Source organism: Bufo gargarizans, chromosome 4 (genome assembly GCF_014858855.1).
Source record: "Bufo gargarizans isolate SCDJY-AF-19 chromosome 4, ASM1485885v1, whole genome shotgun sequence".
Taxonomy (NCBI): Eukaryota; Metazoa; Chordata; class Amphibia; order Anura; family Bufonidae; genus Bufo; species Bufo gargarizans.
In genome coordinates this window covers 324,231,917-324,511,325 of record NC_058083.1, presented here as the reverse complement: position 1 = coordinate 324,511,325, position 279,409 = coordinate 324,231,917, and the positions used below count along the sequence as shown (strand labels likewise).

Sequence of the window (279,409 nt, the reverse complement as noted above, 5' to 3'; positions counted from 1 at the left end):
AAAGACCCACGTTCCCTCCCCCATCTAGTGGGTGGTGGTAACATGACGTCACAAATCAATCAGCTCGCAGACTCACACCTGAAGCATCATTAACAAAGTACATATTTTTAAAATAGCCCCACATGATGCACCTTCCACATCCCCACGCCAGGGCTGAAGCAGCACAAATGGGGAAATCTGTCTGCAAAGCACAAGCGCAGGGTGTGAGAAACCGCATCATGTGAACAGGGCCATACAAAATATTAGAGATTCAAATAAAATGTAAGCCTGTAGAAATCTACATGCAAAAATGGATGACCACGGCTGCAATTTTCATATCTTTGTAAAACTAAAATAAAATACAATAGAATGAAAAAAATGTGTTGGAATAAATCACAGAAAATATACAATCTGAAAAGATATTCTTGTGCACTAAGGGTCCATTCACACGGCTGCAAATTGGGTCCGCATTCGCTCCGCAACTTGCGGACCCATTCGCTTTCAATTGGACTGGAACAGATGCAAATCCACAATTTCTTGGATCCGCATCCGCATTTTCGGGATCCGCATTCATCCTTTCGGGATCCGAAAAATCATTCCCAATTTTTTTTTATAGAACATGTCCATCTTGTCCACAATTGCGGACCAGGAAAGGCATCCTGTATTATGGTGTGTGTAACGTGCGGTCCGCGAGTTGCGGATCGCACATTGCAGGTGTCCATGTCCCTGTATCCAAAACACTTATGGACGTGTAAATGGACCCCAACGCATGTGCAAATACTGCATGATGACTGACGTACTGAAACTATCATGAAAGTATATCCAGGGCTCCAATACAAAAAAAAAAAAAAACAGACACATCGCCATCCCATACAATGAGCAGGTCATCGATGTATCTGCCGTACCACGCCAAGCACCATCTGTGTCTGCCGTATCAGATTTCATGCATCTGAATGACAACACTTGCAATCTACGGTTCACGTGTACTGTGGAGGTGGAATCCATAGTCTTTCTAGATTTAAGATGGATGGGTGTTCCAGTCTCAGTCATTTACACAGAAACTTATAGGAAGCCCACCGCTGGCAATTCTATACTGCATGCAAACAGCCATCACCCAGCACATGTTATAAAGGCTATACCTGTGGGCGAATTCATGCATTTTGCACATGCGTTGGGGTCCATTCACACGTCCATAAGTGTTTTGGATACAGGGACATGGACACCTGCAATGTGCGATCCGCAACTTGCGGACCGCACGTTACACACACCATAATACAGGATGCCTTTCCTGGTCCGCAATTGTGGACAAGATGGACATGTTCTATAAAAAAAATTCAGGAAAGATTTTTCGGATCCCGAGGGGACGGATCCCAAAAGGATGGATGCAGATCCCGAAAATGCGGATGCGGATCCAAGAAATTGTGGATTTGCATCCGTTCCAGTCCAATTGAAAGCAAATGGGTCCGCAAGTTGCGGAGCGAATGCGGACCCAATTTGCAGCCGTGTGAATGGACCCTTAGTGCACAAGAATATCTTTTCAGATTGTATATTTTCTGTGATATATTCCAACACATTTTTTTCATTCTATTGTATTTTATTTTAGTTTTACAAAGATATGAAAATTGCAGCCGTGGTCATCCATTTTTGCATGTAGATTTCTACAGGCTTACATTTTATTTGAATCTCTAATATTTTGTATGGCCCTGTTCACATGATGCGGTTTCTCACACCCTGCGCTTGTGCTTTGCAGACAGATTTCCCCATTTGTGCTGCTTCAGCCCAGGCGTGGGGATGTGGAAGGTGCATCATGTGGGGCTATTTTAAAAAATATGTACTTTGTTAATGATGCTTCAGGTGTGAGTCTGCGAGCTGATTGATTTGTGACGTCATGTTACCACCACCCACTAGATGGGGGAGGGAACGTGGGTCTTTACATTTCTTTAGACTCACAGACCACTTTGTTACACTAAGGAGAAGGTCTCCGAAACGCGTAAACAGCTTGTTTGTGATACTGTCCCGCATATGATGTGATTGAATAAAGAGGAAGATTTTATGGGAAGAAAAATTAGGTGCCGGAATCGTTTTTTTCTATTTCACATAAGCTCATAGCTCAAGTGGATCTGTTTCAAACCCTTTTATTTTAATATAATATTAAATAATATGATTTACATAAAGCTGTTTTATTAGAATGGGCTTGTCTACAGAAGTGGGGAGCCATAGAAAGGTGGCGGCCTTCAATGTGCTCCTGTCTGGAAACCTCAAGTGTTAAAGGGAAACTCAAACATGAATTTCTCATTGTAATTATACATTTCCTAATGATCAATGTATTTTCTAGACAGTATCCAAATAGCTGCCTTGTAGAGGTGTCTACAAGGGTGTCTGTGCTGCCTCTTTGCTCTTGTGGAGTCCTGTGTCATGGCACTTTATTCTCATTTTGATGGGGTAAATATACACCTATACAGTAACAGGTGTTCTCTACCAGATAACTGTACAGCTGATACCAGAGGAACTGGAATTTGTAACTAAGCTTAGTTTTAATATATTAAGAACATCTAAATTATAAAGTGCTACATCATTTAAGAATTATTTCAAGAAGATCTCTGCTAACTAAAAAGTGGTCCACAGCGCCTGACAACAGAGTTTGGTCCTACTACTCGTGAGCAGGGTCGTGACCACAGCACTCGTCCAATATGACTTTTGGGGGTGTGCGTTTCTGGGTTGATCTCCCTCCACCTGGGAATCTTGGTATATAGTTTGGTCCTACCACTTGCTACATATATGAACAGGTGTACTTTCCCAGGAAATAGATTCAGAGTCCATTTATATATATATATACAGTACAGACCAAAAGTTTGGACACACCTTCTCATTCAAAGAGTTTTCTTTATTTTCATGACTATGAAAATTGTAGATTCACACTGAAGGCATCAAAACTATGAATTAACACATGTGGAATTATAGACATAACAAAAAAGTGTGAAAAAACAGAAAATATGTCATATTCTAGGTTCTTCAAAGTAGCCACCGTTTGCTTTGATTACTGCTTTGCACACTCTTGGCATTCTCTTGATGAGCTTCAAGAGGTAGTCACCTGAAATGGTTTTCACTTCACAGGTGTGCCCTGTCAGGTTTAATAAGTGGGATTTTTTGCCTTATAAATGGGGTTGTGACCATCAGTTGCGTTGTGGAGAAGTCAGGTGGATACACAGCTGATAGTCCTACTGAATAGACTGTTAGAATTTGTATTATGGCAAGAAAAAAGCAGTTAAGTAAAGAAAAACGAGTGGACATCATTACTTTAAGAAATGAAGGTCAGTCAGTCCGAAAAATTGGGAAAACTTTGAAAGTGTCCCCAAGTGCAGTCACAAAAACCATCAAGCTCTACAAAGAAACTGGCTCACATGCGGACCGTCCCAGGAAAGGAAGACCAAGAGTCACCTCTGCTGCGGAGGATAAGTTCATCCGAGTCACCAGCCTCAGAAATCGCAGGTTAACAGCAGCTCAGATTAGAGACCAGGTCAATGCCACACAGAGTTCTAGCAGCAGACACATCTCTAGAACAACTGTTAAGAGGAGACTGTGTGAATCAGGCCTGCATGGTAGAATATCTGCTAGGAAACCACTGCTAAGGACAGGCAACAAGCAGAAGAGACTTGTTTGGGCTAAAGAACACAAGGAATGGACATTAGACCAGTGGAAATCTGTGCTTTGGTCTGATGAGTCCAAATTTGAGATCTTTGGTTCCAACCACCGTGTCTTTGCGCGACGCAGAAAAGGTGAACGGATGGACTCTACATGCCTGGTTCCCACCGTGAAGCATGGAGGAGGAGGTGTGATGGTGTGGGGGTGCTTTTCTGGTGACACTGTTGAGGATTTATTCAAAATTGAAGGCATACTGAACCAGCATGGCTACCACAGCATCTTGCAGCGGCATGCTATTCCATCCGGTTTGCGTTTAGTTGGACCATCATTTATTTTTTAACAGAACAATGACCCCAAACACACCTCCAGGCTGTGTAAGGGCTATTTGACCATGAAGGAGAGTGATGGGGTGCTGTGCCAGATGGCCTGGCCTCCACAGTCACCGGACCTGAACCCAATCGAGATGGTTTGGGGTGAGCTGGACCGCAAAGTGAAGGCAAAAGGGCCAAGTGTTAAGCATCTCTGGGAACTCCTTCAAGACTGTTGTAAGACCATTTCAGGTGACTACCTCTTGAAGCTCATCAAGAGAATGCCAAGAGTGTGCAAAGCAGTAATCAAATCAAAAGGTGGCTACTTTGAAGAACCTAGAATATGACATATTTTCAGTTGTTTCACACTTTTTTGTTATGTATATAATTCCACATGTGTTAATTCATAGTTTTGATGCCTTCAGTGTGAATCTACAATTTTCATAGTCATGAAAATAAAGAAAACTCTTTGAATGAGAAGATGCGTCCAAACTTTTGGTCTGTACTGTATATATATATATATATATATATATAGTGAGGATTTGCTTTGATAGGCAGGGTAAGCGGACGCAGTATAGAGGCAAAGACAAGTTTGTAAAGCAATACTTAAGTGTTTATTCACACATAAGGCAAAAGTAAAACAACTCTGGACAGTCTTGGTGTTAGTTCACACAATGCAAAGTCCTCAGAACAAAAATATCACCTTGTTGGCCGTTTTATCCCCAGTGGTCCACAGCAGGCTTTAGGGGGGCCTGTTTCCCAGCGTGCAGCTCTCAGCCCTTTAGCACAGCACCATGCCTCAGATCCCAAAAGAGAGACTTTGCTGCTAAGCTCAGATTTCTTTTAAGGACAGCTAGGTGTTGTTAAAACCTGGACCGGCACTTAAAATCCAGTCTGGTGTTTGACCCCACCTGCCTGCAAATCAGCCCAGCAGCACACACTGGGAGGAAAATACCTGTCCTCCCAGACCATACCCTTCACTGTGACACAATATATATAAAGTATGAACTGTATATAGTGTAGGAAGGCACAAGGGTCCGTTGTTGACGGAAGGTATGTGTCACCCAGGTTCCTGGCCTCGGTGAAGTAAGAGCCGGTATTTTTAAATGTCAGCGGCAGCTAGTGCTGGTTGACTCGTTGCTATTTTAGTATTGCTGTAAGCTGATCCAGGCCGGCTCTTACTGGGAGTAGCCAAAGTGCTGGGTGGGTGGCTTCTCCCCGTGCCGGGTCTTTACTGGCCTATATCAAACCCAGCCAGCAGTCTCAGCTGTGTGTGGATTACTCCTCTCTGGCAGTGGAGAGCTGTCAGTCCCTGTGGGTTTTGGGATCTGAAAACTTGTGCCGTGCAAAATGGTTGGGAGCCGCATGCTGAGAGACACGCCCCTAAAGCCTGCTGTGGACCACAGGTGGAGAAACTAGGTGAAGGTCTTTGTTCTGTGGACTTTTTATGGTGTAAACAAACACCTAGACTGCAAAATGTCCCTTTTTGTTCTTACTTATGTATGAATAAAACACTGAACTGTTTACGTTAAAGACTTTGTGGTTGCCTCTATACTGCGTCCACTAGCCTGTCTACTAGAGCAAATCCCCACAATAGATATATATATATATATATATATATATATATATAGGCATATATACAGTATCTTTATTCTTTTACACTTTCCTTCTACAATATGTCCAAAACTGGAGAATTTATCAGTGTATTTATGCCAGTTGTCTGGTAAATACATTGAGGAATTTGCTGTATAGGATGAGCACCATTTTTTGATGCACCTCTTCTACTTTTTCCAAAACAGAAGTTGGATAAAGTGGGTGAGGTCAAGAGCAACTTTTTATTACAATTATATAAAAGTAAAAATTCTTTAATAAAAAAAAATAATCTAACCAACAGAAATCTGGGGAATTGTGCATTGCGTTCTGCTTTGCCTGGGAGTGTTTGACACACAGCTGCCGATCAGCTGTTTGAGAAAGCAGTGGCACTCGCAGTAGCACCTTTTCTCAGCTTTCCCTAGGCTATGTGATGTCACATGGCCTAGGCGCAGCATTAAAGTGAATGGGGCTGAACTGCGATAACAAGTACAGCGCTATACAATGTTACGGCGCTGTGCTTGGTTTGCAGAGAGAAGGCTGTGGTGCTCTTGTATGGGCTGGTGCCTTCTCAAACAGCTAATCAGCAGGGGTCTTGAGTGTCTGACTCACACGGATCCGATACTGATGACCTATTCAGAGGATAGGTCATCAGTATCAAACTCCTACAAAGCACATTTAATGTCTTTTCCAGTGTTACGGGAGTCAGTTATCTCTATTTTCAGATCTACAGTCAATCATGGATTGTGAGTCTAGGCATAATACCATGAGCAGTTTAAAGGGTAGAATTTATCATTCAGATATTTTTTTTTTTTTATACCTGACTTAGATTGGGGTCTAACAAACTATTGAAGGTTTAAAAAAAAAAAAAACAACAGCCCGCACATCACTACCCTGATTCCCTGCCTTACCGGACTTGACGGTGTTCAAGATCTGAGCCTACCTCACACAGTGACCCTCCGGGTTCGTATGGACCGGTATTTAGTGACGATGGGGAGCAGAAACAAGGGACAACCGAAGATGGCCAGATCGCAGTCTGTGGCGCGAAATATGGCGGACCCCTCCTTTCAGTCGGCTCCCACAGCGACACCGCTGATACCCACAGAGGAAGACCCCCGAGTGGACTCTGATCAACCAGAGGACTTTACCGTGGATTACAAGTGGCTAACTCTAGAGGTGGCGGCACACATCCTCCCTGACCTGCAGGAGTCTCTCTCCACTACGGTCTCGGCCTCCCTGTCGCAGATTCATCAAGACCTGGCAGAACAGGGCCGCCGCCTGGACATTGCAGAGGGGAGAATTACCTCGCTAGAGGAAGACCAGAACCACTACCGCTCCGAATGCTCCAGACTCCAACAGGAGAACAAGAGAATTCTACTGAAATGAGATAATTTGGAGAACCGTTCGCAGAGGAACAACTTGCGGCTAGTGGGTATAGCTGAGACTGTACCCCTGCATGAACTGGCACGGCTGTGTGAGCAAGAGCTCCCCCAGGCACTGAATCTACCTACTTGCTGGAAGGTAGAGAGGGCCCACAGAATCAGGCAAGCGCCCCTATCAGCAGGGCGGCCAGACCGGGAAACACCAGCACACGCGGCGATCACGCAGAGGCAGAGGCAGGTGATCCTCAGAGCCTACAAAAGTTGCAAGTCACCTTTGATGATACGGGGCACCCGGGCTCTCTTATTTGAGGACTTCTCTGCAGAGGTTATCAGACGGAGACGGGAATTTTCCTCCCTTTGCTTTGACCTCTATAATGTCGAAGCGAAATTCGCCCTTCTCTACCCCGCCACCCTACGAGTACATACCGCGGAGGGATCCATTGTTACCTACCAAGATCCTCAGGAGGCTAGGAACGCACTGCAACACACGCTCCCCAAGGCTGGAGAACGCTCTCCACGGGAGAACAATCAGCGCCGCGCTTCTCCATAGCGGAAAGGATGAAGAACGAATGGAGACCGTTTGATGCACTCCACATAATTCTACCACGTCCAGGGACACAGTGAGTACCAGACTATGTGTCTGGAAATAACCATTCTGGGACAGACAGAGTTTGACCCGGGACTGGGTATAGTTCCAACGGCACCCAGGGCAGGATCTTATGTCCGCTTTAGTCATTGTGTTCCGACTTGCTTGTCTATGACTGTTGAGGCCTCTGGTTCATGTTGTCACATCCTCAGGGCTTACATGCGGACTAGCTATTTAATTAATCGCCTCCGCATGTCAGGGACTCGTGCCATAATGTCGTGTTTAGAAGAAGCGAGGTCTAAGTTTTATAATGTTCATCTGTTTGCATGGTTAATGGGGTGGTGGGGGGGGGGGGATTAGGGGGGTACTGTTTCTTGGGCATTGGGTTCTTCCATCTCAGATATTGGGGGTCGATAGTTGGTCTCTGGAGTCGAGCTGTCACAGAGGGTACCCACTCTACTTTACTACTATGACTAAAATTGTTACATGGAACGTGAAGGCATTAAATTCCCTGCACAAGAGAATCATGGTCCTGAGACATCTGAAACGCCTTAACACAGACGTTGCCTTACTGCAAGAAACTCACCTGTCAAAGTCTGATTTTCCCCGTATGCGACGACTGTGGGTTGGCCAGGTCCTGGGTTCTCAGTTGGCTTTTTGATCCATAGACATTTACAATGCACAATTGTAACCAGCACGGAAGACAGCGAGGGCAGACTCCTCTATGTCCTTCTTCAATTTCCCACAGAAATTTTAAGTATCTATAACTTCTATGGCCCAAATTAGAGCAATACTGTTTTTTTTTTTAAATATACGTAACATTGTCATGCAAGATACGGCATCACATTGTTTAATTGCAGGGGACATTAATACGGTTATGTCCTCCCGAGAGGATAGACGCAGCACTACGAAACAACGGCCTAAACCTAGATATAGAGATGCGATCTTGAGTAGAATCGCGTCTGACCTATACATGCATGATGCTTGGAGAGCCACCCATCCAGAGGACAGGGAATTCACAAATTTTTCCCAATCCCATAACTCCTGGTTCCATCTTGACTACTTCTTGGTCACTGACTCTATTCTTCAACGGACAATAGCAGTAGAAATAGGAGATCTGGTCATCTCAGACCATTTCCCGGTGATCCTAGAAATCGCAGATTCCATACCGAGGGGAAGTGACTTCCTTTGGAGGTTCCCTTCAGATTTAGTTTCCAATGAAAACTTTGTAGAGATATTGAAACACTGGTGGATGGAATATTGGGAGGAGAACTCCCCCACGAGCGAGCCCTAATTGGTTTGGAGAGCAGGTAAAGCAGTGTTAAGAGGCAGGATATTGGCATATGTTGCAAGCTGGCAGAGGAAAATCACAGTGAAACTACGAGAATTGGCAGATGCGCTCAGGGAATCTTACACCCAAAACCTCTTGAACCCCTCCGCATCCACCAAAACCCGATTGGTAGAAGCTAAAAACACATATGACAATTGGCTTAGGAAGAGAGAGGAAATAGAAGGCAAAAGGAAGGAGGCAAGATATTTTAAGTATGGTAACAAAACGGGAGACATTTAGCTTCCTTAGCAAAAGGCCTAAAACCCCTTACTCAAATAGCAGCACTGAAGGATGTTCAGGGTTCTTTGTGTACCCAACCTAGACAAATAGTAGATATCCTTAGGGAATTTTACGTCGACCTCTATACTTCCACTGCGAATCCTGACATTCAGGGGAGGCGGTGGCTGGACAGCTTGTCCTTACCGACGGTCTCCCAAGAGGTTCAGAGGGTGATTGGGAACTCCAGTAACAGGAAAGTAACAGGACCGGAAGGCTTTACCAATGAGTTTTATAAAGCATTGGCTCCTCGGATCTCTCCAGTTCTTACATCTCTCTACAATCAAATCTTACAAGGTCAGGGAATGCCCAAGATATGAATATGGCCTACATAAAAGTTCTTCCAAAGGCGGGTAAGGACTGTACTTTACCCTCCTCATACCGCCTGATATCCCTGATCAACAACGACCTCAAATGTATACAAAATATTAGCAGACAGGTTAGCTACATTTCTGCCTCGACTTATCTCTCCTCATCAAGTGGGATTTGTTCAAGGTAGGTCAGTGGTGTATAACATTCGTAAGGTTTTGGCCTTACTGGATGAGATCAAGATCAATCCTCATCTTTACCCATCTCCAGCTCTTCTCGCCATTGACGCGGAGAAAGCATTTGACAACGTGAGCTGGAGATGGTTGAACGAGGTGTTGGATGTGATGGGCTTTAAGGGACCTTTCTGGGAATACATTAATACCCTATATAGCTCCCCATTAGCTAGGATCTCCATCCCGGGCTTTCTGTCAGAACACTTTGTGTTACAAAAGGGCACCAGACAAGGTTGCCCACTCTCAACCTTATTATTCAATATTGCTTTGGAGGCGCTCTCTAGAGCTCTATATCACGAGCATTCCATTAGAGGGATTAGCATTGAATCCCAGACCCTCAAACACGCCCTCTTTGCGGACGACCTGATGTTCCTATCACATCCACAATCTGACATTCCGATCCTTTTTAACTTACTGGAGCACTTTGGTCATCTTTCCGGCTTTAGAGTCAACAGGTCTAAATGTGAACTACTAGATTTGTTCCCTTCACTTAGCTCAAACCCCAAAATGCTCCAAAATTTACCGGTTGTAGTGATGACTACCTGCATTAAATACCTCGGCATCAAAATAGGTAAAACACCGGATACTTTATATACTTTAATCTACACCCCCCTATTTTAAAAAAATCACCACGGAACTCAAATCCTGGATAAATTTCTCGTTCTTAGGCCGCTGCTCGTTAATAAAGATGAGGAGCTTTAGCAAACTCTTGTACCCTATGCAGACGTTGCCAATCCTCCTGAAACATAAAGATGTTCAGACTTTACAACAGAGTTACCGCTCATTCATATGGCGATCTAAGAGGAGTAGAATATCCTTGAAGACTCTTACCAGACAGAAAAATAGGGGAGGGGTGGCTTTTCCTGACATCAGAAAGTGCAACCTCGCTAGTTTGAGGCATAGTCTGGATTCAGTACATACTGCATCGCATTATTCGGTATTGCACGTTGAAAAGGAATTGGTCAGACCTTGGTGCTTAAATGCTCTGTTGCATACCAAATATGCGCCGCTGCCTCCAAGCATAAAACACAGAACTTTATTTAGAGATACGATCGCCGCGTGGAAGGCGGTAAGGAAGATGTATGGCCTTCCCTTCTTAGTCTCCAAATACATGTCCCTTTGGGACCACCCAGAATTTAAAGCCCTGTCCATTAATGCCCAATTCATTTAATGGAAGACTAGGGGGATCAATAATGTAGTACACCTATGGAACCGAGAGGAAGGTAGATTTTATACTTTTCAAGATCTCCGGTTGAAATACCAAATACCGGCATCTCATTTCCTGGCATATTAACAACTGATGTCATTCCTGGTTCCCAGAGTTAGGGAGTTATCGCGAGAATTTTCATCTAACCCCTTTGACTCTTTCCTGCTCTCCAAAGAATTGAGGAAGGACTTAGCAACCATATATGGTTCCCTAAGGGAACTGGACTCTAAATTGGGGGACTCTTCGCTCTTTAAAACATGGCTTAAATGTTTTCCTAATCTGGATGTCCCAGACCAACTCTTGGATGGGTGGATCCTCATAACAAAGGTGGTGGGTAGCGAGATCTGGCGGGAGACGCATTTTAAAATCATGCATAGAGCAATATATGGGTTCTACTTACCGAAATCCTCAGGCAAGGTCTCAACAGATAAGCTGACACACTGCCCGAAATGCAAAAAGTCGGACACTGACGTCACTCGTGGGCTATGGGAATGTACTGTAGTCCACACCTTCTGGAGGGCTCTTTTACATGTTAAGCTCCTGTCACGACCATGTTTATGGCCGTGACTCCTTGGGAACCGCATACAGTTGCCCGCGGTTTGGGTTGTTGTGTCAACTGCAGCTGGAGGCATTTTGCTGTTTGCCTCAGGTGTGGTTGCCGCGGACAACAGGTATGTGTGCGGTTGCCTTGGAGTTGTGTGCGTGTATGTATGCACTTTTGTATGTATGGTGTGCACTCTGTTTTATGTTTGGTGTGCACTGACATCTTCCCTTCACTGTGGTTGCCCGTGGCAACGTTTGGTTGTATTGTGTACATGTGGTGACAGTGTCCCGTCCTTCGGGCTGACTCCCAGGACATGGTTGCCACCCATGTCGTTGCCTGCGGCAACAGCCACAGTGTGTTCTTGGTTTGGACACTTCCCCTTTAAGTTGTGTTTTCCCTTTGGTTTTGGAAGGGTTAACTCCCTTTCTGTGTGTGTGATTCACGGGGTGTGTCTGACTGTTGGGTGTGGCTTCTTGGCCCTATAAAGCCTCAGTTGTAGGCAGTAGTCAGAGAGGGTGCTTCAGCCATGCTTGCTGGAGACATCCTCCTGGTTATTTACCAACTGCCAGTGGGGGCCACCCTTATGGATCTGGGTTCCTGTGCGTGGATGTGTGGTTGCTGGGTTCATCTCAGGTTGTGTGGACATCAGCTTGCCAGCACAGGGATCCAGTCAGCAAGGCTGTGGCAGGTAGGTGGAACTAGTACAGTTCACCTGCCATATCCGTAAGACTGTGTTCCCCTTTTCTCTGCAGCTTGGCCAGTGAGACTCCTGTCCCTCCATGTCCAGAAGGAACAGGCCGTCTTACCTTGACTCCTAGTTCAGGGACCGGTCGGAGGGTGAGTTAGGGATCCGAGGTTCCTGAGCATGGGTCCTCCTACCTTAAAGGTCGGCCCATGCAGCTAGGAGTTAGGGTCAGGTTAGGGACGCTTTAGGAGGTGACCTGCTCCCTAATCCTGTCGTCCTGGCCGAGCAGCCTAACATCATGTGGCATCGCACGGCTGAGTATTTTCCCCGTCCTCAGCCGTGACAGTATGACCAGAAAGGCTCCTCACCTGGTAACCTTCGAAAGAGGGTGCAGCATGCAGTGCCATCCTCTTTTGGCCTGCATGCGCGTTCTCCGGAGGGAAAGCGTTCCGGGGGGATCACCGTTTACGGCACGGTTGGTGGCTTATTCCCCGCCACCTTACCTTCCGTGTTGGTGATCCCTCGTCCCTCTCCATGTTCCCATCTATGGTCGTTTGCTGGCAGCATTCCGTTAGTGGTCCGGCTGCGTGCTGGGTAGGAGTGTCTGCTGGCAGCGACTGGAGTGGGGACGTGAGTGGAGAGTCCCCTCGTCCATTCTCAGTGGTTCTCTTCCCGTGTCGGTGTGGCTGGCTGCAGGCCTCGTTGGACTGGCTTAGTGTGTGCTGGGAGAGGATGCAGCTGGCAGCGACTTTGTGGGAACCATCTCCTGAGAGTGGACGTTCCCTTCTCCCATCCCCTTGTGTGAGTCCCTCACTAGTTTTCTTTTTTTGGTGGGGGGGGCTTTGAGGGGTGGGAGTGTCACGACCATGTTTATGGCCGTGACTCCTTGGGAGCCGCATACAGTTGCCCGCGGTTTGGGTTGTTGTGTCAACCGCAGCTGGAGGCATTTTGCTGTTTGCCTCAGGTGCGGTTGCCGCGGACAACAGGTATGTGTGCGGTTGCCTTGGAGTTGTGTGCGTGTATGTATGCACTTTTGTATGTCTGGTGTGCACTCTGTTTTATGTTTGGTGTGCACTGACATCTTCCCTTCACTGTGGTTGCCCGTGGCAACGTTTGGTTGTATTGTGTACATGTGGTGGCAGTGTCCCGGCCTTTGGGCTGACTCCCAGGACATGGTTGCCACCTATGCCGTTGCCTGCGGCAACAGCCACAGTGTGTTCTTGGTTTGGACACTTCCCCTTTAAGTTGTGTTTTCCTTTCTTTGGTTTTGGAAGGGTTAACTCCCTTTCTGTGTGTGTGAGTCACGGGGTGTGTCTGACTGTTGGGTGTGGCTTCTTGGCCCTATAAAGCCTCAGTTGTAGGCAGTAGTCAGAGAGGGTGCTTCAGCCATGCTTGCTGGAGACATCTTCCTGGTTATTTACCAACTGTCAGTGGGGGCCACCCTTCTGGTCATAGAATAATGTCGTTTGGTGTTTAGAAGATGTGTTTGTCTTTATGCTTCTTTATTGCAGCTTATGGATCTGGGTTCCTGTGCGTGGATGTGTGGTTGCTGGGTTCATCTCAGGTTGTGTGGACATCAGCTTGCCAGCACAGGGATCCAGTTAGCAAGGCTGTGGCAGGTAGGTGGAACTAGTACAGTTCACCTGCCATATCCGTAAGACTGTTTGTGTTCCCCTTTTCCCTGCAGCTTGGCCAGTGAGACTCCTGTTCCTCCATGTCTAGAAGGAACAGGCTGTCTTACCTTGACTCCTAGTTCAGGGACCGGTCAGAGGGTGAGTTAGGGATCCGAGGTTCCTGAGCATGGGTCCTCCTACCTTAAAGGTCGGCCCATGCAGCTAGGAGTTAGGGTCAGGTTAGGGACGCTTTAGGAGGTGACCTGCTCCCTAATCCTGTCGTCCTGGCCGAGCAGCCTAACATCGTGTGGCATTGCACGGCTGAGTATTTTCCCCGTCCTCAGCCGTGACAGCTCCAAATGCAAACTGAGGATCGATATGGATCCAGAGGTCCTTATATTTCACATTGGGCGTACAGTATCATCCTCTAAGATTCCGCCAGCTTTCCCTGTGCGACTTTTGGCCCCCAAAAGGTGTCTTTTGAGTCACTGGCTACAACCAGATGTCCCAACGATAACAGAGGTGGTGCATCAAACTACAAATTGTCTAATTCTTGAACGCATAGAGGCAGAACAGAGTAAAACTAATCTTACGGCGGCTTTTAAAAAAAATGGAGACCGTACATGGAAGTTTTAATGTCGAAACAAGAAATAATAATACATCTAACTCCATTTATACATACAGAATGGTACTTGAAATTAGACTCTACGGACTCTTGATACCAACTTCACAAGAGGATCTCGCTACCTCCTACGGTGGTGGGCTGAAAACCTGTCAGACGTCGTAGCCGGCTTCTCATCCTTTGGCTACAGCCGAGGGGTCTAATGATGTTTAGTTTCTGGACTCATAGCTCTTTGAGTTCCTTGTGCGAGGTTTCCCAGGCATATAGCGTACGGGTTTATACCTCTTACATATCTGAGATGGAGAATAGTTGGGAGGGAGGGGGGAGGGTTTTTCTGGATAGGTCATCCTTATCTAATCAGTGGGGACACCCATGGATCAGCTGTTTGAAAAGGCACCTGGAGCTCCTGTGACTGTCGTAGCCTTCTCAGTGCTTACTAAGCACAGCGCCGTACATTGTATAGTGGATGTGCTTGGTATGGGGCAGAGCTGCGCCTATACCACGTGACTGATGAACTTGTCCTCATTGACCTAGTAAAAGCCAAGAGGAGGTCGCAGTGCTACTGTGAACGCCAATGCCTTGTCAAACAACTGATCCGCAGGGGTCCCGAATGTTGGACCCCCACCAGATACTGATGACCTATCCATCTCGGATGTCTCAGAAAACCCCTTTATTTATTTTTATTTTCAAGGCTGTATATTTACAGATATGATATATAATATATATACGCTCATTGACAAAAAAAATAAGGCATCAAGAATAAGTTGTTAGAATAGAATGAAACTTTCTATCCATGAATGTAATGACATATGTAAGTAATTACAATATTAGAGCAACAGGATAAGTTTATTGGGGAAAACTGTACAATGGAAAGGAGGCTCTAGTACCCTGTTGAGCTGCCTCTAGTCTGGATACCAGATACGGTCGGGCATAGAGGCATACAGGTTCTTTATGGTATCCTGCAGCACATCTGCCTACAGATGTTACAGCTGGGCCTGTAGATCCTGCACACACCAGGCTACCAAAGCTAGCTTCCAAGAAAGTCTCATGAATGCTCAGTTTGCAATAAATCTGGTGACCAGGCATCCAAGGATGTGTTGTAACCCAGCTGAGATATTCCTAGAAACACTTGCTGTGTGTGAGCCATTAGTATCCTGCTGAAAAATGCCAGTTGAAAGCCCTGCCATGAGAGGCAACACATTTGGATTCAGGATGTTCTGCACATGAGCTGTTAGTCTCCCTCGTATCACTACTAGTGGTGACCAACTGTTGTATACGATGGCTATTTATTAGAGTTGCAAAAAGGGGTGATTATTGGCTTTTGGGCCAAGGGTGGCAGCATCTATGAAACTGCGCACTCAGTTTGTGAAATGTTGGTGTGCTGCTGTGGTGAAAGTGTATTGTGAGTGGAAGAATGGCACCATTGCGAATAAGCATCCTGGAAACTGTGGAGTACCACATACCATTGATGTGAGAGGTGAAAGTCGGCTACGAAGGTGTGCAAGGATGGACCAACAGTCTACAGTTGAGTAGATGTGTCTAAAACAATAGTTCAGTGAACACTACTGCTCATGGGGCTCTGAAGCAGACAGATGGTCACTGCACCTCTGCTAATGAACTTACATTGGCAGAAAAGGCTTGAATTTTCGTGATATTTTCTGAATTGAACCTCTGATTTGCAAATCACTTTTCTTCTTCATCGAACCATTGGATGTTGGCATGTCAGATGAGAAACATCAGAGAACAAATACTCTGCAATTATTGTTGGAAGAACACAAGCTGATGGTGGCAACATTATGGTCTGGGAAAGGTTTTTGTGGCATTCTCTTGGCCCAATCAACCACGTGGAAGGTGCTGTCAACCGATTTGGATATGAATCCATGCTTGCAGATCATGTACCCCATAAATGCTGATTGCCCTCCCTGGGGCGGATGGGATCTTCCATCAAGACAATGTGACATGTCACACGGCTAGAAATGTCCAACATCATTTAGAAGAGCATGACCAAGACTTCCAAGCACTACCCTGGCCCCCTAATTCCCCAGACTTGTACCCAATTGACCATCTGTGAGACCACCTCGATCATCGTGTTTGCTCTATGAATCCTCCCCCATGAACCCTCCAGCAGTTGTGGGATGCACTGTAGTTGGCTTAGCTCCTGATACCTGTGACAACCTACCAGGACCTTATTGAGTCACTCCCAGCCCGTCTAGGTGCCATCTGTGCTGTACCCAGCGGTTCCTCTGGATATTGGCTGGTGGTTCTAACAATGTGCATATACTGGTGAAACTTGAAAAATTTGAATATCGTGCAAAAGTCCATTTATTTCAGTAATGCAAATGAAAGGAATAGCATTAATGTAGCTTAAAATTAGAATTTTGTGAAAAGGTTCAATGTGTCACACTCTAGTCAGCTAATTAATCCATACCCCCTGAGCAAAGGGTACCTCAAAATTGTGACTTTGGGGTTTCATAAGCTATAAGCCATAATCATCCAAATTATAACAAATAAAGGCTTGAAATATCTCGCTTTGCATGTAATGAGTCTATCTCATATGTTAGTTTCAACTTTTAAGTTGCATTACTGAAATAAATGAACTTTGCACAATATTCTAATTTTTCAAGTTTCACCTGTATATATATTGTTCCATTTGTGTCAGTTTCAGCACTTTGTGGGTTAATGCAGATGATAATATCCAGATGTATTATGTTTTCATGTCAGGCATTTCAATATGCTCATCTTACACTGTTTTGACATTGTAGTCAGGTTTTAGAAACTTTGCATATGTAGCAGTGCGCTTTTCCTGCTTAACTCGCAAGTTAAAATAGACAACAAAATTCATGTTATGACATGTAACTGGGTCAATTATGCATTGGATCTTCTATTTCTCAAGATTTTAGTGTAACATTGTCAAAAGAAGTGTGAACATTAATGATCTTGAAAGAATATTTCCATTAGAGACATTCTTGGCCAGTTTTGCTGGTATGTACTGTGTTTAAAGGGAAGTGTTCAAAGACATCTATAGTCTAACTGTCTTTTGGGTTCAAACTGGCCTCGACCAGCTTTGTCACTTTTACAGCTGACCAAACATAAATCCTCAGCCGTCTGGCTACTGACTACACAGTATTTCTCCCTCTATCGGGATCTGGGTCTACCACCCAGTTCCCCAAAACACAACACGGTGCTTACCCCACACAGGGTTAGAGGGTCCTAGCTCCCACAGACCTTGGCTCAGCCTGCTCCTTCCCCAGACAGAGACCTGATTGAGGAGCTCAGCCCACATTTACCTCAGCTCCTCAGCTGGCTGCTAATTATCTTAATTACCAGCCTAGCTGCTGCAGACAGTGGGAAAAAACTATTTTCCCACCCTTTCTTCTTCTCACCCAGCTTCCTCTGGGTGAGATACACCATTTTAATGTCCCTCATATGGCCCTCTGGCAGCTACACTGCCACAATATATACTCCCAGATCCCTAGTAGACCTTTTTTTTTTTTTTTTTTTTTGCATGTACAAATGTACAACATACCTCAACAGATTCCAGCAACATTCATCTACTTGCCCACTGTCCACTTTGACCCAAAGGACTGTTGTTGAAAGCAATGAACAAGAGTCTTCATGGAACAACATGACAAATTGGTATAGGAAAATAACTATCAAGGAGAAGAAAAGCACTAAGCAGTTCCTCATACAGTACTTCCGTTCTCCTGAATATAACTGTGGCATAGAGGAATAAGTTAACTACATTTTCAGTGGATTGTATGGTTTAAAGAGGTTGCTCAGATTCAGGAGGTACAGATGATCCCTCTGCAATAAAGAAGTGATCATTACTGACCTGTAGGATCCCATACTGCTGCTCCTGTTCTCCTGGATGGAATTTATGATGTCGCGTTGCTAACATGTGACCACTGTAGATGATCACTGACATCTTTGGTGCACCACTGAGGCCAATCATTGGCTGCAGCAGTCACATATTGTCGATGTGACATCACTTCTGCGGCCGGGTAAACAGATCCCTGTTGGGAGAACCTGAGCATCTTACTCATTTAATTCCTAATTTACAAACATTTTAAAGGGTTATCTCAGAAGATATACTGTTAATATCTGACTGGCAGGGAAAACAATTTAGAATAAATTGTCATCTTTGCTCGGCTTTCTCCAGAGACCACATAGTGGACCCATTATAGTCAATGGCTCTACATGCAGCCACTGTACAGATTGGAGGTGAAGTAGCATGGCGCTTTCCTAGCAAAGCTAAAAATTTGTTATAGCAATCGGTGAAGGTCACAGTAGTCAAACCACCACCAATCAGACTTTGATGGCAAATATCCTAGTGACATGCCATTGTTGCCTGTCCTGTAATCAGGTTCATTCCTGAAACACAGCTCAACAGGGTCCCCAGAAGGCAGACATTTTTTATTCTCTGAAACTCTGTGGTGTTTCCGAGAAAGCATACAGTAGCTTACTGTATATGGGTATGTCAGTTTGAAAAAGTGGGACCGATATCAAAAGTGGGGCTCTTTTCTGTCTTAAATTCTCCAATTCCTTACACATGTTATGTAATTACCTGACGAAGAGGGCCCTCAAAAGGCATTGTATCAGTGTCGGAGTGGGGTACTTAGGGCCCACCAGTGTAACTGATTCTGGGGGCCCACCTTAGGGCTCCTGCACACAAACTTATTTTGTTTCCATGTCTGTACCGTTCACGTCACTTCAATGGGGCGCAAAAAAAAAAAAAAAAAGACTCTGTGTGCATTCCATGTCTGTATGTCTGCATGGCCAGTCTGCTAAATGATAGAATATGTCCTATTATTGTCCACATTACAGACAAGGATAGGACTGTTCTATTAGAGGCCGGCTGTTCTGCAAAACATCCGACAATCGTGTTCATGAGCACTTACAGTGATAACAGAAATATTAAAGAAGTATGATGGCAGACATTCACAGCAAAATGCACAAACATACATGTGGCAGAATTTACACATATATGGATATCCTGCACTTAAGTCAGTCAGAAACAAGACACATGCAGCGCACACCAATCCCTCATTGGACAGATGTGGGACACAAGACACTTATACATGGCTCACATGCCACCGATGCATATGTCACATGCTGCACATACACCACTGATACATAGATCATATACAGGTCGTTCTCAAAAAATTTGCATATTGTGATAAAGTTCATTATTTTCTGTAATGTACTGATAAACATTAGACTTTCATATATTTTAGATTCATTACACACAACTGAAGTAGTTCAAGCCTTTTATTGTTTTAATATTGATGATTTTGGCATACAGGTCAAGAAAACCCCAAATTCCTATCTAAAAAAATTAGCATATCATGAAAAGGTTCTCTAAACGAGCTATTAACCTAATCATCTGAATCAACTAATTAACTCTAAACACCTGCAAAAGATTCCTGAGGCTTTTAAAAACTCCCAGCCTGGTTCATTACTCCAAACCGCAATTTTTTTAGAAGGACCTGTATAGCACACACCAATCACACATAAGAAACACACAATGCACACACCAAGACATTTATGTCTAACTCTATTAAGTGTAGCACACTTAAAGGAGTTAAAGGGGTTCTTTCACTTCAGCAATTGGCATTTATCATGTAGAGAAAGTTAATATAAGGTACTTACTAATGTATTGTGATTGTCCATATTGACTCTTTTCCATCATATTATACATAGCACGTGTCCATGGTTATTACCACTCTGCAATCCAGCAGCGGTGGCTGTGGTTACACACTATAGGTAAAGGTGTTGGCCTATGAGCACTTCCAGCCTTTCCCTATAGTGTGTAAGCACGGCCACCACTGCTGGATTACACAATACATTAGTAAGTGCCTGGCATTAACTGCATGATAAATGCCATTTACTGAATTGAGACAAACCCTTTAACCCCTTTAAGCATAAATGTCTGGCATGACATTTACCAAATCTTAACGTCCTCAAATTGCACATAATCTACAGTATATTTAAAAGGGTTGTCCTACCATAATGACCTATTGCCTATCTAATCTACAGGACAGGTGAAAAATATCAGATTGCTGGGGTCTGACTGCTGGAACCCCCAATGATCATGAAAAAATGGGTCCTGAGTGTAACGGACCGTTTCAGCAGACAAGGGGTTAAAATCCGTTTAGGCGATATGCCCCTTTCTGAGAGACAGGCACAGCTACTGCAGAACACCAACCTCCCGAACTAGATACAAAATAGCACTCCAAACTGGAACCTCGCGAATAGCTGCCGGCAGACGAACAGGAAAAGCATACACGCAGCTTACACTCCTGGCAATCAGTCTCCAACAGCATACAGGGAATCCCCCCAATAACGAGACAAGGCTCCGTGTTGAAGGTCAGCAGTGGTCTGACTGTACTTCAAGTACAGCCTCTTTTATTCATAAGAAACATACATAGTACTGCCCACAGGGTTTTGAAATCCAACCAATCAATACCTTACAACACACACAATGCAAGTACAGCAACCAATCGTTCCCACCCCCTAGAGGACCAGAAGGGAGACTGCGACACAGAACAGATACAACACGTCCCCACAATGCATCATGGTTTCCTCCTCTCTGTCCCAGAGACAACCGAAGGCAATCCAATTATCTCTCAGGACAAAGGGAGATCACCAATACACATGTGGAGACAACAGGACAGACATCAGCATATTCCTCCCAAGCTGACAAGTTACACTTATTATAAATTGTTACAACTTTGTGAGGTTACATTGTCCATACATATCCCTTACATCAATTTAAACAGTATAACTTGGGGGACAAACCTATCCAAAATTCACTTGAATAGGTTCAGGGGTTCAAAAGTTAGCATGGGCCATAATCCTGAGGCAAGAGGCTTTTAAACAGCCCCCTCCAAAACACTGTGGCGAGGTTGGTTTCGCCACACATGGTGTCCCCCCCCCCCCCCCCCCCCCACCAGGGAAGACTAACCAGATACCTGACCTCACGCCGGTCGGTACCTGAGTTAGTCTGGCAGTTATTTGTGAGGTTCCAGTTTGGAGTGCTATTTTGTATCCAGTTCGGGAGGTTGGTGTTCTGCAGTAGCTGTGCCTGTCTCTCAGAAAGGGGCATATCGCCTAAACGGATTTTAACCCCTTGTCTGCTGAAACGGTCCGTTACACTGAGACATTCCATTATCACCACTCTATGTACACAGGGGTCTTAAGACCATGTTCCCATGATTATGGGGGTCCCAGCAGTCAGACCCCCCACCAATCAGACACCTATCACCTGTTGTGTCATAGCTGTTGGACCTTTTCACATTCCCTATCCTTAAAGGTTTTTCTTTGGCTGTAAAAAATAAAATAAAATAAAAAATTACAAATCTGGCCCAAAATATGTGTTAAACTAAAATAGAAATGCTCGCCTGTTAAAGGGCCTGTGTCCACTTTTCTAGTTATCCTCTATCCACAGGATCGGGAATAACTAAGTGATCCATGGGGGTCTGAACGCTGGAGACCCACTGACCCCCCTTCTTGATTGAGTGGCAGGTCGAGCATATGCCCTGCCTCTTCATCCATTCTCTATGGCATGGATGTCAAACTCATGGCCCTCCAGATGTTGCAAAACTACAACTCCCATCATTCCCTGATAGCTGTAGTATTCCCAGGCATGATGGGAGTTGTAGTTTTGCAACAGCTGGAGGGCCACGAGTTTCACATCCCTGCTCTATGAGGTCGCTGGAGATGGCGGAGTATAGAGCTGGCTATTTCCAGTGGTCCCAAAGAGAATAAATGGAGCAGCAAGACATATGTGTGTCCTGCCACACCATCAAAAAAGGGAACAGGACCCTTTTCTGGGATCAGTGGGGGTCGCAGAATCCAACCCCACTAATAATATAGTTATGCCCTATGGTGTGGAGAGGATAACTTGAAAACCTGGACAACCCCTTTAAATCCTCCACCACCAGTATCTCTTTACATGGCAGTAGTGATGCCTGTAAATACGGAATATCATCACTACCGTCATGTAAACCATAGGTGTCAATACTGGAGAATGTGATGCATTGTACAGAATTTTTCAGTCATAAGTCTAAGGTCATAACCTTTAACAAAGCCCAAACAAAGATGCTAGAGGAGCAACGTGAGCAAAGGGCACAAACGGAGAGTCATAACCGAAACAGGCATTTAGGGTCACCTGAGGCAGGGTAATAGTGGGGATCCTGGAGCAGGGGTAACTTGAGAAGAGGCAATATTAGTGGTAAATTTATGGTGAGGGCATCTGGAGTTGGGGCATTTATGGGGATGCACCTAAAGCAGAGGCATTAGGGTCGCCTGAGGCAGGGTAATAGTGGTGATCCTGGAGCAGAGGTATTAGGGGGGCAACTGGAGAAGAGGCAATATTAGGGGTGCATTTAGAGTGGGGGCATTGGGGAGCATCTGGAGTTGTGGCACTAATGAGGGGTGCACCTAAAGCAGAGGCATTGGGGGGATCTACGGCAGAGTCCCCCCAATGCCACTCGGAACTCTGCAGAGAGCAGCAGATATACACAGATCTACTATAAACAAATCCCCTATTTCCCCATTACAGTCTTCTACAGCTCACTACTGTCACACACTTGATAAATCAGCCCAACACCGCAGAAGAGTCTTTCTCTCCAGCAACCACAGTTTTGTGACAGCAGGGAGGGCAGGAGGATGGCCAGAGATGTTCTCTCCTCCTTCACTGCCAGCAGCACCGGAAGTTTAGATACTGCAGGGACACCTGCACAATTTACACCAGTAGGAGGCTGCATCACTGTGCGATACTGCCCCCTAGTGGCTACAATAATTATCTCTCCTGAGAAACAAGAGAAATAATTACTCCTCCGTCTTTTCTCCGGGCACAGGAGACTGGGGGTCTACCGAGAATCCCCCGCCTCCCCAGTGGGCCAGTCTGAGCCTGCGTTGTATAGACATTATTTGGAATATAATAATACATTATAATGGAAAATAATAAAGTAAATGGGTTCCGTTCCGCATTTCCAGATTTGTGGACTCAGTCAAGTCAATAGGTCCGCATCCGTGCGGAATGCACACGGAACGGTGTCTGTGTACAGGGCCGATGCAAGGATTTTTGCCAACACAAACGAAGCTCCATTTTGGCGCCCCTCTCGCAGCTCACCTGGCCCTGGTCCCGTCTGCAGCAGCTGGCTTCTCCTCTGTGTGGTCCTAGTATCTTCTCTCTGCTTCATACAATCGTTGGTTTGAGGACCGTATTTTTCCCCCCTAAGACGCACCTAAGTTTTAGAGGAGGATAATAAGAAAAAAATATTTTCCATTACACCTCAGGTCAGACCGGCAATCAGACCCCCAATGCTAATCAGACCTCAGATCAGACCCCCATGTCAGACATCAGCCCTCATCCATCATGCCCCCCATGTCAGCCATCATGCCCCCCATGTCAGCCATCATGCCCCCATGTCAGCCATCATGCCCCCATGTCAGCCATCATGCCCCCATGTCAGCCATCATGCCCCCATGTCACATTTCTCCCCCTCTATGTCAAATCACCCCCTTATGTCACATCATCAATATAACATTTCTTCCCCTCAAGGTCACATTTCACCCCCTCAAGGTCACATTTCTCCCCCTCTAAACCATGTCACATAACTCCCTTCTATTGATGGCCAGTTCGCAGTGTTCACCAGCAAACACTTGCGGGCTGCCATCTTAACTCACAAGTCCAGCGATGCACAGGTAAGCCCTTACCTGTGCCTGTGCCGCGAGCCAGTCTGAAATCAAATGCAGTCACCTGGAGCAGGCAGTTCCAAGAACAGCCCGATGAAGGCCCCCGGCGGCTGTTCTCGGAACTGCCTGCTCCCGGTGACCGCATTTAATTTCAGACCGGCTCGCGGCACAGGTAAAGGCTTACCTATGCATCGCCAGACTTGTGAGTTAAGATGGCAGCCCGCATGTGATCGCTGGCGAACACTGCGAACTGGCCATTACTGCTCCTTTCGTGTCACATCATGATCACATCATTCCCCCCTATTGTGTCACATTTCAGTCTCCCCCCCATGGCACATCACCCCCCCCCCTCCCAGGCCAGCCCTGGCCTCACCCCATGTCACAGACTACAGACATTGTCCCCCCTCCCATCATGTCACAATCACCCCCCCTTTCATTTATGATTGCTGTTTGTGTAATAATTTTTTTAAAACACATTTATGCCATGCACTCTGGCGCTAGTGATCTCATCACCTACCCACCTGTCCTGCTGCTACAGCAATCTGGCTGTGTGTGAATCAGACTCACAGACACAGTCAGCTCCAGTCCCTGCTGCCACCCGCCACTCGCCGGTCACACCCCCCTGGCCTGACCTGGTGACCGTGTTGCGGGCCAGTACCGCTCTGTGAGTGAGGGCCAGGGCCGCACGGTGCACGCAGGCTGGGGCAGGCGGGCAGCGGCGCTGTGGCGCAACTCACAAGTGATAAAGAAGGTAAATTTTTCCACCCTCCCCCAGGGTGTGCCCTAAGGTAGCGCCGGCCCTGCCTGTGTATTGCGGATCCGCGTATGCGGTCCGCAATACGGCAACGGGACACCATGTGCAGGAGGGCTAACACTGACAGAATACACAAATGATGTTAACCATATTCAAACCCAGGACCCTGTGTTACAAGGCAACAGTACTATATAATGGGAAACTCCATATACACTAGTTCCCCATCTTAATGAGATTGCTTGTAGTTGTGGGACATAAACATCTGAAATGGATTGATTTTATTCTAAAACATGTTTTTCTTCTCCAAAAGTACCTTGTTTTACAAGACATCTGCACTGGGATGCACATGCCCACAGACAGTTTTGGTTTTCCACCTAATAATCTGACTTTTGTGAGGAGATCATCATTTTTGTTTTCTCCTCATTCTCTCCCATGCAGATCAGATGTGCAAACAACAATATTTGACCAGGCAACTTAAGGTCTCTTTAGATGGGACGATACAGCAGCCAGTTGTCTGGAAGGAGGTGTTGCTTCTGGTCAATTGCCTGCTCGTCAGTGGAGGATATCGCAGCATTTACATGCAGCGATCTTCTCCTCAGTATGGGGAGGAGCGATCGCTAATTCCATAGCTCCTCCCCATACAGACTCATTGTATGCAAGCAGCAGATTGTGTTTAGACGGTACCAGTGTCAGACTGGTGTGCCTAGGGCCCACCAGTAAAATTAATTCTAAGAGCCCACTGTACAGCTATATAAAAATATTACCTATTCACACAGCGGCAGGCTGCAGCAAGACAGATGATTAATAGTCCCTGAAGAAAAAGGATACTGGCTGAGAACCTCTGTCCTTAGAAGTAAGCTCAGCCACCCGATGCATCATAATAAACTGGGTAGTTTGTTAAAAGGTGTTGGCCCATCTCGGACATTAATGGCATCAATCGCTAGGGCCACTGAAATGAATGTAGAAAGCAGTCGCAGATGCATGGCCACCCTTTGTTCACCGCCATGGGAGTTTCAAAAATAACTGAGTGTTCTGGCAGTCCCATACGGTCAATGGAGAGGTGGCCGCACTTGCGGGATGTGCTCTCCATTCGCCATTGGACTGCTAAAAACAGCTAAACGTGCTCACTCAGAACGTCCATAGTGATTAAAGGAGAGCACATCACACATGCGCAACATTCTTTTTTTCACTTCGAGGGCCCCCCTCTGGTGATTGATGTGGGTTCCAGACGTGTGACTCGCGCCTATCTGACAGTTATGGCATATCCTAGAGATATGCCATCAATGTCTGAGATGGCCCAACCCCTTTAGTATACCCAGTCTTTATATGGTTACATGTTAGCTGAAATGCTGTGTCGGGGGCCCACCTTTGTCAAGGTCTCATTGGGGGAATCACCTTTAGCTCATTAGCAATTATCTGGTGGATTCTCCGCCCGTGTAAAGGTCCCTTTAGTCAAGTGTAGCTAAGCTTTCTTCCAGTGCTCCTCTGCAAAGATATAGGGCATTGCTTAGCATATCTGACAAATCTTCAAGCAGTTCTATCAGGTATTTTTTTTCCCTTGGTTACCCTTGGTTACAATTACCTTAATTTCCATTTTCTAATTACATTTGGGATAGTGAAAATTGCTTGAATTATGTAGGTAGATAAAATGTCTTTATTTTTAAATACTGCTTTAAACAGCTTAGCAAAATCCATGCTCAAAGCTCAGAAAATCTATTATGTTCTGGAATTATCCTTATTTGACTTAACAGAGTTGTCAGGTTATACAAAGAGGCTTGTATTGGGTTAAAATATACTTTTATTAAATATACTAAATCTGCACCATCCTCATGACCCTGCTTCCCACCAGTCACCAGTCTTGTCCACTTGCAAGTGACTATGAAGACGCGAAGTCTATAGTGATATCATGAGGCATGACTATGGCAGACAATCTCTGCTCAAATTCATTTATAAGTAGATAGTCCCAAAGGAGAATGCCAGTGCAGGAACAGAGTAAAAATACTTTATTTTTTTTTTTATATATATATATATTTTAACCCTATGTAAGAATATTTGTAGTCTGAAAAATAATCATGTATAGCATGCCAATCAATGGGGTTGTCTGACTAGGGTACATTTTCCTAAAAAGAGGGATGGGACAAAATAGCTTAAACAAAACCAAGCATTCTTCTCTGATCACCTGACGGTGCTCCGTTCCCTACACTTCCTGGTTCTGTCTTGACACATAGAAAATGCACACTCAATCAATAGATGCAATTGGTCACCTGCCTCGGCCAGGTCTCCTGTGTGTTGAGTCAGAATCAGGAGGTAGAGACCAGCAGGGATTGAAGCGACATTGGAAGGACAACCCCTTTCATTTCTAATCTTATTCTAAACAATAATGACTTTGCATATGGTCCCCGCACAGGTTAACTTTGATTGTTTTTCACTTAGAAAATCAGTTCACCAATAGAACTTGGGCCTAGACAAATAGGCCTGTGTTGTAAATAAGTTTATATCACCAATCAAAAAAAACCAACACAATGCACAAAGTAATCATCGTATCAAATCACATCTTTATTATATAGTCAATCCGAATAAAAAACATACAACACAAAAAAAGATAAAAGCAGATGCACACCTGCGACACTGGGGTCTACTAAGGCGAACAACCCTCTATATTAAACAGTGGACAATAGCAGACAGTATAAGTGAAATGAATCTAACCATATCCTCAGGCAGAAAACAACAGTATGAACATTCTCTAGAAAACAGATGGGTTGGCACTGCCCGAGTTCCACATTCAGGATGACAGATCTTAAAGACCAGGTCCTTTTACCCACTATAGGTGGTGCTCTGCCGTCCAGCTTTTTACAAAACAACAGTATACACAAGAGGCATATGTTCAAATGATAGCACAGGTATACAGACCAAACAAGACGCCTATTCGTTTAAATGTTTCCTCTAGAGATTGTGGATCTGCTTTTATCTATTTTTACATTGTATGTTTTAATTCAGATTGATTACATAAGATTTTATTTTATTTTATTTTATCATCATTACTTTGTGCATTGAGTTGGTATTCTTGCTCGGTGGTATTAGAAAATTGGTAAAACATGTCATTTTTCCAGACTACAACTGTAGTAGTAAAACTAATGAAAATAAAATGTTCATATCTAGTTATCGGTATGTTCAGACATTGCAGATTTGTGCAAATCCACCTCAATTTACAGTACACGTGGATGGGATGATCAAAACTCCATCCACATGCAGTGGAAAATATCCACATGGAAACTTGAAAATGTTGCAGATTTTTAAATATACAACATGCGTATTATTGTGCAGAAAAGCCAAAAGATTTTACTACAGATTTTATCCTATTGAATGCAGAGGGTAAAATCAACATCTCAATGTACACAAAGAGGGGGATATTTATTAAGACTGGCGTTTTAGACGCCGGTCTTAATAATCCCTATACCTAGCAGGGGAATCGCAAGAGTTAGAAAGAGGGGCCGGCCTCTACATAATTTCGTCGTATCCACCGTTGCTTCTATCTGTCTTCCTAGCTGTCCTACATTTAGACAATTTTCTATGCCCAAAACAGGCGTACAAAATGGTAAATGAGACGCGCCTGCCGGACCACAGCCTTCCCCGATCACTTTTTTAGACTTGCGTGAGCAGGGACAAGTTGAAAATTGTGGATCAAAGGACTTTTGCAATTGCAATCTGCTCAACAAATACGCCTAATTTAGATGTATTTCTGTTTGATAAATGACCCCAGGGCCGGCGAACCCGGCATCGGGCAAGTGTCAGGGCCCAATGCTCCTGGGGAGGCCCACTGAGCTGCTATGAGCACTTCCATCAATACAGATGGGAGCTCTCACTGCTGTCATTTCCCTTACGCAGTACCCCTTTGGTGGGGCCCTCTGAGCTGCAGAGACTCAGAACACGCCCCCTCTACACAGGACATGCTGCCTGACCATAACTGTATCCCCTTCCATGCCCACACCACTTTTTTCTAGACCTGGCACGAGCGAGAAAAGATACAGATTGTGGTGCTAAGGACCTTTGCGCCACAATCTGTGTCAGAAATACTCCTAACATAGACGTATTTCTATATAATAAATGACCACCTAATTGTATTATTATTCGGGGGTAGGGCTAATATCTTTATATTATATAGATTCTAGTGTATTATACTGTGCCCTGTATTTCCCAGTAGAAAATTATCCTTGGGAAACACAGCCCTCACCCCTGACCACCAGGATCAGGTAGCGCTCTGTCAGTACATGGCGGCTTCCCCTCTCCGCCACGCTGCGCTGCTGTGTACTGGTGCTTATTCTGACACTAGGGCTGGGTTCACATGCTATTTTTGCCATCCATTTAATGTATACCAAAAATGTATGCGTTACCAGATGCCTCAGACTGATGCCGTACAGTGGCATCCATTCACCCTACAGTTCCATTGTAAAAAAACATATACGTTAACGTATGCATTTTTTACTTGACTCTGCAGGATACAAAAACATGGAGTGCTGCACATTTGTATACATCAAACCGATAGGAAAAACGTGATGTGAACACACATTGGGGGGGGGGCATACAAAAATTTGCTGGGGGGCCCAGTCAGTTCTAGCTACATCACTGCACATCTCCTTCTCTCCTCCAGGCCTGGCTCACTGCTGCAGCGGGCCGCCGGAGAGAAAGAGCCCAGGGAGCTGCGGTTAGTGAATGACAGGACCGCCGGCTCCCCTGCTCTCCAGCAATGATAGGTATGTGAGGGGGCCACTGGGGGGTCATTCATCACACTGTGAGGGCCCCTTGCACAGTATAATGACTCCCAGTGCCCCCCATTTAGTATAATGATCCCCATTGACCCTCCATTTAGTATAATGACCACCAGAGCCCAAAGCATACTTTACCCCACAGTATGCTCCACCCTCCTTTGACTTACTAAGAGCCCTTGAAATCTTCCTTTTTCACTTCTTTTCTGCCATGAGATGTGATAGTACAGGGATGTTCAACCTGCGGCCCTCCAGCTGTTGCAAAACTACATCTCCCAACATGCCCTGATAGCTGTAGGCTGTCAGGGCATGCTGGGACTTGTAGTTTTGCAACAGCTTGAGGGCCACAGGTTGGGCATCCCTGTGATAGTATATAAGCCGCATTTGAAAGATAACTTTTTTAATGCAACTCCTGTCCTCACATCTACTAAGATCGACTTTATGCATAACTGGGGAATTGACCTACTGTAGGGCAGGGAAGGACTCTCCAGCTGTTGTAAAACTATGATTCCCACCATTACCTGCTGTAGGCTGACAGCTGCAGGCAGTCTTGGCATGCTGGGAGTTGTAGTTTTGCAACAGCTGGAGAGCCGCAGGTTGGCCATCCCGGACCTAGGGTTGCGTTTCCTTTTGAGAGAAGGCATGAATGCTGCACCATGATTAGCAAACGAAGTTGGCAGGCTACCCTAATGGAATCTTAAGAAAATCAATAGAACATATATGGTTCCATCTAGACTTCATCAAATTTATCCAGGGGTTTCACATCCTCTGAACCTCTTCACTTCAGAGGATGTCCAACTATATGCGACAATTTCCATACATGATGAACCTGCCCTGTGGTGAAGCATTGCTGAATAACCATAAAAAGCCTTTGGGGACACACATTTTGGATTGGAATGTCTGCAGCATGTCCCCATGTCTGCAGCAATTTTTCTGCTGGTGGATAAACCTCTGGAGTTCCCCTACACCTTATACAAATAACAGTTTATTCTTATGGCTGCTAGAATGCACATTGCGTTTAAATGGCAGACCCCGTATTTTTCCATCTCTATAGTGATAAATAGGGTTAACAAAATTTTGCTCTTCGGTAAAATTCAAGCTACCATATCCGACTATAGGGAGTTTGGACCTTGATTAGGTTAGGAACCCATATTTTCTGCACCTATAATTTTGCGATTTTAAGTAACCTTTTATGATATAGTACTGTTGCTTTGATACCAGAGCCAACCAAATACATCATTTTTTTTTTGTATTACTGCTTCCTTTTTGTGCTGGCACTAGATCCTAATGTGACTTATGCTGCCAAATCTTCAGTAACTTAATGTCTGCAATATGTGTCATCATGCCCTTTTTTGCTTCTGTTAATTTGGATTTCATTCAACAAATACTTTTTGAAATTAAAGATACTAAGCAGAAATTAATAAAGAAATACATTTTCCTCTATTTAAAAAAAAAAGACATTCATGGTTGAATATTTACTTTAAGATTTGACAGAAGTACGGTATTTCCATAGAAGTGACATATTTGCTAGTTGCTTGACAGTCTTTGGGGGCCATTTATCAAACTGGTGTAAAGCAGAACTGGCGTAGTTGCCCATAGCAACCAATCAGATTTTACCTTTCATTTTGGACAGCTCCTTTGGAAAATGAAAGGTGGAATCTGATTGGTTGCTATGGGCAACTAAGCCGGTTCTACTTTACACCAGTTTGATAAATGATCCTCATAGATTCCTTGAACCTCCGCTAATGGCTGATTCACAAGGTAATTTATAGCATTGTGTATTTAGAGCCAAGGAAAGGATCCATCCTATGAGAACAGGAAACCATTTTGGAGCTTTTGGAGGAAGAGATCCAACACTATCCTTAGCACTCAATATACACAATATAGGTCTCTTATACAGAGTGCTATAGTATGGCAAGCAGCCTAATACTAATCTCATTTCAATAAACACCCTAAATGCCCCTTTACACAGACTGACCCAGCAGGCAATTATTGGGAACAAACTGTTTAACCCTAATATGTGCCTACTCATAAGAGGTGAGAGTGGCATTTACACACAGCAGTAATCTCCTCTGTATGAAAATGAGCAATCACTGCTTGTCCCCACAGAGAAACATTGCTTCTGGGTAGAAGATCCCTGTTTAAGTAGCAATGGGTTCTCCTAATTAAATGAATGTTGGCATGTCAACAGGTAATCGCGACACCTTTACACAGGGCATTTTTTGGTAACAAGGATTCTTAGGAACACTGCTTCCCTATAATTGCCCTGATAGTCGGCTTGTATAAAGGGGCTTTAACACTACTAACCAGCTTTGCTTGTCTTGTGTTATATAGGTAAGTAGGGAATATATATTAAGGATCACGTTAGATCCACTAATCAAAAGTTCATAAGTAATCAAGATGAGTCTGCAAGTGTATGGGAACATTGCAAAATATTTCTATTTTCGTTTGGCATTTTATTGTGTATTTATAAGTGGTAAATGGATGGGAGCACATACTGCACAGTCAGTTATTCCACAGGGCATCATAGTACAATAGCCTAGAACTCTATCTATAAACAATCTATGGGGGCAGATGTACAGATATAACATATATTTAGCTTTTCTACCTAATTACTAGTCTACATTATCACACTGAACTGGAACAAAAGGAGAACACAGATCATCATTGAACAGCATATATGTAATGTAGCCATTAGCCAGAGACATCTGCTGCAGATTCATAAAATAAGAGACATTTATGACAGATGGGGAATTCACTTCCTCCTTCAAACCTTCTACTTTCATTTCAATGTTACTTTTGAGATGCAAAGAAGCCTGCATCAGGGCTTTTGGGTCCGAGTCATCCACGTTCATGTCAGTTCACCTGCTATTCTTTTTCAGTTTATTTTTTATTTTTTTGTTAAAACCTTCAAGGCTGTTGCAAAAATGTCTGTGGATATCCCAATCACCTTAATGGTGCTTGCAGAAATCCATGCACACGCTGCAAAAACAAGTCCGTATGAAAAATGCAGATCAAGAAATGGTTCCTTTTTTTTAAATCTGATCTTTATTAATTTCGGCATAATATGATATTCACCAGTTGGGTGTAACATCTGCATCGAGAGCAACTGTAATAATGCACAGGATAGGTGATAAGTATCTGACCAATGGGGGTCTGACGTTTGTACCCCCACTGATCACAAGAACATTGTCCCCAATGTGAATGGTGTGGTAGCGGCTAATGGCTATGTCCAGCAGTCCCATAGAGAATGAAATTTCCTTTGTGATAATACACATTTCTCAGATGTTGCCTATTGATGCAGGTGATACACCCAACTGGTGAATGTGCAACTGTTTCTCCATTCACTCCAAGACCGCATTCTTGTGATCTGCGGAGGTCACAGTAGTTGGGCCCCCACTATCAGCTACTTACCTATCCTGTGGATAGGTGATACTTTTTTATGGTGGGACAACCACTTTAATGTTCTGGTTCCACATACTACAATGGGTGCATATCAGCAGCTCTATTAGTGCCACAATTTTAACCAAAATATGGGTCTAATGACAAAAAGTAATAGCATTATAGGGATCTATGATACCTGCAGTCACATACAGACTTGCAGCAGTAGTATAGGCACAGACACGCTCTTGTATTACACTCCTGTAAAACTGGCCTGAGTTTACTATGTCATGAGACTTGAGAGACTCTAAGCTTGTTCTACCTTTTATTTGTATATAACACAGACAAGTTATTATCGACCATATGTAATAACACAATTCTGTCATAGTACAAGCTGTTTATAGGTGAAACGGAACATTGTACATTTTGTAGTGCAGAAGAGCTATACAATACTTAACACAATGGCAAGTCATGTGTCTATATACAAACAACACTAAAGGATGAAAAAAAAAAAAAAATGGCATCAATATTTAATGTAAACATCCTAATACTGTACATCAATCTCTTTATGTAAATACATTCCCGTAGGATGATTGGCACACAACATAGGAAATCACATGGACTGGGGAATATTTATATAAGTTCCCAGATTTTATTTAGAGACCATAAAATGAGGCATGGATGTAAAAAATGACAAAAATGAAAATGAAAAGGTAAAAAATAAACAATAAAAGATTATAAGATATTGAGATATCAACGATCTCCTTGTATATAGTACCTATTACAGTCAAATCTGGTAAAAACACCTAAAAACAAAATAGATAAAAAACGCACTAACTGGTGTGTACAGCGTTCTATTATGTCCCCGTATGACACAGTATTTAGGGACAATTAGTGCTGTGAGCTGAACCGTAGATGCGGTATTACTATACCTTATTACAGGTGACTATATGTGATATGGTGTATAAGTGTAGAAATGAACCGCTCAGGGTTCAGTTCACAGTATCATTTGCAGCAGGATTTTGCAGGTTGTATATCTATCTTACACCCTATACTGTGGTACAATCATTCATCCATATTCCTGTAAGGTAAATGTCTCCAAGGTGTTAGTAAGCAGAGTGGTAACAGTTCCTATTGTTTCAGGTTTGTAAAATCAGCGCGGACACCGCTGCACAGTATTGACAGTTCCTATTGTTTTAGGTTTGTAAAATCAGCGCAGAAACTACTGTGCAGTATTGATAGTTACTATTGTTTCAGGTTTGTAGGATCAGTGCAGACAACGCTGCACAGTGTCTGGACCTCCCCACAAACCGATTCGCCGGTAAGTTATATCTAATTCTCAATTGTGTACATCGCATACCATAGCTCAGAAGTCTTAGTTACTGGGGGCGGAGCCTGGACTGAGAGCATGGTGGACGTGTGTTAGCTCGCTCCACCACACTAGGCCCGTGCACAGCTTATACCTTCGCTGTACTAGCTACAAGAATGGTCAAAACCGGCAAAGACAACGCTAGAGACTCGAGAGACCTCACAAAACCAGATTTGAAGAGTGCCGACATGGAGAAATATCTTAGTAAAGCGGCCGCCTCGGCGGGGGACCGCGCACGCAAGATGGCGCCTGAACGTCGGAGAGACCAGTCAATTGAATCTGATGCAGGCAGCGTCTCTGACTCTACTGTGGCCAGCGGTAATGGGACACAGGACCGAATCACTAAGCGGTTCCTCAAGCAAGCGCTATCCCACGCTATAACCCCAGTGATGAAAGAGCTGGCGGATATAAAAGGTGACCTGAAACAGATAGGGTACAGGGTCGAGACCTTGGAACACAATTAAGCCGAAATGGTTGCTTTCAGCTCCCACCTGGAGAAGCGATCTGCCCTGCAAGCGGAATCTATTAATACCGCATTTACCCTCTTGGAAGACCAGGAGAATCGCAGTCGGAGGAGGAATGTCCGGATCCGAGGAGTCCCTGAAGCTGTCCTCCCTGACCAGATACTGGATGTGGTCTCCTCTATCTTTTATGATCTCCTGGGGGAAGACAGAGCGGCTATGATAGTAGTTGAAAAAGTCCACAGGGCGCTGAGACCGGTGCCTAAACCGAACGAACCCCCCAGGGACATTGTGTGTGGCCTACTGAATTACCTGGACACTGCGGCCCTGCTTAAGGAGGCCAGATGCCGCACTGACCTGCAGCATGGCGGAGAACGGATCCAACTGTTCCAGGACATTTCTCCAGCTACCCTCAACAAGAGGAGATTACTGCGACCTCTGACAGATCATTTGAAAGCCAATAACATCATGTTCCGGTGGCTTTTTCCATTTGGTCTGGCGTTTTCCAGCAATGGCCGGAGGTGTATAGTTAGGAACCCGACTGACTTACCAGCTGCTTGGCTCATCCTCCAGATCGCGCCCATAGAGATACCATCTTGGCTCCAGATCGATACTTCGGAGGACTCGCTGCCGGACTTGCCGGATTCGGGATCCTGGTCGCAGCCGAAGAAGAAGAAATCCACCAGCCGGGACATTGCCAGCACGTGAGAGGTCTCAACCTATGACAGCATTATGTGTGCCAGTTTGGCGTGTTACATGACCTCAAGTTTGCAGTCGCATGTTTCTGCGACCCGATTTTTCCTTTGAGGCATGTCCTGCTTGTTCGATTGGTGAGGCGAGGGAGTATGGGGTTCCGCTTCATCACAAAAGTTGCCTTATCTGAGAGTGGAATCGCATGGCGGGTAGTAATAGTGCGAGCAGGGGTTTCGCCACACCACCCTGCGTTCCCATCTCTGGTGCAATGTATTTTACACTGTTTATGCATGTTATTTGTCTGACTGCAGTTATGTTACTTGATTTAAGGTTTTACTGTGCTTGAGAGGCACGGGCCTGATGGACCTGTTCCAGGCCCATATGTTGTTCTCATATTTGCTTCGTCTGGTAACCCCCACCCCCAGACGAGGCCATGGTGTAGGAGTGGATTTCAATTTCTGGGCTTACTTCTATTGCCCTTTGTCATTCTATTTTCACTCCATATTACCGTTTAGTTTAGGTAGTAGTTCACTAATGTGGATCTTATGTTTGTTTGTCTCTGTCCTCTCCCCCCCCCCCGTCTTCCCTGGCCTTTCCAACCCCCTCTCTCCTTCCCCCCTCTTCCCTCTTCCACCTTCATCGCAGTATAAGGGTTGTGTGATGCTGTTTTCGGCTCTAGAAACTTAGCACTATGACTCAAGTAATCTGCACTACTTTCAATGTTAGAGGCATGAATACGCCGCAGAAACGCTCCCAAATTTGTAGGTTGCTACGTCAGTCCAAAACGGACATATGTTTTTTGCAGGAAACACATTTTAAAATGGGTCGTATTCCCTGCATGACAATACTTCATTTCAAAATGTGGTTCCACAGCACTTATGAGAAGTCAAGGGGAGTGAGCATTGCTATTGCAAAAACTGTACCCTTTTCACATACTATGACGCAAGCAGACCCGGAGGGGCGGTTCTTGTTTGTTAAAGGAAAGCTAGGGTCAGATATAGTTACGCTTGTGAACTTATATGCCCCCAACAAAGGTCAAGGGCTCTGGCTCAAGAGGACACTATACAAATTGGATAGCTTTGCTGAAGGTGTCAGAATTGTAGGAGGGGACATCAACTTAGCCCTGTCGCCAGTTCTAGACACTTCATCTGGTTTGTCCAGCCACTCTCAACGCTCTCTGGGAGGTGTCTATGGTATGCTGAAGAGAATGGGTCTGGCTGATGTTTGGAGGCTATTACACCCCACGACTAAGGATTTTACATTCTTCTTGGCTGTACATGGCACCTTCCAGAGACTTGATTATATGTTTATCTCTGAGCAGCATCTAGAGCTAGTACGATCTGCTACCATAGGCCCAGTGACTATTTCGGATCATGCACCAGTATTGGTCTCTATATGTTTTACTAATCTATCTGCAAGGGCGAAAACCTGGCGCTTAAACGAAACCCTTCTGGATAGGGAGGTAGATTGTAAGTCCTTACATCAAAAGCTCTCACTGTTTTTTCAGGAGAACCCCCCGGAAGACACTTCCATGATGACAGTCTGGGAGACACACAAAGCTGTAATTCGAGGTGAACTCATTTCCCTAGGATGTAAGCTTAAACGCGATAGGCAAAAGCAATTGCAGTCCTTATTATCCCAGATCACTAGTTTAGAATCCCTTCGCAAGCGGGCACAGGTCCTCCCGGTCCAGAAGGATCTCACACTCTTGAGGGGTCAGTCAGCAAAAGCTTACCAGTACGCTAAGGTGAAAATGTATGCTCACGGGGACAGGGGCTCGAAATATATGTCCCGCCTTATTAAACAACATAAGGATGCTACGTATATTCAAGGGATCAGGAATTCGGTTGGGGATAGGGTGACCAAAACAGCGGAGATAGCGGCGGCCTTTAAAGACTTCTATGCCCAGCTTTATAATCTGGGGGGCAGTGAAATGGTGAAGGGTGGTGAGAGGGTTAAAATGATGGATGAATTCCTGGATTCGCTACATCTCCCATCTATTAAAGCCAGTGATCGTGATTTGCTTCTTCAGCCCATCCTGGAGAAGGAACTCAGAGTAATCATAAATTCCATGCCATCAGGGAAAAGTCCGGGACCAGACGGATTTCCTATAGGCTACTATAAGAAGTTCCTTCCTGTGCGCCTTTCTCATATGACTAAATGGTGTGGCTCACTACTAGCAAGGGGCTCCCTACATACCCAATCCCTTGAAGCTATTATAACCATACTGCCAAAGGAAGGTAAGGACTTGGAGCAATGTGGAAGCTACAGGCCGATATCCTTACTGAATGTCGATGTAAAGGTTTGGGCAAAAGTTCTAGCTTCCAGGTTGAGCCGACTCCTACCTGAATGAATACACCCTGAACAAGCTGGCTTTGTTCCGGGGCGGGAAGGCAATCACAACTCGTGTAGAATCTTGTCAGCCATGGCATATGCCAAAAAATGTTCTCAGCCCCTAGTATTCCTCAGTGTCGATGCTGAAAAAGCATTTGACCGGGTTGACTGGGTATTTATGCAGAAGGCACTCGGTCGTTTTGGCATACCCGCAGCATTTATTAAGGCGATCATGTCATTATATTCCTCGCCGGGTGCCAGTGTGAGGGTGAACGGCACTCTTTCAGCAGCGTTCTCCATAACCAATGGAACCCGTCAGGGGTGTCCGCTGTTGCCCTCACTCTTCATACTGGTTATGGAAACGTTAATCCAAGCAATTCGGGAGCATCCTAATATACACGGGTTGAAACTACCAGACCCATTGCCCCAACAACATGCAGCTGCCTTTGCGGACGATTTGTTGATCTTCATCACTAATCCTTTGGAAGCATTCCCGCATTTGTTAGACGTATTTGACAAGTTTGGTGTGCTCTCTAATTTTAAAGTGAATTGCACTAAATCTGAAGCCATGAATGTTTCGGCCCACCCCTCAGTGGTTACCAAAATACAGGGTCTTACTCCTTTTAAGTGGCAATCATCATACCTTACTTATTTGGGAATTAAAATTCCCCGGGAACTTGTAAATACCTACAAAATTAACTTCCCTCCTATGGTAACTAAAATTCAGAGCCAGCTTACATCCCTGGCGGTCCCATATATTTCTTGGATGGGTCGAAAAAATCTTAAGACTTTTATCATGCCTCAGCTACTATACGTCTTACAAATGCTCCCAATTTTCATCCCCAAGAGTTTCTTTCAGCAAATTAAATCCTCCTTTTTCGAAGTTCCTATGGAATAAGAAAAGAGCAAGATTATCCTATGCTAGATTATCTATGAGGAAGGAGCTTCCAGACCCATATGTGTACTATAAGGCAATACTTATGAAAAGGTGGCTCCAACTCAACTCCAGAAACCAGCAAATTTATGGAGTGGATATGGATCTCATCTCTTTTACTCCTCCCCAATTAGCGGGTCTTTGGGGTTTGAAAAAGAATATCCCTCCCTTCACTAACCCGATACTTCAGGGCATAGTAGTGATGATGCGCTCAGTAACAAATGATAGGGACATCCTGGGTTCGCCTTCGCCTTTAATGCCGGCCTCACTGATTCATTTCTTGTTGAGGCCGCTATCCCTTAATGTGCCTCAGATTTGGAATAAGTTCAAAGACCAGACTTGGGCTAGTTTTAATGCTGGCATGGTTTACAGGGATGGGTTACCTCAGCCGCCAGACGTGGGCATGATCTCGTCCAATTTTTTAGATAGGGCAGAATTACTGTCAGCGTGTAAGATCCTGTTATTCCAATAATCTACAGATAGGTGAATTGACTTGGTTTGAAAAACTTTTGGCCAAGCCTGATTTACCCAAGAAATTAGTCTCAATCCTCTGCAATTCCCTTTTAACGGGGCAAAACAAGGGTACACCTGCATATATAGCCCACTGGTCAAAAGAGTTAGGTAGAACATTCACAGAAAGACAGAAAGAGATATAGTAAGGATGCATTCATGTTCACATGGGTTCTCGCGATGCGTCAGAGTCCAGGAACATTCTTATAAGGTCCTAACACACTGGTACAAAACCCTGCAGCATTTATTTTCAATAGGTCTTGCTACATCAGGTAACTGTTGGCGATGTGGGGAGAACTCAGGCACATTGAGTCATATTTTCTGGTTCTGTCCTAGAATTACCGGGTTCTGGCGTAGAGTAGCTATGGAAATTGAGAGTATCATAGGCAAACAATTGCTGTTGTCTCCTGAATCAGTTTTGCTCTGGCTCCCCAATGAATCTTGGTGCCCGGGCAAGAAAGATCTCGCGACACAGTTAATCCAAGCGGCTAGATGTGGGGAGAACTCAGGCACATTGAGTCATATTTTCTGGTTCTGTCCTAGAATTACCGGGTTCTGGCGTAGAGTAGCTATGGAAATTGAGAGTATCATAGGCAAACAATTGCTGTTGTCTCCTGAATCAGTTTTGCTCTGGCTCCCCAATGAATCTTGGTGCCCGGGCAAGAAAGATCTCGCGACACAGTTAATCCAAGCGGCTAGATTGCTTATCCCTCTTAAATGGATGGACACCAAACCCCCGACACTGGATATGTGGATTGACAAAGTAGACCAAATCTACAGATTAGAGGAACTCGTGAGTTGGGAGCTGCGGAAACACCAGGGGTTTCTGATGTTCTGGGCTCCTTGGAAACAATATAAGACCCAAGCCCCTCCAGATTGATTCTATGCTTTTTACTTTCTTTTGCCGATGCTCTCAGTTTCTGGTTGACGCAGCGTATTCATGTACATTGGAGTCAGTAGTTAAATTGTGTGCCTTTGATGAGCTCTGGTAGTGTAAACAGTCACAACCTTCATCCTTTTAGCACCAGCATTACCTTACCTTCCCCCTTCCTCCCTTCCCCCTCTTTCCTGTGTATTCCCCTTCTCCCCTACTTTCCTCTTATTTTTTGACAGCATGTCTCCGCATGGCTTTCATACTAGGGATGATGTATGTGCCTCAGGGCCGTCTTGAATATTGATTGGACCCTGGGCAAAAATTTACTTGGGCCCCCTGGATCCCGCCTTCCCACACCTTAGCATGCAATCACGCCCTCCACCACAACACACACACAAAAAATCCACACATCTGGTAGAGTCCAGTGAATGACTGTAAATACTTCCAGTTCTGAAGACTCCAGCGGCTCAGGATCAGTGCTCTGGGCTGGAAGTGGGCACCGCTCTGCAGGAAGGAGACCAGGGCTCGGCTCACCCTAGTGTTACAGTGCACCCCAGCACCCCACAGTATGCAGTATAGCACCCTATAGTATACAGCACCACACAGTATGCAGTTTAGCACCCCACACTATACAGTACCCCACAGTACATAGTAGAGCAGTATAGCAGCCCACAGTATACAGCACCTCACGGTATACACCTCACTGTATACAGCACCCCAAACTATACACGATACAGCCCCCCACACTATACAGTACAGCACTCCACACTATACCGCACCCACAGTATACAGTATACAGACCGCCACAGTATACAGTACAGCAGTATAGCCCCCCCCCCACTATACAGGCCCCCCTCCACTATACAGGCCCCACACACTATACAGGCCCCACACAGTATACAGCCCACCACACAGTATACAGCCCCCCCCCCCACAGTATACAGCCTACCACACAATATACAGCCCACCACACAGTTTACAGCCCACCACACAGTATACAGCACCCCACTATACAGTAGTTTACAGTATATTAACATAACAGCCCCTGTCACCTTTTTCTGATGTAATCTTTACACAAAAAAGCTCCACAGTTAACTTCTGCAACACTCAGTAGGACCTGTGATGACCTATAGCCATGTGACCAGTAATTGCTAGGTTACTGGTCACATGGTAATGATGTCATTAAGGTCCTCGATCACAAGTCATTAAGGTCCTAGATCATTAACACAGTACGATCATGATGCCTGTGTAGCCGACAGCCTGACACCAGGGGCAGTAGCTAGCAGGGCTCAAGAGGCAGCTGCCTTGGGCCCCCCAGGAGCAACTGGGCCCAGGGCAGCTGCCCCTTTTGCCCCTTGGTAAAGACGGCCCTGACGTGCCTTATTGATGTGTACTGTACAGTTATTGTCTGTTTTACTGTTTCGATGCACGTGTGAACTGATATGTATACCTCATTTATGTACACCGTCTGTGTCGGCGGTTATTCAAGGATGTTCATACGAATGGAACTTTTACTCTGATGCTGTATTATTTGTTTTTGCTTTCAATAAAAAGAAATTTGAAAGAAGTCTTAGTTACTCATGGATAGATGTGAGGGTAAGAAATCTAGTGCCCACGTGTTGTCCGACACATTCAAATCTTACCTCGTGTTGTTCACTCTATGTTGTAGGGTGTATTGCAGTTTACCGCTGGTGCTGCTCACATCGGGGTATGGAGTGTATTGCAGCTCGCTTGTCTTCTGCTCACCTTGCACTGTAGAGTGTATCGCAGCTTGCTGGTTCCTGTTTACCTTGCACTATGGGGTATATCTCAGTTCGCTTGTTTCCTATGTCATAAGTTACACAGAAAGGTAAATTCAGATGAATAGTTTTGTCACAATGAAAACTCCAATTGTTTAAATGGCGGTTGCTCAAGAGAAGGTATGGAGCGCTCCAGTTTGAGGTCCGTGTAGGTGCTTCAGGCATGAGGGTCCTCTAAACCAAACACATTTCGGATCTTTTAGCGTGCTCCTTCTTCAGTTGTGGATTTCCCTCTAATGCCTATGCCCTTTAAATAAGTGTTCCCTCCAAAATGTTTTCGGGTCGGTCAAAAATATGGAGTGGATTCTCCTATTGTCGTATCTGGATATTATGTCCACACCATATATACATTTTGTGCTGCATTGAGTTTCCTACGTTTTTTGCCTGCGTTATTCATGAGGTTTTTGATATATTGTTTTCATTTGATTGCTGCCCAATACCATATTATAACCTAGTCTATATTAATTTAACCCCTTAAGGACCAGGCTCATTTTCACCTTAAGGACCAGGCCATTTTTTGCAAATCTGACCAGTGTCACTTTATGTGCTCATAACTTTAAAACGCTTTGACTTACCCAGGCCGTTCTGAGACTGTTATTTCGTCACATATTGTACTTCATGACACTGCTAAAATTGGGTCAAAAAAGTTAATTTTTTTGCATAAAAAAAATACAATTTTTACCAAAAATTTTGAAAAATTAGCAAATTTCAACGTTTCAGTTTCTCTACTTCTGTAATACATAGTAATACCCCCAAAAATTGTGATGACTTTACATTCCCCATATGTCTACTTCATGTTTGTAGCATTTTGGGAATGATATTTTATTTTTTGGGGATGTTACAAGGCTTAGAAGTTTAGAAGCAAATTTTGAAATTTTTCAGAAATCTTCAAAATCCCACTTTTTATGGACCAGTTTGATATGGTTCTGGATCTGACTCCAATATAGTCAGTGAAGATTGATGTATTGCTCCGAATGGTATAAAATGATTGGCATACGTACGCCTTGAAAGAGATCACACACAGACTGTCACAGAGAAGTCAGTCAATGCAAGATGCTGCGTTTATTGAGATTACATGATTTTTTATAGCAAAAAAGAGGAACTTTATGACTCGGCTAATTTGATGATCTAATTGTCACATTACTAAGTCCCATGACAAGGTATCACATTATCACTCCATACTTTAGCAATGTCAGCACTATGTCAGCAATTTCAATATCATAAAGTGTTTAGTAAGGGATTATTAAGGGAGCTGGCTGCTACTTCAGGGGCCATTTTGTTTGTTAAGCAAACTGTTAGATATAATACAAGCAAGTATACATTTGATACTAGATATATAGATATATGATTCCACAACAGTCCCCCCTTGTAGACTTGATTGTAGACTTGATTGTAGACTTTCCCTAAACCTAGCGAATCCCCTGGCATACCATTCGTATCCTCTTCACCCACAGTGGCGACAACTTATCCCTTGTGAATAAGTTCCCGATTGAGCGGACTTCTGGTAATACCCTGGGATTCATTTGTCCCTAATTTTCATCATCTCTTGGATCTTCAGGCCTGGGTGGAGGAGCTTCATCCGCGGGAGTTGGAGAAGGCGGGGGTGTCGGGAATGTAGGGGGTGTCGGGAATGCAGGGACGACATCCACATCTATTGCGGTGCTAGCCATTTGTTCATAGAGAAGTAGTATGGCTCCTCAGCAGGCTTCTTTCTGTTGGTGATACGGTTAATGCAGGAAACAACAAATTTGATAAATATGTAGATTACCATCAATATTAGGGCTATCTGTAATATTCCCTGAATTATTCCCATCGTCCATCCACTAATTCCCTTGAACCAGTTACTGGGATTAAGGAATGAGAAAGTGTCAGACCACCATGTTGACTTATCTGCACTGTGAGCCTCTAGCCATTCATCACGTATCTCACTCATCTTTTCCAAACCAGCTTTTACTTGTAGATTACCTTGTGGATCGATATAATGGCAGCATGCAGTACCTACTACCTGACACATACCTCCATCCTTTGCAGTCAAGTAGTCTAATACTAAAGTGTGTTGATTAGTGACTATGATGAGCTGATTCTGGACAACATTAGATGTATTCATCAGTTTCATAATTTCCCAAATCTGATCATCCAAGTAGTCGGTAGCCATTACTAGCTTGTCATATGTTTGTGTAAGCATAGGATAGATTAATAGAGTACTAAAGAACTTGTTGGCACCACTCATTTCCACAAGATGGGGTTTTCCATTTGGTCTAGGAATGTTATCTGCGGCTCTTTTATATAAGGTGTGTTTGGGGATAGCATTGACATTTAATTTTCCATGAGGCAGTGTAAAAGTGGCTGGTGTGAGCCTAGCAATTGTACATAAACCTTTGAAATCCGAAGGGAGCCATTTATATGCCCTGTGTCCACATACTAGGTATATATTTTTTGGGACCGAAACCACTGTGCTATTGAACAAACGAGTGATTAAGTGGGCTAATTTGATACCTTCTGCTAGTTTTTTGCCCCTTTTCTTGACCCTCTGTGGTTTTACTAGTTATCCCTATTGTCAAGTCCCTTACACTGCGCCGGGCGCAGGCCAGATCACCACTTGCTTCAGCATATATACCAATGCACTGTACTGGACTGTCTGGGTTGGAATCATTACAGCCTGATCTGTTATGGGAACTGAAAACCATACCATGGGTTTGTACCTGTAGGCAGTAACAGTGGGTCCAATTTGGGAAGCAGGATACATTGCTCCACATATAGTCATTCCAGGGCATATTGCTATTCTGAGCTGAGGGTCCTGTTCTGTTTATCATTAGCCATGGGGACCCATCCCATGCTACTACTATTAGGGAAGCTTTTATACAACACTTGATGATGTTTGACAAACTTATTGTCCCACCCGTCATCATCCATTTCTGCCGGGGGAGGAATGTATGCACTGGTGAGTGTCATCAGTGCTAGCAGATAAAAGAAAATCATTTTGTTATTTCTGAATCTGGCGGGTTCTTTATCCTTTTGCAGTGAGAGGCGTGGATCCAGGTGGATCTCCCTTCGAGCTTTACAGAAGTTGGAGTGGTCAGTAGTACTTGGTAAGGCCCCTCGAAGCGTGGTTCTAGGGTACTTCTGACGTGTTTCTTGACCACTACCCACTCTCCTGGTTTCAGAGTGTGGCTGCCTTCTAGGGAGTCAGGATCTGGAATGGAAGAAAAGACTTGCACATGGATGTTAGACAACTGTTTGCTCAAAGCTATCACATACTTTGCAACAGATTCATAATGCATTTGCAACTGTTGAGGGAAGTACAGCCCCATCCGGGGTCCCGACCCAAACAATATCTCATGTGGAGTCAGCTTATGGGGAGGTTTGGGAGTGTGTCTGACTGCAAAGAGTGCTATTGGTAAACACTGAACCCAATTGAGCCCTGTCTCCCTAGTCATTTTCAGCATTTTTGACTTTAATACCCCATTCAGTCTCTCGACTTTGCCGCTACTTTGGGGTCTGTAAGGGGTGTGGAATGCCAGGTGTGACCCTACCATCTTCCAGACCTCTTGGGTTAGGTTAGCAGTGAATGCTGGGCCCTGATCACTCTCAATGACCTCAGGTACCCCGTACCTACAGACAGTTTCCTGTATCAATTTTTTAGCAGTAGTTGTTGCTGTCTGATTCCTGACGGGGTAGGCTTCTGGCCACCCAGAGAACATGTCTACCACTACTAACACGTATTGAAACCCTTGGCACATTGGCATCTGGATATGATCAATCTGGATCCTCTGGAAGGGGTATAAGGCTTTTGGGAGACATTTTTTTGGCGTGGGCTCAGTCCTACCTGGATTGCATTGGGCACAGATTAAACATGACTGGACATATTTCACTAGTACAGGAGTGATTCCTGGGGCTACCCATATTTTATCGATGAGCTCTTTCATTATCGTCTTAGATTGATGAGTGGGCCCATGGGCCACAGAGGCTATTACAGGATAGAGTGCTCTAGGCAAGCACACTTTCTTCCCTTGTGTCCAAAGTCCGGATTCTTCTTCCAGGGCTGACTCCTTTAGCCAGGTTTCCTTTTCTGAGCGGGTGGCTTGCTTCTGCATCTGTTTCAGTAGATCCCATGATATTTCTTGTTGCTTGACATCCGGTTGTGCTAACATGATTTTATCTGGCTGTGCTCTTTCCTCTTCCATTGCTGCCTGTTTGGCTGCTTGGTCCGCCAATGCATTTCCTTTGGCTTCTGGTGTGTCAGCACGGGTATGTGCCTTTACTTTGATTACTGCTACTTTGGTGGGCAGGAGTACTGCAGTCATCAAAGCCTCCACTGCTAAAGCATGTTTAATTGGGGTTCCTGCTGCTGTAATGTAATCTCTGGCCTTCCATATTATTCCGAAATCATGAACTACTCCAAAAGCATATCTGGAGTCTGTGTAGATGTTAGCAGTGGAGTCTTTTGCTATGAGGCAGGCCTCAGTAAGAGCTATGAGTTCAGCCTCTTGTGCTGACTGGTCTGGGCGCAATTGCCTTGCACACAGTACTTCATACTCACTAGTAACTGCCATGCCTGTATGGAATTTCCCTTTGTCATCGGCATACCTTGAACCGTCTACAAAGAGTGTCCAGTGTGGGTTTTGCAAAGGAGTATCCTGTATTGATGGTGGAGTTCCTACTTCAGCTTCCATCATTGTAATGCAATCATGTTCTTGTTCTTTGTAAAGAGAGTCGGTTGAGGCCCATAGTTCTTCTTCCTGAAGATCTTCTTCAGCACGTAGATCAATAAAATCTTCAGAATCTCCATCTGCAGTATACTCCCCCCTTGGGAGAGGAAGGAGTGCAGCAGGATTGAGGATGTGGCATCTCTGGATGGTGACATTATCTGGCAGAAGCAGGCTACACTGGAGCCTGAGGTGGCGTTGTGCAGTGAGGTGTTTAGGTTGTGTTTGTTGCAGGATAGCTGAGATGTCATGGGGAGCCATGATGGTGAGTGGGTGTCCCAGGACGATGTCAGCTGTAGCGTTCAGGAGAGAACTAGCAGCATGAACGGCCCTGACACAGGAAGGGGTAGCTCTGGCTACAGGGTCTAGACGTTTTGAGAAGTAGCCTAGAGGTCTACTACGACCTCCATGGCTCTGGGTGAGAACTCCAGTGGCATGACCCTGACGTTCCATGACATAAAGGCGAAAGGGAAGCTGATAGTTAGGGATGCCAAGAGCTGGGGCAGTGACAATGATTTGTTTGAGGGATTGGAATGCTTTTATGGCTTCTGCAGTCATTTGGAAAGGGACAGTAGCAATACGGGGTATGCAATCAAATAGTGGCTGCATCAGAACGGATGCATCAGGGATCCATGGTCTACAGTATGAAATGAGTCCCAGAAAGGTTTGCAGTTGGTGAGGGGTATCTGGCAGTGGGATGTCTGAGACTGCTTTCTTTCTGGCATCCGTAAGATGCTTACTGCCTTGTGAGATGCAGTGACCTAGGAAAACAACTTTTGGAAGACACAACTGTAATTTAGAACGTGAGACTCTGCATCCAGCATCCGCCAGGTAGGCAAGAAGTGAGGCAGATGAGTTCAGGCAGACGGGGTGTGAGTCAGCACAGAGGAGTAAATCATCGACATATTGTAAGAGTTCCACCTCTGGGTGATCTGCTTGCCATGGTTGTAAGATGGATGCCATTGCTTTGCTAAAGCAGGAAGGACTATTATGAGCTCCTTGAGGCAACACCGTCCAGGTGTATTGTTTTCCATCATGTGTAAAAGCAAAGAGAAATTGGGAGTCTTCATGTAATGGGACAGAGAAAAAGGCATTTGCTAGATCAATGACAGTAAAGATAGCAGCCACAGGAGGAATGCTAGCAAGCAAAGTGTGGGGATTTGGTACAATGGGGGTTTCAAAGACCGTAGCCTCATTAACTGCTCTGAGGTCTTGTACCATGCGATATACAGGAGGCTGTCCCTTCACACTCTTCTTTTTAATTGGGTATAAGGGAGTGTTACATGGTGAGGTGGTAATTTTAATAGCTCCATTTGCAAGAAGAGCCTGTATCTGGAGGGTGATAGCATCTCTCTGGGAAATGGAGAGAGGGTATTGTGCTTTATAAGGCAGTAAGTTAGGATTCTTCAAGGTTACAGTGACTGGCGGGACTTTGAGACGCCCAATGTCTTGGGGACCTTTGGTCCAAAGGGTATCAGGGATGAGGTGCAAAATGCTTTGCAGCGAATCCCCTTGTTCATGTGATTCAAGTGACTGGGATTTTAATGCCATTAGGAGGCAGGTTTCTTCAGGACTCAATGCCGTACCTAAAACAACTGTACCATTTTCCTTGAACTGGATGTTGGCCCGTATTTTCTGAAGAAAATCTGAGCCTAATAGGTTATAAGGACATGTCTGGCTTACAACAAATTGTGACATTACTCCAGTGGGCAGATGTAACTGTGGAGATTGGCTTTGGGATTTAGTGGAGGGAGTAATCAAGAGAGGCTTAGTAACAGGGTTGTGCTGGGTGACCCCTTCTAAACCAGAGCAGGGTAAATGCATATCTGTGAGCCAGGAAGGGAGTATGGCGTTCTCACATAACACACTGCGGGCTGCACCAGTGTCTACAAGGAATGAGAGTTCCTTCCCTGCCACATCGAGGGTGATTCGAGGGGCGGGGCCTGCAGGAGGGGCAGAGACTGCCATACACGGGGTGTCCCCTCCCAGCAACACTGGTTTGCCAACGTCCTAGTGGGATGGAGCTGGCCATGGAGGAGGAGTTCCTCTTTGGCTCTGATCTGCTGGCCACAGATGTTTGGAGCGACAGTTTCTCTTAATGTGCCCTGGTTTGCCGCACCCATAACAGACACGGGGGGGCGGGGGTCTTTCCTCTCTTTCTTCTCCCGTCATGACTGCCATGACTGATATGCGGGATTTCTTTGTACTACTCTCCAGCCCTTTTGCAACTTGTTCTAAAATTTCCAATGTTAATGATTTCCATTCTGGGCGACAGGTTACAAGAGCTTTGTTCAGATCTGGCCTAAGGCCATCTACAAATGACCGTGCTAGGAGTCTTAAGTGCACAGGTTCATTTGGACTGAATCCCATATCTTTATAGTTTTGTTTAACTCTTTGTACAAACTTTTCTACTGACTCTGCTTTATCCTGCACCATGTCTTGCAGGGTCGTGGACTGCTCTGCTAGTCTGTCTTTCGCCCACTTATATAATTGCTGAATGAAATCACGGCCAGATTCTGAATCACGAGTGTCATAATTTGCTCCAGGGAGTTCTGGTTGGCGTATGTGATCCATTATAAGTGAAGAAAATTCACCAGTTTTATTTTGCACAATACTTTGCAAGTCTGACCAAGTACACCCGTAGGTTTGATAAACTTGTGCCAATTTTCTATAAAAGGGCATAGGGTGTGTATCTGGGTCAGGCATGAGGTTCACTATGGTGAACAACTGCTGGGGGGTAAAGGACACATACTTAGGTGGCCCGACTGGGCGAGTGTTCAAGTATATTTCCCTTAAGGCTTCAAGATTTCCTTGTCCTATGTTATGGATCTCTCTTTGCAGCTCTGTAATTTGGTTTTGAAAAGACTCATTCATTGCTCTTGCTGCACCCTGCTGGCTACTTAGGGTAATATCAGAAAATTGTCCAAGGTGCGGTGGGGGGCTGCGATATCCCGGGGTTTGTGCTGCAGCACCTGGTGCATAGTCCACTGTCTGCTGTGAGTCTTCCCCTGCATCTTCCTTTTGTTTCTCCCCATCCTCATCTTCCTGATCTACAGCACCACTACCTCCTACCATTATATGAGCTGGAGCTATGGGCTGACTGGGTAGCATGTAGGTGCCGTCAGGATTTACAAGTGGGTATATAGTAGTGACTTGTGGCATGACAGAAAGAGCAGGGTTTGGGGAGATTACAAGTCCAGCCTTGGGCGTTGGCTGAGGACAAGATGGCGTCACTGCTGGGACTGGTGAGACGTGCTGGGGGGCTAAAAGAGCATGATTATGTGGGCGTGGAGCACCACAGGCTAAGCACGTATCACGGGGGGCAGGGTTCTGCTGACCACAATGTGTACAAGTCCAACTTCCCCTTTTTCTTTCAGCTGCGCCACTGTTATAGGGCGGTGGCTGTTCCTGTACTAAGACTGGGCCAGGCCGATAGTAATGGAGTCCTGATTTTTCATCAAACATTGCTTCTCCTTTTGTCTGTTCAAATTCTTTGCTACAGTCCAGCCATACCCTGACTGTATCTATCAACTTATCATCATTCAATTTGCCTCTTTTCTCAGTCAACATGTCTGCCACATAGCAGAACACAATACACCTCCTTTTGCAATACCATAATTCTTTTCTAACTTGCTTAGTCCTTTGACATAACCTTTTCCTCTCCGGTCCGCCACGTACTGTTCAGGTGAACAATAGCCCTTCGGGACACTATTTCGGTTACCCATTTTTTTCAAAACAACACGTTCTGGAGCCTTCAACACGTTCTGGAGCCTTCACTTACTGACTGTCTCTGATAGTTGGATTAGCACAGACACTGACAAACAAACACCTTGAGCTTGAGATTAACACACCACTGGGTTATCAGCAAGCCGTCTCCTTCCCTTCTACTATTTCTTGGGGTTACACACCAGGGTTACCCCTCAATGTAGGCACTTTAGGAGACTTCTATTGTTCTGTCAGTCTATGCCTCTCCTTTCTCCCAGAGACCAGAGAAACCGACCATACACAAAAAAGTAATAAAACACAATACATCAAGCTTATCAATACAATGGGGTTCTTACTTTCATGCCCCTGAGGATGCCTCACTGTCGGTGCACCCCTCCCTAGAACAAATATGGATAGACTAAGCCAAGGGACACAGAATAGGTAAGATGAATATATTTTCTCACCTCTTATTACGGGCTGCGCAGTCCCGGTGTCCGTTGGCTTGTCTCTCTGGATCCAGTCTCTGGGGGTACGCCAGCAGGAGGTCCAATCCTCAGGCCCCACGTCGTTTGGCGCCAACTGATATGGTTCTGGATCTGACTCCAATATAGTCAGTGAAGATTGATGTATTGCTCCGAATGGTATAAAATGATTGGCATACGTACGCCTTGAAAGAGATCACACACAGACTGTCACAGAGAAGTCAGTCAATGCAAGATGCTGCGTTTATTGAGATTACATGATTTTTTATAGCAAAAAAGAGGAACTTTATGACTCGGCTAATTTGATGATCTAATTGTCACATTACTAAGTCCCATGACAAGGTATCACATTATCACTCCATACTTTAGCAATGTCAGCACTATGTCAGCAATTTCAATATCATAAAGTGTTTAGTAAGGGATTATTAAGGGAGCTGGCTGCTACTTCAGGGGCCATTTTGTTTGTTAAGCAAACTGTTAGATATAATACAAGCAAGTATACATTTGATACTAGATATATAGATATATGATTCCACAACAAGTTCAGGTTTGAAGTCATATTGTGAGGCTTAGATAATAGAAACCTCCCAAAAATGCCCCATTCTAGAAACTACACCCCTCAAGGTATTCAAAACTGGGTTTACAAACTTTTGTTAACCCTTTAGGTCTCCCACAAGAGTTAATGGCAGATGGAGAAACAATTTTGAAATTTCTATTTTTTGGAAAATTTTCCAATATAATCAATTTTTTCCAGGAGTAAAACAAGGGTTAACTGCCAAACAACACTCAAAATGGGTTGCCCTGATTCTGTAGTTTGCAGAAACACCCCATATGTGGTCGTAAACTACTATTTGGCTAAACGGCAGGACATAGAAGAAGGGGAACGTCATATGGTTTTTGGAAGGCAGATTTTGCTGAACTGGTTTATTTACATCATGTACCCTTTCAAGCCCCCTGATGCACCCCTAGAGTAGAAACTCCATAAAAGTGACCCCATCTAGGAAACTACGGGATAAGGTGGTTGTTGTTTTGGGACTATTTTTGGGGTAAATTTGATTTTTGGTTGCTCTATATTACTCTTTTTTGAGGCAATGTAACAAAAAAATTAAATTCTAAAATTGTTTCTACATTCGCTATTTAGTTTTGTGGAACACCTAAAGGGTTAACATAGTTTGTAAAGTAACTTTTGAATACCTTGAGGGGTGTAGTTTCTTAGATGGGGTCACTTTTTTGGAGTTTCTAGTCTAGGCTACATCAGGGGGGGCTTCTAATGGGACATGGTGTAAAAAAAAAAAACTGTTCATCAAAATCTGCCTTCCAGAAACCATATGGAGTTCCCTTCGTTCTATGCCCTGCCGTGCGGCTATATAGCCATTTACGACCACATATGGGGTGTTTCTGCAAACTACAGAATCGGGGCAATAAATATTTAGTTTTGTTTGGCTGTTAACCCTTGCTTTATTACCGGCAAAATGGATTCAAATTGAAATTTTGCCCAAAAATGGGTGTTTTGGCAGTTTTTATTTTATATTTTTAACACCGTTCATCTGAGGCGTTTGGTCAAAGGTTATTTTTATAGCGACGACTTTTACGCACGCGACGATGCCCAATATGTATGGCTCTCAGACTTTGGAGACACTAAGCAGGCATCCTAAAACTGCGGCCCTCCAGATGTTGTAAAACTACAATTCCCACCATGCCCTGCTGATGGCTGTAGGTTGTCTGGGCATGCTGGGAGTTATAGTTTTACAACATCTGGAGGGCCGCAGTTTGAGGATGCCTGCACTAAAACTAATATTTTTGGGGGAAAGAAAAATTGTTTCTGTGTCTCCAAAGTCTGAGAGCCATAGTGTTTTATGTTCTCTAGTGAACTGTTGGGGATTATACAAATTTAGTACTCCATGGAAGTGTGATACTCCCTGAAGCAATCGATAATGCAGAGGCCCGGATGATCGGGGCACGTGTCACATTGAGTAGTGGTGTCCTTCCGTATCCCCCTCTTGTGACACACTCTGCACTTTTTTTGGGTTCGTCCCTTCTTTCCAGTATGGGGGACCACACCTGGAAAGTGTTGGCCAGGGACGATCCGGGCGCCTCCAGTTCCTGAGGTACTCCGGCCTGCTCTTTCCCGGTCCGAAAAGATCGGGTCCTTGAGGACTGCCTCATAGAATTGGAGGAATGTCCCTGTGCTGCCAGCGCTTCGGGATAGTACAAAAGAGTTGTACATGGCAACCTGCACCAAGTAGACCGCAACTTTTTTGTACCATGCCCGGGTTTTGCGCATGGCGTTATATGGCGTGAGGACTTGATCAGAGAGATCAACTCCTCCCATATACCGATTGTAGTCGACGATACAATCGGGCTTGAGGACCGTTGCCGTGGTACCTCGCACAGAGACTGGGGTGGTGCGGTTACCGTGGATTGTGGACAGCATAAGGACATCCCTCTTGTCCTTATACCTGACCAGCAACAGGTTTCCACTGGTAAGGGCACGGGTCTCACCCCTGGGGATAGGTACCTGGAGGGGGTAGGCAGGGAGGCCGCGTTGATTTTTCCGCACGGTCCCACAAGCGAACGTGGATCTGGCGGCAAGGGACCTGAACAAGGGAATGCTGGTATAAAAGTTATCCACGTACAAGTGGTAACCCTTATCCAGCAGTGGGTACATAAGGTCCCACACGAGTTTCCCGCTAACACCCAGAGTGGGGGGACATTCTGGGGGTTGAATACGGGAATCTCGCCCCTCGTACACACGAAATTTGTAAGTGTACCCTGAGGTACTCTCACAAATTTTGTATAGCTTCACGCCATACCTCGCCCGCTTTGTGGGAATATATTGGCGGAAACTGAGTCTCCCCTTGAACGCAACGAGAGACTCATCAACCGCGACCTCCCTTCCAGGTACGTAGGCCTGCTGAAATGTGGCCCCAAAGTGATCGATGACCGGCCGTATCTTATACAGCCGGTCATAGGCAGGATCACCTCGGGGTGGACATGCTGCATTATCGGAATAATGCAGACATTTCCGGATGGCCTCAAACCGGGAACGTGTCATGACCATACTGTACAGTGGGGTCTGGTACAGGATGTCCCCACTCCAGTATTGCCTGACACTGGGTTTTTGGACTAGACCCATATGCAGCACGAGGCCCCAAAATGTCCTCATTTCGGCTGCACTGACCGGCGTCCAGCCACCGGGTCTAGCCAAAAATGAGCCTGGGTTTTGAGCGACGAACTGTTGGGCGTACAGATTCGTCTGCTCCACCATCAAAAGGGGAGGGCAAGTGGCAGGGGGGTCTGGGTTAGTGTTAGATGGATAGAAGGAAGTTTGGAATAAAAGTACTTTTTTTTTTTTTTTTTTCCTAACTAACTTTTCCCTTCTTTCCCTGCCTAACGGTGCCTCTCCCTCACTGACCCTAACCTACCTGGGTGGCGATGGGTGCAGGAGGGTGATGGATGCCGATTAGGGGGGACACAGGAGCTGGTGCTGGACGATGCTGCACGGTCAGGGTGCTGGACAGGAAGAGGAGGGGAGAGAGGAGCGCAGGAAGTTTGAATCTCGCGCCTCTCTCCCCTGCACCAATCAGCACCCTGGACAGCGGCGTTCAGCACCAGGGCCAGCACCACCTCCTCAAATCCTCGGACTGCGATTGGTGGTGTATAATTACGCCACCGATCGCAGTCTTTTTCCGGTTCATTGGGTCACAGGACACCCGAATGGACCGGAAACGCAGAAAACCGCAGGTCTGAATTGACCTGCGGTTTTCTGCGATCGCCGATACGGGGGGGGTTAAATGACCCCCCCCCTGCGTTGTTACGGGATGCCGGCTGAATGATTTCAGCCGGCGTCCCGTTCCGATTAACCCCCGCAGCGCCGGAATGCCGATTTTAAGTCAGGACGTACCGGTACGTCCTGTGTCCTTAAGGACTCGGGAAATAGGGCGTACCGGTACGTCCTATGTCCTTAAGGGGTTAATAACAAAGTAACCAAACAAAATAAAAAACAAAATAAAAATATAAAACAAAAATGAAGATAAAAATAAAGATATAATATTTCACTCTCTTCATTCATCTCGCATCTTGTATATTAAATGCCAATTCAATGTAGTCCATCACCCCAAAGCAACATATGCGTATCTTCCTGAATTAATAGTTCATAGTGGGATAAGGTGAGGAGATTTTATATAAATATTCCCCGGTCCATGTGATTTCATATGTTGTGTTCCGATCATCCTACAGGAATTTATTTTTATTTTTATTGGCTAGGTGAGTCAAGTTGATCTGAGCACCTTTGTCGCAACAGTACCTAGGAGAGCCACCTTATCAATATTCATCAATCTCTTTATGTATGCATATCGTAGAGTTTTGTTTAAAAAATTGGCCAGAACATCGTTGGGAACATGCCACAGACCTTCTGAAAGCTTTGGCTGTCTCGCTTGTTTCTGCCTCTGCATTTAATCCCAGACAGTGTCACTGATGTTAAGAACATAATTGAATAAGCATCCCACCATTGTTACTCACAGTAGAAAATAACAGATTTGAAGCAAATGGAATGCTAACCTTGTTCACCTGGTAGTAGCAGAGGCCACGGCTCAAAGCCTTTATTAGAAATGCAGGTTTTATTGTAATTTACAAGAATATTGGCTCGGCATGATGTGCAATTCAATAGATTTGGGCCAGTGCAATGCATTTTGTAGTTATATCACTGGTTAAGCTTCATAAACCTGGCATATAAATGATGCTGTAGTCAGCATTCTATATATTTTTTTTAAGCATTTCAATCTCACATTTTTATGGCATATATATCCACATGATATACTGTAATTTTATGATAAGGGAACTTCTCGCCTCTGTGGACAATTCCTTATTTAGAGAATGGTGTTTCCCAACCTCCTTCATGAGGTGGCAGCTGCATCCTGGTGGCTGAACTCTTGCTTAGCATATTATGTAATGCCCATACAAATGTGGATATACCATAAAATGTCTGAGATGAGAATACAACCAGTGAAATATGGCAGCAGGTAGCACTAGAAAGATCTACACTTATCTGTCACTTGGTTAACTTACACTATACCACCACCATGGTATTAAGATCTTTAACAGCTTTACAGGCAGGCGGTTATATAAAGGAATACTATAATAAAATAAGTTATCCAGTGAATGATTCATGATAATAAACCAGTATATATCTGGGAAGGCGATTCCTGTGAAGAATCACACAAGAAAGCACCAATGTGGATAAATGGAAACGTAAAGGAAAACACTAATGACAAAAATAAACCATTAAAATCACTAAAACAGGAGGGTAGCAAGGAAGCATTGAAAAATTATAAGGAAAAAAATAGAATATGTAAAAGAGAAATAAAAGCAGCCAACATGGAGACAGAGAGATTTATTTGCCAAAAGAGCAAACTAACACAAAAATATTCTACAATTATCTAAATAATAAAAAGGATAAATCTGAAGGTGTCGGCCCTTTACAAAAATATGAGGGGGAGTTGCAGAGAGCGATGAGGAGAAAGCAAAACTATTAAATATTTTTTTCTCCACTGTATTTACTGATGAAAATGAACTGTCAGATGCAAAGTAAATTTCCCATTAAAAATGGCCTGTCAGACCCAGGAAGAAGTGCAGCAGCATCTTAAAAAGATTAAAAGAATAAACAAATCGCCGGGACCAGATGGCATATACCACTGTATCCTAAGAGAATTAAGTAATGTCATAGCCAGACCCTTATTTAAGGACTGTATAATGACAGGGAGTGTTCCACAGGATTGGTGATTAGCAAATTTGGTGCCAATATTCAAAAAGGGGTCCAAAACAGAGCCTGAAAACTATAGGCCAGTAAGTTTAACATCTGTCGTGGGTAAACGGTTTAAAGGTTTTCTAAGAGATGCTATCTTGTAGTACCTCAATGAATATTTTTGTCAGTTTCTATGTGGAGGTAAGTTCTAGACTTGATGAGTCATCTGATACTGTGCCACATAAAAGGATAGTATATAAAATCAGAATGCTTGGACTGGGAGAAAATGTCTGTATGTGGGTAAGTAACTGGCTCAGTGATAGAAAACAGTGGGTGGTTATTAACAGTACACACTCAGATTGGGTCACGGTCACTTGTGGGGTACCACAGGGGTCACTGTCACTAGTGGGGTACCACAGGGGTCAGTATTATTTTAGCATTAGCACCTTTCCGCCTTTATTATTATTATTTTTTTAATACAAAGCCACTAAGTGTTCCTTTAATGGAGTTTCTAGTTTTTCTTCTTTTAAATATTATCTCCTCTGTTACCTTGTTGATTCCCTTTATGTATTTAAAAGTTTCTATCATATCCCCTCTGTCTTGTCTTTCTTCCAAGCTATACATGTTAAGGTCTTTAATCTTTCCTGGTAAGTTTTATCCTGCAATCCATGTACTAGTTTAGTAGCTCTTCTCTGAACTCTCTCCAAAGTTCTATCAAAATCCTTCTGGAGATATGGTCTCCAGTACTGTGCACAATACTCCAAATGAGGTCTCACTAGTGCTCTGTAAAGTGGCATGAGCACCTCCTTTTTTCTACTGGTAATGCCTCTCCCTATACACCCAAGCATTCTGCTAGCATTTCCTGCTGCTCTATGACATTGTTTGCCTACCTTTTAAGTCTTCTGAAATAATGACCCCTAAATCCCTTTCCTCAGATACTGATGTTAGGACTGTATCACTGATTTTATATTCTGCTCTTGGGTTTTTATGCCCCAGTTGCATTATCTTGCACTTATCAACATTACATTTTAGTTGCCAGATTTTTTACCATTCCTCTAGTTTTCCTAAATCCTTTTCCATTTGGTGTATCCCTCCAGGAACATCAACCTTGTTACAAATCTTTGGGTCACCAGCAAAAAGACACACCCTACCATCGAGGCCTTCTACAATTTCGCTGATAAAGATATTAAACAATATGGGTCCCAGAAAAGATCCCTGAGGTACCCCACTGGTAACAAGACCATGGTCTGAATATACTCCATTGACTACAACCCTCTGTTGTCTGTCCATCAGCCACTGCCTAATCCATTCAACAATATGGGAGTCCAAGCACAAAGACTGCAATTTATTGATAAGACTTCTATGTGGGACAGTATCAAAAGCCTTACTAAAGTCTAGATAAGCGATGTACACTGCACCTCCACCATCTATTATTTTAGTCACCTAATCAAAAAAAATCAATAAGATTAGTTTGACATGATCTCCCTGAAGCAAACCCATGCTGTTTTTCATCTTTCAATGCATGAGATTTTTAGATGTTCCACAATCCTCTCCTTAAGTATGGCTTCCATTAATTTCCCCACTATTGATGTCAGGCTTACTGGCCTATAGTTGCCCGATTCCTCCCTACTACCTTTCTTGTGAATGGGCACAACATTTGCTAATTTCCAATCTTTTGGGATGACTCCTGTTACCAGTGATTGGTTAAATAAATCTGTTAATGGTTTTGCTAGAACATCGCTAAGCTCTTTTAATAATTTTGGGTGTATCCCATCAGGCCCCTGTGACTTATTTGTATTAATTTTAGACAGTTGACTTAGAACCTCTTCCGCTGTAAAGACACATGCATCAAAAGATTCATTAGTCTACCTTCCTAACTGAGGTCCTTCTCCTTCATTTTCTTTAGTAAAAACTGAACAGAAGTATTCATTGAGGCAGTCAGCTAGTTCTTTATCTTCTTCCATATACCTTCCTTCTTTTGTTTTTAATTTGGTAATTCCTTGTTTTAGTTTCCTTTTTTCATTTATGTATCTGTATTTCTTGGCAGAAAATCTTGTATTGTTTTATGGCTCATTAATATCAAATCCATCCAAGCTATTGTTGCTGTGAGAATGATTGTGTCAAAACTTAGTCATCTGTTTGTATGAACTTACCAGATAGGTGACTGTTCCAAAATATAAAGACCTTTTTACTACCCAGAATTTATCTCCAAGTTTACCATCCTGACCAGCAACAATGACCTTCACTTTAAGTGTTACTATTAGAAACATAAGGTTGTAATGTAGAATATACACATAGAAGATACAAAAAATAAATAAAACATTCTAGCAATTACTCCCTTTTATACCTTCTCTCCTTGATCCTAATCTGTCTCTTTCATAATCATAAAAATAAATAGATGCAGAATTTTCCTATTTCTGTCCCAGGGATCATCTATTTTCCCCTACTTCTCATAATTTTCGATAACATGTGTGTCTGGCTGTATGGTAACTGGTTGCAGCAACTACCTCCCCAACTGCTATCAGAGATAGTAGACATAAAGCTCTGCCTACCATAATCATCTGCGAGCTGGAAACGGAAAGGACTGTATTTGTATTGTGACATAACAGACAACCACTAGATAGGTGAAGATTAAATAGGTTCTCATGAGAATCAGCCTAGTTTGTTAAATTTTCAGCTTAAGGGTATGTTCACACCGGGTGACTGGCTGTCGCTCCTTAGGATTTGAGGAGTTTGCTGCAGATTCGTAGCAAAAGTAGAAGTTAATTTTGCTCTGCTGAACTGATGACTTGTGAGATGCAGCCTAAAGGCTAAAATAAACAACCCATAAATATATGTAATATTCACTACTTAAAGGGGTTGTGCAGGGGTTTATATTGATGATAGGTCATCAATATCAGATCAGCAGGGGTCTGACTCGCGGCATTCCTGTCTATCAGGTGTTTGAAGAGGAGGTGGCACCCGTACAAGCACTGCTTCCTCTTCAAGATAACACTGCGTTTCGTCTCACCTTACCTGCCTTTAGGCCCACTTTGTGGATTCGGGTATTCTTCTCTTCTATTTTAATCACATAGAATTGAATAAAGTAGAACCCCTATAGGTAGACTGATGATGGCACCCAAGGCAAAGAGTGATCAGTTTGCAACTGGGGGTACACCAGACAGGCTATCTGGTGTATTTATACCCCAATGTACTTGAATACTGAGGCTGAACTCAGTCCCTCAAGGGAGATTGGGAGAGATTGCTATATCAGCCCTGTCTTAGTTGCGAAACTTCATTCATTGCTGGAACAGAGTCCCTATTCATCCATCATTCCTCATTCACAGTTTGGTATCACCCATATAGAAATTGCTGCTGTCTGACTCTAGAGATTGCCCATATTTTACGCCATTGCTGTCCTGTTGCTAGATAGAGCTGGATGTGCATGCTCGACGCGTTTCTCCACGTGTGTGGATCATCAGGAGAAAACATAGAGCATTAGTAGCAATATTAAGTACCAGCCACTGATAGTGTGAGAAGGCACCAGTTAAAGAAAACAAAGATGCCAGCGGCACTGAATATTGCTACTAATATTATTACCACATAGTGACACGTCAGATTGGCAAAATTAGGCTTCGTCAGGAAGGGAGTAAATCGCCTGGTCTGGAAGTGGTTAAAAAGTGCTAAATTTGGCGTGAGACATAGGGTTCATGCAAACTACTGTATTTTGCATCTGTGTCCAATTCTTTTTTGTGTGCAAATTGCACACAGACCCATTTATGTCTATGGACTCTAAATCATCCGTGTACTGTCCACATCTGTACGTCCATTCCACAAATTATAGTTCCGTATCGCGGACAAGAATAGTAATTTCTAGCGATGGGAGAGAGAAAAATACAGATCGGCACACGAAAGGTATTCATATTTTGCAGACTGCAATACAGACACAGGCATGTGCATGTGGCGAGGGCGTCACAAAATGGCAGTTTCTGCAGAATCTGCAACTCATTTTAGAAAATTGGTGTGGAATAATGATACATTCCCTCAATGTGTGTATATTTGAAATCATTATACCCTGGAGAATAAGAGGATTCATTTCTGTGGTAAAGGTTAGACTATTGGGTAAAAAAATAAAAACAACACCACCAACAAATGTTTGAGAAAGCAAATCAATTTTGATGCAACAGAAAAATATCAGCATGTCCTGCAAAAATAAGATCTGTGGTCCTGAAAAGGTTAAACTACTTCTTTATTATAGCTGCAGATACCTCATCAAGTGACTTTCCCCTTCTGTAAAAACTGAAAAGTGGGAAGATGACAGCCATTACAGAGGCAGTCAAGTAGCGCAACTAAAACTAGCAGACATAAAAATAAAATGATGCAGAGTCAGTGGAAATGACAATAGGAACATTACAAATGCTATAGTGTTATAGATGAATGTGGGTAGACATAATAAATCACACAGAGGTGTAGCGCAAAGTTGGTTCAGATATATACACACTGCGCAAATAGTGTTTGCATAGTGGAAAGTGGTGTTGACTTGAAAATAGGAAGATGCAGTGACCCTCGGTGCAGGCAGAACAGATGTTATGTTTCAGAGAGCAATCTTTGTGTAATTTGGTACATGAGCTCTATAGGCAGTAAAACACGTCTGTATATATTATTTTTTTTTACAGCATGTTTCTTTTATTACATATGATATGCATCTAATGCAGAAGAAAAATTTCACTTATAAAAGCCACATAGTGGTTACGTCAAAGAATTTATAGACATATAGACTAAGATGTCTTCTGGTAATGTACTGTCCTTTGTACTGTAGCAGTAACACAAAGGAAATATACAGTACCAGTTAAATGTTTGCACACACCTTTTCATTCCATGTTTGTTTCCATTTTTTTTGCTTCCCACAATGTAGATTCATATTGAAGATGCGGCAGAACTTCCTGCCGGATGTGTCAAAACGTATGCCAACTGATGGCATTTGTAAGACTGATCAGGATCCTGATCCGTCTTAGGGCTCTTTCACACTTGCGTTCTTTTCTTCCGGCATAGAGTTCCGTCGTCGGGGCTCTATGCCGGAAGAATCCTGATCAGGATTATCCTAATGCATTCTGAATGGAGAGAAATCCGTTCAGGATGGATCAGGATGTCTTCAGTTCCGGACCGGAACGTTTTTTGGCCGGAGAAAATACTGCAGCATGCTGTGCTTTTTGCTCCAGCCAAAAATCCTGAACACTTGCCGCAAGGCCGGATCCGGAATTAATGCCCATTGAAAGGCATTAATCCGGATCCGGCCTTAAGCTAAACGTTGTTTCGGCGCATTACCGGATCCGACGTTTAGCTTTTTCTGAATGGTTACCATGGCTGCCGGGACGCTAAAGTCCTGTATGCCATGGTAAAGTGTAGTGGGGAGCGGGGGAGCGGGGGAGCAGTATACTTATTGTCCGTGCGGCTCCCGGGGCGCTTCAGAGTGACGTCAGGGCGCCCCATGCGCATGGATGACGTGATTGCATGGCACGTCATCCATGCGCATGGGGCGCTCTGACGTCATTCTGGAGCACCCCGGGAGCCGCACGGACGGTAAGTATACTGCTCCCCCGCTACTACTATGGCAACCAGGACTTTAATAGCGTCCTGGCTGCCATAGTAACACTGAACGCATTTTGAAGACTGATCCATCTTCAAATGCTTTCAGTTCACTTGCGTTTTTCCGGATCTGGCGTGTAATTCCGGCAAATGGAGTACACAACGGATCCGGACAACGCAAGTGTGAAAGAGCCCTTACAAATGCATTGAAATGCTGGATCCGCCTTTCCGGAGTCATCCGGAAAAACGGATGCAGCATTTTTTTTTTTCACCTTGTGCACAGACCGGAAGGACAGATCCGGCATTCAGGCAAGTGTTCAGTTTTTTTGGCCGAAGATAAAACCATAGCATGCTGCGGTTTTATCTTTGTCCTGATCAGTCAAAAAGACTGAACTGAAGACATCCTGAACGGATTACTCTCCATTCAGAATGCATGGGGAGATACCTGATCAGTTCTTTTCCGGTATTGAGCCCCTAGAACAGAACTCTATGCTGGAAAAGAAAAATGCTAGTGTAAAAGTACCCTAACACATATGGAATGACGTAGTCAACAAAAAAGGCTTAAGCAAGCCAGAATATGTTTTATATTTCAGATTCTTCAAAGTAGCCCTCTTGTGCTTTGATGACAGCTCTGCACACTATTGGCATTCATAAGGTAGTCACGTGGAATAGTTTTCAGTTAACAGGTACAGTATTGCCTTGTCAAGAGTTCATTTGTTCCATACTGTGTTTAGTCCTATTCTACTATTGTAAACCACATTATGGCAAGAACCATTCAAGAAAAGATAAATGACCAGTCCATCATTACTTTAACATATAAAGGACAAATTAAATATTTCCAGGACTTTGAAAGTATCAAGTGCAGTCATGAAAAGAATCAAACGTTATGGCGAAACTGGTTCTCATGAAGACCACTCCAGGAAAGAAAACCCAATAGTTAGGGCCCTTGCACACGATCGTATGCCCTCCGAGATATACGGTCTATGAGCTGGCCATATGTCCCGGAGCGGCATTGATCGTGCACACGGGACCACACAGCATCATAGATTACATTGATGCTGCACACGACGGGCCACCCGCGGGGCTATTGTCCCACACTTATCAATGTAATCTATGATGCTATGTACTCCCATGCGCACCGTATCTCTCGGAGGGCATACAATCATGTGCAAGAGCCCTTAGACTTGTATTAGATCAGCAGATGTTTTGCAGTAAACAATTATAGATAGACGAATTAGCAACTTCTTAGCGGCCAAAAATGTGCTTATTACATGATGCGATGTTCGTTCGTACTTCCGCTCGTCAATCGTTCGCTACAAAGTGCCACGCCTCTGTGATCTGTAAGCGAGTAGACTCCATATTATATGAACGGATCTGTGACCGAGGAACGATAATTTTTTAGCAGGATGAAAGATCACGATTGGTGAGAAATGAGTGATTCATCACTCACCGTTTAATCTCTTATTACATCTCACGAGGCTTGTTCAATTTTGTTTGCATTAATGACATTCGGTACAATATTCGCTGTCTAATATAGGTTTACCTCTGCTGCAGTGGATAAGTTCATTAACGTTATCAGTCTCAGTTACCGCAAATTAACAGCACCTCAAATTAGAGCTGATTGTTACCGCCGTGCTTGGTCCGGGAAACGCGGTCTGTGTCACACTGCCTCCTGGACGACTGTGGCTAACTTCACCCAAGCTATCTGATAGCAGGTCTATTGGTAATGTACTCACTTCATGTGTTTTACTACTGTTTTAGTTCACATTATGGCAAGAATCACTCAACTAATTAAAGACAAATGACAGTCTATCATTACTTTAACACATAAGGGTCAGTGAAACCGAAATGTGTGCCAACTGACTGCATCATAGTATTTTATGATGCAGTCAGTTCCTATCCAATCACAGTAATATTGAACTGTAAACCAACAAAAATCACAGAAAAAAAGATAAGAAACAAAGATAAAAACATCCTGCACGATATGATAAATAAATATGAGGATGTCCATGGCTAAATTTATGAAAAATAAATAAAAAATAACAGAAAAAAAAGCACAATTGCTAATAAATAATAAAACACAATGGATGCAAGCATTATATATAGACTAGGCCCTCATTCTGATATGATCAAATCTGAGACTCTTAGCCAATATATTTTGATCAAAACAAATCTGTGCCCAGCTACCCCAGCCAAGGTGCTCTCAATCAGGCATGTCCTACGCTAAACCTACCCATGCCGTTGGGCATCTATGTTCAGGAGCGCAGACCCCGCACATATGGTGTGCTGCTCCTTGTCACCTCCATGTGCATAAAGCAACCGATGGTAGGAGGAGCAAGCACACCCATATGTACCACATGATCAGTATTGTACTCACACCTTCAAGAATGATGGAAAATGATTACAGGTGATTACCTCATGAAGTTGATTGAAAAAATGCTAAGAGTCTGCAAAGCCATCATCAAAGCAAAAGGGGGCTACTTTGAAGAATCTGAAATATGAAAAATATTCTAGTTTGTTTAACGTTTTTTGTTTACTACTAAATTCCATATGTGCTCCTTCAAATATAGATATCATTATGGGTACACATAGATCAGTGAATGAGGGAGGAAGTGACAAAACCCACAGAGAACAACCACTGGGTTATCCAGGAAATGATACTGATGACTTATCCTCAGGATAGGTCATCATTATCACTGGTGAGGTCGGAGTCCTGGCACCTCCATCGATCAGCTGTTTCAGGGAAGCGTTGCGGGCTCCCAGCAGCATACTAAGCACAACACCATACATCGTATAGTGGCAGTGCTTGTTATAGAAGCTCTAGGAAGACGCCAATTTCTTTAGAGTATTGGGTAAAAGAATTAAGATTTTTATTTTTTTTTTATATTTAATACCAACAATGCCAATCAACCTTTAGAAGGCAAAACAATTTTGATGCTATAGAAAAATATCAACATGTTCTATAAAAAAAAAAAGATCCTTGGTCCTGAAAGTTACACTACTTGAGCTTCAGCTAGGCCATGTGACTGATGTATGGTGATATTACATGGCCTAGGGGGAGCCTGCAGCGCTCAGAGTGCCCGGTCTCTTCTAACAGCTGATTGGAGTCCAGGGAATCAGACCCCCGCCGATCTGATATTAATGACCTAGGACAGTGATGGCTAACCTTGGCACTCCAGCTGTGGTAAAACTACAACTCCCAAGATGCCCCCCTTGCTTGGCTGCTCTCAGAACTCTGTAGAAATAAATGGAGCATGCTGGGAGACGTAGTTTCACCACAGCTGGAGTGCTAAGGTTAGCCATCACTGACCTAGGAGGATACATCATCAATATTACCAGATAACCCATTTAATCCCCAAAAACCTGGTGACAGCCATAACAAGTGGTGCATAGGAAAATCATTTCAACAAGATTTGTAGGTAGACCAATCACAAACTAAAACTGAGAAAGCAAAGAATTGGAGAGAAGAAAAAAAGGGGGAAAGTGGGTGGGGGGAGGGGTGGAAGTGAAAAACCAATGAGGAGTTGGAGCATCACACCCTAGAGGGCATCTCACATAACCCTCCTAGGTCAGCCATATAGCAAAATGGGCATGTTGTAAAATTGGTCCACAGAAACTCGATACTCAGTATGGTAGCCAATATTCTGTAAAAATTGTCAATTTCGACCACCCATTCCGGCATGCTGCGGTTTTATCTCCGTCCAAAATTCCGGAACACTTGCCGGAATGCCAGATCTGGCATTATTTGCCATTGACATGCATTAATGCCGGCCCCAGCCCGAGTGTTCCGGCAAAACTGATCAGTTTTTGCGGTCTGCGCATGCTCAGACCGCAAAAAATGTGGAAAAAAAAATGCCGGATCCGTTTTTCCAGATGACACCGGAGAGACGGATCCGTCATGGTTATAAGGGAAAATAATAGCATTCTGAATACAGAATGCATAGAACAATAGGGCTGGAGGGATAAAAAAAAATAATAATAATAATTTAACTCACCTTAATCCACTTGATCGCGCAGTCGGCATCTCTTCTGTCTTCTTCTTTGCGGTGCACAGGAATAGGACCTTTGATGTCACTGTGCTCATCACATGGTTCGTCACCATGGTGAGGGACCATGTGATTGGATCATGTGATGTGACGTCACCACAGGTCCTTAGCCGGCAGCTCAACATTACAGAAGAAGACACAGATCCGCAACTATGCGATCAAGTGGACTAGGTAAGTTAAATATATATTTTTTTAACCCCTCCATCACTATTTTACTTTGCATTCTGTATTCAGAATGCTATTATTTTCCCCTATAACCATGTTATAAGAAAAAATATTACAGCTCGGGTCCCCAGCCCGATCGTCACCTAGCAACCATGTGTGAAAATCTCACCGCATCCGCACTTGCTTGCGTTTTTCATGCGGACCCATTCACTTCTATGGGGCCTGTGTTGCGTGAAAAACGCAGAATATGGAGCATGCTGCGATTTTCACGCAACGCACAAGTGATGCATGAAAATCACTGCTCATGTGCACAGCCCCATAGAAATGAATGGTTCCGGATTCAGTGCGGGTGCAATGCGTTCAACTCACGCATTGCACCCACGCGGAATAATTGCCCGTGTGAAAGGGGCCTTAGAGGCTCTGCTCTCTCTGCAGCTGCTGCGCTCTCTGCACCTTGACTGACAGGGCCGTCAGATGTGATCACTTTTACAATGCCTGGCCCTGTCAATAAAATTCAGGGGGTGCAGCAGTGGCAAAGAAAGCAGAGCCTCTAGATATAACGACAATGCCGCCATAGCTCCTAAGGCTCATTTACATATATTTAAAATTTTCTCGGAAATACAGGCACATATGAACATGGGACAAACACAGATGCCTTCAGCTGCCAAGCACACATGGAACAGGTCAGCCAGTGTCATAGGTACAAGTCTGCGGACAGATGACCTTTAAGTTTGTTATTCTATGGCCTACAGTATAATGTATTTTTCTACACATTAAATGGAACAACATATGACACTGATGAATCAATCATTGTGTGAATGATGTCTTACTCTGATAATAGAAATACTCTATCATAATTGAAAATGGTCTTTACTAAGTAATAAGGAAACAATTCAGCATAGTGTATACCCCCCTCCAGAAGTAAAACTAATAATAATAGAATATTATTGAGATTTATATAGGACTGCTTGTCTTTCTGGAAGCATACAACTACAGTTTACTGAAGAAGCTGTACGTTATTGTTGAGCAGTAACTTTTTACTACACTTCATCACAGAGGTAATAAAGGGTAGTCATACGAAATGTATTGCAAGCAGGAGCTAAAATGTTTAGTATTTTTGTGCTGTACATGAGTCTGCATTACCATACTGTGATTGTGTTAGAAGATGAGATGCATTTTCATATGACACCCATTTATTTTATTAATCTAAGCTATCGACTACAACAATATAAAACTCTATACTGTAATAAGTACTAAATATTAAAGCTGTAAATCAGGTAGCACTAAAAAAAGAGAGCTCAGCACGTCCGTGCCGCAGATCCTCCTTTCCTTCAGGAAATATCTAATTAGGGACACTATCCATGGTGCTTTTTTACTTTAGGGTAAAGGTTTGTTGTTTGGAGAGTTTATTCAGTACAGTTAAAGTATTATGTATAACTGAGCAGGTAGAGCCATTTGTCAGAGCGCCATAGTCTCTCTTTATCTGTCCTTGGGTGTGACCATAGAAGTGTACTAACAGTGGGAGGGAAAGCATAATGCAAGCTAGCAGGCTTGTAGAATCAAGGACCGACCGAGCAGACAATGACAGAGCTTTCCATTATCTTTTACATGAGCTTTGGAGGGAAAGGAACAAGGTACTGCACATGAGGATCTACGAACACTGTAAAGTTTTTATTTTCCAGTATGTGGATGCCGTTGAATTAAGAATTGTATTTTTGCACTGGGCTATGTGCACTGTAAGTCAGTTCAACATTCACAGCCTATGGAGTTGGTATATCCCTTGAAGTGTAATCTACCCCTATGGATTGGGTAAGATATCATTAGAGATATAATAATCACACAGACAACTGTCCTAGTCACATAAGGTAATCTCTTTGTTATCATTCAAAAACTTACTCTTTAAATTCACTGTCCTTTTATACCTGCAAATGTTGACGGCTCATGTATTTCTTGAATATGAGCATTAGTTGTGTAGGGTATGTCGAAGGTCCTAACACCAACTTGTCAGGAGTAAGACACTATATACCAGCGCCTGCATTGTACGGTCTTTACAGATATATGAGGCACAATGCAGGTCTGAAGGATTTGCTTTATTAAATATTTTTCAATTATTATTATTTTCTGAATATATAACATTTTGTAATTGTCAATGTGACAGTAAACACTCATGAAGTGACATATAAATGCATTTCATTAATGAAAATAATACAAATAAAGATCTTCAATTAAGTGGTGTCCTCCTTTTATTCTCTGGCATATTAGTACTGAATGAAAGGTCAGGAGGAAACCGCTTATTACAATGAATGACATTATCTGTCCATCATCGCATTACACTCCCGCCCACAAAACATTCTGATCACACATCTGCAGACACACAGAGCGTTCAGTTTGTGTGCATTTACAATAAAGTGTGAAACCAGAAACACCCTACATTGCTGTGAAATCTGAGACTGAGAAAACGTTTTCATGGACATCCGATTTTTATAAATGTGTCTAATGTGTAGTCTGCAAAAGAGACGTCTATACAAAATACAGCATGCGCTTTCACAGTGATATAAACATAGAAATCCTAACCCTCTGAAGGTTCATTTTACCATTACTGATTCTGCAAATACTCTTAAAGGGGAAATCAACCTTGAAAGAAAACAGGAAACATTAAAACAAAAACTACCCATACCTAATATTCTACTCAAATTGGGGACCTCATAATCCACTAATTTCACCTTGGTATTAACAGTGGGCAATTGATGGTCTTCACTTGCAGACTGAGCAGTGGACAAAGATTCTTACTGTAAAAAGTATCCCACACCTTAGAAGATGGTGTTAATTGTCCCTAAAAAAAAATTGTTTTTAGTTTTACAATTAAGAAATCCCCTTAAGGTAAATGTCCACATTCAGTCATGTTCAGTGGTAAGGGGAGGCCGGGGGGAGAGATCTCAAAAGTGATCAGCATTATAATTGTGAATTTCACTCCTATTTAGCTTCAGAGCATCCCAACAGGATACCTGACGAGACACGTGGGATACATTTCTGGGGACTCTACCACTAGTTGGAGGAGGGAATGTTCCGATTTTTGGGGGGGAGAAAACCTCTTTTAAACTGAAAGACTTTCACAATATCATAATAAAAAAAGAGGTAAGCCTTGCTACCCCAGCTCAATGACATTTTTTTTTTTTTTTTTAGTAATGGTCTTACAGGCTAGATTACAAACACACATTGAGAGAGATTTACTAATCCAGTCTAATACTTAGACCAGTTAGTCTGAAGATGTACCAAATGTATTGCAGTGGCTCACAATGGATTATATATTTGGTACATCTTTCTAGATGTAAACCTTACACCAACTATTGGTTGACTTAGTTTGCACCAACATTTTGATGAATACTGTCAGATTGCATTCCTAATCTTCCCACCAAGCCACATTCATCTCCTTTTAAAAGCATAATAAATGTGGTGCAAGGCATATACAGTACATGCTTTTTTCTGGCACAAATGTAGCCAGAATTCTGGCGTATTCAGCTTAGTAAATCTCCCCCAATGCTGTGCACAGAGAAAATGATTTCCCTACAAAAGTTATCAAATTCTTTCACATAAATATCAACAAGCATTTTAATGGAAAGTAATATCTCCTTACAATACATCCACATTCCAGTTCTACTATTACACAGTTCTCTGAAGCACTGGATGCTTTCTCTAGATCAATAATCAGAGTTTAACAAATCAAAAGTGGGAAATATAATTATGGCAGAAATAAGGTCACATTTGAATGATAATTGTTAGTCGCTGAGAAATGTTCTCTTCTCCTTTTGTAGATAAATGAATATCATTGAGGCACTGATAGAGAAGATGGGGTATATACTTTAACAGTTTCATCCCACGCACAGTCTGCTACCTGTAAGATAAAAAGAAAAGGCCTTCTTAAAATACAAAGCAGTATGTAAAAGAGACTGCCTCTCCTTTATAGAGAACGGTACCACACTAAAGCCCAGTTCACATTTTCAGCATTTTTTTTTTCCAGCAAAAAGGGGTGCGTTCTATATGGAAGGGAATTACAACTGAAAGCTGTATGGTCCATTATCATAAGTTTTTCTGGCAATGGACCACGGGTCTGACTAGCTCACCGACACCGATTACTGCCTAACTCATCAGTACAGGAATAATCAATGAAAGCAGTCCGTATTTATTTGTGAATGAGACAGCTTGGATGGTCATGTGTTGGGCTGAGCTGTATTATGTATTAAGGCAGGAGTCATAATAAATATTAAACCTGCAACCGGGTTTTTTTTTGTAGAGTAAACAATATTTCACACGCTGTGGAATTTGTTGCAGAAAATCCTGCGGCTGAAAATGTGTTCCATTCACTTGAATAGGGCTTGCAGAAATCCATGTGCTTTCAATCCCATTCAAGTGAATAGAACTAATTTTCTGCAACAAAATCCACAGCGTGTGAAGGAGCCCTAAGAGTGAAGGTCACTAGTGTTGAGCGAAGTTCTGCGTCCAAAGTTCGGGTTATCGAAGAATCCAGTTATGGATTCCCAATTCCGTTATGGTCCGTGGCAGCGGAATCCATAGCGGTATTCTTCGATAACCCGAACCAGAACTTTGGACGCAGAACTTAAAACACAAGTTCGCTCAACAGTAAAGGTCACAGTAAAAAATAGGGGGGGGGGGGGGGGGACAGCAGCAAAAAATGCTAGATTCTGATTTGCTTACTATAGAGCCAAAGGTAGGACTTCATATCAATCATTTTGCAACATGGTGTTTCTATATCATCCAAGTGTTTGGAGGTATTATCAGTGGGGCAAAAATTGTTAAAAGGTGGGGAGGGGGCTTAAAAACTACATAGATAGAAATATATATATACAGGTCCTTCTCAAAAAATTAGCATATTGTGATAAAGTTCATTATTTTCTGTAATGTACTGATAAACATTAGCCTTTCATATATTTTAGATTCATTACACGCCAACTGAAGTAGTTCAAGCCTTTTATTGTTTTAATATTGATGATTTTGGCATACAGCTCATGAAAACCCAAATTTCCTATCTCAAAAAATTAGCATATTTCATCCGACCAATAAAAGAAAAGTGTTTTTAATACCAAAAAAGTCAACCTTCAAATAATTATGTTCAGTTATGCGCTCAATACTTGGTCGGGAATCCTTTTGCAGAAATGACTGCTTCAATGCGGCGTGGCATGGAGGCAATCAGCCTGTGGCACTGCTGAGGTGTTATGGAGGCCCAGGATTCTTCGATAGCGGCCTTAAGCTCATCCAGAGTGTTGGGTCTTGCGTCTCTCAACTTTCTCTTCCCAATATCCCACAGATTCTCTATGGGGTTCAGGTCAGGAGAGTTGGCAGGCCAATTGAGCACAGTAATACCATGGTCAGTAAACCATTTACCAGTGGTTTTGGCACTGTGAGCAGGTGCCAGGTCGTGCTGAAAAATGAAATCTTCATCTCCATAAAGCTTTTCAGCAGATGGAAGCATGAAGTGCTCCAAAATCTCCTGATAGCTAGCTGCATTGACCCTGCCCTTGATAAAACACAGTGGACCAACACCAGCAGCTGACATGGCACCCCAGACCATCACTGACTGTGGGTACTTGACACTGGACTTCAGGCATTTTGGCATTTCCCTCTCCCCAGTCTTCCTCCAGACTCTGGCACCTTGATTTCTGAATGACATGCAAAATTTGCTTTCATCCGAAAAAAGTACTTTGGACCACTGAGCAACAGTCCAGTGCTGCTTCTCTGTAGCCCAGGTCAGGCGCTTCTGCCGCTGTTTCTGGTTCAAAAGTGGCTTGACCCTCGGGAATGCGGCACCTGTAGCCCATTTCCTGCACACGCCTGTACACGGTGGCTCTGTCCACTGCTTCCGCAGGTCCCCCAAGGTCTGGAATCGGTCCTTCTCCATAATCTTCCTCAGGGTCCGGTCACCTCTTCTCGTTGTGCAGCGTTTTCTGCCACACTTTTTCCTTCCCACAGACTTCCCACTGAGGTGCCTTGATACAGCACTCTGGGAACAGCCTATTCGTTCAGAAATTTCTTTCTGTGTCTTACCCTCTTGCTTGAGGGTGTCAATGATGGCCTTCTGGACAGCAGTCAGGTCGGCAGTCTTACCCATGATTGCCGTTTTGAGTAATGAACCAGGCTGGGAGTTTTTAAAAGCCTCAGGAATCTTTTGCAGGTGTTTAGAGTTAATTAGTTGATTCAGATGATTACGTTAATAGCTCGTTTAGAGAACCTTTTCATGATATGCTAATTTTTTGAGATAGGAATTTTGGGTTTTCATGAGCTGTATGCCAAAATCATCAATATTAAAACAATAAAAGGCTTGAACTACTTTAGTTTGTGTGTAATGAATCTAAAATATATGAAAGTCTAATGTTTATCAGTACATTACAGAAAATAATGAACTTTATCACAATATGCTAATTTTTTGAGAAGGACCTGTATATATATAGGCCACTTTGATCCTCCCCACTGGTCTACGTTTTGTTGTCTGCAGTTTGACATGCCTGTATACTTATGTGACTGCTGCAGCCAATCACTGCCTTATACCGCTGTGCTCAATGACTTGGCTGCAGAAATCATGTAGCACGTCACTGATGTAGCCAAGCGAACAGAGGCCGGTGGGGAGGACTGGAGCTAAAGTGCTGGAACAGTGGAGGGGCCAAGAGAGTAAGTATTGCTTCATCACACTCTCCCCTGAGTTCTCACCCCAACCATTGGAGTCCATGGCCAAATCATTGTGTCACATCTCTTGGTAAAATGGCTTAGTTCCATGTACAACCAGACTTCCTGTGGTTCTACTGAATTGTTCATAGATGACATAGGTTTCTATAGGGATATACGTTTGGTCTAATTAAACATTTCTGTGTCTGTTTTCTATGGCTGTATGTTAATTGGTGAATTATTGGTGAGAAAAAAATTATAATAAAAGCCCACAACAATTTATAGTATAACATTTGTCCTGTAATCCCTACTTTTATAGTTGTATTGATAAATTTACAATGTACAGACTAAATAGTACAGCAATAACCAAGCACTATTCCAGGGCATTTATTGAAAAGGCAATCTGCTACAAATGTGCTTTAAGGCATCATACACAATAAAATAAGGATTTGAAACACATGTATTTAAGCAATATAGTGTTTTATTCCAGGCATGTTAGGTATAAAAAAATAAACTGGCTAATGGTTTGACTACTAAAAAAAGCTAAAGCCATTATAAAAACAAATCATGGACAAACGTCAGTGTATAAAATAGATGGCTGTAAGATATCCTGCTTAACTGAAGAACAGCTAAACAAGAAATAGGTGCTGGAATTTAAAAAAATCAATTCAATGATCTAGTAAGATCACCAAACCAATAGCATATGAAATTGAGTCATGGGAGACTAAGTTAAATTGATAATTGACTTCTTCCCAGCCACGTTATTTAGGTTAATGGAAGTACTATACAGCTCACAATACACAGTATTGACATGATGATGCTCATACCGTTTGTCACCAAGAATGAATACAAAAGTTCTATTATGACCTGAATACAAAAGAAATAATTAAGAAGGTCATCTTTAAATGTAAAAAAAAAAACTTAAGCTGCTATGGTATCGATTGGCTTCAATAATGATTTATTACCTACACGCTTCTAGAGATCATGTCATTGTGCCTCTAACACAAAACATGCTATGGTCTGGGACTAAAATCATGCTACAAAAAGGACCGGTGACGTGTAAATAAGGTAGAAGATCTGACTATATACAAAAAAAACTCTGGACCATTTTTGGTTTTGCATTTTAATTTTTTCCTCCCCACGTTCCAATAGCTATAACTTTTAACATTTTCCATTCATATAGCCATACGGGGGCTTATTATTTGCGGGATAAGTTGTATATTTTAAGGGCACCATTTCATTTACCATTTCTGTTATTGGAAAACAGGATAAAAATTATTGTGGGGTTAAATTGAAAAGAAAAAAAAAAAAAACACACACAATTTTGTTAAGGTTTTTGACACCATGGCGTTCACCGTGTGCTAAAAATGACATGATGCCCTTATTCTACGGCTCAATAAGAATACAGCGATACCAAACTTGTATAGATTTTTTTGTTTTACTACTTTTTAAAAAGTAAAAACCTTGGAAAAAAAATGTATTTGCATTGCCATAACTTTTTTTTATATTTCTGTCCACAGAGCTGTATGAGGACTTTTGAGGGCCGAACTGTAGTTTTTATTTACACCATTTTTGTGGTATATGAAGAAAAAGGAAATTCAGCAGCTCTCACCTGCCTCTCCTTCAGCTGTGAGCACGGAAGGCCCGTGTCAGGTAACGGGCAGCAAATGCGAAAAGAGGTTGAAAGAAATCCAGCTCCACTTGAATAAAGGAATGTAGATTTATTTTGCTTGCAGTAAAAACTCATCCAGGAATTACAAAAATAGCAGTCTTGTCAAGACTGCTATTTTTGTAATTCCTGGATGAGTTTTTACCGCAAGCAAAATAAATCTACATTCCTTTATTCAAGTGGAGCTGGATTTCTTTCAACCTCTTTTTGCATTCTTGTGGTATGTACTACTTTTTGATCACTGTTATTCAATTATTATTATTAATTTTTTGGGGGGGTGACTAAAAAATTTCGGCATTCACTACATAGGATTTAAAAAATTTTTTTTTACTACTTCAGACATTTTCAGACACGGCGATACCCGATATGTTAATTTTTTTAATTGTTAATATATTTTTATATGTAAAATTGGAAAAGGGGAGTGATTTTTTTTACTTTTTAATAACTATTAGCCCTTGTCCTATTCACCTTAGTAGAGATCTATTAGGGTGAATATAATTTTTACACTGTCCCTGCAGAGCTGTGCTTCGTGCACAGAACAGCAGGGAACTTCCCATGGCAGGCCTGGAAGGGTTCAGCAGCATCCAGGCTGTCATGGTAACCGATCAGAGTCCAAGACTTCACTGCGGGGGGCTCTGATCGGAAGGCAGATGGAGCCGCTTCCTTCTGTCTTACCTCTCAGGTGCCGCGATCGGCTATGATCACAGCACCCAAACGATGGGGTTCGGCGGGATCACCATTCCCTGTCATTGCGGCCGGGTGCCTGCTGTATCATACAGCCGGAAAGCACCACGTATGGAGCGGGCTCACCATACCGCTCCATACATTCCGTCAACCACTGTGATGTATGGGTACGTCACAGTGGTTGAAGGGGTTAAAGGTCTGATTTAGACAAAAAGTTTCAAATAAGGAATTCTGAGTTAATACAGGGGAAGTTTACATTTCAAGAAACTCATTTATTAGCCAAAGAGGAGAGCACCTATAAACGTGGAGAACTCCATAGGTTCATACATTACAGAGACAGCCTATTGATTTTAATCGAGAATGTGAAATGCTTCATTTGCCCTGTGGTGGCGCTGCAGGGAAACTTAACACTTGATGCCGAGTTACCTTACAGTTCACAGTTGATTGGTGTGAAACCCTATCATCACTTTAATAAAAAAGATTGTCAAAATTGTTTATAGTACATTGTAAGGCTACTTTCACACCTGCGTTCGGTGCGGATCCGTCTTGTATCTGCACAGACGGATCAGCATCGATAATGCAAACGCTGGTATCTGTTCAAAATGGATCCGTTTGCATTCTTCTTCTTTTTTTTTTTTTTTAAGTCTGAGTCAAAACGGATCCGGATCTGCACCATATTGTGTCAGTGAAAACTGATCCGTCCCCCCTGACTTACATTGTAAGTCAGAATGGATCAGTTTGGCTCCGCATCAACAGGCGTTTTGCTGTCTGCCTCCAGAGCGGAATACAGGCGGAACGGAGCCAAACTGATGCATTCTGAACGGATCCTTAACCATTCAGAATGCATTTGATTGATCTCAAACAAAAAAAAAATAATCTGCAAAATATTTCAGTCATATTACTGTACTCATAAAAATATTTTTTCTTTCAGTCGGTACCAGGGAATACTAGCAACTGGATAGATTTTTTCAATTTATGACTTAAAGGGGTTGTGCCAATCCTGCCCAATAGATATCACTTTCACAAAATTTATCAAAACTGCCTTATTCTAAAGTTATTATCCTACCATGGTGCCCTGTGACAAATCAGCCATTGAGCTGTAGTGGAGCCTTGTAACACAGTAATACAGGACGCACAAGCTCACAGCACTTCTTTTCATTCCCTTCAATAACCATTGCTCTATGTGCAGTGTCAGTTATGGATGGATGGATAGATAATAAACAGATAAACAAAATTATGAATTTTGTGTCCAGTTACACATAGCATTTTTAATATATGGAGGTAGAAAATCAACTGGTTGGTGTCACATGTCCTGCTGACAGGACACATTTCACTGACCTACGGTAAGATGGGACAGTAGTCACATAACCAGGAAGTAGGATTCAAGCATGGGGGATAAAAGAAAACTGCTACTGAGGTAAACCTGAAAAAAAAAAAAACTGTCCGATGGGAAATTGGAACTAGAGTACTTGATGAAAAGAAACTTTAGAGTGAAAAGTAGGTTATGGCACAACCCTGTACGGTAGATACAAATTTGATTTTACCAATGCCATATATGAAATTAATGAAAGTAACTGAGCAACTGTACAGGTGAAACTCTAAAAATTTGAATATTGTGCAAAGTTCATTTATTTCAGTAATGCAACTTAAAAGGTGAAACTAACATATGAGATAGACTCATTACATGCAAAGCGAGATATTTCAAGCCTTTATTTGTTATAATTTGGATGATTATGGCTTACAGCTTATGAAACCCCAAAGTCACAATTTTGAGGTACCCTTTGCCCAGGGGGTATAGATTAATTAGCTGACTAGAGTGCGACACTTTGAGCCTAGAATATTGAACCTTTTCACAAAATTCTAAATTTAAGCTGCATTAATGCAATTCCTTTTAATTTGCAGTAGTGAAATAAATGGACTTTTGCGCGATATTCAAATTTTGGAAAAAAGGATGCCTATTACTTGTTTTGATTTTTTTTCTACAACTCCCAACAGCATGTGATTGCCCACAAAACATAGTTAAAGCGGTTGTTCTTGTTCCCGCCATTCAGCTGTTTGGGTGTAGGCCTGTCTCCGGAAGTAAGCACTGAAAGTACAGAGCACCGTGAACTGTGTAGTTCACAGAGCTCCTCACTGCAGTGCTGCTCCCATTGAAGTCAATAAAAGCAGCCCTACGGTGACTAGCACTGTACAATTCCCTGTTGACGGTGCTGTGTACTCTTTGTATTGCTCTAACTGTGAATAAATCACTTTAGAAGCATATGTTTTGTGAATGTCATGAATTTGTAAGGCTACAAACATATTAAAAACGTCTGGGTCTTAAGAGTCAAGTTTGAAAATGTATAATTTAGAGAATGGTTTCCTACTGAATGCTTATGAGGAAGAGAAAATCGGAGTAGCACGTGTAGTGATGCATACCACAGTAAGCGTGTATGCTAGCCACTTGACAAAGAATGCCAACTTTGTGCCTATAAATGAAACATGAACAAAATCAACCATAACATTTAATAAACGTAAAGTCCTTACTTGGGAATAGAACTGCAGGAAGAAGGGAAGCTAAGTATCAGCCCATTATCCAGATTTTCTTTGCAAATATATTGGGTGAGAAGTCAATGTATGTGTATTTTAAAACTGACTTTCCATTGTTAAATTGGACAGACATATGTTAATGTGCTTAGTCCTTTCTACAGCACTGAAATTATTATACACTTGAATGCTGCCATTTCAGCTTGTTACTGTAGTAAGGACAGTTAGAGGAGGTACCCTTAAAAGGGAATGCGTCATCAGAAAATGACCTATTGTTTAATTTACATTTTTAGGTTAAACATATATTGCATTTGCCAGCACTGCTCAGTCCCAGGGCAGCAGGAATTGTCTTGGACTACCAAATGCACAATATCATGTAGTCTGAGAAGCTGTGCAGCCATCTTGAATGGCAAAAGAGAAACCAGGGAACTGGCAGATCTGCAGCTTTAAATATGAAAAGAAGGGCACCAGTTAAGTGTTCTGTTCATTCCCCAGTTAATGAGAATTTTTTATTTTTTATTAAGCTAAAGTTCACTTAAAAGGGGTTATCTACCTTTGGGGAAAGGGGGGGGGGGGGGGGCGCCTTTCATCCAGATCCCAACATTGCCGGAGCTGTGGAAGGAAGCATACTTATCTGTGGTTGGATACGGCTCCTTCGTTTCCCTGCTACTGCTGCCATGCCCTGATCCTCACACGTAAACTTCACATTTGATGGGTGTCACGTGGCTACTGCAGCCAATGACTAGCATGGGCAGCTTTGACATGTCTACCATGGGCCACATAACCCAGTGACATGACGCATGGGGAACACGTCGCTGCTGTGGCCAGACATTGGCTAAAGAAAATGGGAACTGGCATGCAAACTGCAGCGACAACACAGTGGCAGAAGTAGGTAGGTATGCTTTCCTCCATTGGTCTGGTGACCTGGGCTGACTGAAAGGTCTTGTAAGGTGGACAACCACTTTATTGAGTGTGTGCTTACTACTAGGTCAGAATTCCCATATAAGGGTTTATTCATACATTTGTAATATGGCTGGGTGCATTTGGTGAAGGGATTTAATTCCATCCATTGCACTTTAAGTAAGGCTCCTGCATTGAGCCATTTTACAGAATGTTTAAATTGAGGCCATTAGCTACTGTAGTCTGTTGATGTTAATGTTCTACTGCATGTACAAAGATGTTCTTCTACAAACTTGTGTTTAAAACATTTGGCTATGTGAATAACTAGAACATTCTTGTCTAATTAAACTTTCAACCAGTCCTGCCATTCTCATTTCTCATTAATAACACATTTTTATCCAAAGAACCCATGTTCTTGTGTCCTTTTTTTTGTCCAGATCAACCACTGGAATTTAGAAATAATCTGATTGACTGTAGAATAACGTCTGGGCTACACAAAACAACCACTAGAATAATGAAGAAGTGATCTCTGTTTGACTAGCTGTAGAACAGAGTGGTCTACATAGAACAACTACAGAAATAATGAAGAAAAAGGTCTGATTGATTGACTACAGATTAAGACCTGAGCCACACAGAACAACCACTAGAATAATAATTAAGTGACCTAAGTGACTAACTGTAAAATAAGACCTGAGCTACACTGGACAACCACTAGAGCAAGGGCGCACAATCTGCGGTCTACGGTGCCATCCTAGGCGGCCCCCAGTCATCTGAACACATGATGCTCGTCTGTGTGTGGATGCATACACACACCATAGTTCCCAAAAAAGGAGAAAAAGGTTGCGACCCTACTCCAATGTGATACCAGGAGGGTTGCGAGGACGCCAGTGAAGTGGCAAAGGGGTGTGAGAAGATGACTTGTGGCTAGCTCACCTTTGACAAAAAGCTGCACCCTGTCCCTATTTATACGGTACTATATGTTGTTTATTTTATATTGCTATTGAAAAAGGGGATTTACCCGAAACACGTGGAGCTTTGTGACTCTGAATAAAGACTTCTGCCTTATCCTTTGAGCCCTGACAACATTCTTTGGGGACACAGAAGCCATATTAATAACTTAAGCTCCCTCGGCAAGGCAGGAGAAGGTATAGGTGTATTGAGCTTTTCCTATATCTCCCTCCCTGGTGAAGTACGTTTCTCATGTTTATTCTAAGATGCTACACCTTGCCCTAATTTTATACCTTCCTTAGTCTTTAATGCTCTCACATCTTTATTAACCAGTCTTTATTGCCTAACAAATCATCTCCTCACACCCATTTGCCGTTTCAATGGCACCCTCGCGACCCTCCGGTATCACAACCTTTTTCTCCTTTTTTGCACAATTACGCAGTTCACCTCTGTGCACTGTCTACAATTTGGGGTGCTGCTTTGAAACGACCTTCAGCTTTATTACATATCTTCAGTCCATCACCTTCTGGTAGTCCCTTGGCGCTTCTTTCCACATCCCTATTTTCCCTTTACCCCAGTTTTAACTCCATTTTTTTGTGTTTTGACACACCATAGTTCCCAAGTCAGAGAAGAATGGCACAGTTTAGAGGCAGGGATGGGCACTATTAGATATTTATGCGCACCCCATATATCAGGAGAATGGCATCCCTTGACTCCTGTGTGACACTCCAGAAAGTAGTATATGACTTACAGTGGTGGCCATCTATGCAAGTGACTCCCTCAATAGTAGCTTATGGGAGTTTTATTACCATAAACCCATCACTTACAAATGCAAGCATAAAACCCTCCTCTCTCTAATAGTTGTTAGAGAGAGGAGGGTTTCATGCTTGCAGATGTAGTTGGAAGATAAACCCTTTATCCTCCCGTCACTTATGGCACATACTTTTGATATACCATAAAAGCTCAATTACTTATATAGAGATTATTTATAATGTAAACAAATTGAGTAACGTTTTAGCACAGAGCCATAAATAGCATCTACTTTGTAAAAGGTTACATGCAGAAAAAGGTTTTAAACCTTCAACAGCACATATAGAATTTCTAAAAACCTGTTTAGCGTTGAAGCATATTTTGTGATTCATTCATGGTTTCCCTGGGAAGATGTTTCACTAACATTACACAGGCATTTGCCTTCAGCTGAATTTCTCCATGCATACGTTATTGGTTGACTTTATGACATCCACTGAACTCGAGGCAAAACAAGGCACTCCAGCCTCATGGTTGATTGAGAAACCTACCATATGGGCAAAATTGCCTTTTCGCCTCAAAAATCTCATAATGGAGAAGGAAAAAAAAAACATCATCACAGTTTTAGGGGCAAGAGAAGTACATTAAAATATACTTATAGTAGCACAACACAAAATACATATTTTTTTAAAACCTTTATTCAGATCAGGATCAATGTACAAAATCCTGTTACAGAAAGGAAAACAGTGATACAAATTAGTATCAGATACTGTTTCTGTTTAAAATGCATCTTAGGTTAGTTCTATATCTGAAGTTACAAGTGGACTATGCTCTCCACTCGATTCCAATACTGACTATTTTTTTTATGGTCATCCATGTCATGGAGTAGTCCAACAACTGCTTGTATCTCATAAGAGAAATCTGATAAAGTATTGAAGTGGAGGTGCTTCTCATTTTTGTAAGGTGCACAGTCATGTCTCTGGAGTATAATTATTTTACAGTGAGAGCAGTGACTATTGCACTTTTATTAATCACAAGTCATTACCATGCACAGAAGACAAGAGAAGTATTACTGCTATGTACATGCAATAAAATAATTTTCCATTTTTTACTGTACTTTCGGAGTGCCCCCTGATGTTTATTCTTCTGGTCCACCATCTTTGCATTCAGTGTTGGACTAACATGTTCAGTAGCTTTCCCGCTCCTGTCCGCTCTCCTCATTGCTGGAATAGTGATCCAGACACTTTTCATTTATTCATTCACTCACTCATCCCTACTGCTAAATTCATAGATGTAGTTTTCATTGGGACCATCATCAGGTACACGGGACTTATTGATTACCATTTACTATTTCTTCGGAGGAATAGAGGAAAAAGGCATTCTGTCATTTTGTGTATTTTTTACATCATTCACCAGAAGTTTAAATAAGGCTGCTTTCACATTTACACTTATTTCCTTTTTTCAGTTTTGTTATAGGAGCAGAAGAATGAAAATAATGGAATTGCAGGATTCGGCACATAACTGAGGCAAACAGAACCCCCCTAATTATAATGAGATCCTTTAGGAGAATGTTTTTTGGGCGGAGCCAACCCAAAAGAAAGGTTGCAAGAGAGTATAAAGTCTTTCAATCTTGGCATACTGTATTACACACACAGCAATAATAGTTGCCTCTTTTTGGAATGTATTATGGAATTATTGCCCCTTCAACTCTTTAATGACTTTATGTAATAAGAAGAATGTGATCTTTCAGCATATTTCGGTTAGGACAAGAATAAAAGTTTTACCTTATGACCTATTACCTAAGGAGTCAGTGAGGATAACTGTGACTGACTTATTTCTGAAAATGTGCATAGCTAACAGCCTTGAACATATCTCACAAACTGACAGAACTTTACAGCTGTAGATTAAATGGGTTATCCGAGTTAGGCAAAAATTAGTTCCATGCCAGTATAATGTTATACATTTTTTTTTTTTTTTTAAATCACATACTCACCTGCATCTCCCCCCAAGCAGTATGTCATGAGAACGGCAGGCGAGATACAAGTGAGTACATTATGATTGTTTTATTAGAATGTGGAAACTATTTAACTCTGACAAGCACCTTAATATACAGATCAGAGGTGCACAACTGGAAACCTTCATGAGCCTATTTCTGTATTTTGCATGGTGCAAATATGCTAAGCAGTTTAACCCATAAAGTATATGTAGAAAAGACTAAAGGTCTCCATACATAATAAAGTATTGTTGGGCAAACCGGACATGTATGGGGTCCTACCAACATTATCTCGAGGAGAAAAGCATTGGATGCTTTGAATTTCAACACTTGATTCTTTTGTTCTCTTGGGAATGAAGCTGCCATCAGAGCTGTCTGCTAAAAGCTTCTCCACTCCAACATACATACACACAATGCCAAACTAAGCTTATAGATGTATGGGGGGGGGGGGGTCTGGAGGGAATGTTGATTTGGGCAAAAATCAGCTTAAAAAAAGTGTTCAGTAGAGGTCAAAGGGGTGCCAGAGAAAAAGCCCTCAGACTGCCAGTCTCACGGATTTATCACAGAACAGCTTTTGGGAGCTGCTGTATAATGTAAAATACAACAGCTGTAGCAGCCAAACCGTGCAAACTTTAAAAAATAAATAAATATATTTATTAGCCCCAAATACATGTAAATCAGTCATTAAAAAATGACTAATACATATGCGTAGCCTTTAAAACAGTTTACGGATATTTATTTTCTTACTGATGACCTATCCTCTGGATAGGTCATCAATATCTGATTAACCTATTAGCTGTTTTGAGAAGTCAGCAGTGCTCCTGTGCCTTCTCGCAGCTTACCAAGCACAGTGCCGTACATTGTATAGCAGCTTGGTATTGCACTTAAATGGAGCTGAGCTTCCCCTAGCCCATGTGGTTGATGAACGTGTCCTCACTCAGGCTAGGAAAAGCAGAGAGAAGGCTGCGGCGCTCACAGGAGCACTGCTGTCTTCTGAAACTGCAATCCTTGTATGATAATACTTAGGAACCTTGACTATATATTCTGTCTATGATAGCTTTCTCATATCTGTCAAAAATATTGTAAATGTTATGCTACATGCAGAGTAAAATAAAGACATTGCTCAGCTACATTCACTGTTAATCAGCAATGCAGGGAGTAGCTGAATTTACTGAGCATCTGTCATTGTTTTTTGGGTTAAGATCAATGTTCATTTTGAAGATATTCCCTTGAATGCATTCAAAGGGAACTTGTCACCAGTGACCTCACATCTGTTGCATAGGCACATAGCTATGGTTCACTTGATTAAAATACTTTTGCTGATATGGGGCTCTGTTCCGGAGTTATGATACTTTTTCTTAATATGCAAATTAGGTCATTTGTGCAATGAGGGTGTCACTATTGCTCTTGTTGCACCCAAGCTCCACTCCTTTCCAGCCACTCTCTGGCCCTGTCAATCAAAGCAGACAGGAGGGGATACTAACAGATAGGCATGGAGCTTGGGTGCAAAAACAGCAACGGTGAAGCCCTCATTGCACCAAAGACCGTATTTGTATATTAAGATAAAGTATCATAACTCAGGAATGGAGATCAATAAAAGTAAAATGGCACTTTAATCAGGTGAACCCCAGCTATGTTTGTATGCAAACAGCTGGATGGGGGAGGGGGTGTCATGTGATATCACTATGGACGTCATGCCACTTTTGTTCAAATCAAAACAGGTGGACTGGAGAAATGTAGACAAAATCAAACCTGTTTCTGACAGCTGTCCTGAAAACAATAGCTCCCTCAACTTCAGAAATCTTCTGTGAAGCAATAGCGTCAATGCAATACCCCTAACTAGGCTATGTAATACAATATAGCAAAATAAAGGCCAGGCAAGGGCCTGCACTAATACAACTTCTAACGTACTAAAAAAATCCTGATTTATACTTTACTCAGCACGTGAGAAAGTCCTCATCTTAATGTCCAAACCAGAGCTAGGACGAGCTTTATGCTACGACCTAGGATAGTTTTATTTTATGTTGATATCAATACGGATTCTATATTTTATAGACTGTTTAACCTATATATCATACTTGCTGAAGAATGGCCATTCTCTGTTCCCAGTGTGCTACTATATCACATTAGGTATCAGTCTGATATACTCTCATAAACAATTTTACATGTAGTAAGCTTGTCATCAGTAGATACATACATCAATTTATTTCCAATCTTTTTTCTGACAAGCACTGTGTGGAGCTGACACACAGGCAACCTGGGAATCATCAATCTACATCCTCCCTGACTTCACATAATGGATCTGCTCTATTCTAGCACTTCATTCATAGACACTAATAGTAACAGCAATAATCTGAGGTCCCTGCATACAATGGCTGACAGACAAAAGAAAACCCCCACATCTGAAATCATAACCTCCAGTTACTAATCACTGCTGTTTATTATACACAGTTTAATATGAGCAACGTTTCACTAGTGGTACCATTGCCTAACAGCTTCCGGTGAATTGGATAGGTTAGAGCGTATTTGTCCAAACACTAAAACTCGACACATTTCTGTTACCGTTTTCTAATTATCTAGTTCCTAAACCTACAAATCCTTATGTACAGTGTGGACTCCTGCTCCACACTGTCCAGCACCCTAACACATGTTTTTCAGAAGCTTCATCAGGAGGTGCTAGATGAGTATCAGCAGTGGGCTAAGTCATACATGAAAGGTTAGAGAAAGTGTGCCGCAGACTAATAAGCACACCATGTCACTTTACTTGATTCAATCTCCACTCACATCCCAGTGTAGAGCCACCGCATTACATGGTGAGCTTTTTAGTCATTGATTTGGCACACTTCCACTAATTATTCTATTTCCATTTGCTTACAGTGCTTTATAGAGATTCCCAAATTCCAGAAAACCCCTGCAAGGTAGTCCTTTCAGCTACTAGCTCCTCTTCTAATGTATATCGGGTCAATAAAAGTGCATAATGATGTGAGTTTTATAGTCACCAAATGCCATACAGTATTTATAGACTTCCCGGTCTTCAAGTCTGTCAGCATTGTGTTGTCACAGTCTCTCCTGTGACAGGGATCAGAAGATCTAGGAGACTGGCTGCACGTGATGTGATCTGACAGCCTCTCTGGTTTTACTCTTCTGTGTTGTGGCTGGGTATGACCACACCTCTGGTCTCAGGTGTAGCTTAAGTGGTAATTCCTACTCTATTTAGTCTGGCCTCACCCATCATGCTATCTCCTGTTCCTTCAGCTGGAAAGGGAACAGGTCCACTCTTGTCCTGACACTTATTTCCAGGGCACTTTAGGGTCAGATAGGGCCCTAGATTACAGCGTAAGAAAATTCCTACCATCAAGGTCTGTTCATACTTATAGTAGTCAGGGCTTAGGTTAGGGATTCACTAGGTGGTGACCTTTCCCTCTTTCCCAGGCCGAGTACCTTTTCCCTTCCCTCTTGTGGTCGGTGTGGAGTTATCCTCCCACACCGCACTGTGACATGTGTATGTTACACAGAGTCAAGTTGTTTTATGTCCAAGCTGGTCACTTTTCCTGGCTGCTTAGTAATAAGACAAAACAACAAATGATTATTTCAAAAAGGGACAGACAAAAAGTAATATAACATTTCTCCTTTAAGGAGCTTCTCTAGACTTTCTCTTTTTAGGTCCCAAACGTGGACATATCTCCCAAATACAGTAGCGTAAATTCCCACTAGATATACTGCAATAGTGTAACATAATTATGATATAGAACAAGGACTAAACACATTCAGAAAAAGGCTGCTGTGTGTCTGGCCTGAGCTCATGTACAGTTGACAGGTTATTTTAGGATTTCAGCAATAGAGTACGTTAATTTATAAGAAACTACATGTAAGTAAGTCTGAATTTAGTATTGTAAAGTGGTTGCCAAGCTGGTAGCTAAAAAAATAAATAAAAATGGTCTGAACGGCTTAAAAAAAAAAGAAAATACTCACCGCTCTCTGGATCCTACATCCGTCTTTACTGTACTTCCTAGTTCATCTCAACACAGGAAATGGCACTATTCTAGTAGAAGTGAAGAATTGGCCAGACAACCTCATTAACACTAATGTCAAGGTGACTGTGAAATTGTTAGATATTTGTCATGCTACCCTGCAGCAGTCTTCTTCTGTATAATGCAGTCATATCTAGATGCAACTAGTGAGGCTGTATTATGATGGATGCCAACAATTAATTGGGCAAACAAAATATGGTAGCACCCTGTTTTGCATGCAAAAAAAGGAACCAGGGATAAATATAGTATAAAGTATAAATATAGCTGGTTCCTAAAAGCCCTGAACATTGTAGGTTTAGGTTAGGCCCAGGAGATGCAGTTCTGTTAGTGTTAGGTACCCATCTGCAGAAGCCATTTTGACATTGGTAAATGGGTCCAACACACGTTTGATCAAAAATGTGCGCAAAGAGCTTCTATTTATTGTTCATGTACAGGCATGTGAATTAGTAACACGTGAATTATATTAATATTTTGCACAGTCTCTACATTTAACATATTCTAGATGGATATTATTGTATGCTATTACTTTGAACACTTCCATTTCTGTGATGTGTAAGCTATCTTAATTGGTGGCCACAAGAGATAGGATTCTAGTTGAATTTATCCATGAAGGGGAAAGCCTTTCCATTATGTAGTCCAGCAATTTCTTCCTACTTTAACGGTGATAAAAGGAATATTTTCTTTGCTAACGCCAATAAGTTTGAGGTTTCAATAAAAAAAAAATGTATGGAAAGGGAGAACATTTTGTGAAGATATTAAAAGTCACATTTCTCCACGTAGATATGTATACATTAGTTTTCCTTTATGAAAACGACCAAGTTCTTGAAGGAAGAAAATGTTCCAGTTCACTCTTTAGTACAAATTCAAAGTGATAAGAATGAAAGAGGCTTCATCTGCCCGTTATTTTCATATTAATGGAATGATGCATTCACCTATGTATACCTTTTACTCTCTCAAGATGTTTTGTAGAATGAGTGAAGGGTGACAGAGAATGAATGTGGGCAGACAGCTTCCATTGTTCCCACCAAATTTGATTTATATACAGTAGCAGTCATTTTAAAGTCCACATTCACAAAAACACACGCATTTAAACTCTTCCAGCACTTTTCGATTCAGACATTGCCTCTCAATACATAATCGGTACATACTTGTACGCTGACTAAAATGCATGAATTTGCATTACAAAAACAATGTTGGCATAATATTGAGTATGTGTGAATCGTGGAGCGGCAGGCACAAACAAATTGTAGATTAAATTAATCCGTTTTGCTCATTTGCTTTGATTTTATTGTACAATTCTCCATAATTGTGCAAAAGATCATTGAATGTACACCTACAAGAAATGGTTGCGAGATATGAATACTCTGTACATCTGCTTGGTAAGCATATTTTTTTTTTAAAGCTATGGCTCACTGAATTTGATATTAATTCACATCACGATATTAACAGTTTTCTGCACTGAATTGGTGTAATCACCTTTCTATAGTCTACATTTAGTAATTGCAAGCAACTGTATTAACATGAAACATTATAAATAGGTAAAACTTAAGAAAAAAAATAAAAATTTCAAAATGTACAAAATAGCCCTATTTGGTGTCTGTTCTCAATTCAGATGAGCCGACCGTCAGGTGATGGGATGATCGGCATTTAAGCAGCATGTGATGCCGCACTCCCTTACCCTCCGTCGTATGTGGCTCTTCCTATGTGATGCTGCTCTGTCTGTGTCCTCTCTTTTCTGTAGCTCTTCTGTTTTGGCTCCCCGCTATGCTACCATGCACAGATGCACTCCTTCTTAAAGGGGTTGTGCCATAAAAAATATTGTACATTTTTCAATCCACCATCTGAATACTTCAGTAATTGCATGTAATTAAAAAAAAATCTATAGCCAGAGCTATTCAATAAAATGTATCTGAATAGGGCCACCTGCTGTTTGTTCTTTTCCTTATTTCTCTGTCCACCTCACTGAGGTGGTAGCATGCGCTTAGTAAATCCTCAACTGCCACCAGCTGTATCTTCTGTTAGAAGCTGTGACAGTTAGGCCTCATGCACACGACCGTTGTGTGCACCCGTGGCCGTTGTGCCGTTTTCCGTTTTTTTTCACGGACCCATTGACTTTCAATGGGTCCGTGGAAAAATCGGAAAATGCACCGTTTTGCAGCCGAGACCATGATCCGTGTTTCCTGTCCGCCAAAAAAATATGACCTGTCCTATTTTTTGGACGGACAACGGTTCACGGACCCATTCAAGTCAATGGGTCCGTGAAAGAACACGGATGCACACAAGATTGGCATCCGTGTCCGTGATCCGTGGCCGTAGGTTACTTTCATACAGACAGATCCGAAGATCCGTCTGCATAAAAGCTTTTTCAGAGGTGAGTTTTCACTTCGTGAAAACTCAGATCCGACAGTATATTCTAACACAGAGGCGTTCCCATGGTGATGGGGACGCTTCAGGTTAGAATATACTGAAAAACGGTGTACATGACTGCCCCTGGTTAACTCATTGGTGGGCAGTGCGGCCGCCCCCCCTCCCTCCCCTGTAGTTAACTCATTGGTGTCCAGTGGGCCCCCCTCCCTCCCCTGTAGTTAACTCATTGGTGTCCAGTGGGCCCCCCCTCCCTCCGCTGTAGATAACTAATTGGTGTCCAGTGGGCCCCCCCTCCCTCCGCTGTAGATAACTCATTGGTGGCCAGTGGGCCCTCTCCCCTCCCTCCCCCTCCTAATTAAAATCGCCCCCCCCCCCCCTTTCATTGGTGGCAGTGGTGAGTACCGATCGGAGTCCCAGTGTAATCGCTGGGGCTCCGATCGGTAACCATGGCAACCGGGACGCTACTGCAGTCCCGGTTGCCATGGTTACTTAGCAATTTGTAGAAGCTTCATACTTACCTGCGAGCAGCGATGTCTGTGACCGGCCGGGAGCTCCTCCTACTGGCAAGTGACAGGTCTGTGCTATAGGCAATGCGCCGCACAGACCTTTCACTTACCAGTAGGAGGAGCTCCCGGCCGGTCACAGACATCGCAGCTCGCTGGTAAGTATGAAGCTTCTTTAAATTGCTAAGCAACCATGGCAACCGGGACTGCAGTAGCGTCCCGGTTGCCATGGTTACCAATCGGAGCCCCAGCGATTACACTTGGACTCCGATCGGTAGTCTCCACTGCCACCAATGATAGGGGGGTGATTTAAATTAGGAGGGGGAGGGAGGGGAGAGGGCCCACTGGCCACCAACGAGTTATCTACAGCGGAGGGAGGGGGGGCCCACTGGACACCAATGAGTTAACTACAGGGGAGGGAGGGGGGCCCACTGGACACCAATGAGTTAATTACAGGGGAGGGAGGGGGGCCCACTGGACACCAATGAGTTAATTACAGGGGAGAGAGGGGGGCCCACTGGACACCAATGAGTTAACTACAGGGGAGGGGGGAGGGGGGGGCAACCGCACTGGCCACCAATGAGTTAAAAACAGGGGGGGGGGGGTTATTTTTTACATCACTCATGGCAAAACCCCTTTAAAGGGTCAGTGCACAATAATGATGCCTTATCCAGCCAAAGCACTGTAACCATGGGCTTCTTAAGAGCCATTCTCCCTCACCAAAAGCCTGAGCAACAATGTCCATTTGGTTCCTATTATCTGTTAACGTGCTTGCTACTGAGTTTGCTGTTAGCGATCCAGTTTGTGGACCTTATCTCAAATTCCTGCCTGCCGCATTACCTAACTTCCACATGACTACGTGACCCAACTCAGATTTCCTTGAGGTCTACACTGCCTATGAATTTTGCTTGCCCCCTTGGCACCGCATCTTGGTGTCTTCTGTGCAAACGTGCACCAGCATGTTGCTAACAGAGGCTACTTCAGGGGTAGCAACCCAGGGATTCCCTGTGTAAGACTCATTACTTTCTTGCGGGGATGTAGAACACATAATCCCTTAGATTCCACACTCTGGTTCAGCCGTACACCAAATTAGTTAATAACCAAGAGGGTCCACATCAGTTTCTGTATTCCTCATTCCACTGATTCGTCTTTATAATTGAATAGTCTATATAATGTACAGATACACTAGGGGTCATTTATCAAGACTGGCATTTCCCTGCACCAGTCATGATCCCTTTTCGAAAGAGTGAAATGTGCCTAATTTATTAAGATGCGAGAACCTCTAAAATTTGCAAATTATGGCGCAAATATGGTGTGTGCCATGATCTTCAACTTTTTACACCATTATTGTGGTGTAAAGACATTGATAAATGTCCCCGAGGGAGTTCTCCACAGCTAGAACTGCAGCTTGTAGGGGATCTACGCACTGGCTAAGAGAGGTGGTCCCCCAGTGATGGCCATCTATATCATGTCTTCTTATCTAAATATGTCAAAATCGGGTTCTCAAAAGTTTTTCATGAAAAAATGCACTACCCAAAGTGATATTTACTTGCAGTAAAGACATACATTGCACTATGCTATAGAAAGTTATTATATTGTATACATACAGGCAAATCTATAGGAGCGTATCCATATTACGATACAAATCAAGTTTATGTTATGATTTAACTTGCGGAAAAACAGATAGTACTGAACTTAAAGGGAACCTGTCACCGGGATTTTGTGTATAGAGCTGAGGCCATGGGTTGCTAGATGGCCGCTAGCACATCCGCAATATCCAGTCCCCATAGCTCTGTGTGCTTTTATTGTGTAAAAAAACGATTTGATACATATGCAAATGAACCTGAGATGAGTCCTGTACGTGACTCATCTCAGGGACAGGACTCATCTCAGGTTCATTTGCATATGTGTCAAATCGGCTTTTTTTACACAATAAAAGCACACAGAGCTATGGGGACTGGATATTGCGGATGTGCTAGCGGCCATCTAGCAACCCATGTCCTTGGCTCTATACACAAAATCCCTGTGACAGGTTCCCTTTAATGAAAAGTCCAACAATCTACATTATGGGTATATTGTTCACAGTTCCTGGTTGCGTGGGCTGATGGCCAAGCTGTGTAGTAAGTGGGTGAATAACAGTTTGACAATAAAACACACAGGGATTAGATTTCAAGCTGCAAGAAAACCAGTCAGCATTCTTGAAAGACTGAGCAACACTGTAATGTAGGTAAGCTGCTTCAACATTGCTGATTTCAACCTCGATAAAACCCATTTATCTTTCACTGCGGTTTCCGACTACAGGAGCTTATTATTTAGTAAAGCGTATGAACAGTCACAGTGAATGAGCTAAACAATACTTATTACAATTGATGCTGAAGGATCATTTGGAATGAGAACTCTCATTCCAATATCACCAGTTATAATAATAATAGATTACTATTATCTTTATAAAATATTTAATTTATCCTCAGGATAGGCAATCAATATCAGATCGGCGGGGGTGCTGGGTGTCGGACCCCTGCCGATCAGGTGGTTGAAGGGAAGGCTGCACTTCCCTTTATTGTTTACCTGCTAGCAGTCGACAGCGCAGAGGTGAGCAGGTGTAATTACAAGTCATCCCATTCACTTCTATACAACTGCAAAAAAAAAGGGGGGTCAGTCCGCACATCCCAAAGCACAGGTGCACGCCGCCATGGTTAGAAACACGAAGAAAAAAACCACAATGCAACAGCACTCTGCAAACACAAATAAAGTACAATAATGCCATAGTTATAGAAAACATTCTGGTGCTAATGCTACGCTTATTTTGTAAATTTGAGAATCTTGGCAAATACACTTTGTACAAAATTATTTGGGCCCGTCTGCCAAACGTCAAGGCGATCTCTATAAGATCGGAACCTAACACTAAATACTACCTGTTATGTGCCATTACAGCTACCATAACATTCAGTGAGTGCAGGTTCCAATTTGCCTTTTAAAAATTTTGGTGCCATAATGGCCTCTATTAAATCCAAGGAATTCAGGTACCAACATGCATGCTGAGACCACTCCATACCTCTCATGGTATTGGAATCTCGTAGTGATCACAGCACTCTATTTCTGACCGGTTTGGGTGCACATCGTGGTATGTTCCTGGCTCCACCTTTTGGAAAGTATAACTATTCAACAATTTAGACAGCACTCCAAGTTATGATTAAGTGATTTTTATTTGCATTAACCGGACATAGTGGTCCTTTTTGACACAACATTTCGGGCAGAAAGGATGCCCTTACGACTAGCCTGATGAAGGGCATCCTTTCTGCCCGAAACGTTGTGTTAAAAAGGACCATACCTCTCATGGTGCCAGCCGGCTTCTAATGAATGTAATGAGAGCAGACTACAGTTTTATACTTAGTCTAATTAGGGCAGACGGGCTCAATTAAATTAAGTCAAAATGTATTTGCCAAGAATCTCAAATTTACAAAATAAGCGTAGCATTAGCACCAGAATATTTTCTATAACTATGGCATTATTGTACGTTATTTGTGTTTGCAGATTACTGTTGCATTGTATTTTTTTTCTTCCATTCACTTCAATGTGTTTCCTATACACTTGAATACTACAGAGCTGTCTCATTATGTAATTACACCTGGTCACCGCTGCGATGACGACGTCAAGCAGATAAACAATGAAGGGAAGGCTGAGCTCGCATGGAGCATGACCTTCTCGTCAAACAGCTGATTCACCCTGATAGAGCTCTATTAGGGTAAATAGGACTTCACACTCTCCCTGCTGCCCTGTGCATAGTGCACACAGCAGCAGGGAGCTTACCATGGCAGCCAGGGCTTCAGTTGCGTCCTGGCTGCCATGGTAACCAATTGGAGCCCAAGGTTTACACTGCTGGGGCTCCGATCAGAAGCTGCCACTGCACCACCACTGAGGAGGAGGGGAGGGGACCCTGTGGCCACTGCCACCAATGAATATAACAATGGGGGGGGGGGGGGGGTATGCCTGTGGCCACTGCACCACCAATGATTATACTAGTTATAATACTGGGAGGGTTTGGGGGCGCACTGCGCGACCAATGAATATAATTAACACATTAATTTCAGTGCCGGCAGCGGTATCACATACCCGGCACCCGCCCTTTATGACATGGCGCTGCAATCCCCGGCAATTAACCCCTCAGGTGCGGCACCGGAGGGGTTAATTATCGGGGATCACAGCGCCATGTCAGAGGTCGGGCACCCACTGCCTACACTTAAATTAATGTGTTAATTATATTCATTGATGGCGCAGTGGCAACAGTTCCTCCCCTCCTCCTCCCTGCTATCAGTCCATTGGTGGCAGAGGTAGCAGCGGCACAGGGGGGGAAGGGACTGCCTCCTTCTCCCCTTTGCTGCTGAGAACATGGCACGGGCTGAGTGCAGCACTTGCCACATTTTCAAACAGATACGATCTGGGTCTAAAAGTATCTCTTCAGCTGCAGCGCTATGGTCCACTCGCAAATGGCAACAAGACTAAAAAGTCTTGTCACCATCTGCAAATTTTAAGGAGCAATCGCCATCTGGAGCGCTGGGCATGGATACACAAATATGATTCTTTTCATAGCAGAGGCAGGCTTGGGGCACCTGTGAAAAGTTAGGTACTCCCAGACAACCCCATTAATGCTTTTTTCCTATTCTATCAGATCTGAGATGACTGCAGGCATGGCCTGTAGTGAACTTCCTCCTTTAGTCTTTAGAGGAGGAACTTACCACTGAGCATGTGCAGCACAATTTCAGGCACTGTAACTAAGGGCCTTGGAGTAAAATGAAGATACCTAGTACAAGGAATAGGAGAGAACACAGGAGAACTGATTTTCTATCACTACTAGAACACCCTGCTTATTACTGTGCTGAATCAATTGGGCAGGGGTGCACAATGTTTTCTGGTTGGGGGCCACAATATCAGACTGACCCAACGACAAGGGCCAAAAATAAAATGTAAAGGGTTATTAACAACTGAAATACTGTAATTTATGGCGTATTGTACATACAGTATATACTATAAATGTCTAGCTACACCTCCAGGACTCCCATGTAATGGGAGACTACATGAAAAATATGTGTGAGCAGCCACAAGACACACGTCTGTTACCAGATGGTCGAGGGCCGCACAGAATGGTTTTAAGGGCCTTAAAACCATTCTGTGCGGCCCTCGACCATCTGGTAACAGACGTGTGTCTTGTGGCTGCTCACACATATTTTTCATGTAGTCTCCCATTACATGGGAGTCCTGGAGGTGTAGCTAGACATTTATAGTATATACTGTATGTACAATACGCCATAAATTACAGTATTTCAGTTGTTAATAACCCTTTACATTTTACGCAGGTTGTGCACTCCTGAATTAGGGCCTTGGATTGACAGAACATAAAATATATTATTGATTACCATTTCTAAACATTTCTAAATCTGTATGAAAGCTAATATATTATTTACACAATATTATTAACAAATAATATTTTTTAACCTGGAGTAATTTGTACCGACTCCACTCAAAAGTAACTTTGAATCTGACTCCAACTCCACAGCCCTGTGTAGGGGGTACCTCAAGGTCTCTTCTAATGTGATATGGCACCCAAAAACCATTCCAGCAAAATCTGCCCTCTACAAGCCAAATGGTGCTCCTTCCCTTCTGAGCCCTTTAATCTGTCTAAACAGCAGATTAAGATCACATACAAGGTGTTGTCTTATTCAGGAAAAAAAATAGGTAGCAAATTATGGGGTGCTTTTTCTTCTGTTACTCACTCATGAAACATTTGAGGCTAAAGCAACATTTGTGCCTATGTCCTCATGCTGTGCGTAGGTCACAGCATAGCGTGTGCCAGCCGGCAGATGAAGACCAGGGAGTAGTGAGTACAGAGTCAGCACAGGGAGCACTGTATTCATTGCTCTCTGGTCCAACTGTACTTACAAGCATATCCATAACAGAAACACTCAATAGTATTCGCCCTATAAGATGCACTGACATTTTCCCCCTACTTTTGGGGGGAAAAAACTCCATCTTAATGAGCAAAAAATATACTATCAAGTCAAATTTCCCACTAACATGAAGAACGATGCGTCACAAAAATAGTTTCAGAATCACTTGGATAAGTAATAACATTCCAAAGTTATTACTACATACAGTGACACCTCCGATTAGTAAAATTAGGATTGGTCAGGAAGGTAAAAACTGTCACGGTCTGGAAATGGTTAAACAATGAAAATGTTGCTTTGATCACTCTATATGCGTTCTGTATTTATTCTAGACATTCACATTTATTACTTGTGTACAAATGGATAAGCATACAAATACAGAGAAGCCTTAAGGATTAATAAATGTCTACCTGTCCTGGGACAAGAATGCTGAAGTCAAGGCCACAAGTAAACTCTGTATGATGCTCCACAGTTTCAAGCAGTGGTGATGGTTTGGCAAAGTCCCATAACCTGTTGAGAAAGCACACGGGCAATATAAGTTCACTTTTCAAATGCATGTAGATGAAGAAGACCTACTGGGAGTAATAGAGAAATTTTATTTGTATAAAATAAAATAAAAACTTGCAGGAAAATAATGCCTATAGGCACTAGGCCACTGGAAAATGTTTGGTTCAAATTCCGCACCTAAAATTTATGACAATTACCAAAGGGCCAAAGGTAACAAGGGCAAATCCACAGCAATAGTACAATGTTACACATCACATACAAATCTGCAATGGAAAATATCTGTTATGTCTGAACCCACTCTAGAAGAAGATGTACCATGTTAGATGTACAATGCTCTTAATGGCTACCAATCACCTGTCCCGACATGCCCGTTTTAACTATTTGAATTCTCCATGAAATAACAGTTCTGGAACATTTTTTCATAACTCTGTATTGTGCCATTCCTCTATTATTCTTGCTAGAAGTTTCTGAATGAATTGCTAGAAGTCAGCAGTAAAGGTGCAATTGGGCGTTACCCGTTGGGGATGTGCCCCTGCACCATCCAATTAGCACTGTGTCAGACTGGGCAGGGAAACACCCTCAACTGGTAACACATCCAGCTAGACCTGTAATACAGACTGCTGGCAAATCATTCATAAAATTGGAATAATAGTGGATATGTGAATATATGCTCTAGAATTGTTAGTGCATGAGGACATGTCAGGAGAAATGACAGATTCTTTTTAAGATCCTCTGATTCAAAAACACCAGTAGACATCCAAAAACATCAGTCTAAAAATCATAATTGCTACTTCAAGATGACTTTAAGAGGACCTGTCACCACAATACCATACACAGTTTGGGGAAGTCCATTCCTGTTCCAAAATGTGCAATAGAGATGTTCATGAACCCTTTCAAGACTGGGTGATTTTCCGTATCTTTGTTTTCTTTACTCCCAGCCCTCCCAAAGCCATACATTTGTTATTTTTTCATTCACATAAATGTATGAGGGCTTTTTTTGCGTCACAAGATGCACTTTCTAATGGCACCGTTTACGGTTGCATAAAATGTGGTGGGAAAGCAGAAAAAAAATGACAAATGAGGTGGAATGATTTAAAAAAAATCATTCCACCAGTTTTATTTATTTTTTAACTTTTACTATGCTGTAAAACTGACCTGTTACTTTCATTCTCTGGGTCAGTAAGATTACAACAATACAACATATGTATAGTCTTTCTTGCATTTTATTACTGGAAAAAAAAGATATACTAATTTAGGGGGGGGGGGGAATTCTGCTGTTTGGGGTGAATTTATTATATGCACTTATATAGCGCTACTATATTCCACAACGCTTTACAGACATTAGCATCCAACTGTCCCCAATGGGGCTCATAATCTAAGGTATGTATGTCTTTGGAGTGTGGAAGGAAACTGGAGTAGCCGGAGGAAACCCATGCAAACACAGTGAGAACATACAAACTCCATGCAGATGTTGTCCTTGGTCGGATTCAAACCTAGGACCACAGCGCTGCAAGGCACCAATGCTAACCACTAAGCTGCTCATTATAGTTTAAGATTATGTGCGTTTTCGCACGCGATGATGCCCATGATGTTAATATTTTATGTATTTTTATTTAAATTTTAAAGGGGGGAGATTAGATTTTTTTTTTACACTTCTTAATAGTTTCCCTAAGGAACTATAGCAAGCAGTCAGATTGCTTTTCTGATAGACTCCTGATGAAGCAGCCAAGGTCAATTTGCTCATCCCTGATAACAATTACAAGTTCCATCCAAGAAATATCCTCCCATAAGTAAGGGAACTCCCCCTGTGGAATGAGGGGGCGGGGGGATATTGTTGTCCTTGGCCGAGATCAATCTAAAGCCATGTGCTATCGTATCCTAAAGGACCAGAAGTGTTACAGGGTACTTGAAAGTTATCCATTGTCTACTTTACTAGAGAATTAACACATTGATTGCAGTGAGTACTTGATGTTGGGTTTATTGATCAGCATGAATATAACTTTATGCTACCAATATTTTCCCAGACATTTTACAGCTTTCCTAAAGTCCATAAGGGACACGCAATAGTTTCTGGCATAAATAGCATAACATAAAATGTGAGCATATTCATTCATTCTTTTTGTTCTGGGTCTTCCTTCCTATGTAAGGGATACTCAGCGGTATTACTGGTGCACAGAGACCCTTTCTTGCCAGTCTCGATGCGGAAGGGCTTTACAGCTCCATTCCACATGAACCTGCATGTGAAGCAATAAAAACATTATGGACCAGTGGGTGTCACTACCATGACCATCATGGTTTGGTCATTGATTTACTTCAGATTGTACTACCTTACAATTTTTTCATGACCATAAGTTCTACCTCCAGCTCAGAGGGTTGCAATGGACAGCTCATGTGCACCCATCTATGTGAACTTCTACTAGGGCTTGGTGGAAAGACAATGGTCTTCAGCATGGATACAGAATGTTGAATGTAATCTAGTCTTATGTTGCTGAGATGTATTGATGATATCTTCATCTTGTGAAAGGGCACAAAAGATCACTTTACCAACTTTGTTTCTGCTCTCAATAAGAATAACTTGGGGTTAGTTTTTTATCTATGACATCCAGGCTACCAATATCACATTTCTGGATATCAATTTTAGCGTGGACACAGATTACCACCAAAATGTTTCAGTATCCCATCTCAACTAACAATTTGTTATGATGAGATGGTTGACATCTTAGAGCTCTGAAGTCTGGCATTCCAAAAGCACAATACCTAGTCCAGAAGAAATTCCTCTTCTCTGATTACTTTTTGGCAGCACCGGATCTGCACAAAAGATGCCTCAGGAGAGGATATCCTCAACAGATTTAAAAGGCATCAACATGCCTTACAAACACACACAAAAAAAAATTGTTGACACCTAAGATTCCATAGAGGAGGATGATGTCCGTATTGTAAATTTTGCCTCAGCCTATCCTGAGGTGAGGAGAATCTTGGGGGAAGGTTATTGCGATATTCTTAGAGCAGATCCTGATATTGGCGAGATGGCAGGAGGACAACCATCAATTACCTATATCAAAACTTGAGGAACTGACTGGGACACAGGCATTTCATACCAGTGAAATGGGATGAAACTTTGTTATCCCGATGCATCAGGGGCATTTATAGATGTAGACTGCAGTTTTTTGGGGTTAGTAAATCCTTTACCAGCTCTGCTACCCAACAGACCTTTCATATGAGGTATTTCATCAACTGCCAGTCCAGGGGGATAATTTATCTGTATACCTGCTAATGCGGGGTCCAATTTGTGGGTTAAAACCATTCAGGAATTGAGATGATGGGTGAGACACTATGCCAGTTATATTAACCTTGAAAAAGATACACCTGTATCTCGACATGCTTGTGATTCTCAAAGGGGTGGTTTTTCATGCCTCAGATTTCAAGAGATCGAGTTGGCCACCTCACCAATACATGGGAGCGATTTTGATCGGTAAATTCTCCAACAGCAGGCAAGATGGATATTTCATTTTGGCACTCTACAATATATATATATTTTCTTTATTATTCTTTATATTCCCAGCAAATATTGGTTACAGTTAAACTCTACCCACTGCATCTACCATGTTTAGGATTAGTCCAATTTGTCATCCTGGTTTGCATACGTATAATTTATATCCCTATCCTAATCATATCCCTACTTCTACCTATTTACACACCTCTTTTCTATTTGCAGTTAACTCTACATATAAGTAGAGTAACATATAAATAGTATAATTTGCAGGAAGGTAATGTTTTTACTCTCTGATGCCCGCCTTTAGAAGGGTTTTGGCTAATATGAACTGCCTATGGATCCGCATGGCAACCTCCTATGCTTTTCTCTACGCTTTGGTCATCAGCTGCTGTGATGGGTGGGGCTATTCTGGTCACTGCCATGCTACAACTTCTGCATGGCCTGTTCCATCCTGATTCCATCTGTGGGCCTGTTAACAGTAATGCCCAGCACCCCTGAGCCAATCGATGTTATTAGAGAATGTCTTGTGAGACCACTAGCACCTCCTCTTCATCTGGGCTCCACCAGTGGGCAGGATAGTGTTCCGGCACCATAATCCCAAGTTGCCATGCCGATAGTGAGGGGTGTGGATTACCATTTATTGCTCAGCTGAATCAGCTGGGGTCAGTGTCGTGGGTATTCCGGCAGTGTTTCACTGCTGGTGACCAGACCCAGCACATGATATAACCTCCTTTTACTTTACTGATGATGCACATATGTGAGAATGTTTGTGTATAAATGCCTAGAATGAGAATTAGGACTGGTTGCAATGTACTGTGCAATGATAGTTATGTGTACGGAGCAGGATTTGCTCTCCATATAACCCCTATTCCTAAAAAGAGAGGATAGGTAGGTGTGCATAGTTGTGCTGAAATCCTAGATATTGTCCCTAAGGGATGAGTTTGAGTAAACCTTATAACATGTTCTGCTACTCCATTACTATATACTCCACACTGTATTCCCAATTTAAATCCAGAAGCAGTGATTGGTTAGTACATGGGATCGTTAATATTACAAAAGGCACAAACTAATATTTTTTTGGGCTAGTGGCTTCTAATCAGTATTAAACTGGGAGTTTTAATATGTGTGCTAAATTTTGTGAACTTAGGGGATCATTTACTATGCAAAAATACTCCTATATTAGGCATATTTCTGGCAAAGATTGCTTTGAAAAGGTTAGTTGCGCCGCAATCTGCAACTTTTCTCCGCACAAACCAGGTCTAAAAAAGTATGTGTGGCATTGCCGTTGAAGGGCTGCAAAATGGTCTAACTGTAAGCCAGCATGGAAGCTGGCTTACATTTAGACTGGCGGTCTTCATAACTTCAGAGGAACCATCATAAGCGCAAGGGGTTATTAAGACCGACCTCTAAAATGACGGTCTTAATACCCCCCCTTCATTTTTTCAGTTAGAATGTGTATTGGACTGGGTAACTCTGAGATGAATACTTACTTGTTCCTGCATATTCCTCCGCTTGTCTGAAAGATGCAGAGGGTTTCCAAGCAACTCAGAGGTACCACAGTCCAATGATTTACAATCTTTTGATTACAATTAATTATAAGCCAGGAGATTTGTATGAATAGTCTATTGCCTCAAATAAATGCTCTAGAAATGAGCCAACTGACCCTGCAAAAGAAATGATACCATGAATGGGCCAGGTGTGTTGTTGTTAAATTGCATATCTGGTCCTGTTATTTTTCATTTTTGGCGGTTCATCGTTTGTATAAAAGTTAAAATTCAAAAGAGAAAAACTGTACTGTGCACTTTTATGACTTGCTCTCCTTACACCACTTTACCTCCTAGCTTATCTCGTGTTTTCCCAAGAAGCAGCAATTACATGTGTCTCACAGATTCACTTTAGTGAGAACACAAGAATCAAGCCAGGTTGTGCAAACAGACAAGTCATAGGGGAACATTTGCTTGGCGAGTGCATATCGCTAATGATGTAAATGAGCACGGAAGTGCATTGTCATCAGAATTATTTACTTTATTAAACATCTTTTTAACGCAAGCCAAATTCAGGGAACAGAACCAGATTGCTCTATGGAAATCTCTGCCATTCCATTCTCACCGCCAGTTACTATTTACAGTACTGATCCTATTCCGTTCATTCATACAGGTGATTCAATCCCAGCATCTCCTGCATTGTCCACAAATACCTTTTCTTGACGTGATCTAAATACAGTTAAAACCAGAAGTTTACATACACTTTATAAATAGACACATATGCATGTTTTTCTCAATATCTGACATGAAATCGGAATAAACCTTGTTTTTGGTCAATTAGTATTACCATAATTATTATTTGCCAAATGCCACAATAATGAGAGAGAATGTTTTAAGGCATTTTTAATACTTTCTGCAATGTCAAAAGTTTATATACACGAAGATTACTATGCCTTCAAACAATTCTGGACTTCCCATAGGATAATAGATCAGGAAGAGAATTGTGGACTTGCACAAGTCTGTCTCAACCTTGGGTGCAATTTTCAGATACCTGAAGGTGCCTCGTTCATCTGTACAAACAATTATAAGCAAGTACAAACAAGATGGGGATGTCCAGCCATTATACCGCTCAGGAGACGGGTTCTGTGTCCCAGAGATGAACGTGCTTTGGTCCGACATGTGCATATCAACCAAATAACAAAAGCAAAAGACCTTGTGAAGATGATGGCGGAAGCTGGTAAGATTGTGTCAATATCCACAGTCAATCGATTACTGTATCAACATGGGCTGGAAGGCCACTCTGCCAGGAAGAAGCCATTACTCCAAAAGAAACATAAAAAAGCCAGATTAATGTTTGCAAATGCACACAGGAACAAAGAACTACATCTTTAGAGACATGTTCTGTGGTCTGACAAAACTAAAATTGAACTTTTTGGCCATAATTACCATGGTTACGTTTAGAGGAAAAAGGGAGAAGCTTGGAAGCCTAAGAACACCATCCCAACTGTGAAACACGGGAGTGGTAGAATCATGTTGTGGGGTTGTTTTGCTGGAGGAGGGACTGGTGCACTTCACTTGAAGCATCATCTCAAGACATCAGCCAGGAAGTTAAGGCTTGGGCAGAAAGGGGTCTTCCAAATAGACAATGACCCGAAGCATACTGTCAAACTGGTTACAAAGTGGCTTAAAGGGGTTGTCCGATTTATTTATTTTTGTTCTTTGTATGTTTCTAACTAGGCAAATGAAAGGACTTTACAATTCACATACTTTATCTTCAATTGCTGGTTTCTCAGATTTTACTGAGGGTCACGTGACCTGTGATGTCAGCGCCTCTCCCTGCTCGGATGATGATTCGAGCACAAGATCTTAGAGAGCAGATGTGTGTCTGTACACTAGACGTCACTGTGCTGGCCACGCCCCCCTGCACTTATTACTCTCTCTCTGGATTCTTAACCCCTTTGGCTGCACAGACTCAGGGCTGAAGGCTTTACTGAGTAGCTGCAGGCATTGAGGAGACAAATGCTGGGCACAGGAGCTCACAGACTAGAGGAGTTCTGCACAAGGACAGGTAGGGGGAAGATCCTGTGTATCAACAGTGTCATTGTACAGCTGGAACTTGTAGTCCTGCACATACATGTCACTCAGGGCAGCACCTTTATTCACTCCCTTTGCAGAGTAGGGGGAGAGGCAGAAATTGTTGTTATTGCAGGTAAACAAAATGTCAGAAGAGAACCAGGGAAATGCGGAAATATATATTTTTTTTACCTAAAACTTGCTTAGCTCAGTTATATATTTCTGCCCATCAGATTTACATTACTATATATTTTTTTTTTCATAACTCGCACAACCCATTCAATGATAACAAAGTCAATGTTTTGGAGTGGCCATCATAAAGCCCTGATCTCAATCCTATTGAAAATGTATGGGCAAAGCTGAAAAGGCAGGTGCGAGCAAGGTGACCAACAAACATGGCTCAATTACACCAGTTTTGTCAGGAGGAATGGGCCCAAATTCCGACCAACTATTGTGAGAAGCTTGTGAAAGGATTAGTGATGTCCGGATCATGAACGAATCGTTCTTTTGAACCGATTCAGTTCACTGATCCGGAAGAGTCGGTTCCTCTGACTGAGCTGATCCGAATGAAACGGCTCAGTCAGATCAGCAGCAGGCAGTGTAATAGGAGCCGACAGTGGACGCTAGCCCCGCCCCTCCACGCCCTCCAACCAATCAGAGGCAGCCAGCACTGACTCACAGCACAGGGGGAGTCGCAGGGACTCAGAGAATCGTCTGAGTCTATTAGTTAAAAGAATCAAATGAGTCAGAGACTCATTTGATTCTTTGAGTTAAAAGAACCGTGAGTCACCGAGTCCCTGCCAGGCTCCCTGCTCTGCGGCTCCCTGTAAGTCCGTCCGGGGGGAAGGGGGGCATTAATCTAGCATGTAGCAGAGCTGTGTGTGTACAGGGTGCATGCAGCAGTGTAGCATCATGCTACACTGCTACATGCACCCTGTACACACACAGCTCTGCTACATGCTGTAGCAGAGCAGGAAGTCTGGTAGGGACTCGGTGACACGATTCTTTTAACTAAAACTCTCAGACAATTATCTGAGTCCCTGCAATAACTATAGCCACTACATCACAGTCTGCTTCACTGCAGCAGAGTTGTGTTTGCCAGGAGCCAGTCCCTCCTGACCTTGAGAGCCGACTCAGCAAGTGAACCGAAGATTCGATGAGCTGAGCATGCGCATTGATCTTCAGTTCACTAGTTTCTGCCGGCTCAAGAAGTGAACCGAAGATCCGATTCATGAATCTGTTCATTTGAATGAGCTGATTCAAATGAACCGATTCATCTGAAAGATCCGAACTTCCCATCACTAGAAAGGATATATAAAACGTTTGACCCAAATAATACAGTTTAAGGGCAATGGTACCAAGAATTAATAAAATGTATGTCAACTTTTGACTTTGCAGAAAGTAATAAAAAATGCCTTAAAACATTCTCTCTCTCATTATTCTGGCATTTGGCAAATAATAATAATTATGGTAATCCTAATTGACCAAAAACAGGTTATTCTAATTTCATGTCAGATAACAAGCTTTGCCTCTAATGCCAACAGATATAAAGCAGCTATCCTAGAAGTCAATATTCATCTCTTAAAATAAGCCTTGAGACATGACTTGGATATTAAATAAGCCAGCACTTCATCTGCAGACAGCTGTTTCGGGGTGATTGCCCCTCATCAGTACAAGCAGAGTACTGGCTTAACTGGGTAGGAGGCCTGTGTCCGAGCAAGGGGGGAACTAACTCTCCTTAGGGAGAGAGCACCTTAATCAGTGTGAGGAGACTTATAGGCTATACATGCTCCTCTGGAATTCTGGGAGGGAAGAAATGCAAATGAGCTCTTAACAAGCTTTGCCTCTAATACCACCAGATGTAAGGCAGCCATCCTATAAGTCAATATTCAGCTCTTAAAATAAGCCTTGAGACATGACTTGGATATTAGATATTGAGAAAAACATGCATACGTGTCTTTTTATATAGTGTATGTAAACTTCAGGTTTCAACTGTATTACATCGATCTGCTATAAAAAGAACAACTTCCTTCAACCCCAGCCTCTAATACATAAACCATGTAACACCTCCCTATTCTGCCAAGTGTCAGGTCTTTAAAGATAGTGCCACGTCATAGCAACGTGGTGACTACTGTTTCACACAGCAGACTCCTGCAGCTAATGTCTGCAATCAGCAATAATGCAGATTGGGGACATTTAACCCTTAAAATACCATGTTAAAATGTGACCACGGCATCTAAGAGGCCTGAAAACCCAGAAGCGCACACTTCCCAAGCAGGACCACTTCCCCCGGGCAGAGATCGGGGAAGGCGTTTCATGTAAGTAATGAGCCAGAGCTTGTACTAGGCTTCTAGGCTCATTACTTGCATATTACAATTCAGGCCAGCAGATGGCAGCACTGAAATGTAATATAGAAATTTCTGTATAGGACAATGGAGAACATTTTTCTCTTTACAAATTGCAATCTGATGATTGCTTGTTGGGGTCCATTTGGGCCAAAATAAAAAAGTTTTAAAAAATATTAAAAAAATTGTAAAACATTTAAATCACATCCTTTCCTCAAACTCAAAATACAAATAAAAAATGTAACATCATGGGCATCGCTGTGTGCAAAAATGCCTATATTAATAAAGTATTTCAACAAAACATACCACACAGTGAAGGGCATAATGGGAGAAAAATGGTTGATTTGTCATTTTTTGATCCCTTTACCTCCTAAAAAAAAATTAAATAAATAGTTAGCAAAATCACATAGCTTTTTTAGACATAACTATAAAAAGGTTATGGGGGTCAGAATAGAAAGAAAATGAATTTTTTGAAAATAAATGAAAAAAAATTAGTTTTTGTTTTCAGTATTAAAATGCAAGAAAACTATACAAATGTGGTATTGTCATAATCGCACTGATCTGGAGAGTGAAGAGCACAAGTCAGTTTTACTGCATAGTGAATGCTGTAAAAACAAAAACCACTGTGGTGGTAATGCATTTTTTTTTCCAATTCCACACTATTTGCATTTTTTTTTAGTTCCCACTACATCCTATGCAATATTAAATGGTGCCATAAAAAAGTACAATTTGTTCCACAGAAGTCCTCATACAGCTATGTGAACGGAAAAATAAAGTTTTGGCTCCGTGAAGGTAGGGAGCGAAAAAAGAAAACAGTAAATAATTCCATCAAATCTACTACCAGCTTCCCTATGGCAGACAATGTGACCCTAGAGTGTGATTTCCAATCCTCGGAAATTCATCACAAATGGCGTTAGGCCAATGATATAAACCATGATACAAGAGACTGACACAAACTTAATTACCAGAAATAAATAATTAAGAATTATGCAGAGGCTTACCCCAATGACGTAACAAGAGTGTTACTACAGCCAAATCAAGATAAATGTACATGTGTATGGTAGTACGGCACCAAACACACTGTGACAAAGCAAGCTATGAGAACGTGACACTGAACATGCTCTCGCAGCATCACAAATTGATTTATTACAAAGAACGTGTCATTTACTCAGAGTTCTGGTTTGAAAATTGGTACAGAGAAAATAATTGTGAGCAAGAATAGAACGTGTAGAGAAGATGGAAAATACATAGATATAGATATTAATATATAAACATTGGAAACCAAAAGGGAAAAAAACTTTAAATGTAAAAGTTTTGCTATTACCCAATACTTTTATTATTCAAATATGCTAAGGCGGAGTTCACATCAACATTTAGCTTTCCGTTCTTCTGATCCCTCTCTGATCCTGGAAAGAAAAAGTAGTGCATGCAGGACTTTTTTTTTTCCATTTAATTTTTTTTTATCTCAGATGGAAATGGCTCAAGCTGATGCCAACTGATGCCAACTGATGCAACAGGCTGGAGCAGACTGGGAACTTAAAGTGGCCCCAATGTTTTAGGTGGGTCCAAATTGACAGAGGTGGGGCAACACAAATAGATGGGGCCAATGCAAGTTGCCAACAGGACCCATTATTTTTTTTACAGGATCCTGTAAAAAATGGATCCTATGCATAACTGATGCAACATGATCCTGTTTTGTCTCTTCTGACGGTTTAGAAGAAAGGAAAGCTAAACGGTGATGTGAATTCAGCCAAAGATATTACTTCTATTCTAGTGACTTGAAAATGTGGAGCTCAGTTCTTGAGAACATATGCCATGGTTCAGCAGAAAAAGCTTTTTTTCTAGATAACCTATATTTGTAGAAGTGAACATACAGTGGATATAAAAAGTCTACCCACCCCTGTAAAAATGTCAGGTTTCTGTGATGTATAAAATGAGACAAAGATAAATAATTTCAGAACTTTTTCCACCTTTAATGTGACCTAAACCGTACAACTCAATTGAAAAACAAACTAAAATCTTTTAGGTAGAGGGAAGAAAAAAAAAATAAAGAGAAGAAAATGGTTGCATAAGTGTGCACACCCTTAAACTAATACTTTGTCGAAGCACCCTTTGATTTTATTACAGAACTCAGTCTTTTTGGGTATGAGTCTATCAGCATGGCACATTTTGACTTGGCAAGATTTGCCCACTCTTCTTTGCAAAAACACACCAAATATGTCAGATTGCGAGGGTATCTCCTGTGCACAGCCCTCTACAGATCACCCTACAGATTTTCAATCGGATTCAGGTCTGGGCTCTGGCTGGGCCATTCCAAAACTTTAATCTTCTTCTGGTGAAGCCATTCCTTTGTTGATTTGGATGTATGCTTTGGGTCGTTGTCATGCTTAAAAGATGAAGTTCCTCTTCATGCTCAGCTTTCTAGCAGGACCCTGAAGGTTTTGTGCCAATATTGACTGGTATTTGGAACTGTCCATAATTCCCTCTAGCTTAACTAAGGCCCCAGTTCCAGCTGAAGAAAAACAGCCCCAAAGCATGATGCTGCCACCACCATGCTTCACTGTGGGTATGGTGTTCTTTTGGTGATCTGCAAAACATATCTTTTGGAATTATGGCCAAAAAGTTCAACCTTGGTGTCATCAGACCATAACACCTTTTCCCACATGCTCTTGGGAGACTTCAGATGTGTTTTTGCAAAATGTAGCCTGGCTTGGATGTTTTTCTTCGCAAGAAAAGGCTTTCGTCTTGCCACTCTACCCCATAGCCCATATATATGAAGAATACGGGAGATTGTTGCCACATGTACCAGTACTTGCCAGATATTCCTGCAGCTCCTTTAATGTTGCTGTAGGCCTTTTGGTAGCCTCCCAGACCAATTTTCTTCTCTTCTTTTCATCAATTTTGGAGGGACATCCAGTTCTGAGTAATGTCACTTTTGTGCTATACTTTCTCCACTTGATGACTGTCTTCACTGTGTTCCATGGTATATCTAATGCCTTGGAAATTCTTTTTTACCCTTCTCCTGACTGATACCTTTTAACAATGAGATCCCTCTGATGCTTTGGAAGCTCTCTGTGGACCATGGCTTTTGCTGTGGGATGCGACTAAGAAAATTTCAAGAAAGACCAACTAGAGCAGCTAAACTTTATTTGGGGTTAATCAGAGGCACTTTAAATGATGGCAGGTGTATGCTGACTCCTATTTAACATTATTTTGAATGTGATTGCTTAATTCTGAACACAGCTACATCCCCAGTTATAAGCGGGTGTAAACACTTATGCAACCACATTATTATTTTTTTTCCTTATCTCCACCTAAAAGTTTTCAGCTTGTTTTTTAATTGAGTTGTACAGTTTATAGGTAACATTAAAGGTGGAAAAAGTTCCGAAATGATTTATCTTTGTCTCATTTTTTTTACAGCACAAAAACCTGACATTTTAACAGGGGTGTGTAGACTTTTTATATCCACTGTAGATAAAGGTGCACACTGTAAATATTACATCCTGATTTTAAAACTGTCAAATCTCAAGCTAGTTTCACACTAGTGAAAAGGATGAGCCAAAAAATAAAAGTATCACATAACTTTATTAACAAAAAAAAAAATCACAAATATACAAAAATATATAATATTGCTGTAAAATGTTGAAGGAAAATACCCTAACTAGTCTACAGTATGTGTTTTTCTCATTCAGACTTTAGTATGTCATTTAAAATATATAGTGACCACTCTAGTACTTGTTTATATACATCAGATTCTGGTATTATTGCCTCTGATATTTTATTTATATTAACACATAGGCTATATTTTGGTATACAGCTATTCATCTTAGGCCTCATGCACACGACCGTTTTTTCGGGTCTGCATCCGAGCCGCAGTTTTGGCGGCTCGGATGCGGACCTATTCACTTCAATGAGGCCGCAAAACATGCGGACAGCACTCTGTGTGCTGTCCGCATCCGTTGCTCCGTTCCGTGGCCCAGCAAAAAAAATATAGCATGTCCTATTCATGTCCGTTTTGCGGACAAGAATAGGAATTTCTACAATGGGCCGCCCGTTCCGCAAATTGTGGAAGGCACATGGGCAGCTTCCGTTTTTTGCGGATCCGCTGTTTGCGGACTGCAAAAACGTAACGGTCGTGTGCATGAGGCCTTATTTCTTTTTCATTTCATATTTGCTGGCTGTGACATGATGTGCATATTGCACCACTAGTGTGCACTCTGCATTGTTGGGTGATTTTCCTTCGACATTTTACAACATCATATATTTTTACATATTTGTTATTTTATATTAATAAAGTTATACTTTTATTTTTTGTCTCGCTCTTCTTTTTTGTGGTTTGGATACTTTGTAGAGCCAGGGCCACTGTTATAAATCATTTGGCCATTTGTAGGTATTATTAGTTTCACACTAGTGTCAACGATACTTGGAGGGCTGCAACTGGAACTCCGCTCGTCCCGATTATAGTTAATGGGGCCGGTGGACATTCAGGTAGGTGGGCCTTAACCCCTTAAGGACCGGGCCATTTTTTGCAAATCTGACCAGTGTCACTTTAAGTGCTCATAACTTTAAAACGCTTTGACTTACCCAGGCCGTTCTGAGATTGTTTTTTCGTCACATATTGTACTTCATGACACTGCTAAAATTGGGTCAAAAAAGTTATTTTTTTTGCATAAAAAAATACATTTTTTACCAAAAATTTAGAAAAATTAGCAAATTTCAAAGTTTCAGTTTCTCTACTTCTGTAATACATAGTAATACCCCCAAAAATTGTGATGACTTTACATTCCCCATATGTCTACTTCATGTTTGTAGCATTTTGGGAATGATATTTTATTTTTTGGGGATGTTACAAGGCTTAGAAGTTTAGAAGCAAATTTTGAAATTTTTGAGAAATCTTCAAAATCCCACTTTTTATGGACCAGTTCAGGTTTGAAGTCATATTGTGAGGCTTAGATAATAGAAACCTCCCAAAAATGACCCCATTCTAGAAACTACACCCCTCAAGGTATTCAAAACTGTTTTTTCAAACTTTATTAACCCTTTAGGTCTTCCACAAGAGTTAATGGCAGATAGAGAAACAATTTTGAAATTTCTATTTTTTGGAAAATTTTCCAATATAATCAATTTTTTCCAGGAGTAAAACAAGGGTTAACTGCCAAACAACACTCAAAATGGGTTGCCCTGATTCTGTAGTTTGCAGAAACACCCCATATGTGGTCGTAAACTACTGTTTGGCCGAACGGTAGCACATAGAAGGAGGGGAACACCATATGGGTTTTGGAAGGCAGATTTTGCAGGACTGGTTTTGTTTATACCATGTCCCATTTGAAGCCCTCTGTTGCACCCCAAGAATAGAAATTTCAGAAAAGTGACTCCATCTAAGAAAGTACACCCCTCAAGGTATTCAAAACTGGGTTTACAAACTTTGTTAACCCTTTAGGTGTTCCACAAGAGTTAATGGCAGATGGAGAAACAATTTTGAAATTTCTATTTTTTGGAAAATTTTCCAATATAATCAATTTTTTCCAGGAGTAAAACAAGGGTTAACTGCCAAACACCACTCAAAATGGGTTGCCCTGATTCTGTAGTTTGCAAAAACACCCCATATGTGGTCGTAAACTACTGTTTGGCCGAACGGTAGCACATAGAAGGAGGGGAACACCATATGGGTTTTGGAAGGCAGATTTTGCAGGACTGGTTTTGTTTATACCATGTCCCATTTGAAGCCCCCTGTTGCACCCCTAGAATAGAAATTTCAGAAAAGTGACTCCATCTAAGAAAGTACACCCCTCAAGGTATTCAAAACTGGGTTTACAAACTTTGTTAACCCTTTAGGTGTTCCACAAGAGTTAATGGCAGATGGAGAAACAATTTAGAAATTTCTATTTTTGGGAAAATTTTACAATATAATCAATTTTTTCCAGGAGTAAAACAAGGGTTAACTGCCAAACAACACTCAAAATGGGTTGCCCTGATTCTGTAGTTTGCAGAAACACCCCATATGTGGTGGTAAACTACTGTTTGGCCGAACGGTAGCACATAGAAGGAGGGGAACACCATATGGGTTTTGGAAGGCAGATTTTGCAGGACTGGTTTTGTTTATACCATGTCCCATTTGAAGCCCCCTGTTGCACCCCTAGAATAGAAATTTCAGAAAAGTGACTCCATCTAAGAAAGTACACCCCTCAAGGTATTCAAAACTGGGTTTACAAACTTTGTTAACCCTTTAGGTGTTCCACAAGAGTTAATGGCAGATGGAGAAACAATTTAGAAATTTCTATTTTTTGGAAAATTTTCCAATATAATCAATTTTTTCCAGGAGTAAAACAAGGGTTAACTGCCAAACAACACTCAAAATGGGTTGCCCTGATTCTGTAGTTTGCAGAAACACCCCATATGTGGTCGTAAACTACTGTTTGGCCGAACGGTAGCACATAGAAGGAGGGGAACACCATATGGGTTTTGGAAGGCAGATTTTGCAGGACTGGTTTTGTTTATACCATGTCCCATTTGAAGCCCCCTGTTGCACCCCTAGAATAGAAATTTCAGAAAAGTGACTCCATCTAAGAAAGTACACCCCTCAAGGTATTCAAAACTGGGTTTACAAACTTTGTTAACCCTTTAGGTGTTCCACAAGAGTTAATGGCAGATGGAGAAACTATTTTGAAATTTCAATTTTTTGGAAAATTTTCCAATATAATCAATTTTTTCCAGGAGTAAAAGAAGGGTTAACTGCCAAACAACACTCAAAATGGGTTGCCCTGATTCTGTAGTTTGCAGAAACACCCCATATGTGGTGGTAAACTACTATTTGGCTAAACGGCAGGACATAGAAGAAGGGGAACGCCATATGGTTTTTGGAAGGCAGATTTTGCTGGACTGGTTTATTTACACCATGTACCCTTTCAAGCCCCCTGATGCACCCCTAGAGTAGAAACTCCATAAAAGTGACCCCATCTAGGAAACTACGGGATAAGGTGGTTGTTGTTTTGGGACTATTTTAGGGGTAAATATGATTTTTGGTTGCTCTATATTACTCTTTTTTGAGGCAATGTAACAAAAAAATTAAATTCTAAAATTGTTTCTACATTCGCTATTTAGTTTTGTGGAACACCTAAAGGGTTAACATAGTTTGTAAAGTAACTTTTGAATACCTTGAGGGGTGTAGTTTCTTAGATGGGGTCACTTTTTTGGAGTTTCTAGTCTAGGCTACATCAGGGGGGGCTTCTAATGGGACATGGTGTCAAAAAAAAAACTGTCCATCAAAATCTGCCTTCCAGAAACCGTATGGCGTTCCCTTCGTTCTATGCCCTGCCGTGCGGCTATATAGCCATTTACGACCACATATGGGGTGTTTCTGCAAACTACAGAATCAGGGCCATAAATATTGAGTTTTGTTTGGCTGTTAACCCTTGCTTTATTACCGGCAAAATGGATTTAAATTGAAATTTTGCCCAAAAATAGGTGTTTTGGCACAGTTTTTATTTTATATTTTTAACACCGTTCATCCGAGGCGTTTGGTCAAAAGTTATTTTTATAGCGACGACTTTTACGCACGCGACGATGCCCAATATGTATGGCTCTCAGACTTTGGACACACTAAGCAGGCATCCTAAAACTGCGGCCCTCCAGATGTTGTAAAACTACAATTCCCACTATGCCCTGATGATGGCTGTAGGTTGTCTGGGCATGCTGGGAGTTATAGTTTTACAACATCTGGAGGGCCGCAGTTTGAGGATGCCTGCACTAAAACTAATATTTTTTGGGGAAAGAAAAATAGTTTTCGTGTCTCCAAAGTCTGAGAGCCATAGTGTTTTATGTTCTCTAGTGAACTGTTGGGGATTATAAAAATTTAGTACTCCATGGAAGTGTGATACTCCCTGAAGCAATTGATAATGCAGAGGCCCGGATGATCGGGGCACGTGTCACACTGAGTTGTGGTGTCCTTCCGTATCCCCCTCTTGTGACACACTCTGCACTTTTTTTGGGTTCGTCCCTTCTTTCCAGTATGGGGGACCACACCTGGAAAGTGTTGGCCAGGGACGATCCGGGCGCCTCCAGTTCCCGAGGTACTCCGGCCTGCTCTTTCCCGGTCCGAAAAGATCAGGTCCTTGAGGACTGCCTCATAGAATTGGAGGAATGTCCCTGTGCTGCCAGCGCTTCGGGATAGTACAAAAGAGTTGTACATGGCAACCTGCACCAAGTAGACCGCAACTTTTTTGTACCATGCCCGGGTTTTGCGCATGGCGTTATATGGCGTGAGGACTTGATCAGAGAGATCAACTCCTCCCATATACCGATTGTAGTCGACGATACAATCAGGCTTGAGGACCGTTGCCGCGGTACCTCGCACAGGGACTGGGGTGGTGCCGTTACCGTGGATTGTGGACAGCATAAGGACATCCCTCTTGTCCTTATACCTGACCAGCAACAGGTTTCCACTGGTAAGTGCACGGGTCTCACCCCTGGGGATAGGTACCTGGAGGGGGTAGGCAGGGAGGCCGCGCTGATTTTTCCGCACGGTCCCACAAGCGAACGTGGATCTGGCGGCAAGGGACCTGAACAAGGGAATGCTGGTATAAAAGTTATCCACGTACAAGTGGTAACCACTATCCAGCAGTGGGTACATAAGGTCCCACACGAGTTTCCCGCTAACACCCAGAGTGGGGGGACATTCTGGGGGTTGAATACGGGAATCTCGCCCCTCGTACACACGAAATTTGTAAGTGTACCCTGAGGTACTCTCACAAATTTTGTATAGCTTCACGCCATACCTCGCCCGCTTTGTGGGAATATATTGGCGGAAACTGAGTCTCCCCTTGAACGCAATGAGCGACTCATCAACCGCGACCTCCCTTCCAGGTACGTAGGCCTGCTGAAATGTGGCCCCAAAGTGATCGATGACCGGCCGTATCTTATACAGCCGGTCATAGGCAGGATCACCTCGGGGTGGACATGCTGCATTATCGGAATAATGCAGACATTTCCGGATGGCCTCAAACCGGTGACGTGTCATGACCATACTGTACAGTGGGGTCTGGTACAAGACGTCCCCACTCCAGTATTGTCTGACACTGGGTTTTTGGACTAGACCCATATGCAGCACGAGGCCCCAAAATGTCCTCATTTCGGCTGCACTGACCGGCGTCCAGCCACCGGGTCTAGCCAAAACTGAGCCTGGGTTTTGAGCGACGAACTGTTGGGCGTACAGATTCGTCTGCTCCACCATCAAATTCACCATTTGGTGTGGGGTGGGGGGGCTGGTGGGGGGGGGCAAGTGGCAGGGGGGGGTCTGGGTTAGGGTTAGATGGATAGATGGAAGTTTGGATAAGTTTTTTTTTTTTTTTTTTCCTAACTTACTTTTCCCTTCTTTCCCTGCCTAACGGTGCCTCTCCCTCACTGACCCTAACCTACCTGGGTGGCGATGGGTGCAGGAGGGTGATGGATGCCGATTAGGGGGACACAGGAGCTGGTGCTGGACGATGCTGCCGGGTGCTCGTGCAGAACAGGAAGAGGAGGGGAGAGAGGAGCGCAGGAAGTTTGAATCTCGCGCCTCTCTCCCCTGCACCAATCAGCACCCTGGACAGCAGTGTTCAGCACCAGGGCCAGCACCGCCTCCTCAAATCCTCGGACTGCGATTGGTGGTGTATAATTACGCCACCGATCGCAGTCTTTTTCCGGTTCATCGGGTCACAGGACACCCGAATGGACCGGAAACGCAGAAAACCGCAGGTCTGAATTGACATGCGGTTTTCTGCGATCGCCGATACGGGGGGGTCAAATGACCCCCCCCTGCGTTGTTACGGGATGCCGGCTGAATGATTTCAGCCGAAATCCCGTTCCGATTAACCCCCGCGGCGCCGGAGTTACGGTTTTAAGTCAGGACGTACCGGTACGTCCTCGGTCCTTAAGGACTCGGGAAATAGGGCGTACCGGTACGTCCTCGGTCCTTAAGGGGTTAAAGGGACACTTCAGTCAGAAATATTTTTTTTTTTTTTTTTTTTTAATGTAATATTCATAGTAAAAATATTTTTCTAAGAATTTTGGGTTGCTTTTCTTTTTCATTTTGGCAGAACTATGCAATTGGAAATGATATACAAAAGATTATCCTTCTGTAGCAGTCAGCGCAGAGAGATAAAACTCCTATATAGATAAGTAACCCACTGTTTATTTTACTGCAGCTGTGAGGGAAATATGTTCTCGGTTAATAAAATAGTAGGTTAGCAGATTGTCACCCTCTTGATATGACTAAAATTCCAAACAAAGAAGGAAGTTACAGAGCAGGGACAAGAAGTAGAATACATGGAATGACTTCAAAAAGTGATATCCAGAAAATAATTCTCCTGTTTTTTGTGAAGTAAAATGACAGAATATATAATATATACATAGGCTGTTAAAATGTATGAAAAATAAAACATGGTAGCGCCCCTTTAAGATAGCTACAATAGTAGTGGACACCAAATGCATTACCAAATGATTTCATAAAGAAAAATTATAAGCTATAATAAGCTGGAACTGTGCACATAGAGCAGAGCCGGCAACACAGGCAAAATAGATTACCTCATAAATCAAAAAGCAAATGATATGTGCAACAGAGCAACAATTTCAGAACAACATACTTGTAAAATTGCTTGCATGTTGTACGTGCGTGTGTGCAATGCCGCCCTTTAAGAAGAGTGGGATGCCATGCCTCAGCAGACAATAAGTCTTGTGAACAGCATGAGACGTCGTTGTCAAGCTGTAATTGATGCTCAAGGCCACATGACAAGTTATTGAGACATTGCCATTTTTTGTGGGGGTATACCCACCACTGTTGTTGGCTGCTTCAATAAATAGTTTTTGTTGTGTATATATATATATATATATATATATATATACATACATACAGTATATATACACACACACAGTATATACAGGTCCTTCTCAAAAAATTTGCATATTGTGATAAAGTTCATTATTTTCTGTAATGTACTGATAAACATTAGACTTTCATATATTTTAGATTCATTACACACAAACTAAAGTAGTTCAAGCCTTTTATTGTTTTAATATTGATGATTTTGGCATACAGCTCATGAAAACCCAAAATTCCTATCTCAAAAAATTAGCATATCATGAAAAGGTTCTCTAAACGAGCTATTAACGTAATCATCTGAATCAACTAATTAACTCTAAACACCTGCAAAAGATTCCTGAGGCTTTTAAAAACTCCCAGCCTGGTTCATTACTCAAAACCGCAATCATGGGTAAGACTGCCGACCTGACTGCTGTCCAGAAGGCCATCATTGACACCCTCAAGCAAGAGGGTAAGACACAGAAAGAAATTTCTGAACGAATAGGCTGTTCCCAGAGTGCTGTATCAAGGCACCTCAGTGGGAAGTCTGTGGGAAGGAAAAAGTGTGGCAGAAAACGCTGCACAACGAGAAGAGGTGACCGGACCCTGAGGAAGATTATGGAGAAGGACCGATTCCAGACCTTGGGGGACCTGCAGAAGCAGTGGACAGAGCCACCGTGTACAGGCGTGTGCAGGAAATGGGCTACAGGTGCCGCATTCCCCAGGTCAAGCCACTTTTGAACCAGAAACAGCGGCAGAAGCGCCTGACCTGGGCTACAGAGAAGCAGCACTGGACTGTTGCTCAGTGGTCCAAAGTACTTTTTTCGGATGAAAGCAAATTTTGCATGTCATTCAGAAATCAAGGTGCCAGAGTCTGGAGGAAGACTGGGGAGAGGGAAATGCCAAAATGCCTGAAGTCCAGTGTCAAGTACCCACAGTCAGTGATGGTCTGGGGTGCCATGTCAGCTGCTGGTGTTGGTCCACTGTGTTTTATCAAGGGCAGGGTCAATGCAGCTAGCTATCAGGAGATTTTGGAGCACTTCATGCTTCCATCTGCTGAAAAGCTTTATGGAGATGAAGATTTCATTTTTCAGCACGACCTGGCACCTGCTCACAGTGCCAAAACCACTGGTAAATGGTTTACTGACCATGGTATTACTGTGCTCAATTGGCCTGCCAACTCTCCTGACCTGAACCCCATAGAGAATCTGTGGGATATTGGGAAGAGAAAGTTGAGAGACGCAAGACCCAACACTCTGGATGAGCTTAAGGCCGCTATCGAAGCATCCTGGGCCTCCATAACACCTCAGCAGTGCCACAGGCTGATTGCCTCCATGCCACGCCGCATTGAAGCAGTCATTTCTGCAAAAGGATTCCCGACCAAGTATTGAGTGCATAACTGAACATAATTATTTGAAGGTTGACTTTTTTGGTATTAAAAACACTTTTCTTTTATTGGTCAGATGAAATATGCTAATTTTTTGAGATAGGAAATTTGGGTTTTCATGAGCTGTATGCCAAAATCATCAATATTAAAACAATAAAAGGCTTGAACTACTTCAGTTGTGTGTAATGATCTAAAATATATGAAAGTCTAATGTTTATCAGTACATTACCGAAAATAATGAACTTTATCACAATATGCTAATTTTTTGAGAAGGACCTGTATATATATACACACACACACACACACACACACCGGCGGACTTGAAGGCCAATTGCAATATAATGAGAGGCATATGAAACTAACTAAACTTCTTAACTTTTTTCTACAGAAAGAAGTCAAAATTTGATGTTTAGTATTTGAGGATAACGCACACTCCACTTACATGTTTATTCACATCTACAACTAAACACGTCTAAAAGAAAAACTGTCTGTCACCTGAAGCAACAAATCACAGCAGAGCTTCCATTTCTTAGAGTCCGTTCACACATAGCTTTTTGGCTCTGATTTAGGTGTGTTTCCACATCAGAATCAGCACCAAAAAATACATGCGTACGGTACGGTTTTTGCAGCATCCCATTCATTTGCAGTATACCGTATCTTAGAGTGTAATCCGTGCCGAATCTCTCATTAAAATGGATGGGAAACTGCTAAAACTGCGCCATATGCATCTTTGCATTTTTTGCCACAGATCCACGGCAAAAACTTTATATAAGTATACATTATACATATGAAGTATACACTCCCCCCCCCAAAAAAAAAGAGGAAAAAAAACAAGCCTTAAAAACCCCAGTTTTGAAGACAGCGCAGATTCCGTGCTGATTTTTGGAGGCGAATTTTCTAAATCTGTTGTGTGACCATACCCGTATAGAAATTTTTTAGATGATCTGTGAGATCAATGGCTGTCTCTAAATTGACACGTATGATGATATGTTTAAAATAAAACGTAACATTTATTGTATTAAATGATAAAATGCTTCACACAACACTAACAATTAAAATTATCAGCTCAGCTTGTGATCTGTATAATATTTTTGTTTTTAGTATAATTCACAGATATAATTTTTTTTTTTTTTGGGGGGGGCAGTGTCTTGTAAAGCGTCCATTTTAGACAGCATCAGCTTGTAAAGTCTAACCACCATGAATATTAGTAAAGTAATCAGATAGGGGACATTGAGGAGGATAGTGTGCCAGCCACCAGTTAGTAACAGACAGGAGCGATAGTGCACCAACTTCTGTGACGGATCACAAGCAGTGATATAACAGAGTTGGTAATAGCACAGCACGAGCAGGGGCTGCTAAATACAAAGCAGCCAAGCAGTGCATATATATATATATATTATAGTATTAGGTAGCTGGCAGCACCTCTAATTGGTACCCCAAGACGCCCAAAAAATTTATATCAGTGAATTATACTAAAAACAAAAATATTATACAGATCACAAGCTGAGCTGATAATTTTAATTGTTAGTGTTGTGTGAAGCATTTTATCATTTAATACAATAAATGTTACGTTTTATTTTAAACATATCATCACACGTGTCAATTTAGAGACAGCCATTGATCTCACAGATCATCTGAAAAATTTCAAAAATTATGTCTCAACACGTTGTGAAGGGTCATCCATAATAGTAACATACCCGTATAGTGCTCTTGGAAAATGGAAGCTGTGCTGATTGTTTGCTATAGGCAGTAAAGAATTTTTATTTCAGTTTTCATATCTAGTGTCTAGTGGTGGATGTTAATAACCATTTATGGAGTCCACATGATCCTTTGTATACTATATAACCATGTTTAGTATCGAAAAATTATTTCTTGATAAAAAATTTGATGTTATTTGGACAGTTTTCTATGAAAAATAAAAAGATGTGTTTGCCTTTCTGTGTGTGTATTGTGGGGATTAGTTCTGGGAGGCAGGGTGAGTGGACACAGTATAGAGGCACAAAAATTGTTCTTAAAGGGAACCTGTCACCTGGATTTTGGATATAGAGCTGAGGACATGGGCTGCTAGATGGCCGCTAGCACATCCGCAATATCCAGTCCCCACAGTTCTGTGTGCTTTTATTGTGTAAAAAAAACTATTTGATACATATGCAAATTAACCTAAGATGAGTCAGAGCTTGAACATATGACTCTTCTCTGGTCACACAAGTAAGATATGACTCCTTTATGTTAATTTGCATATGTATCAAATCGGTTTTTTTACACAATAAAAGCACACAGAGCTATGGGTATTGGATATTGCAGATGTGCTAGCGGCCATCTAGCAGCCGATGTCCTCAGCTCTATACCCAAAATCAAGGTGACAGGTTCCCTTTAACCAGAGTTTTGTGTTTTATCCACACTTGGCAGGTTTAACAGAACAGAAACAACTTCACCTTAGTTTTAAGTCCTGATGTTCAGTTCACACCGTGCTGCAGGTACCTCAAATAGAGGTCAAGTCCTGGTGTGTGTTCACACCTCACAACAGATCCTCATAAAGAGTTCAAGTCCTGGATCTTATCGGCCTGTCCTCCCAGCCAGGTTGCAAACATGCATCCAGCCTCAAGCACCTTAACACAGACACACTACTACACTCTAGCTGGCTTTTTCAGGAAAGCTAGCCGTCCGCAAAGCCCAGATCAGTGTATATATATGTCCCATTTACCAACCAACCCCTCACTGTTTCACAGAGTGTGTGTGTGTGTGTGTGTGTGTGTGTGTGTGTGTGTGTGTGTGTGTATATATATATATATATATATATATATATATATATACATATATACTGTATATTCCTGCGTATAAGACTACTTTTTAACACATGAAAATCTTCTCAAAAGTCGGGGGTCGTCTTATACGCCGGGTGTCGTCTCATATGCCGGTATACAGCGTGCTGAAACTTACTTCCTAGCAAGACTGGAGAAGCTTTCCTTCTCCAGCTTCATGGACAGGCGCCCTCTAGCTGAGCCACCGTGTGCTGCATCCCGGCCAGCTGCTCCTGAAGCAGCCCCCTCTTCCTGCTCTCAGTGGTTTTCTCATGACGGCAATATCACATTGCGTACTACCGCTCAGATCGTCTTGAAGACAGGGAGGGCTGGGCAGGCAGGGAGAGCAGACCCACCCAATCCAAGCAGGCTTTGTATGCAGTGTGCACAGAAAATACCGGTACATCGCTTGCTGTGATTGGCTGGTTGTTGTATACTGGGTTGGATTGGCGATTCTGAGGGAAGGCGGGGGGAGCAGGAGCATCTGCACTTCAGCCAATTCTAATGTTGGCGGATCTCTAATGAAGTTTGGTGTGCATCTTATCTGTGGTGAAAAAACAGAGTCTATCTGGGGAGCAGATACATGTGGTGGTAAATACAGTACAACACCAGTATCTGTACCTGTACATACAGTACAGCACCAGTATCTGAATCTGTTCATACAGTATAGCACCAGTACATACAGTACAGTATACAAATGGCTAACAGTCAAGACCCCATCATGGCTCTACCAGCAAGAAGAAAGAAATATGAAGCCAGTTTCAAATTTAAAGTTGTAAACTTTGCCATGGAACATAATAACTCCGCTGCTGCAAGACGATATGGAGTAACAGAAAAGATGGTTTGCGACTGGAAAGCAAATTAAAAGCATTAAAGAGTATGCCAAGGGGTAAGTGTGCATTAAGGAGAGGCACCCCACATTGGCCAGAACTCGAAAAACATGTAGCAGACATGGTGAATGAGCATCGGCAAAACGGTTATGTAGTGACACAAAATCTAACCCAGATCACAGCAACAGATTTAAGGCCACTGCATCCTGGTGTACTAGATTCTTGGAAAGGCATAGTATGGTACTGAGGCAAAAGACAAAAATTGCACAACAATTACCTGCAGATCTTGATGCCAAAGTAAATGTTGTTGGAGGGGTAGTCTTATAAGGCGAGTATAGCCCAAACCCTATATTTCAACTGGAAAAGTTGGGGGTCGTCTTATACGCCCAGTCGTCTTATACGCCGGAATATACGATATATATATATACACACACAGTGATGCCCATAATTAATCATACCCCATACCTCATTTTTTTCCACAATAATGCCTCTTGTACATCGTCTTATTATCTTTTGGGAGACACCTATGTCATTTCCCGTCAAAAAAATACTTGCTGGTTGAATAAAAGTAACTTTAAGTTAAAAATTTGCCAGAGGTATAAAAAATTATGGGAAGCACTGTATATATATATATATATATATTTCTATATAGATACCTAAACACACACACACAGTCGAGTCACATCATTATGACCACTTCCTACATTAGACGTCAGCAGCTCGTAGTTAATGAAGGATGTCGTGTGTCATGATTTGGCTTGGTGGGTATATAAGGTGTGTGATAGTCTGTCTGCACACACATCCCTTGTTATTGTCATAGTTAGAAGAGGTAATTTATCAGAGTTGCCGAAAGGGATGATTATTGGCTTTCAGGCCAAGGATGGCAGTATTTCGGAAACTAAGCAGTTTGTGAACTTTTCACATGCTGCTGTGGTGAAAGTGTTTCGTAAGTTGACAAATGGCACCATTGTGAATAAGCGGTGTGAAACACCACGTGTCATTGATGTGAGGAGTGAACGTCAGCTACAAAGGTGCTCATGGGGAAACCGACACACTAAAGCGGAGCAGCTCACTGCCAAAATTAACTAGGGGGCTACCAGCCCTACTGCATATGGGGCTCTGAAGCAGACGCATGGTCACTGCACCTCTGCTAACAAAGTTGCCTTAGCAGAAAAGGCTTCAATTTTCACGTTAGTATCGGAATTTGACCTCCACTAATTGGCAAAGGGTTGCCTTCTCAGAGGAGTCAAGTTTCTGCTTCATCGAATGGATGGATGTTGGCATGTCAGGCGAGAAACATCAGAGAACAAACACCCTGCAAATATTGCTGAAAGACCACAGGCTGGTGGTGGCAGTGGCAGTGTTATGGTCTGCAAAATGTTTTTGTGGCATTCTCTGGGCCCACTCATCCATGTGTAAGGCATTCTCAACCGATTTGGGTACAAATTCATCCTTGCAGATAACGTACATCCAAAAATGCTGATTGTCTTCCCTGGAGCAATTGGTATCTTCCAGCAAGACAATGCAACATGTCCGACATTGGTTGGAAGAGCATGACTAAGACTTCCAAGTATTACCCTGGCCCCCTAATTTCCCAGACTTGAACCCAACTGTGCATCTGTGGGACCACCTCAATCACTGTGTTCCTCCTGAGAAAGCCATTAGTAAAGCATGTTGAGATGCAACAGGGACCACATTACTCTATAATATGTCCCAGGTCTGAATTTATTTATTATGAACTCATTAGTACTATACTGCACTTATTATTTTTGTTAGATGACATCCAGTATACATTATAATCATGTTAATTTATACTATGTAATCATGTAACGTACAGCAGTGGTCCCCTATATATAAATTTTATGTTATTGCATATTTTTTTTAATCATAAGCCAATAAAGCTACTTCTTATATTACATTTTGGCATTTACGATAAACAGAATTTTTGCGTGTTCAAGTGTGGCGGTAGTTTGTTCAGCAAAACTCTGTAGTTCAGTAGGGTACAAACCCTGCATTTTAGTAGGGGAGCCGCCATACCACCTGTCCTAGTCTCTACATCCACTTATAAATCCTGGATCCTAGATTTTATAGCACTGAGAGAAGCAGCCTCAGTGGCAGGTACCTATAATCCAACACTTTCCCACTGGCTGTTTACACACACAGTGTGTGTGTCTATATATATATATATATATATATATATATATGTATATATGTATATATATATATATTTATATAGACACACACACACACAGTATCTCACAAAAGTGAGTACACCCCTCACATTTTTGTAGATATTTTATCGTATCTTTTCATGGGACAACACTAAAGATAAGACACTTTGATACAATGTAAAGTACAAACCGGATTCCCAAAAAGTTGGGACACTATACAAATCGTGAATAAAAACTGAATGCAATGATGTGGAGGTGCCAACTTCTAATATTTTATTCAGAATAGAACATAAATCACGGAACAAAAGTTTAAACTGAGAAAATGTACCATTTTAAGGGAAAAATATGTTGAATCAGAATTTCATGGTGTCAACAAATCCCCAAAAAGTTGGGACAAGGCCATTTTCACCACTGTGTGGCATCTCCTCTTCTTCTTACAACACTCAACAGACGTCTGGGGACCGAGGAGACCAGTTTCTCAAGTTTAGAAATAGGAATGCTCTCCCATTCTTGTCTAATACAGGCCCGCTAACTGTTCAATCATCTTGGGCCTTCTTTGTTGCACCTTCCTCTTTATGATGCGCCAAATGTTCTCTATAGGTGAAAGATCTGGACTGCAGACTGGCCATTTCAGTACCCGGATCCTTCTCCTACGCAGCCATGATGTTGTGATTGATGCAGAATGTGGTCTGGCATTATCTTGTTGAAAAATGCAGGGTCTTCCCTGAAAGAGATGACGTCTGGATGGGAGCATATGTTGTTCTAGAACCTGAATATATTTTTCTGCATTGATGGTGCCTTTCCAGACATGCAAGCTGCCCATGCCACACGCACTCATGCAACCCCATACCATCAGAGATGCAGGCTTCTGAACTGAGCGATGATAACAACTTGGGTTGTCCTTGTCCTCTTTGGTCCGGATGACATGGCGTCCCAGATTTCCAAAAAGAACTTCGAATCATGACTCGTCTGACCACAGAACAGTCTTCCATTTTGCCACACTCCATTTTAAATGATCCCTGGCCCAGTGAAAACGCCTGAGCTTGTGGATCTTGCTTAGAAATGGCTTCTTCTTTGCACTGTAGAGTTTCAGCTGGCAACGGCGGATGGCACGGTGGATGTGTTCACTGACAATGGTTTCTGGAAGTATTCCTGAGCCCATTCTGTGATTTCCTTTACAGTAGCATTCCTGTTTGTGGTGCAGTGTCGTTTAAGGGCCCGGAGATCACGGGCATCCAGTATGGTTTTACGGCCTTGACCCTTACGCACAGAGATTGTTCCAGATTCTCTGACTCTTCGGATGATGTTATGCACAGTTGATGATGATAGATGCAAAGTCTTTGCAATTTTTCACTGGGTAACACCTTTCTGATATTGCTCCACTATCTTTCTGCGCAACATTGTGGGAATTGGTGATCCTCTACCCATCTTGGCTTCTGAGAGACACTGCCACTCTGAGAAGCTCTTTTTATACCCAATCATGTTGCCAATTGACCTAATTAGTGTTAATTGGTCTTCCAGCTCTTCGTTATGCTCAAATTTACTTTTTCCAGCCTCATATTGCTACTTGTCCCAACTTTTTGGGGATTTGTTGACACCGTGAAAATTTGAATCAACGTATTTTTCCTTTAAAATGATACATTTACTCGGATTAAACGTTTGATCTGTCATCTATGTTCTATTACAAATAAAATATTGACATTTGCCATCTCCGCATCATTGCATTCAGTTTTTATTCACAATTTGTTTAGTGTCCCAACTTTTTTGGAATCTGGTTTGTACTCCGTGTACAGCTTGTATAACAGTATAAATGTGGTGTTCCCTCAAAATACCACAACACACAGCCTTTAATCTCTAAACTGCTGGAAACAAAAGTGAGTACACCCCTAAGTGAAAATGGCCAAATTGTGCCCAATTACCCATTTTCCCTCCCCAGTGTCAAGTGACTCGTTAGTGTTACAAGGTCTCAGGTGTGAATTGGGAGCAGGTGTGATAAATTTGGTGTTATCACCCTCACACTCTCTCATACTGGTCACTGGAAGTTCAACATGGCACCTCATGGCAAAGAACTCTCTGAGGATCTAAACAAAAAGAATTGTTGCTCTACATAAAGATGGCCTAGGCTATAAAAAGTTTGCCAACTCCCTGAAACTGAGCTGCAGTACAGTTGCCAAGACCATACAGAGGTTTAATAAGACAGGTTCCACTCAGAACAGGCCTCGCCATGGTCAACCAAAGAAGTTGAGTGCACATGATCAGCTTCATATCCAGAGGTTGCCTTTTCAAAATAGACGTATAAGTGCTGCCAGCATTGCTGCAAAGGTTAAAGGGGGGTAGTGGTCAGCCTGTCAGTGCCCAGAATCTACGCCGCACACTGCAGCAAATTGGTCTGCATGGCTGTCGTCCCAGAAGGAAGCTTCTTCTAAAGATGATGCACAAGAAAGCCTGCAAACAGTTTTCTGAAGACAAGCAGACTGAGGACATGGATTACTGGAACCATATCTTGTGGTCTGATGAGACCAAAATGAACTTATTTTGTTCATATGGTTTCACGCTTGTGTGGTGCCAACCAGGTGAGCAGTACAAAGACAAGTGTGTCTTGCCTACAGTCAAGCATGGTGGTGGGAGTGTCATGGTTTGGTGCTGCCGGCTGTGGGGAGCTACAGTTCATTGAGGGAACCATGAATGCCAACATGTACTGTGACATACTGAAGCAGAGCATGATCCCCTCCCTTCGGAAACTGGGCCACAGGGCAGTATTCCAACATGACAACGACCCCAAAAACACCTCCAAGATGACCACTGCCTTGCTAAAGAGAGAAAGGGCTCATGCACATGACCTTTGTTGTTTTGCGGTCTGTTTTTCACAGATCCGTTGTTCCGTATATGAGTTTTTTTTCCCTCTGATTTAAGTCCTCTTCCGTTCCGTTATTCCACAAAACATATCCATAAGGTTTCCGTATAAGATCCGTTTTTTCCGGATCGGAAACAATAACCTATTAATCACCAAACACATTAGCAATATGGGATGGGCATAGCAGTTCTACAGTATGGATCCACAAAATACGGATGACATAAGGATGTGTTCGTGTGCATTCCGTATTTTTTGCGGACCCATTGACTTGAATGGGGCCTTGGACCATGATTTGCGGACAATAATAGGACATGCACTACTTTTTTGTGGAACGGAAATACGGCAACGGAATGTACCGAGTACTATCTGTTGTTTTTGCAGACCCATTGAAGTGAATGGTTCCACATACGGTCCACAAAAAACCCCTGAAAGGAAGTGGAAAGAAAATACATTTGTGTGCATGAGCGCTAAAGATGCTGGACTGGCCAAGCATGTCTCCAGACCTATACCCTATTGAGCATCTGTTGGGCATCTTCAAACGGAAGGTGGAGGAGGGTAAGGTCTCTAACATCCACCAGCTCAGTAATGTCATGGAGTAATGGAAGGGGATTCCAGTGGTAACCTCTAGTGAATTCAATGCCCAAGAGAGTTAAAGGGAGTCTATCACCTAAAATGACCATTATACACCCCAAACATGATGATATCCATTACATTCCCCATTTTATAATCTTACCTTTCATATTGCTGTCCGTCGCCTATTCGCTCTTAAAAACACTTTTATTCCATATGCTAATCGGGTTCTGAAGGTGCCCAGGGGCGGCGTTTATGCGGCCGGTGCCCAGGCTCCACGGCGATGTTCAAATCAAACCCCTCCCCTTTCACCCCTCTGGCCCGCCCTCGGTTCTTCAGATACCATCCTCCAGTCAATGACCAATCCGGCGCCTGCGCCTGCGCACTCCATTACTCACTAGGGCAGAGGCAGCAGAGCGTTTAATGCGCATGCGCCGGCCCGTACATCCCGATATTTTGGCAGTTTACTTCCGCCGGCTAGATCGGGATGTACGGGCCGGCGCATGCGCATTAAACGCTCTGCTGCCTCTGCCCTAGTGAGTAATGGAGTGCGCAGGCGCAGGCGCCGGATTGGTCATTGACTGGAGGATGGTATCTGAAGAACCGAGGGCGGGCCAGAGGGGTGAAAGGGGAGGGGTTTGATTTGAACAGCGCCGTGGAGCCTGGGCACCGGCCGCATAAACGCCGCCCCTGGGCACCTTCAGAACCCGATTAGCATATGGAATAAAAGTGTTTTTAAGAGCGAATAGGCGACGGACAGCAATATGAAAGGTAAGATTATAAAATGGGGAATGTAATGGATATCATCATGTTTGGGGTGTATAATGGTCATTTTAGGTGATAGACTCCCTTTAAGGCAATGCTGGAAAATAATGGCAGCCACACAAAATATTAGAAATTAATGGCTGTGTTATTTTGAGGGCACACCAAATTTACACTGTTATACAAGCTGTACACTGACTACTTTACATTGTGTCAAAGTGTCATATCTTCAGTGTTGTCCCATGAAAAGATATAATAAAATATTTACACAAATGTGAGGGGTGTACTCACTTGTGTTTAGTACATATACACACATATACCATGTATATAGCACACACACTATATATATATATATATATATATATATATACATACATATACATACACACAATTTCTTAGATCAGTGTCCACCACCACTGGAATTTGTTTGGCCTCTAACAATAAATGTCCTCTCCTCAACCTGTGGCTCAAACTAGACGAGTAAAAATCCCCCATGCATTTGGAGTGTAATTATGCTGAATGTAAAGAACAGGCATTAGACTGGCGCATGTGAGGCTGGCACAGCTACTGATTACTCCACGTTTGGCAAGTTGCAGCCACATTAGTGTGTCTGGTTGGCAAGTCTGTGATAACAGGCCTCTACTGTATGAAGAAATGTGTTACAAAATTCCTAAATTAGCTTTCTCCATCAGACTTATAAACAGTGTGCAATATGTTCTGCATAATCTCCTTTATCACAGGTTTGCAGAGCTTTACACAATCTTCCAACCTGTATTCCCATACTTCATTTAGCATACGTCCATTCTTTTAAAGCAGTCTAGTGGCATGCATACACAGACAATGATAAACTATATTAAGCTATTAAGCTGGTACATGGCCAGTACACAAATCTTACTTCATATGCAAAAAGATGTCTGGACGCAAAGAAAAAAAATTAATAACACTTTCAGCGAGCGGGAATTCACCAGATCTAAGCGCATAAATAATGGGCCAAACCAAACCTACTAAATCCTTGTTTAATGTGCCGCCATGCATTTATCACCATCATCTGCTTAATAAATGCACAGTGGAACACTAAATAAAAAGTCACCAGTTCTTCTGGAAACAGAAAACCAAAGCAGAAATTAGCACAAAAGAAAAACCATTTTAACGCTTAAAATCATAATTTTTTTTTGCAAATAAACATTACCCCTATATCAAAAAACTATATTTGGTAGCCCAAAAAGAGGTACAGTAAGGCCTCTTTCACACGGGCGAGTATTCCGTGCGGATGCAATGCGTGAGTTGAACGCATTGCACCCGCAACTAATCCCAACCCATCACTTATGCGTAAAAATCGCAGCATGCTCTATTTTGTGCGTTTTTCATGTAACGCAGGCCCCATAGAAATGAATGGGGGTTGTGCGTGAAAATCGCAAGCATCCGCAAGCAAGTGCGGATGCAGTGAGATTTTCACGCACGGTGGCTAGGAGACGATCGGGATGGAGACCCGATCATTATTATTTTCCCTTATAACATGGTTATAAGGGAAAATAATAGCATTCTGAATACAGAATGCATAGTAAAATAGCGCTGGAGGGGTTAAAAAAACTAAAACATAATTTAACTCGCCTTAGTCCACTTGATCGCGAAGTCGGCATCTCCTTCTGTCTTCATCTTAGCTGTGTGGAGGAAAAGGACCTGTGGTGACATCACTCCGGTCATCACATGATCACCGGAGTGACGTCACCACAGGTCCTGTTCCTCCACACAGCTAAGATGAAGACAGAAGGAGATGCCAACTTCGCGATCAAGTTCACTAAGGCGAGTTAAATAATTTTTTTAGTTTTTTTTTAACCCCTCCAGCGCTATTTTACTATGCATTCTGTATTCAGAATGCTATTATTTTCCCTTATAACCATGTTATAAGGAAAAATAATACAATCTACAGAACACCGATCCCAAGCCCGAACTTCTGTTAAGAAGTTCGGGTTTGGGTACCAAACATGCGCGATTTTTCTCACGCGAGTGCAAAACACATTACAATGTGTTCCCGCAACGCACCCGCACATTTTCCCGCAACGCCTGTCTGAAAGAGGCCTAACTGGCAGGTAAAGTGATAGCATTAGTAACCAAATGATGCTTGTAGGAGAAGTTCATTTTGGAACTATATATATATTTTTTTTTTTGCTGTGTTATCTCACTCAGGAGGAAACATGATTGTCTACGTAGGATCTGTAGTCACAAAACATTAGGTACATTTTTTTTACAGTATATTTGCAAAGTTGGCCTATCTTGATACATAGGGCTCCATAGGAATGCCCATTTTCTAAGTTTTTCTTTTACAGGGTATTTTGAACATACACAAAAATATCATATATAGATATTTGCTGACTTTGTATCATTAAAATATGCTTTTCAGGCTCCTGATACGGATATCTTATGCTCAGGCAAGGTTATTAATATCATATTGGTGAGGGTCGGACACCCCACATCTCCACCAATCAGCTGCTACCTGCAGCCTCCAGCTCCAGAACTAGTTCTTGAATGGGTCAGGAAGCACAGGTCCGTTCAAATTATAATAGCCGTGCTGGGTTACCGTGGTGAGTGGGAGTTGAGTGCAGTAACACGGTACGGCCACTACACTTTGACTGGATCAGGAAGCACAGCTCCATTCAAAGTCCAGCTCTGGAAGCTGCAGGGGACAGCTGATCAAGGGGGAGTCGGACCCTCACTGATCAAATATTAGGATTAGAAAAATATGGCTGCATTCTTCCAAAAACAACACTACACTTGTCCCCAGGTTGTGTGCTGCACTCCAATGAAGCCAATCTGTAATACCAGAAGCAATCCATGGACAAGGGGTTGTGCTGTTTTTGAAAGAAAGCAGCCATAGTTTTCTAATCCTGGAGAATGTCTTTATCCTGGGGATAGGTCATCAGTATAAGGAGCCTCAAAAACCCCTTTGAAAAATCATTAGAGAAAACCTGACAAGCCAGTTACAATCTACTGCTCATCAGTGATATCTACAGTACAGCAATACTTGTAAGGCCTCTTGCACACGACCGTATGGCTTCTTCAGTATTTTGCGGTCCGCAAAAGATACGGATGACGTCTGTAGAAGAGAAGGCCCCTGACAGAACAGTACTATCCTTGTCCATTATGCGGACAATAATAGGACATGTTCTATCTTTGAATGGAACTGAAAAACAGAAATACGGAAACGGAAGGCATATAGAGTACCTTCCATTTTTTTTGCGGATCCATTGAAAGGAATAGTTCCGTATCCGGTCCGTAAACGGAACGCAAAAACGGAGGGGAAATGGAAAAAAAAACGTTTGTGTGCAAGAGGCCTAAGGAAGAATTAGAGTACATGTAGCAGTTGTGTTGCTTTTTAAAACGCATCAAAAATACTTTGCAAAAAACTGACCAAAAAAGCATCCTTAGTGCAATCCAACGTACAGTTACATCTAGGGTTTTACCGATATTATCGGCCGATATTCAGGATTTTGATCGCTATCAGCATCTATTTTGCCGATATTTCGATAGCGTATGGGGAACACAGATCGCACTGTTGTCAGCGCTCTCCGTGTTCCCCTTAGCAGCACAGGGGAGAAGGAAGCAGTGTCTCCTCCCCCTGTGCTGCTGCCGCCAATGAAAGGACAGGGGACAAGAGAAGGGGAGGGGCTGTGGCCACTGCGCCACCAATGAAGAGAAATCTCTCATTCATTCTAATTTCAAATTAAACATGAGGCGAGAGCTGGCTGCAGAATCACATAGCCGGCTCCCGACCTCTATGAGCAATAGCTGCGATCTGCGGTAGTTAACCCCTCAGGTGCCGCGGATCGCAGACAATAATCTTCATTGGTGGTGCAGTTCCCCCCCCAACCCCAGTATTAGACATTGGTGGCGCAGTGCGCCCCTCCTCCCCCCAAGCACCCCCAGTATTAAGCATTGGTGGCGCAGTGCGCCCCCCACCCCAGTATTAAAAACATTGGTGGCGCAGTGCGCCGCCCCCCCCCCCCCCCCCCCCAGAATCCCCTCTCCCATGCTCCTCCGATCGGGGCCCCAGCAGTGTCATGCTGGGGCTCCGATCGGTTACCATGGCAGCCAGGACGCTATTGAAGCCCTGGATGCCATAGTAAGCTCCATGCTGCTGTGTGCACAAAGCACAGAGCAGCAGGGACAGTGTGAGCTCCTATTCACCCTGATAGAGCTCTATCAGGGTGAATAGGACAAGGGTTCTAGTCCCTAAGGGGGCTAAAAGTTTGTGTAAAAAATAAAATAAAAATAAAGAGTTACAAAAATAAAAATAAAACGCCAAAATATTAAGTATAAATGAAAAAGAAAGATTTACACAAAAAAAACCTACACATTAAGAATAAACATTAATTTTCAGCAGATTTGTGTAGGAATTTTATTTTTACTTTTTCAAAAATGAAAATTCCCAGGATATCGGTATAAATTATCGGCTATTGGCCTGAAAGTTCACAAATTATCGATATCGGCCCTAAAAATCAATATCGGTCGATCCCTAGTTACATCCCAGCTTCAACTATCAGTGGGTCACCAGACATGGTGACAGTGAAGCGATCGCAACTGTCCATGCCAGTTGCCGGACCCATCTCTCCAGCACGGGACCAATTATGTCAGTCCCATGCCGCCAGTAACAGACTGGTCCATCACAGCGCTGACCGGTAGATTTGCCGGCATTCCTGCCTCTTTCAAGCACCGTTCTGCCAGCGTCAGAACATAAGAATGCCACTGCAGAGCCTGTGAAAAGGCCCTGCATAAAAAGAAAGTTTATATGAGAGTAAAAAAATTATTTTATTTATAAAAGTGGCCTTTTAACCCCACTTGTCATCCACCCACTGGGATCAGGATCGCAGAACCAGTGTGCCCAGTTTGCCTGATGCCATCAGCCTGTTTCTCACTCCTAGACTGTCCAGTGCTCATTTCACTCCACTGGTCACCCACACCACTATTTGATGCAATTTCTATTACTTAATATGGCCCACAGATATTTGACGGCTGAGGAGGCTATGCTCTGACTCGGGCACTGCCAGTGATGGTGAAGATTATATTTAATATCTTGGTGCCTAATGAAGACTGTACGGCAACACACAGTGACTTTGTACTAGGGAGCTATATGGTTTGTGTAAATGCAGCCCTGCCATTTTCATGAGACTTACTATTAGACACTTCTATTAAGTTAATAAAATATAATTCCTCATTATCAGTAATAGCAAAGGTATGCTGGCAAAGCTTTAAATACCGTATTTATCGGCGTATAACACGCACTTTTTCCCCCTGAAAATAGGGGGCAAATGATGTATGCGTGTTATACGCCGATATAATCCATGAAGCCATGTTTTTACATACCGAATGTATAACATTAAGACGGCGCAGCGCCTGCCGCAGCTCCCTCCTCATGTGCCGCCTGTCCCAGCTCCCTCTGTCATGCGGCGCCTGCCCCAGCTCAATCTGTCATGCGCCGCTTGCCTGTTCATTCATAAAGTGAGATAAGCAGGCAGGCGGCGCATGAGGAGGGAGCTGGGGCAGGCGGCGCATGAGGAGGGAGCTGGGGCAGGCGGCGCATGAGGAGGGAGCTGGGGCAGGCGGCGCATGAGGAGGGAGCTGGGGCAGGCAGCGCATCAGGAGGGAGCTGGGGCAGGCGGCGCATCAGGAGGGAGCTGAGACAGGCGGCGCATGACCGAGGGAGATGCCGGTCTGCGCCGTCTTAATGTTATACCTCCGGTACTACAGTAAGTACCGTACAATTAGATATAGAGTCAGATTGAATGTTTAACAGTTGCGGGGCCCGGTGTATTAGAGTAGAGTCACTGCACCGGGCCCCGCCATGAGTGTTCCCGCCTCCTCTCTCCACACTTATCCATCTGATGGGGGATCTGTAGATGACACTTATGGGGATCTGTGGATGACATAAGTGTCATCCACAGAGCCCCATAAGTGTCATCCTTTTACATTATTTACCTTATAAGTGGTATTAATATTAATAAAAAAAAGTTCTGAGCTACCCTTTTTTTCCTGAAATTTCCCTCTTAAAATGAAGGTGCGTGTTATACGCCTGTGCGTGTTATACGCCGATAAATACGGTAACTAACAGACAATACATCCTACCTTACAACTTTAAGTAAGAATTTACATAATTTATGTTACAGTTAACTGGCAAAGCAAAATGGTGAACTGGCAAAGGAAAAGATTACAAGTATCTCAAAGGTGAAATTAACATAATCCAGTGGTGCTCGGTATAAAACTCCAATGGAACAAGACAAAGAATCACAGCAAATGCCAAGAATGGGGCTTCTCACCTCATCCGACACACTTGTGAGACTCATGTGGTTAAATATGAAGCACTGTGGGGGGGTGTGGCCAGCAGCCACGATGGCTGGACGTGTTTGAGCTGAGCTCCGTGGCAGGCGCAGCACTATAGGCTAAATCCTGTATCCCAATTAGCCAGCAGCAGAAAAATAAACCTCCTGGAGGGGCCCTACAGCTATCAGGAAGCTGGTGCACACCCGACTCACCCTGCAGAGAACCGGAGGGAATGGCATGAACATTGAGAGCAGTGCAGCTACGCCTGTGAAGAGATGAGAGACACGGGGAGAGAAGTCAAAGCGGGAAAAGAGGCACAGAAACAGAGGCAGACTGGGTGCAGCAGGCGCTGCGAGTCCCTGCCGATTTTCCCACCAGTCGGCCATAATGCCAGCTTCCCCAGCGGCATCAGGAGGGAGGCGGAATCCCTGAGCAGCGCAGCAGTCAAGTGCAGCGGAGAATCCAGCTCCACCACAGAGTGGTCAGTGCCCTGTTGGGACGAGAATCTTAATATAGGAGGGCAAGGCAGCCTCCAGATATCCTGCACGCTTCCCTGGCAGGCACCATAATCATAAGAAAGATAATAATTACGCTATGTAAGTGCTCACAACAGTCCTGCTTCAGATATATCATCCTTTGAATCAATATTATAATGGGGCCACAAAAAGCACAAAGTGCTGCAGATAAACAGAGTTTGCAAGACAACCAGACGAGGCGCCGCAGTCTCCTTTACTGCAGCGACATCAGATACTGCAGTCCCTGCAACAGCACAAGTCCTAGAGGCCATCACGGCCTGCATGGAAATTGGATGAAGTTAAGATTGATCTAGGCCTCCTGTGTCAAGACATGCATAACTTGCGTGATAGAGTCTAACATACTGAAGAACGTATATCACACATAGAAGATGTGACTGCCACTGTTCCCAGATCCATATCCCAGCTTAATACTAAAGCAGAACTCTGGAAACAGAAAGCAGATGGCCTAGAAAATAGGCTCCGGAGAAATAACATAAGAATCATTGGCTTGCCTGAAAGAGCTGAGGGCCGAGCACCAGATGAGTTTATAGAAAAGTGAATAAAAGAACTTTATCGACCCATGCTTGCATGATTTCTCAATTGCAAAGATAGAGACAAGATATTGGCTCTAGCCAGAAGACGGCAAGAAATCAAATACGACAATACCAGAGTCTCCATCTTTCCAGATTTTTCCATAGAGCTGCAAAAACAACACACCACCTTCATGGATATAAAACGGCAGCTGAGAGATGCCAACATACCCTATTCCATGGGATATCCTGTGAAATTAAGAGTGGTAAATGGAGATGGAGAAGTTTTCTTTACCTCTCCCGGAGAAGTTGCTGAGTGGATAGCTTTAAGGTGAAGATCACCAAGAAGAGGGAACCCTTGAAACTCTCTAAAGACTGGTCACCAGATTGCGCCAATTGGACTGGCTAGGCTAAGTTGAAATTATTTAGATATGATCTATTTAGGGTTGTTGCGGATATCGAAATTTCGATACCCAATCGATACTTTTGTCCCGGTATCGATACGATACCGGGATTTCCATTTTTTCGACACTGGCTAGGGATTGACCGATTATCGGTTTTACCAATATTATCGGCCGATATTGACCGCTATCGGTATCGGCATCTATTTTGCCGATATTCCGATAGCGTATGGGGAACACAGATCGCACTGCTGACAGCGCGCTCCGTGTTCCCCTTAGCAGCACAGGGGAGAAGGAAGCAGTGTCTCCTCCCCCTGTGCTGCTGCTGCCGCCGCCAATGAAAGGACAGGGGACAAGAGGAGGGGAGGGGCTGTGGCCACTGCGCCACCAGTGAAGATTAATCTCTCATTTATTCATATACAGGAGGCGGGAGCTGGCTGCAGTATCACATAGCCGTCTCCCGACCTCTATGAGCTGTAGCTGCGATCTGCGGTAGTTAACCCCTCAGGTGCCGCGGATCTCAGCTACTGCTCATAGAGGTCGGGAGCCGGCTATGTGATTCTGCAGCCAGCTCCCGCCTCCTGTATATGAATAAATGAGAGATTAATCTTCACTGGTGGCGCAGTGCGCCCCCCAAGCCCAGTATTAGACATTGGTGGCGCAGTGCGACCCCCCCTCCCCCCCAAGCCCGCCCAGTATTAAGCATTGGTGGTGCAGTGCGCCCCCCCCAACCCCAGTATTAGACATTGGTGGCGCAGTGCGCACCCCCCTCCCCCCCAAGCCCCCCCGGTATTAAGCATTGGTGGCGCAGTGCGCCCCCAATTAAAAACATTGGTGGCGCAGTGCACCCCTCCACAGGATCCCCTCTCCCCTGCTCCTCCGATCGGAGCCCCAGCAGTGTAATGCTGGGGCTCCGATCGGTTACCATTGCAGCCAGGACGCTATTGAAGCCCTGGCTGCCATGGTAAGCTCCATGCTGCTGTGTGCACAAAGCACAGAGCAGCAGGGACAGTGTGAGCTCCTATTCACCCTGATAGATCTCTATCAGGGTGAATAGGACAAGGGTTCTAGTCCCTAAGGGGGCTAAAAGTTAGTATATATATAAAAAAAAAAAAAAAAAAAAAAAAAAGCCAAAATATTAAGTATAAATGAAAAAGAAAGATTTACAAAAAAAAACGACACATTAACAATAAACATACATTTTCTGCAGATTTGTGTAGGATTTTTTATCTTTTTTTCAAAAATGAAAATTCCCAGAATATCGGTATAAATTATCGGCTATCGGCCTGAAAGCTCACAAATTATCGGTATCGGCCCTAAAAAATCAATATCGGTCGATCCCTAATACTGGCCTACGCTTCTGCGCAGTCTAGTATCACAGAACATGAGAGCGCTGCTGTCGGCGCGCTCATGTTCCCTCAGCAGCACAGGGGAGAAGAAAGCAGTCTCTCCCTCCTCCTGTGCTGCTGCTGCCACCAATGGGAGAGGGTAGCGGAGGAGAGGAGGGCGCACTGCGCCACCAATGATAGTACTTTTCATGGGTTCAGACTTTCTTAAGCAGCAGGCTACACAGAGCGGCACCCAGGGATGTCCCAGCACTTACTATTATTCCTGGGTGCCGCTCCATTCGCCCGCTGTGCGCCTGTGCCCCATTACAGCCTCCTTCAGTCCTTCTCAATATGCTAATTACTATCGGAGCAAATGGGAGGAGACAGCAGCTTCTCTAGTGGGCGTTCCTTCTCCCCTGGCTGTAGTGCTGTCCAATCGCAGCGCAGGGAGAAGGAACGCCCACTAGAGAATCTGCTATCTCCTCCCCATTGCTCCGATAGTAATTAGCATATGGAGCAGGACTGCAGGAGACTGAACGGATTACTCTCCATTCAGAATGCATGGGGATAAAACTGATCAGTTCTTTTCCGGTATAGAGCATCCTAGGACGTAACTCTATGCCGGAAAAGAAAAACGCTAGTGTGAAAGTACCCTAAAATATTAAGTTTAAATCCCCCCTTTCCCAGTTTTACATATAAAATATATAAACAATAAATAAATAAACATATTACATAACGCAGCGTCCGAAAAGTCCAAACTATTAAATTATAAAAAATATCTCCTATGCAGTGAGTGCCGTAACAGAAATAAATAAAAACCATGCGATTCGCCATTTTTTTTGTCACCTTGTCACTCCAAAAAATAGGATAGGACTGTTCTATTACGGGCCGAACGTTTCATAAAATGCAAAATGCACGCGTCTTTCTTTGGTGTTCTTCCCCCCCGCGTGGAATTGAGTATCGCAATACTTTTTTATGGTGACGAAAGCGAATCAAAATTTTGGTATCGAAACAACCCTACGCCGATCGGCGTAGCGTTGTCACTAGGGCTGCAACGATTAATCGACTTTATCGATAATATTCGATAACGAACCCAGCTATCGAATATTCGCCGATTCGTTGCTATGCGGGCGGGTGGTTTACTTTAAATCAGCGCATCTTTATTTTACCTTACAATAAAGCTCCAGTAACAGGCAGAGCGGACGGCGGCGTAACGTCACTTACTCACATGATGCGCCTGCTCCGCCTCCTTCATTCATAAAGTGGGCAGAGCAGGTGCGCACCTGCTCACTCACTCACCTGACGTAAGGTAATAAAGATGCGCTGAGTAAAAGTTACTGCCAGAATAGTCTGCTGTGAGCAGCGGGGCCGGGGCTGTTATGGGGAGGGGGATCTGTGTATGGCACTGTTATGGGGAAGGGGATCTGTGCACTGTTATTGGGAAGGGGATCTGTGCACTGTTATTGGGAAGGGGATCTGTGCACTGTTATTGGGAAGGGGATCTGTGCACTGTTATAGGAGGGGGATCTGTGGGTGACACATATAGCATAATATGCTATATACTTATATAGTGTAATCTATAGATCCCCCCATATCAGTGTCATCCACAGATCCCCCTCCCCATAACAGTGCAAAGATCTGCCTACCCATAACAGTGCCATCCAAATATCCCCCCTCCCCATAACAGTGCCATCCATAGATCCCCTTCTCCATAACAGTTCCATCCATAGATCCCCTTCTCCATAACAGTGCCAATGCACAGATCCCCTCCATAACAGTGCCATCCACAGATCCCCTCCATAACAGTGCCATCCACAGATCCCCTCCATACCAGTGCCATCCACAGATCCCCTCCATAACAGTGCCATCCACAGATCCCCTCCATAACAGTGCCATCCACAGATCCCCTCCATAACAGTGCCATCCACAGATCCCCTCCATAACAGTGCCATCCACAGATCCCCCATAACAGTGCCATCCACAATTTGTTTTAATATGGCCTTTGAACATAATTTTTCAAGTAAAATCATATAAACCTATTTATTTTGTAATTTTGGTGTTTTTTTTCCGATTAATCGATTAAATTATCGACAACTAATCGATTATTCAAATAACCGGTAGCTGCAGCCCTAGTTGTCATGATACCCAAATTTTGATTCAGTTTCGATTTGGCAACTACAAATTTTATTTGGCTCCTACATTTTTCAGTTCAGGAGCCAATGGCTACTAGGTATTTTTTTTTTTTTAGTTTGGAGCACTGCCCCCTTTCCTAATTTTACATATAAAATATATAAACAATAAATAAATAAATAAATATCGCCACGTTTGAAAAGTCCAAACTATTAAAATAAAAATAAATCTGTGTGATTCGCCATTTTTTTTTATGCGGAATGCACGTGGCTTTTTTGTTTATTTTTTTTCGCGTAGTATCGAATGGTATTGAGTATCGCAATACATTTTTATGATATCGAAACAGAATCAAAATTTTGGTATCACAACAACTCTAGATCTATTACAGCTTCCTGTTTATACTGTTAAATATTTTAGCTACTTACTAAGGGCCACCTTTACCATACCTATGTACTCAAATAGAGGCATCACAGTAGTTGCTACAGCCTGCATGCTTCTGTCATAACACCACCAATGATGGAGGCATCCCGGTTTCACTGGCACAGAGTCTGGTATGAAAGAAGGTACACCAGACATACCACACCGTTCACGAGTATTACCGTATATACTCGAGTATAAGCCGACCCGAATGTAAGCCGAAGCCCCTAATTTTACCCCCCCAAAAATGGGAAAAATTAATGACTCAAGTATAAGACTAGGGTGGGAAATGCAGCAGCTACTGGTAAATTTCAAAAATAAAAATAGATACCGTACCAATAAAATTACATTAATTGAGGCATCAGTAGGTTAAAGGTTTTTGAATATTTATTTCAAACAAAAACAATATGGTATCAACAATAACTTTAACAGTACAAAAACCAACTTAAGCGAATATATGATTTTTGGGAAAATACCAGTTCATGCGAATTTTTATGCGAAAATTTTAATGCGATTTTTTTTGCGAATTTTCGCAATCAAGACCTAGACTCAAGTATAAGACGAGTGGGCTTTTTGAGCACAAAAATATGTGCCAAAAAACTTGTTTTATACTCGAGTATATACGGTATATGGTTAAGGAGTACAGTTTATATATCCAGTTATTTGAATGTTTATTTGTTTAAGGTTAACCAAACGAATTTGCTATATTCCATTACAGCCACTGCAGTATGTTTAGCTTCTGATACTACATACATGCCCAGGATTCCATGGCGAGGTTGACAATTATTTCATGGAATGTTAGGGGATTAGGCACTCCACAAAAAAGGTCAATGGTGCTCGCCTTTATTAGAAACTCTAACCCACAAATACTTTGTCTACAAGAGACACATCTTATGCCTACTACATCTATGGCCCTAAAGAAGCCTTGGGTACAATGGTCCGCGCACTCCTGCCATTCTTCTTCTTCAAGGGGGGTATCTCTGCTAATTCATAAACAACTAAGATTGGAGGCAAAATATCTGGTCACTGATATGGAAGGCAGAAATATATTTGTTCATGCTCTTATTGACAATGTACAGTATGTTTTACTAGGCATCTATAACCCTCCCCCTGGTTCCATGCAGATCCTACACCTAGCAGCCACCTTTGCTTAACCACAAGCTAAAGTAATCTGCATGGGAGATTTGACTATGATGTTGGATCCTGCACTAGATAGACTTACTGACATGGCAAGCCCATAAAATATAGGGTCCCCTTCGCAGCTTAAAAGATTCTTAACAGAATGTCGGTGCCACGATCTCTGGAGAACTAAATTTCCCAGGTCTAAGGTTTACTCCTGTCACAGTAGCAGTCACAACTAGGATAGACTATATACTAGGTAATGAACTGATATTGTGAAACTTACGGTCCATTACATACAGTATTTACTCAGAATATCAGACTACTCGCCAATACTAGGCACACGTAAGCGTAGTGTTCCCTCAATAATGTACAGAATGAATATACATCCGTTCTGGCTGAGCCTCATGGGATCAACAGACAGAGTCACGTATCAACTACAAAAGTTTCTTAAAACACATGAAAATGAACCCAATACAGCTATTTTGTGGGACACGTTAAAAGCGTTTCTACGTGGGGCACTACACTCTAGTATATCCTATGTTAAAAAGAGACACTAAACTCTCAGAAATGGAGCTGAAGTCACAGTGCACCACACTGGAACAGCAGTATATTCATCATCCAACTGATGCCAATATATCTGCGTGGTTACAAGCGGGTAGACAGTATCTTGCGATGCTCAAAGATAAAGCTGACAGGAAACTGTTTTTTATGAAACAGACTGCTTTCGAATTGGGAAATCAATCGGCTAAGCTACTAGCTCGGTTAATTTGACACAATTCGCCTTCTACGGCGATCTTAGCGGTTAGGAATCACATGGGACAGGAACTTAGCACTCAAGAATCAATCATCAGTACCTTTTCACATTTCTATCAAGATCTATATAAATCCAACATAACAGTATCTGAAACAGAGATAGCTGCCTACGTGGAAAGTATCCCTCTCCCTGAACTCACTAGATCACAAAGTGCCCAAATAGACCAATCTATATGTTTGGAGGAAATACTCCAAGCAATAGCAAACCTTAACAATGGGAAATCCCTGGGACCAGATGGACTCCCCAAGGTGGTATATGCCAAATATGCAGAGGTGTTGGCCCTCCAAATGTTAGCTACTTTTCACTCAGCGCTGGAAACGATACATTTACCGGAGTTATATAGGGAAACCACTATAATATTTTTACTCAAACCTGATCAGGACCCTCTTAACTGTGGATCCTACAGGCCCATAGCACTGTTAAATGTGGTTTACAAAATACTAACAACTCGCCTTAACCGGGTAATTCTATCACTGGTCCATCCAGACCAAACAGGTTTAATACCAGGGAAGTCCACCACAGAGACCATAAGAAGGGTCCAGGTGGTCACTCAGATGGGACACTCCCTGAAAGCAGACCGGGCCCTGGCTTCACTGCAAGCAGCCAAAGCATTTGATTCTATAGAATGGGCATATTTGTTTGGTTGTCTCCGAGGCTTTGGGTTTGGTCCTCAATTCCTTAAATGGGTCAGCATCCTGTACAGCAACCCTGTAAGCAGGCTACTGGTCAATGGAAAATTATCAGAGAGTTTTCCCTTTCATAGAGAAACAAGACAGGACTGTCCTCTGTCACCACTTTTGTTTGCTTTGGCAATTGAAACCTTGGCTATTAGGGTGAGAAACAGTAACACCATAACCGGAGTAACTATGGGAGAGAGGGAGATTCGTATAGGTCTATATGCTGACGATATGATCCTGTATCTGTCTTCACCTGATTCGTTACTCAGCAGTGCGGTGACTTTGATAGATGAATTTGGGGATTATTCAGGCTTGAGAATTAACTGGGGGAAATCTGTGTACATGCCACTGGGCAGTAGTAGACACATTTAAATATCTAGGAGTCAATTACTAAACAGCACTTCCAGGCGCTAGCATTTAATATCTGCCCACTAATTGAACACATATGAACAAATTTTAAAGCTGAATACACTGAAACGCCCAAAAATAGAGGGAGGAATGTCCCTACCGGACTATTTTACAAGCCGATCAGATACAGCTCATTAGCACCTGGTTCACAACAGCGGACATACCGACCTCTGAGTACTTCTTAACTCCTTAAAGGGGTTGTCCGGGATTAAGGACATTGCTCTAATAGTACAAGCGTGGCATACACATTACATACAACCAGGTAGTACCTTTGGCACAGATTTTTAAAGCCCCATTTTCATCTTTGAAATTCATGGCCGGAAGTTACTCTTTTCTTCTCCTCATTGACGTACCGGGTCACTTGCAGACAAGCAAAGCTTCCTCTTCCGCTGCTCAGGGAGCCCGATGACGTCACTGGCAGCGAATTAATCGAGGTGAATATTGATGAGGGGTGGAGTTACAGTGGCTGGCCGACATCCCGCTAAGCCCCGCCCTTTGACAACCAGCAAAGCTTCGCCCCTTGACATACCGCTAAGCCCCGCCCCTCCAGTCCGGTGAGCTTCAGAATGAATGGAGGTGAATCTTGATGAGGGGGCGGAGTTACAGCAGAGCAGAGATACAGCTGTAACCACCTGATGCTGCGCTGCCCCAATACTTTTGTATTGGAATGCATTGGCTGTATGAGTAATACAGTGTGTATTACTCATACAGCTTCATGCCTGTGAGATCCAGGGGGCTGGATCTCACAGGCTCGTCACCGGAAGGCAGCGCAGATGCCTAAGGAAGGCATTGCGCTGCCTTCCATGCCATCAGGTCCCCCCTACAGCTGCATGGGGACCCGATGGCACGCCTGATCACCGCCGCAACCACAGGTAAAAGCCGCAAACTGCAGGTCTGAATTGACCTGCGGTTTGCGGCGATCACTGACACGGGGGTGTCCTTAAGTACCGGTACGTCATGTGTCCGGAAGAGGTTAAAAACCTACCTGAACTGCAATACCCTATGGTTGGTATTAAAGGGGTCACCTAAATTTCAAAGGTCCATGCTGCCACTGCATAAATTGGCACAGACGGTCTGGAAAGAAGCTAAATCATTGGCCAAATTCACAGAGGTGGTCTCAGACATACCTTTATGGGATAATCAGTCCTTACCAAATATGCAGGTGGTGATGGGAGCGGACAAATGGAAATTGGTGGGAGCTAGTATCAGTTCCAGTAATTGACAAATGGAAAAGAAAAATACCCACACTCACTGATGAATCCATAACAGGTTCATTATAATCACATTTACAGGTGTCTCCCTCAATCCATAAAAAAAATTATCCAATTAAACATCAAGCATCAGACATATTTAACACCAACTAAATAGAATGGGCAGAGAGTCATCCACAGCATGCCCGCGGCGCGGGGAATTGGAGGCCGACTTTTGGCATATGATATGGAGCTGCAATCCAATAGCTATATTTTGGAGAGATGTGACTGACTTTCTTTTACATCTACTTCCGGTTCAAGTGCCTTGTCTGCCTGTCAGAGGTACTGAATGAAGACAATTGGGATCATTACATGACAACATTCGTGAGGGAATACCTATGTATGGCACGCAAATGTATTGCTTTAAGATGGTACAACCCTAATACACCGAACTTGACCATGTGGAAAATGCAGATAAATCAGATTTTACCATATATTGTACTAGTATACAAGTATCACAATAAACCGCAAAATCTATATCAGCAGCTCGAGGAAACGTGGCTCAGTCGGTTTAGTAGGAATGCATGTACTGAATACAACTGCAATAAATGATCTGAAAGAATAGGGAATATATAACAATGCACTGGCTGAGTAGAGAAAATGTTTACACAGTTGCTGTATTTTTGTTGTCTATATAACTGTCTGCATAAAGAGATATGGACCACATAGGTCTTCTGTCTTTTATTTTTATACTGTTAAACAGTGTAACAGGGCACTCAAGAAATCGTGACCATGTGGTTGGTACAGTTTGATATCTTTATTACTATTGTGAATAACGTTACTCAAACAAATCAATTGTAAAAATCGATAGATGAATCGATAAAATATTCGATAATATTGAATAAAAATAATCGATTTACACAAGGGCTCAGGATAATATAGTGCAAATATCGACAGTCATAAAACACAATCTCAAATTCAATTGTTCAGTCCAAATTTGGTGTGTACATCTGGGTATTGATAAAGTCCAATTGAATATTGTTATGTCCCACTTCTAATTGCAGCAGCGTCCCGCTGAAAATGAAGTAGATAGCGGCGTCCCGCTATAAAATTACTTGCAAGTAAAATTTACCTTATATCGACCGAAGGTTCTCCAGACTTTAAACTTTGGATCCTCTCCTCAGAAGTGTCTATGACACAATGTATCAAGAGGTTTTCTTAGACGACTCTGTGTTTCTGTTGGACTTAACTGCCAAGTCCACCAGATCTCAATCTATTGGTGGAAAGTCTTGTAGCAGAGATATTTCGTCGAAAGAGGCTTCCAAATGTAGTCTGTAAGTCGGTCGGTTTGGGGTACTTTGTTCCTTCAATATAAAGATGGGGGGTGTAGCACCAGACGCGTTTCAGGGTCCAAGTTATTGCCCCTTCCTCAGTGGTATGCAGCACCCCTATCAATACCCCTCTTATATACTATGTCTTCTGTGGACTCATTGGACACACCCTTGAACATCAGATCCTGTTTTTCAATCAACCCAGGTGACCAAAATTGCTGTTTGAACTTGCTCTCAAAATGACAGTTTTTGAAGTAGTGTTTTCTAATACTAAGACAATAACGCAAGTATGAAAGAGCCCTTAGTATTAGAAAACACTACTTCAAAAACTGTCATTTTGAGAGCAAGTTCAAACAGCAATTTTGGTCACCTGGGTTGATTGAAAAACAGGATCTGATGTTCAAGGGTGTGTCCAATGAGTCCACAGAAGACATAGTATATAAGAGGGGTATTGATAGGGATGCTGCATACCACTGAGGAAGGGGCAATAACTTGGACCCCGAAACGCGTCTGGTGCTACACCCCCCATCTTTATATTGAAGGAACAAAGTACCCCAAACCGACCGACTTACAGACGCTACTGCAGACTTTCCACCAATAGATTGAGATCTGGTGGACTTGGCAGTTAAGTCCAACAGAAACACAGAGTCGTCTAAGAAAACCTCTTGATACATTGTGTCACAGACACTTCTGAGGAGAGGATCCAAAGTTTAAAGTCTGGAGAACCTTCGGTCGATATAAGGTAAATTTTACTTGCAAGTAATTTTATAGCGGGACGCCGCTATCTACTTCATTTTCAGCGGGACGCCGCTATCTACTTCATTTTCAGCGGGACGCTGCTGCAATTGGAAGTGGGACATAACAATATTCAATTGGACTTTATTAATACCCAGATGTACACACCAAATTTGGACTGAACAATTGAATTTGAGATTGTGTTTTATGGCTGTCGATATTTGCACTATATTTTCCTGAGCCCTTGTGTAAATCGATTATTTTTATTCAATATTATCGAATATTTTATCAATTCATCTATCGATTTTTACAATTGATTTGTTTGAGTAACGTTATTCACAATAGTAATAAAGATATCAAACTGTACTAACCACATGGTCACGATTTCTTGATTGTTGTTAATTTACTTCTGTTAATAAAACAGTTTAAAAAAAAATATGAAGCACTGTAATTTACAAATATTGAAAAAGTTTAAGTATCTTTGAGTGGCAAGGACCGACACTTCATTATGGACCATTTAAAATAATGTTTGGGACTGATGAGGTTACATCATTTCTGTATGCTTGCTGATTTATTCTTCTTTCTGCAAAAAGTAAACTGCCACCACGTACCTTGATTGTAAGTGAACTGTTAGATGTGCTCCGGTCTCCAACACTTCTTCATCCCGATCATTGCCTGCTTTACTGAGAAATTGCTGATTTTCTGATGTGCAATGAGCTGTTTGGTGAAACAAGAGTGCTACTATTGCACCAAAAGCTCTGCTCCTTATTACATAAGCCTTTCATTCCTTATCGTGTATAAACCCCCCCCAAGTTTTGAATGACAGGTCCAGACAGGGGAGATGTAATCTCACTTGGCCTTGGCCTTTCGCCGGTACTTTGGGAATCAGTGCACACACACACACAGTAGTGTACTAAAGCTTGCCAGGGCTGAATTCATCTGTACTACACAGCCATGGCTAGCATGCCATATACTGCCTGGCCTTGCCCCTGAAAGCTGGGGGGTAGGCTGGGCGCGATAGGGAGATCAGCTTTCAGTGCAATGGTGAAGGCCTTGTAGCACCAAAAAGCTCATGGCATATTCGAAAAATCAACGATTTCTCAAGAATGCAGACACTGATCAGGGTCGGGGAAATGCGTCAGAACCTGGAGACCAGAGCACATCTGACACATGACTTAAGATTACTAAGGAAGTATGTGCTAACAGATTCCCTTCAAGCACTTATCTCTAGTTACAATGGTATGATAGTTAATGTATATTCAATATTATATTATAACAGTCTTTCTAATTAGACATTCTGACATCTACCAGTGCAGTATATCCAAATAATATTTTACAGATTGTATATAGATATAACCCATATACACAAATTGACCAAAACACCCAAAACTCCGCATGCAGTTATGTCTCAAGGAAATATGTAAATGATTACTGGGGTGGTCTGATTAGACTCTGGATCTTGCCACAAGAGGGTGTAAAAGTGATTCTACTCCCTGCCCTAAAAAAACATTTTCAGTGTCTACTTTTGGATAGAGTATCCCCTTGGTGAGGTCGTTGACCGCGAGACATACCTCTAAGGGTCCATTCACACGTCCGTTTTGGTGTTCCGCATCCGTTCCGATTAAAAACGGAACGTTATGCGGATCCATTCATTTTCAATGGAATCCGCAAATAATCGGACAGCACTCATGGTGCTCTCCGATTCCGTGATTCCGTTCCGTGGGTTCCGTTATTCGGATCCTGGAAAAAAAATATACCCGGTCCTACTATTTGTCCGATTTTGCGTTCCGTCATCCCATTCTAGTCAATGGATCCGTCGAAAATCTGGAAGACATGCTAAAAGCATCCTCATGTCATCCAGATTTTCGGATCCGCAAAAAACAGGAACGTTTATCTGGAAAGGTAAAAATACTGACGTGTGAATGGACCCTAAGGCTGAGTTCACATGGGCGTGGCGGGAAAAGGTGCGGGTGTGTTGTGGGAACATGCACAATTTGTCCACGTGAGTGCAAAACATTGTAATGCGTTTTGCACTTGCGTGAGAAAAATCGGCATGTTTGGTACCCAAACCCGCTGGAGGGGTTAAAAGAAAATAATAATAATTAAACTCACCTTAATCCACTTGCTCGAGCAGCCCGGCTTCTCTTCTGTCTTCTTTTTTGCTGTGTGCAGGAAAAGGACCTGTGGTGACGTCACTCCGGTCATCACATGATCCATCACCATGGTAAAAGATCATGTGACGGACCATGTGATGACCGGAGTGACGTCACCACAGGTCCTTTTCCTGCACACAGCAAAAAAGAAGAGGCGAGTTTAATTTAAAAAAAAATTTTTTTTACCGATCCAGCGCTATTGTACTATGCATTCTGTATTCAGAATACTATTATTTTCCCTTATAACCATGTTATAAGGGAAAATAATAATGATCGGGTCTCCATCCCGATCGTCTCCTAGCAACCGTGCGTGAAAATCGCACCGCATCAGCACTTGCTTGCGGATGCTTGCAATTTTCACGCAGCCCCATTCACTTCCATGGGACCTGCGTTGGTGATAAACGCACAATATAGAGCATGCTGCAATTTTCACCACTCATATGCACAGCCCATAGAAATGAATGTATCCAGAGTCAGTGTGGGTGCAATGCGTTCACCTCCCGCATTGCACCCGCGCGGAATACTCGCCCGTGTGAACTCAGCCTAAGACACTGTTAAAGACATTTTGCCCAGTTAACAGACATTGAGAGGAGGGGCATAATTGGATTGAGAAAAGTAGGATGGTCATTTTGGGGAATTGCCTGCCATCTAGGCTGTTCTGACCTAGGTCTTGGGAGCAGTGGTTACATGAGGGTGTGCACACAAGGCGAACAAGCTCAAGATGGCCCAGCCAGATCACCAGTAGAGAGAATTGTTTGATCTGACGACAAGCACAAGCAGCTCTCGTAGTTTCTTGTCCACCATCCAGACACAGGTGGCACCTTCATTACACACCCCTGTCTCTGCTGGGACCATTTCCAGGCGTTTAGCAGAAGAAAATTTGATTTACCATTACATGGCCTTGCCATTGACAACCAGCCACCATTGCCTTTGTTTGCATTGGGGTTGTGAATGAGAAATCTGGACCGCTACAGACTGGAACCGTATTGTCTTTAATAACGAATCCAGGTTCTGTTTGGGATCTCACAATGGTCAGGTTCTCATATGGAGACCTTGTGATCCTGCCTTTTGTGTGGAGCGACAAACTTCCCCAACTGCTTGTGTGAATCTGGGGTGCCATCCCCTACAACATACATTAATGTTCCTTCCCAACAATCGGCTGTTGTTAAGAGAAGATGAAGTGATCACCTCTACAAAATCATTGTTTCTGAGCTTTAAAGAGCTGTTTAGACAGCACGATCTGCTGCCTGGGAATGATGATTGAGGTGTCTGTACCTCAGATTATTTCACCCGATGAACGAGTATTTTGCTCATTCATCGGGTGACATTCGGCACCTTTACACGGGCCGAATATTTGGAACAAGCATTTCTTGGACTGCTCATTTCAGATAATCCATCCGAACACTGGGCCGTTATAATGTGGCTTTACATATATCATCAATGCATTCAGACACAAAGGGGGTAATTTATTAAGACCGGCGTTTTAGACCCCTGCGCTGCCGTCAGCCTCTACATAACTTTGGCGCATCCACCAGCAGTCCCTGTATACTTGCTAACAATAAAAGCCGGAAAAAAACAAGCTTTGAAGATTTGAAGCCTGTCTTTGGCTCTGTAAATAATGACTTCGCTCTGACCGGTGAGCCAAATCCCCACCTTTGTGGACATCATCCATTTCCTGCACTCTGGACCCATGTATTTTCACTGTAAAACCACAATTTAAAAATAAAAAAACAACAACAAAACAACTGCATTAAAAGCACAAGCGATTTATCGCTACTGGTTTTGTACATGTCATACTTTGCTGATTTTAAGAAACCTTCATGTTTATTGTGCTAGTAACAGGATGGGTGCTGGCACTATACCAGAAAAGGAAATTAAGCAGGGTCCCATAAATAATGTGTCCTCTTCTAACATGTTCTAGAAATAAATAAAAATTAAGCAATTTATTGCAGACAGACATGAGCCTGAGTCAGCTCTGGCAGAGGTTACGCTGTGCCTGGTGCTGCACTTAACCACAATTGGGCTTCTGCTACCTAAAAGGAGCAATTAGTAAAGTGATAGATCATTCAAGGTGACCAGCAGCGAGATCTAGACAAGAGGGTAGAGGAAATGGGGAATCTCACATTGCTTAGCTTCTGACCTGGTAAATCAATACAAAAGGAACAAATTAAAAAGCTTTTTAAGACTTAACTCACCTTATTAAAATAGAAGAGCCTGGTTTGTGTTGATAACATGAGTATTGCACCTACTGTCTAGTAGGGTTTGTTGCACTGGTGTGTTTCTCTACTGTAGTCTGTGTTTTCACAGAAGCAATTCCATTCATAACCCCATCACATTCAATGATAGGGCTGAGCTATTCATTGACAAATAACCAAAACAGAAATGCAGCCCCACTCGGTTACAGCCAGTGCCGCTCTAACTTCACCAGCAAATGACTGCACAAAAAGCAGGAAACGACAGGAGGCAGAGCCGTTTACCTTGCGTGGTTTGGCCAGTGTGGGTGGAGGTGCGGTGGCAAGATGGGGAAGTGTCTGAGAGACATAGGATGGCTGCCAAGGTATGTGCCTAGGCTGCACTCATGTTTTAGTCAAGTCACTCATGTTGTAGAAGAAAAGTGTGCCTGGGAAGTTGTAGGGATAGAATGGGGATGTTGGTGAGGGGGATGTCAACTAACATGCTAGGGCATTGTAGTCAAGTGGTTTGAAGTTAGCATTGCAGACTAGTCCTAGAGGAAGAAAAGGTTGATTGAGCAGGTTCCTGGGGTCCTACACAACGCTCACTGAGTTCTTAATTCTTAGGAAACCCATACCCTCCTATGACTATTTACACTGTAATCACAGAGCCTATGTAAGCCCAACCTTGGTTAGCATACAGAGTGGGTCCAATACACATGTGGAGCCTGCCTTCTATAAATTCACTGGAGGCCGGTTGGCACCAAAAGAGGTAGCATATGGCCTAGGTTCCCATCCAAAAAAGGTCACCTTGACATGGTGGATGGGCACAAATAATTTTGATCAAAATATATTTGCTCATATAGTGAGTATAGCATTAGTTTGTATATTTGTGTTTGCAGAGTGCTGTTGCATTGTGTTTCGTTTAGTATTTTCAGCCATGGTGACGCACACCTGCGCATTAGGGTGTGCTGATTAACAGGACTCGCACCTGTCTACCAATCAAAAGAGCGGGACCCGGAAGTAAAGGAGAGCACTGACTCTGCTAGTTCAGACAGTCCCATAGTGGTGAAAAGAGAAGTGGGCGCTCTTCTGTGGCATTCTCTTTATTCACTGCTATAGGACTCAATGGTGACGCACACCTGGGCCTTAGGGTGTGCTGACTAATAGGACTCGCACCTGTCTACCAATCAATAGAGCGGGACCTGGAAGTAAAGGAGAGCACTGAATCTGCTAGTTCAGACAGTCCCATAGTGGTGAAAGGAGAAGTGGGCGCTCTTCTGTGGCATCCTCTTTATTCACTGCTATAGGACTTCTGAAAAGAGCTAAGTGAGCGTCCCCTTCAATGTTTATCTGCAGGCCGTCAACACTGTGAATTGGACAGAGCAGTTGTAATCACGCTGCGCGGCCACTACAATTTGGACAGCTTGCGGCTTGCACCGCCACTACACTGGAAAGGGAGCAGTGCTTACACGAATGCTGAAATCCCTTCAAACAGCTGATCGGCAGGGGTGCCAGGAGTTGGACCCCTGCCAATCTGATATTGACGCCCTATGATGAGGATAAATCATCAGTAATGGAAAAAATCGGGCAACCTGTTACCAGCTCAGGCAAAATGGATGCACCAAAATCATGTTCAGGAAATAGAGTAGCAAAATCACAAAATAATCGATTAGAAATAAAGGAATGTGTCACTATCTAGTTTTAACTATCAGAAAAAAAAATATTTGGTGACACAGTTCCTTTACGGTTCCCATAGACCTTCAATAGCTTTCCACCAAGCACAATCTGTTCAACATACACATGTAAGTATGGTCAGCCGAGTATGTATGTTTTTCTGTGTGATAGGGGAATGGCCGCTGTCAGGCACCTCTGGTGTCGGCTTATCCCCCAGAGGACAAAAAGGATAGGATGTTACAATTCATCACACCTGATCCTTTTCTCCCCAGACTAAAGAGTTGCAAGCTACCCAGATAGATTAGATTGTTGGACACTCCAGCTGGTTTGGCTGACCGTACACTAATGCATACAGGGGCATTTAAACAAGGTTTAGCAAGGATTTATCAAACACAAGGAAAACTTAAATAACACACTTTGCCCTCTATAAGGCACTTACAAACCGGTGGGTAGATAAAGGGCATTATAGCAATGGAATGTAATATTCAGCATTCAGTGTAGCATAACTTTCAAAATCCCCATAAAATGTGATTAATCAGTCATGAGCTATGACTGTAAAGCAGTCAGTACTTGAGGGGTGTACAGAGCATTGCACACAAGTCGATGCTTAACAAACTAATTGTTTTAATGGAGGTATCCTGTAGTTCTGAAAAAAAATCTGTAAATGACAAATGTTATTTGTGCACTTTAGCAATTAGAAGGAAATGCTGACGTCCCTGAGCCAAATGATTAAGTCACTCAGACTAATTATTTTATTTAAAGCTGAATGTCAACAATTCTCAGATTGAAAGATTGAGACACATGTGGACCAATGAAATCTACTATTCTTATGTCCTGCTCTCAGCTAACAAACCAAGCAATGTATAGACTTTAAAATAAACAATTATACAGAAATGTGCCAAACCGTGCTTTCTGACATTCTTGTCATCTACATGAAGATTGTTGATTTATGGAACAAGTTGTTTGCATCTGAGAAGCGGATCTGTAAGCTTAAAAAAGTTGTCCCACAAAACATCTATACTTTTCAAACCAGAACCTGGATCTGAATACTTTTGTAACTGCATGGAGACTTATAAGTCATACATGCTCCTCTGGAATTCTGGGAGGGAAGGGATGCAAATAAGCTCTGTCTCTAATGCCACCAGATGTAAGGCAGTTATCCTATAAGTCAATGTTTAGCTCTTAAAATAAGCCTTGAGACATGACTTGGATATTAAATAAGCCAGCACCTCATCTGCAGACAGCTGTTTCGGGGTGATTGCCCCTCATCAGTGCAGAGCAGAGAGTACTGGATTAACTGGGTGAGAGGCCTGTGTCTGAGCAAGGGGGGGAACTAATGCTCCTTAGGAAGAGAGCACCTTAATCGGTGTGAGGAGACTTATAGGCCATACATGCTCCTCTGGAATTCTGGGAGGGAAGGGATGCAAATGTCTCTAATGCCACCAGATTTAATGCAGTTATCCTATATGTCTCTGCTCTGCACTGATGAGGGGCAATCACCCTAAAACAGCTGTCTGCGGATGAGGTGCTGGCTTATTTAATATCCAAGTCATGTCTCAAGGCTTATTTTAAGAGCTGAACATTGACTTATAGGATAGCTGCCTTACATCGGGTGGCATTAGAGACAGAGCTTAATAAGAGCTCATTTGCATTCCTTCCCTCCCAGAATTCCAGAGGAGCATGTATAGCCTATAAGTCTCCTCACACTGATTAAGGTGCTCTCTCCCTAAGGAGAGTTAGTTCCCCCCTTGCTCGGACACAGGCCTCCTACCCAGTTAAGCCAGTACTCTGCTTGTACTGATGAGGGGCAATCACCCCGAAACAGCTGTCTGCAGATGAAGTGCTGGCTTATTTAATATCCAAGTCATGTCTCAAGGCTTATTTTAAGAGCTGAACATTGACTTATAGGATAGCTGCCTTACATCGGGTGGCATTAGAGACAGAGCTTAATAAGAGCTCATTTGCATTCCTTCCCTCCCAGAATTCCAGAGCATATATGGCCTATAAGTCTCCTCACACTGATTAAGGTGCTCTCTCCCCAAGGAGAGTTTGTTCCCCCCAGACACAAGCCTCTTACCCAGTTAAGCCAGTACTCTCTGTTCTGCACTGATGAGGGGCAATCACCCCAAAACAGCTGTCTGCAGATGAGGTGCTGGCTTATTTAATATCCAAGTCATGTCTCAAGGCTTATTTTAAGAGCTGAACATTGACTTATAGGATGGCTGCCTTACATCTGGTGGCATTAGAGACAGAGCTTATTAAGAGCTCATTTGCAATTAAAAATTTAGTATAGCCACGGAGTTATTCAATAAAAAGTATAGTATCTGCATAAGGCCACATGCTGCTTTATCTCTCTGTCCATCACACCGAGGTGGCCGCATATGTTCCATTGCATCTTGCCACCAGTCGTATCTACTGTTAGAAGCTCTGACAGTTACAGGGAGAGAACAGCATCAGAAAGGACAGGCCCCGTGAGCTACCAGCTTAAAATAAATCTAGCAGAGCAACGAGTAAGGAATGAGGAGATCTCTGGATCCATGTAAGGAAAAGGCCTAGTTGTAGCTTTGTGAGAAAGAGACTGCCATGTACTATATGATGTCTGATTTTTATGTTTTACAGTAATCTTGGGATAACTCCTTTAATGTTGGCCTATGTAAGTGCAGCATATTATAGCTACAAATTGGTGTTATTAGTAACCATAACAGCACAAAAAATATTGCACTATTTGGCTACTATGGCACCAGACTCATGCATTTGCCTCTATTCATGAGCAAAACACGCACTGTGCCTGACAGGCTGCTGTACATGCACTTCTACAAAGCAGTCTGTCAATAGCCAGAGAGGTGGGGGGAGGTGCTGTGTGAACATGCCCTTGAAATGCAAACAGTGAAGACATTTCCTATATTATACAGTATTAGTTATTAAACATAAAGCCTCATGGACATGACCGTATTTTGGGTCTGTATTCAATCCACATTTTTTGAGGATTGCATGCTGACCCATTCTTTTCTATGGGGCGATAAACAAAGTGGACAGCACATGGATGTCATATCCGTGTGCTGTCCACATCCATGAAGCCAGTCCACAAATTACTAAACATGTCCTATTCTTGGGGCGTGGCTTAGCTTGCATGGCGTGAGGTAGCAAGAGCACAGGGCTCCGCTAGAATCCTGTCAAATCTTCTTCTAAACCCAGCAACTTTCCCTACTTATCTGACCGGATCCTTGAATCTGAGGTGCCCGGACCATAGGGCACCAGAAAAATACGGTGAGACCAGCCCAGTGTTGTGAAGGACGAACTTCTGCTGTAGAGAGAGTGCAGTGGAGAAGCACTTAAGCTGTTCGCTAGCAGGAGAGAAGGGCGGAAGCACATAAGAGAGGAGAACTCATGGCACAACCTCTTGGATAGGGGACTTTGGGCTCCAAGTTCTTCACCTTGGAGAGGACCCACATTACTCTTATAAGAAAGCAGAGTCCCTGCTCTGTTTTATAACTGTGAGATTTATCTCTCTATCTGTATAGAATATTAGAGGTCTCCCTACTACCGCTGCTACATTTTCTCTATTTCTCTACTAACTACCGTATTTATCGCCGTATAAGACGCACTTTTTACCCCCCAAAAGTGGGGGGAAAATAGCAGTGCGTCTTATACGGCGAATGCAGCTTATTTTGCGGTTTGCGAATTTTCGTGCGAATTTTCGCGCAAATTATTTTGCGATTTTCAATGATACACCCGCCGCGATGCCGCGTGGCGGGTGTATCAGCTGTGAGGGAGCCCGTGCAGTGACTATTCTACTACACGGGCCCGCTCACTGTATAATCGTATGTCTAATAGTAAATAGTTATGTACATAATCGCATAATGAGCGGAGTACTTACAACTACAAACGCTCGCCGAGAGGACGGAGGAGGCAGGCTGGGAGGACGGGCGCTGGCAGTGTGTGAGTCATACGTCACGCGCCTGCGCCGCCCACTTTATGAATGAAGCAGGCGGCGTGGGCGCATGACGTATGACTCACCCTGCCAGCGCCTGTCCTCCCGGCCTGCCTCCTCCCTCCTCTCGGCGAGCGCTTGTAGTTGTAAGTACTCCGCTCATTATGCGATTATGCACATAACTATTTACTATTAGACATACGATTATACCGTGAGCGGGGCCCGTGTAGTAGAATACAGTCCCTGCACGGGCCCCGCTGTCATTATAAAGCCAGTTGCCGGCCCCCAGCCCTGTATTGAGGGTCATTCACTACAGGGACACTTATGGAGGGGATCTGTGGATGACACATAGCATAAGATGCTATGTGTCATCCACAGATCCCCCCCATAACTGTCATACACAGAGACCCCAATAAGCCACCCACAGATTCCCCCATAAGTGTCACCCACAGATCCCCCATAAGTGTCACCCACAGATCCCCCATAAGTGTCACCCACAGATCCCCCATAAGTGTCACCCACAGATCCCCCATAACAGTGCGTCACCCACAGATCCCCCATAACAGTGCGTCACCCACAGATCCCCCATAACAGTGCCATCCACAGACCACAATTAGTTCAAAACCCACCAAAAGCACACCTTTTGGTTCAAAATATATTTTTTCTTATTTTCCTCCTCAAAAACCTAGGTGCGTCTTATAGGGCGAAAAATACGGTACGTCAGTTTGACAATCCATCCTCTCTTGTTCACACTCTGAAAATTACCTCATAAGAATCAAATTACTGTACTTTAAGAGCCACGTTTGCTTACATTCCATTAGACAAGCAGCTGCTTGATTTATATGGGCGGCAAAAACGCTGCAATTGTCGCTCCTCCTGCTACAAAACTATATATGGACGCCATGAGTGAGACAGAGTAGGGAGATGGAGAGTCTGGTCCTGTGGTCACATCAGCAGAGACCTCCCAAATCATGAAGGCAATTGCAATGTGTCAAGCAGCTATCATAGCAAAAATAGACCATGTTCAATCTGATCTTAGCTATCTGCAACATGATTTTGACAAAATATGTGAAAGAACCACCGATCTAGAGCGCAGATTAAGTTATTTAGAAGATATGACCCGGGCAGGCAGGAACGATACTAGACAACTGCAACATCAAGTCAAGCTACTACAAGCCAGGTTGGAAGACGCTGAAAACCGAAATAGAAGAAATAATATCCGCATTTTAGGACTGCCAGAAAGAGCTGAAGGGTCCACTCCAGAAATCTTTGCGAAAGAGCTGATCAGAGAAGTTCTGAAACTTATTGTCCTGTCTGTTTTGTTATTGAGAGAGCTCATAGAGTCCCCACTAAGCTGCTACCTGCGGGAGCCCCTGCCAGGTCATTTATTATGAAGGTCCTTAAATATTGAGATAGAGACGCTATCCTGCTGGTAGCCCGACAGAAAGGCAATATCACCTATGAAAATGTGCGGTTATCTTTCTATCCGGACTTCGGAGGTCCATAAGAGGAGGAGGCAGTTCAATGACATGCCATGTTATATCCTTTGTGGCTCCAAATGCAAGATGGTGAGATCGTCCGCTTCTTTGAAACCCCGTGGACAGGCGTCCGGATACGAGACCTCGCTGCTGACCCGACGCGGATATTTGAGTAGATATGTGGAGACTTTTAAAACACCTCCAACGTGGTTATAAAAAGATGCATTCATCTGGGATAATGTTAGGAGCTAGTGATGAAGAAGCAGCCAGCTTCGCGTTATATCTTAGAGGTTTTTTTTTCTACTCTTTCTAAACTCAATAAAAAGATACAATTAAAAAAACATGTCCTGTTCTTGTTTGTCTTGCACCATGCACTTGACTAGTTTCACAGTTTGCGGTCCGCAAAATACATACGGTCGAGTGAATGTAAGTACTAATAGGATGGCAGCCATTTTATTTGTCCTAATGGTTGCTCCCTAGACAAAACAAGCCATTATAACTAATAAACAGGTATTTGGGAATATATTTATAATACAGTAATATTTAAGTATTTTCATTTTCTTAATACACAGAGTACTTCAGGGAATCCTTACTTGCAATTTTAAAAGAAAAAGATTTCTAAATATGATTAAAAATCCTACCTTACAGTGAAATCATAGGAGCATGATCCTAAAATATTTGCATGAAATGGAGAAAACTAAAAGAAGAAAAAAAGAATCATTTTAGCAGGTAGAAACTCAACAACCGCCGTTATTATACCACAATAGGCAAGAAATCTGAATAGGTCATCTTCTCAATAAGTATCAAGTCAAACAAGTATTTTTAAACCCACAATCCTTAAAGGAGTTTTTTGAGTTCTAGATATTGATGACCTATCCTGAGGATATCTTATCGACATTAGCATGGCCGGAGTCCAAAGATCAGCTGTTCTCAGCAGCCACCCAGCGTTGGAAAAATCATAGTGGACAGAGCTAGAAGCAGAGAGCTTCGTCCGCTGTGAAGTGGCCATACCAGGTTACTGCAGCTCAGCTGCCATTCAAGGACAGGTCATCAACATCTCGCAAAACCTATTTAATATTAATATCTTAAAATAAACTAAAAGTGAAATGGAAATTTACAAAATGAGTCAATGTTCCTTTAAAGTTGCATTCTGAAATGCCTAAAGTAAAATGTTAACACAAAGTCATAAATCTGTTATTGTTTTGCCAGCAACCCATAAGTTATGTATTGACAGCTGCAATGCCTTGAGCATCATGTAAAATTAGTAGGATGGAGGTATACCCCCCATGTGTGAATGCGGCCATGTAATGTACAGTGACAAATATGCTTTAGATGTTAATATATTGTAGTAATAACATTTTATTCACCCACTTTGGGTGAAGAATAAACTGTGATTGTCTTTATATAATTTAAAGGTAGCATTATTTTTCTTTTATTGTTTTCATGACTATACTTTTTTTTTTTCTAATCAATTCCAATTTGACTTCCGCAATACAATAAAGCTATGGTTACACAAAAAGACGCAGGGCTGTAATGTACTGCTCAGCAAAACCACAATGTTTGACACATTACCACTATGTGGAAGACCAGCCTAAGACAACTGGAGAGAGGGAGGTACACCTTACCTTAAAGGGGTTTTCCAAGATTTTAAATACTGATGACCTATCCTCTGGGACACCTGGGACCCATGCCAATCAGCTGTATGAGAAGGCCTTCTCTCAGCTTTACCCCGGCCAGTAATGATGTTCATTGGTCACGTGTTCTAGTCATAGCCCAGCCTCATTCAAGTGAAAGGGGCTGAACGTGATACCAAGTACAGTCGCTGTACAATGTACGGCGCTGTGCTTGGTAAGCTGAGGGAAGGCCACCACCCCCAAAGGAGCTTCCTTCTCAAATAGCTGACCAGCGGGGAATAGGTCATCAGTATTAAAATCTTTGAAAACCCTTTTAACTTTCTTAGAATCCTTTTGATGCCCCTCTTTAGAGGGAACCATGTCTCTGCAGTTTGTTGTTCTATACATTGTTTACACTGTCCAAGAGGGAATGTACTGTACATCCGTCTGTAGCTATTGATTAATCTGTATCTCTGAATGCTGTATACCCATTGTTGTAGAAATATTATCTGTTGTAGAAATATTAATATTAGAAATTCGCTCTCATCAGGCTTTGTGTAAGGAAAAGGTAAATCTCTCAACCGCAGTCAGCCAAAGGTGTTTTCATGTTAAGTTCTGCTGAGCAACTGCGCTTCCCCCTGCCCAGTCTGTTTCTTTTATTTACTCACAAAAGGTGTAAAAGGGGCTGGCCCATAACTAGGATACAGGAAGTGATGACATAGGAAGACAAGACACCATCATTTCTAACAAACACATGTATACAATAATCTAACATTACCACTGGAGTTAATTTTATCCAGCTCAATGATCAATGCCAGATAAAATTACTATGATCCTCATGCAGGTTTATTTACAGGACAAGGTCCTTATCTCCAGCGGCTGATCAGGCGCACTAGAGACAACAAACGCACGTTCCTTTCCTGATATTGTTCTCTTAACAAATGCATCCACGCCAAGCCAATAAATCTGCGTCTTGCGTGGGCCCTAGCTGGCGTCCATACATCAGCCAACAAAACACTGCTCTGCTGAACACATCAGTCTCCCCCGGCCCACAGCCCACTGCTTAGCACATGGACCATTCGCCGACGGAGACCTCTGCTCCCAGCAGCTGTGACAGGACATACATGGGAAGATATCCACTTCAATGGTTTACCTTGACACTGAGAGACATGATGACAATACACATCCTAATACAATTTCCACAACCACCTGGATCCTACAAAAGCAGTTTATTGAAATCCTGAATATGTCCCTATTTAAGGGGGAATTACCATTATATATTGTTATGACATATCACTAACATATGTCACAACTAGGAATGAGCGAATCGACTTCGGATAAAACATCCGAATTCGATTCGCACAGTATTAGGATGTATTGGCTCAGATGAGCCGAAGTTATTACTTCTCGAAGTCTTGTGAGACTTTGCATAATAACTTCATAAATAAATTTCTACTGTAAAAAAAACACTTGGAACTGAACCTGAGTTCAGAAAATACTTTATTTACAGTAGAAATTCATTTATGAAGTTATTATGCAAAGTAATAACTTCGGCTCATCCGAGCAAATAAATTCTAATACGGTACGGAGCGCTCGCTCCGTACAGTATTCAAACTAAGTATTATGTGAATCGACTTCAGATGTTTCATCCGAAGTCGATTCGCTTGTCCCTAATCACAACATTATGACTGGTAGTAGTCCAACCTCTGGTTGTGCAAGAAAATATTGTGTAGGAGCAGGGGTACATACAAGCCCTTCAATGGCTAAATAAAACTGTGCAGGTTTATAGTACATCACTGCTGCGTCCATTCACCGTCCTCAGTGTTAAAGCTCATGCACACAAACGTATATTCTTTCCGTGACAGTTCCGTTTTTTTTTTTTGTTTGTTTTTTGCCGACCTTATACCGAACCATTTATTTCAAGTTACTCCGTGTGCATTCCGTTTCCGTATGTCCGTATTTCCGTTCCGCCAAAAAATAGAACATGTCCTATTAATGTCCGCATTACGGACAAGGATAGTACTGTGCCATATAATGACATGTCACAACTGCAGTTTGTAAACAGGCAAGAGGAGGTCTGGACCAGCGCCACAGAGATTGCTGGTGGAGAAAGGCTTTAGTATAACATTATTTTTTTTATTGTAGGCTGTTGGAGGGCTTGTCCGAGATTTTTTATTATCCTGGACAACCCCTTTAACTACTGCTGTGAGGAGAGGCAGACTGGAAGTGGCCCTGAAAAAAAACAACTAAGAGTGGCCCCATATTGTAGGTGGGTCCACACTGACAGAAGACAGGGCCAACACAAGTAGGCATGGCTAGCAATACCATATTGCGGCACTACTAAATATCACCCAAGCAGGTCAAATACCACAGTGCATCATAAAATAATGCCCCAGCAGCACAAAATAGCTCTCAAGAAGTTGCCCCTCTGTGGTGACACTTTCTGTCCTTAGGATGGCAATACAGTTGAATTCAGAAATCATGAGGGCACCTGCAGCCATTATCCAGATACATAAGTACTTGATGCTCCCAAAGTTTATTAACTCTGGGAGTGTCATATCATTTCTTATCTGGCTGGCAGCCATAAGGAGTGCTCAGGTGGCCCCCTGGGTATCGGACCACCAGGAAGTCTCCCTGTAGGGCAGGCATGTCCAAACTGTGGCCCTCCAGCTGTTGCAAAACTACAACTCCCAGCATGCCTGGATAGCTTACAGCTATTAGGGCATGCTGGGAGTTGTAGTTTTGCAACAGCTGGAGGGCCACAGTTTGGACATGCCTGCTGTAGGGTGTACAGCCAGTCTGCCCTTGGCTACGAGTCCTTTATTCTGAGAATCTCTGAGAGTCATAGGAAAACCCCTTTAGGCTCCATTCACACGTCCGTAACGTGTATTGCAGAGCCACGTGTTTTGCGGACTGCACATCGCTGGTACTAATAGAATATGCCTATTCTTGTCTACAGTTGCGGACAAGAATAGGACATGGTCCGTTTTTTTTCGGGAACGGAATTGAGGACCCGGAAGTGCGGATTCGCAATTCTGTATATCGTGCTGCCCCATAGATATGAATGGGTCCGCAATTCCGTTCAGCAAAATGCAAAACAAAACTGCGGACATGTGAATGGGGCCTTACAGTGCATCTGCCTAATAAGCTGTGATTTTTCTCAAGCCTAATAAATTTTGGTCTCTTACACAAGTGATGTAAAGGGCTGAAGTTCTGAATTCAAGCTGACAGCTGCAAAAGCTCTCTCTCTCCTGTCAAGAGAGACCAATCTACCATAAAACACTGTTTTTCTATCACTGACCCTCTTAAATGTGTGTTTTGGGAGTTTCAAATATAAGTCTAGTAGCAAAACATGCAAAAAATAAAAAGCAACTAATACACACCTGTTAAATAACTGCCGTTCCAGTGATGCCTCTCTGGTGGTCCCTACTGGTCTGAGATGAGCTACATTAACTCAACAAAGCCACCACACAGTGGACACTGCTATCTGCTTTCTACTCCAGTTGGCGGCTCCTAAGAACAGCTCATCGTCTGTCTGAAGGATAGGTGATCAATATCTACAGTCCTGACAACCCCCTTATAATATAATCCTATATTAGACTGTCAGAATCTGCAACTTAGCTATTACATACAAATAATTATGTCATGGTTTTATGTAACACTTCTCTTCTAAAAAGTAATTTCAGTAACTGCAAATAAAAAAAAATTGTATCATATATCCCCTATTTCATATGCTGGATTCGGATAGAAGTTGGTAGGTCAAGATGTCTGCAGACTGCTTTGATCTTGGGAAAAGAAACATTAATTAGGTATATCTTACTCCACCATTTACCTAATTATCTAATGAAAGGAATTTCCTTGCTTGATGCACAAAAGACTGAAAGGACTTCTGAGTCACGTAAGTAAATGGCCAGTTATTAGATGAACAACAAATGAGAACTTTTGCCTGAGCCAAAAGCCCTTTCCATCACATGATAATGGTGGAAAATTGGCTACCTTGCATATTAGATTCAAATTGAATCCACATAATCCACTGAAACATCTTAAAATGTGAACATTTACAGAAGTAATAGACCATACCGTAAATGTTCCATTTATGTTTTTCTCACTCATTTTGAGAATTTGCTCCCAAATCTATTTACCTTTGGTATCACAGATAATGCGAGTCTCATCGATTTCTCTACTATACTATAAATATAGATATTGGGCAGCATGGTGGCTCAGTGATTAGCACTGGTGCCTTGCAGCGCTGGGGTCCTAGGTTTGAATCTGACCAAGGACCACATCTCCATGGAGTTTGTATGTTCTCCCTGTGTTTGATTGGGTTTCCTCCAGGTACTCCGGTTTACTCCCACACTCCAAAGACATACTGATGGGGACCTTAGGCTACTTTCACACTTGCGTTAGGAGCGGATCCGTCTGGTGTCTGCACAGACGGATCCGCTCCTATAATGCAAACGCTTGCATCCGTTCAGAACGGATCCGTTTGCATAACTGTTTATTTCAGATCTGATTTTTCACTTCGGAAAACTCAGATCCGACAGTATATTCTAAACACAGAAGCGTTCCCATGGTGATGGGGACGCTTCATGTTAGAATATACTGAGAACTGTGTACACGACTGCCCCCTGCTGCCTGGCAGATGCTGCCAGGCAGCAGGGGGCAGACCCCCCCCCTCCTGTATTTAACTTATTGGTGGCCAGTGCGGCCCCCCCTCCCTCCCCAGTATTAAATATGACCAGTGCGGCCTCCCCCTCCCTCCCTCCCCAGTATTAAATATGACCAGTGCGGCCCCCTCCCTCTATATTTATTGGTGGCCGGGCCAGTGCGGATTCCAAGTATTGTGAGCAGTGCGGCCTCCCCTCTCCCCCCCTAATTAAAATCACCCCCCCCCCCCCCCCCCATCATTGGTGGCAGCGGAGAGTACCGATCGGAGTCCCAGTTTAAATCGCTGGGGCTCCGATCGGTTACCATGGCAACCAAGACGCTATTGCAGTCTTGGCTGCCATGGTTACTTGGCAATAAATATTTATTGCTAAGTAACCATGGCAGCCAAGACTGCAATAGCGTCTTGGTTGCCATGGTAACCGATCGGAGCCCCAGCGATTTAAACTGGGACTCCGATCGGTACTCTCCGCTGCCACCAATGATGGGGGGGGGGTGATTTTAATTAGGGGGGGAAAGGGGAGGCCGCACTGCTCACAATACTTGGAATCCGCACTGGCCCGGCCACCAATAAATATAGAGGGAGGGGGCCGCACTGGTCATATTTAATACTGGGGAGGGAGGGAGGGGAAGGCCGCACTGGTCATATTTAATACTGGGGAGGGAGGGAGGGGGAGGCCGCAGCACTGGTAATATTTAATACTGGGGAGGGAGGGGGGCCCGCACTGGCCACCAATAAGTTAATTACAGGAGGAGGGGGGGGGGGGGGGGTCTGCCCCCTGCTGCCTGGCAGCATCTGCCAGGCAGCAGGGGGCAGTCATGTACACAGTTCTCAGTATATTCTAACATGAAGTGTCCCCATCACCATGGGAACGCCTCTGTGTTAGAATATACTGTCGGATCTGAGGTTTACGATGTAACTCAAATCCGATGGTATATTCTAACATAGAGGCGTTCCCATGGTGATGGGGACGCTTCAAGTTAAAATATACCATCGGATCGGAGAAAACTCCGATCTGATGGGGACTCCTGACTTTGCATTGAAAGTCAATGGGGGACGGATCCGTTTGAAATTGCACCATATTGTGTCAACGTCAAACGGATCCGTCCCCATTGACTTGCATTGTAAGTCTGGACGGATCCGTTTGGCTCCGCACGGCCAGGCAGACACGAAAACGCTGCAAGCAGCGTTCAGGTGTCCGCCTGCTGAGCGGAGCGGAGGCCAAACGGTGCCAAACTGATGCATTCTGAGCGGATCCGCATCCACTCAGAATGCATTGGGGCTGTACGGATCCGTTCGGGGCCGCTTGTGAGAGCCTTCAAACGGAACTCACAAGCGGAGCCCCGAACGCTAGTGTGAAAGTAGCCTTAGATTGTGCGCCCCATTGGGGACAGTGTGACGCTAAGGTCTGTAAAGCGCTGAGGAATATGGTAGCGCTATATAAGTGCATAAAATAAATAAATAATACATTCATTCATTGGACCCAGGGATGCACCAAGCCTTTCTGCTGCCTGAAGCAAAATTGAAATTACCCCCCCCCCCCTCCTAAACTCTCAATCAAACCCTCCCCCCCCCCAACCCTAGAACGCTCGTTCCCGACAATCTGCCTGTGTAAAGGTATCAGCAAATCAGCTGATGAACAAGCGCAGCACTCATTCATTGGATGAAACTGTTTGTGAAGGCACCTACATTATCGTTTCAAAAACAGCTCTATGGGGACAAGCAATCACTATAGGAACCCCTCGTCCTCATACTGTAGAGGAGATTACTCCACTGAGCAAGCAGCCGACTGTCGGGAAGGAACACTTCCTTCCCGACAATCTGCTGCTCGTCTAGGCATCTAAAAACCCCTTAAAAGACATATTTGGATGAATATACAGGAGAACACAGCACTACAAACCTCTTACATCCTTTGAAGTCTCCTCTGATGTACATGTTCTCTTTATTCAACTCCTCCATTTGGACCAGACTGTCTTGATAACTTATTTCAGCCGCCTTTCGTCTCTGCAGAGTTTGGCACCAAGACATCTTAGGTCCCTAAGTTTTCAATCATTCCCCCTTCCTGGTACCCCAACAGTATTATCCTGCTGCTAAACCCAATACTGTGCCTGCTGTGCTCTCTAACACCCCCAAACAGTATATAGCTAAAATAATAGTGCTGCCCCCCAAAGTCCCACCAATAGTAATAATGCTCTCCTAGACTGCTCTCATTAGTAACAGTGCCCCTACAGTACCACAAATAGCGATAATGTTCCCCAAAAGTGCTACATTAGTAGCAAAGCCCTCCATATTGTGCCCAATAATAATGCCCCCACTGTACTTCTAGTAGTAATAATGCTACCATAGTTCCCCCAGTAGAAATGAAGTCCCCCTATAGTGCCCCCAGCAGTAACATGACCCCTCTATAAGGCACCCCTATAGATCCCCCAGTACTGATAAAGGCCCCTATAGTGCCCCATAAGTTATAATGTCCCTTATAATTGTCCTATTATTTATAATGCCCCTTGTAGTAACCCCAGTAGTTTTAAAGCAGCCTTGTAGTGCCTCCAGTATTTATAATGCCCCCTGCAGTGCCACCTCTACTAATTACTCCTGTAGGGCCCCCAGTATTTATAATGTTGACCTGCAGTTACAGTATAACCTCCCCTGTAGTGTCCAGATGTATAATGCCCCCTGCATTATAATTCCACCTGTAGTGCCCGGGATAGCCCCACCCGTAGTGCTTCAGCCTGTAATGCCCCCATATATTTAAACCTCCTGCACTGGGTCTCAGACACCACGATGACATAATCACAAGTGCCTAATAAATTACTTGGACTGCTGATGCACGCAGGGCCGGCACTTCCATAGAGGCGAGGGGGGCAATTGCCCACGGGCCCCCCGAGTCCTTAGGGCCCCCCCCCCCCCCCGTGCCGGCCCGCAACTAACTTTAGGCAGGGCCGGCGCTTCCATAGAGGCAAGGGGGGCTCTCTCCCTCCCCCCTGTGCTGCTGCCACCGCCTCCGCCAATAAGAAGAGAGATGGGAAGAGGAGGGGAGGGGCTGTGGCCACTGCGCCACCAATGAAGAAAACTGACCTGTAATACAAATACAGGAGGCGGGGGCCGGAATCAAATAGCCGACACCCGACCTCTATGACAGGGAGCGGCACCTGAGGGGTTAACTGCTGCTGATCGCAGCCCCCTATCATAGAGGTTGGGTGCCGGCTATTTCATTCCGGCCCCCGCCTCCTGTATTTGTATTAACACGTCAGTTATCTTCATTGGTGGCGCAGTGCACCCCCCCCCATACCCCAACACCCCAGTATAATAAACATTGAGTGTGCCCCCCCCCCAGTATAATAAACATTGAGTGCGCCCCCCCCAGTATAATAAACATTCAGTGCGTCCCCCCCCCCCCCCAGTATAATAAACATTGGTGGCGCAGTGGGAAGTGCCAATGGGGGTTAAAAAAATAAATAAAAAATTAACTCACCTCCACCAATTGATCGCGCAGCTGCCGGTCTCCTGTTCTTTCTTCAGGACCTGTGGTGACGTCACTGAGCTAATCACATGGTCCATTACCATGGTGATGGATCATATGATGTACCATGTGACAGGTCCTTCGACAGGTCCTAAAGAAAGAACAGGAGACCGGCATCTAAGCAATCAATTGGTGGAGGTGAGTTAATTTTTATTTATTTTTTTAACCCTCATTGGCACTGCCCACTGCGCCACCAATGTTTATTATACTGGGGGGGCGCACTCAATGTTTATTATACTGGGGGGGCGCACTCAATGTTTATTATACTGGGGGGGCGCACTCAATGTTTATTATACTGGGGGGGCGCACAATGTTTATTATACTGGGGGGGCGCACAATGTTTATTATACTGGGGGGGCGCACTCAATGTTTATTATACTGGGGGGGCGCACAATGTTTATTATACTGGGGGGGCGCACTCAATGTTTATTATACTGGGGGGGCGCACAATGTTTATTATACTGGGGGGGCGCACTCAATGTTTATTATACTAGGGGGGGCGCACTCAATGTTTATTATACTGGGGGGGCACTCAATGTTTATTATACTGGGGGGCGCACTCAATGTTTATTATACTGGGGGGGCGCACTGCGCTGTTTTTGACCTTCTACTTAGCATTCCGTATTAAAGATCCTATTATTTCCCTTATAACCGAATAGACTTTCATCTTAGCAACCAAGCGCGAAAATCGCACCGCATCCGCACTTGCTTGCAGATACAATGCGATTTTCACGCAGCCCCATTAACTTCTATGGGGCCTGTGTTGCATGAAAACGCACAACATCGAGCATGTTGCGATTTTCACGCAACGCACAAGTGATGCGTGAAAATCATCGCTCATCTGCACAGCCCCATAGAAGTGAATGGGTACAGATTCAGTGCGGGTGCAATGCGTTCACCTCACGCGTTGCACCCGCGCAGAAATCTCACCCATGTGAAAGAGGCCTAAGGGTGAATAGGACAAGGGTTCCAGCCCCTAAGGGGGCTAATAGTAAGATAAAATAAAACACAAACACTACGGCTACTTTCACACTTGCGGTAGTGTGATCCGGCAAGCAGTTCCGTCGTCGGAACTGCCTGCCAGATCCGCCGATCTTGATGTGACTGAAAGCATTTATGAGATGCATCCGGATGCGGATCCATCTCACAAATGCATTGCAAGAATGAATCCATCTTTCCGCTTGTCATGCGGACAGACGGATCCGGCTTGTATCTTTTTACACATTTTTACCGGCATGCGCAGACCGGAAGGACGGATCCTGTATTCTGGTATTTTGAATGCCGGATCTGGCACTAATACGTTCCTATGGGAAAAAATGCCAGATCCGTCCTTCAGGTAAGTCTTCAGTTTTTTTCGCCGGAGATAAAACCGTAGCATGCTGCGGTTTTATCTTTTGCCTGATCTGTCAAAATGACTGAACTGAAGACATCCTGATGCATTTTGGACGGATTTCTCTCCAATCAGAATGCATGGGGATATGACGGATCAGTTCTTTACCGGTATAGAGCCCCTGTGACGGAACTCTATGCCGAAAAAGAAAAACGCTAGTGTGAAAGTACTCTAAAATATTAAGTTTAAATCCCCCCTTTCCCAATTTTACATATAAAAAATATATACAATAAATAAACATATTACATAGCGCTGTGTCCGAAAAGTCCAAACTATTAAATTATTAAAAAATATCTCCTATGCGGTGAGCATTCGCCATTTTTTAGTCACCTTGTCACCCCAAAAAATAGGATAGGACTGTTCAATTATGGGCCGAACGTTTCATAAAATGCGAAATGCACGTGGCTTTTTTGCGTGGTATTGAGTATCGCAATACTTTTTTATGGTGACGAAAGCAAATCAAAATTTTGGTATTGAAACAATCAGTTCAGGAGCCAATGGCTACTAGGTATTTTTTTTTTCAGAGGCCGCCTGAGCCCTGCATCGCATCGCTGCCAAGGAGTTAAGTATGTGTTTTTTTCCTTTTTTTTTTTTTTTTCTGTACAATACTGATAGCTACTGGCAAATGATAGGGGGGGCCCTATGGCTAGTGGCACATGATAGGGGGGCCGCCTATGGCTACTGGCACATGTTCATGGGGGGCTGCCTATGGCTACTGGCACATGATAAGGGGCCCTATGGCTACTGGCACATGATAGGGGGGCCCTATGGCTACTGGCACATGATAGGGGGGCCCTATGGCTACTGGCACATGATAGGGGGGGTGCCTATGGCTACTGGCACATGTTGATGGGGGGTTTAGGCTACTGGCACATGATTAAGGGGCATCTATGAGGGCACATTTCACTGGCACATTATTGGGGGACATCTATGGGGGCACTTCTTAATGGTACATTATTGGGGGCACTATAGGGGCATCTACTGAGGCCACAAAGAACGGTTATTTTATATGGGGGCTCTGTATAGGGGCATTTTATACTGGGACACATTGTGGTGGGTACTATGGGGAAGGGGGGAGAGGACTACTACGGGGGCACTGAGAAGAGCATTTTATTCTTACAAATTATGGGGGAGGGCATCTACTGGTGCACTATATATCGGGCATTTTATACTGGTACATTATGGGGGGCACTAGGGGGGAGAGGAGCACTATGGGGTCATCTACGGGGGGCACTAAGAAGGGGTATTTTATACTGGCACATTATGGGGCACTATGGGGACATTAGCTCAACTGGGGCATTACAAGGGGGTATTTTTTGCACTGTCACATTATAAGGAGAATTATTACTACTGGGGAGGCATTATGGTGGGCGTTATTACTCCCCCTAGTAGCAGCACCAGCCTCTCCCTGCTCTGCTATCCCTCTGCCCCTTCTCCAAATTCTTATTATGAAATCTTTCTCATTAGGATAAAACACATCAGCTCCGCCGAGCCCCCGGCCAAAGTGTGGAAGTAGCGTCCGAGATCCCCAAGGGCCAAGTCAAGTAATTGTAAGTTTTCATGTGGAGTATGTTTATGTTATACACATATAGCATACACTGTGCCCCACAATATACAGTATACCGCTACACTGTGCCCCACAATATACAGTATACCGCTACACTGTGCCCCACAATATACAGTATACCGCTACACTGTGCCCCACAATATACAGTATACCTCTACACTGTGCCCCACAATATACAGTATACCTCTACACTGTGCCCCACAATATACAGTATACCTCTACACTGTGCCCCACAATATACAGTATACCTCTACACTGTGCCCCACAATATACAGTATACCTCTACACTGTGCCCCACAATATACAGTATACCGCTACACTGTGCCCCACAATATACAGTATACCTCTACACTGTGCCCCACAATATACAGTATACCTCTACACTGTGCCCCACAATATACAGTATACCTCTACACTGTGCCCCACAATATACAGTATACCTCTACACTGTGCCCCACAATATACAGTATACCTCTACACTGTGCCCCACAATATACAGTATACCTCTACACTGTGCCCCACAATATACAGTATACCGCTACACTGTGACACACAATATACAGTATACCGCTACACTGTGCCACACAATATACAGTATACCGCTACACTGTGCCCCACAATATACAGTATACCACTACACTGTGCCCCACAATATACAGTATACCGCTACACTGTGCCCCACAATATACAGTATACCTCTACACTGTGCCCCACAATATACAGTATACCTCTACACTGTGCCCCACAATATACAGTATACCTCTACACTGTGCCCCACAATATACAGTATACCTCTACACTGTGCCCCACAATATACAGTATACCTCTACACTGTGCCCCACAATATACAGTATACCTCTACACTGTGCCCCACAATATACAGTATACCGCTACACTGTGCCCCACAATATACAGTATACCTCTACACTGTGCCCCACAATATACAGTATACCTCTACACTGTGCCCCACAATATACAGTATACCTCTACACTGTGCCCCACAATATACAGTATACCTCTACACTGTGCCCCACAATATACAGTATACCTCTACACTGTGCCCTACAATATACAGTATACCTCTACACTGTGCCCCACAATATACAGTATACCGCTACACTGTGACACACAATATACAGTATACCGCTACACTGTGCCACACAATATACAGTATACCGCTACACTGTGCCACACAATATACAGTATACCACTACACTGTGCCCCACAATATACAGTATACCACTACACTGTGCCCCACAATATACAGTATACCTCTACACTGTGCCCCACAATATACAGTATACCGCTACACTGTGACACACAATATACAGTATACAGCTACACTGTGCCACACAATATACAGTATACCGCTACACTGTGCCACACAATATACAGTATACCACTACACTGTGCCCCACAATATACAGTATACCGCTACACTGTGCCCCAAAATATACAGTTTCTTCTGTAAAAGTCATCAAGTGTCATGGGGGGGGGGGCCTTATTGTTTTTCGCCCTAGGGCTCCATTTCACCTAGAACCGGCCCTGGATGCACGGTATTTATCAGGTAGTCTGAAAACCAGTGCAGCCATTTAGAATGAAAGAAAAAGAGCCCGGCAATCGATGGATCTGCAGCTGAAAAGATGCTCAACATACAAATGTTCTATTGGTTTCCCAGTTAACAAGAATGTTTTTTTTTTTTACTGGATGGTTACTTTAAAGCTCTGTTCATATGCGATTCTGAACTACGACCGGCATATGCGCTACTCCTACATCCTTTTACATCATACGTACCCGTTTTGTACTGTGTGAAACAGTGTAGTAAACTATGTTATATTGTGCAGAGGCACACAAATATAAAAAACTATACAACATACTATAATTCTCATATTCTTCTCCTGCTGTATCTGTCACAGGATACCATGCTTCAAATTTAGCTCTTCTATCTGTGCTCACTGACCCTACTACAGGGATCGCAACCTTCAGCACTCCAGCTGTTGTGAAACGGAATTTTTTTTGTTTTTGGGGATTTTCTGTGCTTAGTGTTCTTTTGCGCAAAACAGCATTAATATAATTCATGCCTGTAAGGAAAAATACGGTAACCAAATATAACAGAATAAACTGCATATTCAATTGTCCAGTTGTTCATGTGTCAGATTTACCCTAAAGCACCAAAAGTGTACATACTGTTTATACCACAGATTATAAAGCCAGTAAACTGAACATTTCAAACAATGAATGGGATACAACACTTACTTTGACCCGCCTGACAGCATAGGTATGACCACAGAGCTCAAAGACAGGTTGACGATAAGATCTTAAATCCCAACCTTTTAAACTGCAGTCAACTGCGCCTGTTACGAGCAGATTCTAAAGAAGACAAAATAATAATAATACTATGATTAGTGTGCCTATATGAATAAAAGTACATACACAAAAAACCAACAGTCAAGGGTCCGACAACAGGTTCCTAGAAACCACCTTCACTGAAGAGCAGGAAAGTTATAGAGAATACAAAGTTCCTGATATGAATGTTCTTCAAATGTAATTCCATAAGGGATAACTAATTTGCAATTCTTTATTAGATTACTTCAAGGGTCTCTATAGATAAAGTAGAACTTTGAAGTTATAATGACTAAGCAGTTTGGGTTACCAATAGGTTTTTCTCTTTCACACACTCCTATGACGTCAAACTCAATTCAGTGAATTTATCATGCCTCCAAAATTGTCTTCAAAAAGTTGTAAGATATTGCTTTTCAAGTTTTTAGGCTTATCTGTGAAACAAATTGCGGGATTTTACATTTTTACACCACTCACTCACAGTCATAGTTTTGAAAAGTGGGTGGGAAAGTGGACGTGGTGGGACTAAAGAGCTGATTTAATCCAGATTTATCAACTGTGGCTTTTAAAATGTTGCAAAAATTGTCACAACCTATCTGCAGTAAAGGGTGGCATGGTTAGTGGAGTAAAATTTCCAGTGTCATAAGAAGGGATGAGCGAATGTCTTATTTTGAAATAAATTTTCCATTTGTGTTGTGGTATTTACGGAATTGCATTATCGATTCCGTTACCACGGACCATAACACAATTCCATGACAGTATGCATAACGGCATGCCTTTAGAGGCATTCCATTATCCATTCCGTCATAATAGAAGTCTATGGCCTTAGGGTTGTTGTGGGTATCGAAATTTTGATACCCAATCGATACTTTTGTCCCGGTATCGTATATTTAAATTTTTTCGATACTGGCCTGCGCTTCTGCGCAGTCTAATATCTCTGAACATGAGAGTGCTTCTGTCAGCAGCACAGGGGAGAAGAAAGCAGTCTGTCCTGCCCCTGTGCTGCTGCCACGAATGAACGGAGAGAGGGACGGAGGAGGGGCGGGCGCACTGCGCCACCAATGATAGGACTTTTCCTACACAGAGCGGCGCACTGCACTTACTATTATTCCTGGGCGCCGCTCCTTTCGCCGGCATTACTGTCTCCTCTCCTGCTCCATATGCTAATTACTATCAGAGCAATGGGGAGGAGACATCAGCTTCTCTAGTGGGTGTTCCCTCTCCCTGCGCTGCGATTGGACAGCGCTACAGCCAGGGAGAAGGAATGCCCACTAGAGAAGCTGATGTCTCCTCCCCATTGCTCCAATAGTAACTAGCATATGGAGCATGAGAGGAGACAGTAATGGGGCACAGCGGGCGAACGGAGCAGCGCCCAGGAATAATAGTAAGTGCAGGGACATCTCTGGGCACCGCTCTGTGCAGCCTAATACTTAAAGACTACTTTATATGGGTCCAGACTTTAACACATAATACAGGAGGCAGGTGCCAGCAGCAGAATCGCATTGCCAGCACCCTGCCCCAGACATGGAGCTGCGATAAGCGGCAGTTAACCCCACGGGTGCGGCACCTGAGGGGTTTACTGACGCTGATCTGCCAGTACCCGCCTCCTGTATTAAGGGGTAGTTATCATTGGTGGCGCAGTACAGTGCCCCCCTCCCCCCAGTATTAAAATCATTGGTGGCAGTGGCCACAGGGTCCCCTCCACCTCATTGGTGGTGCAGTGGCAGCTTCTGATCGGAGCCCCAGCTGTGTAATCCTGGGGCTCCTATTGGTTACCATGGCAGCCAGGACGATACTGAAGCCCTGGCTTCCATGGTAACATCCCTGATGCTGTGTGCACAGAGCAGCAGGGAGAGTGTGAAGTCCTATTCACCCTGATAGAGCTCTATCAGGGTGACTAGGATAAGGGATGAAAAAAATCCCAGGTTCTAGCCCCTAAGGAGGGAAATAGTTATTAAATACAAACCGGATTCCAAAAAAGTTGGGACACTATACAAATCGTGAATAAAAACTGAATGCAATGATGTGGAGGTGCCAACTTCTAATATTTTATTCAGAATAGAGCATAAATCACGGAACAAAAGTTTAAACTGAAAAAATGTACCATTTTAAGGGGAAAATATGTTGAATCAGAATTTGATGGTGTCAACAAATCCCCAAAAAGTTGGGACAAGGCCATTTTCACCACTGTGTGGCATCTCCCCTTCTTCTTACAACACTCAACAGACGTCTGGGGACCGAGGAGACCAGTTTCTCAAGTTTAGAAATAGGAATGCTCTCCCATTCTTGTCTAATACAGGCCTCTAACTGTTCAATCGTCTTGGGCCTTCTTTGTTGCACCTTCCTCTTTATGACGTGCCAAATGTTCTCTATAGGTGAAAGATCTGGACTGCAGACTGGCCATTTCAGTAACCGGATCCTTCTCCTACGCAGCCATGATGTTGTGGTTGATGCAGAATGTGGTCTGGCATTATCTTGTTGAAAAATGCAGGGTCTTCCCTGAAAGAGATGACGTCTGGATGGGAGCATATGTTATTCTAGAACCTGAATATATTTTTCTGCATTGATGGTGCCTTTCCAGACATGCAAGCTGCCCATGCCACACGCACTCATGCAACCCCATACCATCAGAGATGCAGGCTTCTGAACTGAGCGTTGATAACAACTTGGGTTGTCCTTGTCCTCTTTGGTCCGGATGACATGGCGTCCCAGATTTCCAAAAAGAACTTTGAATCGTGACTCGTCTGACCACAGAACATTTTGCCACACTCCATTTTAAATGATCCCTGGCCCAGTGAAAACACCTGAGCTTGTGGATCTTGCTTAAAAATGGCTTCTTCTTTGCACTGTAGAGTTTCAGCTGGCAACGGCTGATGGCACGGTGGATTGTGTTCACTGACAATGGTTTCTGGAAGTATTCCTGAGCCCATTCTGTGATTTCCTTTACAGTAGCATTCCTGTTTGTGGTGCAGTGTCGTTTAAGGGCCCGGAGATCACGGGCATCCAGTATGGTTTTACGGCCTTGACCCTTACGCACAGAGATTGTTCCAGATTCTCTGAATCTTCGGATGATGTGATGCACAGTTGATGATGATAGATGAAAAGTCTTTGCAATTTTTCGCTGGGTAACACCTTTCTGATATTGCTCCACTATCTTTCTGCGCAACATTGTGGGAATTGGTGATCCTCTACCCATCTTGGCTTCTGAGAGACACTGCCACTTTGAGAAGCTCTTTTTATACCCAATCATGTTGCCAATTGACCTAATTAGTGTTAATTGGTCTTCCAGCTCTTAGTTATGCTCAAATTTACTTTTTCCAGCCTCTTATTGCTACTTGTCCCAACTTTTTTGGGATTTGTTGACACCGTGAAAATTTAAATCAACGTATTTTTCCTTTAAAATAATACATTTACTCGGATTAAACGTTTGATCTGTCATCTACGTTCTATTACAAATAAAATATTGACATTTGCCATCTCCGCATCATTGCATTCAGTTTTTATTCACAATTTGTTTAGTGTCCCAACTTTTTTGGAATCCAATTTGTAAAAAATAAAATAAAATAAATATTAAGTATGAATCACCCCCTTTCCCAATTTCACATATAAAATGTAAAAAAATTAATAAACATATCACATATCGCCGCATCAGAAAAGCCAAAACTATTAAAATATTAAAAAAAATCAATTCGGTGAACGCCGGAACAGAAAAAATAAAAACTGTGCAATTCGCCATTTTTTAAAATGCGGAATGCAGGTGGCTTTTTTGGTTTATTTTTTCACGTTGTATCGAATGGTATCGAGTATCGCAATACTTTTTTATGGTATCGAAACCAAATCAAAAATTTGGTATCGCAACAACTCTATATGGCCTGCATAACGGATCTGTCCGGTTTCCGTTATGCAGGAGATTTTTGGGTTTCTTTTTTTCAGACCTGTTACAGACCAAACTACAATAAGCCACAATACAATCACACATCAGACACAAGTGACTGCACAAGGACAAGAAAATACTTAGAGAGTTAAGGCCATATTCTGTCTTTCCTCAGGGTGGCTGCAGTTGCAGTATAAAGTAATTTATTATGACCTGAATCATTGCCAAATGTAATTCAAGGTTAATGTCAAATCACAGGAGACATATTCTAAGGAACCACAAAAGCTAATTATTATAAAACAAGACAAACTTTGTTTTCTAAGTTAAACTGAGATCCTGTATGACGGTTCCCAGAAATAAAGTCAGAAGATTCAGACCACTGTACACTGGCAATCCGGGGCAATTATTAGCTTTAGACAGTCGCAACTAAGCCTGGTACAAATAATGATCTTATTCTCAGTGGGATACGTAATCTGAAGGGGGAGAGCCTTTGCAGAGATGCATATAAAATAACTTACTCTGAGTAATAGAGAATCGTCTTGGATTTGTACTAGAAGAATTGAAGACATGATTTAATTTTAAATTATTAAATGTTTATAGAATTTTTCTTTCTATATTTTGCATACACTTTTGCATTGCTTTTACTTAACCTGCTACAACCTGTAGGTGTATTTTCTCTGCCCTATTGTGACCTGATTGTCAGAGGCTGGTATAAAACGCCCTCAGTTTGGAGCACAACTTTGCAATGAAACATCCAAAGTCGATTTGCATAATACTTCGTTTGAATACTGTACGGAGCAAGCGCTCTGTACAGTATTAGAATGTATTGGCTCCTATGAGCCGAAGTTATTACTTTGCGAAGTCTCACGAGACCTCGCATAATAGCTTCATAAATAAATTTCTATTGTAAAAAAACCATTTCCCGAACTATGGTTCAGTTCCAAGTATTATGCGAATCAACTTCGGATGAAACCTGGCATGATTCGCTCATCCCTAGTCACTACTGTAGGACCTGAAACGCGTAGACGTTATGCTTATACTGGATTTTAATCTGCATTGAACAAGGCTGCGAACAACTTTTTTGTAGGCTGGACTCACTCCTCTCTTCACTCTGAGTTTTAATGTTACACTCTGCACTCAGGAATCGTACCACACGAGGATGATTAAAAACACAGACCAATGATGATAGTATACATCTAGTTCACCCATTTTTCTACATTGCTGTGCATTTCTATTCCTCAAGCAAAGGAATTGCAGCAAACTTTGCAGTGTTTAGAGAGGTATTTCAGTTTTTGCAAGTTATCCCCTATCCAAAGGATAGGTGATCACTATTAGATTGGCAGGGGGGACTAATGCGTGGACCATACCAATCATGAAAATGGGGGCCCATAAATAAATGGAACAGGAGGTTGCACTCCATTTATCTCTATAGGACTGCGAGAGATAGCCAATAGCTCTTGGCTATTTATGGCAGGTCCCACAGAGATGAATGGAAGAGCAGTGCGGATGGTCAACTGCCGCTCTGTTAATTCTGGGGACTGCAGGATACCGAGCCTCCATTCTCTTGGCTGGGGGGGTCCAGCTGATAGGAAGCCCATAAAACTAAAAGTTCTGTGCAATGGTAATAACTTGAAATAAATGAAGTATCCCTTTAATAGTAAAGGGAGCCTGTCACCCCAAGCTCATAAATTAAACAGTTCCTGGTGCCCTGCAGTTGACATACACAGTATCCCAACATACATTTAAGTCCATTTTTTTTTATATCCTGAGACCCTAAAAAGAGCTTTTGTTACTTAGATTTAGGACTAATACGGTAATAACTTCATGGTGACAAACTGGCAAATTGCATTAAAGCAACCTGCACTGCTGATCAGTAATCAATGCACAATCCAAAGGACTACCAAATGCACAGTATGCATTAGGCAGCATGGGAAGCTGTGTGGCCATCTTGGATGGCAGAAGAGGAGCCCAGGAGTTAGTGGATCTGCAGTTAAAAAGATGAAAAGGATGGCATCATGTAAGTGTTCAGTTAGTTTCCCATTTCTGACTTATTTTTTTCTAAACCACAGACATAGAAGTACCAGGATAGCAGACATAGCAGCTGCTATGGTTCCCAGTAAATAATGGGGGCAACATTAGCCAGACATGACCCAGACATGAGGTGCAGTTAACGTTAATATATATACATTGAAATTTAACCCCATTCTAAGTTTTACTGTGGAACCTGATGATTACTTCTGATGTTCGCATTATCCCTTCTGTGTGCCATTACTTTTTGCATTTTCTGTGCTGTGACATTGCTACATTATTCTTGTATTGTGACAACATACATGCATTATCCTTGTACTGTGACATCAGTGTGTGCATTAACGTGACTCCACTATGCCCATTATTCCATCACTATGTGCATAATCTCTACACTATGACATCAGTGTGCGTCTTAGCCCCATGCATTAGAGAGACCCGTTCCAAGTTTTGCTTCGGGGCCCCATGGCTGCTTGCTACGCCCTGAACACAGAGTTATTGTAATTAATAAAGCTCTGAACAATCACTTACATCATGCTTCAAATACAATAATCCCTTATAATACTCTCACTGGGTAGCTCTTGGTAGGGAAGTGCAATTTTAATTTGATGCTGTGTTACAAATGACTGAAGAGTAAGTCATGCATACTAACATTCTTCAGAATTGTTGGCAACGTACCAGAATACTCAAATGATTTTTTATCTGTTCACCTAACAACCTTTCCATATCAATTAGAGCAATGCTTTAGGGTGAGTTCACATCAGCGTTGTGTTTTCCAGATTTCTGTTCCATCAGAGCAACCGAAAAATGGGGAAAAGCTCATCTTTGAATTTGAGCATAAATTGTGCTCTGTTTGTGTCCGTTCTGTCAGGCTTCAGTTATCTTTGACGGCAGAAAAAGTGCAACAGACAGGGCTTTTTCTCCTGTCAAAAATGACCGATAACAGCTGGAACTGACACAAACTGAGCATAACTGATGCTCAAAATACACATAAAAACAGGTTAAAAGGGAGTTGTTTTTTTTTTTTTTTTTCATTTTTCTATAACAGACTAGAAATATGGAAAATACAACGCTGATGTGAACTTACAGGGGTTGTCCAGAATTAGAAAAAACCTGGCTGCTTTCCTCCAAAAACAGCACCGCTCCTGTCCACAGGCTGTGTGAGGTATTGCAGTTCGGTTTCTTTGGCCCTCACTCCAATGTTTCATACGGTCTGCTCAGCTGTGGGCCCTCACTCCAATGTTTCATACGGTCTGCTCAGCTGTAGGCCCTCACCTCCAATGTTTCATACGTTCTTCTCAGCTGTAGGCCCTCACTACAATGTTTCATAGGGTCTGCTCAGCTGTGGGCCCTCACTCCAATGTTTCATACTGTATGCTCAGCTGTAGGCTCTCACCTCCAATGTTTCATACGGTCTGTTCAGCTGTAGGCCCTCACCTCCAATGTTTTATACGGTATGCTCAGCTGTAGGCCCTCCATTATGTGATATACAGGCTGTTTCTCTTCTTCCTTGTAATTTTTGGCAGCACTTACACTGTATATACAATTGAATCTACAGGAAAGAATGTTTCCTAACAATTTTTCCTCTAAAAAGAAATTTTTTTTGTGGGGGCGGGGTTTTGGGCATTTTTTGGGCAGTCTGTAAAAGTGGTGTACAACTCGGACAACATGGTTCCCAGCAGCGACATTGGTGTCCAAGATGCATCCAGACATGGTCCCCCTGCTGTTCCTGATCGATTTTAAAGGTGTTTCCATCACTTTCAGACCTTTTCCTATGAGCCAGGCACCCTACCCTCATCCGAGCAGGGGGTGCCTGGTCGCCTCCCATTGACTTCCATTATACTCGGGTGCTCGGCCAATCATCACTACTGATGATCTATCTAGATCAGGCATGTCCAAAGTGCGGCCCTCCAGCTGTTGCAAAACTACAACTCCCAGCATGCCTGGATAGCTTACAGCTATTAGGGCATGCTGGGAGTTGTAGTTTTGCAACAGCTGGAGGGCCGCACTTTGGACATGCCTGATCTAGATGATAGATCATCAGTTTAAACAGATTGCAGAACCCCTTTAAATTAACAGAAATTAATGATATAACATGTAGAAAGCTGAGCACATTTGCAAACAATATATCAAAAGTGCATGACGTGCAGAGTAAACTAATACAACACTGGGTATCAGCATTGGGTAGATTTCTGAATAAATGTGATATTTACATTGTGGAGTTTTACTATCAACACTCAAAAGGCGTAAGATTAAATTGACAATAATGGTTGATATTGCAATTAGATGATTTCAACAAATGAAAAGATATCAAAACAAATGTATTTTTCACATTTCATTTATATTCATAACACAACAATATGTTATGAGTATACAGACAAAATAGAACTAACAGAAAGTGATATACGTTACATTGTTATCATGTGACAAAGGCCTTTTTGATCGTTTGATGTTGCACTTTTAGTGATGTAAGGTGAAAAAAAGTGTTTTTTTTAGCACAGTTTTTATTTTATTTTTTTGACAGTGTTCACCTGAGGGGTTAGCTCAGGGATGGGCAAACTCGGCCCTCCAGCTGTTTTAAAACTACAAATCTCATCATTCCCAGTCTGCCTACAGCTATCAGTCTACAGCAGGGCATGATGGGATTTGTAGTTTTAAAACAGCTGGAGGGCCGAGTTTGCCCATCCCTGGGTTAGGTCATGTGATATTTTTATAAAGCCGGTCGTTACGGACGTGGCAATAGCTAATATGTATACTTTCTTTTATTTACGTTTGACATAATAATATCATGTTTTAAACAAAAAAATCATGTTTAAGTGTCTCCATATTCTGAGAGTCAGTTTATTTTTTGGGCGATTGTCTTAGGTAGGTTCTCATTTTTTGTGGGATGAGATGACTGTTTAATTGGCACTATTTTGGGGGGCATACAACTTTTTGCTGGCTTGCTATTACACTTTTTGTGATGTAAGGTGACAAAAAAATTGCTTTTTTTGTGGCACTGTTTCTATAATTTTTTTTTTTTACGGCGTTCACCTGAGGGGTTGGGTCATGTGATATTTTTATAGAGATGGTTGTTACGGACGCGGCGATACCTAATATGTCTACTTTTTTATTTCACTTTAACACAATAATAGCATTTTTGAAACAAAAAATTATGTTTTAATGTCTCCATGTTCTGAGAGCTATAGGTTTTTTTATTTTATTTTTGCAATTTTCTTATGTAGGGGCTCATTTTTTGCGGAATGAGATGACTGCTTTATTGGTAACATTTTGTGGGACATACGCCTTTTTGATCACTTCATGTTGCACTTTTTGTGATGTAAGGTGACAAAAATGGCTTTTTTTGACACTGTTTTTATTTTTTATGGTGTTTATCGGACAAGGTGGATCATGTGATATATTTATAGAGCCGGCTGTCAGATGCTGCAATACCAAATATGTCTGTTTTATTTATTTTTTTCCTATTTTTTACTTAATTGGAGATTTTTTTTTTTTTTATGTAACACAATTTTTTGTATCTTTTATTTTACACTTTGTGTCCCCCATAAGGTCATACAAGACCTCTGGGGGATATTTGATATTTTGTTCACTATTGATTTCTCCTGTAACTGGGGCTGACATAGTAGCCCCAGTTACAGGGGAAATACACACCCCAGAGAGGCTGTACAGAACTATACAATGCTGTACAGCCTCAGTGCGCATAGCGCTTCCTGATCTGTATACACAGCGCTCGCTGAGCGATGTGTATACAGCGATCTGAAGGCAGGGATACCCGGGAACAGTCCCTGCCTTCCCTCTGGGTTGCCCTGCTGTCACAGACAGCGGCCCCCCCGCTCTGCAGCTGCACGATTAGCGTTCGTTCAGAGTTAAACCTCCACCCATAGGATGTTTATATTCTATGGGCGGATGTGAGGTGGTTAACATTGGGGGTCTGACTGTGGCTCTGAGCTGAGGTCTGATTAACTTTGGGGGTCTGAGCTGAGGTCTGCTGAAAAATATTTTTTTCTAATTTTCCTCCTCTAAAACCTATGTGAGTATTATGAGCAGAAGAGTCTTACAGGGTAAAAATACAGTACTTATTTCTGTAATGTTATTTTGAAGGACAATGTCTACATAGTTAATGCGCTAGATATGATGGGTTGTGTTGGTTGTTGCTTTAAAAAATAAAATAATACCTCCCACTAAAAAATATCCCATTCGTATTACAAAACAGCTGAACAACCTTAACAGTGCAGTTGAAACGTCAGATTTGAGCAGCTATAATTTGCAAATACCGAGGCCAAATTAAACCTCACAAGTGTGAAGAAATAAATAGAATCATGACAGTGATAAAGCATGAAAAGGCTTTATAATTTCATTAGCAGACAGAATCTTTTTAAGATAATTTAATGCATCATCTGCACATTCATATCATACACAAATTGTTAATTTCACATTTCAATGTAGCAATGTCTTTTTTAATTAATGCTCAATTATCATTTTTTAATGTTACATGTTATTGCTGAGTGGAAAGTTCCATGCCGAAACATGAAAGATAGAGACAGATGCCTATCCTATAATTTAATATCCCAAAAATGAATCATATGGACCTGCAGCATTCGATCCATACAGAAATATAGCCACAGGGTGCTCTCTGACCTTCTTTACAGCATATTGGTCTGGTGTCATGTAAGGATGATCAGAATACAATGGAAAACGCGGTGTTTAATCTAAGCTTGTACTGACAATCGGAGTAAAACTGACCATGGAGAGAAATCCTTTTATTAGCTAATACTATTGAAAGTGGCAGTCATCTGTGACAAAGACTGTAAAATACGAGGTTCTTATTATGAAATATGGGATTCCCCCCTGGTCTGTGAAAAAAGATTTGTCAAAGGCAAGCCAATAAAATGGTTTAGTACAATACACAAAATAATAGGAAAAAAACTGATTTCAATCTAATGTTTAAAGTACAAATAAATTAGCATTTTACATATGATACTGGATAAAGATTCATCAAAACAATTCAATCCAATCTATTTTCCAGTTTTGGTATATATTTTCATATAGCTTGCTTGGAATGCATAAAAGGGGAAAGAAAATCACTTGCACCTGCACTAGATCCAATACAATCTGTGCACAATTATTAGGCAAGTTGTATTTTTGAGCATTAATTTTATTATTGAACAATTACAGTCAATCCAAAAAGTTAATAAATCTCTAACCTGAATATTAATGAAAGTAAAAGTGAGGTTTTGGCTTTCTTAGTAGAATATCTGTGCAGAATTATTATGTACCGTAACTAAATGAAAAAAAAGAAAATTGTACATCTCATTGTTTATTTTCATCTGTTAAAGTGAGAATAAAAATTAAAAAAAAAAAAAAATTTACAAATAAACATTTCTCACATAAAAAAAAAAAAAGTTGTAAATCTGTGACCAACATAGCCTCCCTTCTTTTTAATAACAGTGATAAGCCTTCAATCTATGAAGTTTGTCAGCTTCTTAATCTGTTTAACCACTTCAGCCCCGCTAGCTGAAACCCCCTTCATGACCAGAGCACTTTTTACACTTCGGCACTACACTCCTTTCACCGTTTATCGCTCGGTCATGCAACTTACCATACAAATGAATTTTACCTCCTTTTCTTCTCACTAATGGAGCTTTCATTTGGTGGTATTTCATTGCTGCTGACATTTTTGATGAAATGTAACGATTTTTTGCAAAAAAATGACATTTTTCACTTTCAGCTGTAAAATTTTGCAAAAAAAACGACATCCATATATTAATTTTTCGCTAAATTTATAGTTCTACATGTCTTTAATAAAAAAAACAATGTTTGGGCAAAAAAAAATGGTTTGGGTAAAAGTTATAGCGTTTACAAACTATGGTACAAAAATGTGAATTTCCGCTTTTTGAAGCAGCTCTGACTTTCTGAGCACCTGTCATGATTCCTGAGGTTCTACAATGCCCAAACAGTAGAAAACCCCCACAAATGACCCCATTTCGGAAAGTAGACACCCTAAGGTATTCGCTGATGGGCATAGTGAGTTCATAGAACTTTTTATTTTTTGTCACAAGTTAGCGGAAAATGATGATGATTTTTTTATTTTTATTTTTTTCTTACAAAGTCTCATATTCCACTAACTTGCGACAAAAAATAAAAAATTCTAGGAACTCGCCATGCCCCTCACGGAATACCTTGGGGTGTCTTCTTTACAAAATGGGGTCACTTGTGGCGTAGTTATACTGCCCTGGCAATTTAGGGGCCCAAATGTGTAAGAAGTACCTTGCAATCAAAATGTGTAAAAAAATGACCGGTGAAATCCGAAAGGTGCACTTTGGAATATGTGCCCCTTTGCCCACCTTGGCTGCAAAAAAGTGTCAAGACACCCCAAGGTATTCCGTGAGGGGCATGGCGAGTTCCTAGAATTTTTTATTTTTTGTCGCAAGTTAGTGGAATATGAGACTTTGTAAGGAAAAAAGAAAAAAAATGAAAAATCATCATTTTCCGCTAACTTGTGACAAAAAATAAAAAATTCTAGGAACTCGCCATGCCCCTCACGGAATACCTTGGGGTGTCTTCTTTCCAAAATGGGGTCACTTGTGGCGTAGTTATACTGCCCTGGCAATTTAGGGGCCCAAATGTGTAAGAAGTACCTTGCAATCAAAATGTGTAAAAAATGGCCTGCGAAATCCGAAAGGTGCACTTTGGAATATGTGCCCCTTTGCCCACCTTGGCTGCAAAAAAGTGTCACACATGTGGTATCGCCGTACTCAGGAGAAGTTGGGGAATGTGTTTTGGGGTGTCATTTTACATATACCCATGCTGGGTGAGAGAAATATCTTGGCAAAAGATAACTTTTCCCATTTTTTTTATACAAAGTTGGCATTTGACCAAGATATTTTTCTCACCCAGCATGGGTATATGTAAAATGACACCCCAAAACACATTCCCCAACTTCTCCTGAGTACGGCGATACCAGATGTGTGACACTTTTTTGCAGCCTAGATGCGCAAAGGGGCCCAAATTCCTTTTAGAAGGGCATTTTTAGACATTTGGATCCCAGACTTCTTCTCACACTTTCGGGCCCCTAAAAAGCCAGGGCAGTATAAATACCCCACATGTGACCCCACTTTGGAAAGAAGACACCCCAAGGTATTCAATGAGGGGCATGGCGAGTTCCTAGAATTTTTTTTTTTTTTTTGCATAAGTTAGCGGATATTGATTTTTTTTGTTTTTTTCTCACAAAGTCTCACTTTCCGCTAACTTAGGACAAAAATTTCAATCTTTCATGGACTCAATATGCCCCTCACGGAATACCTTGGAGTGTCTTCTTTCCGAAATGGGGTCACATGTGGGGTATTTATACTGCCCTGGCTTTTTAGGGGCCCTAAAGCGTGAGAAGAAGTCTGGAATATAAATGTCTAAAAATGTTTACGCATTTGGATTCCGTGAGGGGTATGGCGAGTTCATGTGAGATTTTATTTTTTTGACACAAGTTAGTGGAATATGAGACTTTGTAAGAAAAAACAAAAACAAAAACAAACAAAAAATTTCCGCTAACTTGTGCCAAAAAAAATGTCTGAATGGAGCCTTACAGGGGGGTGATCAATGACAGGGGGGTGATCAATGACAGGGGGGTGATCAATGACAGGGGGGTGATCAATGACAGGGGGGTGATCACCCATATAGACTCCCTGATCACCCCCCTGTCATTGATCACCCCCCTGGTAAGGCTCCATTCAGACGTCCGTATAATTTTTACGGATCCATGGATCGGATCCGCAAAACACATGCGGACGTCTGAATGGAGCCTTACAGGGGGGTTATCAATGACAGGGGGTGATCAGGGTGATCACCCCCCTGTCACTGATCACCCCCCCTGTAAGGCTCCATTCAGACGTCCGCATGATTTTTACGGATCCATGGATACATGGATCGGATCCGCAAAACACATGCGGACGTCTGAATGGAGCCTTACAGGGGGGTTATCAATGACAGGGGGTGATCAGGGTGATCACCCCCCTGTCACTGATCACCCCCCCTGTAAGGCTCCATTCAGACGTCCGCATGATTTTTACGGATCCATGGATACATGGATCGGATCCACAAAACACATGCGGACGTCTGAATGGAGCCTTACAGGGGGGTGATCAATGACAGGGGGGTGATCAGGGAGTGTATATGGGTGATCACTCGCCTGTCATTGATCGCCACCTGTAAGGCTCCATTCAGACGTCCGCATGTGTTTTGCGGATCCGATCCATGTATCCATGGATCCGTGAAAATCATGCGGACGTCTGAATGGAGCCTTACAGGGGGGTGATCAATGACAGGGGGGTGATCAATGACAGGGGGTGATCAGGGAGTGTATATGGGTGATCACCCGCCTGTCATTGATCACCCCCCTGTAAGGCTCCATTCAGACGTCCGTATGCGTTTTGCGGATCCGATCCATGTATCCGTGGATCCGTAAAAATCATACGGACGTCTGAACGGAGCCTGACAGGGGGGTGATCAATGACAGGGCGGTGATCAATGACAGGGGGGTGATCAGGGAGTTTATATGGGGTGATCATGGGTGATCAGGGGTTTATAAGGGGTTAATAAGTGACGGGGGGGGGGGGGGGTGTAGTGTAGTGTGGTGTTTGGTGCGACTGTACTGAGCTACCTGAGTCCTCTGGTGGTCGATCCTAACAAAAGGGACCACCAGAGGACCAGGTAGGAGGTATATTAGACGCTGTTATGAAAACAGCGTCTAATATACCTGTTAGGGGTTAAAAAATTCGGATCTCCAGCCTGCCAGCGAGCGATCGCCGCTGGCAGGCTGGAGATCCACTCGCTTACCTTCCGTTCCTGTGAGCGCGCGCGCCTTCACAGGAAATCCCGGCCCTCGCGAGATGACGCGTATATGCGTCGTCGTGCGCAGGGCTGCCGCCTCCGGACCGCACATCTGCGTTAGGCGGTCCGGAGGCGGTTAAAGGGAACCTATCATCAACTTTATGTGGACCTCTCTGAAGGCAGCATAAAATAGTAACAGAAATGCTGATTTTTGCAGTGTGTCACTCATGAGCTCAAAGTAAGAGGTTGCTGAGATCCAGCATCATAATCCATTGCAGCACAGGCCTTGAAAAGAGTCAAATCTACCTGAGAAGAGTCATGGTTATTCATAATCTCCTGTACTCTTGCCCATCTGCTGATAATTGTCAGTTCTCTCCTAGAGAGAAAGGGAGAAAACTAGGTAGAAGACTGTCAATCATCAGCAGGTGGGGAGGGAGAGCAGGAATTCATGAATAATTTATCCATGACTCTTCTCAGGTGGCCGGGACTCTTTTCCAGACCTAGGGGAACAGATAGGGAAATCTGTCACAAATAGCGTGATCGCAGAACAGTGTGCTGTCTTCCTGGCGCTAGAGTTCGACACATTGCGGATCGGGTTGACAGATTACTGGGAGGGGCTGGAGAAGATCCAGCGGTCATGGTCCATATCGGAACCAATCACAAAGTTAGAGGTAGGTGGACAGTCCTTAAAAATGATTTCAGGGATTTAGGTCAAAAGCTTAGGGCACGGACCTCAAAGGTAGTATTTTCCAAAATACTACCTGTGCCACACAAGAAAGGCAGCGGGAGATTAGGGAGACTAACAAGTGGCTCAAGAACTGGTGTAGGAAGGAGGGGTTTGGGTTCCTGGAGAACTGGGCCGACTTCTCTATCGGCTACAGGCTCTATCGTAGGGACAGGCTGCACCTCAATGGGGAAGGGGCAGCTGTGTTGGGGAAGAAGATGGCTAGAAGGTTGGAAGAGTGTTTAAACTAGGGACTGGGGGGGAGGGTAATTATGTTATAGGAGGGGAAGATAGTGCAGATAGAGACTGGGGGCAAGGTAGTGGGACTGGGGGAGGAATGGAAGGAGGGACTAGAACAGTTCAGAAGGAAAGGTGTAGGGTAAAAAATATACATAAACCTCTCAAATGTATGTATACTAATGCCAGAAGCCTCACTAATAAAACTGGTGAACTGGAATTAGTGATGTGTGAGGAGGACTATGACATAGTGGGAATAACCAAGACATGGCTAGATGATAGCTATAACTGGGCAGTTAATGTACAGGGTTACAGTCCGTTTAGAAAGGATCGTCAAACCCGGAGAGGGGGAGGGGTCTGCCTTTATGTAAAATCCTGTCTAAAGCCCACACTCTGTGAAGATATAAGTGAGGGACATGAAAATGTGGAGTCACTGTGGGTAGAGATACATGGAGCTAAAAACAATAATAAAATACTAATAAGAGTTTACAATAAACCACCTAATATACCAGAGTCCACAGAAAATCTACTACTAAATGAGATAGACAAGGCGGCAAATCATAATGAGGTGGTTATTATGGGGGACTTCAACTACCCAGATATAGACTGGGAAACTGAAACTTGTATATCTCATAAAGGAAACAGGTTCTTGGCAATAACCAAAGACAATTACCTCTCCCAACTGGTTCAGGACCCGACTAGAGGGACGGCCAATACTGGACTTAGTATTAACCAATAGACCTGACAGAACAACAGACGTGCAGGTTGGGGGACACCTGGGAAATAGTGACCATAAAATAATAACCTTCCAATTATCATTCAAAAGAGCGTTTCTACAGGGAGGAACAAAAATACCAAACTTCAAAAAAGCTAAATTTAGCCAACTAAGAGAGGCCATAGGGCTAACTAACTGGGACAAAGTTCTCAAAAATAAAAATACAGCCATAAAATGAGTAGCATCCTAAAATCTTATTGTGAGAGGTACATACCGTATGGGAAAAAAAGGTTAAGAAATAAAAAGAAACCAATGTGGAGAAACAGAACTGTAAAGAAAGCAATAAATGACAAAAAGAAAGTATATAAATCACTAAAACAGGAGGGTAGCGAGAAAGCACTGAAAAACTATAAGGAAAAAAATAGAACATGTAAAAAACAAATAAAAGCGGCCAAACTAGAGACCTAGAGATTAATTGCCAAAGAGAGTAAAACTAACCCTAAAATGTTCTTCAATTATATACATGTTAAAAAGTATAAATCTGAAGGTGTCGGGCCTTTAAATAGTCGCAGAGAGCAACGAGGAGAAAGCAAAGCTTTTAAATATTTTTCTCTCCAATGTATTCACTGAGGAAAATAAACTGTCAGATGAAATGCTGAATGTTGAAATAAATCACCCATTAAAAGTGTCCTGTCTGACCCAGGAAGAAGTACGACTTAAAAAGATTAAAATAGACAAATCGCCAGGACCGGATGGCATACACCCCCGTATCCTAAGGAAATTAAGTAATGTCATAGCCAGACCCTTATTTCTGATATTTGCAGATTCTATACTGACAGGGAATGTCCCACAGGATTGGCGCATGGCAAATGTGGTGCCCATATTCAAAAAGGGTCCAAAAACAGAGCCTGGAAACTATAGGCCGGTAAGTTTAACATCTGTTGTGGATAAACTGTTTAAAGGTTTTCTGAGAGATGCTATGTTAGAGCATCTTAATGGAAATAAGCAAATAACGCCATATCAGCATGGCTTCGTGAGGGAACGGTCATGTCAAACTAATTTAATCAGTTTCTATGAGGAGGTAAGTTCTAGCCTTGACAGCGGCGAATCAATGGATGTCGTGTATCTGGACTTCTCCAAAGCATTTGACAATGTACCACATAAAAGGTTAGTATATAAAATGAGAATGCTCGGACAGGGAGAAAATGTCTGCATGTGGGTAAGTAACTGGCTCAATGATAGAAAACAGAGGGTGGTTATTAACGGTACATACTCAGATTGGGTCACACTCACTAGTGGAGTACCTCAGGGGTCAGTATTGGGCCCTATTCTCTTCAATATATTTATTAATGATCTTGTAGTAGGTTTGCATAGTAAAATATAAATTTTTGCAGATGACACTAAACTGTGTAAAGTAATTAACACTGAAGAGGACAGTATACTGCTACAGAGGGATCTGGATAGATTGGAGGCTTGAGCAGATAAGTGGCAGATGAGGTTTAACACTGACAAATGTAAAGTTATGCACATGGCAAGGAATAATGCAAGTCACCCTTACATACTAAATGGTAAAACACTTGGTAACACTGACATGGAAAAGGATCTAGGAATTTTAATAAACAGCAAACTAAGCTGCAAAAACCAGTGTCAGGCAGCTGCTGCCAAGGCCAATAAGATAATGGGTTGCATCAAAAGGGGCATAGATGCCTGTGATGAGAACATAGTCCTACCACTTTACAAATCACTAGTCAGACCACACATGGAGTACTGTGTACAGTTCTGGGCTCCAGTGAACAAGGCAGACAGCAGAGCTGGAGAGGGTCCAGAGGAGGGCAACTAAAGTAATAACTGGAATGGGGCAACTACAGTACCCTGAAAGATTATCAAAATTAGGGTTATTCACTTTAGAAAAAAGACGACTGAGGGGAGATCTAATTACTATGTATAAATATAACAGGGGTCAGTACAGAGATCTATCCCATCATCTGTTTATCCCCAGGACTGTAACTGTGACGAGGGGACATCATCTGCGTCTGGAGGAAAGAAGGGTTGTACACAAACATAGAAGAGGATTCTTTACGGTAAGAGCAGTGAGACTATGGAACTCTCTGCCTGAGGAGGTGGTGATGGTGAGTACAATAAAGGAATTCAAGAGGGGCCTGGATGTATTTCTGGTCTGTAATAATATTACAGGATATAGCTACTAGAGAGGGATCGTTGATCCAGGAAGTTATTCTGATTGCCTGATTGGAGTCGGAAAGGAATTTTTTATTCCCTAAAGTGAGGAAAATTGGCTTCTACCTCACAGGTTTTTTTTTTTTGCCTTCCTCTGGATCAACTTGCAGGATGACAGGCCGAACTGGATGGACAAATGTCTTTTTTCGGCCTTATACTATGTTACTATGTTAGTCTGCAATGATTGTGATGTTGGTTCTCGGCAACCACTTACTACCATTAGTACGGGCAGCATAAAGTTGATGACAGGTTCCCTTCAAGATCAAATTTTTGTGCAGGAGGAACCACAGCCTCCAAGACACGTGTTCAGACAGGTGAACTGTTTTCCTTCACCGTAAAACCGTAAAGAAAGGCCCACAAGTTCTCAATAGGGTTTAAGTCAGGTAAGAAAGGGGGTAATGTCATTATTTTTTCATCTTTAAGGCCTGTGCAGTAAAGTACTTTGATGCATGAGATAGCACTAGGGCATTGTCCTGCAAAAAAAAATCATTTTTTTCTTGAAAGATGCAGACTTTTTCCTGTACCAATGGTTGAATAAAACTGTCTTCTAAAAACTGGCAGCAGGTTCGGGAGTTGATTTTGAATCCATCATAAACAGAAAAAGGTCCAACTAGCTCATCTTTAATAACACCAGCCTATAGCAGTACCCCACCTGCATCTTGCTGGTGTCTTGAGTGAAAGTTGAGCTCTGTCCCCATTACTGATCCAGCCACATGGCCCATCCATTTGGTCCATCAAGAGTCACTCTCCTCTAATCTGCCCATAAAACCTTATGTGTCTTGTTCAGTGGTGGTCAGGTTTCAGGCTTTGTAACCTTGGCCATGTCTCTGAGCACTGAATACCTTGTACTTCTGGGGACTCCAGGGAGGTTGCAGTTCTAGAATATGACAACAGTACAGGATCTCCTGATTCAAGTTTGTTTCTTCTCAAATCTTTGGCTGTTAATTTGCGGGGGTTTTCCTCAACACATTTTTTGCAACCCTGTTGACTATTTGCAACAAAACGTTTGATGGTTCTGTGATCACCCCCGAATATCTTAGCAATTTCAAGAATGCTGCATCCCTCTGATAGACTTTTAACAATTTTTGACTTTTCAGAGTCAGTTAAATCTCTTTTGGACCATTTTGCCAGAGAAAAACAAGATGCCTAATAATGATGCACACCTTGATATAGGGTCTTGATCTCCTTGGGACACATCCTCCCTCATTATACAAATTCAACACCTGATATGCTTTAACACGCATTCAAGTTTATACAGCTTGGAGTTGGAAAATATGCATAAAAATGATGCAACTTTTCTCTGCTCACGCCAGGTCTAAAAAAGTGGGCGTGACGTGGGCGGGGAAGGGGACAGACCGGCAGGCCAATCTCTTACCATTTTCTTTGCCTAGTTTAGGCATAGAAAATGGTCTAAATGTAAGACAGCTAGGAAGCTAACTTCTATTTAGAAGCGGCAGTGGATCTGCCGACGTTATCTAGAGGCCAGCGCCAGCACCAGCTATAGGGGATATTAAGACAGGCATAAAAAAAGCCGGTCTTAATAAATGACCCCCAAAAAGTCCATAGATAAGCCGTATTATGTACATCGTTCTGTGTAACTTAAAGGGCTGGTCTCCAAAACGCGAAACCCCCATTTTGTGCCTCTCTCTATACACTCTAGACTCACAAAGGGTATTACTCGATGTTACACTCTGTCTAATTTTTTTTGTATAGGTTGCGGGAGCGGCCATAGCGCCATGTGACGGATGAATGTGACGCATAGGTCAAAGCCAAAGCCCTCATCTGAGTGCCGCAACCACTTCCAATAGCTGATTGACTGGGTGTGGGGATTCGATCACCACCGATGAGATGCTGTCTCCACTACCCCTATGCCTTCCCTTTCTTACACCTAAAAAGAATTGCATTTTTTCACATTTTTGGCAACTTACACAAAAAAGGGAAAAACACAGCTAAGGCCGAGTTCACATCAGCGTTCAGCCTTTCCGTTCTCCTGCTCCGTTATAGGAGCAGGAGAACGGAAAGGACGGATTGGGCACATAACTGAGCCGAGCGGAGCCTACGGACCCCATAGACTATAATGGGGTTCATTAGGTTTACGCTCAGAACATGATTTTGGAGCGGAGACGAAAGTAGTGCATGCAGGACTTTTGTCTCCGCTCCAAAATCATCTTCTGAGCGTAAACCTAACGGACCCCATTATAGTCTATGGGGTCTGTAGGCTCCGCTCGGCTCAGTTAGGTGCCCAATCCGTCCTTTCCGTTCTCTTGCTCCTATAACGAAGCAGGAGAACGGAAAGGCTGAACGCTGATGTGAACTCAGCTCTGTGTTTTTCACTTTTTTGTGTAAGTTGACAAAAAATTTGAAAAAATGCAATTCTTTTTAGGTGTAAGAAAGGGTAGGCATAAGGGTAGTGGAGACAGCATCTCATCGGTGGTGATCGAATCCCCACACCCAGTCAACCAGCTATTGGAAGTGGTTGCGGCACTCAGGTGAGGGCTCAGGTGAGGGCTTTGGCTTTGACCTTTGCGTCACATTCATCTGGTGTGAACGAAGGCTAAAGGACAAAAAAAAAAAAAAAAAAAATTTCCAACATCTCATCCAAAAAGGTAACATTTTACTATAGAATTTCCATCGTCTGAAAGAATGGACGTGAAAGTGTTAAGCAAATACTACTCCATTATGGAATGGAGAAAAGAAAGTGGGACACTCACTGTGAACAAAAAAATATATATATGGACAATGTCAAATTTATAAAAAAAAATATTATTTCAATGAAGCAAACGACTAGCAAGTTAATTAAAGGGATTATCCAAACTATAAAACATTTTCCCCAAAGCCCGGCCTCTCATATAGATTATAGTTACCCTCCTCCATATGATGGGGCCCGGGCATTGGGGCCATGTTTTATAGTTTGGATAAATACTTTAAAGGTTCACAATATTGATGGCTTATCCAGTCGCATGAAGGGGACAAAGCTGCACTACCTGCACAAATGCTACTTAGTAGACAGTGTGCAGTTCAAACAGATAATACAGCATTGCACTTAAAACACGTTTTGGACCACCACCAATCGGATATTGATGGCCAACTCTCAGTGTAAGCAGTCAGTAATATGAACCCTGAAAACCTCTTTAATCATTCGTTTTGTCCCTTACATTGAGCATAACAGAGGAATTATTGATACAATTCCCACATGGCTGAAGACCTAAAAATGAAATAAAGCACCCAGACCTGCATTATCCTTTTGATTAAATATCACAGTCTTATTAGAAAGTGCTTCTAAACTATCAGAGCAAATATTGCTTTACTATCCAACATTCTAGGCAAAACCTCATTCAGATCAAATTTTAATGATAAAATTTCCCTCCAGACGGTAATGTAAAGGTCAGAGCAAAAATCACTTACTTTATCAATAAGGCTGTGTTCCTTTTAACTACTAAAAGAAGCATTTTGGGAAATGTTTCATTTAATTTGCGGTGCCAGCACTGTGCAGTCATCTGTGGTTGGTGCAGTGAAATTTATGTGCCATTTATTCTCTCATATAAATTGACTGGAATGGAAAACCTAATAACATGGCTGCGAGTTTTAAAATCCACACTTGATAACTTTGGCTCCTTTGAACTGCAACTCACCGGTAAGACTGAAATCCACCACAAAAAGGTTTTATCATTTGTTTAAACTTAGAGTGGACGTAAACATTCTCCCATGATCATGAGCTCATCAGAAGGATCCTACTGCTGAGAAGCCCATATATACATAAAACATATACAGTGGATATAAAAAGTCTACACACCCCTGTTAAAATGTGATGTAAAACAATTAGACAAAGATAAATAATTTTAGAACTTTTTCCACCTTTAATGTGACCTATAAACTGTACCACTCAATTGAAAAACAAACTGAAATCTTTTAGGTGGAGGGAAGAAAAAAAAAAAAAACTGAAATATAACTGGGGATGTAGCTGTGTTCAGAATTAAGGAATCACATTCAAAATCATGTTAAATAGGAGTCAGCATACACCTGCCATCATTTAAAGTGCCTCTGATTAACCCCAAATAAAGTTCAGCTGCTCTAGTTGGTCTTTCCTGAAATGTTCTTAGTCGCATCCCACAGCAAAAGCCATGGTCACAGAGAGCTTCCAAAGCAGCAGAGGGATCTCATTGTTAAAAGGTATCAGTCAGGAGAAGGGTACAAAATAATGTCCAAGGCATTAGATATACCATGGAACACAGTGAAGACAGTCATCAAGTGGAGAAAGTATGGCACAACAGTGACATTACCAAGAACTGGACGTCTCTCCAAAATTGATGAAAAGACGAGAAGAAAACTGGTCTGGGAGTCTACCAAGAGGCCTACAGCAACATTAAAAGAAGCTGCAGGAATATCTGGCAAGTACTGGCTGTGTGGTACATGTGACAACAATCTCCCGTATTCTTCATATGTCTGGGCTATGGGGTAGAGTGGCAAGATGAAAGCCTTTTCTTATAAAGAAAGCCAGGCTACATTTTGCGAAAACAAATCTGAAGTCTCCAAAAAGCATGTGGGAAAAAGTGTTATGGTCTGATGACACCAAGGTTGAACTTTTTGGCCATAATTCCAAAAGATATGTTTGGCGCAAAAATAACACCATACCCACAGCGAAGCATGGTGGTGGCAGCATCATGCTTTGGGGCTGTTTTTCTTCTGCTGGAACTAGGGCCGTAGTTAAGTTAGAGGGAATTATGGACAGTTCCAAATTCCAGTCAATATTGGCACAAAACCTTCAGGCTCCTGCTAGAAAGCTGAACATGAAGAGGAACTTCATCTTTCAGCATGACCCAAAGCATACATCCAAATCAACAAAGGAATGGCTTAACCAGAAGAAGATTAAAGTTTTGGAATGGCCCAGCCAGAGCCCAGACTTGAATCCCTCGCAATCTGATAGATTTGGAGTGTTTTTGCAAAGAAGAATGGGCAAATCTTGCCAAGTCAAAATGTGCCATGCTTATAGACTCATACCCAAAAAGACTGAGTGCTGTAATAAAATCAAAAGGTGCTTCAGCAAAGTATTAGTTTAAGGGTGTGCACACTTATGCAACCTATATTTTTATATTTTTTCTTCCCTCTACCTAAAAGATTTCAGTTTGTTTTTCAATTGAGTTGTACAGTTTATAGGTCACATTAAAGGTGGAAAAAGTTCTGAAATTATTTATCTTTGTCTAATTGTTTTACATCACAGAAACCTGATATTTTAACAGGGGTGTGTAGACTTTTTATATCCACTGTATACTATGTTACTATGAGAAGCGCATATGATCATCTACCGTGGACATGCATACACGCTTGTTCCTGTGGGAATATGCTACCTAAACTGGCTGTCCTCTTGGGCTTTTGCCTCATCTATTAATTTAAATGGTTGCCATGAAATGCTACATTTATTCTGTTGAGACCAACTGCAGCTTCTGCTATAGTAACCTCTGATTGCCAGGTAGGACAACCCCTATCCATTTAATCTCTTCCCGCGTGTGAACGTAACTGTACATCCAGATTACATATTAGTTTCTGCAATCGGGCATACAGTGTCAGCCCTGAAGTCTCCATTCTTCCCAGCAGAGGAGACTCGGGAGCAGGTGGCAAGGGACCAATCAGAATGGTCCCTTGTCAGCAACCACTCTGACTAATCAGGACGTAAATGCTGTTTTTAGGCTCTGATCTCCACAGATCGAATCTGTGGAGATCAGAGCCTGCAATAAGGTATGTCTCTGAGCCCCCCTGTGTCCACATTGTACTATCTGTGTCCTCCCATCTGTGCCCTTTGCTGCCCAGGCACGTTAAGAACTTGGTGGCAGTGGTTCACGAATAAAATAAACTACACAATTGGTACTGCCACGTAACGGCCTGATCTGTAAAAGGATCACGTGACCTATCCCGCATGGTGAACGCAGTAAAAAAAATAATAATAATAATTTAAAAATTAATGACAGAATTGCAATTTTTGTCATCTTAATTGAATGAAAAGCAATCAAACAATTATATACAGGTCCTTCTCAAAAAATTTGCATATTGTGATCAAGTTCATTATTTTCTGTAATGTACTGATAAACATTAGACTTTCATATATTTTAGATTCATTACACACAACTGAAGTAGTTCAAGCCTTTTATTGTTTTAATATTGATGATTTGGGCATACAGCTCATGAAAGCCCAAAATTCCTATCTAAAAAAATTAGCATATCATGAAAAGGTTCTCTAAACGAGCTATTAACCTAATCATCTGAATCAACTAATTAACTCTAAACACCTGCAAAAGATTCCTGAGGCTTTTAAAAACTCCCAGCCTGGTTCATTACTCAAAACCGCAATCATGGGTAAGACTGCCGACCTGACTGCTGTACAGAAGGCCATCATTGACACCCTCAAGCAAGAGGGTAAGACACAGAAAGAAATTTCTGAACGAATAGGCTGTTCCCAGAGTGCTGTATCAAGGCACCTCAGTGAGAAGTCTGTGGGAAGGAAAAAGTGTGGCAGAAAACGCTGCACAACGAGAAGAGGTGACCGGACCCTGAGGAAGATTGTGGAGAAGGACCGATTCCAGACCTTGGGGGACCTGCGGAAGCAGTGGACTGAGTCTGGAGCAGAAACATCCAGAGCCACCGTGTACAGGCGTGTGCAGGAAATGGGCTACAGGTGCCGCATTCCCCAGGTCAAGCCACTTTTGAACCAGAAGAAGCACCTGACCTGGGCTACAGAGAAGCAGCACTGGACTGTTGCTCAGTGGTCCAAGGTACTTTTTTCAGATGAAAGCAAATTTTGCATGTCATTCGGAAATCAAGGTGCCAGAGTCTGGAGGAAGACTGGGGAGAGGGAAATGCCAAAATGCCTGAAGTCCAGTGTCAAGTACCCACAGTCAGTGATGGTCTGGGGTGCCATGTCAGCTGCTGGTGTTGGTCCACTGTGTTTTATCAAGGGCAGGGTCAATGCAGCTAGCTATCAGGAGATTTTGGAGCACTTCATGCTTCCATCTGCTGAAAAGCTTTATGGAGATGAAGATTTCATTTTTCAGCACGACTTGGCACCTGCTCACAGTGCCAAAACCATTGGTACATGGTTTACTGACCATGGTATTACTGTGCTTAATTGGCCTGCCAACTCTCCTGACCTGAACCCCATAGAGAATCTGTGGGATATTGGGAAGAGAAAGTTGAGAGACGCAAGACCCAACACTCTGGATGAGCTTAAGGCCGCTATCGAAGCATCCTGGGCCTCCATAACACCTCAGCAGTGCCACAGGCTGATTGCCTCCATGCCACGCCGCATTGAAGCAGTCATTTCTGCAAAAGGATTCCCGACCAAGTATTGAGTGCATAACTGAACATAATTATTTGAAGGTTGACTTTTTTTGTATTAAAAACACTTTTCTTTTATTGGTCGGAAGAAATATGCTAATTCCTTTAGATAGGAATTTTGGGTTTTCATGAGCTGTATGCCAAAATCATCAATATTAAAACAATAAAAGGCTTGAACTACTTCAGTTGTGTGTAATGATCTAAAATATATGAAAGTCTAATGTTTATCAGTACATTACAGAAAATAATGAACTTTATCACAATATGCAAATTTTTTTTAGAAGGACCTGTATATCCCACAGTGGTACCAATAAAAACTAAAGCCTGTCCCTCAGACAACTATGTTGGCAGAAAATAAAAAATGTTATGGATGTTAGTATATGGCAATGCAAAATATTATTCTTTTTTATAAAAAAAAAGTGATTTTATGCTGAAAAAGTAGTAAAACATGAAAAAACAACAGTATTTTTACCCTATAATTGAGGGGGAAATGTCAGTGCATCTAATGAGGCGAATACTAAAGAGCACTTCCATTACAGAATCGATCATTAGTACAGGAGGACTAGTAAATGCAGCGCTCCCTTGCAGGCTCTGTTTTCACCGCTTCCTGGTAGTCTCCTGCAAGGCTCCTGTGCTGTGACCTGCAGACAGTGTGAGGACGTCAGTGCACTCTGTGACCTCACCCTGTGTAACGTCAGGTCACATCATAGTGAGGCAGGAGGAGCGCTGGATCTCAGGAGCAGTAGCAGCAGCGTCCAGAGTATGAAAGACAAGTTGATTATAATTTTTTTGTGTCTGCTCTGAGCGCTAATTAACATGGGAGTGTGATCTTAGTTCTTAATGGGGGCCATTCACATTGGGGTTCTGATCTGAGGTCTGATTGGGGGTCATTCACATTGAGCGTCTGATCTGAGGTTTGAATTGGGGGTCATTCACATTAGGGGGCTGATCTGAGGTCTGAACGGGAGCCTTTAACATTGGCGGTCCGATCTGAGGTCTGATGAACATTAGGGGTCTGAGCTGAGGTCTGAATGGGCTTATTAACATTGGGGGTTTAAGTAGAGCTCTAATTTGAGGTCTGATTAACATTGGGGGTAATTGGTGGTCTCATTCTGAGGTCTAATGACAAATATTTTTTTTACTTTCCTCCTCTAAAACTTAGGTGAGTCTTATAGGCTTAGGTATCTTATAGGGCGAAAAATACAGTATATAAATTTGGTATTGCCATAATCATATCAACCCACAGAACAAAGTTATCATATCATATATATACCACATGGAGAACCTCAATAAAAATAAAAATAAAAAACACTGACAGAATAGAAATTTTTGTCCACCTCACCTCCTCAAAAAAATGGTACAAAAAGTGACCAAAAAGTCACATGTACCTCAAAATGGTACCAATAAAAACAACAGCCCGTTCCACAGAAAATAAAAGCCCTCACATAGTTACATTGGTAAAATAATAAAAATGCTATGAATGTTAGCATATGGCAATGCAAAATAAAACTTATTTTGAACAAAAAAGTGATTCCCTGAAAAAGTAGTAAAACAAAAAAATAAAAAATAAATGTGGTATTGCCATAACTTTATCAACCCATAGAATGAAATTAGCATATCATATGTACAGCATGAGGAACCCAATAAAAAGTTAAAAAAAAACACCACCCCTCCTAATAAATGGCATAAGAAGCTATCAAAAAGAAATTTGCACCCCAAAGACTACAGATTTTCCCACAAACAAGTTTTCACACAGCAAAGTCAACAAAAAAATAAAAATGTTATGGCCCTTGAAAACAATTGAAAAAAATTCCATGAAAGGCTACTTTAACACTCGCGTTTGGTGCGGATCCGTCTTGTATCTGCACAGACAGATCTGCACTGAAAATGCAAACGCTTGTATCCGTTAATAACGGATCCGTTTGCATTATTCATTTAACCACCTGCCGCCACGCTAACGCCGAAAGGCGTCATTGCGGCGGCTCTCCCAGGTCACACTATCGCGTGAGCCGAGATTTCCTGTGAAGGCGCGCGCGTTCACAGGAACGGAAGGTAAGCGAGTGGATCTCCAGCCTGCCAGCGGCGATCGTTCGCTGGCAGGCTGGAGATGCGATTTTTTTAACCCCTAACAGGTATATTAGACGCTGTTTTGATAACAGCGTCTAATATACCTGCTACCTGGTCCTCTGGTGGTCCCTTTTGTTTGGATCGACCACCAGAGGACACAGGTAGCTGTGTAAAGTAGCACCAACCACCACTACACTACACTACACCCCCCCCCCTGTCACTTATTAACCCCTTATGAACCCCTGATCACCCCATATAGACTCCCTGATCACCCCCCTGTCATTGATCACCCCCCTGTAAGGCTCCATTCAGATGTCCGTATGTGTTTTACGGATCCACGCATCCATGGATCGGATCCGCAAAACACATACGGACGACTGAATGGAGCCTTACAGGGGGGTGATCAATGACAGGGGGGTGATCACCCCATATACACTCCCTGATCACCCCCTGTCATTGATCACCCCCCTGTAAGGCTCCATTCAGACGTCCGTATGTGTTTTGCGGATCCGATCCATGTATCCGTGGATCCGTAAATAACATATGGACGTCTAAATGGAGCCTTTCAGGGGGGTGATCAATGACAGAGGGGTGATCACCCCATATACACTCCCTGATCACCCCCCTGTCATTGATCACCCTCCTGTAAGGCTCCATTCAGACATTTTTTTTGCCCAAGTTAGCGGAAATAGTTATTTTTTTTCTTACAAAGTCTCATATTCCACTAACTTGTGTCAAAAAATAAAATCTTACATGAACTCACCATACCCCTCACGGAATCCAAATGCGTAACATTTTTTAGACATTTATATTCCAGACTTCTTCTCACGCTTTAGGGCCCCTAAAATGCCAGGGCAGTATAAATACCCCACATGTGACCCCATTTCGGAAAGAAGACACCCCAAGGTATTCCGTGAGGGAAATATTGAGTCCATGAAAGATTGACATTTTTGTCCCAAGTTAGCGGAAAGGGAGACTTTGTGAGAAAAAACAAAATAAAATCAATTTCCGCTAACTTGTGCCAAAAAAATAAATAAAATTTCTATGAACTCGCCATGCCCCTCATTGAATACCTTGGGGTGTCTTCTTTCCAAAATGGGGTCACATGTGGGGTATTTATACTGCCCTGGCATTTTAGGGGCCCGAAAGCGTGAGAAGAAGTCTGGGATCCAAATGTCAAAAAATGCCCTCCTAAAAGGAATTTGGGCCCCTTTGCGCATCTAGGCTGCAAAAAAGTGTCACACATGTGGTATCGCCGTACTCAGGAGAAGTTGGGCAATGTGTTTTGGGGTGTCATTTTACATATACCCATGCTGGGTGAGATAAATATCTTGGTCAAATGCCAACTTTGTATAAAAAAAATTGGAAAAGTTGTCTTTTGCTGAGATATTTCTCTCACCCAGCATGGGTATATGTAAAATGACACCCCAAAACACATTCCCCAACTTCTCCTGAGTACGGCGATACCAGATGTGTGACACTTTTTTGCAGCCTAGGTGGGCAAAGGGGCACACATTCCAAAGAGCACCTTTAGGATTTCACAGGTCATTTTTTACAGATTTTGATTTCAAACTACTTACCACACATTTGGGCCCCTAGAATGCCAGGGCAATATAACTACCCCACAAGTGACCCCATTTTGGAAAGAAGACACCCCAAGGTATTCCGTGAGGGATATGGTGAGTTCCTATAATTTTTTATTTTTTGTCCCAAGTTAGCGGAAAATGATGATTTTTTTTTTTTTCTTACTAAGTCTCATATTCCACTAACTTGTGACAAAAATAAAAAATTCCATAAACTCACCATACCCCTCATGAAATACCTTAGGGTGTCTTCTTTCCAAAATGGGGTCACTTGTGGGGTAGTTCTACTGCCCTGGCATTCTAGGGGCCCAAATGTGTGGTAAGTAGTTTGAAATCAAAATCTGTAAAAAATGGCCGGTGAAATCCTAAAGGTGCTCTTTGGAATGTGGGCCCATTTGCCCACCTAGGCTGCAAAAAAGTGTCACACATGTGGTATCGCCGTACTCAGGAGAAGTTGGGGAATGTGTTTTGGGGTGTCATAGTACATATACCAATGCTGGGTGAGAGAAATATCTAGTCAAAAGACAACTTTTCCCATTTTTTTTATACAAAGTTGGCATTTGACCGAGATATTTCTCTCACCCAGCATGGGTATATGTAAAATGACACCCCAAAACACATTGCCCAACTTCTCCTAAGTACGGTGATACCAGATGTGTGACACTTTTTTTGCAGCCTAGGTGGGCAAAGGGGCCCACATTCCAAAGAGCACCTTTAGGATTTCACAGGTAATTTTTTACAGATTTTGATTTCAAACTACTTCTCACGCATCTGGGCCCCTAAAATGCCAGGGCAGTATAACTACCCCACAAGTGACCCCATTTTGGAAAGAAGACCCCCCAAGGTATTTTGTGATGGGCATAGTGAGTTCATGGAAGTTTTTATTTTTTGTCACAAGTTAGTGGAATATGAGACTTTGTAAGGGAGAAAAAAAAAACATAATTTTCCGCTAACTTGTGACAAAAAATAAAAAGTTCTATGAACTCACTATGCCCATCAGTGAATACCTTAGGGTGTCTACTTTCCGAAATGGGGTCATTTGTGGGGTGTTTGTACTGTCTGGGCATTGTAGAACCTCAGGAAACATGACAGGTGCTCAGAAAGTCAGAGCTGCTTCAAAAAGCAGAAATTCACATTTTTGTACCATAGTTTGTAAACGCTATAACTTTTACCCAAACCATTTTTTTTTTATCAAAGACATGTAGAACAATAAATTTAGCGAAAAATTAATATATGGATGTCGTGTTTTTTTGCAAAATTTTACAATTGAAAGTGAAAAATTTCATTTTTTTGCAAAAAAATCGTTAAATTTCGATTAATAACAAAAAAGTAAAAATGTCAGCAGCAATGAAATACCACCAAATGAAAGCTCTATTAGTGAGAAGAAAAGGAGGTAAAATTCATTTGGGTGGTAAGTTGCATGACCGAGCAATAAACCGCTAAAGTTGTGGAGTGCCGATTTGTAAAAAAGGGCCTGGTCACTAGGGGGGTATAAACCTGTGGTCCTTAAGTGGTTAAAAAAAGTCTAAGTCAAAACGGATCAGTCTTGACTTACATTGAAAGTCAATAGAGGACGGATCCGTTTTCAATTGCACCATATTGTGTCAGTGAAAAACGGATCCGTCCCCATTAACTTACATTGTAAGTAAAGACGGATCCGTTTGGCTCTGCATAGTCAGATGGTCACCAAAACGCTGCAAGCTGCGTTTTAGTGACAGTCTAAAAAACGCAATGGAAACCAAACGCAGCCAAATTGATGCATTCTGAACGGATCCTTATCCATTCAGAATGCATTGGGGCTGAACTGATCCGTTTTGGGGTGCTTGTGAGAGCCCTGAAATGGATCTTACAAGTGGACCCAGAAACGCCAGTGTGAAAGTAGCCTTAGAAAATCCAGATGCCGCTCCTTTCCTTCTGAACGCTGCTGTGCCACAAACAGCATTTTATGACCACATATGGGTTGTTACCGTATACAGGAAAAGTTGCATAACAAATAGTGGGGTACATATTCTCCTGCTACCCCTGGTAAAAATGAAAAATTTGGGGCTAAAGCAACATTTTATTGGAAATATAATGTAATTTATCACAGCCAATAGTTTCTAAATTGTGTGTAACGCTTGTTGGGACAAAGCATTCACTGCACCCCTCAAATTCTTTAAGGGTAGTAGTTTCCAAAATGGAATCACTTTTTTGGGGTTTCATTCTAGGGGCACCTCAGGGTCTCATCAAATGTGACATGGCACCCGAAAACCATTCACACAAAATCTGCCCTGCTTTACTTCTGAGCCCTGCCATGTGTCCACATATTGGGAATTTCTGTAAACTGCAGAATCAAGGTAATCAATATTGTGGTTTGTTTTGCTGTTAACCCTTGCTGTGTTACAGTAAAAAAGGATTAAAATGGAAAATGTGCACAAAATATGTTTGTTTGTTTTTTTCACCTCCATTTTGATTTACTTTCTGTGGAACACCTAAAGTATTAATAAAGTTCCAAAATTAAGTTTTGAATAATTAGAGGGGTGGTTTCTACTACAAAAGCCCCTTAAAGTAACTTCAGGACTGAATTGGCCCTTAAAAAGAAAAAAGACGAATTTGAAAATTCTAAGCCTTCTAACATCCCAAAAAAATAAATAATGACATTTACAAAATTATGCCAAAGTAAGTAGACATTTGGTGAATGTTAGTTTTCCATGCTAAATAGTTATTATGTCTTAAAAGCAGAGAAATAAAAAATTTGAAAATTGCAAATATTTCCAAATTTTCTGTAAATTTAGGATTTTTTTTATACACAAAAGGTAAAATATATCAACTAAAATTCACCTCTAACAAGAAGTACGAAGTGTCACAAGATAATCTCAAAATTGCTTGGATAAGTAAAAGCATTCCAAAGTTATTACCACATATGACCATTTTCACCGCTCTATCAACAAACTATGCAATGAATCAATAGTGCAGGTGAATATAAGAAAGTTTATTAGATATAGATATCTTTATATATCTTAGGCTGAGTTCACATCAGTCTTTAGGTTTCTATTCTTCTGATCCGTCAGAGGAACAGAAAAAAAAAAAGATAGATACTTTATTTCGAGCATCAATATCTACACTGAACAAAAATATAAACGCAACACTTGGTTTTGCTCCCATTTTGTATGAAATGATCTGAAACATTTTCTACATACACAAAAGACCCAAGATTTTTTATTTATTTTTTTATGTGGTTATTGTGTAAAACTTAAATAAAGAAAAAAAAAAGTATACATATTAGGTATTGCCACATCCGTAACAACCCGCTGTATAAAAATATCACATGACCTAAAAAAAATGTGCAAAAAAAAAGCAATTTTCTGTCACCTTACATCACAAAAAGCGGAATACCAAACAATCAAAAAGTCATATGCACCCTAAAATAGTACCAATCAAACCGTCATGTCATACCGAAAAGAATGAGCCCCTACATAAGACAGTCGCCCGCCCCCCCCCCCCCCCCCCCCCCCCCAAAACTAAAAACTATGGATTTCAGATTATGGAGACACAAAAAAAGATTTTTTTTCAAAAATGCTTTATTATGTAAAACTGAAACAAACAACAAGTCATATTTGGTATTGTCACATCTGTAACAACCTGCTCTATAAAAAATACCACATGATCTAACCTGTCAGATGAACATGAACAGCTATTTTTTGTTACCTTGCCTCACAAAAAGTGTAATATGGAGCAACCAAAAATCTTATGTACCCTAAAATAGTACCAACAAAACTGCCACCTTATCCTGTAGTTTACAAAATGGGGTAACTTTTTGGGAGTTTCTACTTTAGGGGTGCATCACGGGGTCTTCAAATGTGACATGGAAGCTTAAAATTATCCCTGTGAAAACTCACCTCCAAAAATCATATGGCGCTCCTTTTCTTCTGTGCCCTGCAGTGTGCCCGTACAGCAGTTTACGACCACATATGGTGTGATTCTGTAAAGTACAGAATCAGGGCCAAAAATATAGCGTTTTATTTGGCTGTTAACCCTTGCTTTGTAACTGGGAAAAATGGATTAAAATTTCTAAAATGGATTAAAATTTCACATTTTTGGCAGATTTTCCATTTAAATCCATTTTTTCCAAGTTACAAAGCAAGGGTTAACAGCCAAATAAAACTCAATATTTATGGCCCTGATTCTTTACTTTACATAAACACCCCATATGTGGTCGTAAACTGCTGTACGGGCACACGGCAGGGCACAGAAGGAAAGGAATGCCATACGGTTTTTGGAAGGCAAATTTTGGTGGACTGGTTTTTGACACCATGTCCCATTTGAAGCCCCGCTGATGCACCTTTTTTTGTAGGGGTTAGGTCGTGATATTTTTATAGAGCAGGTTATTATGTATGCGGCGATACCTAATATGTGCAGTGCATTTAATTTTTTTTATTTTTAATCAGTGATAAATGTGTTTTGCTTTTTTTTTTCACTTTTTTTCTTAATTTTTTTTGACCCAGACCCACTTGGTTCTTGAAGATCCAGTGGGTCTGATGTCTGTATGATACAGTTCAGTACACTATATAGTGTCTGTGAAGGCGCCAGGTTGCCATGGTAACCATCACTCGCTGCCACAACAGAGTAGCGGGTGATGGGGAGGGCCCCCTCCCTCTAGGATCTCATCAAGAATGGGGGGCTGAAACGGCACAGCTGCCCCTAATGGGAGAGGGAGTGAGCTCCCTCCCTGTTAACCTTTTCCATACAGCGGTCCCTACGGGCCGCGGCATGGAAGGGGTTAAACGGCTGACATCACAGCACAGATGTCAGCCGTTTCAAGCAGAGTGTCAGCAATATGCTGACACTCTGCTAAAACTGCTCGGCCATCCTGGAAATGAGAGGGGGCAGGCGGGATGTTCGCACAACCACCCGCCCCCCAGCACTGTGTTAAAATTGGAAATGTAGGTAATTTTGAAGTTTCTGATCCCCGCGGTCACGGACCGTGGGGATCAGAAACTTCTGACAGCGCTGCAAACCGCAGGTCTGAATTGACCTGCGGTTTGCAGCGATCGCCGATACGGATACCCCCCCTCGGCATTGACCCAGGGTGCCTGCTGATTGATTTCAGCAAGCACCTAGTTCCGATCACCCCCGCCGATCGGAAATACACATGACATACCGGTACGTCATGTGTCCCCAAGAGGTTAAGGGGTTAAACAGTGAATATAATTAAACAAAATACTACTTAATCAAAATTTCCTTTGGAACTATTGTTCAGAGCAGATACATTTGGTATTTTCACTCACAGGAATATGGTTGGCATTAAAAATGTTTTCAGCTTCTGGTATGCTTGACTGTATCTTACCTGATCATATTTGCACCAATCACAACTTAAAATTTCTGCTTGGTGAGCAGGGATGACTAGTTTAGATACAGGAGTTTTCATGTCCCATATTCTCAAAGTCTGGTCTCCTAAAATCAAAAAGGGATAATTAGGTGAGAAATGTAACACATTTAAATGGGGTCATTTATGAAAGTGGTGTAAAGTAGAACTGGCTTAGTTACCCATAGCAACCAATCAGATTCCACCTTTCAGTTTTGACAGCTCCTGCAGAAAATGAAAGGTTGAATCTGATTTCTTGCTATGCGTAACTAAGCCAGTTCTACTTTACACCACTTTGATAAATGACCCCAAAAATGCTTCAAGATTTAGACCTTGTGCATTAAGAGCTTGAGATGCTCTTTGTAGCTGCCCTCCGCTTTGGCTAAAGTCCTGAATGAGGGACAACATTTATAAAAGGTAATGTTTGACATGTTGTAGAGACCCCCACTAATCCATAAAATGAGGGGAGAGAAGCACATGCATAGCATGTTCTCTCCCCTTGATGCTAGAGACAGGCTCCATAGAAGTCTATGGGACCATCTTTAGTCTATCCTCTAGCAGTGAGAAGAAAGAGCCGATATGCACGTGCTTTTCTACCCTCATTCTTGAGATTGTGGGGGTCTCAGTACTCAGACTCCCACCGATCTAAACTTTTGATATGTCTCTATTACATATCAAAGTGTTGTGAAAAGGTAGTGACCCTCTAAGGGTATGTTCAGATACAGGATTTTGTCTGCAACAAAATCCTCAGTGTATCCCACGGCAGAAACTGTTGCACTGTGCTGCAATTTCTGACGTGGATTTTCATGCAAACTCGCTATAGGTTTAGCTCCACTGAATTGAGCTAAACCGCAAGCAGGCTCCTGCTGTGACTTTGCGAGGGCTCTGCGCAGTAACCACGCCAAGAATGGGCCTGTACATTCTTGGTGAGGTCTTCACAATCACGCAGCCAAACCTTGGCCACTTGAACTGCGGTGCAGACTCTCACTGAAAACAATGGAAGGCAGTTTCAGCACAGATCAGGCCCTGTTACACCCAAAATCCTCTGTATGCACATACTAATAAGGGTGTCTGACAATTCTTTTTTTCTAATTGAAACCTTTCAAGGTACTGACTGTTACAAAACCTAATGGTTTCTAAATGCAGCAACATTTGCATTTCTGGCTTTAAAGAGACAAGTAAGTCTTGATGCTAAAATCAAAAAGTAAATTGGTTATCTAGAGCTTTGTGCCAGGATCCATCAAATTTATATAGAACGCTTGTAGGCTGATATTCTGACAAGTGGCTATTCTGTACAGCCAGAAAGATTTGAAGATCACAAAGAGCAATTAGGATATGAATAACACTGGCCAATAGTATGTCATTAAATAACATCCATATTATTCATACATAATAGGCTCTGGTATCAAGGTTTCTGATGCCCATGAACCGCTTGGTTTTCTCCAGTATTCTGCCAGGTACATTTTATACGTATACACAGAGCAGCTCTAAAAAAGAAATGCTTGAGGTATAAAAATCACACTTTTAAATCCATTAGTTACAAGATTGAAGAACACTGCAATATCTAATGGTTGGAGATGCTGATTAGATAAAAATGACTTCTGTATTAGGTTATGCTATTTGTTTTCTTCAAAAAGTCTCTGAACAACATTCTTTTGTTTAGCAGGAAAACTGATTTCTGAATCCAATTTATTTCGAAAGCCTTCTTTATTTGATGAAAGATGTATTCATCACACCAGAAGATTGTCACAGAGATTCACCTGCCGCTATTTTATATGAGAAGTAGACAAATGTGTCATTAATGAACATTTCCAGTAGAAATTAGGGATCGACCGATTATCGGTTTTACCGATATTATCGGCCGATATTCAGGATTTGGACCGTTATCGGTATCGGCATCTATTTTGCTGATATTCCGATAGCGTATGGGGAACACAGATCGCGCTGCTGACAGCGCTCTCCGTGTTCCCTTAGCAGCACAGGGGAGAAGGAAGCAGTGTCTCCTCCCCCCTGTGATGCTGCTGCCAATGAAAAGACAGATGAGAAGAGAAGGGGAGGGGCTGTGGCCACTGCGCCACCAATGATGTTAACTTACTCATTCATTCAAATTAAACATGAGGCGGGAACTGGCTGCAGAATCCCATAGTCGGCTCCCGACCTCTATGAGCGGTAGCTGCGATCTGCGGTAGTTAACCCCTCAGGTGCCGCGGATCGCAGCTACCGCTCATAGAGATCGGGAGCCAGCTATGTGATTCTGCAGCCAGCTCCCGCCTCCTGTATATGAATTAATGAGAGATTTATGTTCATTGGTGGCGCAGTGTGCCCCCCCCCCCCCCCCGTTTTAATCATTGGTGACAGTGGCCACAGGGTCCCCTCTCCCCTCCTTCTCCGATCGGAGCCCCAGCAGTGTAATCCTGGGGCTCAGACCCTGGCTGCCATAGTAAGCTCCATGCTGCTGTGTGCACAAAGCACAGAGCAGTAGGGACAGTGTGAGCTCCTATTCACCCTAATAGAGATCTAGAGATCTATCAGGGTGAATAGGACAAGGGTTCTAGTCCCTAAGGGGGCTAAAAGTTAGTAAAAAAAAAAACAAAAAAAAAAAAACACCAAAATATTAAGTATAAATGAAAAAGAAAGATTTAAAAAAAAAATACACATTAACAATAAAAATATTCATTTTCAGCAGATTTGTGTAGGATTATTTTTTTTTTTTTTCAAAAATGAAATTTCACAGAATATCGGTATAAATTATCAGCTATCGGCCTGAAAGTTCACAAATTATCGGTATCGGCCCTAAAAAAATCTATATCGGTCGATCCCTAGTAGAAATATACATATATAAATGAATGATCCTTTGATGGGAACAAACAGATTATACAGTACATATTAATGTATGTAATTTGCATCCATAGAGAAATAATCCTTTGCTCCCAGGGAACTATTGTGAAAGACTTAGGCCCCTTTCACACGGGCGAGAATTCCGCACGGGTGCAATGCGTGAAGTGAACGCATTGCACCCGCACTCAATCTGGACCCATTCTTTTTAATGGGGCTGTGCACATGAGTGGTGATTTTCACGCATCACTTGTGCGTTGCATGAAAATCGCAGCATGTTCGATATTCTGCAGACCCCATAGAAATAAAGCAAGTGCGGATGTGGTGCGATTTTCACACATGGTTGCTAGGAGATGATAGGAATGAAAGCAACCCCGGACCCCATTAAAGTGTATTCCCTGTATTATTTTCCCTTATAACATGGTTATAAGGGAAAATAATAGCATTCTCAAGACAGAATGCTTACTAAAAGATTGAGGTGTTAATAAATAAATAAAAATTAACTTACCTGTTCCAATTGATCACGTTTCTTCTTTTTTCAGGACCTGAAAAAGGACATTTGGTGACGTAATCGTCTATCTTCATTCAGCAGGACCTGCGCTGACGTCAGCATTATGTCACCAAAGGTCCTTTTACAGATCCTGAAAGAAGAAGGGGATGCCGGCTGCGCGATTAATTGGAACAGGCAAGTTCTTTTTTTTTTTTTTTTTTACTATGCACTCTGTATTCAGAATGCTTTTAATCTCCCTTATAACCATGCTATAAGGGAAAATAATAAAATATACAGAACACCGATCCCAAGCCTGAACTTCAGTGAAGAAGTCCGGGTTCGGGTCTGGGTACCACAGTCAGTTTTTATCCCGCGCGTGCAAAACGCATTGCACCCATGCAATAAAAACGGAACATCAGAACGCAATCGCAGTCAAAACTGACTGCAATTGCGTACATACTGGCACAATTTTCCCTGATCGCAGATGCAACGCATCCGGACCTAATCCAGACACGCTCGTCTGCAAGGGGCCTTAGTGAGCTGACCAGTTCGAAACTTCTTTGGTGTAGATTGGATCCAATAAGCGAATATTGATGAACTTATGCATTTAAAAAAGCCCCTACTTTAGGCTTCACTTCTGACCCCATAGTCCTCAGTGTCCTAGTTCACTCCAGTGTGGAAGAATGTATACTAAATTGAACTGATCAGTGAGTGATAGCATTCCCTGTGTAAGGGGCATATTAAACAGAGTGATTATTGCTTGAATTCTCATATAATCATTTAAAATTAAAAAAATTGATAACTAATAACTGTATACAGGGGGGATTTATCAGTGATTGATAACATTCTCTGTGTAATTGTGTATACAGAGATAGCTGTCAGTCACTTATAGTTGTACATGGGGAGGCGTTATCACTGATTGATAGCCTTCTCTGTGTAAGTGTGTATACATAGATAGCTGTTAGTTACTGATAGTTGTACACAGGGGAGATGTTATCAGTGATTGATAGCATTCTCTGTGTAAGTGTATATACATAGATAGCTGTCAGTCACTGATATCTGTACACGGGGGAGGTGTTATCAGTGACTGATTGCATTCTATGTGTAGTTGTGTATACATAGCTGTTAGGCCTCTTTCACACTACAGTATGTTGAATTCAGTGTTTTGCGTTCCGTTTTTCACGGATCCGTTGTTCCGTTTTTTGCTTCCGTTGTGGTTCCGTTTCCGTTCCGTTGTTCCGTTCCGTTTTTCCGTATGGCATATACAGTATACAGTAATTACATAGAAAAAATTGGGCTGGGCATAACATTTTCAATTGATGGTTCCGCAAAAAACGGAACGGATACGGAAGACATACGGATGCATTTCCGTATGTGTTCCGTTTTTTTTGCGGACCCATTGACTTGAATGGAGCCACGGACTGTGATTTGCGGCCAAATATAGGACATGTTCTATCTTTTCAACGGAACGGAAAAACGGAAATACGGAAACGGAATGCATACGGAACACATTCCGTTTTTTTGCGGAACCATTGAAATGAATGGTTCCGTATACGGACCGTATACGGAACGCAAAAAACGGACCGCAAAACGGAAAAAAAAAACGGTAGTGTGAAAGAGGCCTTAGTCACTGATAGTTGTACACAGGGGAGATGTTATCAGTGATTGATAGCATTCTCTGTGTAAGTTTGTATACATAGCAGTCAGTCACTGATAGTGGCAATAGAAAGAACGGGAGGAAAATATAAAAAGAAAGCCATACACAAACTCATACTGTACTAAAAGCTATTTGTGACAAACAGGACAAAGTCATCATTATAAGAATAGTAGCAGCAGTGGACCCAGGGTTGGGCTGGAACTCACAGATCACTACGATGCAGTGAGTTCAAGTCACCCAAGCCATGGTCAGTATGGAAAATGGGGCCTTAGCTTCCATACCTCACAAGTTCATATGAAACTAACATAAATCTTGGTTTCTACAGGGGTTTCCTTTTACACTAAGCCCTTGTGACTGAAGTTAGTTTGGCAGACATCCAAAATGTAGACCACATAAACGAAGACTGAACAGTCAAAAGATGCTTTAAATATATCACAGTGGATCAGATAGATGAAAAATCTGGAGCGTTATTAGACACTTCTGAATAACTTTAGGAACCCTATTAATTGGCTTACTTTGCAATAGAATTTGGTGCCAAAATTTTGGTGGAAAATGGTTTACCTTAAACAGTATACCTTTTCCCAACGAGCCATGCCCCAATCCGGTTAAGACAGGCCCTTCTTCAGCAGGCAAGGTACACTGGATTATTATTTTTGGCTTACTTGCTTCTATAATGTCTAAAATTAGAAGAACCATATTTTGGCACAGATTATGCCAGGTATAGTCACAACGGTAGATGTGGGCCAAAATGTTGTGCCTGTAATGAAAAACTACCTGTGCTCCTAGCAAAAGCTAGTCTTTGTTGTTCTGTACCTTTTTAAAGCCAAAAAGAAGATTGAAGCCTACAGGGAAAAGTATAATTAAACATTTCAGGAGTACGCTCCTGCATCAAAATACGTGAGAAATGGGCCTTAAAGTAACAACAGGTGGAGTGACACCTGAGGTTCTCTACAGCAGCAATAGAGTTCATAGTAACAATAATCAAATGTTCCACTTTATGCATACATACTAAAGCAGACAAAGGCCAGTCCAGTTTTAAACAAGCGTAATTAGTAGAGGGAAACATGCTCCAGTGAGGGTTGCACTTCCAGGACTGATGCCGGACCGCAGATTTACAGAAACGTACTCACAGCATTATGTGAGGACAGTACAACAAAAAATGATAAATTATGATGCTGCGCTTTCTGGGATAAGGACAAGTGTTCAGTCCAGGAAATACAGGTGTCTCATGAAGTATGCTTCCCAGACTGAATATGCTTGTGTGAAAGTGGCCAAAACGTGGAAGTGTAAACTCCTTTTACTAATGTCTTTTTTTCTCAAGAGGTCTAGTGTGTGTAATAGATCACAGATGTAAATTTCAGATCAGACAACAATTTCCTTATGTCTATAGACGCTAGACAGTGGGCTAAGAGCACCCAAGCACACCTTTAGTAGGACCAGCCATCTATCCCTTATGTATGGAGCATGTGCTGACTCTTCCCTGACATCAGAAGTCTTGGGAAAGTAGTATCACGCATGGTGGATTTCAATCACACACAGCACTGTGCATTATGGTAAATACAGTACAAAAAAAAAAAAAAAGAGAGACCAATAAAGATATGGATCCACAGGAAGCACCTTGGTTTATCCAAAACAACAGGATAGTATGATGTTGCACAGCAGGGAATTAATTTACACACCCACACAGATCCCATACAAGCATTGCATGAAGATTTTAATTATAATTTATCTTTTTTCAGCCAAGGTCTAATAATGAATTAAGACCATAAATCTTATTATAGCATATTGCTTCTAGCAGCACTCCTATTCAAGACTTTATTCAGTACCTCACAAAACTAGTGGCTGGAGCACCGGTGTGATCAGGGCACAGTGCTCAACCAACGCTGCGTCCTATTAATTCTCATAATCGATAGTAGTCCCAGAGGATGAACCCCAACCGATCAAAAAGAGAAAGCATATTGTAGTGAATATCATCACTTCATAAGATGGGAATAAACTTTTATATACTGTACTAGGCAACAGAAACTCACAGAAACATTCCACTCGAAATACTGTAATAACGTGAATGCAAAAATAAATAAAATTGCAATATGTACTGGAAAGACTCCCTGTGCATATCTCCAACATATCCATAGGCCCCCCATTTACAGAATGAAGGCCAAATGGGTGTCTATTTTGACTCTACGAAGCAGGTATAAATTAATATACAATTTTTCTGCCGTATGCAATAACTATTCTATACAGAGGCATCCCGCAAAAACAGGCGTGGTACACTTTTTTCTACTATATACGACATCCATTGATTCGCCGCGGTCAAGTCTAGAACCTACCTCCTCATAGAAACTTATTAAATTAGTTGACATGACCGATCCCTCATGAAGCCACATTGATATGGTGTTATATGCTTATTTTCATTAAGGTGCTCCAAGATAGCATCTCTTAGAAAACATACAAATAGTTTACCCACGACACATATAAAACTTACCGGCCTATAGTTTCTATTGTAATCTGTAACTATGACGACACATAAGTCTTTATCAGAGCTGTAAACCCAAAACAGTCTTATCATATTATGGAATTGCTCATGCAGCTTCCATCTATAATTACTGTAGATTCCCCCAATTTTCCCAATCAAACATGAGAAAACAAGTATTATGTCATGAAGCTGATATATTTTTGACTTGAGATTGCACAATGTTAAAGGTGGCAAAGAAAATCACTAATTACCATATTTGCCCCCCAAAAAGCAAGTATTTTGAATGTCCTATAATGAGCAGATGAAAGACTAATGGTAGACTCTTGTAAATGATTCGGAGTATTGTATAATGTCAACAGCCACGCTCATGCATATTTATCTATCCTTAAAACTTGATTGTTCTATTATTTCCACTGTGAAAATAATGTCTTGCTAATCATAACTTGTTTTCGCCCTGTTATTTTTGCATACGTTCACTGCAGCTGTTCAAGCACGCTCCTGCACAAAACGGTTTTGAATTACTCAAAGTGCTCCACGCGGGTGGGTGAAAAAAAAGAAAACAGAGCGCCGGAGAGAAAAGAGCGACAATCAGTAACTGAGACTCGGGGCTTGTTTTAGAAGGTTTGCAGCAATCTTTACAATATGCAAGAATTGCCACATTCAGCATTCACTAAATACCTGCAGTTACCGGAAGCTTGGATCCCAATGTTTTACATTCAAAGGAAGCACAAAAGTGCGGTGGTCAGAGGACAAGAGGTGAAGCCTATTCAGGAAAGCAGATTCGCTCTACAGTGTGCTAGGCCTTTCAATAGATGAGGTGAAAAAGAAATATGCATCTGTATTATAGTTGTAAAATAGGAACCGGGTGTTCTTCCAGCTAAGAAATAAGTAACAACGGGAAACCCAAAAAAGCATAAAAGGACATCCATATATTATTTGCAAATTGCTGTTCCACCAACATCCAGAGCAAAAGCTATACTTGGACCTTCCAGAGACCTCATGTATTACATATCTATTGATCTATAATATTTTGAAATATTATTTTTTTACAGTAAGATCATTAATCAAAGTCCTTTTACCTTGACCTCTGACCAGTAGTGGGGTTACTAGTGATCACAGGGAATCATTGGAGCAATTACAAATCTGCAGCCAGCCACACGTTTCTACAAATGTAGTGTTACAAATAAATAGCCATCCATGCAATAGATGGATTAGGCTAGGTCTAGTGGGGGCCACTGTCTCAGTATGCAAAGAGGAATCTATCAAAGAGAACCATCTCGCTAGCGCCACCTTTTGGAAGTGGTTCTCTATGCGTCAAAGTCCATCTTTTTAAAAAGCCTTGGAACGTGACAGGGGAAAATAGTCAAGCCAAATATCCATCCACAGACAGCTGTTTTGGGGTGCTCACTCCTCATTAGTATAGCTCAGGATTTTGGCTATCTAACCGACATGCCTTGGACGCAGCTATGGGAGAGACTGGCTCTCTTTAACCACCTCCCGTCCGCCCATAGACTAAAAACGTCCGGGAGGTGGTTGTCTATTTCTGAATGGACGTTCCTGAACGTCCATTTAGAAACTGCAGCTGCACGCTAATAGTGCAGCTGCTGATTGGATTTCCCGCTGTCAGTGACAGCAGGGCAACACTTAGAGAAGGCAGGGACAGTGCCCAGGTGTCCCTGCCTTCTAGATCGCTGTATACATATGCGCTTCCTGTTCCGGCCCGGCGGTCATGTGATCGCCGGGACCGGAGAGTGCAGGAGCTGTGTGAGGTCTTTCAGAGACCTCGATCAGCCCTGCACTGAGGCTGTACAGCCTCTCTGGGGGGGGGGGGTGTATTTCTCCTGTAACTGGGGCTACTATGTAAGCCCCAGTTACAGGAGAAATCAACAGTGAAAAAAAAAAAGTGACGTAAATGTCCCCCAGAGGTCCTGTATGACCTTATGGAGGACGAAAAGTGTAAATAAAAAAAGAAATTGTAAAAAAAAAGAAAAAGTAAGGAATAAAAAAAATTGAAAAAATAAATAAAATAGACATATTTGGTATTGCCGCGTCCGTGACGGTCGGGTCTATAAATATATCACATGATCGACTCAGTCCGATAAACACCATAAAAAAAAGCTATTTTTGTCACCTTACATCACAAAAAGTGCAACACCAAGTGATCAAAAAGGTGTATGTCCCACAAAATGATACCAATAAAACAGTCACCTCATCCTGCAAAAAATGAGCCTCTACATAAGAAAATCGCTCAAAAAATAAAAATAACTATAGCTCTCAGAACATGGTCACATTAAAACATAGTTTTTTTGTTTCAAAAATGCTATTATTGTGTAAAACTTAAATAAATAAGAAAAAGTATACATATTAGGTATCGCCACATCCATAACGATCTGCTCTATAAAAAGGTCACTTTACCGAACCCCTCAGATGAACGTTGTAAAAATAAATAAATAAAAACTGTGCTAAAACAACCAATTTTTGGGGTCACCTTGCCCCATAAAGTGTTATAACAAATGATCAAAAAATCATATGTACCCAAAAATAGTACCAATAAAACTGGCACCTTGTCCCCTAGTTTCCAAAATGGAGTCACTTCTTGGGCGTTTCTACTGTATGGGGGCATCAGGGGGGCTTCAAATGGGACATGGCATCTAAAAACCACGTGGAATTCCTTTTCTTCTGCACCCTGCCGTGTGCCCATACAGCAGTTTATGACCACATGTGGGGTGTTTCTGTAAACCGCAGAATATGGGTAATAAATATTGAGTTTTGTTTGACTGTTAACCATCGATGTGTTAAAGAAAAAATTGGATTAAAATGGGAAATCTGCCAAAAAAGTGAAATTTAAAAATTTGATCTCCATTTTCCTTTAATTCTCGTGGAACGCCTAAAGGGTTAACAAAGTTTGTAAAATAGGTTTTAAGTAACTTGAGGGGTATATTTTCTACAATGGGGTCATTTATGGGGGTATCCACTATGTAGGCCCCACAAAGTGACTTCAGACCTGAAGTGGGTTTTGGCAATTTTCTTAAAAATTTGAAGAATTGCTTCTAAATTTCTAAGCCTTCTAACGTCCTAAAAAAATAAAATGTCATTTTCAAAATGATGCCAACATAAAGTAGACATATGGGGAATGTTAAGTAATAAATATTTTATGAGGTATCACTTTCTGTTTTAAAAGCAGAGTAATTGAAATTTAGAAAATTGCAAATTTTTCTAAATTTTTGGTAAATTTGTGATTTTTCATAAATAAAGGTGAAATATATTGACTCAAATTTATGACTATCATGAAGTACAATGTGTCACGATAAAACAATCTCTGAATGACTTGGATAAGTAAAGGCGTTCCAAAGTTATTACCACATAAAGTGATATATGTCAGATTAGCAAAATTAGGCCTGGTCAGGAAGGGGTCAAATGGCCCAGATGTGAAGTGGTTAAGGAAACTAGTTGTGTAAAAAGGGAAGCTAGCAAGATGGTTCTCTTTGCCTTAGAGTTACCTCTTTGTGTGGCATCCTGTCCACACATAAGATGCTGTGTTATCTGGAGAGTCAGAGTGTTGGTCACAGCTGAGGATCAGAAGAGAGGTTATAACTCACAAATACAGTCTCTGGTAAGAAAATTACCTTCACTTCAGGTTACAATCAAGTGATTTTCTAGCAGATCAGAGAATACAATTTTTGGTGAGAATGCTACTTTAAAGAGTTAATAGATTAACAATAAATAATGGACACATTGTGTTGTATGGTACTGATATAGCCAGGTTTGTCTACGCAAATTTAACACAACTCATCATGGGATAACTTAGTGCTATCAGTTATTTTGCTCTGCTATAGCTGTATATGTTGATGGTATTTAGTACATGGACACCTGTTACATGCTGTGTGGATTTCTAATATCTATCTAGGAAATATATACCAGACAATGCTGAAGGAAACAGGAGGTTGTTTCTGCTGTACTGCCTTCATCATGTCCACTAGGGTTATACAAGAATTCGACTGTACATCTTTTGTTACAGATTGAGTCAGAATACAAGAAGATATTAGGCATGATTACTATTATGCATGTATAAACTAATAAAATAATAGTCTGATGTACTTTGGATGAAAACGCCGACTCTGCATAATGGTTCCCACAGCGTGTCCTTGCCTACAGGTTGCTACTGTGCCACTAAATTCCTATGGATAACAGAATGAACCCACAACTGCATATTTTACATTATTACACCTTAAAAGACAACACAATTAGCAACCAATGATTATAGTTGACATTCTGGATTAATTTGTCAGCAGTTTTAAACAGATCATTTTGGTGAGGAACACAAGTGACACAAGCATCCAGATTGGAAGCTTTCACTTCACTGCCTTCAATTCTTCCTCACATTATTTAACTCACGCAAGACTCCTGCCAGAGGCACAACACTAAGCGCACTGGAGATAGTACACCATTTGCAGATATTGTACTTTAGATTAAAGTACCCTCAAGCCTACTATTTGTCTGAGTGCTTAGACTACAAAAATGGTAAGTGATGATGAGCAAAAGTGTAAAGGAGTCAAGGGACAAGTTATGAGATAACTTTGTAGAGTGTCGCATTAATTAAAGAAGCAAATGGAGGAACAGCTCTTTAAAACGCTATAACGCTTCATCAAAATGAATTATCCAGGTATAATCATTTCCAAAACCTTTACAAATGTTAAAGGGTCACTGAGTTTTCAGCAAACTTTTTATATGTCAGAGACATATCAAAAGCTTTGATGGAGGGGGTTCTGAGTGCTGAGACTCCTACCGATCACTAGAACAAGGAGGGGAATTGCAACTGACTCCATAGAAAGTCTATAGGCCTGTCTCGAATCCGTCCCCTGCAGTGGGAAGAGAGTGTTACTCTCTCCCAGGGATTGGTGGGGGTCTTAGCACTTAGACCCCCACAGATCAAAACTTTTGATTCCTCTATGACATATATCAAGAGTTTGCGCACACACACAAAAAAAAAAATATATGATACAATTATAACACTCTTGCATGAAGAACATTTCTAGACACTCTACGAGGATCCAATTACTTAGTCATCTTGTTACTTTCCTGTCCTCCATGTGAAAACTGAAAGGTTATTCCCATCTCAACATTTGTGACATATCCACAAGATATGTCATAAATAGTCTTGAGCGAACTTGTGTTTTAAGTTCGGCGTCTAAAGTTCGGATTCGGGTTATCGAAGAATCTCGTTATGAATTCCGCTTCCACGGACCATAAGTTATGGTCAGTGGTAGCCGAATCCATAACGCGATTCTTCGATAACCCAAACCCGAACTTTAGACGCCGAACTTAAAACACAAGTTCGCTCAACACTAGTCATAAATGTCTAATAGTTGCAGCAATCACCTCCGGGACTCTCAACTATTTTGAAAAGGGTCCTCATCCTGCAGTTAATTCCAATGATGGGTTGACAGAGCACGCAGAGAACAGTTGGTGTGTTTGGCTATTTCCAAACTCCTATAGAATCTTTCCATTCTTAGTAGTATGAGACGGGGCAGCATCGGACAAAAAGGTAGAACCACCACCATGCGTACACAGCAGCGTATTTTTTTTTTTTTTTACCACCGATTTCAAATTCTCTCCAGAAGTGACCATTTGCTTAGTTGAAGCAGTCTTGATTGTAAATTTCACTATACGTCACTGGAAAAGCAGAAAAACCTCACTCAAAAAATAACTCCAAAAAACACAAATTTGACGACCTGCTTTCAGTGACTGATCATCCACTGATTTTTCTGTTGTGGATTTTGCCGTGTAAACATAGCCTTAGGGTCCATTTACACGTGTTTTCCGGATCCGCAAATTGCGGATCCACAAAACACAGACACCTGCAATGTGTGATCCGCAATTTGCGGACCTCACATCACAGACACTATAATAGAAAATGCCTTTTCTGGTCCGCAATTGCGGACAAGAATAGGACATGTTCTATTTTTTTCAGGAACGAAATTGCGGATCCCGAAAAAACTAATCCCGAAAAAAAGGATGCTGATGCCGAAAATTCGGATGCGGATCCAGGAAATGTGGATTTGCATCCGTTCCAGCCCCATTGAAAGTGAATGGGTCCGCAAATTGCGGAACGAATGCGGACGTGTACTAAAAACCCCTGTGGACATAAGTGGAGCTGTTTCTAAGAAAGAAAAAAAAAAGAACCTTTTTATTCTCGACTTATTCTCGACTTATTCTCGACAACCCCTTCAACGCAATCTCTATTCCGAGCACTAAAAACGCCTGTGGAAATAAGTGGAGCTGCTTCTAAGTAGAAAAAAAAAAAAAAAAACCTTCAACACAATCTATATTCCGAGACCATAATCATTAACTAATGCAAAATGCGACAAACAATTTAAACATGAGTTGTAGTCAACTAATAAAACTACAATGAAACATATCGGAAAAGTACACTAAAACTAAGAGAATGACTCAAAATAGACAGATAAAATGACTATGTTATTGGCAAACAAGTCAATTAGTTTGTATTATGCAAGCTGTTCATGTACGGAGATTGAGGAAATGAACACGGAAGATGTATTCCCAAATTGTGTGTTCTTGACTTTCTAGCACTTTGATTTCCAGGTAAAGCTTCATTCTGCTGGAACAGCACAGTGACTCACAAAATCCTTTTCAGGCATCAGGTCCCTGTTATTTATGTCATTTCTTTAATCACATTTTCCAGATGACCAGAGTTTCTTTGTTAGGGAGACATTGATCAGGTTCTCTACTGCTGAAACACATCCTCTCTGGCTCCTGGCTTATCTTATCAGCTCGGAAATTACCTCTGACATCAGTCTATGAATGGCTTCAAATAAATAAATAAAAATCTGCAACTAGCAGTTATAATTTCAAGACTAAAACTGGTATTAAACAAATGTCTGAGGAATCAATTTAGCAGGAGGTGAAAAATGTAAATGCTAAACCTAAAATATTATGGCAGAATAAAACAATCAGTCCTCACATATTAAAGCACATCTGTTACTTGTCTTATCATAAGACAACTATAGCAAGGTGGAAACATTCAACTAGTGCAACTAGAAGCCGATTCTGAAACCCCCAAAATGACAATCTAAAATTACGATTAAAGGGGCTGTCCCATAATAAATATTCAGCAGTTTCAGTCACCGATATCCGGACCCCTGCTGTATGGGCCGGCATCGGTGAAAACACCGATGCCGGCTCATTAACCCTTGATGTTCCGTGGTCAGCGCTGACCGCGGCACGTGCAATGTCCGTGCGGGGATCGGAGCAGCAATCGGGCACCGCACTGCTGTGACGGGGACCCAATGGCAGGGTAGGAAGCCCAATGCCATCCCATGGCATCGTGGCTGCCTTCCATGTAACCCTGTGAGATCCAGCACCCTGGATCTTACAGGAAGCAGGCTGTAAGTCTATTACTCTGGTAATACACTTACAGCCTATGCCTCACAATACAGAAGTATTGTGATGTCTTGTAAAGGGGATCAGACCCCCAAAAATTCAAGTCCCAGAGTGGTAAAAAAAATAGTTTAAAAAAAAAAGTTAATAAAAAAAAAAATTATACGTTTCAAGTAAAAAAAATAAAAATTGGGAAAAAAAGAGAAGTAGACATGCTAGGTATCGCCGCGTCCGTATCATCCAGCTCTATAAAAATATCACATGACTTAACCCCTCAGGTGAACACAGTCAAAAACAATAAAATAAAAACTGTGCTAAAAAATAATTTTTTTTTGTCACCTTACATCACTAAAAGTGCAACTCCAAGCGATCAAAAAGGTGTATGCCCCCCAAAATAGTACCAATCTAACAGTAAAAAAAAAAAAGAGCCCTAAGACCATCGCCCCAAAAAAATTAAAATAAAATATGGCTCTTAGACTATGGAGACACTAAAACATGATTTCTTTAGTTTCAAAAATGCTGTTATTGTGTAAAACTTAAAGGGATTCTGTCACCAAGTTTTGGGCTATAGAGCTGCGGACATGCACGGCTAGATCGCCGCTAGCATGTCCGCAATATATGTCCTATAGGGCTGTCTGGTTTTAATTTCTTTAAAAAAGAATTTTATAGATATGTAAATGAGTCTTGTATGTGTCCAAGGGGCTGTACTAACCTTCCTGGAGCCCAGCCGTGCCCAGACACGTCAGCCTGTGAGGGAGCCCAGCACCGCCTATGTCCTCCGAATCTCCTCCTTTCATCAACTATAGATTGCCGCAAGCTCGCACATGCGCAGTGCCGGTATAGTGTTCCTTCCCTGTGCTGGCATCAGTCTCAGGGAAAGAACTGCGCATGCGCGAGCCCGCGCATCGCGAGATTACGGCAATCTATAGTTGAAAGGAGGAGATTCGGAGGACATAGGCGGTGTTGGGCTCCTTCACAGGCGGGCGTGGCTGGGCACGGCTCGGCTCCAGGAAGGTTAGTACAGCCCCTTGGACACATACAAGACTCATTTACATATCTATAAAATCGTTTTTTTAAAGAAGTTAAAACCACACAGCCCTATAGGACAGATATATTGCGGACATGCTAGCGGCGATATAGCCGTGCATGTCCGCAGCTCTATAGTCCAAAACTTGGTGACAGAATCCCTTTAAATAAATTTAGTATACATATTCGGTATCACCGCATCCGTAAGAACCTGCTATATAAAAATATCACATGAAATAACCCCTCAGATAAACACCATAAAAAAATAAAAACAGTGTAAAAAAAAGGTATTTTTTGTCACCTTACATAACAAAGAGTGCAATATCAAGCGATCAAAAAGACATACGCACCCCAAAATCATACCAATCAAACTGCCATTTCATCCCCGAACAAAATGAGACCCTACCTAAGAGTATCGCCCAAAAAATAAAAAAAAACTATGGCTCTCAGACTATGGAGACACTAAAACATGATTTTTTTTTTGTTTAAAAAATGCTGTTATTGTGTACAACTTAAATAAATTTAAAAAAAGTATATATATTAGGTATCGCTGCATCTTTAAGAAACTTCTGTATACAAATATCACATGACCTAACCCCTCAGATGAACACTTTTTTTTAATAAAAAAGTGCCAAAAAAGCCATTTTTTGTCACCTTACATCACAAAAATTGTAACACCAAGCGATCAAAAAGACGTATGCCCCCCAAAATAGTACCAATCAAACCGTCTCCTCATCCCGCAAGAAATTAGACCTACCTAAGACAATCTAAGACAATCTGTCAAAAAATAAAAAAGCTATTACTCTCAAACTATGGAGACACTAAAATATGATATTTTTTGCTTCAAAACGGCTATTATTGTGCTAAAAAAAAAAAAAAAGACATATTAGGCATTGCCGCGTCCGAAACAACCTGCTGTATAAACATATCACATGACCTAACCCCTCAGATGAATACCGTAAAAAAAGAAAGTGTCAAAAAAGGTATTTTTTGTCACCTTACATCACAAAAAGTGTAATACCAAGCGATAAAAAAGTTATATACACCCTAAAATAGTACCAATCAATCCGTCATCTCATACCGAACAAAATTAGCCCCTACATGTCTTATGTAGGGGCAATTTTTTTTTTTACGGTGTTCATCCAAAGTTTTTAAAAAACTATGGCTTTCAGAATATGGAGACACTAAAATGCATATATTTGTCTAATGCATTATTATGTAAAACTGAAACATATTTGGTATTGTCGTGCCCGTAACAATACCAAAATAAAAACTGTGCCAAAACAGCTATTTTTTGTTACCTTGCCTCACAAAAAGTGTAATATAGAGCAACCTAAAATCATATGTACCCTAAAATAGTACCAACAAAACTGCCACCTTATCCCGTTGTTTCCAAAATGGGGTCTTTTTTTGGAGTTTCTACTCTAGGAGTGCATCAGGGGGTCTTCAAATGTGACATGGCAATGGCAGCTTAAAATGATCCCAGTGAAATCTGCCCTCCAAAAACCATATGGCGCTCCTTTCCTTCTGCGCCCTGCCGTGTGCCCGTACAGCAGTTTATGACCACATATGGGGTGTTTCTGTAAACTACAAAATCAGGGGAATAAATATTGAGTTTTGTTTGGCTGTTAACTCTTGCTTTCTTAGCAGAAAAAAAAAATAGATAAAAATGCTAAATCTGCCCAAGAAAGTGACATTCTGAAATTTCATCTCCATTTTCCAATAATTCTTGTGGAATATCTAAAGGGTTTACAAAGTTTGTAAATTCAGTTTTGTATACCTTGAGGGGTGTAGTTTCTAAAATGGGGTCATTTTTGGGTGGTTTCTATTATGTAAGCCTCATAAACTGACTTCAGACCTGAACTGGTCCTTAAAAAGTAAGTTTTGGAAATTTTCTGAAAAATTTCAAGATTTGCTTCTAAACTCCTAAGCCTTCTAACGTCCCCAAAAAATTAAATGGCATTCACAAAATGATCCAAACATAAAGTAGACATCTGGGAAATGTAAAGTAATAACTATTTTTAGCTATTACTATCTATTATAAAAGTAGTGAAATTGAAATTTGCACATTTTTTAACATTTTTGGCAAATTAGTTTTTTTTTATAAATAAAAATGACATTTTTTGACTCAATTTTACCACGGTCATGAAGTACAATATATGACAAAAAACAACCTCAGAATGGCCTAGATAAGTAAAAGCGTTTTAAAGTTATTACCACATAAAGTGACATGTCAGATTTGCAAAAAAATGGCCTGGGCAGGAAGGTGAAAACTGGCCCGTGGTAGAAAGGGTTTAATAATAATAACAATAATATTAACCGGTAGGATACCAGCACCATATATTTACGGCGCTGGGAACTGGGTCAGAAATCCCAGCACTGTACAACTACGGCGTGTTGATCGGGCGGGTGCAGGAGCTGCGCCCGCCTGATCAGCTGCAGGCGTCCTGCAGTAACTGATAGCCGGACCCCTGCTGTATGAGCCGGCATCAGTGAAAGCACAGATGTCGGCGCATTAACCTTCGCAGTGCCGCGGCATGTGCAGTAACCTGACGGGTCCGCATGTCCATCGGGTCCCCGCACTGCTGTGACGGGCACCCGATGGCAGGGAAGGCAGCCCAATGCCTTCCCTGAGCATCGGGGCTGCCATCTGTGTCAGCTTGTGAGATCTAGCCCCCTGGATCTCACAGACAGGAAGGCTGTAAGTGTGTTACACTCAGTAATACACTTACAGCCGATGCATTACAATACAGAAGTATTGTAATGCATTGTAAAGGGTATCAGTCCCCCAGAGAAGGACAAAAAAATAAGTTAAAAAAGATGTAAAAAATAAAGTTTTACAAAAGTAATTAAAGTTTCAAGCATAAAAAAAGCGTCCTTTTCCCCAAAAAAAGTTAAATAAAATTGTAAAAAAAAATATGGAAAAAGATAAAAGTAGACCTATCGACCGGTTCTATAAAAACATCACATGATCCACCCTGCCAGGTGAATGCCATAAAAAAAAGTACCAAAACTGCTATTTTCTGGTCACCTTGTCTCACAGAATGTGTAACACCAGGCGATCAAAAAGGCGTATTTAGCCCAAAATGTTACCAATCAAACCCTCATCTCATCCCGCAAAAAATGAGATCCTACTTAAGACAAATCGGACAAAAAAAAAAAAAAAAATGGCTCAAAAAATGGCAACACAAAAATAAGATTTTATTCTGTTCAAAAAGGCTTTCACTGTGTAAAACAGCTCACTCCCCTTTCATATATGGCTAAAGTCAGTTTTAGCCAAGTCAGATTTATGATCGGCCCTTAAAGACTGTAATAAATGTGGTTTGAAGGTAGCAGTTTATCCGTCAGTAAGAAGCTTTACAAAAGTCGCATGTTCTATTAAAAAGTCTCATAAGATAAGCATGGTCCTCACTGGAGTGAAATTGCGCATTTTTTTGCGACTTTTTAAATAGTCGCAATAGTAAATCTGTCTAGAGATTTACATACGAAAACAGGCCCATTTTCAGAAAACTGGTGACCATAGTGCAGAGCAGAAAGAAAGTCGAATATTTTTGCGCAGTTTTAGCAATTATTTTGACTTGAGCTAATGATAAATCTGGCCCATTGGGTATCGCCGCAACCCTAACATCCTGCTCTATAAAATATCACGAGATGGTCCCTCAGGTGAATGCTGTAAAAAAATGTTTTTTCACCTTGCCTCACAAAAAGTGTAATACCAAGCGATCAAGAAGTCTTATGTACCCCAAAATGATACCAATCAAACCGTTATCTCATCCCGTAAAAAATTTGACCTAACCTAAGACAATTGGCCAAAAAATACAAAAAATATGGCGCTAAGCAAATAACACAAAAACAAGATTTTATTCTGATGAAAAAAGCTTTCACTGTGTAAGACTTAACAAAAATAAAAATGATAGACATATTAGGTATCACCGCGTCTGTAACAATGATGTAAAAAAAAATACCAAAACAGAAATTTTTTTGTCACCTTGCCTTACAAAATGTGTAACACCAGGTGATCAAAGTCTTATGTGGCCCAAATTAGTACCAATCAAACAGTCATCTCATCCCGCAAAAAATGAGCCCCCCACATAAGACAATCATTTAAAAAATAAAAACCAATGGCACCCGTAAACCAATCCATCAAAATCTGCTCTGCAAAAGCCATATGCCTCTCCTTCCCTTCTGAGTCCTTATATGTGCCCCCATAGCACTTTACCACAACATATGTGGTGTTGCTGTATTCAGGAGAAAATGGGTAACAAATTAGGGGGTGCTTTTTTTTGGGTTACCCCTTGTGAAAATGAAAAATTGGGGGCTAAAGCATCATTTTTTGGGAAGAAATGAAACTTTTCATTTTCACAGTCAAGTGTTTGCAAATTCCGTAAAACGCTTAGAGGATCAAAGTAGTCAGTAACCCCCTTAATATATTCGTTTAAGTGGTGTAGTTTCCAAAATGGGGTCACTTTTTGAGGGTTTCCACTGTAGGGGTACGTCAGGATCTCTTCAAATACAAAATGGTGCCTAAAAAACATTCTAGCAAAGTCTCCTTTCCTTCTGACCACTGCCACGTGCCCATAGAGCAGTTTACAGCCACATATAGAATTTCTGTAAACTGCAGAATCAGAGTAATATATATTGAGGTTTATTTTGCTGTTAACCCTTGCTGTGTTGTAAGAAAAAATTGACTAACATAAAAAAATCTACCCAAAAACTTAAATTTAGAAATTTCACCTCCATTTTCCTTTAATTCTTGTGGAGCACCTCAAGGGTTAACAAAGTTTGTAGCATCAGTTTTGAATAATTTGAGTGGTGTAGGTTCTAAAATGGGGTCATTTATGGGTGGTTTCCATTACGTAAGCCCCTTAAAATCACTTTATAACTGAATTGGTGTAAAAAAAAAAATGGTTTTGGAAATTTTGTTGAAAATTAGAAAAATTGCTTCTAAACTTCTAAGCCTCCTAACGTCCTGCATCGTGCAGTTGCAGAGCGGGTTTCCCTTTGTCAGTCATAGCAGGGCAACCCAGAGAGAAGGCAGGGACAGTTCCCAGGTGTCCCTGCCTTCTAGATGAGCTTCCTGTCCCGCACTGAGGCTGTACATCGTTGTATTCTGCCGTATAGCCTCTCTGGGGGGTGTATATCCCCTGTAACTGGGGCTACTATGTCAGCCCCAGTTACAGGAGAAATCAATAGTGAAAAAAAGTTAAATGTCCCCCGGAGGTCTTGTATGACCTTATGAGGGAAGCAAAGTGTAAAATAAAAAAAATAAAAATAAAGTGTTAAAATAAAAAATAAAAAAAGGTTTCACATTTCACATGTAAAAAAATAAGGAATAAAAAAAAATAAAAAATAGAAAAAAATAAATAAATCACATGATCCACCCATGGAGAAAATCGCTCAAAAAAATTTACCGGTAGAAAATGGACACATAAAAAATAATTTTTATTTCAAAAATGCTATTATTGTGTTAAAGTGAAATTAAAAAAAGTATACATATTAGGTATCGCCGCGTCTGTAACAACCAGCTCTATAAAAATATCACATGACCTAACCTCTCAAGTGAACACTGTAAAAAAATAAAAACTGTGCCAAAAAAGCCATCTTTTGTCGCCTAACATCACATAAAGTGCAACACCCAGCGATCAGAAAGGTGTATGCCCCCCCAAAATAGTACCCATCAACCTGTCACCTCATCCTGCAAAAAATGAGATCCTAACTAAAACAAATCGGTCAAAAAATAAAAAAGCTATGGTTCTCAGGTTATGAAGACACTAAAACATCATTTTTTGGTTTAAAAAATGCTATTATTGTGTAAAACTAAAAAAATAAATAAGAAAAAGTATACATATATTAGGTATCGCCACGTCCGTAACGATCTGCTCTATAAAAATGTCACATGACCTAACCCCTGAGGTGAACGCTGTAAAACTAAATAAAAACTGTGCTATAACAACCAATTTTTTGGTCACCTTGCCTCATAAAGTGTTATAATGAATGACCAAAAAATAAAATGTCCCCAAAAATAGAACCAATAAAACTGCCACCTTATTACCTATTTTCCAAAATAGGGTCACTTTTTGGGAGTTTATACTGTAAGGGTGCATCAGGGGGACTTCAAATGGGACATGGCATCTAAAAACCAGTTCAGGAAAATCTGCCTTCCAAAAACCATATGGCGCTCCTTTTCTTCTGCGCCCTGCCATGTGCCCTTACAAAAGTGAAATTTTCCAATTCGATCTCCATTTTCCTTTAATTCTTGTGGAACACCTAAAGGGTTAACAAAGTTTGGTGAATCAGTTTTAAGTAACTTGAGGGGTGTAGTTTCTACAATGGGGTCATTTATGGGGGTATTCACTATGTAAGCCCCACAAAGTGACTTCAGACCTGGACTGGTCCTTAAACGTGGGTTTTGGCAATTTTCTTAAATATTTTAAGAACTACTTCTAAAATTCTAAGCCTTCTAACATCCTAAAATAATAAAATTACATTTACAAAATGATGCCATAGACATATGGGGAATGTTAAGTAATAAATATTTTATGAGGCATCACTTTCTGCTTTAACGGAAGAAAAAAAATTGTATATTGCGAATTCTTCATAATTTTTGGTAAATTTGGGAATTTTTCATAAATAAAAGTGAAATATATTGACTCAAATTTATGACTATCATGAAGTTAAATGTGTTACGAGAAAACAATCTCTGAATGGCTTGGATAAGTAAAAGCGTTCCAAAGCTATTACCACATAAAGTGACATTCAGATTTGCAAAATTAGGCTTGGTCAGGAAGGGGGCAAATGGCCCAGATGTGAAGTGGTTAACAAAACATCCCTACACAAAGCGTGCACAAAGCCTCATTTATAAAAAGCAAACTATATTTCTGCTCCCAAAATCACTGAAGCATTATTGTTGCCTAAAACAAAAGTAACAATTATCTATTAATTACAATATGCTGAGGCCGTGTCAAAGTGGTTTGTACCTTAGAAAGCCATAAAGATCAGTAACCTAGAAACAGACAACTTAAATTAGGGATTACATCAAATTAGTCCCCGAGCACTACAAAGAGATCTTGTCTGGGTGGCAGCACGCCTGCTCCCTGCGTGTTCATGCGATACATTGTTAGTTCTACATAAAGTACCACATTATCATCCAGTCGTGTTTATTATTAGCCACGGAGATAAAAGCGCAGCTCATAGTGGGGACCTTTTCACCAGTTTCTGTGTCTCCGGTGAGAAGTGCACTCTTATGCGTAATTAAATTACGAGGCATTGACATAATACATTCAATGTTCTACTTCGTTAAACACAGGGAAATAAAGTGGCATAACTATCAGTCTACCCTGTCCATTGGTTTATTACATAAACATCACAGTGCCGGGTAACAGCAGGGAATTAAGGCTATTGAGAAAGCGCAGGGCTGCCATAAATACAGGTACCAGACAGATGCAAGATAAAAGGGGAGGACTTAGGCTACATTCACATGACAGTATAAGGGTACTTTTCACACTAGCGCTATTCTTTTCCGGTATTGAAATCCGGTAAAGGGTCTCAATACAGGAAAAAAAAAATGCATCAGTTTTGTCTTAATACATTCTGAATGGAAAGAAATCCGTTCAGTTTGCATCAGGATGTCTTCCATTCCGTCCCTCGTACGGTATTTGACCAGACAAAATACTGCAGCATGCTGCAGGTTTTTTTCCAGCCAAAATCCCGGAACAGTACCGCACTTGCCGGCATTAATTTCCAAGTGTTCCGGAAATTGCGGCACCGCCGGATCGGGTTTTCCGGTCTGCGCACGCGCAGTTATTTCTAGCTTTGAATTTTTTTTTTTATAATGCCGGAAAGACGGATCCAGTATTTCAAAAAATATGACTAACGGATCCGTAACCGGAAAAAAAGATATCTGTTTGCATACGGATTTACGGGTCCGGCAGGCAGTTCCTTTGCCGGAATTTCCTGCCGGATTCCAACAACGCTGGTGTGAAAGTACCCTAAAACCAACTGATTTCAATGGGGCTATTCACATGGCCTTTTTTTTTTTTTTTTTTTTAACAGCCAGTGAAAAACGGATGTAAAAAAATAAGACATATCCTATTTTTGGCCATTTCATGACCAGATGGACTCGACTGAAATCAATGGGAAAGTTTTTTAAGACTGTTAGACAGGAGTGCACCCATCTAACAGCCATAAAAAAAGGGTACACTAGTGGAAAAAGGCCTTTTAGGGGTTAAAATAAAAAATGACTCATGACCTCATTCACTTGCACGTGCAAAGGCAGTCTCTCCTCTCTTGATGCTGAAGGACCTGTGCTCCCAGCGTGATGATGTCACCATTTGCTCATAGCAGGATAACTGGGCGAGCATGGTGATGTCACCATGCTGGGAGCACAGATCCTTCACCATCAAGTAGTGATGGCCTATCATCAGGATAAGTTATCAATATCAGATTAGGGGAAATATACAGTGGATGGAGCAAGAAGCAGTCGGCTCCATACACTGTGTGGTGGGCGTGCCAGGATACTGCAGCTTATATCCCATTCCCTAGAACAGGGGTCGGCAACCTCCGGCACTCCAGCTGTTGTGAAACTACAACTCCCAGCATGCATACTTGCTCTGCTGTTCTCAGAATTCCCATAGTAATAGATAAAGCATGCTGGGAATTGTAGTTTCACAACAGCTGGAGTGCCGGAGGTTGCTGACCCCTGCCCTAGAAAGTGGCTGAGCTGCAGTAACCAGGCACTGCCACTATGCAGTGCACTGAGCCACCTGCCCCTGCTAGCAACTGATTGGTGCCATAGTGATGAGATATGCTAGGGATAGGCCATCAATACCTGGAGCCTGGAAAACCCCTTTAGCAAATAGTTTGGATTATAAGACTATAGAATCTATAGAAAATTATCTAAAACACATTTGTAAAGGCAAAAAGCTCAAAATAAAATGTTAAAAAAGCTGCCGCAAAGCGCCAGGTTAGGAGACTCTTTGGATTATTAGATGTCAGAAATGCACATGTACATGCAATGAAAATACAGATGGAGCGTGTTATTACAGTGTAAAATCAAAGTCATTGCTGGTGTTGCAGTAGTGTTCTCATCTGCCGTCCTACTGGGCCTTGTGGATGAAAATAATCATGACACAATTCTAATGGCTACCACTTAATAAATAGCATGTCCTCACAACTGTACTGACCCACAGTAGAAATTTGAGGCTGACCCTTGGATACCAGCTCCGGATCTGCAGTTTGATATGCCACAGATAAATTAGTCCCATTCAAAGCAGATTCCTATTTAAAACAAGGAGATTTGGATTTCACATTGATTTCAGTGCAAAACACGCACAGGAAACCTGAAAATTTTATTGCTTTATCATGTCCAAAGGTCAGGTCCACATACGGCAGATTTCACAGCAGAATCACAGTGAATTCGCTTATGTGTAACAAGCAGATTTTTGGGCGGATCTGCAGGGGATTTCACCACAAATTTCATGGATATTTGGCTTGGCTATTTTCCCTTGTCAGGTCCCAAGGGTTGTTAAAAAAAAAAAAAAAAAAATCAAACTTTGACACATAGCGAGCCAGTTCCAGTAGGTGGCGCTAGCGAAATGGTTCTTTCCTTGAGCGATACTTTTTTGCATATTCTTTTCCCATGGAGCATCATCCAGAATCATACTCCGTACTGATGAGGGGCAAGCACCCCGAAACAGCCGTCAACAGATGGATAATTTGGCTTGACTATTTTCCCTTGTCAGGTCCCAAAGCTTGTTAAAGAGTGAGATTTTGAGGGAGCCACTTCCACAAGGTGGCGCTAGCGAGATGATTCTCTTTCTCTTTCCTATCTTTGGGAGATACCTCTTTGCATATTATTGTCCCATGTGGAATTGCCAATCAGTCTCCATACCATGGATCACTTCCAATAAGTCTCCATAGACAGCTGAAATACTCTACACCATGTGGATGAAATTGCTTCACACTGCTGTTACTATATTGGAATATAGATTTTCCATGTACAAAAAAAAGCAGGTAGCATTTTTGCCCCAGGACTATACCTCTCTTTTAGTCCACGTGTAATAATTAGGGATGAGTAAATCGGCTTCGGATGAAACATCCAAAGTCGATTTGCATAAAACTTTGTTCTAATACTGTATGGAGCTCCTAATACAGTTCCAAGGTACCACTTGGAACTGAACTGGAGTTCGGAAAAAGTTTTTTTACAGAATAAATTAATTTATGAAGTTATTACTCACGAGACTTTGCGAAACACTAACTTCGGCTCATCAGAGCCAATACATTCTAATACTGTATGGAGCAGTAGCTCCGTACAGTATTAGAACGAAGTTCTATGCAAATGGACTTCGGATGTTTCATCCGAAGTCAATTCGCTTATCCCTAGTAATCATGCTACTTTTCCGATAAGAAAGGTTAAAACTACATATATTACATTTTAATTAATGCTTGTCATAAAAATACTAAAATTATCTTGCTGACTAGAGCAAGTTACCGTATGTATTACACTTTCACCAGTCTGCAAATTAATACAAGATTTTGCTGTACTAAATCAATATTGTTTTCATTGAAAATTATAATACTGCCACCTGGTGGACAAATGAGGTCATGCACTAAGATTACATAGGACAATAGTTTATTATGCAAATAAATAATAATCCGTTGAATGCAGAAATAACATAACACTACATAGCAATGTGCTTCACTCCAGCACAATGCTAGAGAAATGAGTATCTGTGTATTGCATCACATTTATATTCTACACCCTATTACTGCTGGGCTCAGATAGCCGTGTATAAGGTAGTGTACTTGTTAAAGTAATACAATACCACATCTTCACAATGCATAAACACCAAGATGCCTAAATATGGTTTAAAAAGTAACACTGTCTGACCTGCCAGTTTCGTGTAGCCTAGGATGAAGGAAGAAAGACTGTGGAGGATGTGCTGCATACACTGTAAGTCATGCCGCACATCCTCCACTGTTTTTATTGACTGTGTGCCTGGCGCGGCCCCCGGAACATTGTGGATCCCATAGAAGCCGCTATGGCAGCTATAGCGGTAGGTACATCTTCATAATGTGTACTGTACATTGCGACATTTGACCATTCTGGTCAAAGACGGCCCTGAAATTCAGCTCCCAAAAATCTACAATTCAAAACAGTTGATTGGACCTCAGCATACCTGATGCAGATGCAAAACAGCCTGGTATATGGGGAGACCAGATTGTGCTGTACACTATATTCTCATGACCCAAAAAGGTGCACAATGACTTCCCAACGGAAGGATCCCACTGCAAGCAAAAAAAACAAGAACTCAGAGTCAGGAATTAGAAAAAGGCAGATGTATATGATATGAACATCTACAAAGAATATCAAAATGAATGCGCACAAATGTTAAAAGGCCCCATAAAAGGATCTTTTGTAAGGTGGCAGTTCAGACATGTATATGTTCCTACTAAACGCTAGGAAGAACATATAATGCCTTTATACGACTCTAATGAGCTGTGGGCAAAGGTGGAAATGACATGAGTGCGCAGAGAACTTTATTTCATGCCTCCGATTGCTACATTAGACATATTACTCTTCATTTTTAAAAGTAACACTATATATATATAGTGACCGCAGCTTGCGGTTGAAACATGTCAGTTATGGAACATTACAGGAGTACTGGATTTTAATATGTTGAAATAAAATTGGATTTTATTTATATGCTGGATTGAAAAACCTCTGTTCTACTTTAATCATTATTAAACTATCGGCACTGGGGACTGAATGTGCAAGCGCTAGTTCCTCTGTCCATCTTCTGTATAAGTGAATAAAGACCAGCGGCCATATTCCCAGTGCAGCTGCTGGTACGCAAGTAAGGGGACCTGAGTGAAAACATGAATTATGTATATTAAAGGGGTTATCCAACCCCTATAATGACCCCCCCAATGCCCAGGCCCCTCATATACATTATACCTACCTGCTCCGCGCACCCATGTCGCTCCAGATCTCTGCACAGCCACTGCTTCATGTTTCTGTCACTCAGATCAAAACATCTTGCTACAGGGGGCGGACAATAGCAGGCCCCGACAAAGACGAGCCTCCCTATCATTTCAGGTGACTGATTTGCAGCGCGTGCCGGGGAGCAGGTAAGTATAATGTATATGAGGGGCCAAGGTACTGGGAGAGGGGTCATTATAGGGGTTGGATAACACTTTTAACCCTTTCCTGCATTTTCACGTAAATGTACGTGGGGGAAAGTGGTGCTTTACGACATTCCCACGTGCATGTATGTGATGGTATCGGGCGGGTGCAGGAGCTACTGTTACTGATAGCCGGGCCCCTGCTGCATCCGCCGGCATCACTGTATGCGGTGATGCCGGTGGATTAACCCTTTCACATGCCGCGGTCAGCGCTGATGGGGGGGGGGGGGGGGGGGCAGTGCTGGCAGGGGGACGATGGTTGCCATGGCAGCCCCGGTGCCTTCCAAAGGCATTGGAGCCTGCCAGCTACGGAAGACCAGGAGATCCAGCCTGAGGGATCCTCTGTGAATGGCTTGCTCCGCTCCCCTACCTGTCTGTTGTCTATGCAGTAAGGAATAAAGCCTGAACATTATTTTCGCAATCTGGCGAGTGCCGCATCTTCATTTTCTCATCATTCGTCTCCTAGGCAACTGTCAGTGTCTAAGGCTCCATTCACACATCCGCAAATGGGTCCGCATCGGTTCCACAATTTTGCGGAACGGGTGCGGACCCATTCATTCTCTATGGGGACAGAAAAGATGCGGACAGCATCTCCGTGCTGCGGCCCCGAACTTCCGGTCTGCGGCTCTGTAAAAAAATAGAACATGTCCGATTCTTGTCCGCAATTGCGGACAAGAATAGGCAGTTCTATGGGGGTTGCCAGCTGGGTGTATTGGGGATCCGCAATACACTACAGACGTGTGAATGGACCCTTACTGTGTAGGACGCTGACAGTTCAATTCAGTACAATACAGAATGTATTGTACTGAATTGAAACAGGGATCAAACCCTGAAAGGTGAAGTTCCACAGTGGTACAAATATAAAAAAGTAAAAAAAAAAGTTACAAAAAAAAGTGTCCTTTTCACAAAATAAAGTAAAAACTATAAATAGGGAAAATAAGAAAAGTAGACATATTAGGCATCGCCCAGTCTGTATTGACCGATTCTATAAAAATATCACATGACCTTGGGGGAACACCGTCAAAAAAAAAAAAACTTTTATCACCTTACATCCTTAAAAGTGCAACTCCAAGCGATCAGGTGAATGCTCTAAATAATTTTAAAAAATTATGCCAAAACAGCAATTTTTTCACCTTGCCTCACAAAAAGTGTAACACCAAGTAATTAAAAAGGCTCATTTAGCCCAGAATAGTACCAATCTAACAGTCATCTCATCCCACAAAAAATGAGCCCCTACCTAATACAATCGCCCAAAAACTAAAAACTATGGCTCTCAGACTATGGAGACACTAAAACATGATTTGTTTCAAAAATTATTTTGTTGTGTTAAATGTATTGCCACGTCCGTAACAACCTGCTTTACATAACAAAAAGTATAATAGCAAGCGATCAAAAAGTCATATGCACCCCAAAATAGTGCCAATCAAACCGTCATTTCATTCCGCAAAAAATAAGACCCTACCTAGGAGAAATCCTTTTTGTTTCAAAAATTCTTTTATTGTGTTAAATGTAAAAAAAAGTATACATATTAGGTATTGTCACATCCGTAAGAACCTGCTGTATTAAAATATCATATAAACTAACCCCTCGGGTGAACACCACAAAAAAAGTGTACATAAAGCCATTTTTTGTTACAAAAAGTGTAATACCAAGCTATCAAAAAGTCATATGCACCCTAAAATAGTACCATTTACAGAATATGGAGACACTAAAAAATTTTTTTTTCAAAAATGCTTTATTATGTAAAACTGAAACAAACAAACAAAAAAAGTTGTCATATTTGGCATTGTTGCGTCCGTAACAACCTGCTCTATAAAAAATACCACATGATCTAACCTGTTAGATGAACATTGTAAATAACAAAAAATAAAAACGGTGCCAACAGCTATTTTTTGTTACCTTGCCTCACAAAAAGTGTAATATAGAGCAACCAAAAATCATATGTACCCTAAAATAGTACCAACAAAACTGCCACCTTATCCCGTAATTTCCAAAATGGGGTCATTTTTTGGCAGTTTCTACTCTAGGGGTGCATCGGGGGGTCTTCAAATATGACATGGCAACTTAAAATTATCCCAGTGAAATCTGCCCTTCAAAAACCATATGGCGTTCCTTTCCTTCTGCGCCCTACCGTGTGCCCATACAGCAGTTTGCGACCACATATGGGGTGTTTCTGTAAACTACAGAATCAGGGTAATAAATATTGAGTTTTGTTTGGCTGTTAATCCTTGCTTTATTAGCGGGAAAAAATTGATTAAAATGGAAAATCTGCCAAAAAAGTGAAATTCTGAAATTTCATCTACATTTTCCTTCAAGTATTGTGAAACACCTAAAGGGTTAGCAAAGTTTGTAAAATGTTTTCGAATACCTTGAGGGGTGTAGTTTCCATAATGGGGTCACTTTTTTGGAGTTTCAACTCTAGGGGTGCATCAGGGCGGAGCTTCAAATGGGACATCGCAACTTAAAATTATTCCAGTGAAATCTGCCTTCCAAAAACCATATGGCGTTCCTTTCCTTCTGCGCCCTGCCATGTGCCCGTACAGCAGTTTACGACCCCATATGGGGTGTTTCTGTAAATTACAGAATTAGGGCAATAAATAGAGTTTTGTTTGGCTGTTAACCCTTGCTTTATTACTGGAAAAAATGAATTAAAATGGAACATCTGCCAGAAATTTGAAATTTTAAAATTTCATTCCGGTTTCCTTGAATTCTCGTGGGGCACCTAAAGGGTTAACAACGTTTGTAAAATCAGTTTTGCATAGCTGGAGGGGTGTAGTTTCTAAAATGGGGTGATTTATGGGTGGCTTCTAATATGTAAGCCACAGAAAGTGACCTCATAACTGAACTGGTCCTGTAAAAATTTTTGGAAATGTTCTTAAAAATTTTAAGATTTGCTTCTAAATTTCTAAGCCTTCTAACGTCCCCCAAAAAATGAAATGTCATTTTCAAAATGATCCAAACATGAAGTAGACATATGGGGAATTTAAAGTAATAACTATTTTTGGAGGTATTACCATCCATTAGAAAAATGAAAATTTTGGGTAAGGTAGTATTTTTTATAAATAAAAATTAAATATTTTGACTCAAATTTAACACTGTCATGAAGTACGATATATGACGAGAAAACAATCTCAGAATTGCCTGGATAAGTAAAAGAGTTCCAAAGTTATTGCCACATAAATTGACACGTCAGATTTGCAAAATTAGTCTGTGTCCTGAAGGGGTTAAACAATCGGATATCAATGCCCATAGTTTACTAATGGGTAGCTGTTACCAGCGCATGTGCAGCTAGTAATATAAACGGCCCAATCCCTTTAAATGGCAATAAAAGCTATAGCCCTTGCATCCTTTTACATAATGTACAGCCTAAGCAGTAAAATGCATAAAGCCCTGACACTCTAGTCACTAATGACTTACCAATTTTGCAGTATGATCCCAGGATCCAGATATCAGAAGCTGCTCTCCTCTTGTCTGACTCCAATCCACGCTGTAAACCTGTGTGTATAACATATTGGAATTATATGCAGGAAGCCTGCTAGGAAAATACACAAGGTAAGCCACAAAAAATAACTCTTTATTACTCCGGCATAAAAAAACTAGACATCTTTAAAAAGTATACAGTATAAAGATAAATTCTCAGTCCAAAGTAATCTCTCACATACTCACCACTTATTGGACCAATATGTTATGTTTATAGCCATTATGCGGACGTGTGAATGGACCCTTATAGGAGGCTATAACTGGGAACTAATGTGAGAGGCTCAGCAGTGAGGGTGCACAATATAAAACGCACATACATGTTTAGGATGCGGTATTAGTATTGTACTGCTACTCTATGTGAAATGACTCTGCAGCCTTCTTTGAAGTTTCTTGTCTGAATGCTGGAGTACCACTTTAACATATGCGTACTACACCTGTACTGCAACTGGAAGCTGAGCCATGCCCCTGCCCGGGCTAGACACAGGAAATTTCTCTAAAACTAGATGTGCCATAATCCGCCTCAGTCTACTACAACATCTAGGTGCACTCACATTAGTTAATGTGGACCACTGTTTGCAAACCTAAGCAATAACATACGCAAATAACTATTGTCAAACATGGAAAATATAAGGTTTTATTTTTAATCAAACTGAGGTAATACCTAGGAGGCACGAGACCTCCTTAACCGGTGCCCTAAAACCAGTAATGACAGTACTTAGAAATAAAAGTTCCTTTAAACATTTATTTTATTGATCAAAAAAATGCCTTTAAACATTTATTTTATTGATCATAAAAGAAATAAACCAAGATGAACCCAACTGTCAAACTAAACTAACGCACCCTTTAAGACCTCTCTGGCAAATTGTCTTATGCACACTGGCCCATTCATCACTACCACATATAAGAAAAGAGTTAAAAAAGAAACCTCCCGCTGATCTCAAGAAACCTTCCTCTGTGTGTTGCTCTTCCTAATTGCCTTGGCTATTAAAATTCATGTCTTCTCATTGCAGAGAAGGATTACCATAAAAGAACTTTCATAAAAGACAACATTTTCTCCCAGCAGTAGGACGGCTGTGTCATTATCTGCAGTCTGTGCCGCACCACAACACGTATCTATTAAAACTGGAGAAGGACATTCCAGCTTATTCCACAAGGGTAAGAAAGGAAAGTTGCTCATGGAGTCACCTGGGACTACTTTTTTTTATAGTCCCACTTGTGTGCTACGGAACTGGAGCCAGCAACCCGACTAAAGCATAATGCTTCTGCCTTTACCTGTTCTTGACTATAACCAACAATGGCTTAGTAACCAGACATATTCTCAATGCTGAATTACCGGAACTCCAGAATTTAATATCCATGTGTGAAACATGCGCTATAAAAGTCTGGGAAGGTCTATGTAAGGTCGGCTTCAAAATCCAAACCTGGTTTACATTTCCACTGCATGACGAGGCTGATCATTTATTTCTGTTGCTTACATTGTGCCAACATATTCCACAGTGCTTTACAGATAATGGGGTAGATTTACTAAAACTGGAGAAAGGGAAAACTGGCCAAGTTGGCCATAGCAACCAGTCAGATTCCACCTTTCATTTCCCAAAGGAGCTCTGAAAAATGTAGGGAGGAATCTGATTGGATGCTGGGGGCAACAAGCCAGTTCTATTTTACACCAGTTTTGATCAAGACAAATTACAGACATTTGTAATGCACTTTTCTTATAAAAACTTAAAGCGCAGGGATAGTTATGTGGCCGAGGCGAATCCTGGAGCAGCCATATAGGTGCTCAACACCAACACACTTTAGGGTCAATTTCGTAGGAAGCCAAATGACCTATTTGCATATTTTTGGGAGTGTGGGAGGAAACCAGAGAACCTAGAGGAAACCCAGGGAGAACATACAGACTCCATGCAGATCTGATTCGAACTCAGGACCCCACTTCTTCCCTCACTGTCCCCAGCGGGGCTAACCATCTAGATTTCCTATTTGTCATTTGTTGAGTGGAAGGAAACCACAGTACCTGGAGGAAACCCACACAAACCCAGGACACCAGTGCTAACCACTGAGCCACTGTGCTGTCCAAGCTTCCTGATAAATAGAAGGCCATGTCCACATTGCATTTAAACCCTCCCAGACACCATGAAATACATGTACATCACAGATAAAGAGTGTATTGAGTGGGCTCATGGGTTGAGATTACTTCACATGGGCTGGGCACCAGCTACGTTATACACAGGGGCATAGCTATAGGGGGTGCAGAGGTAGCAGTCGCTACCGGGCCCAGGAGCCAGAGGGGGCCCAAAGACCCTTGTGCCACATAAGACACTGGCATTATAAAAAGTGCATACTGGTCAATTTACACCTCTGGCTGGAGGGAAGGGGTTAGATTAAGAATTTGGCATGAGGGGTGCTCATTCATTGTTTGCCTCAGGCAGCAGGAAGGGTATGTGCTCACCTGCCCCTTGCCAACAAGCACTGAGGGATGGGGGCCCAAGCTGAACTCTTGCACCAGGGCCCATGAGCTTTTAGCTATGCCCCTGGTTATACAGAAGACACCTGGCATCTGAGCGGTCAGAGGGAAAGGGCTTCAACTGGAGCCCCTTCCGCCCCCTCCCCAAGACAAAATGGCAAGTGGTTGTGAAGGTCCCTAGGCTTGCCATGCTAGGACTATTACACCCTGCTGGTGCAAGGAGAGCCCATAGTATGACTTAAGAGGCATGGACATATACAACGCTGGTCTTGATAACATTTCAGATTCAGATTTCGGAATTGCTGGAGATCTACTTTGTACTTAATCACAACTTATATTTATCCAAACTAAATGAAATGGGCACTGAAGAGTAAATCTATTAAACTGGCTTTGTAGAGCTGCTCATTAATCTATACAGGCCACTGACTCTCTATCTGGCTCATTACACTGGTCAGCTGCACTCTCCTCTGCTGCACACATACCACCTACAGTATATCTAGCTCTGCTTCCACTTTTAATTCATGGAGCATGAACCAGCCTGTGGTGCTTAAAAAGAGTGGGATATTATTGAGCATTTCTTTTTATCGCATATCTGTGATCAGGATAGGTGATCAGTATCTGATCATTGGGGCTTTTTCGCAGCTCACCAAGCGCAGCACCGTACACTGTACAGCAGCTGTACTTGGTATTGCTGTATTCACTTCAATAGGCCTGAGCTGCACTTAGGCAATGTTACCTATGAACATGACGTTACATGGCTTAGGCCAGGCATTCTCAACCTGCGGCCCCTCCAGCTGTTGCAAAACTACAACTCCCAACATGCCCAAACAGCTTACAGCTATCAGCCTACAGCAGGGCATGGTGGGAGTTGTAGTTTTGCAACAGCTGGAGGGATGCAGGTTGAGCCACTGCCTTCTCAAACAGTTGATCAGCTGGGGTCATGGGTGTTGGACCGCTACCGATCAAATACTGGTGACCTATCAATCATGGAAAACCCCTTTAAGTACACATATATAAAATGGAATTAGAGCCAAGATAAACCTGAAACCATGAAAATGATTCTATGATCCTCACCAACAACAGTCACATGTGCCTTTTCAATATGTCTTTGTGGGTACAATAAGTGGGTAGAATAAATTAAGCTCTGATGAAGAATTCTGGTTTAGGGCTTTGCAATTTTTTGCGCTTATATTTGCAAAAATTTTGCAGTTTTCTAACACTCACTCAAGGTTTGGAAAGTGCGTGGGAAATTTGGTGTGGTTGGCCTGTCAAGCTGATTTAGGCTACTTTCACACTAGTGTTTGTGCTGGATCCGGCAAGGTTCAGCAAAAACACTTCCGTTACTGATAATACAAATATCTGCATCCATTATGAACGGATCCGGTTGTATTATCTTTAACATGGCAATGACGGATCCGTCATAAACTCCACTGAAAGTCAATGTGTCGGAGAAAACTGATCCGCCCCCGTTGACTTGCATTGTGGGTCATGACGGATCAGTTTTGCTCCGTATCCCAGGACGGAAAGCAAACCGCAGAATGCTACAGTTTGCTCTCCGGTATGAGAACGGAACGGAAGGCATTTTGGAGCATTCCCTTTTGTTCAGTTACATTTCGTCCCCACTGACAATGAATAGGGACAAAACGGAAGCGTTTTTTTCCGGTATTGAGACACTATGATGGATCTCAATACCGGAAAATAGAAACGCTACTGTGAAAGTAGCCTTAAGCTAGATTTAACAATTGAGACATTTTAAAAAGTTGATAACATTTTTCTCCAGTAAAGGGGGGCGTAAAAAATATATTAACATCTCAAGACAGACGGGTTAGACCTAAAGGGTTTATCTCATACTGATCATCTTTTTCATGGAGCCACCATGCTCCCCAGAGCTCTGGTGACCATAGACGAATCCTGGCAGCTTTCCAAACACAGCTCCAATACATTGTACAGCCAGTGTGCTTAAAGGGGTTATCCGACATTAACAAATGCTCCCCCATATGCCTGGCACCTCACACCTGGCTCCCCACGTCGCACCTGGTCCCCGCACTGCCACCACTGCTTCTCACCGTGCGCAGACAAAAACACCCGGGAGGGGGGGGGGGAATAGCCATTGGCAGGTGGTGACAGGGACAAGCTCCCCTCTGCCGCCCCCCCCCCCCCCCCCCCCCGTTGTTTTCATTTGCACGCAGGGACCAGGAGCGACGCAAGGAGTCAGGTAAGCAGAATCAGTGTGAGGTGCCCGGCATATGGAGGAGTATTGGTTAGTGTCAGATAACCCCTTTAATGTCACAGCTGAGCTGCAACTAGGCCATATGTCCGATGTGCGGTGATGTCACATGGCCTAAGAAAAGGCTGCAGCACTCATGGAGCACCGGCTTCTTCTAATAGCTGATTGGCCGGGGTCCCGGGTTTCAGACTCCTGCCCATCTGATATTGATGATCTATTCTGAGGATAGGTCATCAATATTATTTCCAAGATAACGCCTTTAAAGATGCACCACCATGCATCACTTAATAAATCTGGCAGAAAAGACAGCAACATGATAAGTCTCCCACACAGTAGCTAAATGCTCTATGTACACATTTATGTCCACTTTTCATAACATTCATTCTATCAGTTAGAACCAATCGCTTAAGGGTTCAAGCACATAAACGTATTTTCGTTCCCTGTCCGTTCAGTTTTTCTGCAGACAGTATGTGGAACCATTCATTTCAATTGGTCCACAAAAAAACGGAAATTACTCAGTGTCCATTCCGTTTCCGTATTTCTGTTCGGCAAAAAAATAGAACATGTCCTATTATTGTCTGCATTATGGACAAGGATAGGACTGTTCTATTAGGGGCCAGATGTTCCGTTCCGCAAAATACAGAATGCACACGGACTTCATCTGTATTTTTTGCGGATCTGTTTTTTGCGGACTGCAAAATACATACGGTCATGTGCATGAGCCCTAAGGCTCTGTTCACATCTCCACTACGGATTTACATAGTACTGCCCCTTCGCTGAACCAATAATGACGAAAGAGGCCATAATAGACACCAATGGGTGGAACAGGATTTATATTGCATTTCCGTCATTGTGTCTGTCGTTTCACGCTAGCGCGACATGTGTCGCACAACATACAGGATACAACTACACTGCAACGTGTCACGCAACATATTTTATAATGCTAGTCTATGGTGTCATACTGCGATATGCTGCAACAGGACAGTCGCACAAAAATTCATCTTGGATAGGTTTTCCGCAACTGTCGTGTCGCAGACGCAGTGCGACACCATAGACTTGCATTATAGAATATGTTGCGAGACATTACTGAGACAAATGTCGTCGTATAGCCCTAGCCTCCGTGAGCAAAATAGTAGACAAGACTGCACTACTTCTTGCACTGCATTTTTAACGCAATCTGCAACAAAGCCTCCAACGTAGATGTAGACACAGCTTCACAATTACAATTAGACCCAGCCTCACATCACCTTTACATGACTTTACATACACTTTCATGTAAGTCTCACTTTCCTGTTCAATCCATTCCATCGTTTACACATCTGACCAGTTTTCTTTGTTTGCACTATCCTAATTTTCTGAACGCTTTCCTATATCTGAATCCAGTTCTACTTCTACCTAATTGAGGGACCACCACTATATTTGCCAATCACCCCATTTTGATTTACACGATTGTTGCCTTGCAAACGTAACGTATTTCCCTTGATACTGAGTCAGCAGCTTCTAGTCCTGCAGACAGATTTGCAGACAATTTTGCAAGCTCCTTTGCACTGCAGTAGTCAGAAAATAGAACTGGTAGCATTTAACGTGTTTATGAGGAAGCTGCAGTAAAATATAGTCCATAGTATAAGTCATCATAATATATTCAGAAAGCTTAATCGCTGTAATTACAGGGGCTTCTGTGTGTAGAGCTGCATCTGGATACTGCATATACACATAAAAGTAAATGCTAGCACATCTTAAAATAGCAGAGCCAAGGGGAACACATGGAAGTACCTGTCACTGCGAGGATGAGAAATTACTATATTAATAAAAATGATTTAAGAGAAATTGAATGCTTCAGGTTCAAACCCAGTTCCTTAAAACATTGCCTTTTTACAGCTATGCATCTGTAGTTTCCAAATTTCCCACTTTACTGATATTTGAAATATTTTAGCCAAGGATATGAAAAGGTGACTTCCTTAAAGCAATGCTCTAGCCAAAAGTGGGATAAAAATAGCGTACAAAAAAAAGTGTATAAAAATAAGAGCTTATACTCACCGCTCCAAAGTAGTGTACAAAAATAAGAGATTATACTCACCTCACAACTCCAAAATATATATATATAAATATATATATAAAGAAGGACGTATATATGTGTGAACGTATGTATGTTCCGCGATCGCTCAAAAATGCAACCATCGATTTCAACGAAACTTAGTATACACATCCCTTGCTACATGGAAAGAAATCTTGTGGGGGGCTACACACATATTGCTCTGTAACTCAAAAACTCAGTGATCAATTTCTACTAAACTTGGTACACATATCACTTACTATCTGGGAAAGAATACTGTGGCGGTAACATGCCGATACACAATGAGTTTCTGTCTGTTCTTTATGCCCGACTAAACGACTGGACCAATATTCGCCAAATTTAGCACACAGGTTCATCAGGTGTCCAGGAAGGTTTCAGAGATATTCCCCAAAAATTACCTGCATTAGCCAGTACAAGCCTGCAAATCTTTCTCTTCATATCCCACTGCCATACACACGGTCACTTACATGTCCCTTATCAGCTAATAGAAGCTCGCAGGTCCTTAGTCTCCACATACACACAGTTGCTGTAGGTCAGCTTTAGGCTATGGCTACATGACAATAAGTCACACAGCTACACTGCTACAGATGTTGCGCGACAATTTTTATGATAGTCTATGGTGATGCACTGCGATATGTGACATGCTGCGACAGTTGCAGAAAAATCCATCTTGGATGGATATTTGGGGACTGTCATGTCGCAGTATGTCACATGTCGCAGTGCGACACATAGCCTATCATCACAAAAATTATTGAGACAAAAAGTCAGGTGTAGCCCTAGCATTAAAGGGGCAGGGCGTTGTGGAGGTCACTGTTAAAGGGGCGGACAATGTGGAGGTCACGTAAGGGGGCGGTGGCCACTATTAAAGGTGGCAACTTCTGTGGAAGTCACTGTTAAGGCAGCAGGGTACTGTGAGGTAACTGTTAAGGGAGCGGAGTGCTGTGGAGGTCACTGTTAAGGGGACAGGCCCCTGAGACAGGTCACTGTCAAGGGAGTGGGGTGCTGTGAAACTCACTGTTAAAGGGGCAGGCTGCTGTGAAGGTCCCATTTTAAAGTGGCGGGGCACTGTGGGGGGTCAGTGTTAAAGGGCCAGAGTGCTGTAGAGGTCACTGTTATAGGGGATACTATCAATATCTTTTAACGACACACAAACATTAAATGAAATAAACGCGTGCAAAGCCAGGTCCTTCTGCTAGTAGTGTATAAAAATAAGAGCTTATACTCACCTCCCCAAAATAGTGTACAAAAATAAGAGCTTATACTCAACTCACCGCCCCATGATAGTGTACAAAAATAAGAGCTTATACTCACCTCACCGCCCCATAAAAGTGTACAAAAATAAGAACTTATACTTACCTGACTGCTCCAGCTTTGCCTGGGTTCCTGATGGTGCTCCACTTTCTATTCTTGTCCTGACATGACAGAAAAGGCTGTGTATGCCATTTTAGCCAATCACTGGCTGCCGTGGTGACCCTTTTCCCCAGCTTAGCACCATTCCGAGCTGTGAGGGACATCAGGCACCGTTGGAACAGCAGGTGAAGTGAGAAAGCTCTGTTATTTTTGCACATCATTGGAAACCTCTTTTATTTGTCAGGAATACACCTCTAGGGTTCTGTTCAAGTCAGGTTTGGTGCGCATGTTTGAAAATACCATCAAATGTACTCTTCAGATGTATGCGGTATCCAGTTATATTAAAAAAACATAAGCTATATATATGATATGATACATGAAACATTTCAGCCAAGGATAAAAAGGTGACATCCTTAAAGGGATACTCCAGCAAAAAAATAAAAGTTTCCAGTGGGGCTGTTTATTACATTAGAAATGGGTATTTGTATTCCCCTGGAAACATCTTATTTGGCTGGAATACCTCTGCTCACATAAAGTTTGGTCCACAAGTTTGAAAATGCCGCCAAATGTATGCAGTATCCAGTTTTATAAAAAAAAACATATGCTACACTTGTTAATATAGATCAAATAAGGATATAACAATTTATACTCTAATTACACCGAAGCCGTCCCATTATTTTCAATGCAACGGATTACTACTATAGAAGTATATAGGAACGAGTCGACCTATTGAAATAAATGGGACGGCTTGGGTGTAATTACACCTGCTCACCACTGCAGATGCGACGGCAAGCAGGTAAACAATGAAGAGGAGGCAGCACTGGCCTTCTCTTCAACCAGCTGATTGGCGGGGGTGTCAGACCCCCGCTGATCTGATATCAATGACCTATTCTGAGGATAGGTCATCAATATGAACAGCCCGAAAAACCCCTTTAACTATTAGGGCTAATCTATACGTGCTCTCTTAGGAAGAGAGACGAAAGACGACACGTGAGCACTGTGTTCACTGTTTCCTCATACAGCTGATCGGTGGGAGAGCCGGGTGCCGAACACCCGCCGATAGGTCATCAATATGAACAGCCCGGACAACCCCTTTAATTTGTCAGCTACAATACCATGCCAAGCAAAAACTGTTGAATACAGCAACTTTCTAAATCACTTGAAATAAAAAATTCAGCTGTCATGTGAGTTCCCTTTCTGCTGGTAGTGGCCACATGTAAGCACTGCAATCGTAGAGTATGGAAAATGGAATATAAAACCTGCAGGTCTAGGGCTGTGATTAGCTGAAAGAGGAGAAAACGAGTCTTTGTTCCGATGTGGAACATGGAAGTCATAGATAGATGACTGTGTGTTCTATGAACCTTCAGGTTCCCCTCTTACCTCTTGGACGTGCTCTTTGAATACATGCACAGGTCCTTGTGGTTTGGATACGTCCCATATCTGCAGTGATCCATCTCCACTAGATGTTACCAGGATATTCTCATTAATTTCACTCCATGTCACATCAAACAGTGCATCGGTCCACTCAAAGCTAGGTCATGTAATAGAAAATATTATGAATGAAGAAAATAACTTACAGAAAGCATTAAAGCGAAAAATCTATTGGATGCATAGGATGTATTCAAGGATGCATATGGAAGCAGTCAATGATGAAAAAATTAGTTAAATGGTCACACAACTTAGCATAAATTAGGGATTCTCAACCTGCGGCCCACTAGCTGTTGCAAAACGACAACTCCCAGCATGCCCTAATAGCGGTAGTCTGTCCAGGCATGCTGGCAGTTGTAGGGCCGCAAGTTAGGCATCTCAGGCATAACTCAATCGTACAGGTGAATATAAGAAACTTTGTAATACACATTAGCATACAAATCATTATTTCTCAAATTATGAGCTCTTATACTCCCTTCCCTCCTAAAGCAGTTCATATTCAAGTTAATGACAGTTACGGAAACAGTGTAGCTTGCCGTGTTACACTGTTTGTATAGCTTCCATTCACTGCTACTGGAGCCACAGAAAACAGCAAAGAGCAGCCCACCTGGCCATTTCCTTAATCCAACCGACCTCCAGCCAGCGCACATATTATGACTGAATCTGTGACTGATATACACCAAAAATTTGTGTATAGCTAATAATAAATTATCCCCTACGAGTATCAATTGTGAAGCATCTTTTCTTAAAATTCTGTATTGAAAATAGGTGATAAATGTGGTTTGTGGGCAAACCGCTTGCGCTTTGTCCTCGCTGGGAACTAATCCTGATCTCTGAGCTGCTTACCTTTTAAAACAAAGAAGACCCGCATCATTTTGGTCTAGCAGGAAAAGAGTGCCACAACCTAGGGAAACAGACCACAAAGGGAGTATGTGTAAATTTTACGTCAAAGTAATGAATAAAAACTATTACAGTAAATGTTTGCAAAACATTAAGTGGGCATTTATTATTCATAGTACGTCTCTTTTTTGGAGGCAAACTGTTAAATGTTTTGGCGCACGTCTTTGTATGCATTCACACAACCGTATTTTCGATCCACATTCGATCACATTTTTTTCTGATGGCACACGGACCCATTCATTTTGATGGTGCCACACAAGATGTGGACAGCACTCGGGGTATTGTCGTATGCCCATTCCGCTGCCCCGCAAAAAATTATGAAACTTAGTCTTAACGGTAATTGGATTTTCCTTTAGCCTCCACAACGGCACTACCTGGAGGGTACCCACCTCTTCAGGGATAGGAAAACAACCGAGATCAGCGCATAAAAACCCCCTTTACCTTCACCAGTTGTTTTCCTGTCTCTCAGATGGCAGGATGTGGATCAGGATGGGTGCGCAGGCTTTTGGTAAGTTCTCCAGGTCTCCGGAGGGCTCCTGCAGGTTGAAGGATCCCGAAACGATTTTAGGCTCCTCCACCTTCCCCTCTGGCATAGGTCCGGCGTGTGCTGGCTGCCCAAGCTATTCTTCCCGCGTGTGTTGGCTGGGATCATTGGTGCGGTGGTTTAGGGGCGTGCCCAGGTCCAGGGAATGCTCCGATATCTACTTCCAGTTGCGGCACGCTGAGGAACGCAGCGCAGGCATGTGACGTCATCACGCCTTTTCTGGAAGTGCTGGGCCGGCAGCAGCATTGAAAAAGGAGGCGGACCGTGTTCTGCCTGGCGACTTTGTCAGCATGGGATTAATAGCAACGCTAGCCTCCTCTGGACCGCCAGCATGTCTGCTCCAGGTGATCTGTACCCTGCAAGAAAGTCCACCGACTCCTCCAGCCCGGTAAGCCTCCTCCCTGAGGACATGTATTTATATATGATTCACAGTATTTATTGAGCACAGGGTGTGGATGTTTCTTATATTCTGGTGACGGCTCTCCTGAAAGATTTATATATAGACATCCTCAGATTCTATACTAAACCCCCCCTTGTTTTTTAGGGGAGGGAGAGCTTGAAATCATCTGGGGAACAGTCACAAAAAAGATCGGTACACAGGATTGGTTTGTGCTGTATTTAAGAAGGGTGCACCATAGGGTAATAACGTTTGAGATACACAACTGGAATTACAGATGCAAGGCTCACCTTGATGGGTTGTGCTGTCTGTAGGCACAACACTAGTAGACGCTCATCAAAATTTATGCTGAAAACTCGGTTACTGGTTGGTCTGCAGCCACAGGTGGAGGGTCTTCCTTACGGAGAAGCCTGGGATCCCCAAGAAGATGCAGAGTTCCAGAGGAGAAAGTTTCCCACAGATCAAAGGACCAGCCAGAATTCAAAGCAGATCTCAGAGAAGGTGCGCTGCCTCAGCCACCTCGGAGACCTGGCGAAAAGGTGCAAAAAGACATAATCCGCTGCTACAAAAAAATCTTTGTCCAAAATGCATAAATAGTCTCGGAAGAATCCCCATCTATTGTGGATAGTTTAAGATCCTTAATTAAAGAAGAAATTGGTGCAGCCATTTATGCGAGATTGGCGGTAGTCTCTCCTAAAAATTCCACCCCCAGAGCGGTTCCCTCTGTAATTGATGAACATTTTTCTGATCTGGATGAGGAAGAAGCCTCTTCTGATACGGATTCTAGTATCTCTGAGCGCTCCTCGGGTCACCCTTTGTGTTCCTTGGAGGAAACCAAGTCCTTACTTAACGTAAAACCATTAGGGCGACAATAAATTTAGAAGAGACTAAAGAGCCATTATCCATCCAGGATCAGATGCTTTTAGAACTGGCGGAGAAAAAGAAACTGGTCTTCCCAGTGCACTCCAACATAAGAAATGTAATCCAGAATGAATGGAAAGATACTGAGAAAAGACAGTCGGCATCTAGGATGTGTAAAAGGAAATATCCTTTTGCGGAGGATGATTCCAGCTCCTGGGACAAGGCCCCAAGGGTAGATGTGCCAATCGCAAGGATCTCCAAATAATCTTTATTGCCGTTTGAAGACTTAGGGATCCTCAAAGATCCTATGGATAAGAAATGTAAATCCCTGCTTAAAAAATTCTGGGAGTCTCAGACACTTATACAGAAAGAACCCTGTCTTTATGACTGACAACTAGAAGAACATATTCAGTCAGGCACTCCCAGAGAAGATATTCTCGCCTCCATCCCGGTCCTAAAGCAGGCTTCAAATTACCTGGCAGATACCTCGGCAGATGTGGGGATATTATCAGCAAAAACCGCAGCCTTATCAAATGTCTCTTGAAGGGCAGTATGGTTAAGGTCCTGGAATGGAGATTCAGTATCAAAGAATAAGCTCTGTGCCATTCAATGTGAAGGCGATAATTTATTCGAAAAAGCCTTAGATCATATCCTAGAGAAGTCTTCCGATAGGAAAAAAGGCTTTCCTGCGGAGTCGAGGTTTTTCCATCAGAGGAGTAATTTTCGCTCCCAAAGAAGTCCTGGATTTGATCAAAAAAGGAAGAACTCGGGGACTTCATGGCAGTCGTTAAAATGGAAAAGTAAAAGATTCCTCTTTTCAGAAAAATCGTCCCGTCCAAATACCACCCAATGACGCCAGAAGTCGGGTCGGGGGAAGATTAAAACAATTCTGTCAGTCCTGGGAATAAATTCATGCCTCTCCCTGGGTTTTGTCTATAATAAAATCAGGATACAGGCTGGGCTGGAACTATCAGAACCCCGCCCCCCACCCCCGGACAGATACCTGGAAAATTCAAAACTAAAGGGAGAAAAATAATCATCTGCAGGTGGATGCATTGGCATACAGTTGGATAAAGGGTCTCCTGTACGCCTTCCCACCCTTTTCCCCGATTCCCAAGGTCCTGACAAAGACTATAGAAGAAAAGGCTCATGTGATACTAATCCCCCCCCCCCCCCCCCATCCCTACTAGCCCAGGAGAGCATGGTTTCCTATCCTCAAGAATCTGGCAGGAGAAGATTACTGGACCCTTCCTCTTTTTCCGGATCTACTGCACCTGGAATTCTGACGGCCTGGAATTTGCAGGTGCCATCTTAAGACGGAAAGGACTCTCGGACAAGGTAATAAATACTTTAATGCAGAGTAGAAAAAGACTTCCAAAATATATCTAAGATCCTGGAAGGCTTTTCTTACCTTTACTAATATCGCCTGGGATCCATCCATGTCTCCAGATTTGGGACTGGTCCTAGATTTTTTTCTAGTCAGGACTGGATCAAGGTCTAAGGCCCCTTTCACACGAGCGCCTCTGGATTAGGTCCGGATGCGTCCCGGTGCATTGCGGCAAATCCGCGCGAGTAGATACGCAATTGCAGTTAGTTTTGACTGCGATTGCGTTCCGATGTTCAGTTTTCATCACACTGGTGCAATGTGTTTTGCACGCGCGTGACAAAAAAACAACCGTTGTACCCAGACCCAAACTTCTTCACAGAAGTTCAGGTTTGGGTTAGTTGTAGTGTAGATTGTATTATTTTGCCTTATAACATGGTTATAAGGGGAAATAATAGCATTCTGAATACAGATTGCTAAGTAAAATAGGGCTGGAGGGGTTAAAAAATAAATAAAAATAATTTACCTCACCTTAATCCACTTGTTTGCGCAGCAAGGCATCTCTTATGTCTTGATCTGTGAGCAATAGGACCTTTGGAGATGCCGGGCTGCGTGAACAAGTGGATTAAGGAGAGTTAAATTATTTATTATTTTATTTTTTAACCCCTCCATCCCTATTTTACTTAGTATTCTGTATTCAGAATGCTATTATTTTCCCTTATAACCATGTTATAAGGGAAAATAAAAATGATCGGGTCCCCATCCCGATCGTCACCTAACAACCGTGCGTGAAAATCGCACCGCATCCACACTTGCTTGTGATTTTCACGCAACCCCATTCATTTCTATGGGGCCTGCGTTACGTGACAAACGCACAAAGAGGAGCATGCTGCGATTTTCAGGCAACGCACAAGTGATGCGTGAAAATCACTGCGCATGTGCACAGCCCCATAGAAATGAATGGGTCCGGATTCAGTGCAGGTGCAATGCGTTCACCTCACGCATTGCACCCACGCGGAAAACTCGCCCGTGTGAAAGGGGCCTTAGATTAAGTACTCTGAAGGTGGCAGCGTTAAGTGCATTTATGGGGGTAAAGCTGGCTGATGTGGATCTGATTAGAAGATTTTTTTAAGGGTGCTAATAGAGTACACCCAAACGTCAGATCCTCTGTCCCTCTTTGGGATTTAAATATATGGTAGTCTTGTCTGTCCTCATGGTTTCTCTCTTTGAGCCCATTCAGGATTTATCTATGAGGCTTTTGATTTTTAAAACAGTTTTTTTTCTAGCTATTACAACAGCTAAAAGGGTTGGTGAGACTCAAGCTTTTTCAATTCAACCACCCTACCTTAAGGTGCTGGAAGATAGGATTATCTTAAAACATTCTCTTGAGTTTCTTCCTAAAGTGGTGTCCAGATTTCATTTCCATCAAGAAATTTCTCTCCCTTCATGTCCTCAGGATGTCTCAGAAAAAGAGAAGAGGTTCAGTAACTTAGACGTCAGAAGATGTGTTCTTTAATATCAAGTAGTAACTAAAGCCTTCAGGAAGACAAACCAGTTGCTGGTCCAGTACCTGGGCGTAAACCAGGGTACAGCGGCTAGCCAGGCTTCCATAACACGCTGGATTAAGTCCTGCATATCTCTGTTTTACAATGAAAAAGAGATGGCACCCCCGTCAGGAGTCAAGGCCCATTCTACACGAGCCTTGGCTGCCTCATGAGCAGAGGGGGTCTCTGCCTCCCTTGAAGATATTTACAGAGCAGCTACTTGGTCAAACCCTTCTACTTTTTATAGACCCTATAAACTTGATGTATTGTCAAGGACATATTTTTTTGGAAGAAAGGTTTTTGTCTGCAGTCGTCGCGCCCGCCCCCCCTCCCCGGGTGATTTCTTTGTTATTCCTCATCAATTTTCATTTTTTTTGTGTTTTGCGGGCAGCGGAATGGGCATACGACAATACCCCGAATGCTGTCCACATCTTTTGTGGCACCATCAAAATGAATGGGTCCGTGTGCCATCAGAAAAAAAAGCGGATCGAATGTGGATCGAAAATACGGTTGTGTGAATGCATTCTTAGCCATAGAACATAGCCATTTGTAACATACTGTGGGACCTTCAGAAGGGGAAAAAGCATGTTAAACACGGTGTCCGTGTTTTCGGGATCCGCGGTCTGCAAAACGGACACAGTCGTGTGAATGCCACTTAACAAGAGTTAGGTTGGATTTACACAGCCAGGAGTGGATTGAATACAAATGGGAAATGTAAAGGAAAAACTTCTCCCTTCTGGATCCATTTCTGGCTTTAGCTCAAAAGATGCATCAAAAACTGCACCTCAAGCTACATCAAAAACGTCATGTTTATTTCCAACCCAAGGCCTAATTCAGAAAGCCATGATTTAGGCTTATTTTGGAGTTCTTAAGCCTCATTCACATGTCAGTGTTTCCATCTGTGATTGTGAGCCACAAACAGTAGGGCACAATTCTTGGCCCTACTACAAGTTTAAAGGGGTTTCCAGTCTCCTGATATTGATGACCTATTCTCAAGATAGGTCAGTTATATACAATAAGTGAGGTTCACACCGCACTGCCACCGATCAGCTGTTCCCTCCCTCTGCCAAAACAAGAAGAGGGAAGCACAATGATAATGCAAAGGAGTGCAATACAAACAAAGTGTATTATAGAAAAGAGGGAATATATAAAAAGTCACACATCCAAAAATATAACCAGCTTTATTATAGCCACCAACAGACAAGAAGTTAAAATACTGTATAAAATATAAACCTATGAGGGACCAGAATGTATCCCTCTATATTAAAGGAGTTGTCTCACTTCAGCAAGTGGCATTTATCATGTAGAGAAAGTTAATACAGGGCACTTACTAAAGTAATGTTGTTAACCATATTGCTTCCGTTACTGGCTGGATTCATTTTACCATCACATTATACACTGCTCGTTTCCATGGTTACAGACCACCCTGCAATCCATCAGTGGTGGCTGTGCTTGCACACTAAAGGAAAAAGCACTAGCCTATGTGCGCTCCCATGGTGTTGGCCACCAGAGAGGCTGATGCTTTTTCCTATAGTGTGCAAGCACGACTACCACTGATGGATTGCAGGGTGGTCTGTATCCATGGAAATGAGCAGTGTATAATGTGATGGAAAAATGAATCCAGCCAGCAAAGGAAGCAATATGGACAAATGGTATTACTTACCGGTAATTTTATTTTACGGAGCCCATGACAGCACCACCAGAGAGAGGAGGATCCGCCCCCCGAGACAGGAAACCTGCAGAATAAAAAGGGCGGACACTCTCCTCCCCTTCAGTGAGTTTTTCAAGTACCGGAGGAAGGCCGCCAATATATATTAGACATGTAATGAACATTTTTTTATTTTTATTTTTTTTATATATATATCACCCGTGCAAAAAAAGGACACATAGGGAGGGAAAGCCGTGGTGCTGTCATGGGCTCCGTAAAATAAAATTACCGGTAAGTAATACCATTTTTTCCTATCGCACATGACAGCACCACCAGAGACTTACCAGAGGAGCTCTAAGGGTGGGATGTAGAAAGAAGGACCCCCTCACCAAAGGAAGTATCCCCCGAAAGGTTCAAGTCCAACCTATAGTGTTTAAAGAAGGTAGAGGGTGAAGACCAAGTGGCAGCCTTGCAAATTCTCTCAATTGGAACCGCAGACCTCTCTGCCCAAGATGCCGCCACTGCTCTGGTTGAGTGAGCCCTTAAGCCAACAGGAGGGGACAGACCAGAGGAAAGATAGGATAAGGAAATAGCAGCAACAATCCATCGGGCGATGGAATTTTTAGAGGCTGCCGAACCCTTATTCACTCCCTGATATTGCAGAAACAGTGAAGAAGACTTCCGCCAGGTAGATGTGGCCGCTAGATATGCTAAGAGAGCTCTTCTGACATCAAGACAATGGAGAGACTCTTCCTCCCTAGTAGAAGGATTCTGGAAAAGGGTAGGAAGAACGATCTCCTGAGAGCGGTGAAATCTAGAGACGACTTTCGGGAGAAAAGCCGGGTCAGGGCGAATGATAACTGTCATCTAGAATCAGAGTATACGGAGGATTTATGGAGATGGCCTGAATTTCACTAATCCTGCGGGCGGAAGTTAAGGCTATTAACAGGGCCAATTTTAAGGTCAGAAATTTGATAGAGGAGGACTCAATAGGCTCAAAGGGGGGTACTGCCAAGGCTTTTAGTACTACCTCTAAACTCCACGGAGGAGGCTTAGGTACTGACACAAGGGAGGCTCTGTCCACAGCCCTAAAAAACCTGGAAACCCACGGATTCCCAGCTAGGTTTAGATTGAACAAGGCAGACAGGGCAGAGACCTGAACTCTTAGAGTGCTGGCTGCTAGGCCCAGCTCTAACCCCTTCTGGAGGAACTCCAGGATAGTCTGTACCGGGGCTACCGCCGGGAGGTTCCCTAACTGGATCTGAGCGAAGCCAAGAAACTTATGCCAAATCCTGCTATAAATTCCAACCGTGACCTCTTTTTTACTTTTTAACAGGGTAGAGACTAGGGCGTAGGAAAACCCTTCCTTGCTCAGCAACCACCTCTCAAATTCCAGGCCGTTAAGTGTAGGTTCTCTACGGTCGGATGTAACACCGGCCCCTGGCTTAGAAGCCCCTTGACTGAAGGGAGAACCCAAGGATCGGACACTGACATGGTTCTGAGTCCCGTGAACCAGGCTCTCCTGGGCCAAAAGGGGGCTATCAGGATAACTCTGGCCTTTTCTTCCCGAATCTTCCTCAGAACCCGGGGAATGAGGGGAAAGGGGGGGAAAGCGTAAGCTAGCTGAAAATTCCACTTCTGGGACAGAGCATCCATCCCACAAGGGGACCCCGACCGGTCTAGAGAAAAGAACTTGGGAACTTTTTTGTTCGAATGGGTAGCAAACAAGTCGATTTCCGGAAGACCCCAAAGATGTACAATCTTCTGGAAGACTACCGGGTCCAAAGACCACTCCCCCTGAGACAGGGTATGACGGCTCAGGAAATCGGCTTGTTTGTTCTCCACTCCCCTTATGTGAACGGCTGAGATCGAGGGACATGTTCTCTCTGCTAACTGCAGAATAGAGAAGGCTTCTTCCATGAGGGTTTTGCATCTTGTTCCTCCCTGCCTGTTTAAATAGGACACTACTGTCCTGTTGTCTGACAAAACTCTCAAATTCCTTCCTTTTATCTCTGGAAGTGAACTCTTCATAGCTAAGCCCACTGCCATCAGTTCCTTTAGATTTGAGGAATGCATTTTCTGAAGGGAATTCCAACGGCCCTGATAGTAAGAACCTTGAATGTGAGCTCCCCACCCCCAAGGGCTTGCATCCGTAGTTAGACAGACCAAATTCTCGATCTTCCAGGGGGACCCCTGTGTTAGATTTCTTCCTACTAGCCACCAGGCTAGTTCCTGGATAGTCTGGGAGGAGACTTCTAGACTGGCATCCAGTGACCTGTTCTTCCCCCAACTGGCCAGAATCTCCCATTGTAAGGTCCTGGAATGAAGCTGTGCCCACCTCACTGCAGGGATACAAGACGTGAGGGAGCCCAGGACTGACATGGCTTTCCTTATGGTAGTCACTGGCCTGCGGGATAGACTCGCAACCTTGTTCTGAACTGTCTGTATTTTTTCCACGGGTAAAAAACATCTCTGGAGAGAGGAGTCCAAAATTAGGCCCAGGAACACCTGCTTTCTTAGCGGATGGGGTCTTGACTTTTCCTCGTTTATCACCCAGCCCAGTTTGCCTAGGATGGAACGGACCTCTAGAACTGCAAGATTGCAAGCTTCTTCTGACTGGGCAACGATTAAAAAGTCGTCTAAGTAAGGGATGAAAAGGATGTCTCTTTCCCTTATGTGGGCCGCCATCTCTGCTACCAATTTTGTAAAGACTCTCGGAGCCATGGAAAGCCCGAAGGGGAGCGCCTGGTACTGAAAATGTTCCAGATGACCATCCAGAAACACTGCTACTCTTAGGAACTTTTGATGTTCTACAGCAATGGGAACGTGGTAATACGCGTCCTTTAAGTCGAGAACCGCCATAAAACACTGAGGGTATAAGAGATTGATTGCTGATTTTATCGTCTCCATCCTGAATTTCTTCGGCTGAAGAAAAAGATTTAGTCTCTTTAGATTTATAATGGTTCTCCAGGAACCGTCTGGTTTCTTGACCAGAAAAAGCGGGGAATAGAATCCTTTCCCCCTTTCCTCTTCTGATACCGGGATTAAAACGGACTTTCCTACTAGTTTCACCACCTCCTTTTCCATGATGGATCTGCCCTGCACGGAACCTGGAACTATGGTGGGTAGGAATCTGGCAGGAGGAGACTGAAGGAATTCTAGGTTTAGGCCTCTGGAAATGGTATCGAGAACCCAAGGGCTCGAGGAAATTCTCCTCCACTCCAAAGTGAAAGCCTTCAGTCTGCCCCCTACCGGAATGCTGGCGTCATTGCTGATCAGGCTTCTTTTTGTCTGAGGAGGACTGACTAAAGAAAAAGTTTCTGCTCCTTCTCTGACCCCTAAACCGGTCTTCCCTAGGTCTTCTATCCTGTTCCTGGTTACCTTTAAAGGGACGAAAGGAACGGCTAAACCTGTTTTTACTGGGGAAGGAGCTCTGAAAACCGGGAAACTTTCTCTTCCTATCAGCCGCCTTATCCAGGAGGTCGTCCAAACTAGGACCAAAAAGATACTCCCCCTCACATGGAACTCCGCAAAGTTTTGTCTTGGAGGCTGTATCGCCACTCCAATTCTTTATCCATAGAGCTCTCCGAGCGGAGTTGGATAAGGCTGCTGACTTAGCGGCTAGTCTGACAGAGTCAGCAGAAGCGTCCGCTAAAAAATCGGCTGCTTTTTTAATAGTAGGGAGGGAGGCCAGTATCTCCTCACGGGGAGTTCTGTTTTTTAGCTGAACTTCTAATTCGGAAAGCCAAACTATTAAAGAACGGGCCTTACAGGTGGAGGCTATACTGGGCCTAAATGATGAGGTAGATGCCTCCCAAGCCCCTTTAAGAAAGGCGTCTGCTTTTTTATCCAGAGGGTCTTTTAATATACCCATATCCTCAAAGGGCAAGGCCGTCTTCCTAGAGACCTTGGAGATGGCTACGTCAATGCGAGGAGCCCTATCCCAGGAGGCAGAGTCCTCTTCTTTGAAGGGGTATTTGCGTTTGAGGTTTTTGGAGATAAATACCCTTTTATTTGGTTTCTTCCACTCGCCTCTAATCAATGCGGCTACATTTTTGTGTACCGGAAAAGTACCATGTTGTCTGGCCTCTAGACCCTCAAACATAATGTCCTGAAAGGAACGGGGCTCTCGGGTCTCTTCTATGCCCATCGTAGAACGAACCGCTTTTAACAGTTTTTCCGTATCTTCTACAGGAAAACATGGTCTCCGCCCCTGACCTTCTTCCTCATCTGGAGAGGACTGTTTTTGATTTATGTGTTTGTCCATATATTTTACTTGTAAACTTATTAAACGTTAAGTCTTATTAAACGCTACCTCCTCTTCTATACATATTCATAACTGTGGTAGCTAGCGAGCGTTATTCACTTACCCTCGCTGGTTGGGCATTTTTTATATATTCTGACTCTGAGGGACATGGCTGGCTTCCTTACAGCGGGATTAGACAAAAATCAATGGCTGTCTGAGGCTAAAGAGGTCTTTTCGGAACACACATTCATACAAAAGAAATATACCCCCACATTTATAGGGGCATTTAATGAACTAACTAAATTATATAAGGAGCAGATCTCATCCTGGTGGGAAATCCAGGGCCTTGAGTACTACATTAAGCAAGGCATAGTGCCAAGGGGTCTTCGAATCACCCTTACACCGGCTAAGCGCTGTAGGAGCCCAGCACTCATGAAGAAATGGGAAAGGGAGGCAACCAATAGCTCCTTGAGGCTCATGCAGCTCTTACTTGATGAGGAGAAGACTACATTGGAATTAATAGATAAAAAACTCCAGGATCAGATTGATATAACTAAAAAATTCTCAGGTGAGCAGGAATTTACTGAAAAAGAGACACATTTACAGAATACCGTTGAGCGATATCAGTTCCACCTAAAGGAACGGAAACATCGCCAGTTTGCAAGGGACCTTCAGGACTTTAAGGACAACAGGGCATATTTATTCTTGGACAACTCTGACCCTAGGAAAGACAGGGGTTCCGACTTATCTTCAACAGAGACGGAAGCCTCAGATAGTGATAGGGAGAAACAGGGGAACTTTCGGGGCAGAGGGAGGGGTGGACGTCGGTCCCGAGGTAGAGGTGGACGCTATACGCGTAACCAAGCCAACCAACAAGGTTTTTTAGAACAGGGATCCCACTACCCCCTCCGGAACCGGATCACACAGGGGCCGACAGTATAATAACACCGGCCACAAATAACCAGGTGATTAATTTATCATCGAGACCCCTATCCCCTGCCGAAATTTCACTACTCGGCCGTGGACTATCATTTGTCCCCACCTCCAATTTTGAAACATTCAATTGGATTAAAGATCTCCACCTGTTTGCACGTAGACTTAGATGGCACAAACATTTTAAAATCCAACAAAAAAAGGAAAGTCGCGAGCTTGGCATCCCGGTCGAGATCTTGGAGGATGTAAAAACTCTTTACAACCTTGACTCTGAACCACTATCAAATAAAGGATTTGGTCCCTTTACAGAATTAAAAAACAAAAGTTCCAGAATGCCACCACAGGGGGAAGTCTCCTGTATAGACGTGTTCCTCAAACATACGATCGCTGATTTAACTATGCTTGAACCATCTCCTTTTAAACATAATTGTAGTCAGGAGGAGAGGAGGGCAATTGGCGATCTGGAAAAAGAGTTGTCCATCACCATCAAGCCATCGGACAAGGGCGGCAATGTGGTAGTGATGGACACCTCTGCATATCGTTCCATGTGTCTCACAATCTTGAAAGATGGGAGTAATTATGAATCTATTCCTATGGATCCCACCACGCAATACAGATCAGAGCTCTATGAGATTCTGTTGAAAGCAAAACTTGACCATCTTATTAGCCAGAATGAGTTTGATTTTTTATATCCTCTATTTCCAGTGATGGCTACATTTTACTGCCTACCCAAGATACACAAGGGGGGGTCAACCTTGAAAGGGCGCCCCATTGTGTCTGGGGTAGGTAGTTTATCACAAAATTGTGGAATCTATATAGATCAACTGCTAAGACCATTTGTCGAAAGTCTCCCTTCCTACATCAGGGACACCAGTGACCTTCTGACTAAACTTGAGGGTATTTCAATTGAGGACAATTGGTTCCTCGCATCAATTGATGTAGAGGCCCTATACTCCTCAATACCCCATGAAGCAGGCATCTCAGCCATCAGTCATTTTTTGAGAGCAAGGGGCCAACAGTTCTTGAGGCATAACGATCTCATCATTGAACTCCTTCAGTTCGTACTAACACGTAATTGCTTTCTTTTTAATGGCACGTACTTCCACCAGCTCAGGGGTACTGCGATGGGCAGTTCTTGTGCGCCATCGTATGCAAATCTGCTCCTGGGTTGGTGGGAGGAAACCATGGTGTTCAGTGACCCCCCCATGATCGGCCTCAATAACGTGGTAATGTGGTCACGCTTCATAGATGACATTTTTGTCATCTGGAGCGGACCTGAACGGTCATTTAAGGAATTTGTGGCTGGCCTTAATAATAACCAGATAAATCTGCGATTTACGTCAGTTATTGAAAAGGACCATCTGCCATTTTTGGACATCTCAATCCATAAAGGTGTGTCGGGGCAAATAGAGACCTGCGTTTATCGTAAGCCGACATCCACCAACTCTTTGTTAAAGTGGGAGAGCAACCATCCAGGTCCCCTTAAAAGGGGCATCCCCACTGGGCAATATCTGCGTCTTAGACGTAATTGTTCAAACGATACAGAATTTATCAAACAGGCAGGCGACCTACGCAGTAGGTTCCGTGAACGGGGCTACCCAGATAAGGTTCTGCGTATTGCCTTCCAGAAAGCACTGGCTCGAGAACGTATTGACTTGCTCCATGGCACCAATCACCCAGAGAGAAAAACCGCAAACACCATGAGAGTGATTGGTACATTTGACACGGCAGCTAGTCAAGTCCGAAGCATTATAGCGAAACATTGGGAGACCCTCCTAATGGACCCGGATTTGGGGGACGCACTCATGCCCTACCCATCCATTACTTACAGGAGGGGTAGAAACTTGAGAGACCGCTTGGTGCATAGCCACTTCGTAGGGGCTCCAAGCCAGAAGACTTGGCTGGGTGGTCCTGTGAAGGGCTGCTATAGGTGTGGCAGCTGCAGCTTTTGCAACGCTATACAAACTGGTAAGCTTTTTTCTGATCGTGACAATAGGTACAATCATCACATAAATGGCTTCATTAATTGCCGTACGTCTGGATTGGTGTACCAAATCACATGTGAGTGTGGTACCCAATACGTCGGCAAAACAAAGAGAGAGTTTCGCCGCCGTATTGGGGAACACCTGAACGATATCCGTAATAAAAGGGACACATCAGTGGCAAGACATGTAAACGAGCGCCACCAAGGTCAGAAAAGTGTCCTTAAATTTAAGGGCATTGAAGTAATCACCAGACCCCCTAGGGGAGGGGACTGGGATAAACGCATCCTGCAGAGGGAGACCTGGTGGATATATAAATTAAATACCCCCAGCCCCAATGGACTCAATGAACAGCTGAGTTTTGGATGCTTTATCTAATTGATATATATATATACTTTTTTCCCCCCCTCTATGCTCACTATACAACACAGCATCTGGCCAATATGTCTTTGTTATACCGTCTTTGCACATAATCCTTCATGCTGTGGATGAATTAATCTAATGCTTCTTCTCTGCCTATATACTTTTGATGCACTTATGTACTGCTGTCAGATCGGCGGTTCTGCCAGCTTTCATCTATTCTTATATATACTTTGTGTATAACAGACCTCTAACCTCAACCTATCTTAAGATCTGCTACTGCTTGTAGGTATTACCCAGCCTTTTAAGTCCTCTCTTCTGCCCGTTGGGCTGTGCACACTCCTGCTGGAGTAACCGCCCCTTTTCTGTGACGTGCCCTGTAGCCGTTCCCAACACGGCATCATCAGCACGTCAGGGCTAGCCGCGCCCCCATACACGCCCCCCCCTGGTCAGGCCGATCATGTGATGGTGATGTCACATGTATCCACGCCCCAGGGGGGCGGGGCTAGCGCGCATTAGGACGCACATTTAAAGTGTGGACGGCGATACAAGCCGACTGCCGCCACACGTGCACAGGGAAGCGCCATACGTTGCCCCCTCTTCTTGCTTTGACCAGGACCAAGGGACCCCCATTATCTGGGAATAGGGCCTGTTTCACATTAGCGACACGCTGCTCAGTAGCCCTTAATAGGTCCCCTCTTTAGTTCTAGGTCATTGCCGCAACATCTTATCCATTAGCATGGGGATTGTCTGTATGTGACATCAGCTGATGAGGATACACTCCCTCCCATGCTGTCCCCTGATCCCCTGATGAGTCTGGGACTCTAATTAATTGACGAAACGCGTAGGGATCTTGCGCATGACCGTAAATTTATCTACTGTGTACCCCTAGTTAGGGTCATTTTGGGAATCCATCACTGTAGGATCAGCCCCCGGTCGTGCGACCCTTAGCCGGGTCATAGGGCTCTATAGGCCTGGCAGGGGTGTGTAGGGACAGTGATCCTCGCTTGGACGCTGCTCTACCAGGTAACACTGACTCTTGGGATTGTGCCACCATACCCAGATGAGCGTCACCCACTGGTAAGACTGTTCCCGTTTATATTTCTATATTTCTGTGGAATTTATACCTGCGGTGGGATACAGTGTTACCCTGTTCACATGGTTCTAACCATAGTCTTGTGGTTGCCTATTGTGACTATTTATGTGTTTGTTGTTTGTGACACGTTTTTGGTGTGCACACTTTTTTGATTTATGTGTTTGTCCATATATTTTACTTGTAAACTTATTAAACGTTAAGTCTTATTAAACGCTACCTCCTCTTCTATACATCTTCTATGCCCATCGTAGAACGAACCGCTTTTAACAGTTTTTCCGTATCTTCTACAGGAAAACATGGTCTCCGCCCCTGACCTTCTTCCTCATCTGGAGAGGACTGTTCTGAGATGTCTGAAAATTCAATCATTGAAGAAGGCAACTCTTCCTCTCCCTCTGAAACACTGGGATTACGCCGGGTCTCTTTACGGACCGGCCTCTGATCCTTCTTGGCAGTTAACGAGGAGTTAACCTCTGACCGAACTAACGCCTGCAGACATTTATAAAAGGAAGGGGATTCCTCCGCAACCGTTCTGTCTATACATGCTTGGCATAACTTTTTATCCCACTCAGAGGGCAAACCCACTTTGCACAGAGCACATTCTCTGTTTTTCTTTTTGGTCACCACTTTTTTAGGCTTAACCTGAAAACAAACAGTAACGCCAATTAGTACAAAGGGAATCTAGGTCATAAGAGACCCCACTCACCCCTTCAGAGGTACCGGAGCAGGAGGGACCGCAAGCTCTTCAGATGGCTTGTCTTCCTCCATGATGCAGGCCAAGTCGCAAAAGGACGCCGGCCCCTGGAAAATCGCGCTCCTCTCATAGGGCGCATACTGATGACGTCACCGCCCGACGCCAGCGCCGGTCACGTGACGGCAGGAGCGCTATCCGGCACTCACTGCCGAAGCCCCTCCTCTTCCTCCCCCAGGCAGCCCGCGTCAGTCTTCACGGCACCTCCACAGAGGAGCCGGCTTCCAGCTCCAGCACACTGACTACTCCCTCCGGAGCTCAGCTGTGCCTCTGAACGGACCCCCGCGCATAACGATGCCGCCAATCTTACAGGGACCGCAGGTCAGTAATGGAGCACCACCAGGGAGAGGGATCCGAAGCATCCATGCTGCAGGCTTCCCACCGAGACAGGAAACCACACTGAAGGGGAGGAGAGTGTCCGCCCTTTTTATTCTGCAGGTTTCCTGTCTCGGGGGGCGGATCCTCCTCTCTCTGGTGGTGCTGTCATGGGTGATAGGAAAAATCACAATACATTAGTAAGTGCCTTGTATTAACTTTCTCTACATGATAAATGCCACTTACTGAAGTGAGACAACCCCTTTAATGTATTATTATCCATATTGCTTCATTTGCTGGCTGGATTCATTTTTTATCACATTATACACTGCTCGTTTCCATGGTTACTACCACCCTGCAATTCCAGCAGCAGTAGCCATGCTTGCACACTATAGAAAAAAAGCCTCTCTGGTGGTGGGGACCATTAGAGCTCACACAGGCTGGTGCTTTTTTCTATAGTGTGCAAGCACGGCCACCGCTGCTGGAATTGCAGGGTGGTAGTAACCATGGAAACGAGCAGTGTATAATGTGATGGAAAAATGAATCCATCCAGAAAAGGAAGCAATATGGATAATAACAATACATTAGTAAGTGCACTGTATTAACTTTCTCTTAATGATAAATGCTATTTGCTGAAGTGACACAACCCCTTTAATGCACTCCTAATTCCCAATAAGAACAAAAGTAATGCCCAGGCAATCCATAGATCAAAAATCTATATCCTAATTAAAGAAAACCTGCCACTATGAAAATTGAATGTAATCTACAGGCAGTATGTTATATAGCAGGAGGTGCTGAGCAGATTGATGTATAGTTTTGTGGGAAATATTCAGTATAATTTGTATTTCATTCATGTAAATTACTGCTCCTTCTGGGCTTTGAAGTCATGGAGGAGGTCCTATCAGTGACTGACAGCTTTCCCTCTACAACTGTGTATACAGAGATAGCTGTCAGTCACTGATAGGACCGCCTCCTGGACTTCAAAGCCCAGAATGAGCAGGTATTTAAATGAATAGGAAACAAATTGCATTCCAAATGTGCTCCACTAGGGGGTACTTTCACACTAGCGTTATTCTTTTCCAGCATTGAGTTCGGTCCTAGGGGCTCAATACCGGAAAATAACTGATCAGTTTTATCCCCATGCATTCTGAATGGAGAGTAATCCGTTCAGGATGCCTCAGATTGTCTTCAGTTCAGTCTTTTTGACTGTTCAGGACGGAGATAATACCGCAGCATGTTTTTTTTTCCATTGAAATGCATTAATGCCCGAGTGTTCCAGCTATACGGATCAGTTTTTGCGGTCTGCGCATGCTCAGACCGCAAAAAAAGTAAAAAATAATAAATGCCAAATCCGTTTTCCCTGATGACACCAGAAAGACGGATCCGGCATTTCAATGTATTTGTCAGACGGATCAGGATCCTGATCCGTCTGACAAATGCCATCAGTTTACACACGTTTTGACGGAACTGCCTGACGGAATCCTCTGCCGCAAGTGTGAAAGTACCCTAACCAAAAGTGACAAGTTACTACCCAAGTGGAATGAAACGCACACTGTAATCCAAGTGCGTTTCAAACACCGGAAGCAACAAGTCACTACCGGTCAAAATAAAAAGTTAATATGTGAATATATAATGAAAATTCCAAATGATAAATGCCAATAGTATATAGTTAGCAACGTGCATAATAAAAAGTTAGAAAACACTAAAAAAATTATCAATATTAATATATACCAAGAACACGTATTATATATATATATAATCCATCATAAAATAAATATTGATCATAATATAATTCGTTCAGAGCTGAACCCATATCTAATTATGCGCTAGTGCAATTAAAGTGAATAGAACTCATATAGTAATTGTACCTAATTAACCCACAACTAAAGAGCGAGTGCAATTAGAAAAGTGGATAAAATGAATAAAAATCATACGGCGATTATGTGCTAGAGCAGAGAAAAGTTGCAAATAATAACCCACTGGCACTGGAACTAGCTCATGAATGGAACAGGAAGCACAGCTCCATTCAAAGTGTAGTGGCCGTAGCAGGTTACTACAGCTCAGTTCCCATTCTCTTCAGTGGGTAATGAGCTGCAGTAACCCAGCACAGCCACTACACTTTGAACAGCGCTGTGCTTCCTGTTCCATTCATGAGCTAGCTCCAGCGCTGGAGGCTGCAGTGATCGGTAGGGGTGCAGGACGTCAGAGCCACACCATTCAGCCATTAATGACCTAGCCTGAGGATACCTCATTACGATCAAGAGCCTGGAAAACCCTTTAACGACCCAAAGCATTAGGGCTCGTGTGAAGCCCGTGCCCGTATTGCAGACCGCATTTGCGGATCTGCAATACACGGGTCCCGTTCCGTGGCCATTCCGCATCACGGATGCGGACCCATTCATTTAAATGGGTCCACAAATCCGGAGATGCGGAACGGAACCACGGAACGGAAGACTACAGAGTGCTTTCTGAAGTTCCGTTCCATGCTTCCGCACCGCAAAAAGATAGAGCTTGCACCGCACCGCAAAAAGATAGAGTGAATGGGGCCGCGATCCCTATGCGGCTACCACACGGCGGGTGCCGGTGCTTAGCGGAAGGGCACGGGCTTCAGACGGTCGTGTTAACAAGCCCTTACATACACCTTTGATGCTGCAAGTTCAGGTCATGAGCCTATGTTATGGCCAGGAATTGCGGCATAACATGGATGCTAAAATATGACTACATTACAGCCATCTGAATGATGTCTAAAGATAACCACAGACAGAAGGATTTGTCAAAGATCGGATAATCATTGTGTAATGTTTCAGTCACCAATCAGTAAGGGCTCATGCACACAACCATTCTTGTTTTGCTGACCGTATTTTTCGCCCTATAAGACACACCTAGGTTTTAGAGGGGGACAAGAAGAAAAAAATATTTTTCATTATACCTCAGGTCAGATCAGCAATCAGACCCCCAATATTAATCAGACCTCCGATCACAGCCCCAATCAGACCCCCAATGTTAATAAGGCCCCAATAAGACCTCAGATCAGACCTACAATCAGACCTCAGATGACACCCAAAAGTGAATGACCCCCAATTAGACCTCAGATATGAGCCCCAATATAAGTAAGACCCCATTCAGACCTCAGATCAGACCCCCAGTCTCATATCAGCCCCCACTGCCTCTTCATCTGCCCCATATTGCTTCAAATGAAAAAATAAAAACAATCACTTACCTCTCCTGCTCCTGGACACCATCGTGATCCTCTTCATCCGGCTGTCGGCTGTGCTCTGTGAACTGGCGTGCACAGTGTGACTTCACAGAGCGCCTCAAGCTGCGCGCAGCCCTGCACAGCCGACAGAGGAGGACCAGGAAGCGGTGAGTATAGATCCTTCACCTCTTCCCGCTCCTCCAGTATTAATGAGCGCTTCGGGGGGGGATGCGTCTTATGTGGGCGAAAAACACGGTAAGTCCTCTTTCGTTCTGTTATTCTACAAAACATATCCGTATGGTTTCCATATGCAATCCGTTTTTTGCGGATCGGAAACAGTAACTTAATCAACAAATACATGAGCAATATGGGCTGGGCATAGCATTTGTACAGTATGGATCCGCAAAATACGGATGGCATACAAATGCGTCTTATGGGGGCGAAAAATACGGTTAGTCCTCTTCCGTTCCGTTATTCCACAAAACATCAACTGGATCAGCAACGGAAACAGTAACTTAATCACCAAACACATGAGCAATATGGGCTGGGCATAGCATTTGTACAGTATGGATCCACAAAATACGGATGAAATATGGATGACATACACATGTGTTCCGTGTGCATTCCGTATTTTTTATGGACCTATTGACTTGAATGGGGCATCAGACCGTGATTTGCGGACAATAATGGGACATGCACTACTTTTTTGCAGAACGGAAATACGGAAACGGAATGCACATGGAGGACCTTCCGTTGTTTTTGCAGACCCCTTGAAGTGAATGGTTCCGCATACGGTCCGCAAAAAAACCAGAACAGAAGCGGAAAGAAAATACATTTGTGTGCATGAGCCCTTAAGTCCTCTTCTGTTCCGTTATTCCACAAAACATATCCGTATGGTTTCCGTATTTGATCAGTTTTTTGCGGATCGTATACTGAAACAATAACTTAATATTCACCAAACACATGAGCAATATGGGCTGGGCAAAGCATTTCTACAGTATGGATCCGCAAAATAGGGATGAAATATGGATGACATACAGATGTATTCCGTCTGCATTCTGTATTTTTTGCGGACCCATTGACTTGAATGGGGCCTCGGACCGTGATTTGCAGACAATAATAGGACATGCATTACTTTTTTGTGGTATGGAAATACAGGAACGGAATGCACACGGAGTAACCGTATTTTCTACAGCCCCATTTAAAGTGAATGGTTCCGCATACAGGCCGCACAAAAAAACGGAACGGAAGCGGAAAGAAAATACGTTCGTGTGCATGAGGACTAAAGGCTCATGCACACGACCGTTGTTTTACGGTCCGTTTTCACGGCTCCTTTTTTTCCGTAACTGAGGTTTTTCTTCTCTGATTTAAGTCCTCTTCCGTTCCGTTATGCCACAAAACATACTATGGTTTCCGTATGCGATCCGTTTTTTGCGGATTGGAAACAGTAACTTATTAATCACCAAACACATAAGCAATATGGGCTTGGCATAGCATTTCTACAGTATGGATCCGCAAAATACAGATGAAATACGGATGACATACAGATGTGTTCCGTATTTTTTGCTGACCCACTGACTCTGACCGTGATTTGCGGACAATAATAAGACAAGCACTACTTTTTTGCAGACCGGAGATATACGGAAACGGAATGCAAAATATGATTAAAAAAAACTATGGCTCAGAATATGGAGACACTAAAACATTTTTTTTGTTTTAAAGAAAAGCTGTTATGGTGTAAAACTTACATTAAAAAAAACAAAAAGTATACATATTAGGTATCGCCGCGTCCGTATCGATTGGCTCTATAAAAATATCACATGACCTAACCCCCCAGATGAACACAGTAAAAAATAAAAACTGTGCTAAATAAAATGAGACCCTACCTAAGATAATCACCCAAAAACTGAAAAAACTATGGCTCTTAGGATATGGAGACACTAAAAAATGTTTTTTTTTTGTTTCAAAAATGATATTATTGTGTAAAACTTAAATAAATTTTAAAAAAATGTATACATATTAGATATCGCTGCGTCCGTATCGACCAGCTCTATCAAAATATCACATGACCTAAACCCTCAGGTAAACACAGCAAAAAAAATAAAAACTGTGCTAAATAAACCATTTTTTGTCACCTTACATCACAAAAAGTGTAATAGCAAGCGATCAAAAAGTCACATGCACCCCAAAATAGTGCCAATCAAACCATCATCTCATCCCGCAAAAATCATACCCTACCCAAGATAATCGCCCAAAAACTGAAAAAAATATGGCTCTCAGACTAGGGAAACACTAAAACATGATTTTTTTTTGTTTTTAAAAATGAAATCATTGTGCAAAACTTACATAAATAAAATAAAAAAGTATACATATTAGGTATCGCCGCGTCCGAAACAACCTGGTCTATAAAAATGCCACATGATCTAACCTGTCAGATGAATGTTGTAAATAACAAAAAATTAAAACGGTACCAAAACAGCTATTTCTTGTTACCTTGCCTCACAAAAAGTGTAATATAGAGCAACCAAATATCATATGTACCCTAAAATAGTACCAACAAAACCGCCACCCTATCCCGTAGTTTCTAAAATGGGGTCACTTTTTTGGAGTTTCTACTCTAGGGGTGCATCAGGGGGGGCTTCAAATGGGACATGGTGTCAAAAAACCAGTCCAGCAAAATCTGCCTACCAAAAACCGTATGGCATTACTTTCCTTCTGCGCCTTGCCGTGTGCCCGTACAGCGGTTTACGACCACATATGGGGCGTTTCTGTAAACAACAGAATCAGAGCCATAAATATTGAGTTTTGTTTGGCTGTTAACCCTTGCTTTGTAACTGGAAAAAATTATTAAAATGGAAAATCTGCCAAAAAAGTGAAATTTTGAAATTGTATCTCTATTAATTCTTGTGGAACACCTAAAGTGTCATGAAGTACAATTTGTGATGAAAAAACTATCTCAGAATGGCCTGGATAAGTCAAAGCGTTTTAAAGTTATCACCACATACACTACGTGCAGAATTATTAGGCAAATTAGTATTTTGACCACATCATCCTCTTTATGCATGTTGTCTTACTCCAAGCTGTATAGGCTCGAAAGCCTACTACCAATTAAGCATATTAGGTGATGTGCATCTCTGTAATGAGAAGGGGTGTGGTCTAATGACATCAACACCCTATATCAGGTGTGCATAATTATTAGGCAACTTCCTTTTCCTTTGGCAAAATGGGTCAAAAGAAGGACTTGACAGGCTCAGAAAAGTCAAAAATAGTGAGATATCTTGCAGAGGGATGCAGCACTCTTAAAATTGCAAAGCTTCTGAAGCGTGATCATCGAACAATCAAGCGTTTCATTCAAAATAGTCAACAGGGTCGCAAGAAGCGTGTGGAAAAACCAAGGCGCAAAATAACTGCCCATGAACTGAGAAAAGTCAAGCGTGCAGCTGCCAAGATGCCACTTGCCACCAGTTTGGCCATATTTCAGAGCTGCAACATCACTGGAGTGCCCAAAAGCACAAGGTGTGCAATACTCAGAGACATGGCCAAGGTAAGAAAGGCTGAAAGACGACCACCACTGAACAAGACACACAAGCTGAAACGTCAAGACTGGGCCAAGAAATATCTCAAGACTGATTTTTCTAAGGTTTTATGGACTGATGAAATGAGAGTGAGTCTTGATGGGCCAGATGGCTGGATTGGTAAAGGGCAGAGAGCTCCAGTCCGACTCAGACGCCAGCAAGGTGGAGGTGGAGTACTGGTTTGGGCTGGTATCATCAAAGATGAGCTTGTGGGGCCTTTTTGGGTTGAGGATGGAGTCAAGCTCAACTCCCAGTCCTACTGCCAGTTTCTGGAAGACACCTTCTTCAAGCAGTGCTACAGGAAGAAGTCTGCAAGGTAAGAAAAACATGATTTTCATGCAGGACAATGCTCGCAATGTTGATGGTGAACAGATCAAAACACTGACAGAATCCATGGATGGCAGGCTTTTGAGTGTCCTTGCAAAGAAAGGTGGCTATATTGGTCACTGATTTGTTTTTGTTTTGTTTTTGAATGTCAGAAATGTATATTTGTGAATGTTGAGATGTTATATTGGTTTCACTGGTAAAGATAAATAATTGAAATGGGTATATATTTGTTTTTTGTTAAGTTGCCTAATAATTATGTACAGTAATAGTCACCTGCACACACAGATATCCCCCTAAAATAGCTAAAACTAAAAACAAACTAAAAACTACTTCCAAAAATATTCAGCTTTGATATTAATGAATTTTTTGGGTTCATTGAGAACATGGTTGTTGTTCAATAATAAAATTAATCCTCAAAAATACAACTTGCCTAATAATTCTGCACTCCCTGTAAAGTGACACTGGTCAGATTTGCAAAAAATGGCCTGGTTGGTCCTTAAGGTGAAAATGAGCCCGGTCTTTAAGGAGTTAAAGGGGTCGTCCGGGTTCAGAGCTGAGCCCGAACATACCCTTATTTTCACCCGGCAGCCCCCCTGAGCCTAGCATCGGAGCATCTCATGCTCCGATGCGCTCCCGTGCCCTGCGCTAAACCGCGCAGGGCACGGGCTCTTTTGTTTTCAATAACTCACTGCCGGGCGTTAACTTCTGAGGGGCGGGCTTTAGCTCTGCCCTAGCCGTTTTACTGGCTAGGGCAGAGCTAAATCCCGCCCATCAGTGCCGGTGACGTCACCGGGGTTCCTGTCAGCCCCATGGAGAGCCCCGGTACGTCACCGGAACTCCTAAAAATGCCTTTGCCCTGTGCAATTTAGCGCAGGGCAAAGGAGAGCATCGGAGCATGAACTGGGGGAAGGGGGGCTGCCAGGGTAAAAATGGAGGGATGTCCAGGTTCAGCTCTGAACCCGGACAATCCCTTTAAGTAATGTACTATACAAATACGCTATTTGTATGGTTTTTGTGACTGCACTTGAGAACACTTCCAATGTTTTCCCAATTTTTCGGACTGACTGACCTTAATTTCTTAAAGTAATGATGGCCACTCGTTTTTCTTTACTTAGCTGCTTTTTTCTTGCCATAATAGAAATTCTAACAGTCTATTCAGTAGGACTATCAGCTGTGTATCCACCTGACTTCTCCACAACGCAACTGATGGTCCCAACCCCATTTATAAGGCAAGAAATCCCACTTATTAAACCTGACAGGGCACACCTATGAAGTGAAAACCATTTCAGGTGACTACCTCTTGAAGCTCATCAAGAGAATGCCAAGAGTGTGCAAAGCAGTAATCAAAGCAAAAGGTGGCTACTTTGAAGAACCTAAAATATGACATATTTACAGTTGTTTCACACTTTTTTGTTATGTATATAATTCCACATGTGTTAATTCATAGTTTTGATGCCTTCAGTGTGAATCTACAATTTTCATAGTCATGAAAATAAAGAAAAAAATTTGAATGAGAAGGTGTGTCCAAACTTTTGGTCTGTAGTGTATGTAGACCTGATCATGCCTGTCTGGTCCAGTCAATCAAAGTGCAGCAGGCCTGGCAGTTGTAGAGAAAGTGGAGCCTCTAGGTTTAACAGCAATGCCCCCGTTGCTCCTAGAGGCTCATTTCCATATAGTAAAACATCATTTTTCTCAGCAATGCGGGCACATATGAACATGGGACTAACACAGATGTCTTCAGCTGCCAAGTGCACATATAACAGGTCAGGCAGTTTCATAGGTACGAACAGGGCCGGTGCAAGGATTTTTGCCGCCCTAGGCAAAGATCCATTTTGTCGCCCCCTCATCTCACTCACTCACTGACAGACAGACGCGCACTAAGACACTCACTGAATGACATACACAGAAACTCACTGACAGACAGACACACTCTCACTCACTGACAGACATACACCTACCCACTGAAAAACACACACACACAGAAACTCACTGACAGATATTCACTCACGGGCAGACAAACACACATATACTCACTGACAAACATACACAAACACACAGACACTTATTGACCGACAGACATCCACACACAGACACTCAATGACAGACACACATTCATTTACTGACAGAAAGACAGACAGTCTGCAGTACTGTTATGTATTAGGATACTTTCACATTAGCGTTTCTGTTTTCCGGTATTGAGTTCCGTCACAGGAGCTCAATACCGGAAAAAAAAAGATCAGTTTTAGGGTACTTTCACACTTACGGCAGAGGATTCCGTAGCCCCCTTCTGCCCAACTCTGGTGTGAAATTTCCCTACCCAGTCGTTGTGCGTCTGCACCTCCTTCCAAAGCTGGGAACATCATATCCGATGCGGCCGCGTCACAACAGGAAGTGACTAGCGTAGGGAAATTTCACTGGTAGGGAAATATCGCAGGCCTTTAAAAATGCAAAAAAATTATGCCGGATTCGTTTTTCTGGATGACACTGGAGAGACGGATACGGTATTGCAATGCATTTGTCAGACGGATCCGACAAATGTCATCAGTTTGTGTCCGGATTGCAGAATCCGGCAGGCAGTTCTGCATACAAGGTTTGGGTTATCTAAGAATTCAGTTATGGATTTCGTTTCTGTCATAACTTATGGTTCGTGGTAGTGGAATCCATAACGGAACTTTGTACACCACACTTGAAAACACAAGTTTGCTCAACACTATTCATATCTTCTCCAGGTCGGCCTTCACAGGCGGCAGATTTTGTTGTGGAATTTTCCATGACTGAAAATCAGTTCCATTCATGGATTTCAAGTGAATGGAACCGATTTTTACTGGCGGAAAATTCTACAACAAAATCTGCAGTGTGTGAAGGCCCCCCAACAATGCTGTTCTCTGCTGCCATGTCTTGCTGGGTGCATGAGGGCATCCTACCAATTACTAGCCTCAGGGGTCACCAGGATGCTTAGGAGAACAGCAAGCACACTAATGTGCTATTACTTTTAGGAACACCCCAGCTTGTAATTAAGTTTATGTGAAATAAACTTTATGTGACATTCTAAATCTAGGGTTCATTTTCAGTGTGCTGCCACTGAGGTGGTTGATGGGCATGTGAGGCACAGGTTGGCAGGCTGCTGGTTATGTGTACATGCAGTAATGTATATATACTAAACCCCAGAGCAAAATGAGCTGTCACAAGGAAGGGCTGCTTCACCTGATATGCCATAGTTCTGGGAGGCTGCGCATGCCAGGCGAGTGGGCACATAAGGAGAGAACTCCACAGCATAACCGTGTCTAGCAGGGAGGCGGATTGCCCGGGTCACACCGCCAGCTGATGCCATGCTGTCTGCAGCGGCTTCCAGAGCATAGCCGCCTGTAAAGTCTCTCCAGGGGCAGCCTACAATGGAAGCGCCCGCTGTATGGTGTGGGAAATGACGCAACTCACGAGAGCTGTCAGCAGCACTAGTACAGAGTGCAGCGTGCGGAGCATGCTGGGAGAACGAGCCAAGCCTCGCTTCCGTACAGCCGGGGACATTCACGTCACGTGACTGACCTACGAACCAATAAGGACAGAGCGGATAAAGGCGGGAGTGGAGTAGAAGTACTGATGATGCTAGAGACCTTTTTCTTATGCGTGAGGAGGATAGATATCATCGGCTTTCTTCTTCAGTATAGGATTTTTATTATGTAGCTGTTTTTGATAATTATAATCATTTTTAGAAGCGAAATTGATTTCAAATATAACCCTTATGGTAAATGTCACCCTATTTCTATACATTTCACTATTTAAAAAAAATGCTATATGTGTTTTTTTAATTGAAGGAAATTATATATTTTTTTCTGCATCCAAAAGTTTGTTGCTCTGCCACATCCTAAGGGCTCATGCACATAAGTGTATTTTCTTTCCGTGTCCGTTTAGTTTTATTTGCAGAACCATTCATTTCAATGGGTCCGCAAAAAAAAAACAACAGAAGTTAGGGCTCAGGCACACAGCCGTTCTGTGTATTGGGGACCCGCAGTTTGTGGTCCTCAATGCACAGGCATTATCCGTGCAGCTGCCACAGACAGATCCATTCAACTTGAATGGATGCATGATCCGTCCGCACCGTAAAAAAAAATGGAGACATGGCGAGAAACCCCATGGAAGCACTTAGTAGTGCTTCCATGGAGTTCCGTACCTCCATTTTGCACCGGACCCCATTAAAAAACAGCTGGGGCCTGTATATTGTGGACCCGCTTTTTGCGGGTTGTGGGCATGAGCCCTTACTCTGTGTGCGTTCCGTAAAAAAATAGAACATGTCCTATTATTGTTCGCATTACGGACAAGGATAGGACTGTTCTATTAGTGGCCAGCTGTTCCATTCCGCAAAATACAGAATGCACACGGACATCATCCGTATTTTTTGCGGACCACAAAATACATATGGTCATGTGCATGAGCCCTAAGGCGTCTCTCATATATCAGTGATTTCTGTCATTGTGAACCAAAACCAGGAATGGAGCCTCCAAACAGAGGAGGTATATTGGAAAGATCTGCACCTGTTCTGTGTTTGTGACTCGCACCTGGTTTTGGCTAAAAGTAATTGATGGAAAAGACTGACGTGTGAAGAGATGTCACCCTGGGAGAGTCTTTCATGGGGTGATACTCATACAGCAGTGGTGTTTTTGAGGGGCATACATTAAAGTATAATGAATAGATGTAGTAGTGGTGCCATGCCAAACTCATGCATAATCGTGTACTTGTAGGCGATTAAGGGGTTGTATGGAGCAAGCTCACACATTGAGCAGGTACCCGGTCGCAATGTCTGGGATCGGTGATGTTGAACCCAGTAATTTAACCTTTCAGATGCTGTCAATTGCGACTGTGACATCTGTGGGCTTAGGGAGAGGCTCCTTCAACCTTGCTATCTGAGCTCCTGCAACAAAATCATGGGGCTCCAATCAGTTATCATGACAGCCTGGGCCCATATGGAAGGGCCTGTAAACCCTGCCTGTATGGCAGTGTCTCCTATGGGATTCGGAGACACTGCCTGTAAAGAGGCTAGGCAGACAGTGTCTCCGAATCCCATAGGTAGCAATAGTATTCTCTCACAATCACATGTTCAAGTCCCCTAAGGCAGTGGGCACCAAGTGGTGCCGTGAACCATCTAGTACTGATCCACATGGAGCGCCGGAGTTCAATGGCGGGGACAGGAACTATTGGTTAGGCTAAAGGCTTATGAGGCAATGGGAAGGTATAGGATCGTTGGGATGACATCACAACCTCCTGTGCCAAATTACAGACAGTGTAACGTTATCACGCCACCATAGAGCCAGCAAAGGAGGTCACAATGATGTTCGCAACCACCTGTACCGTAACACAGGCAGGCAGAGGCCTGCATCGCAGACAGCTGGAGGGAGGTGAGTATTTTTTATTTTTTTTGTTTTGGTACCAATAAAAATTACAGTTTACCATAACGAAACAAGCCCTCATACAGCTCTGTAAATGGAAATAAGAAAGTTATGGCTGTAGGAAAATGGCAATGCAAAGAAATGTTAGATTTTTTTCAAAGGTTTTTATTTTTTAGCAACTAGTAAAACAAATTAAAACTACAAATTTGATATTGCCGTAATCGTATTGACCCGCAGAATAAGGATCTTGTTTCATTTAAATGCATACCAAGACCCAAAAAACCTTGGTGGAATTATGTGTTTTTTTTCCAATTTTACCCCACAAATAATTTTTTTCCCATTTTCCAATGCAAAGAATAATCCCTCATATGGCTTTTTGAATAGAAATGTAAAAAGGTTCTTATTATTTATACAGCACTACAGCTCTGCCATATAGCCCTTTGCTAATATACCTTTATGTCCAGAACAATGTTCATTATCCCCCTGTAGCACTATAATATGCTAATTAGGTTGAAAAAAGCCCAAGAGGCTGTATTTAACCATGCTTGAGCCCAGCTGCATCCATCACCAATCCTGCGCCTCCCCTCCTCTTCTTCTCTCCACCTCCAAGCTGTGGCAGTGTCATCATTCAGCTGCTCCAAATCTCACGTAGGCTCTTGGCGCATGCACAGTTCACTTAAAAGGTGTTCTCCAGGAATTAAATACTTGTTTACAGTCACCATTACCACAGTCTGCCCTGTCCGTCCTCTCTGTACTTCATGTCTCCTCATGGACTAAATTCCCCAGAGATTCAACTGAAGATCTTATCTATATAAAGGTGTCACAAACCAGCGGGTGTTCTCCAGGAATTAAATAAATTAAAATACTTAGATATTATTTTATAATAACGATATTTACAAATTCCTTTCATTACTCAGAATGTCTTGTGTTATCTAGGGAGCAATCATTAGGAGAAATAAAATGGCCGCTGTCCTATCAGTACACACAAAACCTGTCCTAATCACACAGGAGGACAAGTTACTTCACCACAATGAGCCATAGTGCTGCCTCATCCTCCTCTCTGCTTGTCAGGATGGAATGTGGCTAATGAGCAGCAGCACTTGTTTACATTTACCATTACCACAGCAACACATTACCACTGTCTGCCCTGTCCATCCTCTCTGTACTTCATGTCTCCTCATGAACTAAATTCCCCAGAGATTAAACTGAAGATCTTATCTATATTCAGGTGTCACGAACCAGCGGCTATGAACCTACTGTGCCACGTGTCCCATCTTCTCTAAGGGCGTTGTCTAAGCGAACTTTAGATGCTGTCTAAGTGAATCTTCACAGTACCCCTGATGGTGGGGGTAGACTTTCCCAAGGAAAACACCAGGTCGCTACCTCTTGAGGAGGATAGGTACACAAGGCAGCTGGTCCAGGAGGTACCTGAGAAAGGTACCAGAGGTACAGGTGTTGTCAGCAGGCTGAGTTACCAGGAGCAACAGTGCAGGACCGAAGGATGAAGTAGAGGCGAAGTCAGACAGGCAATAGGTCAGGCGGTACAGGTCAGGGCAAGCAGGCAGGGATTGAACGGGTAGAAGAATCCAGGAACACAAGTACAAGTCAGGACCACAAGCGGATATCAGGAACCTTAGCAGGACACAAGGACCTTGACATTGAGGTATCTGGGAAGGAGGCTGAGCCACTTATATATGTGCAGGAGGGCTAGGATTGGTTAGCGAGGTCACATGATCCAACCCATGAAATACATGGAGTGACGCCCACCAGCCCTTAAGGAAATGCTGCAGAAAACAAACAGCAAGCATGCTGTGGCCATGGGTGAAAGGAACACGGCGCCCAGGACCGCGGCGGTAAGCAGGAGAACAGCGGTGCACAGCAGCTGCTGTTACATCAGGATCATGATCCCTGACAAGTAGAGAGGAGAATGAGTCAGCTCTTTACCTCAGTGTTGTAAAGTAACTTGTCCTCATGTGTGATCAGGACAGGTATTGTGTGAATTTATGGGACAGCGGCCATTTCGTTTCCCCTAATTGCTCCACAGACAAAACGCGTCATTATAAATAATGAAAGGTATTTGAGAATAAATATATAATAAAGTAATATTTAAGTATTTACATTTTCTTAATTCCCAGAGAACCCCTGGATTGAAACCAGCAGCAGAAGATAACAGACTGCTCAGGC

The 279,409-nt window shown here is 42.5% G+C and overlaps 1 protein-coding gene across 1 annotated transcript; it reads right to left on the bottom strand.

Annotated features, from left to right (window-relative positions):
* Window positions 1-68,361: 68,361 nt before the first annotated feature.
* PEX7 (peroxisomal biogenesis factor 7) lies at window positions 68,362-275,324 on the bottom strand. The gene is made up of 10 exons (XM_044289763.1): window positions 275,049-275,324; window positions 248,695-248,752; window positions 247,801-247,951; window positions 238,243-238,320; window positions 233,820-233,928; window positions 206,743-206,849; window positions 171,724-171,837; window positions 157,353-157,408; window positions 95,688-95,787; window positions 68,362-70,184 (listed from the first exon to the last, which is right to left on the bottom strand). The coding sequence occupies exons 1-10, from the start codon at window positions 275,173-275,175 to the stop codon at window positions 70,116-70,118; spliced, it is 969 nt and encodes a 322-aa protein (XP_044145698.1). The 5' UTR covers window positions 275,176-275,324; the 3' UTR covers window positions 68,362-70,115.
* Window positions 275,325-279,409: the final 4,085 nt, after the last annotated feature.

What these genes read in the sequence shown, in the direction of transcription:
- PEX7 (XM_044289763.1), bottom strand. Translation starts at nt 275,175, where the DNA reads ATGGCATCAGCTGGCGGTGTGACCCGGGCAATCCGCCTCCCTGCTAGA. An exon ending in GGTCTTCTTTGTTTTAAAAG is followed by an intron (nt 247,952 to 248,694) that starts GTAAGCAGCTCA and finishes TACATGACCTAG; the next exon opens with CTTTGAGTGGACCGATGCAC. An exon ending in TCAAAGAGCACGTCCAAGAG is followed by an intron (nt 238,321 to 247,800) that starts GTAAGAGGGGAA and finishes TTATACACACAG; the next exon opens with GTTTACAGCGTGGATTGGAG.